At 43.3% G+C, this 259,536-nt stretch overlaps 1 protein-coding gene across 2 annotated transcripts; it reads right to left on the bottom strand.

Moving 5' to 3' along the window:
• Nucleotides 1-20,108: 20,108 nt before the first annotated feature.
• Nucleotides 20,109-255,761, bottom strand: CHST11 (carbohydrate sulfotransferase 11). Of its 2 annotated transcripts, none has more exons than XM_063133403.1 (3): nucleotides 255,627-255,761; nucleotides 148,593-148,678; nucleotides 20,109-21,539 (listed from the first exon to the last, which is right to left on the bottom strand). In XM_063133403.1, the coding sequence occupies exons 1-3, from the start codon at nucleotides 255,742-255,744 to the stop codon at nucleotides 20,685-20,687; spliced, it is 1,059 nt and encodes a 352-aa protein (XP_062989473.1). In that variant the 5' UTR covers nucleotides 255,745-255,761; the 3' UTR covers nucleotides 20,109-20,684. The 2 variants fall into 2 exon arrangements, with proteins under 2 accessions (XP_062989473.1, XP_062989474.1); XM_063133404.1 differs by having other exon boundaries at nucleotides 255,642-255,761.
• Between the last annotated feature and the right edge of the window lie 3,775 nt (nucleotides 255,762-259,536).

Here is a 259,536-nt window from a genome sequence, read left to right as displayed (position 1 = left end):
TCAAACCAAAGGATATGTTTTGATCATCGTGTGGCTTGTGGCGATCATACTGGGCTTCTATTCAGTATGGATACAGACAGAGCATTTATCTATGGAAAAAAAGATCAGATCCAGCATTCCCTGAAATACATTCTCAGTGTAGTCTAGGAACAGAATGACAGACATCTTGATGAGCTCTCTCGTCTACAGCTACACAGATCTTTCCCCATTTGTTATCAAGGGCCGTAGAATTTTTGTTTTCATGGTTCTTCCAAAGTTTGCTTATCTCACCTAACTGCATTGGTGCAAACAATGTGTTTGGCAGTTACTCACTGCTTCTCTTGCCTGTCTGACACGTTATTGTTGCCTGGCAACTGTAGCAGCACCGATGGAAAACTAGGTGAATACATCAGGGAGCTGGGATGCAGACAAGGGTGCTGTGTATGTAGGGATTTGAGGGGCTGATGAGTAACCAGCTTAAAACAATTGAGAACTTCTCACTTCCAGAATGGGGATGCAACAGGTCCCTTAGCAAATTTCAAAACAAAACAAAACAAAAACCCTTAAATGCTACCACAAAGAAGAAAGAGAAAAGCTGGCCACCAGAGCCCTTAAATTAAGGACAAAATCTACAGATTGGAATCATAGTAAAGAATACCTGGGAGAGGAAACAAGAAACATTGTAAAATTCAAAAGTGCAAACTCTTTTTGACCTCTATGCACAGCCGTTGCTGCATATGTGCATGCGTGGATTTGTGTGCAGACATGGGGCCTTTCCACAAATGAAGAGAGAAGGGCTACCAATGGGAAAGGAGGTTGGTAACGAGGACACTGCACGCAGAGCGGTGTGCATAGAAGCAGAAGGAAAGATGTGGGAGCAGAGCAAATCAGCCCCCTAATTGTGAAAATAGATAATGGACTTAAGTAGGTCTAGGAGAATTTTTAAAAGCCTTGCCCAACCTAGTCACCTTAAGATGTTTTGAACTTCAGCTCCTGACAGCCCCAGCCAGCATGGCCAATTGTGGGGAATTTATAGTCCAAAACATCTGGAGAACACCTGATTGAGGAAGGCTAGACTAGATGACCACCTGTCCGGTCATTTGCGATCTGATCGCTAAATAATATTTTTATATGTGGAAGTTCATTCTCCTGTATAATGAGCACATAAGTATTTTGTTCCTAATGTGGTGGTGGGGAGACCTTGTTATTTTAACAATGTATTGGTTTTATATGTTTTAATCAGTTTTATGTATTTTATAACATTTTTGTATTTTATGTTGTTCCTCGCCTCGATCCAGAGAGAGAGGCGGGTAAGAAATAAATAAAAAAATTATTATTATTATTTTACAAATTACACATTTTCTTATATGTAACTACGGATCTGCCAATACAAAATATAATGTGAAAATGTCTCCGTCTAGCAGCCTTTCTCAACCTGGGGCGCTCCAGATGTGTTGGACTACAACTCCCAGAATGCCCCAGCCAGCTCTGCTGGCTGGGGCATTCTGGGAGATGCAGTCCAACACATCTGGAGCGCCCCAGGTTGAGAACCACTGGTCTAGAGAATCACAGATTGAAAGGATAGTAAGGTTAGTGAGATGATGCTTGATTTCCTGTCCAATTTTAGGACTCTGTAATCAGGTTACAGTGTAAAATGCATAGGCAAGGTAATTGAACAATTCCCGATATACAAAGAGTCTGTGATAAACCCTCTATTGTAAAGCTATTTTAATTCCCCTTGCCTGAATTACTTTTGATTTCCTTCTTAGGAGCTGTTAGATTACCTTTTTCTTGTGAACTAATCTATCAGCAAAGTTCTTGTCATTTCATTTTTCCATACTGCAAACTTATTTTTAAAAGTGCCTTCTGTGATACAAATTGCACATAAAAGCTTATTGCATTCACTGTAATAACATTTTCATACCAGAGTAATAATGTGCATTTAATACAAGATGGCCAAGCTGTTATGCAGCCCCATTTGATTGAAGACAAATGTAGCAATAGCTCAGGCATGGCGGGAACATTTATAAATTACCATTTTCACTCATGAAGATAAATATGAATGGTGGGCTGCTATCATTCAGCGTCTCAGAAGGTCTCACTTTCCCTGCATAGAATCAGATATGAAATATGGATGGGGAAAGAAATGTGTGGTTTAGCAGTACAATTTAAATGCCAGCCTAAAAACCTGCTCTATTACTGGCACAGAAGCCTCCCCTTCCCGCTCTTGTATAAGTGTTGCAAATCTTATTGTGTTTAAATAGAATCTAATTTATATTTTGAGAACTAATTTATTGTTTGAGGTCCTAACAAGAGAGGAGGAAACATATATGCAAAACAATCAAGTCAATCTTCCTGCATTAAATTCTCTGGCCCCATAACATTGGCTGCATTCAGTCATCATGAGAAACCAAGGTCGGGGAATCCATGGGCCTCAATAGGTTGGGCTACAAATCCCATCATCCCTGACCGTTAACCATGCTGGCTGGAGCTGATAAGAGCTAGATCCAACAACATGTGGAAGGCCACAGGTCCCCACCCGTGCACTAAACATTTTCATCGGCAGAGTCGGTCAACCGTTTCAGCAGCAATTTCAGAGCTTCTACATTAATAGCTTCATCTGACCCTAGGGATGTTCACAAACTACCAATTTCTAAAAGAGGGCTGATTAGGCTATTATCCTGTTTTTTTCTCAGAGGACATCCACTATGGCTGGATCAGTCTCAGTGTTAGGTTTATCTAAGAGGTAACCCAAAGGCAATGGAAAACAGGCCATGGTCAAACAGCCAAAGGGACAGATTTACCAGGGAAGAGGGAGAGATCCAAAAGAGAGGTCTAAAGAGTAGCCAATGTCAAAACCCAGGAGATCAATCAAGTAAAAATGCAGTCCAAAAACAGTGAAGTAGATGTCTAAGGGTCAGTAGCACTGAGGTCAAAACATGTAGCAAGGAGAAAACAGGCTACAGATGCGAGCACTGAAGATCAGACATTGTTTCCAGTTAGGCTAGACTGATACTGCAGGCTTATATTGCCAGAGCTTCCTCAGCCCCACCCAGAGCTCAGCTGCAGTTTTTTACATGTCTTACTCCCTATGAGTTCCTTTCCCTTGAGGAGTCCTGCTTCTGAGTGCTTCTCCTTAAAGAAGCCCTATTGGCCTCTCTCTTGAGGCAATGATGTTCTCAAGGCTAGGTGGTCATCCAGCCTCTGCCTCAGAGGTGGAACTCCTCTCCTCCTGTGGGGACAGAATCATGGTCCCTTCTCCTGAGGGCCCAGACTCCCCCAGGTCTCCTCCCATGGGTGTCTCTTTGGTACTGGCTGTCTTGGGAGCTCTAGCTCCTCCTCAGAAGAGGATTCCTCTGGGGAGGACATGACATGTCCCAAGGGCTACAGGATAGTTCAAGTTTCCCACTCTGAGGATGGAAAGAGATTAGACAAATTCTTGGAGAAGGCTATCAATGTGCTACTCTGTCCTGATGGACTATGTGCTACCTCCAGTATCAGAAGCAAGCCTATATACACCAGTTGCTGGGAACAAGGGCAGGAGAGTGCTGTTGCACATGTGTCCTGCTTGTGGCTCCCTAGTTGACAGCTGGTCAGCCATTGTGTGACCAGACTGCAGAACAATATGGATTTTGTCTGATCCAGCATGGCTCTTCTTATGTTCTTATGGTATTGGAGAATATTGAAACACGTGTGTGTGGTGAACTTTTGAGGTTTATGAAAAAGGCAGTATTGGGAACTAGCAGTTGAATAATTGCAAACCCCAGGTACAGAACCTCAGGCCTAGGGGCCAAATCTGGCCCTCTGAAGTTCCCTAGATGGCCACACACCCTTTCCCCTGACCACCAGGTTCTGTGTGTTTTGAGATGCATCTCCTAAGGTTTAGGAGACTCTTCAAACTGATGAGACCTTGGATTAGAAGATGGTCCTCTGCCTGCTCTTCAAATAGAGGACTGTCCTGCGTAAAAGATGACACATGGCCACCCAAACAATCCTTGATCATTAGCCATGGTGGCTGAGGTTGATAGGAGTTGGGGTCCATCATCATGCGGAGCCATAAGTACATTTATTTGTAAACACACAGGGATCAATCTCCTTGACCAAATTGAAAAGGTCCCCCTTGCACACCCACTGGAGATCAGTATTGCCATCTGTATACACAGTGAATGGTAGTGGTTAGAGTATTGGGCTTGACCTGGATGATGCAGGGATAACCTCTCCAGAATAGGCAGTGCCTTAATTGTGTCTCTGGAGTGTGCCCACTGCTTTTCGAACTTCCTTGACCTTTATCCAGGGAAGATGCTGGTGATGGACATTATTGAGGAAAGTTCCAGGCTTCAGTGGGCCCCTGACATGGTGCCACTGCTGCCTCCATCAGGTTCCCTTCCCAGTGCCACTGCAACTGTGGCTCCTGTGTTCTGCCACAGGTCACTTGCCTCACCCCCCACCCCCACCCCAGATATGTTACATCTGTGGGCCTTGTGGAATGTCTGTGTGGTTTTCAATGGGAAGTGGATTGAATGCACCTGCAAACACACAACCCACAGCCACCTGCGTGTAAAACGAGTTGCCTGTCTCAAGGGTGATTAGAGCTGGGCCAAGTGAAAGTGTGGCCTCAGCAAGAACAAGTGGGGCTGTTGCTGGGTGGTATTGCCCCTGCTTTGCATGCAGAAGGTCCCAGATTCAATCTCGGGCACCTCCAGATAGGGAGGACTAGGGAAGACTCCTGCCTGAAACCCTGGAGAGCCTCTGCCAGTCAGTGCTGACAATACAGGGCCAGATGGACCAAGGGTCAAAGCCGGCATAATGTAGCTTCCTATGCCCCTACATACAGTGAAAATGTATCTGGAGACAATCATGGCCCCCTGATTAGTCTACCTGTATAAAACACCTATTTGAAAATATTCTTTCTTGCAGTCAAGAACAGAAATCCCTCTCCTCCCCATCCACCTCCACACACAATTCACCATCACGTGCCGTACCCAGCTGGCAAAAGGGGAGCATTTTGGTGGTCCATGAAGACTTGCCATTTGTAGGGGACAGCAGTGTGGTGGTGGTCCCGTCTTTCCTTTAAAAACAAACCCACAACCCATTCTATTGCTGCGGAGGAAATTCCTCGCCGCTTCTCTTTCGAACGTGGACCTCACGCCCAGTAAAAACACAAAGACATTTCATTTGCTTTCTTCAATTTAATTGAAGTTACTTAGAAAAATAATCAGGCTTGAATGGCTTTTTGTTGTTGTTTTGTTGTCAAGGAACAAATTATGAGCAGTTAACATTTGTGTTGGCAACTATGTATAATTTAGTTTCTTTTTGATGATGATGATGATGATGATGATGATGATGATGATGATGATGATAATGATTAACAGCATATTCAGATATGAAGAGAAACTTTTCCTACAACAAGCCTTCTACTGCATACAAATAGGTAAAAAAAAAAAGTCAAACTCCACATAGATGTTAAATTATATCTACACGTTTTGTATTGTTCATGCATGTAAGAAAATAACACTCTCTGTAACAAGAGTAATATTAAGGACATCCCCCTTTTGTACCTGAAAATAGAGCGGCCTTCTTCAGTTGACCTTAAGGGACCAAGTGTCACTTGGCTCGCAGTGACTCTCATTGGCTTACAAGCCTGTTGCGGTATAGAACTTTTGGTTAAATCCTTCGGAAATGTTCTGAAGAAATGCTAATGTTTGGATGCATGTATCAGTCTGCTGAAACTCAAAGGAATTTAAATGTGAGAGGGTTCACTAAGGGAAATATCCACCTGGCTGTTTTGAAGCAAAAGGGAACAAGACAAGGCCAAAAATGCAACGTGTTGATGGGTGAGACTTCCCACGATGCAAAGGGGAGATGGAACTTTGTGAGTTGTGACATCACTTCCCAACGTTACCCTAGTGCTCCGTTTCCTGGGTCCAGTGATATTCTTGAGGTTGATAAGGGTCATGGCTCTTGGGAAAGGATGATGGTAGGCCTAAAAGGGACAGGTAGGGGAAGGGTAGGCATGGTCACCCCACATCCCAGCCAGGGGGCCCTGGCAAGAGACTCCTAAAGTTGCTCTACCTCCTCGCCATTGCAACCCGCATGTTTGCTCTGGTCCAGACAACAATGGTGGTGAGAAGGAGATGCAGGAAATGCCACAGCCTGCAAGCTCACTGTCTTTCTGCCAGTCAAGCAAGCAAGTGGTAGCAATGATGAGAAAGAGGAAGAAAAGCAATAGCAGCCGGTAGCAATGGCAGTAAGAGGGTAGAGTCACAGAGAGCCTTATATATCCAGGCGCATTGAGGGTGTCTTGTGCAAAGCCCCTCAAAAGCCTGGAGGACGGGCTTGGGGGGGGGCTTGTCAAAGTGCCCTCTTGTATGTGGGGACATGTCCAAAGAGCATATGAAGCAGCCCTAGGCACATACCATGCCTCCATGCAAGGGGGGAATCTTGGTCCAAACCGGATCTCCACTTACAAGGAGGAGCTATATATGTTGGTGACGTACAGGGCCCCTTCTCATATTTACTGAATGTGTGGCTAGTCCTGGCATGGAGGCAGTGTGCTTTGTAGCTTCCCTCAACCCTTGAAGGGAGCCCATTCGAACACCCTGAATGTGTTTGCGCAAATGAATCCTGTTCAGTTCATGCTTCAAAGGGTAAAAAAAAAGACCTCATGTAGAAGCAACCTAAAAGAGGTAGCTGCTAGATACAGATTTAAACCAATGTCTGGTTTGCCCCTGACTTAACAAAGACAAAAAAGACAGATACCTATATTTTAATGGCTTTAACTGCCTACTTGCAGAAGCAGCTTTGCCCTAGGCTGCAGCCCTAAGCAGGCTTAGATAGGACTGAACTCAGGACTTACTCTCTCAATATACTTGTACAGCATTGCACTGCATATCCATGTTTCTCACGTTTTCTGAGCTTGGAGCTTCCCTATTAAACTTGCTTCAGCATCCACCACCACCATCTCTCTAAGCCAGCACTGCCTGGTGCCTGGGAATGATGGGAGTTGCTGTCCAACACATTTGGAGGGCACAAATTTGAGGAAGGCTGCTTTAAGCACTGGTTAGGCCTCATCTAGAGTATTGCATCCAGTTCTGGGCACCACACTTCAAGAAGGATGCAGACAAGCTGGAGTGTGTTCAGAGGAGGGCAGCAAGGATGATCAGGGGTCTGGAAACAAAGGCCTATGAGGAGAGACTGAAAGAACTGGGCATGTTTAGCCTGGACAAGACAAGGCTGAGGGGAGACATGATAGTACTCTTCCAGTACTTGAAAGGTTGTCACACAGAGGAAGGCCAGGATCTCTTCTCGATCATCCCAGAGTGCAGGAGACGGAATAATGGGCTCAAGTTACCAGAAGCCAGATTCCGGATGGACATCAGGAAAAACTTCCTGACTGTTAGAGCAGTACGACAATGGAACCAGTTACCTAGGGAGCTTGTGGGCTCTCCCACACTAGACGCCTTCAAGAGGCAGCTGGACAACCATCTGTCAGGGATGCTTTAAGGTGGATTCTTGCATTGAGCAGGGGGTTGGACTCTATGGCCTTATAGGCCCCTTCCAACTCTACTATGCTATGATTCTATGAAGACCTTGCAACCATATGTTTGGTGGTAAGCTTGCAGGGATCCAGCAGACAATAATATGCCTGCAGTCCATAAATGTGCAAGAGGATCTGTGAGCCAGAGAAAAGATGAGAGCTCCTTTATTTTCATCATCTAAACCTTTTTGGACCTGTGGGCGCATTTGGGAATTTCAGAAACTGCTGTGGGAACCACCACAACATGGCTCCCATGGAGGATGTGGATAGTCACATAATGGGGCCTGGCTAGTAAAAAGTGAGCTAAAGAGGCAAGGAGAGTGTAGAGAAACAGTGAGGCTAGAAGTTGGGAAGGAAGAGGAAACAGCAAGGCAAAGAGATGGAAGCAGTGCAGGCTGGTGGCTTTGATTTTGGTGGGGCTGTGAATCTATTCTGAATTTCAGTCCGAGCCGGCTATCCAAGGTACTGAGCCCTGTCCTCAAAGAAGGTCCAGCACCCTGGAGAGCTCCTTTCGAGTTCTAGCTGGCTCTGAGTGAAACCCAGAGTGGATTCACAGCTCCACCAAAATCAGAGCCTCTGGATAAAGGGGGAGAGAAAGAGCAAGGCTAGAGGCTGGCAGGGAGAGGGATACAGGAAGGCAAAGGCATGGAGAAAGAGCAAGGCTAGAGGCTAAGATGGGGAGAAACAGTGAGCTAAAGAGGTGGGGAAATGGATAAAAATAGTGAGGCTAGAAAGAGGGAGAAAGAATTCTACCCTAACTTTTTCCAAGGGTTTTTATTAAGATGTCAGTGAGTGGAGATCCATGTTGGGGACCCCTGATCTACATCGACTTCACTCTTGCTTCTAGCTCACGCTTCACTCAACCATTCAGTACTGGATTTCATCAAATAACAACTATGGCTTATTTCTGGTGTCTCGGCACCCTCCCACCCCCCATCCCTGCAACTGTCTCACATCTACCAAAAAGCCCCCCCCCCCCGCCCTGTGATTTGAGAACATAGGGCAAAAATAAAATTCACTTCATTTTAGGGAACAGACACATGTACACGCACTATAGGAAATTGGGCAAGCATCACAAACACTGCTAGGAACAAATCTATCATTGTGGATTTGATATATTCAGCAAATAATGAACAGTTCAATTAGTGGTGGTGGTAATGGTGGTGAAACGGGACAATCTGTGAGAGGCGCTTGCAATAGATCGCTCTATCATCATACAGAAAAAGAAACGTCTTTCAAGTAAAACATGGGCAAGCAATTGGCTTCAATTAACCATCCTTAAACTCACCCGCCACAATCAATCCCTGCTGTTCCCTTTTCTGCCAAGTAGAAGTGACAGAATCACAAAAGATGAATTAGGAATGCCTGCTGATTATGGATAAATTATATTTGGCCTCTCATTGGAAGTTACAGGCTGTTCACTTCAAACTGCTCCATTAGTTCATCTTTAGCAGCCTTTCCCAATCTGGCACTGTCTGGATGTGCTGGACTACGACACCCATCACCCCCAGCCTCTGGCTGAAGATGATGGGAATTGTAGCCCAACACATTTGGAAGGTGCCAGTTTGGGAGAAGGCTGATCTACAGCAAGTGGTTTAAAGGGCATAACCCAAATGCATTTTACATTGCCATATCAGACACCTGAATCCGTGCCAACTTCGTTCAGCATGAAGGTGCCTCCAGTACAATTTTATATAGTGCAACCCATGCAGCATGATGACCTCTTCATTGGAGACATGAGCAACTGCTCCCAATTTTCTTTTTTAATCACCTGCCCACAAATCAATTGCACAAGTGTGTGGCCCATAAATCAGTTGCCTGTAAATCAACGGTGTGGCCCATAAATTGCGCAACGGTGTTGCCCATAAATCAGTTGCACAACTGTGTTGCTGTATGGTACCTGGAGACAAGCGACTAAAATTTTGAAGCTCAGCAGACAAAATCCATTACTATTATTGGGAAAGGACCCTCTAGCTCAGGAGGAGAGCACATGCTTGGCACACAGCAGGAGCCAAATTCAATTCCTGGCACCTCCAGTTAAAAGGACCAGGTAGCAAGGAATGACATAGCCTTCCTCCTGAGACCCTGGATTGCCGCTGCCAGACAGAGCAGAGAGTACTAGGCTAGATGGGCAAATAATCTGACCTGGTATTAGGCAGCTTTCTATGTTCTTATCGAGCAAAATCGGTGGAGGCTGGTGGCTCCAATTTTGGTGGGGCTTTGAATCCATTCTGGGTTTCAGTCAGAACCAAAGAACACTCTAAAGGAGATATCCAAGGTCCTGAACCTGTTTTGGGGAAAGGAGTCACAGCCCCACAGAAATTGGAACCAACAGCCTCCATTGAGCAAAATTTAATCCTACGTTGTAGATACCAAGTTTTAGCCTAGCCCCCCGCCCCCTGCTAATTTTCTACAAGCAGGTAGCTTTTCTTTGCATGGGCTATAATTCAAACTTCCAGTCCCTCATTTGCAGATTGAAGTGGTACAGCCCTTGCTGGGCTTTATCTCATGATATTACTGCTGATCCTCATAATTTTAAGTGTTATGCAAATTATTTTTAAAGTGTTACTTTTTATTGATGTTTTTAGACTGATTTTGTGTCTTAAATTTTGGGATATATACACTGCTTTGTTGGTCCTGTTACAAATGACATATAGACTCTGTTCAGATGACACGATAAGCCACAGTGGTTAAGTATTTTGAGCTAAACATTATGGCTCCGTGTGTCATATGATCCATGACTTAGTGTGTCATGTGAACCATTCCTAACCATAGTGACTACATAACCATGGTTTAAACATGCTCACTAACCATTTGCTGCAAAAGGGCTAGAGGCCTAACCACAACTTAGCGTGTTGTCTGAACAGTGCCATAACATTTAAATGGAATAGAATAAATAACATGATTCAGGATATGTAGATTGACCCTAAGTGCCGGAAATGGTTCATTAAACAAAAAAGTTTGGCGATTAGACTCCCATGTGATGCTGCTTTCCTGCTCTACTGGTTCGTTGTTGCTTCTCTTCTGCTATTTTTTTTCACACTGTCCCCATCATTTAAAATCCACCAAGTACATGTGACATGACCAAAATGGCTATGCATATCATTCATTCTTCCATTGGATCTTCCGTTGGAAGATCCAATGAGAATGAATGATGGGGCAGAAGAAAACTGTGGAGAACAGGCAGGCAGTACCAGGGAGATGGAATCAGAAACAGAGAACTGATCCCAGGGGCAGTTCCCTGAATCCCATCTCTCATGCAACACCAGCAAGAAACAGAGATTCCATCAAAAATTAATGAAATTGACCCAGTAATTCAAGGAGAAAGGGCTTAGTGATTTCATTTTGCTCATTCATTTTGCGCTTTCAGCAGCAGCACATTTCAATGGGAGTTAAGTCCCACCAGGTTCAGTTAGGGCTTATTTTTAAATAGACATGCATAGAATTGCACCATTAACCTCTGTTTCCCTGCTCCCACCCACCCACTCACTAAAAATGATGGCATGTTTGGATTCCTTTGAAGCCTTTGTGCCTGCTTTGGAATGAACCATCATTGAGTTTTTCAAAACGTTCTTGCTGATTTACCATTTTGCCCAAAACAAACACCCGATGCATGGAAACAAACCACAGTAGTGTGAATGAGACACCTCCAGAGCGATCGTTGCCATTTCGAGTCAACCCAATGCCTCATTCATTCACCACCACTACCATCACCACCACTGCTACCACGGTATGGGAATAACTTCACTGTGGGGCAACGCGCTGGGGAATATATGTGAATGAAACAATGCAGTGGGCAGGACTAATTGTGAGCTACCCGATCTCCTGACAATGGAAAATATCTGTGCACTTGGACCCAGCCATGTGGCTGTTTCATTCACAACATGCTCCTCAGCGGATCAGAATCACCATCATGTACTAGTTCCCATGCTGCACTGTGAGTGCATGTGTATACTTACATGCTCCTGCATACATGCTCCTGCATATCTATCTGTCTACATATATGCAAGAGCATGCACATGCACATGCACACACACACACACACACACACACACACACACACACACACACACGAAGACAGCCAGCATTAGTAGCTTACAGGTTATTTTACCCAGGGGTGGGCAACTTGCGGCCCTCAAGATGTTTTGACCTACAATTCTCACCAGCCCTATGTAGGGTAAGGGACCATAGGTATTATAGATCCAAACTAGGGATGTGCTCCGCTTCTAATCGGACCGGCGAATTAGAAGCGGAGCGGGGGGCTTCACCTGCCCTTAAGGTGGAGGCGAAGAGGATTGGGGGGCTGGCGGAGCGTGGCGAAGAGGATCGAGGTGAAGGTGGATCCTTCGCCTCGATCCGGAGCTCCGCCGGAAAGGTAAGTGGGGTTTACCGGGCCCTGCCGCTGTCGCCCATGCGGCGACAGCGGCAGGGCCCGGTAACCCCCCCCGCCCTCATCTCCCTTACCTGCCTCCGTCCGCGGTCCGTCAGCGTCTTCAATTGAGCCCGCGGTTCAACTAGGAAGTCTGGGCCGCTTGCGGCCCAGACTTCCTGGTTGAACTGCGGGCTCAATTGAAGACGCCCACGGACCACGGATGGAGGCAGGTAAGGCCCCCCTCCCCCTTGGTCCCTTACCAGGCTCTGCCGCCGTCGCCGCACAGGCGGCGATGGTGGCAGGGCCTGGTAAACCTCCCGCCCTCCTCTCCCGGCCTTACCTGGCGCCACTCCCCTCCACTGCGGAGCTCCGATTCGGAACCGGAGCTCCGCAGCAAAGAGGAGCGGAGTATGGGCGGAGCGGCGCGGAGCGGAGTGGGCCAATCCGAAATTTTCGGATCAGCCCGCGGGGCGGAGCGTCCGTGCACACCCCTAATCCAAACAACTGGAGGCCCCACCCCTGCCCCCACTTTAAAATGTGCAAGACTTGATTCAAACAATATAGATTTTTAAACAAGTCTGTTTTGAGCAGGGGAGGCTCCCATAGTTTTGTTTAAAGAACAACGAAAAGCAACCTTGCCTTTGAACCATCTCCCCCCTCCCCAACCCTGCTCCTCCATGGACAAATTTGGAGTGCTATAGTGACATGTGAAGAGCACTTGATCAACATCCTCTTGCTCAGAAAAAAAATTCTATTCTCCTTTCCAGTCACGGTAAATAAGACAGATGAGAACTGTAAAGAAAAGAATTCAATTTATTCTTCCCAAGGTATCCTTTCTTCCATTGAAACAGCTTTGTAGTTTTAAAAAATTGCTGTATTGCATCATAAATAGTTCTCTGGTTACTCTAGTCAGCTGTGCATCCCATAAGTAAAACGCACACGCGCGCACACACACACACACACTACAAACTACCATAATTCAAAAGTTTGAAGCACTGTTCATTGAACTCGCTAAGAGTGCTATGCCAGAATGCACATGCCCCCTTCGTTTCTAATAAATAAATTGTTCATACTTATCAGCTTAAAATGATGTCTACTCATTCTATTTGTCATTTCAGACAAACACTGATCAACTCCTCTCAGAAGAAGTGCCTTATCTAGAAGGGTCACATTCTTCTATCACAGTTAACTTAAGCATGTTATTAATGTGATTTTATTTATTTATTTATTTAAAATGAAAACCATTCACAAACACAAGTTTTAATAGGCTAGATTGGTTAGTAAACAAAAAACAAACAAAAAATCCCTGGGAGAAACAGAAAGACACGTTATGGAAACGCTACAGCAGAGGGAAAAGGAAGTATTTCTTGCACAGTGCAGAGCGAAACTATGGAATTTGCTACTGCAATATCTAGCAATGAACACAACTTTAATGGCTTTAAAAAGGGATTACACAACTTCATAGAAAACAAGGCTATCAATGGCTACTAGTCCTGATGGCTGTATATTTCTTCCAGGGTCAGAAGCACCACAACTCTCAATACCAGTTGTTGAAGAACATGAGTGGGAGGGTGCAATTTTGCTCACGTCTTGATGTAGGCGTCCTGTAGCCATCTGGTTGGCCACAGTGGCCCATCTGTGGACAAGATAGACCTTTGCGCTGATCCAGCTGTGATTTATTTGCCTGAAAAGTTCTAAGATCAGCATATGCATCTGTGCTCCTTACTGTCAGAAGTGACCATAATTTTAAACTATTGAAGAAGAACCTCCAATTAGACGTTATTTTCAGAGAACATTGAAATCAGCAAAGCTGCTTCTGGAGAAAAAGTCCATATTCCACTTACTGGCTGTATTCACAAGGCACGTCAAACACAATTTGTGCCTTTAATTTTTGGGTGGGTGGGTGGGTGGGGGAACTTGTTGATGAAATATGCAAAGCTCCCCATTTCATATGATTGCCCTTAGAAATGTGGCTGCTTCATTAAACAATCCGGTAGAGTTATAGGAAACAAAGAGAATGATTTTAAGCCAATGGAGGCTGGTGGCTTGGGGTGGTGAATCCACTCCGGGTATCAATCAGAGCCAGCCAGAACTCTAAAGGAGCTATCCAATTTATTTATTTATTTATTTATTTATTTATTTATTTATTATTTATCCAAGTTGCAAAGCACCTCTAGAGTTCTGACCGAAACCCAGAGCAGATTCACTGCCCCACTGACATCCGAGCCACCAGCCTCCACTGCTTTAAGCACATTCAAGGGATTGGCTGGGCCTGCTAGGATGCTTCATGCATTTCCCTTAAGGAGGAGCTCCAGAGCGAACACTGTTGGGTCCCTGCTGTGTCTCAGTAGGGGATCCATTGCCAACCTCTGGAGCCCATGACGCTGCTTAGGGAGGCTATTTACCCACTGCCAAAAGAGAGTAAATGCATCTCCCAAAAAGAGGGCAACAGAAGAGAGATGGTTGCACAAAATGTGCACGTTCAGAAATGATTCCTGTAACTGAAATAGAAGCACATCTCACCATAGAGGGAAGCGTGGGACGAGGTGACTTTTATGCGCCTGCCTGGGCTGCTGTCCACCTGCTTGCTATTGATGGACAATTTCAAGGCCACAATTGCTCTCCCTCCTGAAGCTTTAAGCTGGACTCGGGAGTAGTTAGTCCTTCATATAGAGCTTTGTCTTCTTTGTAAGTTAGGACACGTGGGGGAGTGTGCAATGGGGCTGCTCCACCTTGGCTGGTTCCGTTGCACTTGCTGGGCCCACCGCTTGCACAACGGGGCTTTTTGTGCTTCTAAAAACAACCCCAGAAAGGGACAGCTTGCTACTTTATTCGAGAAAGAAGCATCTCCGCTTGTTTCGGGTTATTTTTTAGAAGCGCAAAAGCCCCGTTGTGCAAGGGGTGAGCCCTGCGAACGCACGAGCACAGCTGGATAGCTCTGCTGCTGCTCCTTCTTGCTGTATGGCCCTCTCTGAGCAAGCCAGCAGGGGGAGAAGCAGGGAGAAAGAGCAGGACCATGCCCTCGCCACCTGAAAGGCGGTGCAGCTAGGCCCAGAAGGAGAAGCAAACAAGCAAATGTGCTGGGGCAACAGGGGCCCCAAAAAGAGAGGGTGCCCTAAAGAGCGTCATGCCCAAAACCTGGAACAAGCATCGCTGGAGGAATGGCACTAATGAAAACAACACCCAAGTCCAAAGTCCCCTTGGGTGCACAAAAGTTCTTTGAATCCCTGGTCCCTTTTCAGTAAATAAACATCAAGGTTGACCTGAAACATTCGGCTGCTTCCAAAGGGGGTTATTATCTCAGCAACAGGCAGGGGCTCACAGGATCCTCTGCTACTTGGCGGTGGATAGAGACTGAGCACAACTATGGGGTGCCTAACCAGCATTTCATTCAGCAGCATGTACTGGGCGGAATGGTGCCTGCAGCATCACGAGTGATATCTACTCTACTCTCTGGCCTCTTTGCACTGAATGGTAGTGTCAGGTGGGCTGCAGACCTCAGTCATCTCTTGACTTTTCTTAGGCCCTCCTAAAAATATGTTGCTCAAGTAGTCGCTTGAAAACTGAATTGCTGGTCTACCATTGTAGGAATTACTGAGATTATGGATGTGAAGAGGTCCGAACACTTAGGACGCAATGCTATGCATGTGTAGACAGAAAAAAAGTCCTACAACTCCAATCATGGCAAGCTGGGGAGTTCTGGGAGCTGTAGCCCCCCCCCCATTTAAACATGTGTAGGATTGTGCCTTTTGACTGTATACTTGTGTGCATGATTCCCCAACCTGGTGCCTTACAGAAGGTTTGGACGACAACTCCCAGCCTTCCTGGCCATTGGCCATGTTACCTGGAGAAGATGGGAATTGAAGTTCAAAATATACAGACAGGGCAGCAGGTTGGGCAAGGCTGATCTAGGGTCAATTTCCCTGCATTCCCATTGAGTAGGGCTGGCCAATTTCTCACTGAACACTCGGGTGCTGTATGGGTTCCCTCTTGGCCATGATGTCACCAAGGTGTGACACTGCTTTTGTCGACATTAAGTGGTGGGACATGCCACGGAGCATGAGCTGCTCACATGAAATGAGGGGACATGCCACAGGGCATGAGCTGTCCACATGAAGTGGCCACTTCAGAAGACTCCTGCCACTTCAGGAGTCTCTGCCGTATTGCTGAGGTTTTCTGGGGTATCTTCTGCTTTAGCATACGGAGGAGGAAGTCAGACACTTTGCCTGGTCAACACTACTCTCTGAATAAAGTCACCTTCTTCTCTGGATATTCCTGCCCTAGAGAAGCGTGTTCTCTTCTTCCTGGGGGCAAAGATCCAAGGGCAGATGCTGCTGCATTTCCTTGCCACATGATGTTACATCCACTACCAAAGCCTGAGAACTGGCAAGAGTTGCTTGCTGTGTATATTCCTAGAGCCAGAACTTCCCTGAAATCATTCTTCTACTCTAGCCTGTCCCAACTTGGTGCTCACCCCTAGTAGGGCTGGCTCCAGGTTTTGGAGGGCCCTTGGGCAAGATCCCCTCCATGGGGCCCCCTCCCTCAGTGAGTCTTCCTTCTCCTCCTCCTCCTCCTTCTCCTCCTCCCTGCTACCACTTCCTTGCTTGACAGGCAGGGAGCCAATGAACCAATAGGCAGTGGCCTCTCCTGCTCCTCCCTCTCACCACTTTCTCTGGGCCAGGGGAGAACAAGAGGCAGGTGAACAAGCAGGTTGCAACAGGAAAGAGGAGCAAGTCCTGGAGCGGTTGGTGGGGGGCTTGTCAGAGGGCCTCTGCTGGGTTGCTAGAGAAGGCCTACCCTAGATGCTGGGCAGGTGTATTGGACTGCAATTCCAATGCAATATGACCATGCTATCCTCAGTGGTGCAGCTAGTTAATTTTAGAGCCTGGACTTAAGGATTTTACGGAACCCCCCCACACCCCATTTAGACAGCCTTGTGTATTTCTTCAGCTGGGAAGTACACCACTGGTATTTCTTTTGTCAACCCCACCCCCTCCATTTTATTTATTTATTTATTACATTTATATCCCGCCTTTTTTCCTCCAAGGAACCCAAGGTGGTGTACATTATCCTCTTCTTCATTTTATCCTCACAGCAGCAGCAGCAGCAACAACAACAACCCTGTGGTTGGGCTGAGAGTCTGTGACTACCCCAAAGTCACCCAGTGAGTTTCCAGGGCTGAGTGGGGACCAGAACCCGGATCTCCTGGCTCCCAGTCAAACACACTAACCACTACTCTATGCAGCCATTCCATGCTTTACAGCTGCTTCTCCATAGTCCTGATAGGTTAGAACAACAACACAATTGTTTGTCAACTCTGACTAAAAAATAATAATACTCTGAGCATGTGCAGATTGGGATTTTAAATGCACTTATATCATAGCACCACTATGACTACAGGAATAAAATGAAGTCTCCTCCTGCTGTCCTGATGCCTGCATCACCTGCTGCTTTGTGGGTGGTCTCTCTCTCTCTCTCTCTCTCTCTCTCTCTCTCTCTCTCTCTCTCTCTCTCTCTCTCTCACACACACACACACACACACACACACACACACACACACACACACACGGGTTGCAGGACCCTGGTCTTTATCCCCAAAGTCTAACCCTAGTAGTGCCACTGGCCATGATGGCTGGGAATGATGGGAGTTGCAGTCCAACACATTGGAAAGGCACTAGATTCAGGAAGGCTACCCTACTCTAATTTTCAGTATGGCTCAATCAGATAAGTAAGACTAACGTCTTCATGGTTAGGATCAGGGTGCTTAGGTTGAAACTCAAAATCACCAATTTCTTTGAACATATTGTAACAATAGTACTATTAGGGTTGTGTCCCAATTTAATACATCTTCATTTATTAATGATATGGTTTTAATTGATCATTTGATTAGATCTGCATGCATTTGTATATGAATAAAAGCACTGTTCTGAAGAAAAAACACATGGCACCATCCAGGCAGGACTTTGGGGCAGAAGTCCAGGCCCCATGTCTCCAGAATGAGCAGGAGGGGCGCCAAATGCAGCAGGGCTGGCTTACCACATTTGGAAGTAAGTCAAATAATACATATTACCATCTAAAGCAGGGGAGGGTCCTGTTAAACAGTTGGGCAGAACCCAATAGGGTGTCCCCACCCCCTCCAATTCCCTCCCACCCTTCTGCAAACCCTGGATCCCGTTGATTCTGTTGAACAAGCAGGACACACAGCTTACTCAACGGAGATTTAGTGCTTCCTAGAGGAAACGCATATCTGAGCAGAAGTGCTCGTTTCTGGGTTGGGACAGGTTGGTGGAACTCCCTTGTGCAGGCTCCACTGATTTTCCCCATTCCAGAAATGAACAGAAATGGTAGCTCTCCAGATGCGCTAAATCACCGTTGCACAAGCAGTTGGGGTTGCTTATGGAGTGGAATCATCAAGGATCAAAAGACTCAGCCGGGGTGAAATGGATACTGCTCATTACTTATCCATGTTTCTAAAATTACCCAACCACACCACTGTTTTTAGAGGACGCATGGACCTGTCATGCAGATACCAACTCAGAAATGCTCCTTCCTAAAGAGGGTGTTTGCCATCCATGGCTTGCCTCAGTCCCATTATTGAAAATGAACCATGTTTTACAGATCGGCTGCCCAAGGACACAACCTTAATTAAGCAATTGAAAATCTTTTGATCACTCTACCCAACTAATCAGCTAAACACTGTAGTCTCAATAATATTACTACGAGTACTATTTCTAATGGCAACGAATCCATCGTCGCTCACCCATTTTGATTCCAAACAAGGGAATACCAGGAACAAAGACAGAAAAATCAAAATCAAAATGCTATTAACAACATGTCCAGCAAAGTAGAGCTTTGAAGATGTTTCTCTCGACAAGATACATTCACATTTCTTTCAGTCACAGACTTTAAATATTATGCATATATATTATAAATCAACTTTAGCTCTCCCTTCCAAGGCTGAAAGGATAACAGTACAATATCCTTCTCTTCTAGAGGGATTGCTACCAGCGTTGGCAGCACATAGGGTATTGGGAGAAAATTCTTCCACAGTAGGGTATACTATTTTGTGCAGGAATTCCTCCCTTGCAGAGTATTTGTAATTGTTCCATTGCAGGCTATTGGACTTTGTGCAAGTGTTCGAGAGCACAGGGGGACCCACCTAAACGAGGGGTCTTGCTGTCATTTATTCTTTGCAATGGGCTCCTTTACAATCTGCTACAGGTCACAACATGACGTTGGCTCGCTCGTTCCTTCTTAGGAAAGCAACTCCCAACTGCAGACTGTTATTTTTTATGGAGCAAATTTCAGGGATGGAATGTGGCACAAAAGGTAGAACATCAGGAGCACATGCTCTTTCCTACTTCTCCCCAGTCCTTCTGTGGTGCCATCTCAGAAGGGACAACGAAATTCTGTTGCTCAGAAACATTAAGGACCGAGGGAAGGCATTGGTACAGGGGGATGAGTAAAAGCCAGGAAACAGGGCAAAGGGGTTGTAAGGCCTCTTGTGGGTGCAGGTGTGCCCCAGATCCCCCTGCAAAAAGATCACCAACTCTAAGCACTGCGAGGGTTAACAGGACTTATTTTCCTGTCCCCGAGTTCTCAGGCCCCGAAGAGTGCGATGTCAGTTCTAACCAACCAGGTATTACCACCAGATAAGGCCAAGATGCCTTAGATGCACCCATTTAATTGGGGGAATTTCATCCAGTACAGTAATGCAGGGGTGGGAAACTTGTGGCCCTCCAAATGTATGGGCCTACAACTACCATCATCCCTCATCAACGGCTACGCTTCCTAGGGCTGATTGGGGTTGTATGCCAAAATATCCAGCAGGCCACAAGTGGTCCAACTCTGCTCCAATGGCTGCCATGCTCTGGAGTCTCTGGCTTGGCTTGGGCTGCCCCCCTTGAGGAGGAAGAAGAGGCTGAACCAGTCAAGTCCCTCCTTGGTACTCTTCCTTCTTCTACCCCTGGCCTGGAATTCGGGATGTATGGATGTGTGACATTTTAATACATTCACTAAGGTGAAGATGTATATCAGGGGTGGGCAGAAAGTAGATCTCCAGATGTTTTGAACTTCAACATTCAGCATTCTTGACCATTGGCCATGCTGGTGGGGGCTTCTGGGAGGTGAAGTCCAAAACATCTTGATGTGACTTTGAGTCCCAGTGGATAAATTCTGGGCCTTCATTCGTGTGTGATTGTTGGCAGAACAGCATGTCTTATGAACCAGAGAATCGGGAGGCTTCAAAATACGTTTCAGCTAAGCCTCTCCGCCAGTCCCATTCCAATGTTTCCAAAAATATGCAAATAACCAGCATTAGTGAAACATTCAGTAATGAAGAGACATTAGGAACAGAGGCAGACTCCAGCAAGGAGAGCACAAGAAACGTGTTTTCTTTGTCCACACAGTGTCATATTTCAGTTTCTTAAGAGGAATCTATTGTGTTCTTAAATAAGCATAAATAACATAAAGGCTAGGATTGATGAAGAATGCAAAAGAATAGAAATTCATCAGGATACAAACAACATGTTTCTTCCCCACACAGTGTAGCACTTACTAGTCACATCTAGAGCTACTGTCGCCGCCATTTCCCTACCCTGCAAACAGAGCTGTCCTTTCTCACCAGCAATTTAAATAATACATTTCCAAGCGTGCTGCTCGCAGCATCATTCAAAAAGGAAAAAAAATTAACTTACAAAACAACCCCATTCTTCATATGCAATTGTGACAAATAAAAATCTTAAATAAAATAGGTTTCATCTTTCTCTCTCTTTCTCTCTGGCTCTCCTCCACAACTCATTCCAACTTCAGGTAGCTTGGCATTGAGTAATTGAACATTAAAAAATCAAGTTTGTAGACTTCATAGAGCTGTGTTTGGTGCTCTGCGCTGATGTTCTGGAAGAACTCTGTGGTCATTTCATCAGTAGTTCTTGTAGACTTTGCATAGGTGGGGAACTTGAGATAGTTTCCTACTCCTGCAAGCTGAAGGACGTAGTTGGAATCCTCTTCAAGGGTCTCGTATTTCCCTATGAGGTCGTAATGGATGTGGCAAGGGTGGCACAGAGAGTAGACAGTTTGCCAATGTTCATTGAAGGGCTCTTCTCTTTGGGTGTGGGGGTCTATGAGATAAGCCACGAACTCCTCAAATTTCACGTCGTCACCTTTATGCAGAGCCTCCTGGGTTGCATTTTTCCTTTGGCGTTTCACAATTTTGGTACCGTATCTCTTGTGGAAGGAGGTGTTGTACTTCTGGGTGAATTTGTTTCTGTAGGCTGACACCAGTCTCTCAAAAGGCTCACGGACAAACAGGAACTTCATGTAGTTTTTCAAGCGATGGTTGATCTCTGGGATGCTGTACTGGTTGAGTGTCTTCAGATTTGATGAGACATGGGCTTTGTTGGCTGGTATCTCCATTGGATCGCTGTATTTGCCCCTCCCAGTCAAGACCATCATGACTCTCTTCCAGTTGGTACAGGCCACTTTGGGTACATAGCAATATATCAATTCATGATCCTCATCAACCACCAAATGTTTGAGGTCATTGGGCGTCAGCACACGGCGCTTTCTGCTGGACATGTTGTTGGCTCGGCATGTATCTGTGACTTGATCCCTCCGGATCTGATGAAGGATGGCCGTGCTGGATAATTCCAACTGTGTAAAGAAAGCACAAATATAGGTAATTCAGGACAATTTGGAAACACTTGTTGCCATCTTAGGCAGAAATTTAGTACCTACTTCTAATTTCTCTGTGTACACACTGTCCTCTGTTGTATTATCAACACATGATCCATTCTCTAATACCTTGGGGTGTAAAAATTACTTGAAAATGGAGCCATTACTTGAGCATTACTTTTACTGGATAACTTTTGACTTGCTCAAGACCACCTACCAAGTGAAGGCCTGAACCTGAGTCTTCCATGTCTATATACAACTTTACAAATTCAGCAATCATACTGAATCTTGCTGTAATTCAAATTTAACAATTTTACACAATTATTCCTTTAGCTCTAGGCTGCAATTTCCATGTTACAATACCAATTTTGCCATTCAAGTTTAAGAGAATGAGCAAACACCCTCATTTTGTGTAACCACTTCTGATGGCAGAATTTACAGGTTCTAAGGATGGCAAGGGTGGGGAACTATTTTCAGCCTATGGGCCAAGACATTAAGGGCCATCAGCCAGCAGGAAGTGGAGCTGAAGGGAGCAAAGCTACTGCTGAGATACGCCCGCTTCCTTCCTTCCTTCCTTCCCTCCCTCCTTCCTTCCTTCCTTCCTTCCTTCCCCCCTCTCTCTCACACACTCCCCCAGTCACAAACACATACGCACAACACAAGCACACACACATACCCAAACACACACAGACACTGATCTGCAGAAATAGCTGTCACAATCACTATGGTTGAGGAGTTCAGGTGGAAACAGAAGGTTTTATTCTGGTTGTGCTTTTCATATTGTATTTTGTATTTGTGTTTTAAATTTGTTGGTTGTTTTTATGCTCTTCATGGTTTTAATTTTTGTGAACTGCCCAGAGAGCTTCGGCTATTGGGCAATATAAAAGTGCAATAAATAAATAAATAAATAAATAAATAAATAAATAAATAAATAAATAAATCTTACTGGTTTCTGTACCCGTAGAATGTTTAAGAATGGTATATTTATATCACGAATGGGGAATCTCAGGCCTGGAAGACCAAATTTGGCCTTCCTGTGGTCCCAATCTGACCCTCCAGTGCTTCCCAGTGGCCATGCCCCCATCCCCTGGTTGGTCCCTTTCCCTACAACCACCATTTATTTAGTGGTTTCCAGGCTTTTGAGGAGTCCCCCACCCCATTCCAAGAGATGGAAATGCGTCTCCTAAGAAAGGCTGAGTTACTGGCAGACACAGCTTTGAGCTTAAATATGTATTTTGGGCCTCATCCTTTTTTGCCTGTGGTCCTGCTCCTTTTGCCTTCAGCCCCTCACACCACTGATATGCACCCCGCTAGAGTCTCCCCAAAATTGAATTTGGGCCTCAGGCTGAAAGAGGTTCAACAGCCCTGATTTATATCCTGGAACTAAATCAAAGTTCCCAAGTACCTTTTCTGAAATATCACAACTCTCCTTAGAAAAGGAACTCATTCCTGCTCCTGCAGTCAAACTCATTTTCTACAGAAGTATGGAACTCAGGCCGACCTTTGCTGCTGAGACGCAGCAGGAGGGCGCGGGTTTCAAAACGACTCCGAAAATGAACACAGCATGTGCTCTTGCTGCTGATGTCTGCCTCACTCTAGGATTAATCGTCTCGTCTCCCTCATTGGCTCTGACCTTGGCAATTGAAATGAAATGTGTGGACATTTTGGCTATTCTCAAAGGAAGGACGGCACTCCAAAGTGCTGGCTGTAAGGGATTTTTAGCTAGTGACACCGGCCGCTGCTGCCAGCCAAATCAATACGAGGTCACAGGTCTATGCAGACAACTAACAGGTGGCTTTGGTTGTAGACCAGACCACCAAATGTTAACTTCTGTTGCTACCCTTTGTTGTTAGGGGTAGATGTTCCTAAAGGATTTCACAGTGTAAACATTAGGCGTTACCTATTTTTGAGTAGGATTCTAGGAGTGGAAGATGCAGGACTCAAACCAGTTACCCTGGTGCCCATGAAGTCTCGCCCTCCCTCCCTGTCCCATTGCGAACTTCCAACATCAGGGTGTGGTGTAAGAATGGTGTGTGTGTTGGTGTGTGTGTGAGTGTGTGATGGCTTGGAAGGAGAGGATTAAACTTCCCCTTCCCACTGCTGCCATCCCAACTTGGTTTGCCCCTCCTTATGCTTGCTTCTAAACAAAAAAACAAGAGATGGAGCTCCAAGCTATCTCAGCCATCCTGAACCTGAGGCCCTCCACGTGTTTTGGTCTACAACACTGTAGACTAACATATCTGAAGGACACCAGATTGAGGAAGGCAGCTCTTAGGCAACAGAAGAGAAGACAGCAACAGCTTCTCCCCTGCCTGCTTCTTCTTCAGCCATATTACCTGTTTCCCAGGCCTCCCCAGCATGACAAGCTGCACAGAATGCTTTGGACAGATGACAAATTCCACCTCGTGGAAAGTCAATCCAAACCTCAGTAAATGGTGTCTCTCAGGAATCTGAGAGATAAAAACAGACTTGGGTAGACATGTCAAACATTGGGAAGTCTCCAGAGAACTCCAGAGCTGTAGTGCAGCTGCCAGGAACAGATCTCTGCATGGTCTTAGGTATCTTTACTTGTTAAACTTAGGAGAAGAGGGAACTTGATTTGCGTTACTCCTTGACTATGGAATTCAGGGTGAATTAACTGGTAAAGTAACAGGATTCTACATGGCTCCCTGGCAGGGCACCTAACACAGGCCTATATCAAGGTTTCTCCTTGGCCAATGGAAGACAGGGAAGAAGATTGGTCTAGGTAAAAACTGCGCATTAATTCACTGTGCCTAAATACAACAGTGGGTCTACTTTAGACATCACAGAGAAGCACAGTGGTGACACAGTCTCATAGATACGTTTTATGTAGAAATACTGGACAACTCAGATTGATCTGGCCTAGGTTTGAGAGTTATTCTCAGCACTTAGACATATTCTAAAATAAGCATGAATGGAAAAAGCTTCTTTTTACTGAATTCCCATGAGAAAGGAAGATATGGAGGACCACAACTATGAATTCAACCGAATGGCAATGTTTGGAATGACTAATGGTCTAATAATGGTCTCAGCTCTCCTATTCCAGATGTTGACATTGACCACTGAATATTGCTACTCAAAAGAAAATATGCCGTTATCTCTAGATTCTGCAGTGGAACCAGACGCTCACAACATTTCCGACATCTAAGTCAATACACTTGTAATAACAGAACCCTCGTTCCTGCCCTGAAGGTAAGCCTTCATTCAGAAAAAGTAAATGAATTCAATGTAGCTTTTAATTTTAACTTGTTGGCTGCACGCGGAATACTGATCAGATGCTACACTGAGAAAAGCAGCAGCAAAACATTCTTTGCCAGGAGATAATTGAGTAGAGTTATTGGAATACTTCAAGATTTCTTGGCATTCGGTATGAAAAAGGAAAAATGTGCCATTTTTGTGTGACCTTGCTTGCTATTCTCAATGCAGAGAATCATACAATTTTGGAGTTGGAGAGGAGTGAGGTTTTGGAGGTCAATCCCTTGCTCAATGTGGGATCTTACAAAGCAGGATGCAAATATAGCACCCATAAGACATGGGTATCCAGCCCCTACTTAAATGCCTCCAGTGAAGGACAGTTCAGCACCTCTCAAGGCAACCTGTTGCACTGTCAAATAGCTCTTACCATTAGGAAGTTTCTCTTAATGTTTAACCAAAATATGCTTCCCTGGAATTCCCACCTACTGGTCCTAGCCCTGCAACAATGAACAAGCCTGCTCCGTCTTCTGCAGGACAGCTCTTCAGGTGTTTGAATAATGCCTCCCCTTTTCTCTTCTCCAGGCTAAACTTACTCAGTGCTTTCAACTATTCCTCATAAACTTGGGCCAGGTCTACAGCTTGTGTCAAATCATTACGAATGTGGAATAAAAAGCAAACTATAACACTGTGAAAGCAGTATATGGAATGTGGATTGTCCCCGACAGTTATCAGTGCACTTCAATACCTCTATAAAGCAGTAGTGTAGATCTAGTCTTAGTGACCAGACCCATCACCATCCTGCCTGTCCTCTAGAAATCCTCTAGATTGTCCATATCCTTTCTTAACATTCAGAAAAGAATAGGTCATGGTGGAAATGAGACTCATTGACTCAAGAAGCAATAGCGTGGCAAAGAGCAAGAAATGACATATTCATACCATGGGGGCATAATTCAGGGGTGGTCAACATCAGGTTATTGGGCCAATGTGGCCAGTGCCGCCCCTCATGCCTGCACCAATGCTGTCACTGAATTCAGAGGCAGCAGTAAAAAAACAACACAAAAAACAAAAACAGTTTGCTGCTAAATTTCCACTAGAGAGGGGTAAAGAAGTCAAATTCAGCTTAAAAACAAGCTATTTTTAGACCTTTTTACCCCCCCCCCCCCCGGTGGAGGACTGCTGCCAAAATTTGATGAGTTCAATGGCAAACCAGCATTTTTGTGCTGCTGCAGTTAAATTCAGTGTCGGTGGCAAAAAAATAATAAAATAAAAATAAAAATCAGCACCATGAGCATAACAGGTTTGCAGACCACTGCAGCTACAGATGGATAATTATCCCATCTGCTGTAAAAATTTTGCAAGCTTGATCAAAGCTCTTTATCCTTCAAAATTCCTCAGACGAATTCCCTGAGGGGCAAACCCCCAATTCACTTTGAATTTCCCCTTAGGTGGAACGTTGGCGCAGACTCTACTTGGAACCTTTTTGATCCAGAGCACACTTTCATAGGAAGGACGTTCAAAGTTTGCACAGTTGTGCTAGAAGATGTTGGCTGCTCCAATTAAAACAAGCAGAACCTCTTCTTCCTGAGGAACAACTTAGCAACAAAGGCCCTTTCTACACCAAAGGATTATCCCAGGAAAATGGAGGGATCACCCCTGCCTGCTCTTGGGTTCCCCTGTGTGTCATCTGCATGCACAGGGATGATCCCGGGACGATCCTGGGACGATCCCGGGTGGGGTGGGGAGGCAGGTGCAGAAACGGCCAAGGTCTCCCAATGACTCACAAGGACAGGGGTGGCTATTAAATCACCCAGTTCTGCCTCACTGGTTAAGCAGATGAATATCAAGTTGTTGTTGTTACTGTTGTTATTGTCTAAACTCCTAAAGTCTCTTGACATGTACAAACGTCCCTCAAGATTGAAAAAGAATATCCACCTATAATCCTAGTAGTGCAGTGGAACAGGGATTGCAAGGGACACAAAGCTGGCATTTTCTTTATCAACAAGGACATTGATAACATCTGCCACTCCACCCAGGCTTCGGTGTTCCCTCTGAACTTAGCTGCAGTCCTCACAATGGATAGGAGGAAATGAATATTCTTAACAACAATATATTGTTCCCTGTTGTAGTTCCCTCTTCTGGGAAGAGCTTGATCTTGAATGGCAACGAAGACCCATTAGCTTTATGAAAGACCTGCTCCTGGTGGATGAAAGTTCCTAGAACTGGTTTGTAGATATAGCTCAACACAACTACCTGAATTTTTGGACTCTCCTTGTGGGGGGTAGGTAGAGTTTTGGGATCTAGTTTGCATTTTTACTAAAAAGCAACAACAACTGTGATTCCCCCAATGCAAAATATGTAGTGGCTGTTTGCATGTGACGGTGGCAAATTGTGGGTTAATTCATCCATTCCCCCAGCAAATCCATATATTATTCCCTGTTGCAAAGCAAAGTGGCTTGGTCCTGAATGGGCAATTAAGATCCATTCGATCGCTGGGGATGTTGGAAGTTGTAGTTCAATACACCAGGTGCCTTAGGTTGTTTTATTTTAATTGCCCCACAAGCTCAGCCACACTTTATTGTAATAGATGAATTTCCTTCTCCCCTTAATTAGTGATCTTGTATACATGTGTCTTCCCTTTTCGGTGCCTGTATTTTAAACTTTGATTCAAAATTAAATGCCATGTAAATTCCATGAAGCTGTTGGAATCTAATCCCTGTACTCTGCAGCCCCCCTGTTGGAGTGTGTATTTTGCTCATACTTGAGGTTTCTATTTAACCTTGATCTTGGAAGACCAGGATTTTTCCATCCCCATTTGTAACTGCCATTCACTAATGTGCACAGGAGGAAATTGACCTAGGATGCCCTTTATCCACAGGCTTAATGACAGCAATTTGGGAGTCACACAGCACCAGCAGCGTCTTTGCTTTTTGTATCTCCCCAATGATGTACCCTCACTAAAAAGAACAAGGGCTCAAACCTATGCATTTTTAGACAGAAAAATATCCTACGACCCCCAGCATTCCACAGCCAGCCGGGTAGGACTTTTTCTAGTCTAAACATGCATCTGATTGTTCCTTAGTATCATTAGGGAAGGACAGAGCTGTCAGTTTCATTTCTCCTGCATTCACATTGTTTTAAATCTTAAATTCTTTAAACCATGAATATGAATAAAATTGTGATATTTGGGTTAATTCCCATCTAAAACAAATTGAAATAAAATCTTCTGCACTGGCCAATGGGAGAGCACCATGTCGTACCTGCTGGCCATTTAGCTGTTAAAGATGAAGAGGCTGTAAGAAAAAAGAGGTGGCAACCCTCAAAAGAGAGAGGGCCTTTTCGGTGGTGGCCCCCCGACTGTGGAATGATGTCCCTGATGAGGCTCGCCTGGCACCAACACTTATCTTTCAGGCGCCAGGTTAAGACTTTTCTCTTCTCCCAGGCATTTAACAGCATTTAACAACGATAAGTTTGTTTTCTAACGGACCCCAGAATTGTTGTTTTTAAATGGATACTGTTGTTTTTATATTGTTGTTTTTATGTTTCTGATGATTCTTAAATTTTGTATACTTTTTTAATGTTTACTGTTTCAACTTTTGTAAACCGCCCAGAGAGCTTCGGCTATGGGGCGGTATATAAATGTAATAAATAAAATAAAATATAAATAAAAGCAAAAGGAAGAGAGCACCCAAGCCAGGTCAGAAAAAAGGAGAAATGGGTTCTAAGGATGCAAATAATTTATCTTCATGAAGCCTGTCAAAAATAAATTATTTGCATCCTGAGAACCCGTTTCTCCTTTTTTCTAACCCTAAGTCAGTACCACAAAGATGGTTGCATACAAAGAAATTCAAACCCAGACTTTTAAGTGCTAAACATTCCAATTTCTGGGCCTGGTTGGATGAAGCTATCAGTTTCAGTGACTCCCACGTAAGGATGGCTGTTGCAGGGAAATACGGCCCTTTTTAAGCTCGCCGGATTACCCAGGAGCCTCTGACTTTGCTTGGATTCGCGAGCCGAGCTGCAGGCTTTTTCGTGAAATCCAGGAACTCTTTTCAGTGTTTTTTTTTTTAATTAACATTTATGCAAAGTGCAATTTGAGTAATTTGTGTGAATTTTGCCTGCAATTTACTTAATCTGGACAAATTGCAGCCATAATATGTTTAATTTGCACAAATAATGCCTCAAATTTGCACAAATTGCTTGGAGCAATTTGCGCAAATTAAATACAGTATGGCTGCAATTTGCACAAATTATGCAAATTGTGGCTGCAGTTTGCTTAAATGTTGATTTAAGGAAAGAGAAAAAATGAAAATCTGTGAGCTGGCCCAACTTGATCCCCTGGACAGATTCCTCCAACATCCTTACTCCAACATTTCACTTTAAAAAAAATAATAATAAAAAAAAATCTAGTACTTTCCGTCCTGAATATGAAAACAATTATGAATTTTGGTAAGAATATAATTACAAATATGATTTGCTAGCAAATCATTTTAGATTAAAGCTGCATTGCAATCAAGCTAAGGCAGTCAGCTGTGAATGACCAGACTGCATCAGGGTGCTCAGTACACATTTCTGCAAGCATCACAGACCAATGTCCAGAATGTTGGAGCATCTGCAAAAGCTATGCCCCACTGCCATTGTTCAGCACATTTCTGTGACAATCCACAGCACCCCCCGTGCGCCCCCCCAAAGTGCCACAAGTGACAAGATCAGAGCAGATGAAATAAATGCACAGAAGCGTATTGGTCTGCTGTGTTAAAATGACATCAATGTTATCCTCAAAGTCAACAAAGGCTGCAGCGCTGAAATGAGTTGCAAGCTCCTAAATCAATCTGATGCATGAGTATGAAAGAACGTACATGACTGAGACCTCTGGCATGATTCACAAGGATACTTTTAGTGAGATGTTAAGGAATAAAGTCATCACTAGATGACTTTTTTAAAAATTGTAATGATGGTGATTAGTCCTGTGAATGTTTGCTACCCAACTCCAGAAGATGCTGAGATGACAACCATCAACAATAGAGTGCAGTTACATTTGGCAGCTTTTTCAAAAGGAGACCGGTTGCAATTTCAATGCATTTGGAGCATGCACAAGATAAGTCGCCATGCTGTAAAAGCTAACCCACAGTGGATTCACTACTAAAGTAAAACAACAGTCACACAACTCACACTTTGCCAGTAAGCATTTAAAAATAAAACCAGTCAGGAAAGAAAAAATAGGAGACTTGAATGATTCTTTTTGAAATACTGTCTGCATTGTTGTTTTTTCTTGTGCTATTTCTGATGAAAATGAATTAACTGTGTGTAGGATACAGGAGACATATAGTATTTAAGTTTGCTAACATCTATAATTGATCTGTCTTATGTTCTGATTGGATGACATTTTGACCACTGAAACTATATTTGCCAGTATTTTGTAAAGGTGGCCATTACATTTTCTAATCCTCCATCAGTACTATTTAGGGCTGTGCACCCCCTACCCGAACCGCTTCAGAACCCGATCTGGACCTTCCAGATCACACCCAAACCGGTTTGGGTCGATCCGAACCTCCCCCGATCCACTCCGGAACTGGATCTGGAGTGAGATCCAGAGGTCCGGATCAATATTTGGCCCCCATTTTGCCCCCCTTTCCCCATTTACTTGCCTCCGTGTCAGACGGCAGAGGCAGGTAAGTGGGGAAGGGGGGACAAAATGGGGGCCGAATAAGCCCCCTCCCCCTTACCTGGCTCCGCTGTCTGTTGCTGCGTGGACCACAGCAGTGATGGAGCCAGGTAAGCCCCCCTCCCCCACTTATTTCTGCCCTCTTTTAAATCTGGTCACTCTGGTATAACTCCTGCAGCTTTAATTATTGTGATGAAGAGGGAATGTCACCAGGTTCTCCATATATACAAATGGCACCTGCCAAAATTCCCTTTTCTATTCAACTGTTAAAGATACTGGAGCCCTGTCCTCCTTTTCATATGGTCACCCTACACATGCCAGTGGTGGGCAAAGCCAAAGGCAAAAAAATGGGGCCAAAAATACAAAATATTCCAGCATATTGTAACTTAAAGCTCTTCTAGTAACTAAGGCCTATTCTACACCAAGCAGGATATAGCAGTATGAAAGCAGAATATGTGCCAATGGGCCCCAACAGTTGTCAGTGCACTTCAGTACCGCTATAAAGCAGTGGTGTGGCTCCTACCTTTTATATACCGCTTTCATAGTGCAATATCCTGCTTGGTGTAGATTTATTTATTTATTTATTTATTATTTATTTAATTACATTTATATACCGCCCCACAGCCAAAGCTCTCTGGGCGGTTTACAACATTTAAAAATAGTAAACATTAAAGGTATACAATTTAAACACACACACACACACGCACACACACACACATAAAAACAGTATAAAAACAACAGTATCCATTTAAAAACAACAATTGTGGGGTCCATTAAAAACAAACTTAACGTTGTTAAATGCTGTTAAAATGCTGTTAAAAATGCCTGGGAGAAGAGAAAAGTCTTGACCTGGCGCCAAAAAGATAACAATGTTGGCGCCAGGCGAGCCTCATCGGGGAGATCATTCCACAGTCGGGGGGCCACCACTGAAAAGGCCCTCTCCCTTGTTGCCATCCTCCGAGCTTCCCTCGGAGTAGGCACTCGGAGGAGGACCTTAGATGTTGAGCGCAGTGTACAGGTAGGTTCATGTCGGGAGAGGCGTTCCATCAGGTATTGTGGTCCCAAGCCATGTAGGGCTTTATAGGTTAAGACCAGCACCTTGAATTGGGCTCGGAAACATATAGGCAGCCAATGCAAGCGGGCCAGAATCGGTGTTACATGCTCAAACCTCCCTGTTCCAGCTATTAATCTGGCCGCCGCATTTTGCACAAGCTGCAGCTTCCGGACCGTCTTCAAAGGCAGCCCCATGTAGAGGGCATTGCAGTAATCTAATTTGGAAGTTTCCAGAGTATAGACAACTGAAGCTAGGTTATCCCTGTCCAGATAGGGGCGTAGCTGGGCCACCAACCGAAGTTGGTAGAAAGCACTCCGTGCCACCGAGGCCACCTGAGCCTCAAGTGACAAAGATGGTTCTAGGAGAACCCCCAAGCTACGAACCTGCTCCTTCAGGGGGAGTGCAACCCCATCCAGAACCGGTTGAACACCCCCCATCCGATCAGAGGAACCACCCACCAGCAGCATCTCAGTCTTGTCTGGATTGAGCCTCAGTTTATTAGCCCTCATCCAGTCCATTGTCGCAGCCAAGCACCGGTTCAGCACATCCACAGCCACACCTGATGAGGATGAAAAGGAGCAGTAGAGCTGCGTGTCGTCAGCGTACTGATGACAGCGCACTCCAAAACTCCGGATGACCGCACCCAACGGTTTCATGTACATGTTAAACAGCATGGGGGACAAGACCGATCCCTGCGGAACTCCATACTGAAGAGTCCACGGGGCCGAGCAATGTCCCCCAAGCACCACCTTCTGGAGCCTTTCCTAAGACTTAGATTACACCTAAGTCTTAGGAAAGGCTTTTCAGTGGGACGGGGGGATGCAGAAAAGCCAAGAAATTACCAAAACAATTGGTGACTGGGGAGAAGGGCCTGGAGATAAGGGGCTTTGGCCTTCTGGGGAATGCCAAAGGGACAGATTGGGATTATGGAAGGGGGGTGGACTTAGCCCCTGGACCTGAGGTGCTCCCACCCTGCACTTAGGCAAGCTTCTTCGCCATGACATAACCCCCAAATCAACCAAATGACCCTTCCTCTACATCAGAAACGATCCAAACTGGTTGGAAAGTTCCTGGGGCGGCAAATGCAGTGCCCCATTTTGAATCAGGACCACAGTGTGGGGCAAGGGGAGGTTAAACCCCTCCCTCTCCTGCTGAAGTTAACCCCCCCCACACACACACTCCAATAAGCAACGGAAAAACTAAGCTCCCATTGGCACCAATGCAAGCTATTTTCCCGTTGTTAATTGCAGTGTGTGTGTGTGTGTGTTGTCAGGATTGCAGTGCAGGATTAAACCCGCTGTCTTTGCATAATACTGAAGACCCAATTCAAAATGGCCCCCACCACACACATACACACTATTAAATTTAAAACCTCACATGGCGCTGCTGGAAACACATTTACGATCACATGTAACTAGGCCCTGAAATCCATTTGAAAGAAAAACAAACACCATTGCGCTATATCTACAACTTCTGTAAGGCATGGTTGGACCTCTCCTCTCCCTTTTAACTGTAGAAAAGTGCTATTTCTGCCTTCATGGAGCTCTTGCTGAGTCTCTTTCAAGTGCTTATTTGCTCCAGAAGGCTCCTTGTTAGTTTCTGTCCCCTCCTTTTTTTTTGCATTTGCTCATTATTCTATTTCTAGTTGCAGACAGTCGCTGTCTGCCATGCATTATAACCCTTTCATCAGTTCTGAACCCTTGCCAAGTCCTAATTGTTTCACTCCGTTGATCTGCTTGAAGATGGCAGGTCTACTTTTTGTTGCTGCAGCATCCTTGTCAGGTTTCCTGTCCCACCTGGCACACCAAGAAATCCCAGCACAAGCAGAGAGCAAGGAAGCTCTGATGAATCTTTGTTAGGTTATCTACTAGCAAGGTGGATACCCGTCTTTGTCGCCCCTGAATTCAAATCTTGAAGCACTCAGCCAATATCACTAGATTAAACTGTTGGCATCACCCGTAACTTTGCTATATGTTTATTAAATGTTTGCTAAATGACCATTGACACTTACTATATGACTGCTGGCTTGGATAAATCGCATTGAGGCTTTTTTGTACAGCCTTTTTTTGAGGCTGTACAATATATACAGCTCCGTATATATTGTGTGCTCAACTTCAGGAGTGTTGGTGGATCTTTTCCCTTTCTCTTCAGTTTACATTGAGGGTTCCTCTTTTTTGCTTTTGGTGTGTCTTTTTTTTTGCTATGCATGTAAAACATTTTTGTTCACATTTCCCCTATTGTATGCATTTTTGTACATGTCTTTGCCTAAAATGGACATTTTTCGCAAGCAATATTCTTATTATACTCTTATTATATTGTGTTTTTAACACTATTTCCTCTAACACAGACATTTCTGTACACATCTTTCGACAGGAGAATTCCGAGAAGTGCAAACTTCGACAGATAACTGAGTTTTGGCTTGCCTGGTGGTTCGAAGCACGAAATTAGGGATGTTCTCATTAAAGTGCAAACTGAACGGATTTCTCCCCCGTCCCTAGAGAAGACAGTCATCAAAGAACAAGAGTATTCCCAGTAGGTTCTTCACAGCTTCACAATGGAACTGACAGCTGAGCATGTTGCAAAATCGAATGCTTGGTTCAATCTGTCGGTGTGGCGTACTGCTGCTGCTGCTTCCTCCTCCCCCATGAAGGGGAGGGTTAATGAAACATCCAGCAGATGCAAGCTTGCTAGTCTTCCCATCTCAGGCACCTGGGTTACCTTTATTAACCTCTCAGATGGAGATGGTGGTGGCAGTAGTGAGCGAAGGGATGAATGTGCAGGGTGAAGCTAGACAGCAACTTCCATTTGATTCACCTGGATGCTCACCTGTCAAGTTCAGTTGTGAAGCCCGACGCAGCACTGAGGGTGAAGAATGCATGATGAGCCTGATTTTTAAAATGTTTATATCTGTCTTCATCCTAAAATGTTTATATTGGTCTTCATCCGAAACCAGTCAGAAACATTCTGTCACTGTTTTAAAGTTTGGGCTCCAGTCATCAGGACTAGTACCTTACTTTGACAAATGGAGAAAGAAAAATGAACTTTTCACAAGCTTTTTAATCAATCCCATGGGGTTAGGTTGGCAGTACGAGGATTCACCCTGGTTGTACTTTTGCTGCCCGGGGCAATAGCAAACGCTTGCTTCTCCTCAAGATTCATAACGGAGTCTGCATTTTTCCATGAGTCCTCCTCACAGTTCCCTCATGGGCAGAACTGAGTTCTCCTTAGAAATAGTAGCATCTGCAGCTGCCCTTTCTGTGCAGGTAAAATTAACCTCCTGGGGTCAAAACCTTCCTTGTGCCGCTTTTCAATTATTATGAGCCCCGAAAGGTACTACTTAGGAGATCCATTGACTTGCCTGTAATTATACACATCTGGAACAACTTTCCATTATGGATTTTTGTTTTGATTTTATTTTTACTCTTTTGACGTTGTTTTATTTTCCTCATAGGAAGGTGCTCATTTTCTCCATTCAACCAGCAATGCTAAAACTGAAATGTAAAATGAAAGCCACGTGTGTGTAATAGGTTATGTATTATAAGCTTTTAACTATCAGGAATCTAGATTTCAAATGGCACGAAAGGGAGAAATCAACAGCCAGCTGTCTTCTTATTAGACGCAGTTGCTCATATTCATGCACAAGGTCTTCCCATTTTTTTAAAAAAAACAACACAATAAAAGCGGCACTTTTGTCAGTGCTGTTTCTAATAATTAAAATGTTCTTTTCTCATATTTCACGGTGGTTTATAATGACATATGTCAAAATGGAATGTTAAAATTCCATACCATTCTTTTGAAGTGAAACCATTTTCAGACAGACTTTAAAATATTGGTATTTAAATTTTTATGAAGCTCAGTAGAATTGCTTTACACTGAACCGTTAGCTAATGGAACCCGGACTTCATTTGTCATTGTAAATTACTATGTGAGCCTTTTTTTGGCTGAGGAGCAGGGTAGAAATGCTTTAAATAATAGTAATAATATTAATAATTTAGGACACGATCCTATGCATGGATTGTGCCTAGCATGCCCCAGCCACTGAGGGATGCTGGGAGTGGTAGGCTTCCCCCCCCCCTTGTTGAAACATGCATAGGATGGTGCCTTTGTGTGTTTTCACTTTGGTCCATTGAATTTTGTACAAGAATTTTGGGCCTACAGGTGTTTTTTCCGGAGTGGTGACTAGATCTGTACACAGTATTCTACATGTGGTTGCACCAAAGATTTGTATAAGGGCAGTATGAAATTGGCAGTTTTATTCTCAATTCTTTCCTAATTATGCCTAACATGGAGTTTACCTTTTTTACACTGGGTTGACAGTTTCATCGAGCTGTTCCACCACAACCCCAAGATCTATTTCTTGGTCATTGACCACTAGCTCAGATCTCATCAGCTTATATTTGTAGTTGGGATCTTTTGCCCCGATGTGCATCATTTTATATTTGTTTACATTGATTCACATTTGCCATTTGAAGCCCATTCTCCCATCTTGGAGAGTTTATTTTATAATTTGATACCCTAAATAATTTGGTATTGTCAGCAAACTTGATCACTTCACCGTTTACTCCTAATTCCTGCAAAAAGATGGAAAAAGTGCAAAGAAGGGCAAAATGACGTACACTTTCGATGTACACTTTTCTTCAGTGGTCTAGTCTAAGATATATGGTCTAGCATAACATATAGACTGTACGATGAAATGTGTTTGGTTTATTTGGTATTAGTTATTTTTGATATGGTTAGGCCTTTATACCACAACAACGCTATATCCTCTCTCATTGGATTGATATGTGATTCTTTACAGCACAGTGTATTCTTTTTTATTGTTTTTATGTATATATTTTAACTACATAAATAAAAAAATGTTATTAGATTTTGTTCTATTTATATTCATTATATTCATTAAGCTCAACCCAGTTATTTTGTGACCTTGAACTCTCATCAGCCACAGCAAGTATGGACCACAGTTAGGATTGATGGGTATTGTAGGCCAGAAACATTTGGAGGGGCACAATTTATCCAACTTTGATGTAGATGATCCACTGTTTTTGTTTGCTTTCAAACTCCTGCTCAATACTCCCTCAGGGCAAGCATGAACTCAGTAACATCATTTTACTTCCATCTGAGCTTTTAAGCCAACAACAACAAAGAAAGAAAGAAAGAAAGAAAGAAAGAAAGAAAGAAAGAAAGAAAGAAAGAGGAAGCAAACATTTGTGTACAGTAGTAAGGCCGAAAAGTTAAACACAAATTAGAGGAACTTGCCCCAGAGCGCATATCCTAGTTGGAGGGTTAATATAAGTAGCTACCACAGTCCTGCTTTAAACATCTGCACTTGCTTAGGCTTTAATCATTACTGTTCTCTTGCTTCAATCTACAATGGGAAGGTGGTGGGGTGAGGAGAGGCGGCATAAAGGGCTGGCTAGATCATCCCTTTGCTGGAAGTGGAGAAACCCTGCCATGCTCAGGTGAACATTCAGAAAGACAGACAGGCGACTGCAAGTTCAAGCGAGGAAAAAGGAGATGCTCTTCTTCCACTCTGTATTTACCCTTAATTCAGCTGCTGTATCTTAAGAGCCAGAAGTCATTTCCTTGTTTATGTTAGACTATAGCAGGAGTGAGCAACTTGTGGCCCTGTAAATGTTTTGGCCTGCAAACCCCATTAGACCTACCCAGCAAAGACAATGGCCTTAGCTAGACCTACCAGTTAGTCCATGACGGAGGGGTGAAGATCTTGCAATGTTTTTATTGCGAGATCTCCCCTCTGTTTAAACGCAATGACCTCAGAGGGAGAGGCGTCGCACCCGCCATTTAAAATTTTTTAAAGGGACAGCAGCGCACAAACGCTCATGTGCAAAAGGTAGGTTTTTTAAAAAAAACCTTTCCCTGCTCCCCCCCACCCCACCCCTGATGGGTGCAGTGCTCCTGAGGAGCTCTGTGCCCTGTGCGTGGGTCCCAGCTCCTTCGGAGGAACTGCGAGGAGCCACGACAAACCGCGGCACGCGGCACATGTTCCATGGAAAAACTGGGCTTAAAGGGGAGGGCGAGATCCTGGGGCAATGGAGGGATCATCCCTCCCTGATCCCAGGACCCCCTGTGCATCATGTGAACGCACAGGGACAATCCCAGGGATCACCCTGGGATTTCACCCCATCTAGCTATGGTGGGGGATCACAGGAGCTGTAGCCCAAAACATCCAGAGTGCCACATATTATTCACTCCTTGACTAGAATCTCATCCTGTCCCACAAAGGGGGAGGAGAGACAGGAAGGCACTGTACTAAAGAGATCTAACCCTGTCAGTTTAGTTTCAAATCCTGCCAAAACAAGAGTTTTTAGGATTGGCCCAAGAAAATTTGCTGGACAAGATGGACAAAATTTGCTGGACTTATCCATTTCTTATGCAAAACCTGCTGACTAGGCCTGGTAGTTGTATCTTACTTGAAGACTGGCAATAGGCATCCTCCACTGGTACCTGAAGCAACAGGCTAGTTTAGGGCCCCCAGGACAGGCAGTGTGGCATATACAGCTCTGTCCTCTATCAGGGGGAACAGCTGGAGGGCTTCAGGAGGAATGGAGGGTGGGTGGGTGCCAATGCTGCCCCAGCATTTGCCACCTGAGGTAGTCACCTCACTCTGCTTAATGGGAGTGCCGGCCCTGAGAGTCTTATTGCACCTTAAAGGTTGGCAAATGTATTATGGCATAAGCTTTTGTGAACTACAGTCTAACACTTCAGATGCATGAACTGATATCCTCAGTTTACAGAGATGTGTGTGTATACACACACACACACACACATGAGTGTAGAGGGGGAAATGTAAAGAGTGGGGTCAAATGGCAGCAACATTCAAAACGGTACACACAGTGGCAGTACATTTAAAACTTTCCTGCATTACAAAATGGGCACAGTGAACATTCACATCAGTAGTAACAGATAACACAATCATCCTAGCACTGCTAAATGACTAGTCCTTCTTAATGTGTCCTCCTGTCAGGAACTGCTTAGGGATTTGATTATATTTAGCAGTATGCAAATATCACTAAATACATACATACATAAATAAAATGGCATGCAGGGCCTGACATTTTAATTCTATTACTCCTTACAGATGCTTTCTCCGGGAGAATCAATGTGCATGGAGTGGGGGAGCAGCGTTGCAGCAGCATCTGGCTTCACCCCAACCTATTTGTATTTGTTTAAATCTCAGAAATGAGCTTGGGGACATTTGAGGGTACACACACAAACGGTGTTTCAGTGGCTGACCAAGGAATGAGTTACTAACCACCCAAATTAGTAAGTACGTTTGACCAATGCAAATACCTGTCCCTTGTAGTGATTTGAGAACATAAGAACTGCTGTACAGAATCAAATCAACACTTCTACCACCAGACTTTGGGGTACCATTTCAGGCCACCTTTCCTAATCTGGTCCCCTCCTGCAACTGGGTTGCTTAATTATTTACATTTTGGTGCATTTATATGCCAATGCCTCTTCTCCTGCAAAAGGGGTTCTCCAGCGCTCACAATTGTCAAGCCAGACAACAGAACTCAATGCAGTCACAAACGTGCACCCGCACATCTTTCCTGTTCTAAAGTGCTGTTGGGAGGATGCAATCTGAAGCCAAGAAATGATGTGCTGGAAAAGCACGTTTAACTTTTCCACTTATCACTTCTTTTTCAACTACAGCACCATACTGCCCAGTCTGTCCCTCCCCCCCCCCACTAAGCATCTCTGGTTCTAAAGCAATTGCAGATGCCTTGCAGCATGCCTGTTGAAGGAAGTCACAACATGGTAGTGAATCAACGTTTTTCTAGTGTTCCTTATGTTGCAATTCCAAATGCAGAATAACAAACTTGAACTCTCCTGTCATTCAGTCTTGCTGTACTCCCACACACAAAACTCTGCAGTGTTGAGCCGGCATAAGGATGGTGAAGGGTGCTAGGGGAGCACCCAGCCCCACTGCTTAAGGGTGCAATCCTAGTGGGATAAGTCATAAGCACCTGATCTCAGAGGCTAACGGCTATCCAATGTAGGGTGAACGGAACACGGAGGGGATTCTCTTCTCCGTGCTCTGTCCACCCTGTAGTTTTTGCTAGATGCTTGATTTAGACTGGCAGCAGAAAGGGGGAACAGGGCAGAGGTGGGGCATGCAAAGGAGGGGAGGGGCATGCCACATGCAAATTGCAGAGAGGGGATTCACTACCCATGACCCACATTTGCATTATTTCCAAGTCCCTCTGTGGTGAAGGGACTCAAGGGCAAAAAAGTGGGAAAGGAGCAGGGCGACTAGTGCTCATGGTTACTTGGGCACTAGTGAGTAGAATATTGAGGCTATTAATGGGTTGTTTTTGATTTTTTGCAAGTCGCCTTAACTAAAGGAGTACTCCTGTGTCCCTTTAATAAATACAACCCTTGTTACCAGCTTCTCTTGGAAAACTGTTCTATTAAACAGGAGTTTGCATTCCCCCCACCCCCCACCCCCGATACCTTCAACCAAAATTCACCCAAACATTTAGGCTCCTGCCTCTAATCTTGAAAGTATTAGCCTTTGTACTCCTCTCCAATGTATCTGTGGCCTGTAGTTCATATCTTTTACAGTTTAAACAGTCCTTCTGAGGATAATACAGCAAAAGAGATTCTACATTTTTTGGATAAACGAATTTTGACGACGATACAGCTCCTGATGAAGGACCTAAGGGCCCAAAACGTCGAGCTAGTGTACGCATCAATCTGTCTTATTTGAATGTACATATTATTTTTTATTGAAGAAATCATTATTAAATATTTTAAACCTTACTTAACACCAGAGTACACATCTCCCTTTTTCTTCTATTGTCATTGGTGCCTTTGTCCCCTTTTCCACTACTGCTTAAAATGCAATGGTAACACAAACTTGGCAAATACAACAGCAGTATTACCTCCCATTTATTACATGCACTGCACTTCTGCTAATGCAGAATTTGGCAACCGGTTCAGACAAGTTACAGCACAAATTCATCATGAACTAGCAGGCTGCAATTAGCTTGAATATTCTGCGTGCATGCAAAATAATGTAATTTGCATACAACTTCTATTAAAATGGCATATGTAAAGTTGGATGCATGGCACTTAATCAGTAATAAGTTGCCCTGCTCTGAACATGGAAACGTTGAGCTACCTTTTACAAAAGAAAACAAGATATAAGAATTCAGCAACCTTGATGGTTGTAAAGTGCAGTGGAGTTGAGCGTTAAAAGAGAACACGTTTCTGATCATTTCGCATGTTCTACCGTCACAGGTCTACAACTCATCTCTGAAACTATAACGCTTGTTTTCTATAAGACATTTTGACATATGTAACTCAAAGACTATGTGTTGCCAACACCTTCCTACAGTTCAAAATAGCATTTTGGGGGGTTTGACCACAGACTCGTGCAAATTGCAACACCAGATCTATTTTTTTCAGCGATGCTACAGCTTCAGTCAGTTACTCCCTGAAGTGTTTAAGCACGTGCTTAACCTTAGGACATGTCTCAGGCAATAACAGTATGGAACATCTCATGAACACTGCACATTAAAAATAGCCGGACCAAAAATGATACTTCTACACTTACATACAAATTAATTAATTTCTTTAAAATTAGTTTTAGGCAACCTTTTTAGGCAACCTTCCAGGTGGCATACAAATCCTTAAGTACATATTCAATGTACTCACTGGCAAAAAATAATAAGTCGTCAGAGAGGGGTTTTAATGGCAGTTTATAAAGAGTCCTCCACAGCATTCTAGCACTTGAACATATGTTCAATTTCTTTCTTTCTTTTTTAAAGAATCCATTGATGCACAAAAGTGGCTTAAAAGGATTGGCTTGGCTCATAATGAAGCCCCAAGAGTAGTCTCCAAGGCAGCTAGTGAACAAAGAACCTTCAAGAAAAGGCTGGTGCATGATAAAATGAAAGGGATGGATCACGGAGAAGCCAATAGATATTACAGACAGAAAGAGAGTCAAATATGAGACAAGCAGGCTTTTTCTTTTGAAAGAGTGAGTGACACCTTGTATGATGGGGAGGGGCATAAAGTGAAGTTGAAAAGCCTGTGAAGAACACTGAACCATTGAGAGACTGGAAGAGAAATTAATATTTATCACACACACACACACGCAGAACAAACCCAGTTAAAGGAAGAGATGACATAAATATATGAGAGAAAGTAACATTTGAGTGGAGGTAGACACACAAACCTGTGGCTCAGTCTTGTTCTAAGAAGGGCCTAGTTCTCCTGGGAGAAGGCTCTCCTTTGAAGAACGGTGTCAAAATACAGCAGGGAGAAGATATGCTGAGTTTGGTGGAAATGCAAAGGAGGAATTTCTCAGTGGCCGCTCCAAGGTTGTGGAAATCCCTGGCAAAGACCTTTTTATTCAAGCAGGCCTTTGGGGTGTAAGCAGGTGGGCTGGGTGTTGCTTTTATTCTGTTCTTGTTGTGTCTTTAATTGCTTTTTAATGCACTTATCATTGATTTACTCATGTTTTATTTGGGATTGCAAGCTGCCTGGAGTGTCATTTTTTCTTGGTAGAAAGGTGGGGTACAAATAAAATAAACGAATAAAAGAAATATAACACTCTTGTTCATACACATGCTGAAATCAATAGCAAGATTACTGTGCTGATTCTTTTCTTACTCAGAAGGATTTTTAGTGCCCTTGGATTCGGTCTACAGTGATATGATCTAGAAGCAGGTTCATCTCATTGACTATCTGTTAAAATGTGGTCGAATGGGGTGGAACTAGGTATTGATGGAGCTCCTGCAAAAACAGCATTCCCATATAGGGGCAGTTCACACAATATAGCCACACTCAGTTGTTTAGTGTGGCTTGTTGTTGAACCATGGGCTACGGTCTTGGGCTGGCATGTTGTCTGAACCTGGGACATTTTCCACATGGTGGCTTGTTAACCATGGAGTGTGGCTTGTTAACTACGCTGAGCAAACCAAGAGTTCTCGAAGTGGCTTGTTTGAGAAAAATAAGCCACTCGCATAGTTGACAAGCCACCCTGTGGAAAACACTCTGCAGAAAACACATTCAGACAACATGATAACCCACAATTCAACAAACAACCCATGGTTCAACAATAAGCTACACTCAACCATTGGATATGGGTTAGCGTGCTGTGTGAACTGAGTTCCTCACCAATCTTCCCATAATGATTAGTCAAACAACATGGGTGTGATACTATCATTTGGGAACGCCATTTGGAAGCTACTGGTCTTCATGGGACCACCCTAGCTGGACTACTGGGATTGTGGTGGGGAGGAACGTAGGGAGTTGCCTTATACCAGATTGGATAACTTGCATATCTAGTCTAAAATGGTCTACTATGACTGGCAGTGGCTTCTCCGGGGCCTCAGCCAAACATCTTCCCCATCTTCTGTTACCTGATCCTTTTAACAGGATCTGCTGGGGATTAAACCTAGGACCTTCTGCATTCAAAGCAGGGGCTCTACCACTGAGCTATGGTCCCTCCCATGGGGAAAGCCACACAAAGCTCAGGGCAAGTCCTATTGGCCACTGAGACTGAAACATTACCTCCCTGCTTCCTTGTGACTCACTTCGGGACAAAATAGGAGCTGGAAAGTGGGGGAGGGGGAGAAGTAAGTCAAATGCTGCTAAAAGAGCAAAACTAGGTGTTGAGTGCACAGGAGGATACAACGAATACACTGCATTAAAAAACACAGCAGCTTTTCCTTTTATCTCAGAAATGGATTGAAAAGTTTTCAGGAGGGAAATGGGGTGGGGGGAATGAATCTGGCACTTAATGATAAGTTTATAATTAGTTTCCTAGCAAGTCCATAACCCTGTGCTAAGCTCCTGAAGAAGGCTTTCTCTCCACCCCACCCTCCTGGCAATATGGATAACAACTTATTCTACATCTCAACCAGCTGAAAGGAGTGCTTGGGAAGCCAAGTTTTAGAGTGGTTCTGGTTCATTGCATATTCCCAGTAATTGGATTCAGCTACACGCTCAAACCTATCTCACCTATCATAATTGTCCAGGACCATTCCACACATTCCCACAGCTCAGAAGGCAATTTAAACACTACTGTCCTGGATTTAACTATCTTATATAATGTTTCCCAGATGTAGACTGGCCAATTGGGTATCATGCTCTCGTAAGTTGGCCTTCTCAGATGTTGCCACTGCGTAAGATGGTTGCTGCTCCTCTCAGGTCAGCAGAGGGCAGAATGTGTATTCAAAACTGGTTGGAGAGCAGGTGATCAACCTCAGGGTATCAACGTTTTTAACTTAGGTATGTTATATGACTTAAGAGTTAAAGATAACTGGGCTTAGACAATTAAACCCTTGGGACAACCAATACTGAGATTAAGCCCTTGTTCTTTTGCATATCAAAATTTAATATCTTTTAAATATATACAAGACTTGTATAATAATTTTTGGGTAGCAACATGGGAATTGTAATCCAAGAGAAAGTATGGTGATCATCATCATCATCATCGATAATGGAACATTGTTCCACTTGAACATCATGGAAAGAGGCTCAGTTTAAAGATTTATTTAGATTGGGATGGGCAATGTATGTTGCCGGTGTGAAAAGGGTGGCTTTATGGGGAGTGCCTCTGACCACAGTAGGTGGCACGGCATGCATTTATCCCCTGACTAGGTCCCTCTGCAGCATAGCTATCCTCTCATGGCCTCTAGTCCTCTAAAGCTCCTCACAGAGGGGATATTGCTGCAGATGACTAGCAGAAGTTGTTGGGAAGGAAGATTCCATCAAATCTTCACATAAAACCAAATAATAAAATACCCCAGTGCCACCCCACCCCAACACACACACAAATACAGAAGGATGTATAAACCTGTCAGAGTTCAGATGCATTTGGTTTTTATGGAGGCTTTTAAAAACTTGACAGCTAAGGACAGACGAGGCGGGGATATAGAGAGTGCAAAGCTGTATAGAGACTCAGAACTAACATTCTGCACTAGTGCTGTAAGAAACAAAATTGTTTGTAATGGCCCTTGAGTTGACACAGGAACCATTCAACAAGCAATTAGTAGCTGTTCAGGTCTGAGGCGATGCGTTGTGGTTGGGGGCCATTTTGTGAAAGGGACTGTCCAAGCCCCTCTGCCAGTGTGAGACAATGAAGACAGCTGCTGTGTAAACCACAAAGCTTTATTCAATAATCAAACATCTCTTTTACCTGAAGGGCATCTGAATGCTAGGAGCTATGCTATAAGCTTAATTTGACTAACAAAGGTAGGCAGTTGACTTCAACTCAAGCAGGGCTGTTCCCAGGATTCCCACAGACACTTTTTTCTCTTTCTTGAGAAGCCTCCCACAAGTCACTACCCTAAGAGACTTTCTCCCACCTCCTCTCAACTCCGCCCCCTTGAGCCTGCGGTGGACTCTGGGATCCATCAACTCTCATATCCCCTCCCCTCAGATGGAGGCTGAGTTCTCAGGGGTGGGGGATGGTATCTTGGCCATCTGCATTCTCAGAGATAAGCTGCTGGGAAGATTAATCCTTGACTCCTGAAGAGTCTTGGAGAATCTCCTCTCCTGCTTCCTATGTTGGTTGGTAAATTTCTAGTCCTCCTCATCCTCCTTCGGATTCTGAGTCTTATTGACCCCCACAACCCTTTCTCCCACACAAGAGAGAAGAAGCCTGATTCTGACAGGGGCTTATTAAAACAACACCTTTGAGAAGTTATTTTATTTCCTTTATGTTCTTCTGTGTTTCCTTGTATTGACCTACAGCCTGCATGAAGTTGAAAGCAAAGTAAAATACTTGGTGCCGTGAACCTAGTCTTGCACATGTACAGATAGACATAATGGGTAAAATCCAGCACAAGCCCTACTTAGAGTAGACCCATTGAAATGAATGGAACATCAGTTGCACTAGATGATGTGTGTTTTTTCAGCTGTTTGCTGGTGCTATTTAGTTGGGGGTTGTTTGTTTTTAGTGTACTTGCTATTTGTTTATTTTTGATGTTGTGCACTTGATAGTGGGAGAGAAGCATACAAATGATTTAAATCAGGGGTGAGGAACCCTTTCAGTGCTAGGGCTGAATTTCATTTTGGAGAAGTTCTCATGGGCCACATCCCAGTGATGGGCAGGCCCCAACTCCCCAAAATACTAGCATATTTTAGCATAAGGCACTTATTGCCAGTAACGAAGCCTTAGGGGAAGGATTTCAACTTCTTACAATGAGGGAAAGCACCAAATGATTGATGGTTGGTGGGAAAGGGGTTGGGCCAAGAGAAGTGGGCATGGCTTTCTGGGGAAACTTGGAGGTCTCGATTTGGCCCTCAAATCAACCTCATGTTCTGCACCCCTGTTTAAAAAGAAACTAAATAAGCCTACTGAGACATCATAGCTGAAACTACTGAGATGTGCTCCATGAGCAGTCTATGACCAGTTGAGGCTGATGACTCCTATTTCAGTGGGGCAGTGAATTCACTCTGGACTCTAAAGGAAGTATCTGATGTGCCAAACCCTATCCCCAAAATGGCTTCAGCACCTTTGGTTGCTCCTTTAGAGTTCTGACTGGTTCTGACTGAACCTCAAAGTGGATACACCACTCCATTGACTTAGGAGCTGTCAGCCTCCACTGTTGGTGGCTCTGTGCTTCCCAGTAGGTAGCCACAGGTGGCATGAAAGCTGGCCTGGAGGCAGGATTGACAAGGCAAAGCAGTCAGCTGAAAAGCGAGGCCCCATAGGATGCACAGGGGAAATGATACCTGGGAAGACATGGGCCCTTTGATGGGAAACAAATAACTCCTGTGGCAAATTGATGTTCCTGAATCAACTCCCAATGGCAATGGCAACAGAAGAGGAAGAAAATGCACTGGGCCCTTTTATCCCATTGCCTACCCAAACTACTGAGTTTTCTCCATGCCTCCAGATCGGTTGGTTCCAGTGCCACTGAACTGAATACATTGGGGGGGGGGGGACTTGCACCCTTTCCAGATCTATGATCTTTTCACAATGGGCTCCTTCAAAAGCGACCACCAGCAACCATGTGATTTTGAATTGAAAAGGAAATGCCAGTGAAAAGAAAAGGCTGCAAAGAAACAGTGCTGTCTAGTGGCAGAATAAATCCTGTCATAAAGAGATACCGGATTATCTCTGTATTATATATAAAAAAGGATTACTGAGAGAAACTGTGGGAAACTCCCTGGCTGTTGACGACGTCATGAAATCGACCTGGAAATTTCCGTGAGTGGCCAGTCACAAGCGTGCTATAAATCGCTCATTTAGAGAAACTCTCAGCCTTGTAAATGAGAATGAGGCAGCTACAACACCAAGGGGGGATCCGCATGTCGCTCCCAGAGCGCTTCTATGCGACCCCAGAGCACCCCGAAAACGATAGTCTGAGTTCCCTGTAAAAGAAACGAGGAAGAGCCATCCATGCCGCTGCCGCCACTGCCACTGCTGCCGCCGCCGAGAGCTCTCCTTCCTCGTTTCTTTTACAGGGAACTCAGACTATCGTTTTCGGGGTGCTCTGGGGTCGCATAGAAGTGCTCTGGGAGCGACGTGCGGATCCCCCCCCCAACTCCATGATGTCTACATTGCCATAACAATAAAAAACGACATGCAGCGATTCATGGTTTTCATTCACTTCACCAAGCGCCGGCATTCATGCAGCTGAGTAAGGCACTTAGCCCCTTGGCATGAAAAAGAGTTTCTCCGTGTTTCTTTTTCCATTTCGAAGCACTCGTCATCGAGCCTCTGAATGAACTCAAATATCACTGTAGTCAAGGACTCAATCTGCTGAATGAATATTCAGTGAATTAGTGTACTGAATAAATAGCAGCAATAATGGAACTCCCAGCAAAAGAAAACCCAGAGAGGTTAGGTCACATCACACAGGAAACGTGGTATTATCCTCAGTGGGCAATTTATCTGGACTGAAAAGCTTCCGACTCTATTTTCTCCAAACAGGAAATGTCAGTGTTTCTTTTATAATTCTCAGGAGCCAGAAAACCTTAAGGACAATCTAAACAGTTACAGATAATGCCACATATACATGCTTTGATTTTAAACTCTAGCCTTTGCACTGGAGTTCACAGTCACTGAGCAAAGATACATTTTGGTTATTTTATATCAAATCAGTTTAGCTTCAGTTTTCTAAATCATCATCATCATCATCATCATCATCATCAGGTTTTGCTCAGTAATAAATAGTTATTTACAATTTCTATCATATTCCTCAGCCAGCAAATTGCATGTGAACTCAAAAAGCCCGGTCACAACTAGAATGAACCAAACTGGACTTTGCTGTTGCCATTCTCAATGTTATTTCGAATGTTTTCATTGCAAATCACTTACTTCAGCAATTTTCTGGCCATTTCCATGAGGCCATTTGAGAGAAAATGTACTTAGCTTTTAAAATAAAATTAAAAAGTTATAAAATAAGTTATAAAATAAATAAATAGTTATAAAAAGTTATAGTGCCTAGGTTTTTTAAAGATTATTATTATTATTAATTATTATTTATTCATTTATTTATTAAAAATATTTTTAGACTGTCCTTCATCATTGCAGATACCCAAGTGGTGTACAAGTATATAACCCAAATTGTCATACCACATTCAATAAAACAACATAATTATCATAAAACCAAAAAAAGAGTAGTAAACACAATGAACAGAAACATCATTTGCCTGGGCAAATGAAAAGGTTTTGACCTAGTGCTAAAAAAGACTATAATTTTGACCTAGTGCTAAAAAAGGCTACAATTTCAGTGTCAGTCACATCTCTAATGGTGGGGGAAGGGATTCCACAATTACTAAAATAACATTAAATTCACTTAGGCATAGTCATTACGATGGACTTTTCACACACTCTGAGTTCTCACAACATGCTAACCCATATGCAGTGGTTGGGTATGAGCTCTTGTTGAACCATGGGTTATCTTGTTGTCTGAACCCAAGATATTTTCCACAGGGTGGCTTGTTACCCATGCAGTATGGCTTATTTTTCTCAAACAAACCACCTTGAGAACCCACGGGTTCTTCAGGGTGGTTAACAAGCCACACTGCATGATTAACAAGCCACCCTTTAGAAAATGTCCTGGGTTCAGAAAATACACTAACCTATGGTTCAACAAACAACCCACACTCAATCACTGAGTGTATAATAAAGGAATGCTGAATAGGTTGTAAGCCACTATAATGTCTGCAAAGGGCTGCTGATTCTAGTATTGTTAGAGTCAACATCTTCCTGGGACTAGATGCATTAGAGCAGCATTCCCCAACCTGGTGATGTCCAAATGTTTTGGACAAGTCCCAGCCATGATGTCTAGGCTGGCTGATGATGGTAGAGCTGTTGTCCAACACATCTGGAGGGCACCAGGTTGGGTAAGTCTGCACTTGAATATAATATTTCCTCCCTGACAGACAAGGGTGAGGTATATCCTTTCTGCTTTTCCCACCCCGCTACGGGAAACAACTACTGCCTGCATTTCCTTTTCTCTGTTTAGAGCAGTAAACTGACAGGGGAGGAGGAGGAGGAGGAGGAGGAGGAGGAGGAGGAGGAGGAGGAGGAGGAGGAGGTGGCTGCGGCTCACAAGCTTTTCCATGAGGCAAGTGAAGAATGGCTGTGAACCTAGCAAGAGCCTGCTGAAATTCAAAATTGTTGTGACTTAGGAAAACTGCTCCTGTTTAGAAACAAAGGCTGTTGCTGTCCAATCCCACATCTCCCTGCTTCTCTCTTACCTCGCCAACAGCCTTCAATAGCTGAAGGTGATCAGGGGCGTGATCCTATGAAGGCGGCTGAGTATCCAATGCAGGGTATTGGAGTGCAGAGGTGATCTGCGCCTCTGTGCTCCAGCCGCCCTGCATTTCTGCTAGATGGGTGATTTTGCCATCTAGTAGCGGCGCTTCAGAGGGGGAGGGAAGGAGGCTGGAGCAGCCATAGGAAACATCATTCCCACCCCCAGGAATGCCTCCTTTTCCCATCTCCATGCTCCGTTTCCCAGTGTGGAGACATAGCCAGAACTGCATGGGCTACGAGAGGGTGGGGCAGGAGCGGGGAGCCCCTTTTCCGACCTTGGAGCCCAGAAACCAAACAATCCGATACCCCACCCCTGACGCTGTCCAGGAGGGGGGAAGTAGGATTACTCCTTTACTGTATTAGGTGCAGGAAAAACAAAGGGAGAATGCAAGCGCCTAGCCAATGCCCTTTCTAAATTCATCTCTGGCTTTTCCTTTGTCACTGCAAAAGCACTGGTAAAATTCCACATTGCAAAGAGTTTCTGCATGTTTCTTTTTTGGCTTGCATTTCAAACCACTTATTATAGAGTCTGCAAATTAACTCAAATACCACTGTAGTCAAGGCCTCAATCTGCTGAATGAATATTGTCTATTCAGTTCTTTACCATGGCCACTACGTGATCCAGGCTGCCAGAGAAATCCCACGCACTGTGCATTAGCTCTCTCGCATGCTTGCAGGGATGTGCCACATGCTCCTGCCATCTGGTCGCTCGGCTGGACAGCCTGTCCTTGAGAGGCGAGAGGAAAAGTTGCGCTGGACGTCTAACTGCACCGCCTGAGGCGCTACATGATATAATGATCCACACCTCTCTTCCCTGACGCAATGCCCTTAGTCCTTGTTTCAGTTTCTAAGCTGTCACAAACCTTTCCAGGGGAACTCTTTCAGCCCGTGACAGTGACATAACACTTGCTGACAGAGCACTCTCTGCACAAAAACATTCCCCTCAGCTTCATTTTGTCACAGCTTGAATGCTTCATTGCCTTCTCCTCACTGGAACCCGGTGGCTCCGAGTCAGTGGGGCAGTAAATCCGCCCCGGGTTTCAGTCAGAACCAGTCAGAACTTTAAAGGAGCTGTCTGGCAGAGCACCTTTAGAGATCTGACTGAAATCCGGAGTGGATTCACCACCCCACGGACACCGGAGCCACCACGCTCCTCTGCTTCTCCTTCTCCCCCTCCTCTCACCAGGTGGAAGCATCAGCCGCCAAGTGAATATCTTGCTAGAAGGCACTTTACAGCAGTCTTCCCCCAACCTGGTGCCATCCAGATGTCCTGGACTACAAAACCTACCATCTCATAGCCAGCACAACTGGTGGTCAGGGATGATGGGGGTCCAACAACACCTGGGGACCCAGGCTTGGGAAAGAATCTGGGACAGAAGACTGGCTTGCGGACTCTTGCCAACCATATCGTGGCAAGGCAGGGTGAGCCATACCTCAACCCCATACATAGCCCCATACATCAGCCAGAGAAAGAACAGCCACAAGGAGCTTGTTTTGCCCTCCCCTACCAGAAAGAACACCTACAAGAACTTGAAACTAAGAACTGGTGTCTTCGTTTTGCTTTTTCCTCTGCCTTCCCACTCCTCTTTTCTTTTGTGCTGTGTCTTTTACATTGTAAACCCGAGGGCAAGGACTGTCTCATTATTCATCATAGTGTGCTGCTTTCTTTTCTTTTTCTTTCTTTTTCTTTTTTGCCTGAAGACCTGGGTAAAAATTCTGTAAATAAATAAATAAAATCAAGCTGACGGATTTGTAATTTTGCAGAGCCACACCAACCCAGACTCTGAATTTAAAAACCACTGTTACATTGGCTACCCTCTAGTTCCCTGGAAAGTGGGCTGATCAGTAACATATTTTATTTATAAAAGGAACAATATCACTTTTGAGTTCTTTAGGTACTTGGATGAATGCCATCTGATCTGGCTCCAGTGACTAGTGTTGATGAGTCTGCAGGGAAGGTTCTATATTCACACAGTATATTATGTACTTGAAACCAAATAGATGAAAAACTCATTGCACCAAAAGAAACACACAGCCCTATATCACTGTAAGGAAGCGGGTGGGGGATGCATTTCCTGGACTTTCTGTTTTAGTTACAGGTAAAGCCAAGGATGGCTTTTGTTTTAAGAATAAAAACTCAGCTCCCAAGATAGCTGCAGCATTCAATCCTCATTTGCTAGTGGGCAGCATCCTTTGCAGATTTTTAGCCGTAACCAAGGAAGCACTGCAGAATGAAATGCTATCATTTTAAAGGAAAATTACAGTGATGGAGCCTGGAAAGTAGCCGCTTCCTACACAGGTTTGCCGGTGGCTTAGTATGTATCTTAGAAAAACAACTTTGCCAACCATAAAGGATCCTTCTCCTATTACTTTTTTTAGCACTACGCTGCAGCACATATAAAACGTTCTGTGCAAACATAGCAAACTGCCTCAGTCTACAAAGATGCTCTTTTGCTACAGGAACTGGACGGCGGGCAAAGGTGGCTCCGAAAATACCATTTAAACTGTTTTGACCACTGCGACTATTTTGGGGGGCTGCACTGCTTCTATGTAAGATGCGATGTGCCAGAGTTCATGTAGAAGGCCAGGTCTTAAAAATATTTTAATAGAATGTCAACACCAACAAGCGCTACTGTGTATCCTTTTCCCAACAAAGTGCAGCTCAAATGGATGCTGAATGAAATTTAATGTCGACAGATGGGAGTTGCAAACGTTTAATGGGTCACTTAACACTTAAGTGGGACAAAATCGTGCATATCCTCAATGGTTGAACCACTGAACGACTGTAAATTTTCACTCAGAGTGGAAGATGGAGAGTTGAAGATGAAGGAACTTCGTAATAAGTGGCGCTAGTCAAGCATTCGAAATCTGTCTTCCCCAACCTAGTGCCCTCAAGATGTGTTGGACTACAATGCCCAGCATTCTCGACCACTAGTACTGGCTAGGGCTGATGGGAGTTGATGGCCAAAACGTATGGAGTGCGCCAGGTTGGCAAAGGCTAACTTAGATGAAGGATAAGCAGAATAGGGAGGGCTTGAGTAAGGCTTGAGTTAGAGGGTGGCCTTCAGCACTCCCTTCAGAGCTCCACCAGTGAGAAACATACCAAGTCAGACCACTTGTCCAACTGGCTCAGGGTTGGAGAACTGAATTTAATTTCAGAGAAGTTCTCGGGCACAATGTTACACAGCATATTTTAACTTAAAATACCATGGAGGGTGACAATATATAGTAGAGGGAAGAGGTAGGCAACATCTGGCTCTCCAGATGTGATGGCTTAAAACTCACACCATCTCTCACAGTTGACTAAGCTGCAGGCTAAAACATCTGGAGAGTCACAAGTTGCCTAGATTCTGGTTTACAGACAGATAAACGATAGCATGTCTAAACTTTAAGCTTATCTCCCATTTCTCTATTACAGCATTCTGTACTGGGGAAAAATGGAACGAAGAATGTGTTTCATAGAAACCTGCACACTGTGTGGCAGTACTGCAAGAAATGTTTGAAAGGCAGACTAGTTTACAAGTGCCCTTGTCTCTCATCCAGGTCAATTCCAGACAGAAGGACTGTCCTCTTCAGACTCCTTAACCTCCATTAACCTCAACATGTGAGCATTCCAGATGCTATGCATGCATTTCTGCAATGTTACCTCAGAGTCTTTCTATCTAATTAGGCAGGGACATTTATAAACAGAGGACACAGAAGGAGTGGGAGAGAGCTTCTGTTTCTTCTTAGATTTCTTTTCAGCTTCTCTAGCCGCCATCCCCTAATCCAATATATAGACTCACTGGACACTTCTCATGCCAACACGTGATGGACAACTCAAAAAACCTTTTCTATACAACTGTTAAAGATACAGGAGGCCTGTCCTCCTTTTCATATGGTCACCCTCAGCCAGGATCCTGCCCTCAGATGACCTCAGGGACCGGGCAGGCTGGTAAGAGAGAAGGAGCTCTCTCAGGTATCCTGGTCCCAAGTTAGTATTTGTACACTAGTACTAGAACCTTAAACCTGGACTGGTAGCAAATAGGAAGCCAGTGCAGTTCCCTCAGCAAAGGAGTTGCATACTTGCCCACTCATATAAGGGTGTATAGTGGCCTTAGTTATTTGAACTTCAGGATGCAGGATGTCCATCACAGTCTGTCATATTTGTCTACTGTGGATGCCAGTGGCTTTCCACCGAATGCTTTGGCCTTTTTATTAGATATGCCATGGATGGAACCTGCAACCTTCTGCCTGCAAAGCATGTGCTGTATCCTTGAGCTACAGTGACCGTGGTACAGTGCCTCCCCAATCTGTGATCAAATCTCCCAAACTTTTTTAAACTTTAAAGCAACTAATCTAACTCCCCTCTCACAACTCCCAAGCTGATATTAGCCCTGCTATGAAGGAAAAATCACAAATAACTGTATCATGCTTGTATTTCTTCCCAACAGGGTTAACTGCAGCTTTGAGGAGGGGGCAATTTAGACTAGGGAAACAGTGAAAACAGTTCAACACCCCTTGCCCTGAGCCCGGGGCTACTCCTCCAATCAATAACAGCCAAAACCTCCAGCAAATGCGTTGAAGTTTTGTTTAGTTTTTAAAGCAAGGAAATACTATCATAGATCCCCCTGGTACATCTGCTTTGATGTTCAGAGACTAAGCCATGTGCTCAGTTCTGACACTGCAACCAGTGGAATTTAAAAATGCTGAATTGTGGATGGACTGTACCCATCCAAACATATCAAGCTGGGCCCCCCACCTCAACCTCCCACAGGAGCCCCACAAATTAGAAGACGGGTCTTGGCTTCCTCTACAAAAGAGGGCTCTCATAGGCTGTATGTGGCTTGCAGATGGTCCGTCGCAGCCTTAAATGACTCCTCATATAATCCACGGCTGTCTTGAGATGGCTGCATGTCAGAGTCCATCATTTCTTGAAGCTTGAGAGCCAGGTGACTTGTGCTTAAAACACAGGATCTTCTTAGAAGAAGGTAGATACATATATAGAAGCTGGCTTGTTGCACTTAAAATGGCTCTTGCCCAAAACCAACACGGAGTGAGCAAAAGACAAGAACTCTATATCCAGTTATGAACTGACCTTACTTTTGAGGATATGTATTTCCCAACCCGCTGTTACCTTCATGCCATATTGCCTACGCTCTGACGGACAGCCCTTTGGCTTTTCAGAACAGGATTACATTGTGCAATGGGTTGTCAGTAATTCACTGAACTTCACTCATAGAAAGCAGCTACAGACTCGCCATGTGTTAAGGGTGTAATATCTGATCCTGCTTCTATTCCAGATTGAACAATTCAAAGTAGAATGTCAACCACAGTTTCTGACAGCCACAAGTGCTCAAACTTCAACACAAAACTCATCTCTTCCACAAAATCTTTGGCTTAGCCCTTTATGAAGCAAAGCATACCCTGAAATTCCGTCCATGTCTTCTTAGAAGTAAGCCCTCTTGACTCAAGGGGACTTACTCCCAGGTAAGCACGCATGAGATTGCAGCCTTAAGTATGTGTAATATGTTTGCACATATTCACCCCCTACTATTACCCTTTCATCTTTTCTGTCAACATTCTAAAAGGATTTTTATTCCAAAACTATGAATATCCAGGGTGACGTTACAAATTCATAAAAGTAAAAACAGAATTCATTTTAAAAGTCAGTAATGGGTTTTAAAAACCACACAAAAACAAAGTAAAAGCAGATAGCAGCAGCACAGAACTAATTCTGTCAGGGATTAAGGATACATTGAAATGCCCAGGAGAATAAGAAGGTTTTCAGCTGGCATCAAAAAGGTAACAAAGTAGGTGTCAGGTGAGAATTTCATGACCGGGGCGCCATCACTGACAAGAGCCTCTTTCTAGATAGCAAGCTCCTCAGTGTGAGGACTTTTCTAACTGGCTACACATGTAGACACTCGAGTTATTAGAAAAGTCTGAAAATGGAACACCACAATAGCAGGCAAATAAAATTCCCATATATTGAGACAGTATACCTTCAAATACAAGATGCTGGTAGCAAATGAGATGGCAGCACCCTCATGTTTCTGAGCTTCCAGGGGCATCTATCTAGTTGGCCACTATCGAAAACAAAATGGCGAACCAGATGGATCTAGGTCTGATTCAACAAGACAGTCCGTATGTTCTTATATGCCTTGCAATCCCTCTGCAACGCTGCTATAATGTGACATTGTATGACACTGACTGGCATCTGGAAGCTGTTGCTGCAGGTCCTAGGAATGCATACCTGGTGCCAGAAATCTTAGGAACAGACCGTGTCATAGTGTAACTTCCTTTCTCCCAAGTTAAATAAATAGCACGCAGCTGGTCCAATGCCAAAAGCATTAAAGTATTTGCTGTTCCATAAAAACTAAACCATGTTCTAATAGCATCTGAGAGAGATGACTAAGGGCTGATTCACAAGGCCATTTTGCTGCTCTCTTTTCAATTAGTATGCCTACGGGGGTAGTGTGAATTGACCGTCAATGGCAAGAGAACTTATGGGGAAGTTAAACCAGCCTTCAAACACCATTCCTTGAATCTCAAGAAACTGGAGAAGTTACATAGTGTTCCACAGTTGTCAAATCGGAGCTTGGACATATTCTGGTGGAATATGAAAACGCATAATGACAAGCCAGTATGTCCCAGGATAAAGGCTGACGATGAGTCTTTAAAGGGAAAATAATATTTGCCACATGATATAGTGATGGCCACCAATTTGGATGGCTTTAAAAGGGGGTTAGATAAATTACTGGAGGAGAAGGCTATCAATGGCCATTAGTCCTGATAGCTATATGCTACCTCCAGTAGAAGGGACCGTAAGCCTACATACACCAGTTGCTGGGGAACATGGGTGCTATTGCACTCATGTCCTGCTTGAAGGTTCCTGGTCAACAGCTGTTGAAGAGAATGCTGAACGAGATGGACCCTTGCTGAACGAGATGGACCCATCCAGCATGGCTCTTCTTATGTTCTTAATATTAGTTAATATGAATAAAACAAGATTCCTTTCCTAAACATATGCAAACAGCCTACATTTGAGCCTTCCAAACCATCCCTGTTGTCTGAGATGATGGGAGTTTCAGTCCAACAACATCTAGAAGACCACAGGTTCTGTCTCGGTCCCTGAACCAAGCCAAATTGAAATGAATCTAGATAATTAATTTTATCCAAGAAGTCCCCTGGAGCGAAGATATCACTGCAGGCTTAAAAACCTTGCCAAAGAATATGAGACCCCAACACAGTGGGATGCAGAGAGGGCTTTTTCAAGAAGGGACTTGCAACAGCCATCTTAAGACTAGATGGGACTACACCTTCTTCTAAGGACGCATTTGTCACTCTCCCTACTCACTCAACTGAGTCTCCTCTGGCTGCTTTAATCAGCCGGCATAGGTAAGGATCAAGCACACACATGGGTGGTTCCACACTACCAAGGACCTTGTCCACACACTCAGGTTGTACAAAGTGGAGCATATCCATCACAACTGTACAAAAAGGTGGCATGGGTACATCTCTAAGATCTGCTATAACCATGGTATCTAAGTCAGAGCAGATGTGAGCAACTTCATCCACAATGCGTCTAGCAAAACTGTTATAGCAGGACACCAAGACCTCATCGTCAATCCTCTCCATTCCTTGACTTCGTAGACATTTTACTACTCAAACAGCTCTATTGGACAATTTGATGAGGATGCAATGGTGGCAGGGAAAAAAGTTTCTTTGCCACTATTATGGTTATTTGCCACAGTATAGGACTTAATATACTAGTCTATGTACAGTTGGATTCATCCGGAGTCTTCCTTCATTGTCATTTTAGTCAGCATCACAAACTGAGCTCTCTGGAGCACCAGGGAGCTTGTTTGGCTTGATTATAAGGGGGGACACTTGGGAGCAATTGTGTTAACTACCCTGGTCATTTCCCTATTCCAGAGATTGACCAGGATTTTGACACATTCACTGATTGAGGCAGCAGGAAAGTCCCCCAAAGCATTCAGGGAACCGTTTGGATCTATCATTCTCTAGGAGCAGTCCTCTTTAATGGGACACCCAGCTCTGTGGAGGTTAGAAGCCTACCAGGTAGTGATCTTTCCACAACAAAGGCACCATGTTGCCCTTATTTATTTATTTATTTATTTATTTATTTATTTATTTATTACATTTTTATACCGCCCAATAGCCGAAGCTCTCTGGGCGGTTCACAAAAATTAAAACCACAGTAAAACACCCAACAGTTTAAAACACAATTACGAAATACAGTATAAAAAGCGCAACCAGGATAAAACCACACAGCAAAGTTGATATAGGATTAAAATACAGAGTTAAAACAGTAAAATTTAAATTTAAGTTAAAATTAAGTGTTAAAATACTGAGTGAATAAAAAGGTCTTCAGCTGGCGACGAAAGCAGTACAGTGTAGGCGCCAAGCGGACCTCTCTGGGGAGCTCGTTCCACAACCGGGGTGCCACAGCGGAGAAAGCCCTCCTCCTAGTAGCCACCTGCCTCACTTCCTAACCCTTTCATACCAGATCACCCTCCTGCTACCCAGAGCAAAAAAACAAGTTTGGAGTATGTTCTGCTATATGAGTGGGGCCTGATATCATTTGAGGCAGGCTCATGGTTGCCACGGAGGCCATGAAATCCTGAGCCACTTCCAACAAGGTGGCCTCTGCATGGGTGTTGAAGTCACCCAGCACCACCCATCTGGGAGACCCCGACACCATATCCAAGTCCACTCCAGCTAGCTCAGGTAGGGAGACTGTTTGGTAGCAGGGATGGGACCAACACAACCAACACAATCTCCATTCTGTTCTGGCTTCAAGACACGTAAATTGCTGAACATAGCTCTTAGTTAGGGGGATGGGATCAGAATAGACCACAACAACTCCATCACCTTCCTCTCAAGTCTTGGTGTTGTATAAAGATACATGGTGGACAGAGTTGCAATTTTTAAATCCCAATTCCTTTTTTCAACCCCATCTCTGTAATACATACCACTCAGTTCCCTCAATCAGTATCAGGTTGTAGTAACACTCTTCCCAATTACTGACTTGGCATTCAAAAATACTACCTTAAAATGGGGGTGGTGGTGGTAGGATTTGCCACCACAACACCCGGGACCTGGATTAACAGACCAGCTGGAAGGGAAAGGGAGACACCTAGCAGTCCTTCTTCCTCCTTCAATGGACACATGTCTACACCTGCGGGCATTCTGGGGGTGGGGAGGGATGTTCACGGGCTTTTCTGTTTCTGGGATCGTCCCCCAAGGTCTAAATGGAAACGAGTTGTCCCAGAAGGAAACACGGACGTTCTGGCATGGTGTTCTTTTCTTTTTTTAAACATGGGGATGTTTGTGTAATTGTGCGGGCACGATCCTGCACCAAAAGTAAGGTTGTTGTTGTTTTTAAAAAAGAAACTGCTGAAAACCACTGAGAGCCATCCCAAGGATGGCAAAAATGCTACCCCTCCCCAGCTCCATGCCTGTTTGAGGAGCCCTGCTACTCACAGGTAGGAGAGAGGACCCAGGAGCTGCAGACCTCGGAATTGTCCCAGAACCGCTGAAAAACTGGGAAAACAGCAGTCCCAGTTATCCTGGGGAAAGTGTGTGGTCATCCCTGGTTGACCACGGGATCCTCTGTGTGTCATTTGGATGCACAGGGACGACTACATGACCAGCCCAGGATCAATGGCTGGTGTAGACATACCCTTTGCCTCCAATCATCATCCCTCCCTCTGCCCACTACCCTTGTGACGTCTGTCTCAAAACTTTGTAAAATTTAAAACCAGAGCGACATTGTTCCGACTTAACCAATGTATCCTGCCTGAAGATGATTTGTCTGCAAGAAACATCGATAAAGGTCTCCAGAGGTCTATTTTGCTATTATCTGTTCAGCTTTATTCCAGTCAAGGGTTTGCACAGCTCTCATGGTTTCAAAATGCCTCGTAGATGAGAGTTAACTGGAAAGAAGTGATCAATTCACTTGATCTCCCTGCAACTTCATCTGTCCTCCCTGAGATGAAAAAGCAAGTAACAACTCAGGAAACGAGAGAAAGGGGAAAGGGGTAATAGGATTACACAAAGCTAAAACACCAGCAATTGATTCATCCCAACAGAAGATATCAGGACAATAATTCCATAGTGTGCCAAATATCAACTAGCATCTGGTTTTAATATCACCGTAGCAACACCATAATGACTCCTCTCTGTCTGTCTGTCTGTCTGTCTGTCTGTCTGTCTGTCTGTCTCAGAACTATTTTTAGACACCTTTACATTCCCCAAGGCAATTACCTACTGGGCTGTAATTTATTGGGATTGCTTTTCTTTGCTTAGGGGTAAATCTTTTGCAGCTACATTTCTTCAACAGACTTCATGTAGCATTTTGTTATCTTCAATACAAACCTTAAATTGAGAAGATAGAAAATGGCTAATTCCAGTTCCCTCAATATATTTTCAAGAACAACAACAATAATAACAACAACAACTTGAGGGCTATCATATGAAGACCAATATTTCACCTTACCATATGATGGTTTTAGGGGACCAGTCTTATGGAACTTGGTTAACAAAAACATTCATGTGCTAGTCTGGGACCCTGTTCAGAAGACAAACTAAGACACACTGGTTAAGCATTTTGAGGTAAATATTATGGCTTAGCATGTCATGTGAACCATTCCTAATCACAGTGGCTACTTAACCACGGTTTAAACTAACCATCAGCTGCAAAAGGGTTAGTGGTCTAACCTTGGTTTACCATGTTGTCTGAACAGGCCCTGTAAAGTGCTCCAAAGGCACATATAAAGCCCACTTACAGGAGAAATAAGGCAAGTGCTTCAGGTTTTATTTCTCAGTATTTTATACCCCAATTCCTGTTCCTTTGTGATGGTGGCCATGGACAAGCTGGAGGTTTGTGTTGCAAAATGCATCATGGTAGAGATATCTATTCTGCCTCCTACCAAAAGATACCTTCCCTCCAGCTGGTATTGTCTTTTTCTCTTTTACCCAAGGCTGGAGCAGGTTGGCAATGGATCTGGGAGCAATGCTAAAGTGAAATTTCAGGGTGAAGTTTGAGGTTCCTGCTTGGAAGGAGCAACCAAAACACTGCAAGAGGGGGAAATAGAGGAACCTCCCCTCCACAGGTGCCTATGGAGGTCCTGCATTTTAGCCTACACATGGGGAGGGCAATTTAGGAAGAAAAAGCGGCTCAATGAGAAGGCTTAAACCCAGTTCGGATTGGGCCCTCACATGCTTACTTGAAGACAAAAAAAAAAAGTTTGGGTCATCTGCTTACTACTTATTTAAAGAAGCGTGTAGTCTAGCCCTTAAATAAGGGTCCCGAATGAAGGAGGGTTTGGCGGCAAGTTATAAATTAAAATGAAATTTCAAGGTTGGGAGGCGGAAATGTTCTGATAACTTTTCATCAAGCAGTGCTGGTGTGCTCTATTTTGGGCAGTTGAAAAAAATTATTCAAAAACAGAAGACGTGCTCCATCCCCTATTAATCGCACATGGACTTTGCTCCAAAGTGCATGCCAACAGGACCACACAGTTAATATTCTGGCATACCTCAGCCCTCAAAGCATAACATTCTTCCTGCAACAGAGGGGCTTGCTACAAAACCTGAACCATGTCGTGAAAAGGTTATGCATTCAGTACCTGACCGAGTATCATTCATTCTGCCATGCCCAGAGAAGTGTTACAGGGGGCACCAATCTGTGTAAATGGAGGAACAATCTCCTATTCAGGTTACTGAATAATGTCATTGTCCACAGGCACAGCCGACTTTGGGGGCTGGACTCGTGTCCCTTGTTTGGCTTAAGCTGCCCCCCTCCCTCTGTTCTCCTGTGACTCCCGAAACCGCGGATTCAGTTCAAGACTCTGGCAAAAGAACGCCAGTTTTGTGCTGCTCAATGCAGTGGAATTCTCTTCAGGCACTGGCCTTGTTACTCTGAACTCACAGATGGGGAAAAATTCTGAATTCTCCTACACCCGAAGAAAAGGGGCACCGTCGTTTGGCTCTGAAATGCTTTTCAACTAAAGGACTTTTCCATCCATCACGACTAAGCCTACCTGAGCTGTAAGAAAGTGGCCATGGGTCCTGATTTATAGATGACGTACTCTAAAATGATCAAGGGGCTGGAGCAACTCCCTTATGAAGAAAGGTTACAACGACTGGGACTGTTTAGTTTGGGGGGGGGAAGGGAGACATGATAGAGGTGTGCAAAATTAAACATGGTGTGGAGAATATGGATAGGGAGACAATTTTCTTCCTCAATCATACTAGAACCTGGGGTCATCCCATGAGGCTGATTGGTGAGAGGTTCAGGACAGGTAAAAGGAAGGACTTCTTCACACAGCACATAAACTATGGAATTCACCACCACAAGACGCAGTGATGGCCACCCATTTCGATGGCTATAAAAGGGGGTTGGATAAATTCCTGGAGGAGAAGGCTATCAGTGATAGTCCTGATGGCAATGTGCTACCTCCAGTAGCAGAAGCAGTAAGCCTATGTACACCAGTTGCTGTGGAACATGGGTGAGAGGGTGCTGTTGTACTCATGTCCTACTTGTGGGCTTCCTGTTGGCAGCTGGTTGGCCACTGTGTGAACAGAATGTTGGACTAGATGGACCCTTGGGCCTAATCTACACCAAGCAGGATATAGCACTATGAAAATGGTATGAAAGCGGTAAATAAAAGGCAGCAGCCACGCTGCTGCTTTATAGTGGTATTGAAGTGCATTGACAACTGCTGGGACCCATTGACACATACCATGTACTGCTTTCATAGTGCTATATCCTGCTTGGTGTGGCTCCTGCCTTTTATATACTGCTTTCATACTGCTTTCAAAGCGCAATATGCTGCTTGGTGTAGATGAGGCCTTGGTCTCACCCAGGATAGCTCTTCTTATGCTCTAATTTGAAAGGCTCTCAGGGGACAGAACAAAGGCCTGTCCAGTCAAGAATGGTCAGAATGGGAGACCCAGCAGGGGCCTTGAAGTTGACCACCAACAGTGAGCACCTGGGCAGGAGAAGACTGAACAGGCACACCTAGTCACAATTTTCCCTATTATAGCGTGTCTGTCTTTATATCTAAATTATAGTAATTATTTCTATATTTGGTGATGCATTTCTTCTTTTTTGGTCATGCCACCCAAGGGGCCACCCTAGAGCTGTTGCTAGTGGCTTAACGCCTCCCAGGTAAACGTGCCCCCACTCTCTTCGGTCTTCAGCACAGCCCCTAATCTGCATCTCCTCCACCTTCGGAGTTCAGGGCGGTGTGGGGCAGCTCCCGAACTGTCCACGTTCCCTTTCACAATCTCTCCCCAACACTCCCACTCCAGAATACGTTCTTGGATGCCTCACTACTGTTTTTCTGTTGTGTTGTGAAACCCCCTTTCCTGGAGGACCGCTGGCAGTTAATTTTTTTATTTATTATTTACTTTGCTCCTGCTGGTTTATTTTATGATTTTTCTTTTGCTGCTATGCATTGTCTTATGACTGTTTTTATATGTATCTGGGATTGGGGGAAAATACTCTTATTCTCTTTTGGCTAACTGCTTTGGATCTTCAGGGGGAAATGTGTTTTAAGAGAGATATAAAGAGAACACAAAAATGAGATTTAACAAATATATAAACAAAAGAAACAAATCATTAAGACCCCTGTGAAAAGACACAGCTGTTGATAGGGTGGCCGCATGTTCTCTTTTACAGAGGACTGTCCTCTCTTTGAAGGACTGTAAGCCGTTGGAGGCATCCTCTGTTAGAAGGGTTCCACTTCAGGTCCAGTTTAAAGTTAAAAGAACCATAAGAATTGTTGCTCAGTGCCAGTTAGCAGCAGACTGAACAGGCAGGCACGTAGATCACCTGGTCACAGCCTTTCACACCATGGTGGGATGTACTGTTCGTGCTTTGCATGCAAGAGGTCCCAGGTTCGATCCCTGACATCTCTAGGTAGGGCTCTTGCCTGAGATCCTGGAGGAGGTTGTTGCCAGCTGGCATAGACAATAGTGACTCAGATGGGCCAATGTTCTGACTTCCTCTGATCCTATTAGTTATATGCAAATATGTGTCCCCTATGAGATCCCAACAGATTTCAGGAAGGCCCAGAAGGCCATGACCCCACCCCATAAGGCCAGGAATGCTACATTACAGTTTCTTCCAAGAAAGATGGGATGCCTGATAATGGAGGCTAGTGGCTCCAAATGTCAGTGGGGTGGTGAATCCACTCTGGGTTTCAGTCAGAACCAGTCAGAACTCTAAATGAGTTTTCACATCTTGGAGAGCTCCTTTAGAATTCTCACTGGTTCTGACGGAAAGCTGGAACGGATTCACCACTCCACCAACATTGGAACCACCAGCCTCCACTGAAGCCAGACTATTTCTTGGAGGACCGCCAAGGCCAGTTTTGGAATTGTGAGCAGCCTACAGCAGAAGATCCATCTGTTCTGGGTGGTGGGGTGATGGTGGGTGACAGCAGTGTCAACTGGATAGAGATTTGAAGGCCAGAAGAAGAAGAAAAACTGGAAAAGAACAACAACAGAAAAACTGAAAAATTGGGGGGGGGGTACATGGGTTCCTCCCCCTAGATTTTTCCAGCTTCCCCGTTTTCTTTTGGGGAAACACATTTCTAAATCTACATTTCTAAATCTTCTAAATCTTCACATTTCTAAATCTACATGCACCTTTCCCCAAGCTATACTTTTCATGGAGGGACTAACTAGATTTATGATAAGCCAAGAAGGCTGAGGCTCCCCCTGTAAGGGCAGCACTTCTGAGAAGGTGTTTCAATGGCTGGGTGCTAAGCAAATATGCAACTGCGAACTAGTGTCTGGGCTTGCTTTTCTCCGCGCCCCATTCCCTTTCTTTTTGTAAAATAGGAAGGGCCTATCTTATTCTTGATCTTTGTAAGACACTCTCAGAGCCTTTTTTGGTTGAAGAGTGGGATAAAAATGGTTTAAATGATAAATAGATAAATAAAATCAACATGACCACATCTGGAATGCTGACTTTCCTATCTTATGCTGTTGCTGTGATCATTAAGCAAAATGTAGTTTTCTAGGTCTTCCCCCCCCCCAGCCCGTATAAAATAAAAGATGCACTTGATCTGTTCTGTAATATTTATATAATTTTAAATAGTCTGTTCCTTTGCCTTTAAATATAGGTGTGAATTAAATTCACACAGTGCATAGTTAAACTACGGAATTCACTACCACAAGTTGTAGTGATGGCCACCCATTTGGATGGCTTTAAAGGGGGGGGGTTGTATAAATTCCTGGAAGAGAAGGCTATTAATGGCTCCTAGCCCTGATGGCTATGTGCTACCTCCAGTATCTGAGGCAGAAAGCCTACATGCATCAGTTGCTGGGGAACATGGGTAGGAGGGTGCTGCTGCACTGTGTCCTGGTTGTGGATCCCTGGTGAACAGCTGGTTGGCCACTGTGTGAACAGAGTGCTGGACTAGATGGACCCTTGGTCTGATCCTAAAGGGCTCTTCTTAGGTTCTTATGTTATATTCTTATAGGTCATAACATCTGGTCATAGCAGATTTTCAGTGCCTGCAACATACATAGGTACGGACTGCACTCTCTTCCATTTTGAACACCGACTGTTTGTTAAAGACTATATAAAACCGGCTTTATGAAATGTAAAAGATTGACAGCCAATTCCTAGTGGAAACATCACATTACCTCCAAAAGACTGATTAAACACTGCTGGGCCTTATGTCCTGCCACTGCTGATAGCTGCAGCAATATATCCTGCATATATATAACTTCTTTCCCAATAAACAGGCTTAATCCAAGGTGTTTAAAATGAAATACTGTTTGACAGGCAGGCTTCCACCACATGCCCTCACCATTTGTACCAATCACCTGGTCAACAGAATAGTTCTTTGTTTCTAATGCCCCCCACCCCACCCCCATTTAATGGCAGTCCATTCTATTCTCTGGTTTGCTTCCCTTAGCACTTATTTTTACTCCCCCGTTAAGGACACACACAGTTATGAAACACAACTCTACTTGAAAACAAAACTCCATTCTTTCATCAGTCCTCCACTGCAATATTTTAACAAAACAGTATGATTAGTGACTGCTGGCAATCCTAGCTTATACATGCTTTATTCATAAAATGAGGTTTTGGAAGGAGAAATAAGTGGATCTATAATTTGTTGCCCAAGAGAGGCTCAGATATGGAATAGGAGAAAAGTTGCAAGTAAAAGCCTTCAGGGCTTTGGTAAAAGAGCTGTCAAAAGAAAGTTTGCAGAGATCTATGGCAATACTGTGCCTTGCTCTACATGCTGTTACCCGAGGCGGACTGTCATAAGGGCTAAAGTCTTTACCTAAACAAAAGCCAAGGCAGGCTAAATCCTTCCTGTTTTGGATGGTGCATTTGTTTATAACCAGAAGCTTTCATTAGGGATGTGCAGGACATGTCCTTCTATTCCCCCCACCACAAAAAAGGGGGAAAATTTTTTTTCACTGTTTAACCCATCAGTGGGTATATCTGCAGTTTCCTGACAACTCTACCAGTAACTCAGAATGATCAATAAATTCCCCTCCCTGTACTGATAGAAATTAAATCAGGATGGATCAGACCTAAAGAGGATCTGGGAAACTTGATTTTGAGGCAAAAATTATGAAAAGTCTTGTGGGACCATAAAAAACAAATTTATTATAGCATAGCCTTTCATGGGCTATAATCCACTTCATTAGATGCATGAAGTGTTATACTAAGTTGTCATGTATATATATATATAGAGAGAGAGAAAAGTATACAGTACAGGAGTTTTGTTTTTATTATTAATCTTAATAATAACCTTGTTGGTTCATTTGTAAGGAAATAAAGTTCAAATATCAATTCACTAATGATATGTTATGTGTTGATGCTTTTTATATTGTATTTTGTATTTGTGTTTTTAGATAATTGGTTGTTTTTATGCTCTTCATGATTTTAATTTTTGTGAACCGCCCAGAGAGCTTCGGCTATTGGGTGGTATAAAAATGTAATAAATAAAAAATAAAAATAAAATAAATAAATGTAGAGCAACCCTAACCCCACCCCAGTTCCATCTGCCAGTTGTGGACAATATGCCAACCTGCGCTGCGCAGTGGAGAATAAATGGTGGTGATGCACATGGCACGAGGGAGAAGCCACAGTAACTTCTTCTATTTATTTATTTATTTTATTTATTTATTTATTACATTTCTATACCGCCCAATAGCCGGAGCTCTCTGGGCGGTTCTCCCACTGTGATCATCCAAACCCAGTCTCTGCCTGATCAGCCCGCCTTTCTTTCTCCGCCCCCTTCCTCTCAGTTCCACACACTCTCCTGTCCTTAGGTTGTCTGAGATGGGTTCAACAACCACCCACTTTGAATAATAATAATCCCTTTTCTCAGCTTCCCTGTCACTTCTATTCTCCATTTCCTCCTTCCCTTCCCACAAGTTGTCTCATGAGGACCAACCTATGGCCCTCAGAGCATGTAAGGCTATGTAGCCATTTGTCCCCTTTACCCATTTATTTTAGACATGACTCAGGAGGACATGATATATAATAGGGAAGCAGCAGGGGAGGGGGCACTTAACCCTTCTCAGGCAAGACTTCAATGTCCCCCTCCCCTTATCAGCGAGTCTACCTTCCCCCTGCCATTATCACTAGCTGCTATTGCTCCCCTTCCTCCTTTTTCTCATCATTGCTGCCACTTCCTTGCTTGGCAGGCAGAGAGAGCCAGTGAGCATGTAGGCAGTGGCACTTACTGCTTCCCCTTCCTTCACACTCCCACCATTGTGTGGCCCAGAGTGAGAGGCAGGCGAACAAGCAGGTGCCAATGATGAAGAGCCAAGGGACTCTTGTCAGTAGCCCCCCTGCTTGGGTGTGGGTCCTTGGCAGGTGTCCAACCATGCCTACTCTTGATACTGGTCCTACTTCTCTTGATCACTCTTTTCCTGAATCCTAGGCAGTCCCAACCCCAGTATTGTGTTTTACAATGCAGAATACTATTCAGGGGAGATTTGGATAAGGGAGACAGCAGGAAGAAAAGAGGTAAGACCTCCCCAACCCTGACTGTTTCTCCACTATCATCATCATCATCAGCAGCAGCATCATCATCATCATCATCATCATCATCATCATGATCTTTATTTGTATCCTGCCTTTTGCTCAATGCTGGGCCTCAAGGTGCCTTTTTCAGATAACCTGGACCCAAGCCATATAGGGCTTTATAGATCATAATATAACCAGTACTTTGAATGTCACAGCATCCTGAAGCAATGGCTTAAAACAAACAAACAAACAAACAAACAAACAAACAGGTCCATTAGGCCACAGTTACTTGTGTTGGTGTATAATATACAGTTTGGGCATCAGTAGTTTGCCTACTATGGCCCTTTATCCATCCACACTACTCTCTGCCCTGTCTCTACTTACTTAGTTTTCCAGTCATCAGTCTCCCTATCTGTCCCACCTAACTGTTCCTGTATCCTCTATGTTCTGTTTTAGCTCACGAAGTTGGGATTTCACAAACATTCTAATGTCAACAGCTATTGTCAACAGTTGATAGAATGCTCATGATATCACATCAGCCCAGCCAATAGGAGCCAGGCACTCCATCACTGCTACCTCTGCAGTGGGTGACTGTCATGAATTCCCTTAGTTCATTATCTATAAAGATAATAAGTCAGTCTCTGACAACTTCAGCTTTGAGGATTTTAATTAAAACAGGAACCTTGTGACAGATTTCAATATTCTTAACAACAACAACAACAGGAAAGTAAACTTGAAGGATGCCACCCATGGTCAAAATCCAAGAAAGCTGAGAGGTGTGTCAAAAACGAACACCCCTGCAAGCATCACGGGCCATTTCTTCACCTGCCTTTTTTCCTGGGATCATCCCAGGATCACCCCTGTGCATGCAAATGACAAACAAGGGATCCCGGGAGAAGGCAGGGACGATCCCTCCATTTTCCTGGGATAATCCTTAGGTGTACAAAGGGCCACGGTTGCCCAAAGCAGCAGTTAAGATGCTGCCTTCAACAAACGATAGATGGAACGGGATAAATGGCACTGCAAATCCTTGTAAAATTTGACATCTCACAGTCAGATATCTCTGGAATGCAAATTTGCACAGGAGTTTAGATGGAAGAAGCAGCAGGGAGAGTTGTGCTAAACCCTTTCCCTGCCCCAAAAGACCTGCATAAGCTTGTGCCCCAGGTGAGATGGGTGGGGAGGGGATTTGGAGAGAAGCTACAGGATGGCAAAGGGCTAAGCACCTCTCCCTCACTGCTTTGTCACTCCAAATCCCTCTACCAGGGGCTGGTGTCAAGGGTAGGCATGGGTGGGCCCTTGCCGAGGACCCACACTCCAATAGGGGCCCATTGACAAGAGTGTCCCTCACCCCTGAGTTGCTCCTCCTCTTCACCATTGCAACCTGCTTGTTCGCCTGCCTATTGCTCTGGCCCAAACAATGCTGATAGTATCAGAGAAGGAGCAGCAGCAGATGCCACTGCTGACTTGCTCACTGGGTCTCTGCCTGTCAAGCAAGCAGGTGGTAGCAATGAGAAGGAGGATGAGAAGCAGGAGCAATTAGTGACAATGGTGGAACATAGGAAGCTGCCTTATACTGAGTCAGACCTTATACTTGGTCCTTTTAGCCCAGTGTTGTCAACACTGACTGGCAGCAATGGCTCTCCAGGGTTTCAGGTAAGATTCTTTTTCTTACCCTACCTAGAGAAGCTGGGGTTCAAACCTGGGACCTTCTGCATGCAAAGCATGTGCTCTATCACACTGAGCTATGGTGATGAAAAAGTAGACTCATAAAAGAAGTGGTCCCATTGAGGGTGAGGTTGTCTTGCCCAAGGGCCTTCAAAACCCGGAGCTGCCACTGCCTGTCCCCAAAGCTGCATTTACTTTTTAGGGAAAAGGGTAGATGGGTTTGGGGGAACAGTTAGCCCCCAAGGCAACAGAGAACAACTTCTTATGGCAAGACTGACAGCACAAGCTGGAGATGACAAGATACACGGCTGAAACAGCAAGACAGGACTTTAGAAAAATGTAACATTCATTCAAATCGTGTGCTTTTTAAAATCCATTTCCCCCTTCCACATTCTTGTAAAATGGCATATAAAAGTAGTTGCTGTTGCAGAATTCTCTAGCTTGTAAGCAAAGCAATGTCATGTCCCTTGTTGGGGTGACTGCCATTTTTGTACGCTTTGATCCATGTGTGCAAAAATTTATGCTTCAGGAACTTAGCTGTAAAATATTACATTAAGTGGAACAAATTAAGAGGCGGTTAAAAAAACAAAATGGAAAAAAAAAGCTATTCCAGAATGAGAATCCATTCCCAATACCACAGGAGCTTTGTGAGACTGAGATGAAATACAGAAATGTTCGATCCTTTCATCTTCACACAGCTACTGATCTACGAAGCCGTAAGATATGGAATTCAGTATCATGTCTTTCGACTTCAGGAAGCTTCTGTTGCTACTATTTATTTCCCTTGCACTTTCAGCTGTGAGTGTCTCACCAGTCTGCCCTTAAAACAACTGTGTGAGGTAGTGGTAGTCACCATTATTCCCATTTTACAGACTGGAATTGAGACTGGCAGATTCTAATTTGGCAAATTGTCTCATATTGGGCACGTTCAGGCAACACGGAAACTCACGGTGGTTCGGTAACCACTCCACGGAGAGGGCTACTGAAAGGACAGGCTGCCCTCCTGACACATAACTATGCAACTACGCTACACAACATGGTTAATTCACCCTTCCCACACACACACACACTGGAGTCCTCTAGGTCCTGCAGCCTCAAATCCCATTAGCCTGTGCGGCAGAAAAAGTTTTCTGGCAGCCACACCAGCTGTTGTGAGGCAGATCTCAGGCACAGAGCTCTGTCAAGCAGAGTGGAGGTGGCATTTACAGCCACTTTTAGGTGCACACCTTTTGGTAGGCCCCCATCACCCACGTGTGCTCGCCAGATGACACAGTATGCCACTGTGGGGCATATAAACCCTTCTGCAGAGCATGGGTGTCTTAAACTGCTTAATTTATGGGAGCCTGGATGATCTGGTTCCCACCTAAACCCAGGTTCGAGGGTGAGGAAAATGATATAGATCACAAATGGATCATTTTAACAGATGAGTATACAAAAGATGATATATGGAGGTAGAAAGAATAAACAAAGAAAGCTCAAGTCCTTTCAGGGTACAAAGCAACTCCACTTGGTTGTATGATGGGGTCCCCATAACATATGGAACGCTTCTCTTAGGGGCCAAAGCAGATTCTCCAGGCCGGTTTGCAACTCCTCTTGAAGCGAGACCGGCTAAATCCCTTTGTTCCTAAATTTATATAGCTCTTTTGAGATATTTTGCCCTACCCTGGGAACTTGATGAGCTGTTTTCTTTAGAAAGGCAAACTTTCCCAAGTAAAGGGAAGAAAGTTCCCAGGTTAAGGGATGAGCTAATGCACAACACACTTATCACTGAGAGTAGAGCCAAAAGATATGGAGCTACAGCTGCCTGACACTAATTGCCAAGCTGAGAGAAAGGTCAGAAAGCTTTGCTACTGAAGAGGCCTACTTCGGCTACCTGAAGCTTCCTAAAAGCTGTTTCCTACATTTGACTATACTAGCTTCTATCCATACATAATATGATCATAGAAGTGTTTATATAATATATTGGATATTGACAGACCTGTGTGAACTCCCTAAGCCTCCTCGTCATTTCTTCCAGTCAAAACCACTACAGTGGGTTATGAGGGTAGCTTAATGGGGGTACTCAACCCCTGGTGGGTGGGGAAAATGTCACACATACAACATGTTAACCCTATGTGGGTCACTCCTGGAAGTTACCCACTATGGCTTAGCGTGTCATGCAAATCTGCCCATTAGGTCCATGGCAGAAACGTGTTTCACTCCAGACCCCATCACCCCCAGCCACCACTGCCAATGGTCATCTTGCCTGGGCAGGATCTACACTACTGCTTATAATGGTTTATAATGGTTTTGACAACTGTTCAGGCCCAGGACACATTACATATACCATTTTCAAACCGTTTTTAAAGTGTTGTATCCTGCTTGGTGTAGATCTGGCCCTAGACATGAAAGGAGTTGTAGTCCATCACATCTGGACTGTGCCATGTTGGTGTAGGCTGGTGTAAACTCACCCTTAGTTTGATTGAACCTATTACTTTTACATAAAAGTCTTGAATATAGAGAATATGCTGAAGACATTTCCCTCTGCATCATTTTGCAGTGCGACCCTGAATGGTCAATGGAGGAGTCGGTCCAACCGGTCAAATCCCCAGTGAACATTTCACAACATTTTAAATTATGTACTGTTTAGGTTTAGACACAACTGCAGGGAATGGTAGAAAACCCCTCCTTTTCATAGCTTTTTCTTCCAGGCCCGAAGGGCTGTGAAATCTTAAACCTGTCAAGGGTCCAAGGCTAAACAAATCATGATTAAAAAGGCATTTCTCAGAAGAAAGTTTGCTGAAGCACAGCAGGGCAGAGGAAAGGAAGACAAATCCCCAAATATATGTGCTGCCAGATCGGCTGATCCATCTAATTGACCAGTAGCCAATTACGGAAAATTCTGGGGACTGAAGGGAATCACTGAGGATACAACCTGCTACTTTCTTCCAGCACACAACCCAGCCTTTGAGAAACGGCTTCCTTCGCCAAATTATGCCCCTACTCCTCACAAATGCCTGTTACCTTCCTTCTAAATTGCTGTGATTCACTTGAGGCTTCTAGTGTAGCACTGGGATTACTGGACTGTCAGCAATTATAAAGTCCCTCCGCCAAATTGCACACCAACTGCTTGTGTGGGGTTTAGCAGGAATGCCTTCTTCCCGTCACTGCAAACGTAAAACTCAACAAGGAAAGAGAGGTCTGTCTACATGTTGTTTATGAACTATGTGCTCAAGAACAAAGTTGTCTTGTTTTTTTAAAAAAGACATAGCTGCTTCCTTCTACTCAAGACAGTCCAGAAAGTCCTGTACTACTAGTTCAGTTCAGTCTACTTAGTACTAGGAACATGAGAAGATGTCACATCATGGGACCATCTAGCTCATTATTTTTTATACCGACCAAGGCTGACATGAAACATTTTGTTGCCTGAGGCAAAGAACAAGATGGCATCCCTCCCATTTCATGTACAAAAGCCAACTGGACTGGCAAATTAATCTGAGTCCAACTTTGAGATGGAACAGCTGAAGGCAGCAGTTAACAAAGGGGGTGCAGAGCAGGCTGCATGGCACACAGGTCTCTCCTCTAACATTTGGCTTCCACCTCCCAGCATCTGCTGCCTGAGGAACCTGCTTGGCCTGCCAAATGGTAGGGCCAGCCCTGACACTGACTGGCAGTAGCTCTCCAGGAAGTCTTTTCCAGTTCTACCTGGAGATGTCAGGGGCTGGACCTCGGATCTTTTGCATGCAGTGCTCTATGGCGGGCCAAGGTCTCTCCTGAACCACCCAGCTGAAATCCTTTAATTGGAGAGATATCAGGGATTTTACCTGGGAAATTTAGTTGGCCCGTGGGCTTGATCTGGGCCACAAGGAAAATTTATCTAACCCTTGGAAATCCTATTAAATTTTAAACCGGGAACAGCAAAACATTTGGCTGCATAGTTTCACTCAAAAAGGGGGGGGGATGTTTTGAGACTATACAGAATAATGATGTCCCAGACTAATATTACATCTCTCCTTGATTTTGTATGTGTCATATATGGAATTCCGATGCTTTGACGATTCACTATGTGAAGGACTTCCTTTTATCTGTCCTGAAAGTCCTACCAAGCAGCTTCATGTGATTACGCCAGGTTCTAGTATTATGAGAGTAGAAGAAAAATGTCTCTCTAACCACTTTCTCCACACCATGCAGAATTTTGTATACCTCTATCATATCTCCTCTTACTCACCTTTTTTCTAAGCTAAACAATCCCAGATGTTGTAACCTTCCCTCATAGGGGGATTGCTCCAGCCCCTTGATCATTTTAGTTGCCCTTTTCTGCACTTTTCTCTACAATATCCTTTTTTAGATGCAGTGACCAGAACTGTACACAGTATTCCAAGTGTTGGCAGTTTTATTTTTGATCCCTTTCATGGTGCTGCATGCTTGCAAATAACTCCTGCTGAAATTCCCTTTTCTATGCAACTGTTAAAGATACAGGAGCCCTGTCCTCCTTTTCATATGGTCACCCTATGCACACTGGGATGGCATTTTCATCAAGCTGTCCACCACAATCCCAAGATCTCATTCTTGGTCGGTCAATGCCAGCTCAGATCCCATCAGCTTACACTTGAAGTTGGGATGTTTTATCCCCCGAATGCATCACTGTACACTTGCTTAAGTTGAAATGCGTTTGCCATTTTGAAGTACATTCTCCCAACGTGGGGAGATCCTTTTGGATCTCTTTGCAATCCCTTTTTGTTTTAACTACCCTAAATAATTTGATGTCATTGGCAAACCTGGCCATTTCACTGCTCGCTCCTCATCCCAGATTATTCATGAACAAGTTGAAAAACACTGGTCCCAATACAGATTCCTGTGGGACACCACTTTTTACAGCCCCCATTGGGAGAATTGACCATTTATTCCCACTCTCTGCTTTCTGTTCTTTAACCAGTTACTGATCCATAAAAGGGCCTCTCCTCTTATCCAATGACTGCTAAGTTATAGTTGAAGCCTAACACATCTGGAGGGCACCTGGTTGTGCCTTGCTTTCCTGACTAAGCACAACCCATCTTCACTGGGATTAATATAAAGATTGTCAGGACAGATGAAGCGGCTTACAGGAAGGCTTCAACTAAAGCACCTTTCAAGCACTGATGCAATTTGTTGAAGATTGGGGTGCAAGCCCTATGGACTTTCTACAGTGTTACGAAATTGAAGTTGAAAATCTCCAAAATAAATCCCTAACCTTATTGTGAAAGACCTGGGAAGTCCTTTGCTCTTTTCAATTTCTAAACAGAAAAGTAGGCCTGTGTGCTTGTGCAGAGCGAAAAATAAAATAAAATTGAACATGCTGGCAAAGAGCCAGGCCTAGTGGTTGTAGCGTGTGGCTTTGGCAGCTCTTCATAACCCTGAATTATAACGCACAGTTGCTAGAGCAGAAAACTGCAAATCAAGCCAAATTTACCGATTGGAGTTGTGATGCATGCAAAACAGTGGCTAAGCTCAGGACATCACTTCATTTTCACATACAATGTATGCTAATATTTCAGCCAGGCTGCTGGAGGCAAATGGATAACCATCCAAGTAACTGCACTTCTGTGTGTCTTTATTTTGCTCAGCGATTTGCTAAAGATCACCACTATTTGCAGTAAATTAAAACATAAATTAACGCCAAGTTGGCATGCATCTTATTTAAGCATTGAAGCTTCTGAGTGGGAAAGCATAAAACATGCATAACTTCGTATCTTCAGCTATTTCCATTTGTGATGTCAAGATTCTCTGCCTTCTGGTCTTTGTGAGTTGCAACTTTTCAATGGCTGTTTCTGACTGGGTTAAAATCATAAGCTTGAAGTATGTGATGGGCTTGAAGTTCTGCCTTACTGTGACGGACACAGTAATTTTATTTAAAGATAACATTTTTAGTTGCCTTTGAAGTTACAGCCTTACATTGTGATCCTTAAAGTGTTCTTCCAGCCCTACCATTAGGCAGACTGAGCATGTGTCGAAGGCAGCAGATGCTGGCAGGCAGCAGCAAAGTATTGGAGGAGAGAGCTGTGTGGTAAAGGAATTAGAGAACTAGCAAACTTTTGCAAATAATGCTGGCTGCTTTTAAAATGATGTTCAGGATTGCACGTGCATCCTTTTCCCAGTTTAAAGACAAATTCCTGATTGTAGAGTTTTAGTACCGGTTGGTCTTTTTTAAAAAAAAATAATGAAGAAAAAAAAACATACAAATGTGCCAGTGGTATAGGAGCATTTAGTCCAGCTGATCTAATTCATAAAGTATATGATTGTGGGTGATTAACAAAACTGTGCCTTCATGTTTGGCTAATTTCTTGGTCTATTTTTTTCCAGAGCAAGTGCTCAGACAGTTTTTACTTGCCAGAAGGTTCTAAGGGGGCAATCCTATCTATGTTTAAACAGAAAAAGGCCTACAACTCCCAGCATGCCCCAACACACAGAGAGACACCCAACAATTCTGCTTGCATTGTTCACTAAGCTCACTTGTTTGCAGGCTGTCCCTAACATTTTCTATGGTCATTCTTCCATATTCCCCACCCGAGCTTGGCCACACACTGGCTGTGTTCAGAAGATACCTTAAACCATGGGTTTAACTACGGTGAATAAGGCCTTTTGCTTTATTCACCATGTTTAAAGCCGTGGTTTAAGGTGTCTTCTGAACACAGCCACCATCACAAGATTCGAATTCCAACCCCCGAGTAAAACAAGCTCCCTCTTGAATCAACAGAAACTTGACAGACACATTACAAGTCCTAAGTAATTTTGAAAAACAAAACTAAAATGAAAGTATTCTGTATGACACATCATTGCAAAGGCCACAAAGAAAGCCATTAAACTACTGAATGCTCCTCTACATAAAATATCTTGGAGAAAACAAACCCCTGAAAGGATATGGTTCTGTTAGCTATGCATGAAGGAGTCTACTCCAAGCTGCACAACTCTGCATGAGAAAATAAACAAGCAACTAATACATACAATGCCAAGGGGAAGCATATAACATTTCCTGCTGTGGACTTCTTTTCCTTTCTGCCTAAGATCCAGTATGATTCATATGACCATTTATCATTCTCTTTTTTATGATATTCAGACATGATTGCTGTTGCTTGTGTTGCCAAAATGCCACCACCCATGCACAAGAGGGAGGTATTAGCAGCTTGGGGGGGGGGGGTCGTGGCAAACGCTGTGGGGGGGTGTCACAAAATCCTGCCCAATGAGGTTTGAATCTGGTCAGTGGCCACAGGATGGTTGCCACAGTTGGGCAAACAAAGCTGGAAAACTGAGAGGGAGGAAGAATGGAATGGAGCTGGGGACCATAAACTTTTTGAACCTGTGGCCGCATTGGAATTTGAGAAATTGGTGTTGGTACCACCACAAAATACCTCCCATGGAGGATGTAGCTAGTCACATAATAGCTGCAGTGGGGGCCGGGCTAGTCAAAAGAGACAATGGTGGTGGGAAGAAATAGCAAGGCTGAGGCTGAGAAAGAGGGGGAAATAGCAAGGCAAAGGGGTAGAGGGAAGAGAAAGAGTGAGACTATGAGGAGGGAGAAAGTGTGAGGTAAAGGTGCGGGGTGGCAGAGAAATAATGAGGCTAGAGGTTGGGAGTGGAGAGAAACAGCAAGATAAAGGGGTGAGAGGGAGAGAAAGAGCAAGGCTAGCGGCGAGAAAAGGAAAGAACAAGGCTAGGCATGGTGAAGGGAGAGAAATGGAGAGAGAGAGAGAGCACTAAGGGGAAAGATCTGTGGGGATGGAAGGCAATTGGTTTGGGCTAGGAAGCAACTCCCTCCTTTTTTTCCTTTCTACTGACTAACTTACCAATGGAAGTTTCAGGAACAGGAATGAGAACCTGACACTCTAATGTTTTTCATGTAAAAATAATATTCTGAAAGGGCAGGGAATGGGGAGCTTCATGGGCGCTGTTGGAAGTCCCCGCCGGCAATGTGTTGGGGACCCCTGGAATGATGCATGATGGAAGAAGGTATGCCATGGAAGAGGGCATGCCTGACTCACTGGAACAGTGAACAGATACTGCAACACTTCGTTGTAGGCCGCACTTGTGACTGCCTATTTCTTTATTACTGTAACTGTTACATGCATTTTTTTACAGCCCTCTATAGGCACAAGTAGATAATTAAACTACAGAAATATAATTTAACATTCAAGCTGTCCAACGTACACAGGCAAGGGAAGTCATCTATTCTTTCTTGCTGGCAAGGGTGTCCATGTCAGGCACTGACACCCCACTCCGATTTCAAACAGAACCAAAAGAGGTCAACCTTAATTTTTACGAACTACCAGAGCCCAACCACCACTCTGGTCAATGGTGGTGAGGAACAGCATTGCACCTTGGTGGTGGTTGCCTAGCAACTATCTACATTCTCTGCAGGGACTAAATTCAAAAGGAGGTTTACAGCAATCCCCAGTGTTGTTTACTTTGTCAGCACTGTAAAAAATGGACCAGGGATGGGGCGAAAGAGAAGCTGTTGTCAGGGTCTTGGGTTTATTGAACCTAGAACTCCATGGGCTTAGACAGAGGCCATTTCTACACCAGCCCGAAAATCCGGGCTGGTCACAGCCGACTCCCTGTGTGTCCAAATGACGCACAGGGACTCCCGGGAAGGAGGGACGAGAACAGGTTTTCCCAGGGATAAATAATCCCTGGGAAAAGCTGCTTCTTCCCTTGGTCTCGGGATCATCCCAAGACCAGGAGATGTGTGGCCACCTGTCCTGGCTTCTTCCCTCCTTCCCATGAGTAGCGGGGATCAGTAGAGGGGGGAGGAATAGGGGCCTTTTAAAAAAACTTACGTTTTAGTTGGAGCACACATGCGCTCATCTCCTTTTTTAAAAAATAGCGGTGGGCGTGACACCGTCCTTCCTCCTGGGATGACCCACCCGCATGTGGACTAAGGGGAGGATCTCGCAATCAGCATATCACGAGATCCTCCCCCCTCCCTCCCTCTACACCAGTATGGTGTAGAAAAGGCCAGAACTCACCTAGTGAGTGATCTTTGAAGTGTGTTCCCAAGAGCTCAGAAGTCTCTTCAAACATAGAAGGGAGTAGATGTGTGCAATATCAATCTCTATGCTTGGCAGGCAATGTGAAGCCTCCAGACTAGCCAGGGCTGGTATTAATATTGGGACCCTGGCCATCTGTTTTTGCCTAATCAGCTAAGCCATAGTATCTTCAGTTCCACGTCAGGCTTCTCCAGATCTAGGAGCTGACCTCAAGGATCCTGGCCTACAAAAATACAACCTTTAGGTTTTGATCTTGCCATGATGATTTACAGCCCAATCTGGCCCTGACAGCTGTAACCCAATCCCCAATTTTGAAAGGCAGGGCTTCTCTGGTGGAAATGAGAACAAGAGTTTGTGTATGATCCAAGAATATATACAGTCCAGGCCTGAGAAACAAGCCGTTGTCTTGTATTTATCTATTCTATTTATTTATTTGCTATATATTTATATCCCACCTTTTCCACCAAGGAGCTCAAGGCAACACACATGATCCTCTTTCTCTCCATTCTATCCTCAGAACAACCCTGTGAGATAAGCTAGGCTGAGAGTTGGTGACTGGCCCAAAGTCACCTAGTATGGAGATTTGAACTTGAGTCCTAGTCCAACACTCCAACTACTACACCAGTACTTTAACACAGAACTCCCATGCTGTTGTAACTAAGTGTAGTGATGATTGCTAGCGATTGGGAAACGCTTGACAGGACTCCATACTGTTTTGATGATATCCCATTTCTCAGCACTCCAGCTCCCTGTAACTGGTGTAATGAATTTATTTTTGTCCAAATTTTCTTTGGGATCTGAAATGGAGGTCTGTGTGCACTCTAAATGCACATTTAGGCCTTCTACTTTAATTTCATTCCACACACAAGCAAATAAAGCAATTATCAGATAATAAAATGGAAACCTGAACGATGTCCACATGAGCGGTTTAAGTCTTTCATTGTAGTATTTATTATTATTATTATTTTAAAAAGTCTCCCCATGGAACAGTTGACATTTGTGTCTCCTTTGGCTGTGGCTAGCAGCAGCTGTATAATAAGCATCATATTAAATACGTTAGTGGCTACCGTGTAGCCGTTCTGGCACCATTTGTGTTTTGTACAATGCCTCTCGTTTTTCTGTTTAACTCAAATCATTTATCAATCATTCTCCAACACCAATAAATCACCACACCTGGGGACCTTTAAATATAAAAATAAGAAGCTGTTTTTTAAAAATTAGTGCAGCAATTAAAGAGGGAAGGGGTAATAAACTCGACTCACAGTATACATTTAGAAAGCTCTCCTGAAATTAAATAAACATTGAGGAGTTAGAATGTGAAAAGAGCTTTCAGAGTTTCCAGCAACTACTATCCTGTGCAAAAATTCATTATAACCTTCCCACCCACCCCCTTAGTTCAGAGGAAAGGGATAATATGGAGGCAGAGAGGGAAATAGAGGTTTAAATTTAGTTGAGGTTTCCCCCTTCTTCCAGTGGCTTATGATATTTGTAAATTATTGGTAAATGTTTGCCATTAAGGTTATTTTAAGCAGAGTATAATCCAAGCATAACGCTCGGCATACAAGATTCCTCTCTCATGAGTTTTGCCTCTAAAAGGTTTACAGTGTCTGGAGGAGCAGTAATTAACAATTTAAACTGTCCAGAGAGTTTTGGCTATTGGGCGGTATAAAAATGCAATAAATAAATAAAAACAAAACCCAGAGCAAAATGGTTCAAAACAATTAGACAATTCTAAGTTGAAAGTTATACAACCAGGCTGGGACAAGAGATAGCTGTTCCCAAACTGAGACCGGGGATGGGGATTTTCCATCTGAGAGCTGTATCAGATGAGCGTTTTATTGCATGCTCATTACTGGGCATTCACAGATTTTCATGGGCCCCTCTCATGACAACAATGTCTGCCTCCTGCACGCCTCCTGTCCCTTCTAGCTTTCTTTGTGTGACGAAAAAACACCCCAGTAAGTCTGACTTATTTTTAAAGACAGAAGTTGCCGCTATCTTCTGCTGTGTGCAGGAGAAGCAGTGCAATCAAAACAGCCCACTGAATGGGTCATGTGCAAGTTGTTTACTTCCTCTTTCAAAAGAGGAAGTAATGGGGGACAAATGCACGGGCGGAGAAGCGACGGTAAGCAAACAAGATTTTCCTCCGTGTGATGAAGCTCTGAGAGTCACTGATGCTTCTTGCAGAAACTTGGGATGGGACTGGAGTCTAAACTACACTGGGCAGAAGCAGTGATACAGTAGTCCCAGGACACACAGGGATGCAGCTTAGTAAATATTTTTACTAACAGAGATGGACATCATCTACCACCGCCCTTAGAATTCCCTGTTTCCTCGTAGCTTAGCTGCAATCCTCACAGTAGCTGCCGGGGGGTGGGGGTGGGGGGCGGCAGGGCTTAATTTTACCAGGGACTAGAGATGTAAAATTTCTGAAAATTTTGAAGTCAGGGGAACAAAAGTTTTTCTTTCGGTAGGTTTTTTGTGTGTGTGGAAAAAACAGAAATTTTCCGAAAAATTGGGGGAAATGCAATAGTAGCACTTTTTACAGATTGAAAGTCACTTTGTTACTTTAGGAACATAAAATGTAATTATGTATGAATTGGTTCAGCATAAAATTATTACATTTGGTATATTAAAAGTACAGTGCATTCAAACAATCATTACAAATTGAATTTACTTTTTTAAAATGTTTACCTTTTTTGTAACAAATGGAGCTACAAGCTCCTAAACTGTAAGGAACACCTAAACTATAAGAACCTCTTTGGTTTTGCCAGTTTATGAGGAGCAGGCAAAAATGAATTTAAAAACACACAGAAGAGACCATCAACATTAGTAACAAAGAGAATGATTTAAGTCTTCACTAGTCCTCCACAGTGTCAAGCAGACATAAAGCACCCATTCCCATAAAAAGAACTGAGAAAAAGAGGGGACCAAGATTCTTTATCACTTTCAGTCTCTGCATCAATGGCAGTGCCCCCTAGAGGCAGAAATGTATCTTGCTCTTGCATTTGAGTGTTATAGTCTCAGTTTGCAACTTTGGACTTGCTTGTCCTTGGTGCACAAAAATTGTAATAATCTGATATTGTACATAGTTTTTAGAAATCATTGGAGAAGTAAATATATTTTACTTCTTAAATATTTTATTCATCATGTTGAAATAAAATTGTCTTAAATATTTTATTCATCATGTTAAAATAAAACATTCCATAAACCATTTTTTCTTCATTTTTGGGGGGAGGGGGGACTAAAAAAGACTTTGGAAAAAACCAGAAAAAAACCAGTCCTCCCCACAATTTTCCTGTTTTTCCCCCCAGGCCTTCACATCTCTACCAGGGACAATATAATGTTCCCTGTTGTAAATACAAAGTATTACATTTACAAAAGATCAACTGCTGATTGAGATGAAAACTGCTAAAATGGCTTTCTTGATATGGCTCAACCGAGCTGCCCAATTTTTTAAAATTTTCCTTGATGGCTGAGTTATGGGAACTGTCAGGATGAGTGACTGCACTTCAAAATTTACCATGACACCACTGATGACAATATTCATTTCTGGTACTCAAAATCAATTCCCGGGACCATGTTTTTTATTTTTTGAGTGTGAATTCTAACAATTAGTAGTTAGGTTAACTGTGGGTTGTTTAACCCACAATTACCCTATACTGTCGGTGTTCAAATGTCACCTAGCAACCCCTAATCAGGGATTCAATATTCAAATTGGCTGCAGAACACACCTGGCACACACTGTGGCGAATCATGGAGGAGAATCATGGCCTGCCGGAGGAGATTCGTAAAATTAACTCTCTGTGTGATTTTAAGGCAGCTTTAAAGACTAGCCTTTTCCAGCAGGCCTATCCAGATCAACGTTAAATCATGAATTTTTAAGATGTATTGATTTCTGTTCTAATGTTGTTCCCCGCCTCGATCTAAAGGGAGAGGTGGGTAAGAAATAAATAAATATATTATTATTATTATTGTTGTTGTTGTTGTTGTTGTTGTTGTTGTTGTTGAGGAATTAAACCATGATTTGCCACTGTCAGATGCAAATGGCCCCTGTCTTTTGCAACAGAGACCAATTGCGAGATCTCTGGGGTTTATTAAAAAAAAATAAAAAGTAGATCTCACGATCTTACCTAACCTCACAAAGAGAACCCCAAAATTCAGAGAGCTATGTTGATCAAAATCAACAAACCAGTTCTAGGAGAGCAAAACTTTTCTTTTTCCTAAAGCTTTTAAAACTTGAATTGTTCTGACTTTTATACTGCCTGTTTGGTGCATTCTCTTACCCTCCTTATTGCTTTATTATGATTTTATTAGAATGTAAGCCTATGCGGCAGGGTCTTGCTATTTATTGTTTTACTCTGTACAGCACCATGTACATTGATGGTGCTATATAAATAAATTAATAATAATAATAATAATAATAATAATAATAATAATAATAATAATTCCTGCTAGGCGAAGGTCTTTTATAAGACTACTAGGTCTTTTTGCCCATTCAGGACCAAGCCATCCCCAAAATACTTTACATGGCAACAAGGAATGATATACCGTTGTTAGGAAAATTAATTTCCTCCCAGCTACTGTGAGGATTGCAGCTAAGTTAGATGGGAACAGGGAATTCTGGGGCAGGGGTGACGGCAGATGACATCAGTGTCCCTGCTAATTAAAAAAAGTGTCTGTGGCCCTTTCTACACCTAAGGATTATCCCAGGAAAATTGAGAGATTGTCCCTGCCTGCTCCCGGGATCCCCTGTGTGTCATTTGGATACACAGGGATGATCCCGGGGGGAAAGGCAGTGAAACAGCCAGTGTTGCATCTCCATGAGGCCTTGCTCCACTAAATCACTGTCCACAGTCCTTCCATGCAAAAATCCACTCCTGATTAGTGGTTACCCCAAGCTTTCTTCATTTTTGCAGGACAATTTAGGGCTGAGGAGAGTCATTTTCTTGCCGCTATCGTTAAATAACTGGCAGTCAGAAATCCTTGCCCATCTATTGTAACTCACCCAAAGATCTGCCAGTGGATTGAGATCTACCTTCTGCCCACCCCTCTCCTAGGGAAATCTCTTCATGAATGGGCACAGCATGCATACAAGGAAGGATTGTGCCCTAAACAAACATGGATAATTGGCTAATAGGGGATTGCTGCTACAACTAAAATTGCTATTATTTACAGGAGACTGGAACACCAAGGTGGGTAGTCAAATGACATCTGGAATTACAGGTAAGCATGATCTAGGAGAACAAAATGAAGCGGGACATAGTCTGATAGAATTTTGCCAGGACAACTCACTGTGCATAACAAACACTCTCTTCCAACAACCAAAAAGACGGCTTTATACATGGACTTCACCAGATGGCCGACACCGAAATCAGATTGACTACATCCTTTGAAGCCAAAGGTGGCGGACATCTATACAGACGGTAAAAACAAGACCTGGAGCTGACTGTACTTCAGATCACGAACTTCTTATTGCACAATTTAGAATCAAACTAAAGAGAATGGGGAAGACCCACAGATCAGTTAGATATGAGCTCACTAATATTCCTAATGAATATGCAGTGGAAGTGAAGAATAGATTTAAGGGACTAGATTTAGTAGATAGGGTCCCAGAAGAACTATGGACAGAAGTTCGCAACCTTGTCCAAGAGGTAGCAACAAAAAATGTCCCAATGAAAAAGAAAACCAAGAAAGCAAGATGGCTGTCTGCTGAGACACTGGAAGTAGCCCAAGAAAAAAGGAAAGCAAAAGGCAACAGAGATAGGGGGAGATATGCCCAATTAAATGCAAAATTCCAGAGGTTAGCCAGAAGCGATAAGGAATTATTTTTAAATAAGCAATGCGCGGAAGTGGAAGAAGACAATAGAATAGGAAGGACAAGAGACCTCTTCCAGAAAATTAGAAACATTGGAGGTAAATTCCAGGCAAAAATGGGTATGATCAAAAACAAAGATGGCAAGGACCTAACAGAAACAGAAGAGATCAAGAAAAGGTGGCAAGAATATATGGAAGATCTGTATAGGAAGGATAATAATATTGGGGATAGCTCAGACGGTGTGGTCAGTGAGTTAGAGCCAGACATCCTGAAGACTGAGGTTGAATGGGCCTTAAGAAGCATTGCTAATAACAAGGCAGCAGGAGACGACGGTATCCCAGCTGAACTGTTTAAAATATTGCAAGATGATGCTGTCAAGGTGATGCATGCCATATGCCAGCAAATTTGGAAAACACAAGAATGGCCATCAGACTGGAAAAAATCAACTTATATCCCCATACCAAAACAGGGAAACACTAAAGAATGTTCAAACTATCAGAAAGTGGCACTTATTTCACATGCCAGCAAGGTAATGCTCAAGATCCTGCAAAGTAGACTTCAGCAATTCATGGAGCGAGAATTGCCAGATGTACAAGCTGGGTTTAGAAAAGGCAGAGGAACTAGAGACCAAATTGCCAATATCCGCTGGATAATGGAGAAAGCCAGGGAGTTCCAGAAAAACATCTATTTCTGTTTTATTGACTATTCTAAAGCCTTTGACTGTGTGGATCATAACAAACTGTGGCAAGTTCTTGGTGGTATGGGGATACCAAGTCATCTTGTCTGCCTCCTGAGGAATCTGTATAACGAACAAGTAGCAAAGGTAAGAACAGACCACGGAACAACGGACTGGTTTAAGATTGGGAAAGGAGTACGGCAGGGTTGTATACTCTCACCTTACCTATTCAACTTGTATGCAGAACACATCATACGACGTGCTGGGCTTGACGAATCCAAGGCTGGAGTTAAAATCGCAGGAAGAAACATTAACAATCTCAGATATGCAGATGACACCACATTGATGGCTGAAAGCGAGGAGGAGCTGAGGAGCCTTATGACAAAGGTGAAAGAAGAAAGTGCAAAAGCTGGGTTGCAGTTAAACCTCAAAAAAACCAAGATTATGGCAACCAGCTTGATTGATAACTGGCAAATAGAGGGAGAAAACGTGGAGGCAGTGACAGACTTTGTATTTCTGGGCGCAAAGATTACTGCAGACGCTGACTGCAGCCAGGAAATCAGAAGACGTTTACTTCTTGGGAGGAGAGCAATGACAAATCTTGATAAAATAGTTAAGAGCAGAGACACCACACTGACAACAAAGGTCCACATAGTTAAAGCAATGGTATTCCCCGTAGTAACCTATGGCTGCGAGAGCTGGACCATAAGGAAAGCTGAGCGAAGGAAGATAGATGATTTTGAACTTTGGTGTTGGAGGAAAATTCTGAGAGTGCCTTGGACTGCAAAAAGATCAAACCAGTCCATACTCCAGGAAATAAAGCCAGACTGCTCACTTGAGGGAATGGTATTAAAGGCAAAACTGAAGTACTTTGGCCACATAATGAGAAGACAGGATACCCTGGAGAAGAGGCTGATGCTAGGGAAAGTGGAAGGCAAAAGGAAGAGGGGCCGACCAAGGGCAAGATGGATGGATGATATTCTGGAGGAGACAGACTTGACCTTGGGGGAGCTAGGGGTGGCGACAGCCGACAGAAAGCTCTGGCGTGGGCTGGTCCATGAAGTCACGAAGAGTCGGAAGCGACTGAATGAATAAACAACAACAACAGGGTGGGGGGAAAGGTCAGTGGATTCTGTGGAAATTTCCCTGACAATATTTTCTGTCTTGCAAAATATTACACTGTTGGTTGTTTCTTCTCTTGCTCTGAAGTGTTCTTTTAGGTTCCAATGATGTACCTAAAATAGAAGAAACCACTGCAGTGTGTTTTTCTAACAGCAAAATGGCAAAGCTGTGCTGTTTGAGACACGTCAGGAGGCTCATCAAAGCCATCCATTCAGCAAAACGTCCCCCTGTGCCAAACACACATAAGTGTCAGTGTGAGAAGGTTGGCCCAAGAAGCTGGGCCAACCAGCCTGGTGTCTATTCACTGGACAAGCAGCAGAAAGGCATGGGTCATCTCATTTTTCAGCCCCATTGTTATTTGTATATCATCATTGACATCATAAGCAAGATTACAGACTTGTGTGAAGAGGAGAATGGAGCAGGAGCAGTCTAAAGCTATATAGTCTGCAGAACTTTGGATGGACAAGTGTGTCCATTTCAGTTTCACTCAGTTCCTCCTTTTTCAAATCTTAAACTTGGTTCATCTTGAGCTTTGAGAATGCCTTCAGCCTTAGTTGAAATTTTGAGACTGAATACTTCCCCAAATAGAGGTTTCCTTTTTCTCAGTCGTAAATAAGACCCTCCTGTAATCATCACATGAGTTATTGATTTCAGACTCCTACCCCCACACTACCCCTTGGGACAAGGTTGAATTTGCATAAAGTGTGACTTTGTAAGAATGTAAAAATATCAGAAGAGCCATGCAGGGTCAGATCAGACCAAGGGTCCATCTAGTCTAGCACTCTGTTCACACAGTGGTCAGCCAGAAACCCACAAGCAGGACATGAGTGCAACAGTACCCTCCCACCTATGTTCCCCAACAACTGGTGTACATAGGCAGACTGCATTGGATACTGGAGGTGGCACATAGCCATCAGGACTAGTTGCCACTGAAAGCCTTCTCTTCCAGGAATTTGTTTTAAAGCCATCCAAATTGGTGGCCATCACTTCATCTTGTGGAAATGAATTCCATAGTTTAACTATGCGTTGTGTGAAGAAGTACTTCCTTTTATCTGTCCCGGATCTCCCACCAACCAGCTTCATGGGATGACCCCAGGTTCTAGCATTATGAGAGAGGGAGGAAAATGTCTCCCTATACATTTTCTTCACACCATGCATGATTTTATACACCTCTGTCATGTCTCCCCTTGTTCGCCTTTTCATCAAGCTAAACAATCCCCGATGTAACCTTCCCTCATAGGGGAGCTTCTTCAGCCCCTCGATCATTTTAGTTGCCCTTTTCTCATACTTTTTACAAGCCTACAATATCCCTTTTTAGGTGTGGTGACCAGAATTGTACACAGCATTAGAAGTGTGATCACAACATAGATTTGGAGAAAGACAGTATGATATTGGCAGTTTTCTTTTCCATTCCTTTTCTAATTATACCTAACATGAAATTTACCTGTTTCACTGCAGCAGCACAGTGGGTTGATATTTTCATTGAGTGTCCACCGCAATTCCAGTCCCTGTTAGCTCAGATCCCATCAGCTTATATGTGAAGTTTGGTATTTTCACCCCAGTGTACACCCCTTTACAATTCATCATCTAGTGACTTTTCCCCCCATCCACCACCAACCTACCTTTTATAATATCTTGCGCCTGATTAAGTGATCTGGGGATCTTGAAAGCTTGCACATTTTAGGGGTGATCTCTGGGTTGGCCTTATAGAGGTATTATAGCAAAATTTTGTGTGTATTTTAAAAAATATATACATGAAAATTCATAAGCATTTTGGTGCATATTTCCCCTAGTATGTGCATTTTAGTAGAGATTGCCTAATATATACATTTTTTCTACAGTATTTCCCCTAATATACACGTTTTTGTACATTATTTTTTTAAAATTGAGAGCTACATTGCAAAATTTGGAGAGGTGCAAATATAAAAGGCTGAGTTTCAGTTCACATAGTGCTTCAAAAGTGCAAAATTGTGTAAGTCGGCATTACAATGCAAACATTGAACTTCTTCCTATCCTACTTTTTATAGCTAGGAATTCCACACTCAAAGCCAAATGGACCTTTGTAAGCAACATTGATGGTATTCAGAATGACATCGACTCAAATTGTGCATTAAAAGCAAGCTGTTATGTAGACAGTCTCATAGGATACTTTCATGGCTGAAATTCATAACCTTGGTCAGACAAAGGGCAGTTCTGGGTTTCCTGTCATATGCAATCCATAAATATGCGCAAACTGACATTTGGGTAGCAAGTGGATGTTGTCAACCTTGCACTTTAAAAAATCTCATCAGTTTCACTACAGTCATCCCCCACACCACTTCTTCTGCATAACGCTTTGCACAATGCAAAGCTCAAAAGGGGAAGAGAAAGCAAAGCAAACAGCAATCTCGCACCGCGGTTGCTTTTGCTCCTTTATTAGCTGCCAGGGCAAGATCACAGCTAGGAGACAAGTGTGACGGGCCACTCCCTTTGCTTATTTTCTTTATGTGTGTACCTATTTGTTTAATTTTTGAATGCTCTCCACTGCAGATTACACAGTTATTGCTGCTACTGTGGAAAACTACCCAGAAGCGGTAGTCTGGTGTCAGAGAACACTGTTGACTTTGTTCCCCTCTCCGCCACCCCCACCCCCCACCCACAACCTCCCAACTCAGACACTAAGGAACTCAAGGAGAGAAGAATGACTGTTTTTATTCTACTCCAGGCTCACTTGGATGCTAAATATTTCCCACACACACACACACACATCACCTTAAGCCAAAGTGGCCATAGATAACTCACGGAGCAAGGTTCTCTTGCCCATGTCCTGTATATTTCAGCAGAACCCTCCCAAAACATCCAGATGAACGAATACCTTTAAAAAGCAAAGTCTAAAACAGCTGTTGGAATATAATAGCCCTGGTCCATTAGGCAGTGCACTGATTAACACTGTACACCTGGATTTTTTTTTATTGCATCCTCTCCTTTCATAAAACCCTGCAGTTGACAGACAGTTGTCCCTAATTTACCAAGCAGTAAAATTTAACATCTATTGTATATTGTGTCCAAACGGTGTCATACTCAGCTGGGGAGATGGTGAAATGTCAGAAAGGATAAAGCTCTTTTAACATGACGCAGGTTGCCATCTTTTGACATTGCACTTGTTACCCAAGCAAGGGTTTCATCTCTCAGACTTCACATAGATCCTGATCCTCTTTCATTCTTAAGTGTTTGAAACAGTGAACCCGCAGGGGACCCAGGCAAGTTCATGAATGACCCTCTTTGCTCCAACTCTTTTAAAAGCTCTTTATGGCCCTAATCAATCTCATCATTCACACCAGGAGAATTAGCTAAAAGGCTCTTTAACAATGCATAGCTTCTAAATCACAGCACTTCCTGTATTATCCCTTCCTTTTTTCTTTTTTTTTCCTTTTTCTTTCCTGAAAAGATTTACTTCTGCAAATAAATAATTAAAAGCAAACCAGAAACATAAACCAGGTGAAAGAGAAGATGGCTCCCCACGGAGTAGCTCGGGTTTTCACCCCAGGGGAGGAAAGAGACAGGGGATGAGAATCTGTGCCAAAGGTGATGAGCTATATAACAGCCTTTCACTTATTTATTCATCACACTTGCATCTCACCATTCACTCCAAGATGCTTAGGAGAGCATGCATGTTCTTCCACCCTATTTTATCCTCACAACAACCCTGTGAGACAGGATAAGCCAGCCTCCCAGATGTGTTGGACAACTGGCTGGGGATTATGGGAGCTGTAGTCCATGTCCCTTGCAGCATGAGATCTGGGTTAGTGGAGGGAAGGATGGGGTACCAATTTTACAAAAACAAACAAAGCCCTTTGCCACTTGCCTTATGTCAACCTTCACCAACCTGCACTAATCATAGTGTAAGCCTCCATAAAGTCCCACAATCTCAATTATCCTTCCCCAATGTGGTGCCCTCAACTCCCATCAGCTCCAACCAGCATGGCCAATGATCAGGAATGCTGTGTGTCGTAGTCTAAAGCATCTGGAGGCTACCACATTGGGGAAGGCTTCCTTGTGAGATTTCATAAATGAATGCAAGTTGAGAACAGAAGCTGTATTGGGCTACCCTTGTTAGGGTACAATCCTATGCATGGTTAAACAGGAAAAAAAAAGTCTTACAACTCCAAGCATCCCCCAGCCAGCCAATCATGATGGGAGCTGTAGGATATATTTCTGCCTAAGCATGCATGGGATAGCGCTTTAATTTCCAGGATATTTTTGTCCATCATAATGGTCTAGATCAAAGTTTTCCAACTTGGGGCCCTCCAGTTAAATTAGACTGCCATTCCTAGCATCCCCAGCCAGCCTGGAAATTGGCCTTGGTCTTAATGAATTCTGGTCATGGTAAATTCTGAGATGCCTTCAAGCTATATAAATGCTATGGTTCTATAATGTTAGTTAGTAGCAAATAAACGAAGGTGTAATTTACTCAAGATTTCCCCAAACATGTTGGTTTGCCATCTTCCTGTCAAGCCTTGTTCCAGGAAGGCTGAAGCATTCAACAACAAATATTTCCCACAGTCTCAGACAAGGTTAAAAATACCAGGAGTTTGAGCTGTTCTTAGTTTTTTTTACAGCAAATGTACAGCAGAGAGAAGGTTATAAATTATTGACTTCAGAAAGAACTTCAACACAGCAGTATACCATGGCTGTGCATTTGTTGGTTTTATTTTGTTTCTGGTGGGTTTGAGTGGGTTCCCGCTAGGGATGGTAACAAGAAATTGAACGGAAACACGCTGCATGACATTTTAGAAGCAGACGTACTCTTAGCATTAAGATGCCTACTCTTTGCTGGTGATAAAGAAGAAAGCCTCTCCTCCATATACCATTGCTGGGAAAGTTTACTTGCTGTATCAGGCACGATGTATACTCATACATTGTAAGTGATACATGCAATGAAATAGATGCCACACAAGAGCCCGCGTGGCAGTACATTTCTAACAGTGCAATCCAATGCACGCTTACTCAGAAGCAAGTCCTACTGAATTCAGTAGGGTTTACTCCCAGATAACCACATAAGGTTGCATCCTAAAGCTTCACGTCATCTTTCTCCAATCTGCTGACCTCCATATTCAGCGAGTATAAGGTGTGTTGCTAAAGCAAGGAGAGCCGTAGCCCTTGAGTTTTGCCTAAATCATTGAAAGAAGATGCAATTCTAGTCTTAACACAGGTCTGTTTTCCCCCCATAAACAACCTCAAGTCTATAGAGAAGGTTGGTGAGAGATGGGAACCAATTTAGATAGAATTAAGCATTCATATTTAGAAGAATACTCACCACCTGCACATTTTATTCTGTTTTCAGAACTCTGCCGCTATAGCCCAGGGCAATGGAAGTCCAAAATGTCAGCTCTAAGCCACACGAAAGGTGAGATTCACAAGCATACGATTCAATGGACATTGTGCCACTGTGATGTGTCAGTGAGATTATACAGTTCACCTTAAATAGCTGGAACTGATCAGATTAATTCCTAACATGATTTTTTTTAAAAAAGTGCAATTCCGATGAGCTGCTTTAAATATATGACTCTGTGAAAGTAACACACAAACTCCCAACTGCAAAATCTCTATGCCCTGTCAAATGAGGGTGTGATATACTTATGTGCTAATATGAGGACTCAGCCAGAGGAAATCAAATGTCTTTTTAAAATGTATTAGGGAGCAATCCTATATGTGTTTAGACAAAAAGAAGCCCTACAACCTCTTTCTGTCCTATAAAGAAGTTAGTAGTAATCAGAGACGGAGATGTTCTGCTGGTTGTTGGCATGTGGTACTACAAAAGTACTAGGAGAAAGCTGAGGAGAAAGTGAATAGTTAAGGCTTGGATATTAGGTGATTCTTTCTCTGGGGGATTACATATGTGGCTGGTGAACATCAGTATGCCTAGAGGCTATACTCTAAGATATTTCTGGAGGAAACTTATACAAGCAGGCAGTAAAAACCCAGATAAACACTCCAAGCAGCCAGAAATACAACTGGAGGAGCTTTGGTGTCAGGGCAAGACTGTACCCAGAAGTTGGATCTGATTGTATGGGTATTTGGCTGGGGTGTAGAGTTAGGGAATGTGGCCTGAGGTAAAAGAAGTCCTTAGAGGCTTGTAACAGCAACAGTGTCTCTTGAGTCCTAAAGAATTGTTACTATGCAGTCTTTTGAAAACCCCTAAGTAATTATGAGGATTCCCTTATGTACAAAATATCCCTTTCATAAAGTATTTATTTATTTATTTATTTATTTTATTACATTTATATACCGCCCCACAGCCGAAGCTCTCTGGGCGGTTTACAACAATTAAAAATAGTAAACATTACAAGTATACAAAATTTAAAAAAAACATAAAAAACAGTATAAAAACAACAGTATCCATTTAAAAACAACAATTCTGGGGTCCATTAAAAACAAACTTAACGTTGTTAAATGCTGTTAAAATGCCTGGGAGAAGAGAAAAGTCTTGACCTGGCGCCGAAAAGATAACAACGTTGGCGCCAGGCGAGCCTCATCGGGAAGATCATTCCACAGTCGGGGGGGGGGGGGCACCACCGAAAAGGCCCTCTCCCTTGTTGCCATCCTCCGAGCTTCCCTCAGAGTAGGCACTCGGAGGAGGACCTTTGATGTTGAGCGCAGTGTACGGGTAGGTTCATGTCGGGAGAGGCGTTCCATCAGGTATTGCGGTCCCAAGCCATAAAGTACTTGTTTAATTGTTCTTTTTGATATTTTTGTAGGGCTTCTTTCTGTCTAAACAGGCATAGGATTGCACCCTATGTGGGAGGAAATGACGCCAAGGTCTGTAAGTACAAAAACACCCACTGCTTGCAGTCATTAGAGCACAGTATCCTGGGTCAATACAAAAATGACTCACATCCTCATTTGGGCACATGGATGAATCAGTATATAAAATTTGGCTCCCCCACACCCCATCCGCTGGCTCCGGGCCATCTCTGTCAGCCTCCAAACTTTCCTTTGAATTTCTATTCCATTTCATAGACAACAGTACTATATCACAGCAGTGGGTGGATCTGTGAAGTTCGATTCCGCTCGATTTCCCTATGTTAGAATCATAGAATCATAGAATAGTCGAGTCCAACCCCCTGCTCAATGCAGGAATCCATCCTAAAGCATACCTGACAGATGGTTGTCCAGCTGCCTCTTGAATGCCTCTAGTGTGGGAGAGCCCACAACCTCCCTAGGTAGCTGATTCCACCGTCGCACTGCTCTAACAGTCAGGAAGTTTTTCCTGATGTCCAGCCGGAATCTGACTTCCTGTAACTTAAGCCTTTATTCCGTATCCTGTACTCTGAGATGATTGAGAAGAGATCCTGGCCCTCCTCTGTGTGACAACCTTTTAAGTATTTGAAGAGTGCTATCATGTCTCCCCTCAATCTTCTCTTCTCCAGTCTAAACATGCCCAGTTCTTTCAGTTTCTCTTCATAGGGCTTTGTTTCCAGACCCCTGATCATCCTGGTTGCCCTCCCCTGAACACGCTCCAGCTTGTCTGCATCCTCCTTGAAGTGTGGTGCCCAGAACTGGACACAATACTCTAGATGAGGCCTAACCAGGGCTGAATAGAGAGGAACCAGTACCTCACCCGATTTTGAAGCTATACTTCTATTAATGCAACCCAAAATAGCATTTGCCTTTCTTGCAGCCCTATCGCACTGTTGGCTCATATTCAACTTGTGATCTACAACAATTCCAAAATACTTCTCAGTTGTAGTATTGCTGAGCCAAGTATCCCCCGTCTTGTAACAGTGCATTTGGTTAGATTCATTCAATCCTGTTTCTGCATCAGTTTATGGGGATTTTTTTTAAAGTCTGCATGAAAATTGGCACTGGCACCAATGGAAGCATTTTAAAAGCCCTAATTGCTGCACGGGAGGTGATGAAGGGGAGGCACAGCAGTAGAACCTCCCTCCCTCCCCAGCTGTAACCCCATATAATCCCCCCTCATGCAAATTGGCCTTTTAAATGATCTAATTGCCATGCAGGGGGTTTGAATTTCAGTGGGGGCTTGCAGCAGAGGGGAACAGGGATGATTAATCCTTTCCTCGCCAGCATCAATCCTCCCAGAAATCCCCCTCTGCATGACAACTGGGCTTTTAAAAAACCCAACTGCTGCACAGAGGGAGTGGAGGCTGTGGGCCAGATAGGGTGGCCCCATGGGGTCAGAGGTTCCCTATCTCTGGCACATGATAATGCTGCCACACATGCCTGAGCACCATTAAGCACCACCCCACCTCTTTTGCCCAGATAATGTGCCAGGAAACACAGGGTAGTCTCTGTTATGCCCGTGCACTTGCGGGACTTTGTGCTAAAAACAACCCAAACTGAGCAGAATTGCTAATCTCCAGAATAGGGAAGCTCAGCAATGCTCACAGAAGGAAGCTTGGCTGCCCTGCTCTGATCTGAAAACAAACGTTTCTGCTCATTTCTGGGCAAAGTTTCCTTGCACAAACTGTGGGTCCAGTGAGCCTAATGGAGGCAGAGCAGCCCAATTGGATACTGCCCAGAGAAGCCAGTTCTTCTCCACAGTCATTTACTCCTGGTTTTCTCTCCATCCAGTTTCTAGTCACTCGTCACAAAAGCACTCTCCACTTTCCCCAAAAGTTCTTCCCTGCCAACAGAAAAGGGGCAGTATCCAACAGTGTCACTCTGCAAACACAAACAGCACTAGAAGTCCACTGCTGAATCTTTCCGTTGTGCAAGCAGTTGCCCATTACACTTGCCCAACCGGTTGCGCAACAACTAAAGTTACATTTGAGCAAACAGTTCTGCATTATGCTTGTGCAACCTGTTGTGCAGCTCTTTTTGCATAGCTCTTGTGCAACCTGGTGTGCAAAAGTTATGCTCAATAGGTTGCACAAGCATAATGCACAACCGCTTGCACAACTATGCTTGCGCAAACATAACTTTAGTTGGATTCTTCTCTTGCGCATAGTTCAGAACCTAGGTTCTGCTAGCACAACATCATTTACACTAACAGGATGACACAGTTGGATACTGCCCAATTCCTCTCTTCTTTGCCTTCACATAGGACTACACTGTTAGGATGCTATCTGGCAATCTGGGTTTAATGCCACTCTAGGAGGAATTTTCTGGTGGTATTTTAAAAGGTACTGAACACAGACACAGGTTTCTGCAATACTTTGTAACAGTACTCCTTATATTCCCCACTATAGTAGGTGTAAAGAAGATCTGGAGATAAACATCCAGAATGATTGAAGATGACAAAGGATGAGGCTGGAATTATTATTATTTTTCTTAATATAACGTACAATTTGTATAAGATTTGTGCACAGAACAGGTATTGTACGATCTGTGCCACTAGGCAACAGGAAACGACTGAAAGATGACAACGCTAAGAAGAAACAGTACTTGATAGCCATGTGTGTGTAGACATTTCGAGCACGCCGGGTCAAACAAGGTGCATCCGGAAACAGCAAGCGCTTTCTTCCATTCCAAGAACAGAACAGAATGAAAGCAGAAGCAGCAAATTAGCTTTGTGTCAGCAAAACGGACTCATCTACTGGCTTCCCAAAATATTGGACACGCATCCTGATGCTGATTTATTGCCCTCTTCCTCTCCTCCATTTGGAAGCTGAGCATTTAAACAAGAAGAGCATATAAGAGACAACTTAAGTAAGCAAAGTGTAATATAATTTAGTGTCTAACTGATATCCTGCCCACCCCCACCCCACCCTCATTGTCTACCTTCCTGTTAATTGATTTTTAAAGTTAGGCAGATGAAAGGTTTATGAAAGCTGGACCAGGACAGGTAAATTATACATCTCAGAAAGAGAACAGAAAGGGCAGCAGTCAAAGCACAAGTTTTCCTCCAAAGCTTTCAGACTTCAATCCTCCCTCAGTTCTCACAGAAGGGAACTGGAGTCAAAGGGATGACTCAACATTGTTTCACAGGCCATGTGTGTGGTGAATTCAGATTCCCCCGCAAGAAGTTCTTGCTCTGGGGCTCTACAATAAGCTGATGACAAAAAAGGGAACGTTGCCGCTATGTGAAATCCAAGGGTTTTCTGTTCATTTTAAAAAGATGTTTAGCAGTGAAAGAAAATCTCTGGGACTTTACATAACTAGACATCAGTTTCCCAGAGGACCTTTTCTTCTGTCGCCCCTGGATTGTGGAACGGCCTGCCAGACGAGATTCGTAAAATTAACTCTTGATGTGATTTTAAGGCAGCTTTGAAGACTAGCCTTTTCCGGCAGGCCTACCCAGACAATGTAAAATCAAGAGTTTTTTTAAGATGTGTTGATTCCTGTACTAATGTTGCTCCCTGCCTCGATCCAAAGGGAGAGGCGGGTAAGAAATAATAATAATAATAATAATAATAATAATAATAATAATAATAATAATTATTCTGCAGGTCAGAATGGTCAGCATAGCTCACTACATTTGCTTTGGCTACATAGAGGAGTTGGAGACCAACACGCCACTAGCATAAGTTTCTACATGCTGGATGGAGCAGATTTTCTTAAAAATATTGGGCTGCATATTAGTTCTACTTAGAGTAGACCCATTGAAATGAATGACAGTTAAGTTCGATTAACATTGGATACAATCCACTGTATTAATATCAAAGTGTATGAGCCAAAAGTTCTCTGGTGAGAACTTTTGGCAAGAAGTTTGAATAGGGGTGTTCCTCTGAAACGACCTCCCCTCCTCCTTCTTTTTCAGCAGCACTGTCGGTTTCATGTTCTCCACAGTAATTGACTCCTGGTTTTCTCTCCATCCAGTTTCTAGTCATAGCTAATGTTGCACTATAAACTTGCCGATGAAGGACTTCCCCTGCTATTGGAGGCAGAAGAGGCTAAAATGCCTCCCTGCAAAAAAAAAAAGGGAGGCAGATCTGGCTTATAAGGGAGACCCTACATGATACTAAATTTGGGTTGTGCTTGTGATTCTTTTTATTTCTTCTTCTTCTTTCTGTTAGTTTGTGCTAAAAGTTCCCCATGTGTCTACTCAGAAGTAAGTCCCATTGTGTTCAATGGGGCTTACTCTGAGGTAAGTGCAGACTTTCAGCCCACATACACACCCAACCTCTCTGCTCCTTCACACACATGCCAGGCAGGGAGGGAGGCGCTCCCTCAAAACATGTCTGCTGTTTAAAGGAGCCCTGGGAAACAGCAGGATCTTCTGCCTTGTCACACCTCTCCTCCCATGTAATGCAGCTCATATCAATCATGCCAAAGAACCAGGAAGCACTACAGCCCCAGGTAAACAAAGTATTTTTCCTTAATGTAGAGGCGCTCAAAGACTGAGAGGATTGTTTTAGGAAGCTGGAGCACTAACCCTCATCAGTCCCAGCTGAGAAGACATCTCTTTAACCTCATGAAAGAGCAGAAGACTGTCGCTTCATTAGTTCAAGTGCCCCCCTTAAATCATTCCCCCTTTTTTCCTTAGTGCATGATGAGAAATCTTACAGTAGAAGTATCTGCAAACCTAACAAAGGAACAGTCTGCTGGAATCCATCCATCTTCTGCTGGTGTGAAAAAGAAGGGCTTTATTCTATTAGCAGCAGACATTTAAATGATTACATTTTATTACAGTGACATTAACTACCTTTTTATTTGCCTTCGGGTAGAAGAATCGGTAAACCTTACTCTTCTGCGGTGCTGGCAGGAATACTTAGAAGATTAAACTGTTAAAACAGACCCAGAAGCCTCCTAATAAAGTTATCATTAATTCGTGTCACATAAACCAGAGTAACCTGAGATGTTTTATTCAAAGCCAAAAATTTGAGGGATCACCTATTATGGAGAGAGGGGTATACCTTTTATACTATCCTCTTTCACTGTGGAGATAGCATAGATTCACACAAATCGATAATAACCCATTCATGCATAGTGGACAATATCATACACACTTGTCCATTGCCTGTTGTAGCCAGTGGTGCACCTAGGGCTGGAAATTAGGGCTGAAGTCCAGAGGCCTGCAGCTCTGGAGCCCACAAATGACCACCAAGAGAGTAGCAGGTGATGGAGGGAGCTGTAAACCGGCTGGCAAACTCCATTTTGTTCCTGTAGTCATGGGTTTAAAATTCCAAACTGCACAGTTTTATCAGGACAGATGAAAGGAAGTACTTCTTCACACAGCACACAGTTAATTCTCTGCTACAAGATGTAGTGAGGGGCACCAGGTTGGATGGCTTTAAAAGTGGATAGGACAAATTCATGAAGGATTGAAGCTATCAATGGCTACTTGTCCTGATGGCTAGAAGTTACCTCCAGTATCAGAGGCAGTATGCCTATGGACATCAGTCACTTTGTGTGTGTGTGTGCGTGTGTGTGTGTGTGTGTGTGCGTGTGTGTGTGTGTGTGAATCATATCATAGTTGTGGGTTTTCCGTGGGCAGCTCATTGGCCACAGTGTGAACAGAATGCTAGAGTAGATAGTCCTTTGGTCCAATCAGCATGGCTCTTCTGATGTTCTTATGATCAGATTATCTCTTTCTTTCTTTCTTTCTTTTCACGGTTGGCACACTTCACTGTTGTTGTTTTGCTCTAACATCTCAGAAATGTGGAAGCAGTTGTAGAGTACAGAGTGGCAGGTGGCAGAGGGGAGAAGAAGAACGTTAAAGGTGTGCTTCACAACTGAAGTAATAATACACACTAAAGCAGGGCTCGTAAGACCATTAAGTCCAGAGTCTAAAATTATCCCACTGCACAATTGGCATTTAGCTGCACTAGATGTAAGCTGCAATCCTAAACATGGTTACTAAGGGGTAAGCCACCATACACACTGGGACATACTTCCACCTAAGCTTGTGAAGAATGGCACTGTAAAACAATTTTGCAAACTGAGCCACCCCATGATGACAAGGCTATCGCTGATCCAGACGGGATGTGCAGGCAGCATCTCAGAGGTGTCCTCTCAATGGCTGCCTTTACAAACCTACCCAAACATAAGAAGAGCCCTGCTGGATTGGACCAACGGTCCATCTAGTCCAGCATTCTGTTCAAACAGTAGCTGCCCAGCTGCCCACGGGAAACCCATAAGTAGGACATGAGTGCAAAAAACACCCTCCCACCCATGTTCCCTAGCAACTGGTATACAAAATTAGAACAGTTTTCTAATGTTTAAAAATTCAATTTGGGAATCAGGCACAAGAATTCTTCAAAGGGAAAGTGCCTCGCATGCACTTGTGGGGTCTCCACCCACTTGAAAGGTTGTCACGCAGAGGAGGGCCAGGATCTCTTCTCGATCACCCCAGAGTGCAGGACACGGAATAACGGGCTCATGTTGAAGGAAGCCAGAATCCGGCTGTTAGAGCAGTACGACAATGGGACCAATTACCTAGGGAGGTCGTGGGCTCTCCCACACTAGAGGCATTCAAGAGGCAGCTGGACAAGCATCTGTCAGGTAGGTTTTAAGGTGGAATCCTGCATTGAGCAAGGTGTTGGACACGACAGTCTTAGAGGCCCCTTCCAACTCTACTATTCTATGATTCTATGATTTAAGTCTGTCTTGGGCAGATACCCCAAACATTTTTCATGGATTATACAGTTTACTGATTAGGACAGGAGCTACTTGGAAAAAATCATCCTGGAATCTACCACCACCACCACCCAACAAAAAAAATGGGTAAATATTCGTACTGCACTAAATCTTTGCCTGCAAACACTGCAGGACTACCCCAAAAAACAAAAACAAAAACAAAAAAAAGCTTTATGAGGGGGTGGGAAAGGTCCCTAAAGGTGTCCCTCTCATTTTCCACTTGTTTTGTACATTGTTTCAATGATCATTCACAGTCACTGCTCCCTGATCTGCTGCTGGTTCAGCGCTGACATGAATATGATGTCATGATGTCACATAGCCAATCAGATTTGGCTAAACAGTGACACCAGTGAGGGAAAAATAGGGGCATTGCTAGGCACTTAAAAAGTTCAGGCCCCAGGCCACAAAACTGAGTAAAACTTCATATGTTCTTTTAGAAATTGGATGTATTTAAATTTCACAGGAGGCAAAGCCAGCCAATTAATCTCTAATCATTGCAAATAAAACAAATAATTCACTTAATTTGGACACTTACCCAGATAACCTCAAACCAATGGGAAAGAAACCAATGGGAAATTGACATGCAGGGAAATAGTGGGGGGAGGGATATTGCAGGATGTGTGAAGGAGAAGAATTAACACTAGGGATGGATGCAAATTTCATTTTTGCTCATAAAACAAGAGAACATGCCCTGGTTGAAGCCCTGAACGTGAGCATTAGCATGAGTCCACCAAAAATATTCGCAAATTTCTGGACGTGTGCTTGCATTTGATTTGCACAATTTCCAGTTTGATTTAGCGCAAATTTCCCCTACAGACTGAACCAGCCCTGCAAATTTGGGGGAAATTGCGCAAATTTCATGTTCAAACGCTGCTTGATTTGCGTAATTTTCCCAGTCTAGCAGAGCAAGCAGCAATTGAAGACATGAACAAGAATCTGGCACAAGATGAATGGCAAGATGACGTTGGGAGAATCCTAGCAATCTCAAACATCGCTCATTTGGTCATGCCCAGTTAACATTTCCCTCCCCAGCTGGAAACCCCTTTGAAAATGGCCCCCTGCATGGCCCACAGGGATGTTGAAGGAATCCGTTCAGGGGGCCAAGTCCACCGAGCGTTCAGCAACTTGGCCCCCTCAATTCTGACTTGATTGCTTGCAAGCTGGCCCAGCGTGATCTGTGCAACTGCAATTTGCATAAGTATGCGGAGGCAATCAGGCCAATGTTATTTTGCTGAGCTGTGCAAGGTTGTTTTAAAAAAGAAAAGAAAAAAGAAGCCATTAACAATATATATTGTCCACAACAACCAAAGTTAAGGAAAAGGGCATATCTCCAAACAAAATTCTATAATGTGAATAAATACGAATATAACGACAGAACGAGAAAACACACACACACACACACACACACACACACACACACACACACACACACACATATATATATATATATAAAATAAAAATCTGAGTATATAAACCCTAAAAGCTATAACATAATAGGCCAAACATGTTTTGACATCAGCCTTCATCCAATGGAGATTCACCTCTGTCCCTTAACGTTGGCTTTTGCTGAGCTGTGAAAGGGCCTGCAAAAAATGCATTGAAAAGGGGGTGATTTGGGGTTGGGGATGCACTTGAAACTTTTCCCCAAAAGCCCCCCCCCACTCCCACTGCACCTCAAGTTCCGTGCCTATATGGACTCAATGTGCATCCCACCTCAACTGTGGTTCAGCTATTCTGTGTCCTCTTCGCCCCCCTCAGAAAATACTGCCAAAAGGTTAAAAAAGACAAACAGATTCAAAGGGTGATAACGAATAATGATTTGCTTTAAAATTAGAAAGGGGGGAAATGCCCAGCAGTGTTATGCAGGGGTCGCGTTCCTCAACTTTTTCATTAATAAATGGGATGAAGGAGGGGACATTAGACTTGTTATATTAGAGCCAATATAAACCTCAGGGGATTATACAGTATATCATAATTATCTTGGAAAATTGGAGAGCTGAAGACATTACAGTGAAATGTAATTCAGCAAGGGCAAACGCAAGGAGTTAGACATAACAAACAATTACTACCACCTCCAACACATTCCTATTTTATACAACCATGTGGTTACGTGGTGGCGATGGGAACGCTGGCCTATATGGGTTCCTTGCCTGTCATAATCAAGGAGTATGTGCCTGCATTTGTGTGAGCCAGTCCTGTCCTTATGGTGCAATGGCAACTACCTGGATCTCTCTCTCTCACACACACAGGGAATTCATATAACCAAACCTTCAGTGTAAGAGGAGGCACACTGAGCAAAGACAGAGCTGTGAATATACTCTCGACATGCAAGTGGAGAATAATTACATGGATAAACAGCTTACAAGATGGGGCAATGCAATTTAAGTCAAACCCCTGGGTGAACAAATAGATGTTTAGTTGGTGCCGAAAGCTTCTAAGACTTGGCACTGGCCATATTTGAAGGGGGAAGGAATTCCACAGACAGGATGCCTGTATTGAGAACACCCTCTCTTAGGTCACCATGTATCAAAACCCAAGCAAATGCAGCACCATCAAGATGGCACCTGCAGTAGATCTTAATAGCCAGGCAGAAGGGAGAAGGTGCTCCATTAGCTATCCAGGTTCTACATTTAGACCAGTTTTCCCCAACATAGTACCCTCCTGATATGTTGGACTGCAACTCCCATCATTCCCACCATCATGCTGGCTGTGGTCGGTGTTAACTGCAGTCCAACATATTTGGGAGGGCACCATATTCGAGGAAATAAATACTAAATAAATATTATTAATTAATATTATTTTGTCCTCCCTTTTTTCTTATTCTTTTATTTCCTTCTTTGTATTATTTCCCCCCTAAAATTGTGTTAATTAATTCTATATAACAGTTGTTTAGACACCAATTGTTAGGGGACTGATCACTTGTTGGTTACAGTAAAATAAAATTTATTTAAAATATATATTTGGGGAAAGCTTGATGTTACTACAGGGAAGGAAAAATCTCACCAACTGGATGCCACTTTTCAAAATAATCCCTATCGTATGTGTAACAGAACTTGGCTATTGTAAGAATGGAATCTATTCAACAATATTTCCCATATGACATATGGAAGAAAACCCAGCATTTTATTGGAAAGAACACTTCTAAAAAAAAAAAAGGTAAGGGAGAAAAGAATAAAATCCAACTGAGATTCCTTTGTTCCTATTTGCATTTTTCTCTTTCACTGTCTGATGCTTTATCATTAATACTTGGCACTTCTGGTTACCTATGTTGATTGCTTTTTGTCTCCCTCTTATTAGGAATTTTAATTTCCAGCTTTATTTATGGTTTTTAATTTAGTCCTTCATTGTCTGTTTTGTGTTTCATGGCTCATGCATATACATGAATTATGCTTCAGATTTTTATCTAACTTGCCATGTTGAGATTTCTTCTGTATTTTGGGAAGAATTACCCACTCTCTATTGTCCTGTTTCAGCAAACACAGACCTTCTTTGTTCCTCATCTAATTTCAGTGAATAGGAGTTTCAGAGAGCTTCTTATGATCATGAATACACAAGCAAGCGATTATGCATATTCTTCATCAAGAACAAAGGGCAAACCCTTATAGCTAACGTCCTTCAGAAGCTTATTAGAGATTTCCCAAGATGAGCTGTGATGGTGGATACACTTCCCTTGAAGGCAACCCATGAAGCCCCAGGCCGGTCAGAAGGCATCTTCCAATATATATGGATCTGACGTGTACCCAGCACCATAAATAGTGTCAACTAACATAAAAATGACAGGACTGTGTTAGAATTAGAGCTGTGGGCAAATAGCCTCTCATAATTCTCTACCCTATTTGTGGGCAAAGAAATTGGGAGTGCAATTTTGCCAGGGGAAAGAAAAATTCTCCAAAACATTTCTCACAGGTAGGGGTTGACAGTCACATGGACAGGGGTTGTAGTAGGTATGTACAGGTTTTGTAAAATCTGTTCCAGTTTGTCAAGAGCCATTCATTCCATTAACTGCTCATTGACGGAATCAGATTTTTCCCAACTTCCCAAATTTGTGCAAATTTGCATTCGTGCAAATTTGCAAAAATTTGCAAGCCATTCTGGAAATTCTGAAAACTGTCCACAAGTCCATTGAATCCATGTGACTCTGAGAAAGCTGGTGCACTACGGAACCCATAGGGTGGATTCAAAGAAATCCAAACTAATTTGATTTCTCTGACATCCCTATGCTGTGGAACACCTTCTTCCTTTTTTCCAAAGGGTTTTTTTTTTTTGCACCACTACTGCTTAGCATTAGGGCTGTGCACAGCCTCAAGTCCAAATCCAGATCCCGAACCGAAGCAGGCCAATTTGGCCTGCCTCAGTCCGAATCTGGATCAGGCAAGGATTGGGCTGAAGTGGTCCAGAGCAGAGCAGACCCGGCTGAAAGCACCTCAGCCTGCTTCAGTTTGATCTGGGGCAATGGTGAGCCACTGGCACTGTCTGCCCACAGGACTTACTCGACCCATCTGGCAGCCACCTGTCCTCGATGAGAGTCACCATTTTAAAGGAAGGTGACGGAGCTGTCATTTTCTCATTCTAATGTTTGAACTACAGCAGCCATAAAGTGTCATTTCTGGAAACAGACTCTGAAGCAGCCTCCGAAGCAGATTGAGGGTGGGGGACTGCACAGCTGTACTTAGCATCGTTTGTTGAGAGTAGGGCTGTGCTGGATCTATTGAACTTGATTTCACTTGGGTTCTCATTATTTCACTGCTATGTTCATTCTGTCCTGTTTTCTAGAGCCAAGCTAATTGGGGATGATGGGAATTGCAGTCTAACACATCTGGTTGGGGAAGGCTGCCTTCCTCCTAAGTTTTGGTTTTTTTTTAAAATAATAATAATAATCAGAGTTAAGACTTCAGCTGACTGCTATTAAGTAATAGCGTTTCTGAGCGAGGCCACACAGGTAACTGTAAAGATTCCCACACAATATAATGTCCTCCCAGAACTCTGAGAAAAGCAGTTGCAGAAAGTGAGTGAATATATATACACCTGCCTGGCCTCGTGGCCACCTGACTGGAATTTTAACCACAGCAACCGCCGCCGCCTCCAAAGCGCCTACTTGGGTATTCCAGGCTGGCTGGTTATTATTATTTTTTAAAGATTCTTATTTATTAGACAAGGAGTGAAATCACATGTTAGTGTTAGCCAAGTCTGGACTTTCAATTTTCACTCTCTGAAAATGCTTCAGTCTATATCCTGGATGCGTGGGAAGCGGCGGGGTGGAGGGGTGGGGGGTGGCACATACTTTATGACTCAGCCTCTGCTCAGGGCATCACAGCCTGCACATTCGGACACATCTTGCTTGTCTCTTTAAGTATCAATATGAGTCAGTGGAGGCTGGTGGCTCCGATATCAGTGGGATGGTAAATCCGCTCCGGGTTGCAGTCAGAACTCTAAAGGAGAAATCCAAGGTTGTGAAGGAATTTGTGAAATTTGCACAAATTTGGGGCATAATTTGCTTAATTTGCACAAATTGTGGCCGCATAAATGGCAATTAAGGAAAGGGGGGGAATAAAACAATTCACAAGCTGGCCCAACTTGATCTACATCGAGTCAGGGGAAGTGAGCCAAAGTCCAGGGGTGGGGAGTGAGCTGATGAAACTTTGGCTCCCAGATGGATTCCTCCAACATTCCTACTCATAGCACATGCAAGGTGCCCCAAAGCTCTCTTTGGTGGTAGGGAAACCTTTTTGTTACTATTGTTGTCCATTCCTTCCTTACTCCCAATAGCCAAAGCTTTCTGGGCAGGTCATAACTATTAAAACGCTAAAGTGCAACATGATCCAACATAATACAAACCCCTTAACATGGAAACATTTCAAACAGCTTGAAATAGCTAAAAACAATAACCTACCAGAACCTGATACATTAAAAAAGGCCCATGAGATGCCATCAGATGCCTAGGAGTGGAGAAAAGTCTTAACTTGGCACTGAAAAGATGGCAAGGTTGGCACCAGGTGGACCGCGCTGAGGAGAGCATTCCTCAGTTGCGGGGCCCCCACGGAAAAGACCGTCTACCTTGTTGCCATCTTCCAAATCTCCCTCAGAGGAGGTACTTAGAGGCAGTACTCAGATGTTGATTGCAGTGTATGGGATTCAGTAAGGTATTGTGGTCCAAGCTGTGTAAAGATCTATAGGCTGAAACCAGCACCTTGAATTGGGCTTGGATATGTACAGACAGCCAATGCAAGTGAGCCAGAATCAGCATTATATGCTCGGACCTTCTGACCTCCACAATCAATCTGGTTGCTGCATTTTGCACAAGCTGAGCTTCCAATCAGTCTTCAAAGACAGCCCTACATAGAGCCCAATTGTTAAAAAAAATGCATTATGAGTTAGAAATCCTTGGTCTACTTCAAAACACCAAGAGATCTACCAGTATATCCTGATCTATCTTCTGCCCACCGTTGCTGTGTAGGTATAGCAATCCTGTAGGGTGGGCTGGTGTTATTTTCACCACATTAGGGACTGGAGAGAGGAAGCAAGGGGCTTGCCAAAGAGTAGCTCATGGCAGAGGTGAGATTTGAAACTGGGACTTTCTTCACAGCACAGTCTGTTTTGGCACATTCTATACAGCTCTACACAGAAGCAGAGAAGGCTCTATATTTGAAGCAAATGGGGCAGTGATCCCCTGCCCGCCCACCCCGAAACTTGTGGCAGAGAGATTCCCCCCTACAACCAGGGACATTTGCCCTGCTGCTTCCAAGTGCTACCTGTGGGTGTTTCCTGAGGTCCTCCAACAATCTCAATAGAACATTGGGGATCTGCCCCACCAGGCAACACTGCTCAGAAGTAAATCTCACTGAGGTTTACTTATAGGTAAGAGGATAGAGGATTGCAGCTCTTGTCACTACACTAGGTTATAACAATCCTAATACTGGGTTGATGAATTTTATGGGGTGGGGAGGGCCACCCGGAGGGAACAAGACAAATACAATAGCTGGCAATAAAAATGCATTGACAGGATCACGGCTGATATTTGGAAATAAAGATAGCTGACATTTCTACCAGGCCTTTTCTGTCAGTCTTTTAAAGGGTCTAGTATAGACCACGGAGTCAATCCTTCACTGAATGCATCACTTTGCAAAATGACTGTGGTCAATATCCAAGTCCGCCGTTTTGTGCCTAGAATAGCAAGACACGACGGATCTATCATGTTATGAAAGTGAACAGTAGGTCTGCAGCGGTGTGGAGCATAATGTTCTACACCGAAAGGGCAATGCATGAATGAAAGGATGGCTCGATAAAGGTGTGGAGGAAAAAGGCAGCAAAATCACCAGTGAAACATCTGCTCAAAAAAGAGCAACTGTCAGATACATTCATCAAGTGGACAGGATGCATCAGGACTCAGAGCAACAAAACAGCTCTGAAACAAAATGTTACAGACAAGACCAAGTGCCTAAAACAAGGGTGGGGGAGCTTTTCAGCCCAAGCACCAGGTTGTCACCTGGGAAACTTCCCCAGGGGCACATGCCAGTAGTAGGTGCATCCAGAACCCAAAGTGGGTATTCATTTAGTACATGTACTGTATATACTGCACAACTGACACATGCTCTCAGTTTACGATCATAAAAGCCCCAAACAAATAACCAATGCCATTATACAAGAAAAACATTAAGAAAAATTAAAGAGCCAGCAATGGCATTCATAACCAGAGATAATAGTTAAGGATTAAATGACTTCTGGAAGAGGAAGGTCTTAGCCTAGCATCTAGATGTGTACAGTGAAGACGCCAGGTGGATCTCCATGGGAAGTGGGGAAGAGATTTTGCCTGGTGGCCACCCATTGCACCATTGAGGGTGGCAGCATCCAAAGAAGAGCCTCTGAAGATCATCTTAAAAGTCAGGTAGGAACATGTGGGAGAAGGCATTCCTTCTGCTAGAATGGTCCTAAACTGTTAAGGTTTGAAAGATCAGTACCAACATTATGAATGGAGCCCAGAAATGGACTGGCAACCAGTGCAGTTGAGGCGACATTGGAATAATATGTTCAGAACAGTCAATCCCAATCAGCCAGAGTGGACAACATGTAGCCCACGAGCCACATATCTCCCCTCCCTGAAATAACAAAGAAAATTGTAAAAAGAAAAAAAAAGACATCTGTACCAGCTATGGAGAACCAAGCTGGCCCAACTGCAAGCTAAGGGGGCAAAAAAAACCTCAGATCTCCCAAAGTTGTCCACCCCTGCAAGAAGCCATATCACTCTGTCTCACACACACATATCTATGCACACACACATACACAGAGAAAAGCAATAGCTTTGGCCCTGCTCCAGTGGGGAAGAGGAAACAGCTCCTTCAGGAACTGCCCCTTCAAGGTACTCTAGGTGCCTTGAAGCAGCGGCTTCCATGGGATCTCACTCCGCACACCCTTCACCCCTCTATGGAAAGTCAACAAGCTCATGACCTGCTTGTTGGCTTTCCATAGACATTTGACTGGCTGCTATGAGAACAGAATGCTGAACTAAATAGGCCTTTGGTTTGATTCGGCATGGGTCTTCTTATATTCTTAAGTTAATGATTAAACAAGCAACAATCCCTTACACTCCATTTTCTATCTGTAAAATGGGAATAATAGTGACCCATCTCACCGGAGCACTGAAAACAGTAATGTAATAACTGTAAAGCACTGTTCACATAATTGAAAACAGATCTAACAATATGCATAGTCTACTGTAATCCTGCAATGGCCAACATCTGTCACTTGGATGGGTACAAAAGAAACATGGGGCAATGTGTCCATTCATGTGGATTCCAACATTGGATATGCACTGGGTGAACACCAGATTTATGCTGCCAGACTGTGTGCCTGTACACTAAATCCTTCCCTAGCTACAGGAAGCTAAAACGATTAGTGCAAATCAACTCCTTCCTTCTACCATAAACAGGATTGATTCTTCCCATTTCAAATTCAGTTTTTCAGGGCTGGATTAAACATCTCATCCATTTCAAATCCTATCAAGTGAACGTTAACATTGCACTATATATAAACTGCTGTCATCAACTGAAATGGAGGGATTATTAAATAGCTGGAATTGTTTCAGCAGTTCCCTTTGAGTCATAGATATTATAGCAAGACAGGCAAGCTGGACATGGGCAGGTGGGCCTATGGTGGGTGGGAGGGCAGAAGCTACAGCGATTAAACCATGAGACTCAGATAAATGGAAAAAAACCAAAATCCCTCACTCTCCAGCCACATTCCTGCATTGCAAATCCTGTTTGTTGCAATTGCTTGGGGAATGCTTGTGGTGGTGGATTCACTGGCACTGAAACCCAGGCACAGCACAAGCCAACCCACCATAGCCTCTGCTAACCTGGTGCCCTCCAAATCAGTTGGACTAGAATGTCCATCACCCCCAAATTTACTGGGCTGGGCGTGGTGGGTGCTGTAGTTTGACTCATCTAGAGGACTCCAGGTTGGGGAAGGCTGCTCCAACAGGTGACATAAGGCAGCCTTCTGTTCCAGAGTGACCATCTCATGTTACATTTTGTATTGCTGGTGAACCGGCACTAGCCTACCGACAACTTACAGCACAGAAAGATGTCCAAGGTTGCTTTCACATTTAGAATGTGTCAGGATCAGGCCTGGTCTCCCTGGTGTGTATCCCGAATAGGACATAGAGCCTGACCAGCCAAGAGAGGAACCAGGAGAGGACATTCTCCAAGACTCTTCAGAAGTCAAAGAGGAATCATTCCAGTAGCTTATTGGACAGGAAGCCCAGGCTCTGAGACCATCCTTCCCACCACTGGGAACTCAGTCTTTGTTGGAGAGGGAGGGAACATTAGAATGGATAGTTCCTAAAGTTTACCAAAGGGTCAAGCCGGTGGAGTTGAGAGGAGGTGGGAGACGGTCCGCTAAGCTAGCCACTTGCCAGAGGTTACAGTTTGAAGACCCACCCTGAAGTTGGGTCTTCAAGCTGTTGGGCACTGCAGGAAACTGTCCATTTCGTTAACAAGCCCCAAATACTTGCATCTTTTAGCTCAAAGCACTTACTGACAGTACTTAAGCCTTAGGCACAAAAATCAAGAAACCACCAATTGATCTGTGGTTGAGAGGAGTGGGGGTGAAGTCAGGAGAAGGGAGCCTGGCTTTTCTGCAGAACTTCAGAGGGCTAGATTGGGACACTAGGCCTAAGGCCTTAGCTAGACCTAAGGTTTATCCCGGGATCGTCCCGGGGTCATCCCTGTACATGTAAATGACACACAGGATATCCCAGGACCAGGCAGGGACAACCCCGGGACAATCCCAGGATAAACTTTAGGTCTAGCTAAGGCCCCAGATTCCCAACCCGTTTTAAAAGAAAAGCAGCAATGGAGGAAGAACGGCAGGCTTAGCAACATAGGAAGCTGCCTTACACTGAGTCACACCATTGATCCATCTAACCCACTATTGTTGACACTGACTGGCAGCGGCTCTCCAGGTTTCAGGCGAGTTTTTCCTCGCACTACCTGGAGAAGCCGGAGATTGAACCTGCAACCTTCTGCATGCAAAGCATGTGCTCTATCATACTGAGCTATGGCCCCACTACTACAGTCTTGCTACATTAAAAATAAAGTCCGGTTACCAAATCCCCAACCCCTCTATTCAGTGAAATGTCATCTACCAGCACTAGCCGGGTTCACACCACTGTTGGACCTAAGACCAGAAATCTGCTAGCAGAATTGGACTTGCCTATCTTCTTCTTCCTGCTGCAGCTTCCTACAACCCCTTCCAACCCCACCCCCAAAACCCCCACACTCCTGAAGTTGAGAGGACAGCGTTAAAGTAGCCCAAAGGGCTGCAGATGATGGAGGGCATCAGCAGGAACAGCTACACCCCCTCACGTATGCTTTCCATTTATGTATTGGATCCAAGCCTAGAACTTGCAACCTAACTTAACACAGTTAAGCTCAAGGGCCTCTCGACACATTACACTTTACACCAGTTCAGACATAATGGGAAACCATGGTTTTCTGCTACATGGACCAGCATCAGGCTTGGGGGATCTCCCCCTCTGCTCCTACTTTGGGCTCCTGGATCTATCCTTGTCACTGGAGGCCCAAATGACCTCAGTGGCTCAGAGCACCCATTACCACTCTTGGTTGGTGTGACATCTGTGTCCGTTCCTGGATAGGGATAGCCTAGCCATGGTGATCCATGCACTGGTAACCTCACAGTTAGACTACTGAAATGCACTCTATGTGGGCCTGCCCTTACACCTGGCACAGAAGCTGCAGCAACTAGGATGCACAGTGGTGCACCTAGCTACTTACACATTACACTTGTATTAAAAGAACTGTACTGGCTGCCCACTGGCTGCCCACTGGCTACTGAGCCATGTCCAAGGTTTTGTTGCTGATAACCAAAGCCCTAAACAACCTGGGACTAAGATACCCAGGATACCCACCAAATCAACCCTTGAGCTCCTCCAAAGAGGCCTTAATGGTCATCCCACAACCAACAGTGTGTCATCATGTAAACACACTTAAGTAGGCCTTCTCGGTAGTGGCACTGAACATCTGGAATGCTGTTTGATCTTCTGAAATGTGGTCCAAGATGTAGAAATTGCAATGATGCCTCTCAGAGACATACTTGTTTACTCAGGCTTTCCCTAATTTATATCACACTGCTCTGTTTGACTGTTTTTGCAACTTTTTGATATATTTATTCTTGTTTCTACATTGATTTTTATATTGCATTTTATTAAAGGTGTTGTTGTTGTTTTTATGAAAATTACTTAGAGAGCTTAGAAGGGATGAGCATCAATACAAGAACATAGAGAAAAGACCCCAAAGATCTGAAAAATCATATTGAGATGGTGAGAAAGATATCATCGGTTATTTATAAAATTCATATACGTCTTACCACTTATAGGCTGAAAAATCATATTGCAAGTTGAATAGGCGCACACAGAGCTATCATTTGGCAAAGAGATCACAAAAACATGTGCCCCAGACTTATGCAATCTAATACTTATTATGTAGAAATGACAAAATGGCCATTCACAATAGCTCTGGAGTATATGTGTACCTAATAATATACTAGCACATCTCCAGGCCTTCTAATCTGTTAATATACACCCAGTCCCTTGAAAGAACAGTAATTGCCAGTTGTCTTACAAGCAATCATCTCATCAAGAGAGGGGTCACAAAAAATGTTTTTTTTAAAAAAAATTGCCCAGGAAGCTGACTGCAGTATACCACCTGCTGCAAATCTACTCCAATCTCTATAATATGAAGGAACAAGACAGAAAATTACTACATTGCGTGATCAGAGCTGCCTTGACATTTGGTGGAAAGAGATAACTATAAAGTTTATTTATAACACCAGCTGCCACAATGAACACTTTTTCTTGTGCATGGTCTTTGGGTTTTTATTGGCGTTTTTTTTTTAATGATTATTAATCATTTTCTAGTGTTGCTACTTAATGGGCAAGTAACTCATCACTGCTAGTTTGGTTAAAAATGATTTAGGAGAAGCGATTTTATAGCAAACTTCTCAAATTTAGGGTTTTTAGCATGGCAATCATTATTTAACAGGAGCAGCTGCCAATGGTAGCAGAAACAAAATGGCTTATTATACTCCTGGGATGCAGGAAAGCTGACAGCATAACAATTTTAGATGTTTTACTAAGAACCTAGTTAGAAATAGCAGCAGCAACTCAGTAATGGCAATGGTAACCCAGCCATTTTTTTTTAATTAGGAGAATATTTAGCAAAATGGGCTTGTATGGAATGCTTTACCAATGCTTTACCAATGCTCCATATTATTATTCATATTGGGCCTGTTCAGACAACACGCTAAGCCATGGTTAGGCTGCTAACGCCTTTGCAGCATTTCTTGGCTGCCTTTCAAGGCAGAAGCCCTTGCAAGGCAGCTTACAACAATAAAATACATAAAAGACGGTTAAAATATTACAAGTAGTAAAAACATAAACACAATAAAATAGCAATTAAAAACAATAAAAGCCAACAATTAAAGCAGCAGCAACAATGGCAATAGCAGCATCAACAGTACTGAGAATGCCACAGTAAAATAATATGTTTTCAAGGCCTTTTTAAAACCCTGCAAGGACGGTGCATGACGGACCTCTGATAGAAGTTTGTTCCAAAGGTGTGGAGCCACTGCGGAGAAGGCCCTCTCCCACGTCATCACCCACCTAATTGCTCTCATGGGTGACAAATGAGAAGGGCCTCTCTTTCTGATCTTAAAGTGTGGGCAGGCTGACATGGGTAAAGGCGGTCCTTCAAGTAACTTAGTCCCAAACCATTTGGGCTTTAAAGGTCAAAACCAGCACTTTGAATTGGGTTCGGATGATGTCTAATGATGATGTTTAAATTGTTTCCTGTACTCTCAGTAGTACACACTTCCTTCCTTTTTTTAAAAAAAGAGGGTTTTTCAATAAGGTTGTGGCAAAATGATGAGCTGGGAATCTGGAAGGAAGCCTCTGGTTCCAATCTCATCTCAGCCATAAGCTTACTATATGCCCACAAATTAAGCCAGTCTCTTCTGATGTGGCATCCTCCAGACATATACTACAACTTCCCTAATCTCCACCCAACATGGCCATTGGCCAAGCTGGCTAGGATGGTGAGAGATTTCATCCATCATGAAGGTACCAGTATGGGAAAGGAGGACCTAAGCCCTCCAACTGCAATATAGGAATAACAATGAACACCACCATCTAACTTACAGGGCTATTGTAAGGACAACTAAGATAATATTTGTAAAGTGCTTTGACCCTTGGGTAGGCAGAAAGCAAATATCCATATGTTTTTGACTTCAACTCCCAGAAGCTCCTGCCAGCATAGCTAACAGTGAGGAATGCTGGGAGTTAAAGTCCAAAACCTCTGGACATCTACTTTCTGCCATCCCCGTACTGAAGTGCTATGTAAGTGTTGACATTAGGGCCAAGGTGGTATACTGTCAGACTAGGACTTGGGAGACCCAGGTTCAAATCCCTGCTCAGCTATGAAGTTCAGAGGTTGACCTTGGACCCACTGCTATCTCTCAGCCAAATCCACCTCAACTGGCTGTTGAGGGGATAAAAGAGGGTTGTGGTGAAGGAGAGAACCAAGACTGTGTCATCTTGAGCTCCTTGGAGGAAAGGTGGGACACAAGTATAATGAATAATCAAAGTGTTCATGATTATTAAAAATAAAATAAAACCCATCCAACAACTTTGTATGTTTCCCTTCCTCTAAAGAGCTCAGGGTGATGGTTTTGATTTTCTCCATTTTTTCCTCTCTCAGCTTTGGGAGTGACAAGCCTAGACTATGTCACCCAGTTATCTTAATGGCCGGGTAGGAATTTGTATCCATTGCTCCCTATTCCACCTCCAACACTTTTAGTCTGCAATCCTTTACCTACTTGCCTGGAGAGAAAACCCCACTCACTCCACTCAATGAAATTCACATTTGCATAGGCATGTATAGGACTGCATTGTTAATAGTTTTAAACTGGAGGGCATTGCTTGCCATGATGCACTGAATTCATCTCTAATTTTTATGATTACAAAGTCTGATGTATTTTATTCTTATGCATTCCCCAGAGCTCTCAGACTCTTCTGTAACCCTCTCCCGCCTACTCCAATTCCAACTAACAATGTAATGATAACACTCAATCACAAAAGAAAAAATGTTCCTACAAAACAAACACTACAGTCCAATTTATTTTGTTTTTAACAGCTCAAAGTGTGGGGGGGGGGGTGAGAGAGGGGGGGAAAGCTAATCTGGGGTGTCATGAAAGAGCAGCAAATGGCTAGTTATTTATTACTATTATATTTTATTACCAGAATTGGGGGGGGGGGTTACGTAGGAGAGGCACTTCTGGGATTTTCTGCCTCAGGTGCCAAAATAACTTGGCCAGCCTTGAAAACTATGGCTGTACACCTTGACATGGAACAGGGGGTGGGGTGACATTTGCTCTTCCAGCTCAGGCACCAAAGTGTCTTCAGCCAGCCCTGAAACAGAAGGCCAGTGTGCAAAAGCCTGGGAGAAATGAATCCATGGACAGATTGGGAAGACGAGATTTTTCAAAAGCTGGAATAAAGTAACATAATTTATTTAGATATTATTTAATAACATTGTTTCCCCCTTATTTTCTAAAACAAACGTCTAGGCTGCTTGATATAGCTATGTAATTCATCAAGCAAGCCCCCCCAAATCTCATTCTAGCTTCTTCTACCCATCCTAACCCTTCCAAATCTCATCAGTTTAAGAGAAAGCCCAGGGGCACATCCACACGTCGTACTCAGGGTGCTTCCATCCGCCTTCTTCCGCCGAGCTCTCCGTCCCGGCGGGCGAGGAGGGAGATGGGTGGCGGCACCGGCGCCAGCAAGGATGCCTCTTCCTCGTCTCTTTTACAGGCAAGCTACACGATCGTTTTCGGGGTGCACTGGGGGCAGATGGAAGCGCCCTGAGTACGACGTGTGGATGTGCCCCTGCTGTGGCAATATGTTGCCAGTAGTTACAAATGCGTCACAAACCCGCAGAGGCAAAAACAAAACAAAAAATCACATACACACACACACACACACACGAACTTGCAAGGTTTAAAATATTGAAGGTGAAGGGGGAATAATGGAACTATAAAATTAAAAATATATTGCTTAGAAGATGCAGAAATAGTAATAATTGCTTGCTTGATAAATAGCCCGTTCTGGAAAGGCTAACAGTTTTAGTTTCAAATGAAGTGAGGCAGGTGGCTACTAGGAGGAGGGCATTCTCCGCTGTGGCACCCCGGTTGTGGAATGAGCTCCCCAGAGAGGTCCGCCTGGCACCTACACTGTACTCCTTTCGTCGCCAGCTGAAGACCTTTTTATTCACTCAGTATTTTAACATTTAATTTTAACTTAAAATTTAATTTTACTGTTCTAACTCCGTATTTCAATCTTATATCAATTTTGCTGTGTGGTTTTATCCTGGTTGTGCTTTTTATACTGTATTTTGTAATTGTGCTTTTAACCTGTTGGTTGTTTTATTATGGTTTTAATTTTTGCGAACCGCCCAGAGAGCTTCGGCTATTGGGCGGTATAAAAATGTAATAAATAAATAAATAAAATTATTGCAAATTCCTTTATTTTACAGGAGAAACTTATGCATCAGCAGGAGCCACACACTTATAAAAAATGGGTTGAGAATAGAAAATATTTATTCCCCCCCTCCCTCCACTCAAATGGTGCTTGGTTCTCAGCCTGTGGTTAGAGCACAGAAAAGATGAATGTGTATGTTGTCACGTGCTCTAGAGACTTATTTACCTACTCCATGCTTAGGATCGTTTCATTGTTTCTCAGTTTTCTCACTAATCATTGTAGTCTAAGCAGACCCAAAAGCTGGATATCATTTGCATGCCATGTTAAACATTATTTTAGAAACCACATGAGCAGAAGGCTTTATGCTGATCCCAAGCGGTATAAGAGGAGGTGGCAACCACACCCATCAAGGTAAGTATAAAAAGGGGATCTGCGCCAGGACTATACCACCTCAAAAACCACAAGTACAGCCCTGGGACACTAAATATCAAGATGAATGGAAGAGCTCCTCCCTTTCTTTAAACAACACTGAATCTTTGAAGATATTTCCCCTACCATTTAATATTATTTTTAGCAGCAACTGTGCTAATACACTTACAGGCCTTATATTTTGTAATATTGTCATATTGTAAAATGACACTTTGCTGGCTAATAATTAGGTGATGAAATTGTTTTCCTTGCCATCTGGATTTCAACCACCTTCAGGAACACCTTCATTTTTGTGTGTGTGGGGGGGAGCTACATTGCACTGAAATGGAAAAACACAGGAAGAATTGAATTCCTGGGTCAATCCTGATATCTCATGAACAGAAGAGTTGCAACCTCTTAATCTCCCCCAAACGACTTAGAAAAAGAGAGAGAAGGGATTCTTAAAGTGTAAGCCCTCCCTCAGGAAAGTCGCCATGTGGAAACCATGAGAATCTTTCTCATATTTGACAGCAGTGTAGCATGGCCATTTATGCATCACCAAGAAGCTAATTAGTTGGAGATTCAGGAAAGATAAAAGGAAGTACTTCTTCACAAAGTGGAATTCAATTGGTGCCCATCACCACATCTTACAAGGTGTCTAATATAAATACATGGAGTAAGCAAGGATGCCAAACCTACACCCCCACTTAAATCAGGCCGGAATATTTGGGCTACAATTCCCATCATCCCCAGCCATCATGACCACTGGAGATTATGAACCTGAAGTCAAACATATCTCGAAGTGTGTCAGGATGGGGGAGAAACCTATGTAGTAATATACACCAGCCATTGGTCATCTACACCAGGAGTCAAGGCTCTTACTGCCAGTAACTGAGGCCCTTTCTACACCTGTCTTTTTCCCCAGGACCATCCCTGTGTATCCAAATGATGCACAGGGGATCCCGGGTGCAGGACAGATGATCCTTCCATTTTCTTGGGATAACTGAGACTTCGATTATCCTGGTTTTACTCGCAGTCCCAGGTCAATCTGCGGGCAGTGTGGGCAACCGTCCTGGCTTCTTCCCTCCTCCCTGTAAGGAGCAGGAGTCAGCAGAAGGAAGGACCTGGGCTGGGCAGGAGGAGTCCAGGGACATAGGGGGGAGCAAGGTCAGGGCTTCTTCTTTTTTCCTTCCCACCCACCCCCCACTTACTTTTTACTGGAGTGCAAGTGCACTCCGGCTCCTGGTGTGTGTGTGTTTTTTAAAAATGGCAGGCACGATGGGCGCAACGTCCCTCTGCCCTTCCGGGATGTCGCGCTTCCATTTAGATGCCCAGGGATGATCCTGGAAGCAGGTAAGTCTTGGAACATCCCCCCTCCCTCCCCAAAGGCCCTTAGGTGTAGAAAGGGCTTAAGTCTTAGGCCTAAGTCTTAGGAGAGGCATGTCAAGTTTTTAGAATGGGGTAAAAACATGCAAAAGCTGGGAAACCCACCAAGTGAGCGGTGGTTGGGGAAAGGGATGTGGCTGTCTGAAGAATCCCAGAGGGCCAGATTGGAACCCCAAGCCTCAGGTTCTTCACCCCCTATGCTATACATTTTAGTGTGCAAAGGATTCTATCTTTATTATTATTCCATGTACATTAAACTCAATGGGACAGACTTTGGAGTAGTTACATCTAAGATTGCACTGTCACTTAACTTTGCTTTTCCTCCTGTCATCCCTGCCTCAGAAGACAAATGTGTTACTTTTCACTGATGATTCTTGTGAATCCCCTGCTATGCTCAGAGCCTGTCGACACATTAAAAGTGAATGCGCAAAGCACAAAAAAGAAAGAAAAAAGGCCAAGAGGGTGAAGTAGCATGATTTTTAATCTGTTGCTGAATCTTCGTGCTGTCAACTTTCATCAGTAACTAGCATTACAGAAATATTCTAATATCTTCTTATGGCTACAACATTACTCCCTACTTTTGTTCATAAATTCATTGGGGGCTGATACATTTTTTATATATATGCCTGTCCATAAAGCTGTTTTATTGTACATGCACAGTGGCAATGCCATGTTTAAACTATGCCATACGCAAGTTCTCCTAATCTGAAACAGTCAAGGGTGATCAACCCAGGCATGGAAGGCTCTTGGGTCTGCCTTTTGATGTGGGAAATCAGACTTTGATGTGGGATCTCACCAAGTTAGACAAATCCATGGACAGTAAACAAATTCATGGAAGACAAGACTAACAATCACTACTAGTCATTATGGCTATATACCACCTCCATGCTCAGAGGTTGCTTGTCTCTCATTACCAGTTGCTGAGGAACATGAATGGGAAGTTGCTCATGTCCTGCTTATTGGCTTCCCAGAGTAATCTGGTTGGCCCTGAGGGAAGAGGATACTGGATTTCAAGGTAGGTTTAACACAAAGGAGAGGAGCCCTCACTGCAGAAACAAGAACGAACAAAAGGACCCTAAAATATGATAAATGGAACTGTATATAAATTGATGTTTATTGATTCTGTATTATCAGGGATATAAGAATGTCCATATATGTAAACATATGCAAAAATTCATTCACGTTATACAAAATGTAATAAGTGAACATAAATGTGAATAGTCAACACACACAGAAATATAACAACAATTTGCATTGAAATATAACACCAATTACATAAATACGAGGCTCATAATATGTACACTGAAATAACTTATACAGGTTATTGAACAAAGACTCATTAGAAGAGCATGAATGCAATTAGCCTTATACAATATCTTAAAATACATGAACCTAAACACATGTATGTCTAACAAACACATCTACATCTATCTAAACGGTGACTACAGATTGTGAAACCGTTTCAGACTTCCACAGTAGAGAAATGTTTTAATTTCCATTAATGAGTCATGACATAATGATATAGGCTCATCTCATGCTTCAAGCTGTAGAGTGTTTCTGTAACTTGCAAAAGCCTTAACTTCAGTTTTCTCGCATTGGCCACAACAGCTGATCCACTGCAGCTACCAACATGGCAAACATGGCTTTTTTGAGTCCTTTGCTGAAAGGTGCATTAAAAACTAGACCTTAACTGTTGCTGCTTGTCACTGCTCTGTAGGCCCTTTGGTAGACATCAGCCCCCACAACACATTTTTACATTTTGTTTAAAAGATCATGCCAGAGAGGATGCTAAGAGCAGCCCTTACCCCTTTCAATGACACAGCATAAATTAATTAGGAAATTCTAAGAGAGTCCTATTACATCTACATTAACATCATTTTAGTTCATCTTGATTAATAGCCCCACACTTGGTGCCCATTAAATGAATGATTGGCCACTTCAGCTTAAGTGGAGACAGTTGTCCTCCTCTGAGAACTAAGTGCTTCTCTAGGTCAAAGCTAGATTGTTTGAATAGTCAAGTGGCCAGCCATGGACCATGCATGCAGCCTAACACGGCTTGACTGGCTGTTTCACAATCTCTGCCGTTACCTGTTTAACAGGCAGCAGATCCTATTTTTCACTGCAGGAATCACTGGGCCCATGTGCACTGAATCTGCACTAGTGCTGTGCCAAATCCTGTCCCCTATATTTGGGAACTTTTTCTCTCCCTGTGAAAAAGGCATTGTTTTTTCTGCTCCTTTCGCCAGAGGAAGAGAATTTTGGAGAATTTTCTCGTTGAGGAGGAGGACAGCATTTTCACGTACTTTTTAAAAGTGTAGCCAGTTGTTTAGGAGTCTTCTTACTATTTAAAACAAAACAAAACACTGGTACTTAGAGGAACCCGGCAGTTCTTCATGAATGTCTATTAGAGACCATGTGACCTCGACTTCTCTAATAGGTATTCAAGAAGAACTCCTGGGTCCTTCAAGTGCCGGAGGTGTTTTTTTTTAAAAAATAAAAATATAGAAAGAAGACCCCTCAAAACTTCCTACATTTAAAAGGTATGTAGAAACCCTGCCCCCCTCCCCAAGGAGAAAATTTTCCAAAATTCTCACCTCTCCTAGCCTCTTTCACCAGAGCTCTTGTTTTTCCTCCACCCACCACCCACCCCCGCCCCCGCCCCTGAAATGCTGAAATGGACTGACTTGTTCTTAAAAAGTTTCTTATAGCTATGACCAAGAAAGCTGGTGGGGCAGGAAATGCGTTGATCCTCCACCCATGCGTCTGACTCCTTCTCTGTTTATGTAGTGTGAATAATCTGGATGTTCCTCCATTCAGTTTGTCATCTCTGCTACCAATGAACCTACTGATCAGACTGTTAAAATAATTTAACAGAGTCCTGAACAATGAAGATCTTGAAATGTGTACCACTTCCAGTTCCCTCTATCTTGAATGCATTTTGAATCTGCTGGAAAGTATCATGTGAATAGTGTGTCCTCAAATGTTTGTCACAGGAAATACACAGTTTCTTTCTTCTTTATTACACAGAATGTACACTGCCCTCTAGAAATGAATGACATGTTCTAAAGGCCTGGTGAACATATAAGTAGACTTATATTAGGTGCTCGGCCTGTTTTTCAATTTGATTGCTCTGATTGTTCTCCTTAAGGAATGGCTTCATAGCTTGGGATGCTCATAGATGCAGTTTTGTCCCCCAAATCTCATGGGGTTAGTGGTATGGATACTTTCCACCAGCTGCATTATTATTATTATTATTATTATTATTATTATTATTATTATTATTATTATGTATTTATTTATACAGCACCATCAATGTACATGCCTTAGTAACCTCTAGGATGGGCTGCTGCAATGCATTGAACAGGGGTTGCCTTTCAAGACTGTTCGGAAACTGCAGGTAGTACAGAAATACATTTGCTAGGGACTAATTCCTGGGAACACACCTTGGCAATATTTAGAGAGCTGCAGCAGCTCCTGTTCCATTGCCAACTCAAAAGGCCTTGCACTTTCCTTTAATGCCCTATATGGCTCAGGACAGCCTTCACCAACTTGGTGCCTTCCAGATTTAGGGATATTGGAGGAATTCAAGACAGACAAAAATGAGCTCAGATTTCTAAGAATCCAACCTGCAGAATCTGCCGCAGATCGGCCTCCCCAAGGTGCGCAGAGTCCATGGACTAATGGATTATTATTTTTTTACATTCGTGAAGTATGCAAATTTATTCGCAGGAAAATACGCAAGTTTCTCCTGAGACCTATGCCATGCTGGAAAATATACACGGGAAAAAGTTGAATGGGATGGGGGACAATGCGTTAAATGTTACATAACAAAATAACTTCTTTAAATTATTGCGAACTTTCTCACATAATTATTTACATATTTTTCCACATAATTCCAATCCGTCTATGAACAGATGCCGGAATGAACAACACCGCACAATCCACAAAATTTACAGAGGATGGATTGCACAAAATCTGGACATCGTTGGTCTGCAACTTCCATCACCCCCAGCCAGCATCTCTATGGGGATGATGGGAGTTGCAGTCCCAATACATCTGAAAGGCACTGGGTTGAGGAAGGTTTATAAGAAGCTCATGAGCTCTCCCAAATGAGGTCACAGTCTGTTTCCCTATGGTTATTTACTTTAAAGAAACAACAACAGCAACAACAAAATCCTCTAGCTGCTGTGGCAAATGGATTTACTGAATTGCACAGCCATGATGATGATGGCGTATTTGTTGTTTTCAGTCGTCAAAAAGGCAGCATCTGATATTCTTGTTTATTCCGAAGCTGTGTGCTGGGCTCTCATCATGCCATGGATGAGTTCTGCTGGATGGGACATCGTCTCTACTACCTGCCTACCCCCCAAATACCATGAGTGATGAATAGCGATAGGTAGGCTTCTGTCTCAACAGGACAGATCTTTGGACTTGAAAAAGATGTACTCATGGTACTGCACATGTAGGCAGGCATTGGAGTATAATTGCCCATGCTTTACAGGGGCCCATGAGGGTTTCTGCAAATTTTCTGCATTAGTAAAATTTTAATTCAGATAATTAAGCCTATGCAGAATCAGTGTCACCACCACCACCACCACCACTGTTGGTGTGTTCAAAAAACAGTTCCTTTGTGGAGTTCATAGAATCATAGAATAGTAGAGTTGGAAGGGACCTATAAGGCCATCAAGCCCAACCTTCTGCTCAATGAAGGAATCCACCTCAAAGCATACCTGGCAGGTGGCTGTCCAGCTGCTTCTTGGATGCCTTTAGTGTGGGAGAGCCCATAACCTCCCTAGGTAATTGGTTCCATTGTCATACTGCTCTAACAGTCAGGAAGTTTTTTCTGATGTCCAGCCAGAATCTGGCTTCCTGTAACTTAAGCCCATTATTCCATGTCCTGTACTCTGGGATAATTGAGAAGAGATCCTGGCCCTCCTCTGTGTGACAATCTTTTGAAGAGAGCTGTCATGTCTCCTCTCAGTCTTCTCTTCTCAAGACTAAACATGCCCAGTTATTTCAGTCTCTCCACATAGGGCTTTGTAATTGTGCATCTAGCAGAACTCATCCATGACATGATGAGAGCCCAGCATGCAGCTTCAGAATAAACAAGAATATCAGATTTTGAGGACTGAAAATGACAAATTCATCACCACCACTACTACCAAGACGGCTGTGCAATTCAGTAAATCCATTTGCCACAGCATCTAGAAGGCTTATAAGAAGCTCGCAAGCTCTCCCAAATGAGGTCACAGTCTGTTTCCCTATAGTTATTTATTTTAAAGAAACAACTACAAAAAAACCCTCTCCCAAAATAGCAGCCATGACGACGGAGGCATAGGCCATGTTCTGGGGATTAAATGACTTCCCAGGGTTAATGGCTTTGAGCAATTTATTCCTCTACGGCAGTCATTAATCCCTTGGAAATACCACATGCCTTCATTTGTTTTGCTTGTATAGTGGCATAAATATGAAACCATCCACCACATCCTGCAGGAACCTAAATGTACACATTTAAAGCGAATGGAGTGAATGTTCAAACCCATTCAGAATAGATACACAGAGTCCCCACCAATCAAATCTGCAAGAGCTGGGCAAGTTTTCATTGGGTAACTTTTAAACCTTTCCCCAGAAGTATATGATGACCCAGAATACCTTATTAAGTGTTCCATGTGAGCATTTTATTATAAAAGAACATGACACAACCTTAAGGGGCAAATGGAAATATTTGAGCTGTAGCTATTTAGAAAGATTCAATATCCTAAGAAGAGATACCTCGGTACACAGATTTAATTACACTGATAACGCCAGGAAGAGCAAGAATCAATTATTTACTGGAGCTGATTAACGGTCCATTCTCTTGCCCTGTGTATTTTATTTCGAGATCATTTACACTTAGCAAAGTCTGCCATTTTCTCTTAAAGCTGCCATATGTTACATCCTGCCAATGCAGGCCAAAGGAAAGTTGAAGTGGGAATTCTGTGAATAAAGGAAACCCAAAGGCCATTAAAATAAAAGAAGACCCATACAGTGTGTGTGTGTGGGGGGGGGAATCACCCCCCAAAAGATAAGGGGGAGTCATGCTCTTGTTAGTTGATGGGATGGATTGGGGACAGGCTTGAATCCAATTTGTGGAAGGGCTTTTGATCCTGTAGAGAAGAGAAGAACACTTGATTCTCACTGATATCCCTTTCCCTATTTATTATTATTATTATTTATTTATTTATTTATTTATATAGCACCATCAATGTACATGGTGCTGTACAGAGTAAAACAGTAAATAGCAAGACTCTGCCGCATAGGCTTACAATCTAATAAAATCCTAGTAAAGCAATAAGGAGGGGAAGAGAATGGAAACAGGCACAGGGTAGGGTAAAACTAACAGTATAAAGTCTGCACAACATCAAGTTTTAAAAGCTTTTGGAAAAAGAAAAGTTTTTAGTTGAGCTTTAAAAGCTGCGATTGAACTTGTAGTTCTCAAATGTTCTGGAAGAGCGTTCCAGGCGTAAGGGGCAGCAGAAGAAAATGGACGGAGCCGAGCAAGGGAAGTAGAGGCCCTTGGGCAGGCGAGAAACATGGCATCAAAGGAGCGAAGAGCACGAGCGGGGCAATAGTGTGAGATGAGAGAGGAGAGATAGGAAGGAGCTAGACCGTGAAAAGCTTTGAAGGTTAACAGGAGAAGTTTATAGTGGATTCTGAAGTGAATTGGAAGCCAATGAAGAGATTTCAGAAGCGGAGTAACATGGTCAGAGCGGCGAGCCAAGAAGATGATCTTTGCGGCGGAGTGGTGAACAGAAACCAACGGACTGATGTGAGACGAAGGAAGGCCAGAGAGAAGAAGGTTGCAGTAGTCCAACCGTGAAATAACCAGTGCATGCACAAGCGTCTTGGCGGAAGAGACAGACAAAAATGATCGAATCCTGGCAATATTATACAGGAAAAAATGACAAGATTTAGCTACTGCCTCAATATGAGGAATAAAGGAGAGCGAGGAGTCATATATAAAGCCAAGGCTACGAGCTTCCTTGACCGGAGTAAGCGTAACATCATTGACAGTAAGAGAGAATGAGAGATGAGGAGAAGGTTTAGGAGGAAAAACGAGCAATTCAGTCTTTGCCATATTGAGTTTCAAACGACGATGAAGCAGCCAAGCTGAGATATCTGAAAGACATGCCGAGATACGATCGTGAACATCAGGAGAAAGTTCCGGTGATGACAGATATAGTTGTGTATCATCGGCGTACAGATGATATTGGAGGCCATGAGAATGAATAAGCTTGCCCTATATCCAACCACCACCACCACCACCACCCAGACAGATTTGGAGGCTCCTCTAACTCTCCAGAGAAAATTTGGGGAGGCCGCAGCGGGCTGCTGGGAGAGTCATTGAAAACTGCTTCCCCATCTCTTCTGTTAGCTGAGGCAAACACTGGATCAAAATCCTTCCACAAATAGAGGAGTACTATAGAGTCCAACCTAGAGTTCAATCTTTGGCATCACCACAGGTAAAAGAATCTGCAGGGCTGGGAAAAACAACAGCCTGGAACCCTGGAGAACTACTCCCAGTCAGAGCCAACCATACTGGGCAAGAGAAAATAATGTTTGAAGTCACTTTAAGGCAACTTCTGGTGTGCCTTTCAACCAGGTCTCTGCAACTGGACTTGTTTGAGGGGGGCTCGATTAAAAAGAGACACCTTTCACATTATTCTCTGAGCATTTTGATGGTCCATTTATTTATTCAAATATTTATGGATCACCTTTCTGCCCAAAAGGGTTTGCAAAATATCCAAATGCAGTGGAGGCTGGTGGCTCCAATGTCAGCAGGGCAGTGAATCTGTTCCAGGTTTCAGACAGAACTTGAAAGGAGCTATTCAAGGTGCAAAACTCCTTTAGGGTTCTGACTGAAACCCAGAGCAGATTCACTGACCCACAGGCATTGGAGCCACCAGTCTCCACTGGCAAAATTATTAATGTGAAGTCTACATCTTGTTGCATATGGGTAGAAGTGATCGGTGCAAAAGAAACAGCTCATGGAGAAGACTATCAGTGGCTGCTATCATGATTACCTCCAGTAACAGAGGCAATATACTAAGAGTGTCATCACACAGAGGGAAATCGCGTTTCCTTACTGTCGCTTCTCCACCCCCGCTTCTGTGCCTCATTACTTCCCGGATGGGAAAGAATAAGTAAACAAAGACCACTTGGCCCATTCAGGGGCTGCTTTGACCCTGCCGTTTTTCCTGCACACAGCAGGAGATTGCGACATGTTCCGTTAAAAAAAAAAAGGTGGATTTTTGGGGGTCTATTTTGAGATGGAAAAATGAGTGGAAGGAGCGGGAGGCACATGGGAGGAGGACGTAAGTGGGCAGTAGCAAGCGTGCAAGAAAATGCTTGTCTGATAAACCGGTAATTGCTAGAAAATACAAGAGCAGGAGTGTGCTATTGCACTCATATCCTACATGTGATCTTTTCACAGACAGCTGTTTGGCCACCCTGTGAACAAAATGCTGGACGAGATAGGCCTTTCGGATGATCCAGCAGGGCTCTTATTATGTTCTTAAAGCATATGTCTTCTATATACGTGTACCATTTTTCAAGGATAGCTGGTTTAATGCTACATTTTTCTTCTCTCCTGTATCATAATATTTAGACTGGCGTTAAATATTTGCTAGATGGGCAAGTAGACAGCAAAAGGGACATCCTTGGCATTAGCAGCTAGAATCCTTTAAAAGGTATGTTTCTTTTATTTGGGTAATAAGCTGGTGAGGGATCATTTATGTGCTGGTGATGGACCATTACAGAAGAAAAGCTTTGATCCTTGAGTATGTTTAGCTTCAACCTTTCCGATACTGAAGTTTACAAAAATAAAAAATAATGTAGCACCTGTGAACTGCTTAGATCAGCACTATCTTAATCGTTACTTTTAAAAAGTGACACTCAGGCAAAGCAATATGTGGAAAGGCAACAAACGTCTCCATTGTAGGGTCAGTCAATAGAAAGTCTCACCTTCACCATGGGGACCTTCATTCAATTTACATTAAAGTAAGACGTTACACTTTGGAGTCGTTCCAAAGACTTGAGCTTCCAATGCACCCATTCAATGTAAACCTTCTCTCTTCCAGCTGCTCTGCTGATTATGAATATTTAATACAATCAAATGAACTGTTCTAGGCAATCTTAACACCCACACCTACACACCCCATCGACATCCCTAAATATGACACCAAAATATATTGCTATTTAAACAGAAGTTATGTTTCACAAAGAAAAGTCAATTCACAGCAAAAGGCTGTGGTCAACTTGAACTGAAGAGGCAGCAAGGCGACCTGCTGCCCTCCAGTTGTGTTGGACTACAACTCCTACCATCTCCAGCCACACAGGCTAGGGATGATGGGAGTTGTAGTCCAAGACATCTGGTGGGCTGTGGGCGGCTTCTTCCTCCTATGCAAGTCAGCCCATGCTTCAGCTACTGTTGTCTCTTCTCAATGACACATCATCATCATCATCATCATCATCATAATTCTGCCTTTTGCCCAATGCTGGGCCTCAAGGAAGCTTTACAAAATAAAAACATATACTAATTGAATTAATAATTACTTCCTTTTTACAAATCCCCAGATGACTCTGCAGGTTATTTCTTATTTCCAGGAGTGGAACCTACAACAAATGTTGCAGTGTGGAGTCCTCCCTGCTCAGGATTCCGGCCACCCCATTTCACACTCACTCACCATTTTCTATTCCCCCACACCCAGCAGTCATCTAGCATTCTGTGGTCACTGAGCATGCTCAGTCCTCATTGGACTGTTTTGGGCTTTTTCCTCCTTTATGGCTTTTTTTTATTATTCTAAAAAACTTAAAATGTTCAATCTCAGTCACCCCCCATAATAGAGTGTTGGACTGGGACTTGGGACCCAGCCACAAAGCTCACTGGGTGACTTTAGGCCAGTCACTAACTCTCCCCCTAACCTACCTCACAGGGTTGTTGTGAAAATAAAATGGAGAGGAGGAGGATCATATACACTACCTTGGGCTCCTTGGAGGAAATAGTGGGATATAAACATAACGAACAAAAAACAGCCCCATAAGAAAGGCAAGGATTATCTCCGTATTGCCTTTGAAGGAAGATGGGGGAGGCTGAGGAAATAATGCTTGTCTTTCAGGAGTGGAACCTACAACAAAATGTTGCAGTGTGGAGTCCTCCCTGCTTAGGATTCCAGCCAAGCTGCTCCTGTGCACATCTACTCAGAAATAACCCCCACTGAGCACAGTGGGATTTCTGAGAAAACATACATAGGATCCACCTTCATGTCACTGCCCCGTAAGAGTTGTACATTTAACTTTGGATACTGTTTTAGCGCTTGGATTCAGACTTTTCAAAATTTCTTATTAGTGGCAAAGCAATGCCTTTGATAACAACTTTATTTGGAAGAGAAATGTGATTTTTTTTTTTGAGAGAGAGAGAGAGAGAGAGAGAGAGAGAGAGAGAGAGAGAGAGAGAAGAAAGGTCTCTTTAACTTGTGTGCAATGTTTTGCTTCATGTTCCGCAATATACTTTAGTACTTTGTGGTCTGAACACTGAACAGATGTGATTTAGGAGTGGAAAACAAGCAACACCCTTCTCTGGCTTTTTCCAGGCTACAGAAATACAGAATTTGGCTTCAACACACTGCAGAAGTGCCAACTCTGTTTTGGTGGTAATCCTCCAAGCAAGGGAAGAAGGTGGTGGTGGAGGAGAACAGGGATTAATTCTGGCATCAGGATTATATCATTGAAATTCTTCTGGTGCAAAGGTTCTCATGAACCGCCTTAAGGTGGCCACTACTATTACTACCACCACCACCAATGTCTCTTCCTCCTCCTAAATTGTAGTTCAGAGCTAGTTCATATAACTGGGGTTTTTTTTCTAACCGTGGTGCAGTTTGCTGAGCACTTACGGGCCACATGAGCACTGCAGCAGCAGATGGCATTTGTCCATCCATGCTTTGGAAGATACAAGCCCCTAATCATTTATTATTAACATTGATATACTGCCTTATCGGTTAAAAAGCCATCAAAAGTGGTATGCAACCATTTAAATCAACAAAACTGATGTGTGACCATATGACCATAGTGTGACCATATGAAAAGGAGGACAGGGATCCTGTATCTTTAACAGTTGCATAGAAAAGGGAATTTCAGCAGGTGTCATTTGTGTATATGCAGAACCTGGTGAAACTCCCTCTTCATCACAGCAGTTAAAGCTCCAGGAGCTCTGCCCTCTTTTATAACTGATCAATAGGGTAGTGTTCCTGCAGCTTTAACTGATGTGCTGAAGAGGGAATTTCACCAGGTGCTGCATGCATACAAATGACACTTGCTGAAATTCCATTTTTTATGAAACTGTTAATGATACAGGAGCCATGTCCTCTTTTTCATATGGTTACCATATATACTGTTTTATATAATACCTTATTTATTTATTTATTTATTTATTTATTTATTTATTTATACACTACACAAAAGCCCTCCCACTGAAATAGGAGACAACAAAGAACTTCACTGTGCAATCCACAAAGTCTTTATTCAGTAAAAACAAAACAAAAAAACCTCTTCGCACCTGAAGCAACTGTGAAGGCTAGGAGCTATCCTCTAATTTTAATTAGCCAAACAAAGCAAGCCAGTTGCCTATCAACTATATGGATAGTTTCCTGCAGTGCACAACAGGCTTTTACCAGACTCCTCCTTCAGGGAGGGTCCTCTTGACCCAACCTCTGACATGCAGCTAGTCTGGCGGACTGCCTCCCAACTCTTCTCAACTCTACCCACTTGACTCTGCGGTGGACTCTGGGATCTGTCCATTTTGGTGCTCCCTCTCCCTCCGACAAAGGCTGAGTTCTGAGGGGTGAGAGGGAAGACAATCTCTGAACCTGGGCCTCCTTTTCAAAGCTCTTCAGAAGATTCCTCCCCTGCTCCCTGTCTTGGCTGGGCTTCTTCTAGTTCTGCTTCTGAGTCTGACTCAGCATCTGAAACCAAACCAGGGAACCTGGGTCCAATCCTGACACTTTTTTGTAGCTTTAGCTATTGGGGATTGAACCTGGGTCATATAAAGTATGTCCTCTACCGTTAAGCTATGGCCAGTAGCACTCCAATGGGTATGCAAAGCACTTTGTTCCCTGAACAAGGAAGCAGCATCCACCCCTGGAAAAGTCATATCTGGGTCTATCTTGCACGTAAGGGCTAACCTACCCATGCAACTTTGCCCTGCCTTTAAAACCAAAAGAAAAGAAAAGGAACCAGTGACAGAGCACTGCCATTTCAGAGGGAGGACAACTAAAAATGACACACGGCTGCATTGTAACATAGCTTCTGGCGAATCTCTGATTTAAGACACACACACAAAGGAATCAGAATAATCCCTTCAGCTGTACTAGCATCAGAAGCAGTATTAGTATCAGAGGCAGTAAGCCGATATACACCAGTTGCTGGGGAACATGGGTGGGAGGATGGTGTTGCACCTGTGTCCTGCTTTTGGGTCCCTGATCAACAGCTGGTTGGCCACTGTGTGAACAGAATGCTGGACTAGATGGACCCTTGGTCTGATCCAGCAGGGCAATTCTTACGTTCTTACTAGGAAGTGATTCTTCGTAAAGCCAATGAATCACAATTGCCCATTCAAGATCAAACCACGCCAAACCCCAGAGACAAAGTAAGCCTGGCTAGCAACACGGTTTTCTCAGTGTCTGGCCAATTATTCTTTCCTTTTCAACCAACTGATCCTCAGAGAAATATAGAGATGGACAACACTACAGATAGCAATTAAAGTCCTCAACTATATTTCCTTCACAAGGCCATTTGGGGGGGGGGGGACTTCCTGAAGGTTTTCCAAACAAAGTTTATCGAACAACTGAACATGTCTAGAACAGAGCTCTGCCCAGACTCTCAGTTGCCTCCGTTACTGGACTATTAGTATTGCAACTGAACAGGCCGAGTTATTCTATCAGATTTTAAAGGTCAGGCCACAGCATTTGAAATTGCACGTAAAACAAGCCGTTAACAGAAATGATTTCATGGATCAACTCCATTAAGGACTGGAAATGCAACCTTTTGGATTTTTGTTAGTATGAAAGATGAGTTTGAGTTTAAAGATCTATTAACCATGAAGTGACAATTTTTGAATGGTGGTTTTCCGCTGGTTCACAACAGATTATCTTAGGATAAATTGCAAATAATTAGAGACCGATGGCTTATAGGTAGGCTTCCTGGGGTGTTGAAAGGAAAGGCCATTTTTGTACAATGTGGCTTACAAATTCATAGCGTAGGCTTAAAGAAAGTATTTGAAAAAACCCGTGTATTGCAATAAACACTATCTTGACAACCGGGTACAAAATCACCAAGGGCACAATCTCATGTACATTTAGACAGAAAAAAAGTACTAGAACTCCCAGCACTCCTCAGCCAGCCATGCTGGCAAAGGGAATGCTGGGAGTTGTAGGACTTTTTCCTGACTAAACAAGCATAGGATTGCAGCTTGAGAACCTTACCAAAAATATACAGGGGAATTAGTTAGGGAACATCCTCAAATTTCCAAATGCCAACAACAGATATTCTTGTGATGTAATTGTCTGGATAATAAGATCATAGAATCATAGAATTGTGGAGTTGGAAAGGACCACAAGCATCATTTAGTCCAATCCTCTGCAATGTGCAGGAAAACCAGTTAAACCATCCATGAGAGGGGGCTGTCCAGAGATGGAGAACCCACAACCTCCAGAGATGGAGAATCCACAACCTCTGTAGGTAGACAGTTCCACTATTGTACAGAACGTACTGTCAGGAAGTTTTTCCTTATCACCACTCTGCAATATATTAACTAACATTTTTCTTGGACCAGCAAATTCTCTATGCTTTTTAGGGCCCTCCTACAACATAAAGTGCAGTCAGGTGGTGAGAAACAGAAACGTACAGAAATGCACACCACAAAACCACGCAAGCATATCTGAGCTGAGCTTGCAGTCTGTCATGGGATAGGTGCCGTAGGGCTTGCTTCAGACAGTGAGGGAGGCTGTGCAAGAGGCAGCTGGACAACAATCTGTCAGGTATGCTTTAAGGTGGATTCCTGCATTGGACTCACTGGCCTTATAGGCCCCTTCCAACTCTACTATTCTATGATGCTATGATTCTTGAGGAAACAAGGGCTAGGAACTCAGGCACTCATGTCAGAAATGTGTAGCTGCTGCATATGGATTATCTACCGCAGTGCTAAAGATAATATCCCATTAGCCCTTACTCCAGACTGCCAGCTTTTTCACTCTGATATACGATAATCCAAAGTGGCATAGATTTTTCGGTACAAGAGAGCACCAAAGAATCGTTCCAGTGCTTGATCAAAACAACATATAATTTATTTAGGCCTCTTCTACCTACCCTTTGCTTGAAGGCTCAGGCAGAATAAAACACTTCAGCAAATATTAATAAATATTCAAATATAGCACACTGTACCCAGTCTATATCAAACTACTGAATAACACTGTGAAATGCAAGGGTAAGCAACCCAATTCCCTCCAGAAGTTTTGGACTATTCCAATAATCTCTCACCATTGGGCATGCTGGCTGGGGCTGATGGAAGTTGTAGTCCAAAACATCTGGAGGGCACCAGGTTGATGGGCACTGCCCAGCAGTGTAATTCTCCAAACTTGCTAGGCAGTGAGTGAAAGCAGCATCTCACCTTATATGGCAATCATGTTTGCCAAGGCTGGTAAATATTATTATTATTTATTAATTTATTTCCCGCCTCTCCCTCTGGATCAAGGCAGGGATCAACATTAAATACAAAAATATCATAAAATACATAAAACTGATTAAAAACATATAATTGATACAATATTAAAATCACAATCAGACATCTGACAATTCATCTGGGTAGGCCTACCGGAAGAGATCAGTCTTTATGGCTTTCTTAAACTCATTAAGTTGACGAATCTCTCCCGGCAGGCCATTCCGTGGTGGTAGTTCCCATGGGAAACATATGAAGTGTGAATGGCAGACTTGCATTCCTGAAAACCCAGAGACACAGGGAGATCTGACAGGTCCTGGCTCCCCCAGCATGTGCCTTATTCCTCCCTCCCCAAGTGCTTAGGAATGCGTGGCTAGCACTGTTCAGACATCTGTCTGAAACACATGGGGTGGGTGGGAATGGCATTGCATCCAGTCGCCTTGGTATTGGGAGACCCTATGCACGTATAAACTGTACACATACAATCTCTGACCATGTGATCGGAGAACTGGCAAGGTCCTATACACACATGCAGTTTGCCCTTGCATCAAATGCATGCTGGGGAGGCGGGGGGCAGCGTGAGCAGCCACAGACCCACCCCACCCTGTTGGATGCCCTTATATTGCTTCTGGTTTTTACACACTGGATTGGACACACTAGGACTTCACTCACAGGATGTTCCTGCTAGAGGAAAGAGGATGGTGGCCACTTTTATTCATTTTTAATCCCCCACCCCTCTAGTGACACCCTGAAAAGCTGGTATGGAGGAGTTGGGGAACCTTCTGGAACAGCATGGGAGATGGCACATAGTGCTCTTATATCACAGGCAGTAAGCCTATGTACACCAGTTGTTAGGGAACATGGCTGGGAGGGTGCTGATGCACTCATGTCCTGCTTGTACGTTTCCCATGGGCAGATTATTTGGCCACTGTGTGAACAGACTGCTGGGCTAGATGTACCCTTGGTCTGATCCATCACAGCTCTTTGTAAGGGGAAGGGGGAAATTGGCAAAAATTGTAGTATCCACTACATCAAATTTCCTCTAGCACAGCCTTCATCAACCTGGTCCCTTCCAGATGTTTTGGACTCCCAGCATGGCCAACGGTCAGGAATGCTGTGAGTTATGGTCCCAAACATCTGGAGGTCACCAGGTTGGTGAAGGTTGGTTTAGCTGGAGCCTTCAACATATCTTGGAAGAGAAAGTGACCTTACATCCATGAAAAGGACACTCTTGATCCAAGCAGTGGGAAGCACCAGTGAAACACTGTTTTAAGTACACCAAACACAATTGCCACACAAAGTGTAAAATGGTTCTAAGAGTACTCCTCTGCATTCTCTGTCTGCCAAGGGTAGAAGGCCCCTTCCAATTCCGTCAGACCTAGGGCTCATCATTTATGAACATGAATGGCCTCACTCACTTCCATAGCTCGGTGGAAGAGCATCTGTTTTGCATGCAGAAGGTCCCAGGTTCAATTCCTTCCCATCTCTAGGTACAACTGGGAAAGACGCCCGTCTTGCTGCCAGTTAGTGTAGGTAACACTGAGCTTCATGGAGCAATGGTTAGATGCAGCTTCCCATGTTGCTATGACTAATAGCAATTAAGGGTGCAATCCTATGGATGTTTAAAGAGATAAAAGTCCTACAACTCCCAACATTCCTGGAGCACACTGGGAATTGTGGGACTTTTTCCTCTCTAAACATGCATAAGATTGCACCCTGATTCTCCTTTTGGACACGCACGCGCATGCACAGGGGTGCCAACCCCCATAACTGGCCTTTGCACTGACATTTACAAAATAAACACATCCGACTCATTCGCCTTGGCCTTTGATGTGCAGCACAAGTGCATGATAAATGGTCCACAGCTGAAGGAAAACAGTTAATTTCCCTAATGTCTATAATATCCCATTTTGTTTATAACTAATAATTAATGATATCAGTCAAAGGTAATATTTCATCACAGGCTGGAAGCTCACACACACACACACCACACACGTGCCAATTTGCATGAGTTACAGTCAATAATCATGCACGGAAGTATCTCCTGAGGGTGTTTTTTTTTTCATATGACAAGAAAAAAATGGATTTTTTAGGCACTATATTAGCAGTGGCTGTATATCCAACTGCCTGATCTCCTTGCAATGGGAGGAGGTAGGGAGCTTATCGCAGGAGTGGATAGCTGTGTTGCTCAGATGGAAATGCTGGTTTGCTCTGGTATGTATTGATAATGATGATCATGATCATGCTTCCATTTTTTATCTTGCTCATCCTTTAAGTTCGCTCAAAGCAGTATCTATAGTGTATCTCTCCGGTTTTATCCCCACAAACAAATCTGTGAGGTAGGTTAAGTTGAAAGAGTGTAACTGACCAAAGGTCACCCGCTGAATTAAAGCCATAAATGCCTGAGTGGGGATTTGAACTGTGGACTTCCAAGTCTAAGACCATCTCTGTACCCACTACATCGCATTGGCTTTCTTTTAAACACAAGACATGAGCATTGCACACTGGATTGCCATAGAATCCGCCCGAGCCAAAGTTCAGCACGTTTAAGTCTCATTGATTTCAAGGGGGCAGTAAAGCATATGCTTAACCCCTTTCCAAATAAAATTAATGAGGAGGTGAGGGGGGGAATGTTTTATAAAACTTGTGGATCTCCAGATGTTTTGGCCTACAATTCCCATCAACACTAGCCAGTACAGCCAATGAGAGGTCATGGGAGTTGCAGACCAAAACATCTGGAGAACCACAGGTTGCCCATCTACCACTGCTCTATTTGAAGAACTGTCCACTCCAAGTCCAATTTAAAGATAAAGCACCATCAGTAAGGAGATCAGGGGCCTTGAAATTGCCCGTTGACACGTGAGTACCTGGACAGCAGACTGAGCAGGCAAATGCAGTGGTCACCTAGTCACAGTCTCCCCCACTATGGTAAAGTAGATTGCATTTCTATTTCAATTATAGTAACTTCTAAAACTGACTCTAGCTACATAAATTAACATATGCAAATATTATGCAAACCTGTGTCCCCTTTTTAGGTGATGCTTTTCCTCTTCTTTGGTGATATCTATATAACTGAAGATCCGACCCAGGAAACCTGGGACCCCAGTTTGTACCTTTGAGTAAATAATTTCCCACTCGTGTACCTGAGATGCCACAAAGCAAATGCATTCCTTCAGATGAAAAAGTGATTGAGATGTCAAACATTGTCGGCAATAGCCACAAGTCCAAGGAGTCCAAAAGTCCAGATGTAAAGCTGAAAATCTAGCAAGCCATGGGCAGGGCGAATGCTGACTGCATCTTATATTCTTTTGACTGAAACTTGACTTCATTTGTGCTTTGCGCAGACATATACACAGAGACCACCTCTTAGCATTGCTGGACCTTTTGGCCTCGCTTCGTTAATAAAAGGAAAAGAAATACTCTACTAAAAAAAAGTGCACATTTTTAAAAAAGATATGCAAAGCTGTAGCCTCGGGCTACAACAAGATATCTTGCTGAATCTTCCTTCAGCTATTTTACTTCTGAGTCTTGCCCACTCCTGTATTCCCAATACCATTCACCGTGCCAGCACAGTATGCAATTTATTCTTCTGGAAGGCTGAGATGCAACCAAAAGTCTAACAGCAACACCTCTGGCCATTCCAATTTACTGTATTGATCCTATCAGCAGGCCTGCCCAGATGGGGAGAGCAAATAGGGGTTGGGAGTTTGCCTCAGGGCCCTGTACAACTGGCAGGGGATGCCATTGTGACCGTAAGGAAGCTAGGTGAGGCACCAGGACTCAGTCAAACACGGAAGCCCTTCATTTTACAAAACTTAAGAATGTATTCATAACAACTTATCCATTAACACGCTGTGAGTCCCGGAGTTATCTCAACTCCTGTTCAACCATTCCTGCAGGGCCCTGCGCATTGCCCAGGTAAACTTCTTATGCCACTCCTGAAATGCTGTTCAACATGGCAGGCTGCCCAATTCTCCTCTTTCCGTTACCATGACAACCCATGTCACACAATCATTTTATTTTCAATGTTACATATTTCCAAAAGGATTATAATATTTTTGTGTGACAGCCCTCCCTTCCCCAAATTCTGTTGCCCTGCCCCCCCTCCCCGATTCCTGCCTATTGTTAAAAAATCTGTACAGCTAAATGTGTGAATCAGCCCTGCCCAGCAACACAGGTTAAGCATCCATGCTGTTCATATTGCAGGAAGTATCTGCTTCCCACCACTAGAGGGCTGCAATTTTGTGGCCTACGGGTGGCCATGTGTCCTGTTTTACAGTCCTCTACTTAAAGGGCTGTACAGTCGTAGTCTAGGGGCCTTGAAGTTGCCCACCAACAGTGAGCAGCTGGACATCAGACTTTTGAGCAGCCGCACCGTCACCTAGTCACAATCTCCCCCTACTATAGTGGATATACTGAATGGCTAAATGTGCATTGATGCATATAAATTAGCATATGCATATTTTATGCAGATTTGTGTCCTCCTTTCTCCTCTTCTTTTGCTCATACATATCCTCTTTTTTGGAAATGCATAAGTGGCCATCCTACCTACCATTTCCATTCCTTTCCTTTTAATACATGTATCTGTACATGACTGGAATGTAATCAGACGCTTGAAGGGCTTCCATACCAATGGAAACGAGCGTGCCAAAACATCGTCTTTAAAATTGGGTTTCCTTGCTTGCTGCCCTTGCAGAGGACATTTGTACATAACCGCGGCCTCCCAGATTTGATCAATCCACTGCTCTTTAAAAGGTTGCTTGAGAGGCTTCCAATTCGGTGCTACACACGATTTCGCTGCTGTATACAAACACTTAAGAAGAGCTTTATGCAGGAATCCAGGGTCATTGGGTTCAAAATGATAAAGGAGCCGAAAGGTTTGCACTTATTTGCTCTATTTTAAAAGATGCAGGAATGGTCCCATACCCAAATGTGCATGTACTTTATAAGCTTAGCTTATAAAGACAACACAAACGCATTTTGCTTTTATGGGAGTGTATAAGTAAATAAGCGCGCCTCGAAAGCAAATGTCTACAAAGTAGCACAGTAGGAAGTGTCAGTAATCATCAATGGAGTCACTAGTTAATAGGTAGGGTGACCATATGAAAAGGAGGACAGGGCTCTGGTATCTTTAACAATTGTATTGAAAAAGGAATTTCAGTAGGTGTCATTTGTATGCATGCAGCACCTGGTGAAATTCCCTCTTCATCACAACAGTTAAAGCTGCAGGAGCCCTGCCCTCTTTTGTAGAGCAACCAGATACAACAGAGGGCGGGACTCTCGCAGCTTTAACTGTTGTAATGGGTGCCGGAGACATACAATTAGGAACATAGGGCAGTATTCTACGCTGCTGCTGCACCTCTTCTAGTTCTGTTACACCAGCAGGAGTTGCCGCTAGCATGACAGGAACCAGTGCTTCAGAAATGAATCCCAGAAACAAGCAGAAACACTCGTTTCAATATCTGGACAGGTCAGCAGAGCTCCCTTCTAACTGCCCTATTCTAGAAATGAACATTTCTGCAAGTTTCTGGTTGTTTTGGAAACTGCTAGTTCTGTTTGTGCTAGTGGTGAGCAGCTTAGGATACTGCCCAGTGTAAGGTGCTTCATGCCACTGGTCTGCCTGGATCAGTATTGTCTACACCAGCCTTTCTCACCCTGGTGCCCTCCAGATCTTTTGGACCATAACTGTCATTATTCACGAGTATTGGCTGTGCTGGCTGGGGCTGAATCCCAAAACATCTGGAAGGTACCAAGTTTGGAACGGCAGGACTTTCATGGCCCTACCTGCATGCAAAGGTGTTCTGCCAATGAGTTACAGCCCCTCCCCAATACCCAGTGGATATGCTAGTTGGGGACTGCAAGGAGGAGGTTGAATACCACCCCCCAGTAATAAAATCTGCTGTTTGGTAATACCATTTCTCCACAGAAGCCATGCAACATGGGGAAAGACATCTGGATCCCCCACAACTGAATAACTGTGCATTTTACTGCACAATAAAAAAATACTGTCTGGAAAATCCCTTAGGGTAATATCAATTAATTCCTCTTCTGTTGAACTCCTGCTGCTCTGACGGACAGGAATTAGGCATACTGGTATAATTTTGCAAGTTGCTTCTGGAAGCAGGACAAAATAACTAGGGGCTGACATTGTACATTAGGTTGTTCCTATTAACACTCTGTTCTGTTACTTTGTGCTTGATGAGCTTTTACACATGAGCAATCCACGCCTCCTATTATACTAATTAAGATGATGAGCAGCCTGTGTTTATAGCTTGTAGTTTCATCAGGCCCCAGAAATGGGCACAGAACAAACCCCCTGCTTGTTTATTTTTTGGTTTGAATATAGTCACACATTGCAATTCCATTTTGGTGAAAAGAGACAGTATTTTTTAAAGGTAGATTAGAATACACATTATAATGCTGCTTAATGTGTATAAATGACCATAAATTACGGCTCCTATTAAACAGTAGCTATTAACAATAATAATCATTACTGTGGGGCATCAGAGAGTAATTCAATAGCCAAAGGGAAGATTAATGATGGCAAGAGAAGCGCATCACATATACCAGCTATTATGATTTGTGTTATTCCACTTCCGGTTTTGTTAGCATTCATAATTAGTGTCCTCGATGTTAACAGAATGTATCATTCATGCACAGCAGTATTCTTATAACACTATTTGATGCACAGTATAACTCCATTAATTCATTTATCTACAGCCTTTTCAGAAACATTTTAACCCCAACTTGAAATTCTGGGAATCATTTAATGTTTTAAAACATATATATGCCACATATATATGTGGCATATATAAGGTGATATTCTTATCACCTGTACTAAATTACCATTCTAATTTATTTATTTTGGGGAAGGGACCGGAAGCCATGGGAGTTAAACTGGTAAAGAAACAATATATTTTTGTAGTGTAGACCTGTAGGCCACCTTCACCTGTCACATTCAGCAAGAAATCCTGTTTTATTAAACCACAATGGAAACTAGCCGCATGCTGCAACACGCAGCCTATTTTGCTCCTGCTTCACACGAGAGAGTTAACAAACTAGGAAGGGAAGAGCTTCGGGTTACATCCAAACCCAGGATTATGGTTTGTTGCACCTAAATAAACCAAGTTTTATAAAACAACAAAATCTGGTTTAACCACAATCCCAGGTCAAGACATAACGTGAAGCTCTCCTTTTTCTGATTTGTTTACCCACTTGCACAAAGGGGAAAGCAAACTAGCTATGCACACCAGAATACAACTCATTCATATTCTGGTTTAATAAGCCATGATTCCTGGATTAAAGTGATACACAACTCACTCAATTTTCTCTCTGTGTTTTTCTACTTCTCTTTTGTTGTTTATTTATTTATTTATGAAAAAGCAAGTGTTAGGGTGGGCCAGACCAAGTAATGCTGTGGCATATGTGAGCCCCAACACACTAGCTGAAGATCCATGTCCTAATTTGCTGCTCTGGGACATATTACACTGCCAGTTTAAATACACTACCAATGTTATTCCCCAGTGGAAACTGGCTTTGCAAAAAGAGAAAGAAGATGAAAGAAACTTCGAATCTTTGTACTCAGTTTGCATTAAAGAAGGCCGAAACTGTGCAGCTGGTGTTTTCCCTTGCTACGAAAGAGTAAAAGCTCAATTTCTTTCCATTCGTTATCAATATGAAGGGCATCTTTTGTGGTCTAACGATCTCTAGGCACAGAACAGCAACAGGGAATTTGTGAATGAGGCTGGAGGGGTGACATTAAATGAAAAAAGATTTAAGCGCTCTTCAAACTACAGCTGAGAAAGCATTGCTTCTTACAAGTTTATTTTAAGGGTATCTTTCAGCCTATTCTCATGCCTGGAGCCTATGAGTGAATTAGAATGTTTTATCAGATCATTATTTCTATGGCCTAGTTCACACATAATGACAACCCACGTTGAGTGGGTTGAGCATGGGTTGTTGTTGAATTGTGAGTTGTTGCTGAATTGTGGCTTGTCATTATATGTGAACCCTACACTTTGGTTTAACTATGGCCCCATTCAGAAGACACCTTATACCAGGGGTCCCCAACCCCCGGGCCACGGACTGCTACCGGTCCGTGGCCTGTTAGGAACTGGACCGCGCAGGTGAGCTACTTTCACCCATCCACCCACACCCACACCCACCTACACCAGCATACCTAGGCGCACGGCACCATCTCACCTGCCCAGCCGAAGTGAAGCCAGGACTCTGGGGTGGGGTGGGGTGGCTTTGGAATGGCGTGCCTAGCCGGAAGCCGCTCTGGGAAAGCGACTTCCGGGCACGCCGTTCCGAAGCCACCCTCCCGTCCCAGCATCCTGGCTTCGCTTCAGCTGGGCACCCACCCAGCCGAAGCGGGGGGCTTCCCAAAACCATCCCCTCAACACCCCCTGGTCCGTGGGAAAATGGTCTTCCACGAAACCGGTCCCTGGTGCCAAAAAGGTTGGGGACCGCTACCTTATATTATCGCCAGTATGTTGGACACTGAACCGGTTATTTCATTCAGCCCTCAGTTTAGCAGTCTCACTGGAGGATGGACAGCTGGGGTTTCACACAGCTGTGGTGGCAAGAACAGCATGATCCACAGCTGTCCAATTGCTTTTTTAAAACCATGTAGCAGCATGTGGTTGACTTTTGCTGAAAATCAATAAATCTCTGGGTGTCAGATGTGGAGCAACAAAGCATCAAACAGGGTATGACCTACAACTCTTGGGTTTATTGATCAATTCTGTCTTTAACAAAGGAAACCTCCTAGCAATTTGGCTCCTTAATGAGCGAAGAGGCATGTTCTGAAAAGAAGATTGAGATTGCTTGAATGCTGAACTGCAATAAACTAGGGGTGCTTTTAGACAAAGGACTTACTAGGGACTCACCCATGACCGATCCATCGAATGCTCACCCCGCCACCATTGGCTCCTGCTTGTTGGGCTGTGTGAGTTTCTTTCGCCCGATAAGCACTCAGCAGCCATCCACCCTTGCTCTGGAAATTGTGCATTTCACACCCGTCGTGTAAATGAGGACTTTATGGGTGCCATTTGCACAATGGGAGGAAATTGCGCATTTCCTCCATTGTGTAAATGGGGGCTTTCCAGCCACCATTTATGCAACAGGGGAAAATGTGTAATTTCTGGAGCCTCTATTGCAGTGCACAATGGAGGGTCTGGATGAGTGCAGAAAGCTGCCGAGTGCTCATCGGGTCTTGTGGGCACTCAGAGCACAGGTCCACAAGTGTGCTGTGGGCACCTGACTGAGTCTGGAGGGGACAGATGTGGGAGAGTCCACTGGCACCCGTGTCATCTTTCTCTAGCAATGCCAGTCGTTCCTCTTCCACTCTAAGCTAAAAGCAGAACCCCCATTGACTCTGCACATTTCTGGAGGTTGAGAACATTTTGGTGTGTGCATCTCACCCTGTTCCATCTGCACAGTGGGCACAACATAGCTGAGTTGGGCCTTTCCTCAACCTCTCCTGGTCATACTAACAAAATTGCCTGCTTGCTTTTTCTAGTCAATTTCAAAACTAGCCATTGATTTTTCTGGGCAGTTTCACAACCAAGCTAGAAAACTGAAGAATTTCATTACATCCTCAACACCTCTGCTTCTCCAGATATAATAATAATAATAATAATAATAATAATAATAATAATAATAATAATAATAATAATAGTTACCCGCCTCTCCCTCCGGATCGAGGCAGGGCACAACACAAATGCAAATACCACAAAATACATATAATTAAAATATTCAAAACTAATACATCATTAAAAGCAGCACATTATTAAAAGGCATCCTAAAATTCAACTGGGTAGGCCTGCTGGAAGAGATCAGTCTTTATAGCTGTCTTAAAATCCCTTCAAAATTTGAAGGGTCTCCTTCGATTCATAGCATCCCAAGACTGTTCCTTCAAAGGGAGAAGGGAAGGCAGCACTTGCAATTGACAAGATGCGTGTCAGTTTCACACATAACAAAAATTAAATATAATAAAAATAAAAATAATAAAAATAATAAGCAATGTTTGCGCATTTCAGAATGTGCTATTCCAGTACAGCAGACAATCATTGGGGCTGATGGGAGTTGTAGTCAAACAACATTTGTGGACCATAGGTTCGCCACCCTTATCCCAAATACAAATATTTTGTGGTAGGTAAGAGCCTGACATATTTTATTTATTTATTTATTTATTTATTTATTTATTTATTTATTTATTTATTTCCCTGGCTTTCTACCAAGAAAAATGGCACTCAAAAATTAGGACATAAAAACTCATCAACCACTCAGCTGGTAGAAAAAAACAAGCCCCAAAGAGAATTCCAGTTTTCTAAAGATCCATATATTTAAAATGGCCTTTTAAAATTTGTATGCAAAGGAAGCATCCTTTATATCTGATTAGGATTTTTCCTGCATGGCAGAGCGGGATCAAGACCCTTCCTCAAGAAAGGGTAGTAATTTTCTCTCTTGTTACTCTGCCAAATCTTTGTCGTTAATTGCTTATGATTTGATTCTGTTTTCAACTGGAGCGAAAGGATCAGTGACACCCACAGATGTGCTCAACCCTCAAATATGTTGTTGGCAAATTTTGAACCTTGGTTGACTTAAGCTCTGTGGGGCTGGTTGGTAATTAACTTATTTTTAGACCAGAGTGTCCTTACAAGGCCAACAAATTACAAGATGCTGCAGTGTGTTGCTTTTCTAAGAAGACACTTTGCAAATACGGGTCTGGCCATTCAAAAAAAATAAAATGAAATTCTGAGGTCTGAAAATACAAACAACAAAGAACAAGGAGAAGTTTGGTCTTTTCATCCATTTAATCCTAACTTCTCTACCACAGATGAACATTCACCTACTCTTCTTTCCTGCCTGCCACGACGGGGAGGGTGATAGAATGCAGTAGCTCAGCTGGTGTTGTATTATGGGGTGGTGGTGGTGTTTTTTTAAAGCAAGCGCTAAATAAGTTTGCATACACAGTGGGACTGTGCTCAAGCTCTAAATAGGTTTTCAAAAATAATCTGTAAATATAGTACGTCAGAAAACAGAGTGGGTGTTTATGGCACAACAGCAGCTATGGTTTATTTAACCCATGGGTTGCTGAGTTATGGGTTGTCATGATGTGCAAACCTAGCTGCACTAGCAAACCATGGTTTGTTAACCACGAACAACCCAGGAAGAGAACCCCTGATTTGTTGTTGAGTTGTGAACTCTGAGTTGTTTGTTTGTTTGTTTATTACATTTCTATACCACCCAATAGCCGGAGCTCTCTGGGCGATTCACAAAAATTAAAAACATTCAAAGTATAAAACAACAATATAAAACCATACTATAAAATACAATATAAAAGCTCAACCAGATAAAAACAGCAGCAATGCAAAATTACAAATTTAAAACACCAAGTTAAAATTTATTTATAGACTGTTAAAATGCTGGGAGAATAAAAAGGTCTTCACCTGGCGTCTAAAAGCATATAATGTAGGTGCCGAGCGAACCTCCTTAGGGAGCTCATTCCACCCTGGGCTGTTTAAACCCTGGGCTGTCATTATGCGCAAACCCAGAACAGGGCTGTTCATTAGTTGTTTCGCTAAGTTATAGAGCAGGTGAACAAAAGTAGTAAAAAACAACAACAGCTGCTTTACACACAAGTTTAGCAGCCTCACAAAGGCATTTTGAATACAAAGAGGGAGCAAGTGAAGGAGGAGGAAAACAAACAAACCAGGGATTGAGAAAACAAACCATGGTTTGTTCAACAGTCTGCCAGATAAACTCTGGGTAGGGCAACAAACCATGGGTTAAATAACAATGAGTTAGAGTTATGTGCAAACACGCTCAATAAGGAAATTAGAGTGAATCGATGACTAAAAAGGCAGCAACTGCCATAGTTAAGATTAGCCACATTAGCGCATCGGCCCCAGTGTATGATTCAGTCAAGCACTGTGTGCCATTTAATGACAAAGCATTTGCAAGAATGACCCTTTTTGTGTTTTCCTGCCTTTCTGTGAATCTGAAATATCTCTACTAAACCACACAATGAAAAGGCAAACAGAGGGACATGCAAGTAGCTGACCTGTGATCACCTCACTTCACCTCTCTCCCTCTCTCTCTCTCATTCATCCACCCAGTGTCCTCTTGCTATTTTCACTCTTCTGAAATGAACTGTGAATGTCAACAGTACAGCGTCTGCCGGAATATCGCCACGCCATGTCCTCCAACCGTATGCAAACGCTATCCAAAAAGGCAGCTGAAATGTTAGGCTGAGTTTCTCCCCCTCTCTTCCCCTTCCCTCCAGCCTCTCTCCCCACCTCTTGCCCTGCCTTTAGTGCGTTATGAACAGAAGATGCCAGTGTTCTTTATGTGTGAAAAACGTCATCCGCTTAGTTCAACAGTGGCTGTGAGAAACTCTGGTCTTATTCAAACATTGACTCTACTTGGCTCCCTCCAAGAGGAAGATGCAGAAAGAATTCTAATACTGAATACTTGGTCAAAGCATACCTAGAAAGGGGAGGGAAAGGAGGAGAAAACTATACAGCAGTGATCTGAGCTCCCCGCTCATACGCCGACAGGCAGGAGACCTTTGTGCTCACCAGGTCTGTAAAGACGTGGGAATTAAGTCCTCTTCATGGCTTTTGTGTGTCCTTATCTTAATTTGAGACCTTTGGCAATGGGTACAGAAAAAGAGCAAGCACATATCGAATTTTGCCCAGAAAACCCCAAAGGCAATAAGTCAGAGATATTAGAGCTCGTTTTCCCCACCAGTCGTTACCTAAAAGCATTTCAAGGTTTTGTCGTTTCCCCTTTTGGCAAGCTTACTTTCTTCCAGATTAAAGTTTTATGTACACTTTCCAGTTCGCAATAGAGTGTCTGACTCGCTTGGGACAAAAAAATATAATTCTTTGCTAATTTCCTCAGACTCAAGTAAAATTGTGACATTGCTACACATGTTTAGACAGAAAAAAAGTCCCACGACTCCCAGCATTCCCCAGGCAGCCATGTTGGATGAGGAATGCTAGGAGTTGTGGGACTTTTTTCTGTCTAAACATGCATAGGTTTGTGCCCTTAGTGAGTTAATATTAATAACAAGAATGCATTACAAAGGCATAGATGGAATAGCCCGAGTTCAGACATTCCACATCATGGCTGACATGCATCTCTCCACTGACACTAGTCCTTGCTAAATGTTTTAAATCGGTGGAAAGGAACTCATTTTGCAAGACTTACAGTGATTCTTTCCATAATCAAGGAGGATTTGAATCATTTAGCGCCTTGTTAAATCTAACAAGTGAGATTTATTATGAGTCACTTCCTTTAATAGCTGACCAAGTTTCACAAAATCTTACTCATTAAGGTATAAATATATAACAGGCAGCTGTTAAACCTTAATACATATGTTTAATAGTTGGGCTGGTAATTTACCCCTCAACAGCAGTGCTTCCTCTCCATCACTAACAGGAAATGCTAATTCCATCCTGGGCATGGCCAGCTGAGGGCTGGATGCCAGCAAATGGAGGTCCGTTCATGCTTGGAAAACACATAAAAGGGATTCAGATTGCAATGCTTTGAAATTTACTGAAAATATGTGTCTCCTCATGCTGAGCTAAAACTAGTCAGGGAGACGTATCTGTTCTGGCTGTTTATTCACCTTCTGAATACTGCAGGGGTCCCCAAATATTTTGGACTTGTGGGCACATTTGGGAATTCGAGAAACCGCTGTGGGCACTGCCATAAAATGCCTAATCAGTGGATCACCACTTTGGCTTCTACCTGTCACATCTATAGACCTGAGGCTGTGTCTTATTCCACAAAAACTTGGTACTTAATTAGGTATTTAATAATGGGCGTAAGCCATCCTTAGGCCAATAAGCTTTTTGCAGCAAATGGTTAGTGAACGTGTTTAAACCGTGGCTATGTAGCCACCATAGTTAGGAATAGTTCACACAACACGCTAAATTGTGGTTCACATGCCACGCTAAGCCATAATGTTTAGCTCAAAATGCTTAACCATCATGGCTTAGCATGTCGTCTGAACAGGATCATTGTCTAATTTAGCTAATTGCTGCCAGCATAATACAGCTAATACTTCTCTTAAACATATGTTTTGGCAATGGTCCACTAGTTGCTTCTTTTTTGTGGGGGGGGGATTATAATATAGATAAATTTTGTACTGGAACAGTCTTCAATATTCACTGCTGTACACACTCTTTTAAATTATTTACCTTCATGGAATTAACAAATGGTCAGCATAAATGGATTCTCTGCCTCCTCTTCATGGCTTTTGTGTGTCCTTATCTTAATTTGAGACCTTTGGCAATGGGTACAGTTCCTCCTGCAACTCTCTCAGCATTCCCTTCGGTCTCAGCTGATGAACTGTCTAAAATACTGCACTCGTCGAAGCCTTCCACTTGTTCCCGTGATCCGATTCCCGCTCGCGTCTTTATTAATCTTATCCCCGCTATCCTCCCGTCCTTGCTTCACATCATTAATTCTTCTCTGTCCTCTGGTTCATTTCCTTCTGCTTTTAAACATGCTACAGTCTCTCCCATTCTCAAAAAACCCACTCTTGATCGACTATCCCTGTCTAACTACCGACCTGTCTCTCTCTTGCCCTTTGTCTCAAAGATCCTGGAACGTCTGGTCTACTCTCGTTGTCTTGACTTTCTCTCGAATAACTCTGCTCTGGATCCCTTTCAATCTGGCTTCCGTCCTTTGCATTCCACTGAAACAGCCCTTACCAAGATCACCAATGATCTTCTTACTGCCAAGTCTAAAGGCCATTATTCCATTCTTATTCTCCTTGATCTAACCGCAGCCTTTGACACGGTTGATCACGATCTTCTCTTAGATTCCCTCCATGACCTTGGACTCTGTGGCTCTGTCTATAACTGGTTCGCCTCCTATCTAGAGGGTCGCTCTTTCAGCGTGTCGGCTAACGGCAGCTCGTCCTCCTCCTTTCCCCTTTCAGTAGGGGTTCCGCAAGGCTCGGTGCTTGGCCCGTTGTTGTTCTCTCTATACATGCTGCCCTTAGGTAAGCTTATTCAATCTCACGGCCTCCAATATCACCTGTATGCCGACGATACACAATTATATCTCTCATCTCCGGAACTTTCTCCTGATGTTCACGATCGTATCTCGGCATGTCTTTCAGATATCTCAGCCTGGCTGCTTCATCGTCGTTTGAAACTTAATATGGCAAAAACTGAACTGCTTGTTTTTCCTCCTAAACCTTCTCCTCACCTCTCATTCTCTCTTACTGTCAACAATGTCACGCTTACTCCGGTCAAGGAAGCTCGTAGTCTTGGCTTTATATTTGACTCCTCGCTCTCCTTTACTCCTCACATCAAGGCAGTAGCTAAATCCTGTCGTTTCTTCCTGTATAATATCGCCAGGATTCAACCATTTTTGTCTGTCTCTTCTGCCAAGACTCTCGTTCACGCACTGGTTATCTCTCGGTTGGACTACTGCAACCTTCTTCTCTCTGGCCTTCCTTCGTCTCACATCAGTCCGCTGGTCTCTGTCCACCACTCTGCCGCTAAGATCATCTTCTTGGCCCGCCGCTCTGACCAGGTCACTCCACTTCTGAAATCTCTTCATTGGCTTCCAATTCACTCCAGAATCCAATATAAACTTCTCCTGCTGACCTTCAAAGCTCTTCACGGTCTAGCTCCTGCCTATCTCTCCTCTCTCATCTCACACTATCGCCCCGCTCGGGCTCTCCGCTCCTCTGATGCCATGCTTCTCGCCTGCCCAAGGACCTCCACTTCCCTTACTCGGCTTCGTCCTTTTTCTTCTGCTGCCCCTTACGCCTGGAACGCTCTTCCAGAACACTTGAGAACTACAAACTCAATCACAGCTTTTAAAACTCAGCTAAAAACTTTTCTTTTCCCTATAGCCTTCAAATATTGAGTTTGTTCTGACTCTATACTGTTAGCTTCACCCTACCCGGTGCCTGTTTACACTTCCCTGTGCCTGTTTGCATTCTCCTTCCCTCTTTATTGTTTACTACAATTTATTAGATTGTAAGCCTATGCGGCAGGGTCTTGCTATTTACTGTGTTATCTGTACAGCACCATGTACATTGATGGTGCTATATAAATAAATAAATAATAATAATAATAATAATAATAATAATAATAATAATAATAATTACCATACATTACCTGTATATGACAGATGTGGCAAGCTAATTCAACAGAAAGAGTTTGGGAATGCCCCTGCCAAAACAAGGCCAAACTAAGTGGTAAAGTTAGTCCCTTTTGTACGTTTTCACACATGAAGGCCATGGATACTTTCATCCCTCTTCTTTCCAGGTTACCTCCTTCTAACCAGGGACATAATTCATGAGGTAACAGTGGCACGGTGTCAAAATCCTCACATTATGCTCTGACCCATGGACTGAACTATCTCAAATGATCAGTGTTTTTACCCTTGAGAGGGACAAAATTAAAGAAAAAACCCGATTTCCACAACATGCCATCCTGTCTTTTCTGTAATGCTTGAGGTGGATATAACAGAAAATAAGATGGTGGATGCAATGCAGAACCCATCCCTTCTGTAACGTCTGAAGTGCCTGAATACATATGTGAAAAAAGATGCCGATGTTTTTAGCTATGACGATAGCACATACCTGCAACTTTTTAGCTATCAGTAGTTTCTTCCAAACGATGCCCTGAAAGGAAAATAGCATTAAAAGCCCAAGGTGTTCTCAGCGTGTGCATATGCAATATCTCTTCTCCATTTCTCTATCCACAGAAGATAAGAGTACACTGGGGTTCTCAGATAAGGAAAATAATCTTGCAGGGAAAGTGCCTGGCTTTTCTGCTGTCTTAATGCACTGCACTTAGAAAGTAGAACATTCTTCAGGAAAATAATGGAACTGCCCGTGTGGGATCATGTGTGTGGAATTGCTGTGGTAGCATGAAGCCACTCACCTGGGTTGGATTGTAGAGCTCCTGCAACGGGCTTCGTGACCCCTTCCGGCAACAGATGTCCATCCCAAATGGATTCCTACGTATGACTGACAGGAAAGAAATGGAAATTAGTGAAGTTCTCAGAATATGACGTTATCGCTCAAGCGTAATGAAAGCCATAACATCAGCATTTCAAAATGACACTGGATTTCTTAAGCATATAGTTCCCCTCATGAAAGATGTACTCACAAGAGGATCTGGCATTGTTTAGTTTTCGGCCTACCCAGACATAGCATTATGATTTTGAAAATGGCTTAATTCTGTTAATACATTGCCCTTGTCACAGGTTTTACACATGTATGCACATGTACACACACACACACCAAAACAATTTTACAATTAATCAGTGGAGGTTGGTGACATCAATGTCAGTGGGGTAGTGAATCTATTCTGGGTTTCAGTCAGAACCAGCCAGGGCTCTAAAGGAACTATCCAAGGCGCTGAACCCTATCCCCAAAATAGAATCAGTACCTTGACTCCTTTAGAGTTCTGAATGGTCCTAGCTGAAACCCAGAATGGATTCACAGCCCCACCAAAATCAAAGCCACCAGACTCCTCTGGAGGTAATACAGAGCAATCATGACTAGCAGCCATTGAAAGAAAAATTCATGGAGGATAAGGCTAATTCGCTTTTAAAATGGTCCAGGTTGGTGACCGTCACTACATTTTGTGGAAATGAATTCCACAGTTTAACTATGCACTGTGAGAAGTACATTCTTTGATCCAGGGACTTAGTGTGGGAAAATGTACAAAAGCAACTAACTTTACTGGTTAGTTTCGCCTTGTTTTGGCAATGGCATTCCCAAACTGTTTATGTTCTGAGTCCTTCTGCAGAAATTGTGGAAAAACTAAACGAAAACAACAGCTGGAGTAATTAAGGAAGGTGAACAAGGGAAGCTGCCCGGGGAATTTATTTGAAGGATGGGAATGTACATAACGGCCTGTTCAGACAACACACTAAGTAATGGTTAGGGCCGCTAATCCTTTTGCAGCAAGTGATCAGTAAGCATGGTTAAACCATGGTTATGTAGACACCACGGTTAGGAAAAATGCCATTCAAATGACATACTAAGCCATCATGGCTCGTTCAAAATGCTTAACTATCATAGCTTTGTGTGCTGTCTGTGCAACTCCAGATTATTGTGGACTTCAACTCTCATCAGCCTCAGCAACCATGGCCAATGGTCAGGAATGCCAAGAGTTGCAGTCCAAAACAAGAACAAGGTTGGCGAAAGCTAACCTAAAACTATGCCAGCTCTGCTGCTGATTTGGTAGCCGTCTTCTGAGACATTGCAAAGGATTCTGGGACATGCCTTTCTGTTTGTGGCATGCAGCCACTTGGGCGGGGGCAGGGGGGGGAATGCCTTTGGCTATGAAAAAGCTGTATAAGATGCCAAAGCAGCAGCACAGGCAGCTGAAGAGGAGTCTGGGATGAAAGAAGAGCTAACGCATCTGGGAAGGGCCAACCCTATTATTAGCCAGAGTGAGGCAGACACCTCAGGAAGCCTATTTTTGGTATCATGAAAGGGCAGAAAACTTTTAGTTATTTAATTTATTATTACTGTATTTTTATGGCCAGGGAGACAGAGAGGCACTTGTGAGAGTTTTTTTCCCTCTCAGTTTCCCAAATATCTTAACTGGCCTGGGATAATATGCACCTTGACTGAGGGTGGTACCATTTGCTGCCCTGCCTCAAGCAGCAAAAAGTCTTGGGGCTGCCCCACCAATGAACATAACAACAGGGCAGGCTCATGTGGAAGGAGGACGTCCTTCAGACATTCAGTTCCTAAGCTGTTTAAGGGTCTTAAAGGTTAGCACCAGCACTTGGAATTGTGCTTGGAAATGACTCAAACAAATTGGGTCAGACCTAATGCTTATCGTATTAAAATCTGGATGAAAATGGCTAAACACCTCTGCAGAAGTGAGATAGGGCATACGTCTTTTTTGTCCTGAAACAAAAATAATTGTCTCCCTCCTAATCTAAATTGAAACATTAAAAGGGTAATTATCTACTGAAGGAACACGCGGCTTTTCCCTCTAAACAGAGAAAGAAACCACAGCTTGGTGGTATATCTTGAATGGCTCCAGTAAACAACCACACTAAATGTTTTGATTTCTCCTTCACAATTTAAACTATTGGATGTTACCGTGGGCTGCAATTTTAATTAACTTCTGAGATTTTTAGTCAAACAGCTCAATGGAGCAATTGCTTAAAATGTTGAATGTTAAACACATGTCGGATAACAATAATTAATCTTCAGCAGGCACAAATCCACATCCTTTGAATGAAAATGATCACTCCAGGAGATCCACATTAGATCGTTAATCTCTACCAGCCTTAAAGTCCTAAGCAAGTGTTAATTTGGAGTTTAGGGTCAGGCTTCAGATAAATAAATGGAAAAACGATTATTTAACCATCAGGAATGTCTGCAACTCCCTCACCAAACCCAAGTGTCTATGTCAGCCTTCCACAATCTGGTGCAATCCAGATGTTTAAGATCGCAACTCCCACTCCCCCGACCATTGACCATGCTGGCTGGGGCTGATGGGGAATGCAGTCCAAAATATCTGGAAGTTTTGGGAAGGCTGGTCTTTGAATATTTTAGTGTCCAGGGATTGTTGGGATCAGAAGCACATAATGTGATTAAGAACAATGGTGGGTTGTAGTTTTTTGGGTGGGTAGGTGTGTTTCACAGCACTTTATCTTCTTCTAATGAATGCATTCCTTAAATAAGTAACTTCCTTAAGTTACCCTTGCCCCTTTTAATCACTCTGCCTGCTCTGAGGGTCCCAGTAGCTAAAAGAATCATGTGTGAGTGTGATAGTGATCTTGAAAAATCCAGCAGAGGGAATCTTGGGTAGACAGAGCAGGCAGATCAGGTCAGATGGGTTGAGTTTGGAGCAATATTAATTGCTGGGGGTGGGGGAGACTAGATGCTACTGGTTTTGTTTTTAACTGAAAATCTTCCTGCACATCTGTGCTGCAGGTGTGATATTTATTTATTGCATTTTTATATTGCCCAATAGCTGAAGCTGCATTGGCCCCATGCAGACTATAGCTCTGCATAGTACAATAAGGAGAGAGTCACGTTTTGGAACCGCCAAGGGTCCTTGGACCTCTCTCAAGCTCTACCTTTCACAGATTTGGTTTTTAACAGATAAGCAGTTCCAACTCTCAGATTTATAGTATGTTGCTTTCGGTATTTATTCATTCTTAAGCAACTGCTAAGCTCTCTAAGTGAGTGATATAAATTAAGCAAATATGTTAAAAAATATCAATGCTATCAGAGTTTCATTCATTTCCCTACCACCACCTCCATTCCCAAAAAATCAGGACATGGGAAACTACAGTAACAGAGGCCGATGTAGCCGAAGGCACTCCATTTTGATTCAACTCTTTTTCCTACCTCTACAGTTTTGTTCCACAAGAGTTGCTCTGGGCAGGAATATTAATTCTGTTGCTTGCTGTTCTGCAATATTTTACTCACAGGCCCTGATAAAGGATCATAGGTACACCGACCCCAAAAGAGCTGATGACAATATGGGAAAACTTTTCACAGTGAGCAAATACAGTTACGACCGTGCCATACAGTTACGACCAGCCAGACAAGGATGGATGTTGAGATACTGAGGAACACTCTTCCTAGCAACAACAGCATTTTCATGTAGGACTCTGGCTAGTGTCAAAGTGTTATAAAGCACAGTATTTGACAAAAGCCTTTCAAGGCTCTGTAACAACAGCACCAGTGCTTCCTAAAGAGCCTGTTGTCCCTTTAGACTGCTTCCAAGATATGTTTATGTCAAGAGTGGAGTTATCGAGACCAGCCTACTCACAGATTAGCAAGACTTCTGTTGGAAAGATGGATTTCCCTGCATAAAAAGACTTGGTAGCCTGATCTACCTGTGGTACAAAAGCTGGCTTTTGTTCAAACATTTTCAACAAAAGCTTTTGGAAAAGCTGAACAGCAAGTTCAAAGTAGGACTCCTTGCAAGAGCTCAACTCTTCAGCAGCTTGCTTAAGCCAACACCTCCATTTATTTTTAGCCTTTAAGTATATAGGGTTATTCATTTCATTTATATCTCCCTTTTCCTCCAATGAGTTCAGCAGCATACAAGGTCCCCCCACCCCAGCCTGCATCTGATCCTCACAACAATCCTGTGGGGTAGGTTAGGCAGAGAGATAGTGACTGGCTCAAGCTCGCTCCAGTGAGCTTCATAGTTGGGTGTGGGAACCGAAACTCAGTCTGTCAAGCCCTAGTCTGACACGCTACACCATCCTTCCCCAACATGGCACTCTCCAGATGTGGAATGCAACATCCATGCTGGCTGGGAATGGTGGGAGATTCTGTTGTAAATCACCAGAGGTAAATTCAATAAGCAGGAGGGAAACATCAACAAACAGTCCGTGGTCGGAAGCCAAAGTATCAACACTGGATACAAGAAAGCATCAAAGAGTAGTCAGGGTCCGGTCCAAGGTAAGGATAAGTCCAGGCAAGGTCAAGGCCGGATCTACACTACTGCTTTAAAGCACTTTATAGCAGGTTTGACAAGTGTGTCCTGGGCCCCAACAGTTGTCAAAACTGTTATAAAGTGCTTTAAAGCAGTAGTGTAGATCCTGCCCAAGAAGCTGGTATGCAAGCAATGGACAAGGCACCAAGAACAATAGTTGCTTCCAGCATCACTTCTGAGTTCAGGCAAGTCTTTTATGGGGATTGTGGTGATTGGGGATTGTGGTCAGCTGCAGGGGCCTTCAGCTAGCTTCTGCCTGTTCCTGTGAAGGGCCACCCCCGAAACACTCCCAGGCTCAGCTGTTCCTCCTTTCTGTTTAATCCCTCAAACTGAAGCACCACAGTTTCAGGCTGCAACTTCCGTTGTTCCCAGCCAGCTTGGGAGTTACAGTCCATCACATCTCGGGAGCACCAGCTTGTGGAAGGATGGGCTAGAGCAGGAATGTTGCACCTCAGGCTCATGGGCCCATCTGGCTAGTCTGGGATCCTCCAGCTATCCAAACCACTTTCCCTTGGCCCCAACTCCTCCCCACCAATTAATTGGTGGTTTCCAGGGTGCTGTCTTTTCCCCAGCTTCAAAAGTTGAAATGCTACTCTGACGGCTTGCTTACTGCCATTAAGAACTTAAAGATCAAATACGTTGGTGTTGGGAGCCATTTTGGGCCTTGTACACTTTTGCATTCGCTGCCCCCCCCCCCCCGGGAATGCCCACCACCACCACAGAGCTTCTCCAAACTGAATTTGGCCTTCAGGTTAAAACAGCTCCGACACCCCTGAGCCAGAGAAAGAGAGAGCTCTGAGGAACAACAGGAGGACACTGTAGCTTTCCACCTCCTGAAACGTCAAGAGGGATAGGTACATTTTAAGCAATGAATCTGTCAGGCTTTTGGCAGACTAGACAATAGGGGACACCATGAAAAGATCCTTGTGTAAAGGACAGAACTGCCGTTTCTACCAACATCAGCCCAGAAACAATGGTTTGACCTTTAGTTGGCAGGTTCCTCCATTCGGCGTGTGTTTCCATTGAAACAACACAGGCCATGTTCACATTTCCCAGAGTTTTGGTTAAGCAGCAGTGCTCACTAACTACTGGCTTTTTATTCTCCTTGGTAATGTTTTATTTATATTGTTTATATTGTCCTAATTACTCTGCTTGTATCGTAAATGCAAACAAATGTTGGGAACTTGCTTAAATTAACTGTGTCTCATCTCTCTTTTTCTAAAGAAATGTTAATATTTAATTTTTCATTATGTTGATACAACGCACTGTGGCTAAAATATCCTAATTCTGTATTGCTTTGAACTGATGAACATAATTCGTTTGCTGTTTACATCTGTGCTAAAGATGCCCATTTACATCCTGGTTGGGGGAGAACATGCATCCACTGTGTTTTGCAAAACGTGTCCAAAACACAATGGATAAAGAAATAATAGATAACAAAGAGCAGAATCCATTCAACTCAATGGTAATCTTATCAGTGAATTTAGTAAGAGTAACTCCAAGAAGGTATTGGATAAAAAGTCTAGTAAAGCAAGAGGCAGTCAACAATTTAACAAAATTGGAACTGGTCTGAGAGGCTGGGCTTTCCATTATGTTCACGTAGCATCTCTTTTGTCTCAGCGTTACCTCTGATCGAAGAGGCTTTGCAAGCTTTTGAGCCAACACAAAAACCTGCAAACCCTATTTACCAGAGGTAAAATTGGCTAACAGTACATACGATAAGCAGCAATCCCTCATTCAAACCACATGTGACTCTCCAGACAAACTATCATCCATCTCTAGCAGAGCAACTGGCAATGTGGACTGCCATGCTGTGGTGGTGTTAGCCATTCCCCTCCCACTTTGCATCCCTAGCATCTCCAAGAAGGGCTAGAAAAATTCACACCAGCAAGCCTGGAGCTGCTGCCAGTCAGTGTCTGGTTAGATGGACCAGTGGTCTGACTCAGTGCTCCTATTCAGATGACATGCTAAGCCACGGTGGTTCAGCTTTTTGAGCTAAACATTATGGTGTGAACCATGACTTAGCGTGTCGTGTGAACCATTACTAACCATGGTGGCTACATAACCACGCTTTAAACATGCCCACTAACAATTTGCTGCAAAAAGGGTTAACAGCCTTACCATGGCTTACCGTGTTGTCTGAACAGGCCCAGTATAAGGCAGTTTGCTAAGTTCCTATGGCTGTCCCTCCACCCTTCGACTGCCATTTTGCCTCTAGGACACCTTTCATCCACAAAGCGACTTCATCTTCCCACATGCTTCATTTAGCCCTGGAGTTTTGCGGCTGGCCAGGCTCTGAGGTCCGTTACAGCAAGGCAAAGACTTCAGTCTCTCTATTTATTCACTGTCTGGAAACTATGCATGTTTGGAACTTATTATTAAATATCAGTCTAGCGGGTTGCATTTTGTTTTCATTTCATCAATCCTGCTGTTGTGCTCTGGAAGGATCAAGACACTTATTTGTAGATAAATAAACATGGGAAGGTGCTTCTCCTTGCAGTTTTTCTTTTTCTAGCGGTGTCTCGCTTCGGTTGTGTTAAAGACCAGGGAATCTTTTTTGAGCTGCCCATTTAGAGTATTTGTTTGTCTGTGTAAGTCGAAAATGGATGCAAAAAAGGATGCAAACTCCACTGCATTACAAAAAGAAAGAAAGAAAAGGCAATGGGATGAGCCCATCTCTTTCCCTCCCTGCCTGCCTTCTCCTTCTATAAGGAGAAGAAAAGGGTAACTAAAATGATTAAGGGGCTGGAGCATCTCCCCCATGATGGAAGGTAACATCAACTGGGATTGTTTTGCTTGGAAAAAAGGAGGCTCAGACCGTTTCTACACCGGCCTTTTTCCCCAGGGTTGTCCCTGGATGCTCCCTGTGCATCCAAATGACACACAGGGACTCCTGGGGGCAGGTGGGGATGGGCATAGGTTTTCTCAGGGATAAAGAAACCCTGGGAAAACCTGATTCTTCCAGCAGTCCTGAGTGGCGTGGGTGCCAGTCCCGGCTTCTTCCCTCCTTCCCGTGAGTAGCGGGAGTCAGCAGAGGGAAGGAGCTGGGCCAGGGGGCAGTCCAAGGACATCTGAGTGGGGTGGGGTGGGGAGCAAGGTCGAGCCTTTTTTTAATTAAAAAAACCCCTTATGTTTCACTGGAGCTCAAGTGCACTCCAGCTCCTGTTGCTTGAAAAAAAATGGCAGGCGCAACAGGCGCAACATCTCTCTTTACTTCCGGGACATCATGCAGACGTCTGGACGCAGGGCGACGATCCCAGAAGCTGGAAATCCCGGGATCATCTCCTCTGTGTCCCTCTACACCCTTAGGTGTAGAAAGGGCCTAAGGGGAGACTTGATAGAGGTGTGGAGAATTATGCATGGTGTGGAGAATGTGGATACAGAGACATTTCTCTCTCTCTCTCTCTCTCTCTCTCTCTCTAGAATCTGGGATCATCCCATGACTAGTGGGTGATTCAGGACTGATAAAAGGATGCATAATTAACACAGTGCATAATTAAACTATGGAATTTACTACCACAAGATGTGGTGATGGCCACCAACTTGGATGGCTTTAAAAGGGGGGTGGATAAATTCCTGGAGAAGGCTACTAGTCCTGATGATTATGTGCTATCTCCAGTATCAGAGGTAGTAAGCCTATATATACACCAGTTGCTGGGGAACATGGGTGGGAGGGTGCAGTTGCACCATTTCCTGCTTGTGGTTCCCTGGTCGATAGCTGGTTGGCCACTGTATGAACAGAGTGATGGACTAGAAGGACCCTTGGTATGATCCAGCAGGGCTCTTCTTACACTCTTATATATGCTGTACCACAGATATTTGTGGGCCTTTGGGCAAGACACCCTCCACTGTCCCCTTCCCTGAGTGAGTCTACTTTCTCATCACCATCGTCAGATAACAATAATTAATTAACCAATCTTTTCCTTTTTTTAAACACCTTCTGCAACAGACCAGCTTGCATGCCAAGGGCCTTCCTGAATAAAAACAAAAGCTGGGAAACCATCAAATGAGTGCTGGTTGCAGGAAAGGGGTGGGACCAGACGAAGGGGGCAGGGCCATTTGAGGAACCCAATAGGGCTGAATTGGGACCCCAGGCTTGTGGTTCTGCACCCACAACATAGAAGGTAGCTTAGAAGACCTGACTTTCTACACAAGGCTGTTAATCCACTGTATCTGCTATTAGAATAGAAACCGTAGCTCTACACAAAGAGCTTTTCCTTTCCTGCTGTTCTACTACATAATCTATAGATGGTACTGCACTACAGCAGAATAATGTAATTACATAAAGAGGAAAATATGTTTTCTTTCACTTTCATAAATAATACTCCATTTTCCCCACTCTTAAAAAAAAAAAAAACGGGAAAGTGGAGGGTCATGACATCATCTAAAAAACCAGTAAAAAACTGTGAGTAAGGAATGACAAACGCATAATAAATGCCTCATGTAGAAAAGCTCTTATGGACACAAGGTTGTACCCAATGTCAGTTCAACTTAAATCTCATTCATTTCAATGGGTATACTCTAACATCAGATATAACCCACAAATAGTGGGCCTGTTCAGACAGCACGCTAAGCCACGGTTAGGCTGCTAACTCTTTTGCAGCAAATGGTTAGTATGTTTAAACAGTAGTCATATAGCCACCATGGTTCAGAATGGTTCACATGATATGCAAAGTCATGGTTCACACAACACATTAAGCCATAATGTTTAGCCCAAAATGCTCAACCCCGTGGCTTAGCATGTTGTCTGAACAGGTTCACTGCTTCAATATCAGAATTGGCCCTGCAATACCACCTACTTTTCCAGGAGCCTATCTCAGTGCCCTAAAATAAGGTGGGCCACTGGGCCTTTGCTATAAGAAGCTTTTCTTTGATTTAGATAGGGTGACCATATGAAAAGGAGAACAGGGCTCCTGTATCTTTAACAGTAATGTAGAAAAGGGAATTTCAGCAGGTGTCAATTGAAGTGGGTGAACTTCCCTCTCCATCACAACAGTTAAAGCTACACTAGCTATAGTAGAATGGCCAGATACAAAAGAGGGCAGGGCTTCTGCAGCTTTAACTGTTCTGATGAAGAGGGAATTTCACCCTCCTCAATTGACACCTGCTGAAATTCCCTTTTCTACATTACTGTTAAAGATACAGGAGCCCTGTCCTCCTTTTCATATGGTCACCCTAATTTAGACATCTATTAAAATCATTCCACGGCTTTCGCTTAAACAGCTACTTGAATATGTCGCATGGAACTCATTCAAAGAGAAAAGGGCAGGAGGGTTTTAAAGAGAAGAGCTGCTTTGGTGACCTATAATTTCAAAACGCATCAATCCCAGAGCGTGGTTGGAATGTGAAAGGCTGCTTGCTGCAGCTGCAAGTTGCTGCACTTCACCATGACGTTTCAACAGATGTGCATCCAAAATAAAACAGCAAGTCTGTTTGATGTGGCTTTACTAAAAATAAAATAAAGCAGCACAGTGTCAGGGCTTCCCAAGGATCAAATGGAAAGAAGGTTTGGGGTTAGGTTAGCTCCCTTAGCGTTCTGGCTGGTTCTGACTGAAACCCAAAATGGATTCACAACCCCACCAGAATCGAAGCCACCAGCCTCCACTAACAAAAACACACCAAATGGATGACACTTTGTTACGCTGGAGTTTAGATCAGCAAATACGGAGTGGAGTGACCCGATCCACCTCCGCCAAAGGCAGATCCAAATTGGGGCAGCGGGGCAGCGGACCAAGGCAAAGCGGGTCGCTCAGCTGCAGAGCGCTTCACCTCAATCCGGAGCTCCGATCGCCATTTTGGACTTTTTTTTTTTACATAGGATTGTATTGGGTAAAGAAACACCTATAACTTCTTTGTTTTAAAGCTAGATCCCTGAAAATTACTGTGCTTAGAGATTGATGTTTCGGGGTCATTTGTGTAGTTTTTAAAAAATATACGTTGTGCGGTTTGTTTGCAATTAATTTTTATTGAATGTGTAAAAAGCAGGACAGGGGAAGCTTTTTTCATTGTTGATAGACAGCTTCATCTTCCAATCATGATGATAAGTGATCACCCCATGTGAAGCATCCTCCAATCCCAATGTTGGAGGGGGAGACTAAGTCAGGGAAGGATGTGTCTCTCTTTCAAAGACACTGATTGGCCAGTGGTGTGACACCTGCCAGACTGGCTGGAAAACACCCGCAGTGGTGTTTTGCATTGGTGTCCGCCCTCGGCAGCTGCTCAACAAGATGAACTCCTAAATCCAGCCCTGATCATACTGTTTCCAACACCACGGTGCTTCTAACATGTACAGAGATATTAACTTTGTTTGTAAGGAAGCCTTAAGTCATTCCATTAAAAAAAGTGGGGGGAATAAAATACGAAGCTGCTCACTAATCATTTCTAGAGCAACTATTTATTATGTCAAAGAGGATTACAGCCATCTTGGCGGGGTAAGCAGCAGGGACAGATGAAACAAAAGAGCTGCTTTTCCTTGCTGAAGTTAGCACTCAAGTCTTGCTAGTGGGCAAAAGGAAACGGGCTGAGCTACAGCAAGCAAGAGACAGCACAGCTGTTCATGAAGCACTATCTTGGACCCCTTGCGCATACCGTCGAGGGGGCTCTTGAAAAGGAGGCAGAGGGTGGCCATGTCTCCTCTTTTACAGCAGACAATCCTCCATTAAAGGGCTGCCAGGGGACTGTCCTGTTTGAAGCCTTCTTTTATTTGAAGGCCTGTCCTGTCTGAGTCGAGTTGAAAAATAAATAACCATCAGAGGGGAGAGCCAGCAGGGCCCCTGAGGTCACCCATCAAACGTTAACACCTGGGCAGCAGACTGAACAGGCAGGTAGTCAGGTCACCTTGGTGCCGTCTTCCTCTCTATGAAATTATATTTCTATTTAAATTATAACAATTCTTTCTAAATTGGCATTTATACATGTTAAGTAGCACATGCAAATCTTATGCAAATCTCTGGCAATGCAGAAGGGGCCAGCCTGTAGGATGTGCTTAACCGCAGCTTGTCGTGTCATCCGGCAGGATAAACGGTGGTTAACGCTAGCTACGGTGCAGTTCAATCAAGTCAACTTCAAACCGTGGTTTCTCAAGCAGGCTCACTGAAATGAATCAGTCCGTGTTAACCACCGTTCCCAGGACATATAGTTAAGTACAAGCAGAGGTGGCCACTCCCACACCCCCTCCTCTCAGCCGTGGTGGTGGGGAGCAGAGAACAGGAGGGACCAGCCATGCCTGCAGCTTGCTGTGGACATTAGACCATGGCTTAGCAGACCAAATGACTGTATACAGCACTGAGCAAGCAAGGGAATTTGGGGGAAGAGCTGTATAATCCAACCTTCCATACAAACCTGCCCATTGGTGATGGTGGTGGTTATTACCTTATGTGAACCGCCCAGAGAGCTTCGGCTATGGGGCGGTATACAAATGCAACAAATAAATTATTATTATTATTATTATTATTATTATTATTATTATTATTATTATTATCTACATTTATATACTGCCCCAAAGCCGAAGCTCTCTGGGCTGTTTACAAAAGTTAAAAACAGTGGTTAATATAGTACATTATATACAATACTTATATACTATATTTATGTACTATACAGTAATCCAAAACATCTGGAGGGCACCAGGGTGGAGAAAGCTGTTCTATAGTACACTTGTATACTATAATTACATGGCCCCATTCAGAAGACACCTTAAACCATGACTTTAACCATGGTGAATAAAGCAAAAAGCCTTATTCACCATGTTTAAAGCCAGGGTTTAAGGTGTCTTCTGAACACAGCCTGGCTTTCTGGCTTAACCACCATGGTTAAAGCTATAGTGTTAAGCCAGAAAGCCAGGCCATGTTCAGAAGACAACTTAAACCATGGCTTTAACCACAGTGAATAAAGCAAAAAAGCCTTATTCACCGTGGTTAAACCATGGTTTAAGGTGTCTTCTGAACACAGCCTGGCTTTCTGGCTTAACCACCATGCTTAAAGCCATGGTTTAAGGTGTCTTCTGAACAGGCCCTATAACTATATACTATACTATAAGTATATTGTATATAATATATATCCAAAGCCCTTTTCTAGGCATTGTCACTATCAGAGTTTAGGTCAATGGTGTCTAGGAAAAGGGTCTTTTCTACAGTGGCTCCCTAACTCTGAGATGCTCTCCCAAGGGATGCTAGCCTAGCTCCTAACCTAAGCTACAGGTATTAAATTAAGTCCTTTTTAATTAGCCTAGACTTTACTGTATAATCTGACAGTACTATTGTTGAATCTTAGCTATGAGTTATTTGTCATTTTTATTGTATGACTGTTACTTTTAGGGGGGTTGGGAGGGGGCCTTAGGTTGCCTTTTTAGATGTGATTGTAAATGATTTTTATTATCTAGTTGGATGTAAGCCACCTTGAATTAGAAAGCAGAATTTAATTTTGATAGATAGAAAGATGGATAGCCTAGGAGAAGATTGAATTAAAGCAGTGCAAGCTTCCACTTGCATCAAGAGCATCTGAAATAGCATAATCAATCTCAAAAGGGCGTGATAAGAGGCAGAGCTGGTGTAGATGCAGGCGTTCTGTGGTCCTCACAACTGTCATGATACACAAACAAACAAGAAAACTATAACCTTGTGGGGTTGAGGGAAATCGCCTGCCATATTGGTGAAAGCTCTCCCCTAGCACGTGATATGTGCTCTTCTCATCACATCTGTATCCTGAAGCTGTTCCGAGGCACTTGAGCCAGTGTTCAAATCCCTACTTGGGCTACAGACCTTCTCTTTCCAGTGGTTTTAAAACTTGATCGTAGCGAGTGTCCCAAAGTGCGGGCTCACATTACCATCCTTTTGCAGTGGAAATGCCACCGTGGGTGACACTGATGTTTCCCTTTCCACATTTTCATACCGTAACATGAACTTGTGACAACAGAAGGCTGCCTGATAATGATCTGAGATTTGTCACACATCCAGGCAGGACGCTTTCCTTTTTTGAATGGGTCTCTTTGATGTAGCAATTGCAGATCTTGCCAGGCAGACGATGATTTCAAACAGGAGTTCTTCCATGTGAAAAACTGCAGTCAGCCGTCGCCTTTGCTATGTCAGCAATGAGCATAAGAAACCAATCTCAGAGTCTATAAAGACAAGTGTGTCGTTGGGTTTAAAGAGTGGGGGGATGACTGAATAAAAGGGGAAATGATAATGCTGTTTCTACAGAAGTGATCTTTAGCAGGACATTATCCTGAGAGAAATATTAACAAGAATCACAATGACACATTGTGAATCAAATTAAATACTGCCCAGAAGACAACTTTTTCAGATTCTTTTTGAGGTCCACCTCATTCTGTTTCGGGGAAAGGGGGGGTCATGGAGCTTCTCCTTTCCACCCCATTATTAGATACCTTCAGTCAGTCTTCTGCCAATCTGGCACCCTCCAAATATGCTGGACTACAACCCCCATCATCCCATGCCACCATTTAACCTGGGGATTATGGTAATTGTAGTCCCTGGAGGGTGGTAGGTTGAGGTAGTTCAAAACATCTGGAGGGCACCAAATTGGAGAACTCTGGTCTTCACTGACAGCGGTGGCTCCCCAGGGCTTTAGACAATCTATTTGAAGGTACCAACAACCTTGTGGGCCTTTTGCAGGCAAGTCGTCTGCTCTATCGCTGAGCTACGTTCATCCATTGTTACTATAGAGACAAATTAGTTGTATGTATTTTATGGTGTTTTTATTTGTGTTGTACCCCGCCTCGATCCAGAGAGAGAGGTGGGTAACAAATAAATATATTATTATTATTATTATTATTATTATTATTATTATTATTATTATTATTATTATTAAAATGATAGCACAGAATAAACAACCTTTACACTTAGTTAAAAGTTCCAAATGCCTGTTAATAGCTGTCCTCACCAAGTAATCAACTTAAGGTGCAATCCACAGCATGGTTAGGCAGAAAAAAAGTCCTGCAACTCCCAGCCATGCTGGCTAGGGACTGCTGTGAATTGTAGGACTTTTTTCTGTGTAAACATGCATTGAATTGTGCCCTTAGGCTGCTAACTTGAGAGCAGATCCCACTGAATTCAATGGGTAGACTTGAATAGGAGTGCCCTATAAAATTCTACTTGACTAGCCTACTTAATGAAGCTAGTAGTTGACAGACTTGGAGAGTGGGTGTGTAATTTTTAAATGACCCAGGAATAAAAGCAGGCTGTTTGAGATATGAAATTACTTGGATTAAAAAGAAAAAGGAAATAATGCATTCAATTCAACCATCTCCGAAGATTTTAAAAAGAATAGATATTGTCTATACAATTACAGTGAAGGCAATGGGTACTGAAATGTAATAAAGCAGCTAATATAAATCTTAGATTAGCAAATTTATTGGAGTATGATTTTAATAGGAGTCTTAGCAGAAAGAAGCCATGAGAAGACTGATGAAGAGTTTAACTCAATCTAAATGGTATTAAAAATGAAGCTCAGCTAACAAAGCCAGGTCATTATCCTTACTTGATCCATTTGGTTTTTCTGAATAACTCAAGCTAAAAAACGCTCCAATTTAAAGTGTCGGAATGGTGTGTGTGAAAGACCACATACAACTTTCTCTCTCTCTCTCTCACTCTCTCTCTCTCTCTCTCTCTCACACACACACACACACACCATCCTCATCGATCTCGTGGTAATGATAAATGGAACAACACTTGCAGTTCTACTGTGTAGCTTTTGTAGGCTTTACTAGATATGTCTGTATCTGTAGGCTTTCCTCCATACAGTTTAGCTTTTGTAGGCTTTACATTTAACCTACATAACATGAAAATTGTTGTGCACTAAATTCACATAGACATCTGCATCAATGAAAACACCCATGCTGAAATGGGCCACAGCAGAGTGGAAGGGCACAATGCCGGACCTAGGTTTTGAGGGTCCTTGGGGAAGGCACCCTCCATGGGGCCCCTCCCTCTGTGGGTCTACCTTCTCACCACCATTGTCACCAGCAGCTCTTGCTCCTCAACCTCTTTCTCATCAGAACATCAGAAGAGCCCTGCTGGATCAGATCAAGGGTCCATCTAGTCCAGCACTCTGTTCACATAGTGGCCAACCAACTGTCAGCCAGGGACCCACACAAGCAGGACATGGTGCAACAACACCCTCCTGCCCATGTTCCCCAGCAACTGGTATACACAGGCTTCCTGCCTCGTCAATGTTACCACTTCCTTGCTTGACTGGCAGTCAGACCGTGACTAAACAGGCAGCGTCATCTCCTGCTCCTCCTTCTCCCCAGCATTGTTGCCTGAGCCAGAATGAGAGGCAGGAAAACAAGCAGGTTGCAGTGATGAAGAGGAGGAGCAAATCAAGGGGGCTCTTGTCAGTAGGGGGTGGCCCTTTGGCACATGTCCAACCACACCTATCCGCAATGCCAGCCCTGGAAGGGCACATGCTTTGCACACGGAAGGCTCGATGTACAATATCTGAAAAGGAGAAAGACCTGTGGGCAGGGCAAGATCTGGGCCTGAGATGTTGAGATGCCAGTCAGCATAGACCAGCCTTGCCCAGTGGCCCACCATATGTTTTGGACTTCAAATTCCAACAGCCCCAGCCAGCACGGCCAAGGGTCAGAGATTATAGGCATTGTAGTCCAAAGCACCTTGTTGGGTAAGGCTTGCATAGACAACACTGGGGCAGATGGACCAACAGTTGGACTCAATATAAGGCAACTTCCTATGTATTGCTGTGTTGACGTTATTTATGTATCACACTTTTCTTCTGATCTTTCTCTGAGGAGCTCAGGGCAGTACACACGATTCTCTGTTCCTGCCATTTTATCATTATAACAACCCTGTGAGGTAGGTTACGCAGAGAAAAAGACTGGCTGGCCCAAAATAAACCACTGAGTTCCATGGTAGGACAGAGATCTGAACCCAGGTCTCTCCCCCCCCAACCTACAGTTGTTAACTGTAGGTTGTTCGTTGAACCATTGGTTAGCGTGTTGTCTGAAACTAAGGTTTTTCCACAGAGTGGATAGTTTACCATGCAGAGTGGCTTGTTTATCACCCTGAACAACACAACAACAAACTGTGGGTTCTCACAGTGGCTTGTTTGAGAAAAATAAGTCACCCTGCAAAAAATATCCTGAGTTCAGACAACACGCTAACCCATGGTTCAACAACAACCCACACTCAACCACTGAGTGTGTTGTTGCGCGAACCCAGTCATTGTCTGAAAAGGAGTTTCCAGGGAAGTATCCCTGCTAACCTTAGATGGAGTGTTTGCATCCCGAGCCTGATGGAGCATGTACAGGAAATATCCCACTGCAATCAATGGGAGTTATTACCAAATAAGCATGCAAAGGACAGCAGCTTTAGACACAGTGGCAGGACGCCCAAATTGAGGGTGAAATTTTAGTATAGAAACCATTCGTGATCAGGTTCAGTGACCAAGTCTCTTATTTGGCCAGGATATATATTATCATTTGGGTCCTTTCAAAATAGGACATTTGTAGGAGATAATTTTAAAACACATACATTCTTGTGAGCAACAGGAGGGCAGAAATATAGGCAACATGATCATAAGTACCAGCATGGGATTAATATCTATGCTAGCACCAGGCAGGTTGTGGGAGATGCTGCTGCGAGGCAGGTAAACAGAATGCATGATGCAGACATATGGCACTCTGTTTCTTTCTTAATCACACTGGTAATATAAACGGGCAAAATCAGAGCTTTCCCCTTCACTGGGGCTATGGTGTAACTTAATTACTTGTCATCAAAGATCCTTGAAATTCTTTAAGGAAGGTGTTAGATGAGTAGACAGGACTGTTAATGCTGTTTGTAAACCCACTGATGTTTTGCTAATGAGATTCTCTTTCATGTGTTATAAGGTGGGTAAGAGGATGCTGATCACGCTGTTTAGAATGCTAATTAGTTGTACTGGAAAAGGCGTCTGTGGAAGTAAATATGATAAGAAAACAAGCTTTAGAATGATTTGAGAGCAAAACCGTCTCCCGGGCTGTGATGTTCAATGGAGAAATATTTAAAACTGTGCTTGGATGAAAGTGTGTGTGTGTGTGTGTGTGTGTGTGTGTGTGTGTGTGTGTGTGAAAGAGAGAGGGAGAAAGAGATAGAAAGGGGGAGTGTGTGAGAGAGAGAAATTATTGACAGATTACTCTACCTCTGAACTACAAAGAATTTGCATGTTTTGTATGCAGAAAGTACCTGGTTCGATTCCTGCGCCTCCGATTAAAAGGATCCATAGGAGGTGACAGGGAACACTGCTGCCAGTCAGAGCAGACAATACTGGGATGGATGTACAAAAAGTTTTGAATTAGTGGGTTGCAACTCTGGCTTGTCACAGGAGAGACAAGCCAGAATTCCAGGTTTCGATGTCACGATAAACAACCCAGGAATACTTCCTCCCTGGGATGTTTAGCTGCTCTCGCTATGTCAGGGAATTGTTTTGGCACTGTCAGAATTCCACAAGCTGAATAGGCCTAATCCCTTCCAGACTATTTCTACTAAAATCTTAGCTATAAACTACACAACCCACTGAAACACTGAGAGGATGAGCCAAGCAGGAGCACTTGAGCTGTGGTGACAAGCATGCTGGCTTGTTTACAATAACCCAGGGTTTTAAAAAATGAAGGCCATATATATAATAATGAAGGCCACAAAAGATAAGAGACCATACATAAGAATGTAACAAAATGACTACAGAAATCAAGAAATTCACTAATGATAATCCTTAGTCTATCACCAATATGCTTGTGGGGCAGTTTGAGCAGGAGTCCCTGACTTTTGGGGGCCTGTTGTGGGCATCACCAGAAAATGGCTCCCACAGTGGATGTGGTTGTGGCAGCTTCACCTGCCCTCAGGTGCAGTTTTACCTGCCCTATTAGTGTACGTCCTCCAGTACCTTATTAAAAGACACATTTCACATAAGAAGATAAAAAGAGCCACCCTGGATCAGGCCAAGAGTCCTTCTAGTCCAGCACTCTGTTCACACAGTGGCCAACCAGCTATTGACCAGGAACCCACAAGCAGGACACGAGTGCATCCCATCCATGTTCCCCAGCAACTGGTGTACATAGGCATTCTGCATCTGATACTGAAGCTACCATAGAGCCATCAGGATTAGTCTTCTCCTCTAAGAATTTGTCCCATCCCCTTTTAAAGCCATCCAAATTGGTGGCCATCTTGTGGTAGCAAATGCCGTAGTGTAGCTCAGTCATGATAGCGGATGGCCAACTGGACACCATGCCCATGCAGACAGTTCCAATATTTGCAGGGATGTCCAAACCATGTGACCAGAGATGGCTCCCCTTCTGTTCTGTCCCTTTCTGCTCTCCATCTGTCAAGCCCATAGGAGAGCCCACTGCTCATCTGCAGCGGATCATTTCCGAGCAGCCAGCCCGCTTCGTTGAACCTTCCCAAGTGCTTATCTCAGCACAGCCTTGGCAAAGGATCGCTATCCCGCCATCCTCCTAATGCTATAAAGAGAACCGTCACAGCCATTGCGCAAAGAGTTTTGGCTCCATGCTGACCTGACTCTGCACAATTTCAATCTGGGCTGCTGCCCAAGCAAGCAAGATGGGAGGGGGTGATCTCGAAGCTCGGTTTTTACATATGTCTGAAAGCGCCTCAGAAGAAGCCTAAACCACGCTTGTTCTTTTCCTCCCTCCCTCCCTCTGGCTGAGCCAGCGAAGCCTGCTGTAAACTCTTTGGGTTTTAGACCAGAACAGAGATGAAGATAAGAGCTGTGCAGACAGCTCTGGGGGAGCCAGTCACATGATGTCACTCCTGAAAGAACGTCTTTTTCTAAATTACCAGGATGCAAAACCTTTAATGAACGCTGCTGACAAACTGCAGCTCTTGCCCTGGCAGGCAAGACCTCAGCCTGAGGGCCAAATCCGGCCCATATGGGGTCCTAATCCGGCCCATCTGGGGTTCCCCAGCTGCCCACAATCACTCCCACTACTCCAACCCTCTTTAGCCTTGACCCTTTGGTGGTTTCCTGGCTTTTGTTAGTTTTTCCTGCATCCTGAAAGGCTGAGGGAAAGCTGAGTTACTGGCAGTAAGAGCTTTAAGCTAAAATATGCTAGTATTTTGTACATGTCCCCTTTTCCTTTGGCCCCACCCACCACTGGATCACGGCCCCAGAGAGCTTCTCCAAAATGGAATTTGGCCCTCAGGCTGAAAGAGATTTGACATCCAAGGCCAGATTAAGACTAGACCATGTCAAGATTTAAAGGCCCCATGTCATAAAAATAAAGAGAAAAAAGTATACTCCATTATATGAGAAAGGGGAATGAAAGGGTACCACCCAGCACCAACTCCCATCATCCTTCACCATTGACTATGATGGCTAGCGATGATGGGAGTTGCAGTCAAACAGCATCTGGGTGCTAGACATTCCCCAATCCTGGACTATACCATATGAAGAAGCTCAGTTACCTAGGGAGGTTGTGGGCTCTCCCACACTAGATGTCTTCAAGTGGTAGCTTGTCAACCATCTGTCAGGTAAGGTGGATTCCTGCACTGGACTCAATGGCCTTGTAGGCCCCTTCCAACTCTACTATTCTATGATTCTATGGATTGTTTGCCTGATGTGTAGGAGGACGCCTGTGTGTGTGTACAAATACACAGCCATTGTCCCTGTTCAGAAAACATCTTAAATCATGATGGTTAAGGCTATTTTCTTAACAAAAAAAACTTAACCATCATGGTTTAAGGTGTCTTCTGAACAGGGCCATTGTGATGTTATTCAAGAAAGGTCCCTGTACATATGAAGAAACATGTAACATTAGAGCATGTGACCCTAGTAAGAGATTGATAAAGCCATTTAGGTCATTTGGTCCAACTTGGGGAATGTTAAAAAAGGAACTTCACTATACTTTGTTCTGATTTATGGTAAGCAGTGATTTTCCCTTTCTCCATAACCTTTCAGAAAGCATATAATAGGATCTTGTCAGGAAAAGTCCTAAAAATATATTTTGTGCTGTATAACCCTACATCACAAATATAGCTTATCTGTGAAGGGAAACCAATGACAGTGCGTAATTTCATGGTTGACTCATGTTTTTAAGTGGTTTCCAAATTAGAGGGAAATACACAGTATTTGAAGTATTTGTAGGTGAAGGTAAAAGAGAAACTGCCATGTCCTTGGCCTTGGTGTGTAACAAGTAAATTATAAGACAAACACAATGAGTATAAAAACAATGGCTTTATTTATATCCACCACACACTTCAGACGCACTTACTGTATTGTGCCTATACCAGAGGGAAATCAGCATGCAGGGCAATTTCCTTTATATCAACTCCAGGTCACGGCAATGGCGTCTTTCCCCTCAAATTTGGCCACTTCTGCCTCAAAAAGCAGCAGGAAATGCAGGAACATCCCCACTTGGCAAAAATACAGATATTTCCAGGCCCTCTTTTTATGATTGTTGTCTTTAATGACGTTTCCCTGATGTCAGTTTCCCCTTCTTTCAAATGAACAGCTCCACAATCCAGGTATGGATTTATTGTACAGAAAGTCAAAAAGGCAACAATTGGCATCACATGCAGCTGAGGAAATTACAAAATAACCGCCTTGAGCACTGGTTTTTTTGGTGGAAAAGTAGGATATAAATCAAACAAGTGAACATACAAAGACCAGTTGGGTTGTTGTTTTCCTGAAGTGAAAAGCACTGTGTCTCGGAGAAAAAATAATATGGGAACCTGTACTCCGGTCTGATTTCTAATTTAATTTCTTTCTCCTAGGAATTCTGGAAGGAAGCCCAGTGTACCACTTTGCCCTGTTAAGGCAGCTTTTACAAACAAAGAACCTCTATCAGGAAAAAGAGAGTAGCCCTGAGCCTAATAACATTTTAAAGAGTCCAGTAGATACCTCCCATGAGTGGGCTGAGTTATACCAGCTTTTTCCAACCTGGTACTTAGTTCACTTAGGCCTTAGCTAGACCTAAGGTTTATCCCAGGATCGTCCCGGGGTCATCCCTGTTCATGTAAATGACACACAGGGGATCCCAGGAGCAGGCAGGTATGACCCCGGGATGACCCTTAGTTACAGGCCTTAGTTACAGATGCACTTATTTTATGTCTTATTTATTATTAACATGTATGCATAGGATATGTTATAAAAGTCCTAGAAAAATACTACTAATAATAATTAATTAATTAATTAATTAATTAATTATGCTAAATGAAAGAATTCAACAAAGAAAAGTTTGCCTTTGTAGTTTTCTGAACTCCTCTGAACCTTGACTGATATGTGCTGGACTACAGTTCCCATCACACCCAGCCAGCACACAAAAAGTGGGCTTCCTGCTGCAGACTGTTACCCTCCAAGGCATGGAGGGTGGTAGGGCCAGCTTAAGGATGGACAGATTTGGTAAAATCCGTTCCATCTGCATGTCTCGTGCATTGTCAGATGCCTTTTGTTCCATCGTCAGCTCATGGAACAAAATTGGATTTTTCATTTCTGCAAAAAATTGCACTTGCAAATCCCCCCCAAATGCCTGTGTTGTTGTTGTTGTTGTTTTCTACAATTAAATTTACATAAAATTCCAGAAAGTAAAATGACTGGTCCACCAGTTTCCATGTGAGTCATGAAAAGCCAGTCAGCTGTGGAATCCATGGTCGGAAATCCAAGCTTATTTGACTGCATTACAGATTTCTCCAACATCCCTAGTCCAGGTGAAGGTGATGCAACAGAAGCATGAGACAGAAGCACTGTACAGGGCTAGTGATAAACTGGTATCAGTGCCCAATCTGTAAAATGAGAAGGGACTTTCCTTATGGGAGTGTTACAAGTATGGACATTTTTGCTAATTACTACAACCTAAGCTCACTTAGTTATAAATGCACATATTTTAAGTCTCGTTTTTACTTACTAACGTGCATGCATAGGATACCTTATAAAAATCCATTATTATTATTATTATTAAATTATTAATTTATGCTAAATAAAAGCATTCAAGAAACAAAAGTCTGCCTTTGTAACTTTCTGAACTTCTCTGAACCTTGACTGATTCATGCTGCAGAGAGTGTTGGTAACAGAATTATAGCTTAGCTTCTTGGCAGGCCCCTAAACACAGGCCTGCAGCAGGGTTCTGCAAGGGAAGAGAGGGAGGGGAGAGTCTGGTGGGCAACAGAGTACAGTTACAACAAAAGTCCCAATGCCCAAGCGGCAGCTCTTATGCAAAACATTCAGGTGGAATGTACAGCAGCAGACCAACAAGTGACAAAACACAAATACGATATTGCATGTCTAAAACCAATGAGGCCTAACGTGTTATGTCCATGGGACTATTCAAGCATGGAATCTCCAAATTAGCAGAAAGATTTGCAAGGCCTATGTTTAGTAAGCACTCCTCCTGTTCTTGCCAAGTAAACTCATTTGGTTTTGTGTTTCAGCGATGGAACAAGACTTGTAAAACTTTCACCATTGGTGGGAATAAGAAAATAAAATCCTTTGAGAGTTTGCTTGCCATAGTCATATGAATTCATATACATCCATTTGACTTCCTTAACAAAAGGGGCCAGGGGTGAATTCAGATATGCTTTTTAGCAACAAGTCAGTGACCGAAGCAGTGATCCCAAGCCTACACAACAATTTTCCAACCAACTGTGAAAGCAAATATAGTTATATTTTGGAACAGATGTGCCGCCCTGGAATCTCACTCCGTAACAAATGTCCTGGGCTCTATTAGCCCCCAAATGACAAGAAGAAAAAGGAAACTTATGATATAACTTGAATGATTGCCCGCCAATATAAAAAGAGACACTGAGTTCTAGTTCTGAATCTTCAAATCAATGTTTACGTGGTGGCCAGGGTGTGTGTGGGGAGTTCAGATGACCCCCCACACATTGAAAGAACACATGAACGAAGCTCCCCCCTGCTGACATATCTAGTGAGCACCCCACAGCAGCAGCCCCCGCCCCCGGGCCATTTGTTCTTTCAGAGAGCGTCCCGCATAAAGGCAGACCCTGGCATAATTAGTCCCCCAACACGTTGTAATGTGTAACACTCAAATAAGTCCCCTCAAGCAACACAAACCAAATACACACACATCATTACACATGTGTACAATCCCTTGACACCCACTGGCCAAATGCTGTGCGTATCAGCTGCAGGGGTGGGTTTAGCCGGTGCAATCTCATAAATCTGATTATTCTTTCTGTGTAGAGAAAGATCATTTGAAAATCACCACTCCCTCTTTCACGCACACACATCCTGTTCAGATGACACTTTCGGGAACATGGTTATGCTAACCATGTCTCACTGTGCCTGTTCAGACAACACACTAAGCCATGGTTAGGCCGCTAACCCTTTTGAAGCAAATGGTTAGTGAGCATGTTTAAACCATGGTTATGTAGCCACCATAGTTAGGAATGGTTCATAAGACACACTAAGTCATTGTCAGGTTTAGGGGTTCTGCAAGGACGGGAGGCCTTGCCGGTTGTAGGTAGATTTAATTAGAACTAGTTTGGACTGTCAGAATCTGATTCCGGTTGATAGCTTGAAATTCCTTACCTCACACTAAGGGGAACAGGCCTGATCATGACATTCATTTTTCACATGGCACGCTAAGCCATTATGTTTAGCTCAAAATGCTTAAACACTATGGCTTAGTATGTCATCTGAACAGGGTCACCTCTTCATCACAACAGTTAAAGCTGTAGGAGCCCTGCCCTCTTGACCAGATACAAAAGAGGGCTTGGCCCCTGCAACTTTAACTGAATGAAGAGGGAATTTCACCAGGTGCTGCATGCATACAAATGACACCTGCTGAAATTCCCTTTTCAATACAAATGTTAAAGAAACAGGAGCCCTGTCCTCTGTTCCATATAGTCACCATAGTGTTGTCAGCTTTATAAGTCAGGGATGGGAAACGTGTGGCCCTCTAGAAGTTGTTGGATTACAGCCCTCATCAGCCCTAGACCATGATGAGCACTGGGGGGAGTTGCAGTCCAAGAACATGTGGAGAGCCAGCTGTTCCCCATTCCTGTTTGATACACTCAAGAAAGAACGGTTGAGTTGTAGGATGTGTCTGTTTTTATGAAGCAGGGAGAAATTCCCTTTCCATAAATCACCCGTTTAAATAAAAAAAATGTATTATAAAATGCTGCTTCAGCCTTGGTGGAAATAAATTTTTAATACCTGAACTCCTGTAACCCGACGGAGCATTTGTTAAACGTGCTGTGCTCAGTCAGCCTTATTTTGCTCTCTCATGAGGGTATGAGAAAATGGCTGTGTACCAGCTCGGATCAGACAAGCCATCTGATCACAGCCACAGGCCTTTGGTGAGCTACCTGTCAAGCAGTAAATCACTTGCCCATGGAGGAAGGGGAAACACACTCGGTTACTTGAAGGTGACTCTTGAGAACAGCGGTCAGTGAGCTATGAATCAAAACTCCATTACATCACCAACTCCAGTATTTTAGGGGCTTTCTTCCTTTCCTATAGCTGAGTTGGCAGGTGTAGCAGTTTTTCAGGGTGAAGCAATTCCGGGTTTTGCTGGAAGGCTGCCAGTCTTCAAAGCAGGCATTTCCCCCAAAGATCCATGCTGTCTCCATTCCTAACTATTCACTCCTAGACTGCATCAACACCATTATCCGTTATTGCCAAGTAGCCCTGCCCGACAGACCTAAAATGTCATAAAATGTCATAGAAGCTGGCTGAACTAGTAGTTGAATCTTACTTTAACACTTGTGATAGGATAGCATCCTCCACCGCACCTGAGGCAGCAGGCTAGTTTAGGGGGGGAGCAGTACAGATGTGCTGCAACAGAAGGGAACAGCCAGAGAGTTCAGAAGAAACAGCTGGGGGGCTGCTATTGCTGCCACATAGTATCTGCCACCTGAGGCAACCGCCTCAATCTGCCTTATGGTAGGGCTGGCCCTGACTTCATAGCTCTTCAGGGGCAACCAGGGTTCCCAAACTTTCCATCAAATGTGACAGGATCAGGCCTCTTCTCCCTAGTGTTAGGGAAGAGGTTTCAGGGGAGTCAATCGGACTCAGAATCTGAAGAAAGACCAGAAATTTACCAGCCAACACAGGAAATGGGGGAAGTGTCAAGGATTATTCTTCCCAGGAGCTTATCAGCAAGAATGCAGACAACTCAGAGACCATCCCCCTGTCCCTCCTGGGAACTCAGTCTCTGTATGATGGGGAGGAGACATCAGAGTTGACAGACCCCAGAGTCTGCCACAGGGTCAATCAGGTAGAGTTGAGAAGAGGTGGGAAGAGTTCCCTGAGGGTAGCAGCTCACAAGAGGCTTCTCCCAAAAGACCCTCCCTGAGATAAAGTCCATGTTGGAAATAGTCCTGCTTTTAGTTGAAGGCAACTGCCTAGCTTTGTTAGCTAAATTAAATTTAGAGGTTAGCTTTTAGCATTCACTCTCCATTCAGGTGAGAAGAGATGTTTATTTGTTGAATAAAGCTTTGTGGATTACACAGCAGACATCTTTATTGTCTTCCACTGGCAGGAGGGATTGGAATCAGGACAAAATGCCTAATTCAGTCCAAAACAATCTGTAGCTTGGAAGACAATTAATCACCCAGGATTGTTTTATTGGTTGAGGACCTCTGACATTTAAACTTTTTGACACCAGCTTAACTTTGGAGTGTAGAGATAAATGGCAAATCAATTACGAACAGGGTTGTGCAAATGGTTAGAAATGTAGTAGGAACTCTGCAGAGTTAACTATTCTCTTATGAGATTTGGTTTAAGGGGAGGAAAGAGGATTATGATTCAGAATTTGTCAAAAATCTGCTATACGCAGCAAGGTTAAATGGGGCAGCTAACTAGAATACTCCTGTTTTATGACCATCCTTAGAAAATTCTGGCCAACAGAAGATGACATGAAACTTACTATTATACTCAAGTCACAGTTAGTCAACAACTAAAAGGCAAGTTTACTGATTTCATCTGCTATTAGTAGGGTGGCCAGCCATCCTGCTTTACAGAGGACAGTCCTCTATTTGAAAGTGCCGTGTATTTAATGAGCTGTCCAGTCCAAGTCTGGTTTAAAAATAAAGAACGGAGTGCCTCAAGGTACAGCAGGTCCCTTGATTAGAAGTTGGAGGAGATGGTTATGTTTAACCTGGAGGAGAGATCATTAGAGGGCAATACAAAAGCCATCTTTAAATGTCAAAGGGCTGTTACATAGATGATGGAACTCATTTGTTCTTTCTTGCTCCATGGGGTAGGATCCAAATGAAGCAGTTCAAATTAGAAGAAATATGATTTCAACTAGACCTTAGGAACAACCTCCTGATAGTACAAGCTCTTTGACAATGGAACAAGCCCTTTCAGACAGTGCTGGACTCTACTTCATTAGAAGTTCCAAATGAAACCCAGAGCAGATTCACCATCCCACTGACATCAGAGCCACCAGCCTCTACTGCTTGGTGCTAATAGTGTATTAGCATATATTATAAGGGCAATCTTTTGCGTTAAACAATAACACTTCCTTGGGATTGAATTCCAAGGAATGAGAAGGATGTACAGGCCATGCTAACCTTACTCCATGTTACAAGAGTCACCATTTAAAATCAACTTTCTAATTTTTGCTGTTGCATTCCCATTTCTAAAAAATGCCAAAGCGTACAATATAATGAGAGGGTTGAATATGATTTAGTCTGTATTGGCCATCCTTGGGTCCAGAACCCCACCTTGTGCCCAGTTTTAACCACTTGCCATATGGCACAGTAGACTAAACACTCCTTGCTAATGCCTTTCCCCAGTGCCAGCAAATACTTTGCTTATCTCACACCTACAATTCTTGGAACTGACTTAACAGAAAGACAGGGGACTTGAAAACACATGACTTAATTGTGGAGCTAGACACTGTATTCCCTATTAGTGGGCTCGTGCTTTTGGCAGCGTTCTCAAGAAAGATAGGCACCAAGCAAAGAAAAAACTAGGACTGACAAAAATAATAGTTATTCACAGAAAGGCAGAGCAAAGTAAACAGCCAGTCTCACTAAAGCCTACTCACATGACCATCTTAGATGCCCAGGGCAGCTGTGCTTCCAACCCACATTGAGCTTTAGCTGTCCTGCATGCACAAGTCTGCATACATCTGTGTGAAGGTTTGAGGACTACAGAGGCAAGGTAATAAAGTCAGGCTTAGAGGCCTGTGGTTTTTTTCCCCATTGGGAGGAGGTGTCCCTGAGAGGAGCAGTTTCATTTCTCTGGTTAAGATTCATTCCCTGGTTAATTTTCATTTCTCCAGTTAATTTTCATTTCTTCAAAGTTGGAACAATACTTTGTTTTGGGAGAAGAGGATATAAAAGTGTGTGTGTGTGTGTGTGTGTGTGTGAGTGTGAGTGTGAGTGTGAGTGTGTGTGTGTGTGTGTGTGTGTGTGTGTGTGAGAGAGAGAGAGAGAGAGAGAGAGAGAGAGAGAGAGAGAGAGAGAGAGAGAGAGAAGCCAGGAAAGGATGAGAGCATGAGGAAGCAGCAGCGGGGAAAAGCCTAAATGCAGCTAGGGTAAAGGACTTGTGTTTTGCAGCTTTTTATTTTCTTTTAATATCTTTGTACCACTTAGCTGCATTGACTAAATGCCATGAATTGTAATTTGCTCATTTTAACATATTAGTAAACTGTTGTGTTAAACCTAAACTGTTTAGTGTGCCAATCACCCCACATCTACAGCCTATACTCCATGTTACTGGGAAGGGGAAGGTAAAAGACGGAAGATGGGACTCTTAAGGTGGCAAGAGATCCTTAAAGAGTTGCTCAAGGGGTCCAGGACATGGAAGGAACCCTGACAACCAGTTTTTTTAAATCTGTTGAAACTGCTGTGTTTATTAGAAGTCTGCTTTACAAAGGACAATCCTCTATTTGAAAGTGTCCGCTTTCTGAAGGATTGCCCAGTTCAAGTTCGAATTTAATAATACTAAGAGAGCAAGGGACTTGAAGCTACCCATCAACAATTAAAACAACTAAGGGTCTTTGTGGTACCTTCAAGGTGAACAAAATTATTCCAGCATATGCTTTTGAAGACACTGTTCACTTGGTCACATGCATCAACAATGTCTGTGAAAGCTTATGCCAGAACAAATTAGCCTTTAAGGTGCCATAAGTCCCTTTGTTCTTTTTACTGCAACAGACTAATACGCCTATCCCTCTGGAAATTTTTACATCAGCAATTAGCACTGGGTAGGCTGACCATATGAAAAGAAGGACAGGGCTCCTGTATCTTTAACAGTTCTATAGAAAAGGGAATTTCAGCAGGGGTCACTTGTATGCATGCAGCCGCTGGTGAAATTCCCTCTTCATCACAACAGTTAAAGCTGCAGGAGCTATACTAGAGTGACCAGAAAGAAAGTAGAGCAGGGCTCTTGCACCTTTAAATGTTGTGATGAAGAGGGAATTTCACCAGGTGCTGCATGCATTCAAATGCCACTATATGGTCACCCTAGCACTGGGAAATCAGATCTGAGCAGACACACAGGTCACCTGATCAGAGCCTACCCTTTAGTTTATGTTAATCATGGTTTGTTGGTTTAGCTGTAAATTGTCTTGCACACAAGAAAACAAACCGTGGCTTATTTTCCATATTTCTGCCTTGTATCTCTCCCACCATTTTGTCACCTTCAGAGTGGTTTCATTTTAGTTTGCTCTTGCTGGGAACCTGTTTCAGGTCAGACAACAGCACAAACAAACCAAGGATCAGCCACAATTCTGGGTTCGGACATCATAACAAGCCATAGCATAAACAAGCCAGACTTCATAAGCCAATAACAAACCATGGGCTCTATTTTTGGTTTGTTTGCAGGGATGCATTCAGACATGACAATTCAGACCTCAACAAACTGCTCCATGGTTTAGTGTTATTTGCACACAATGCCAGTTTGCTAGCCAAGAACTACTGAGGCTTTTCTCAGTAGTTCTTGGCTAGCAAAGCTCACTGATAGGAAGTCAAAGCTCACTGTGGCTCCCAATTTTTCAGCAGGAGGTAATCTTGCAGCAATTTCCTCCTAAGGGAAATGAACTGCTCTCCCTTTTCCCTCTTCCATCCACTTGGCAAGGGAGAGAAACCCTTGCCTTGCAATGGACTCTGTTATCCTAAACTAAACAGCCTCCCCTCCCTTTTCATCCACACTGAAACTCTGTTTCCTTTTTCGTGTGCTGGTGCTCCCTCACTCCATTTAAAGCATATGCTCTTTCTTCCTACGGCTGCCAAATTATACCAGACAAAACTGCTAACTATCTATTGCCATAGATAGAAATGGCTAAAGGCTACTGCTGGTGCCATACATTTCTAATGTGGATCAAAAGGAGAGAGTATATACGGCAGTGGATATTGTGCTGTGTAGACATTATTTCCCGAAGGCGTCCAACTCTAAGCCAAGGTCTCTAAAGGTTTAGCCTCCAAACTCTGATTTCCTAAAGCTGGGCGAAAATGCTTCCCTCTGCTTCTTCCCTCAACCCCCAACTGTAATGCCAATTCTAGAAACTGACCCTCATTTCACAAACGTTAGCATAAAAGCAGGGCACTGTGCAAACTCAGGAGAGAAAAAACAGTGTGTTGAAATCACAGCAATGAGAAGAACAGGTAAACAAAAGACAGCAAATCCTTGCTTGGTACAATTCAGATCTTTTCTCCTCTTTGGAGCAAGCTTTATTTTCCTGCACCACAACACAGATCTGTAAAGGTTCAATATTCCAGTCATCTTTATACAGCAAACAAGAAAGGCATCTGATGGGTTGTTTTCATGGCCAGAGAATTAACTCCGCACTGTACCTCTAAGTCAGGAGTGGGTCGCTTGTGGCCCTCCGGATGTGATTAGATTGCAATTAGATAGCCAACATAGCCAATGTGAGGGATGATGGGAGTTGCAGTCCAATGACTTCTGGAGGGCCACAATTTCCCAGCCCCCACTTAAGCACAACCTGGCCTCTCCATTTTTCCAGGACCTAGGACAGGTATAGGCAACCTGGTGCTCAAAAGATGTTTTGGACTACAATTCCCATTAGCCCATTAGTCAACATAGCCAATGGTCATGGATTATGGGAGTTGCAATCCAAAGTATTGGGAGAGAGGATGTGATTACACTCATGTCTGAGTTTCCTCCTAGGTCAAGCGTAGGCAACCTCAGTGCCCTCATAAGAACATCAGAAGAGACCTACTGTATCAGACACCCTCCATGGACCCTTCCTTCTGTGCGTCTACCTTCTCACCACCATTGTCACCAGCAGCTCTTGGAGACCTGGTTTCAAATTATATTATTATTATTATTATTATTATTTATTTATTTATTTATATAGCACCATCAATGTACATGGTGCTGTACAGAGTAAAACAGTAAATAGCAAGACCCTGCCGCATAGGCTTACATTCTAATAAAATCATAATAAAACAATAAGGAGGGGAAGAGAATGCAAACAGGCACAGGGTAGGGTAAACAGGCACTGGGTAGGGTAAAACTAACAGTATAAAGTCAGGACAAAATCAAGTTTTAAAAGCTTTAGGAAAAAGAAAAGTTTTTAGCTGAGCTTTAAAAGCTGCGGTTGAACTTGTAGTTCTCAAATGTTCTGGAAGAGCGTTCCAGGCATAAGGGGCAGCAGAAGAAAATCGACGAAGCCGAGCAATAAAGGTCACTGGGTGATTTTGGGTCAGTTACTATCTCTCAGCCTAACCTACCTTGCATGGTTGTTGTGTGGATAAAATGGCAGGGAGCCTTAGGAAGAGAGCAGAGTGAAAATATGATAACATAATAACCCAACATTTGTGTTATCATTGTGCTTAATGATTTCTATAACACTTTTTCTATCCAAAGTGCATTTACCTTCCTAATCTCTTTCATCGTCACAACAATGCTGTGAGAAACGTCACTGAGGGACTGTGACAGCAAGGTACCAGAGTAGCCTTGAGTAGTATTAAATCCTCAGTTTACTCTAAGCTCCTTGGGGTAAGGACTAGTTTGTAAAGCACCATATACATATTGATTGATTGATGGCTTGGAAGTGATATGAACATAAAGGAGGATTTGCACATGCCACCACCATCTATGTGATCGAGGGAGCAGGGCTGGCATCAAATGTAAGCATATTTGGGCACCTGCCAAGGGCCCATGCCCCAGCAGGAGCCTACTGATAAAGAGTTATTCCTCCTCTTGCTCTGCCCCTTGCTCTGTCCAGACAACAGTCATAGAATCATAGATAAGTAGAGTTGGAAGGGGCCTACAAGGCCATCGAGTCCAAACACCTGCTTATTGCAGGAATCTACCTTAAAGCATCCCTGACAGATGGCTGTCCAGCTGCCTCTTCAAGGCCTCTAGTGTGGGAGAGCCCACAACCTCCCTAGGTAACTAGTTCCATTGTCGTACTGCTCTAACAGTTAGGAAGGTTTTCCTGATGTCCAGCCGGAATCTGGCTTCCTTTAACTTGAGCCCGTTATTCCGTGTCCTGCACTCTGGGAGGATCGAGAAGAGATCCTGGCCCTCCTCTGTGTGACAACCTTTCAACTATTTGAAGAGTGCTATCATGTCTCCCCTCAATCTTCTCTTCTCCAGACTAAACATGCCCAGTTCTTTCAGTCTCTCCTCATAGGGCTTTGTTTGCATTAGTGATAGTGAAGAGGATCAGGAGACACTACCATTCATTTGTTCACTGGCTCTCTGTTTCTCAAGCAAGTAAGTGGTAGCAATTGTGAGAAAGGGGATGAGGAACATTAGCAACTGGTGAGAAGGTAGACTCACTGAGGGAGGGCCCCCATTTAGGGTTTCTTGCCCAAGGGTCCTCCAAAACCTGGAGCCGGCACTGTGAGGGAGTATTTTCCAGTAATATTTGTAACAAAATCCATGCAGGGCATGCTTCAGGTTGGAGGGGTGGCTTCCTTATTAATTTCCCACAATGTCCCAGAGAATGTCACGAGATCCTTTGCACCTCAGATTCAACCATATTCTTGACAGCTCCAACCCAAAAGCTTGTTAATGCTTTCACGGAAAATGGATGAAGTTGCCACCTTTTTCTCCCACAAAAGCCCTGCACCTACAAGTAGCTGTGACACAAGTTCAAGAGGGAAAGCAGGCCTGCCCAACCATGTTGGCAGTTGCAGAAATTACAGGTTACCACAGTTCTCTTAAAAAGAACTCTTTGGTTGTGTCTTACAGCAAAAGAACTACTGTGTCCAAAAACCACAACCATGGGGCAACGTGAGATCAAGTGTACAGAAAATGAAGAGGTAAAGTGATGAAACAGAGAAAAAACAAGCTGGCCTATAAAACATGAACAAGCATTTCTTCAGGTAGGTGAAGAAAATTAAGTAGTGAAGAGAATAAATATCAGCAGAGGTTGTTTTTTCTTTTCTTTTCTTTTTCTTTTTAAAGTGAGGGCTCTGGCCAGCAAACAGAGATTAAATACAGGGGCCAATTGCATCCAGTCTGTCTGAATCATAGAGGAACAAAGCTAACAATTCAGAGGACTGGAAACCATGGAGGAAAGGGCTGCTTTCATTATTTTGGAATTTCACAACACAATGGTAAAGCTTTATGAAGGCAGCACAAACTCAGCACACTTATGAAAAAAGAGGGGTCTGGTGGCAGAGAGGTAAAAATAAAAAATAAAGCACCAGGTAAAAGCAAAAAGCCTCAAAATGGTCCAGAGAAGCTGATATTCTGTATAGAGAAAAAGCAGTTGTGCTGAGAAGCAGGACTTTGAGAACCCAACATGATTATGTTTTGTTTTGTTTTCTAATGGCAGCTTTTGGAGGAGAAAGACAAACTCACCATGTACATTGATGGTGCTATATAAATAAAATAATAATAATAATAATAATAATAATAATAATAATAATAATAATAATAATAATAATCTTGCCAGATTTGATAGGAATTAGAGACCAACACAAAGCTACGAAAATCACGTTTTGGAAGTTATCGGCGCATCCTGCTATGGCTAATGCCCAGAGGTATCACCAAAGAGAATAAACATTACTCAGTTAATTATCAGCAGTGCTAAATACAACAGACAGAAATGTTGTACCTTGCTTTTGAATTGTAAAAATAGACAAACACAACTAGATCAGAATTAAGTCAACAGCTACACCTTATAAGAAAAAGCAGTAAAGGATCGTAACCAGATTCTTACATGCACACATAGGTGTTTCAAAGCCATGAGTTTTTCCCCCCATTCTAAAAAATTGAAATGCCTCTCCTATGACTGCCAGGAAGGGCTTTATGCTAAAATAGACTTTTTGATGTTTTCGATGTTTGGGGTATTTGGCCCTGCCCCTTCTGCATTTGGCACCACCCACCACTGAAATACACCCCCTGAGAGCGTCTCCAAAATGGAATTTGGCCCTTGGGCGAAAAAAAGGTTTATCCAGTTGGAAGAGGCATATAATGCCATCGAGTCCAACCCCCTGCTCAGTGCAAGAATCCACCTTAGGCAAAATCAGCTAGAAGTCTAAGGAGCTATCCGAGGTACTGAACCTATTTTGAGGATGGGTTTCAGCACCTTGTATAGCTCCTTTAGAGTTCTGGCTGGTTCTGACCAAAACTCAGAATGGATCCACAGCCCCACCAAAATCAGAGCCACTAGCCTCCACTATGTTCAGGACTCTTGATTTATAATGTGCAACCCAATTGCATATCCAATGAGTAGAGCTACAGTGGGTTAAGAACAATCCTTTTGAGTCAAATTTTGCCAAATATGAACAGAGGTATATTTAATAATAATAATAATAATAATAATAATAATAATAATAATAAGAAGAAGAAGAAGAAGAAGAAGAAGAAGAAGAAGAAGAAGAAGAAGAAGAAGAAGAATAGTTTAAGCTAGCCAGCAAAGGTGACGTTTATAAGGATCCCTATCAGGACTCTATTTTGAAGCCACCAACATCTTTTCAATTAACATATTTTCAATATAATCATAGGAATGTCCTTTACAAGATCTTTGATGTGAGCAAGGACCAAAATGTTTGGCAATGGCCATCAAGGTCTTGCAAAGGGAATCCCGCAGCACTGTCAAGAAATTTGACCTCACCTTTGCTCTCTAGTATACACCAGTTGCTGGGGAACATGGATGGGGGATGCTAGTGTACTTGTGTCCCGCTTGTGGTTCCTGGTGGACAGCTGATTGGACATTGTGTGAACAGAGTGCTGGACTAGATGGATCCTTGGTCTGATCCAGCATGGCTAATGTTCTTAGCATAGCATGAACGTTGGTGGTGTAGTGGTAAATGCTGAAGTGCCAGCACTCATCGTGATGGTCCCCATAGCTACAATCCCCAAGTCCAAAACTGCAGGCAGCTGCGTTAATCCATATCGCCAAACCACTTTTAGCTGTTTTCACCTCCACAAAGAACAGGTCTTTTGTACAGCTGATGGTCTTAATGACCCATTCAAGACCAAGTCACCCGCAAAATACTTTATGTTACAACAAGGAAGATTTTATTCCAGGAAAATTCATTCCTATCTACTGGGCAGATTACAGCTAAGCTCAAAGGGAACAGGGAAATCTAGGGGGGCAGATGACATCAGCATCCCTGCTGATAAAAATGTGTCACTGCTACGTTCCTGTGAGCCCTGGCTCTGCTACACCACTGACGAAGGAGCTCAAAGTAAAAACCATTGATCATTGGAAAGTGAGCCTCATAATACAGTTTCAGAGTGAGCCTCATAACACAATGAGCCTCATAACACAGTTTCAGAGACTACTCAATCTTGCCCTGCTTGGGAAAGGGAAAGACAGAGCAGAGTGGGATTTAATTTCTCAAAGAGATTTTCTTCCAGCTTTACGCACACTTCTGCAAATCAATTCCAACCATCTGGCTCAAGCAGATTTCATTGCCTTTGCACTTAAAGTTGGGAGAACTGAACCAGGGAGTGGGAGGACCTGGAGATCTTTGGCTATTTAGTGCCTCAAATACACCACCAATAACTAGAGATATTAAAATGTTCAATACTGATTTCAGGATGGAAATAACTTTTAGAAATGAGAAGTTCTACTTGGGCACACAAAACTTGATGACTTTATACATTGAGCAAGTTTTAAAAATACATACATATACACACATTGTATGATATGAGAGAGAGAGAGAGAGAGAGAGAGAGAGAGAGAGAGAGAGAGAGAGGTTCATGTACATTGTCTTGTGATCCTTACAGCAACCTTGTAAGTTAGGTCAGTATTATCATCCCCATATTGCAGACAGGCAGGCAGGCTGTGGCCAAGACAGAATGGCCTGCCTTAGACCACCTAGAGCATTCATGATGAAGGTAGTATTTGAACCTGGGTCTTCTTAATTCTTAGCCATTCCACTATACACCTATTCGTTGTTATCCACCAAATCTGGGATGGGCAGTAGTGAACGTCAGCTTCTGCAGATCCCAAGGCACATGTTCTTTCATCTCACCCATGGGTGAGCATGTTTGTAAATCCTAAGGAGAGCCTCAGCATACATCACCCTTCTGGACCAACCACTGCTCCACGTTGGGGCACGGTTTCTTCTCAAGCACAATCCCAATGAGCCCTGCCCTATCGAACAGGTTCTTCCTGTCTTGGGCCCTTAGCCCTATGCCGTTCCCACCCACCTTCCTCCACCTTCCTTTGTTGGCCTAGGTGTTTATCTTCAACAGTAGCCACTTAGGCAAATGTCTTCGTGTGCTGTGTTATCTCAATTCTACCCCATGAGAAATGGGTCAGACAAGGGTGTAACTCCTGAGGTGTGTTGGCCCCCAAACGTGATGGCCACAGGCAATATGATACCCCAGGGCATTTCCAATGGCACCCATGATGGGGTACCCAAGGATTTTTTCCTGGTGTTCCCCCCACACCAAATGTGGATTTGGAAAAAATCATACATTGATTTGTATGAAATGCATACAACTTTTAGCAATTATATATAGGCTTCAACAAAAGTGGACCAAATATCCAACGAAGTATCCATTTGAAGGCAGAGTCTATATGCCATCTGTTCAAATATTGAATGCATTGTAAGGCCCTCAATCCACTGCATCATAGGAGGTGAGTGTTTATCCTTCCAATGGTGTCATATCAGTCTTTTAGCTGACAAAAGGCACAGAGAATCCATTTACATTAACCATTAGTTAATTCCATGAATCAGGTAAATAATTTAAATGAGCACATATGTCAGTGAATAGTAAAGAATGTTGCAGTACAAAATTTATCTGTGTAATAACCTCCCCCCCCAAAAAAAAAATAAGCAACCAATGGACATTGCCAAAAACATATGTTTAAAAGAAGCATTAGATGTATTGCACTACCAGCCGAGTTAGACAATCCCTGAGATGTTGGGTGTCCAATAGACACGAAACAAATGTCTTTGATGAATAAGAGACAGCCAAAGATCCATAGATGCAACAGATCCATAGAGCTATCCATTGATTAGGCATTTTGTGGTGGTGCCCACAGCAGTTTCCAAAATGCCCAAATGTGCCCATGTGTCCAAAAAGGTTGAGAACCCCTGATCTGCACTGCTCCCTTGTGTTGGCATTGGAAAGAAAGTGCAGTATTATAACAAATAAAGGAGGTAGTTCTCTCTCTCCCTCTCTAGGTCTCTTCAGACATGGGGGTGGGTGGGATAGCATTCCCTAACCATTGCTCTCTTCCTGGTTCTCTTCAGCATTTGAAACAAGCACAATTACATGGGGAAGAGAGCAATGAACTCGTGGCCTGTATATTTCAATGGGACAGCGCCCTCTAGTGGGCATTTTATAGCACAACCTCAAAAGAGACAGGTTTTCTGAGGTTTATTTTGTGACGGTAAAACTGAGAAAAGGAGCAGGAGATGCACCATCTGAAGGATCCACGAACATCCGTGAGTAGCCAGTAATTTATTTATTTATTGCATGTGCTATAAATCAATCATTTAAAGAAGCTCTCTCTTGTTCTCTCTCACTTTCTCTCTCTCACACACAAACACACACACTCACAAGGTTTATTCATTTTAGAATCATAGAATAGTGAGTTGGAAGGGGCCTATAAGGCCATGGTCCAACCCACAGCTCAATGCAGGAATCCACCCTAAAGCATACCTGACAGATGGTTGTCCAGCTGCCTCTTGGATGCCTCTAGTGTAGGATGGATTTCACTTCTATTCCAAGCACTTAACATAGAACAACAAATTATACACAGAAGGAAACTCTGAGTTCACTGTGGCTTACTCCCAGGTAAATGGGTACAGGATTGCAGCCAAAATCATGCTCCACTGACATAGGAGCCACCAGCCTCCACTGGGTGCAGCTCATCATAGCCCCAAGGTGCTAAGGCTGAGATTCTAGCATAATATATTACACAAATATGCAAAACTAAGCAAGTCTTCTGCCCTTCTCTTGAATAATCTCCCTGCAGCTCTAACAGGCATTAAAATTTGGTGGCATTTCAGGAGATGGTTTCACTGCTACTTTTATGATGGGTTAGGATAACCTTAGCACACTATTAAGATTTCAGCGATAAATAATTTGTAATAATAAACCAGATGTTCAAAGGTAATGATCACATGCAAAAAGTTCAGGAAAATCAAAATAATTTGTTTCAGAAGGTTTTTTAAATATGCTCAGTTTTTAAATACTGATAGGCCACCAGAATGCTAAAGGTCCATAATTTCAATGGCTCTCAATTGAGGACTTCATTTTAATATTTCCAATGCTAAAAACTCAAAATCACTTGAAATACTGGACATCAGCTAAATAAGGATCCCTTAACAGTTTTAGAGAACTATGTGTAATATTTGAAGGAGCAAATATTTTAACAAGCAAAAACCTGGTTTCCTGAATAATATTATATTACGTGGAGCAGTACACCTTCTACACACATGTACATGCTGATTATTCCTTACCATCTTTTTGCTTGCTATAAAAGCAGATTCTGAACAAGAGCACATTCACACAACATAGGGCTTTGCTAGACCTGCCGGGATAAGCCGGCAGGGAGGCGGGGCGACGGCACGCTGATGTTAGCGTGAGCTGCCAGGGTTTCCAGACGCGGGACACGCAGGGACGTCGGGATCCCTGCAGCATCCACCATTTTTTTTTTAAGTTTAAAGGGGCCACGTGCGGCCCGAAGACTGCGGAGAAGGTAAGGGGTTTTTTTTAATTAACCCCCCCCCCATCCGCTCCTGATCTCTTCCTGATCTTTCTCTCCCTCCGTGTCCCGTGTGTCGTCTCTCCTCCTTCTCTCTCCGTGTGTGTGTGTGTTCTGTGTCGTCTGTGCTTCTTCTCCCTCCGTGTGTGTGTGTGTGTGTTCTGTGTCGTCTGTGCTCCCTTCTCCCCCCCCCCCCGGGATCTCCCCCCCCCCGGCCGATGGGCAGTCCGCGGCTTTTTGTGGCTACTCGCGAGTAAGCGAGTAGCCGCAAAAAGGCACGGAAGTAGCTAGACGTTCTGCAGCTCCGGCCTGAGGCCGGAGCTGCGGAAAAGGCGCACCATAAGCGACTTTGCTTATGGCGCGTTAGAGGAGGCTTCAGTGCGGCCTGGGGCCGGATTCCCCTGTGCGTCATGTGGAAGCACAGCAGGGAAACCGGCTCTCAAGGCACGCTAAGGCCTTGTCTAGGAACGCCCATAGTCTAGGGCTACCTTACCAACTAGTTTGAGTAGTTTTCTATCGACTCCATTTTCATTCGTTTCATCATGAGCCCAAGGCAGCCTTTCTCAAGCTGGTGTCCTCCAGATGTTTTGGGTGACACCTCCTGGCATTCTAGACCATCAGTCATGTTGGTGGGCTCTGCTGGGACTTGAAAGTCCAAAACACCTGAAGAGCACCAGGTTGGGGGAGGCTGGTTGAAGGCATCGGGCATGGCCTGAAGGCCCATCATACTTGCAACATAGCCAAATCTAAGCATGTCTTAAGTGAGGCCAGTGCCTATACTGCTCATTTGAGAGCCAGGGTTGTGTAGTGGTTAGAGTGTTGAACAGGGAGCTGGCCATGCAATCCATTGGGTGACTTTGGGCCAGTCATGACTCTCAGCCCAATCTACCTCACAGGGTTGTTGTTGTGAGGATAAAATGGAGAGGAGGATTATGTATACCGTCTTGTGTTTCTCGGACGAAAAAGGCAGGCTATAAATGCAATAAATAAATAAATTTGATCCACATGCACTTAGCAGCCATCCTTGCCATTTACTGACTTCAATGTTATAAAGGTCCATGCACTTTGTATAGTATCCTCAAATAGGGCTGGAGTCTATGATGATGATGATGATGATGATGATGATGATGATGATGATGATGATAATAATAATAATAATATTTCTTACCCACCTCTCCATTTTCATCAAGGCAGGGAACAACAGTAAGTATAAAATACATAAAATACTGATTTAAAAATAATATACATTGTTAAAACATCCTAAAAACATCCTAAAAAGCATCCTAAAATTCCACTGGATAGGCCTGCCAGAAGAGATCAGTCTTTATAGCTTTCTTAAATGCTATTTATGCTTGGGCATCTACCAAGGGCCCACACCCCAGCAGGGGCCCACTGACATGAACCCCCTGGAGTTTCTTCTCCTCTTCACCAATGCAACCTGCTTGTTCACCTGCCTCTCTCTCTTTCTCTCTGACCCAGACAACAGTGGTGGTGAGAAGGAGAAGCAATGTATGCCACTGCCCACTTGCTCATTGCCAGACTAGCAAGTAAGTGATAGCAATGATGTGAAAGAGGACGAGGAGCAAGAACAGCTGGTGACAATGGTGGTAAGATGGTAGACTCACTGAGTGAGGGACCATGGAGGGTGTCTCACCCAAAGGCCCACAAAACATGCAGCCAGTACTGTCCTCAAACTTAGGGATGGGCAGGCTTTAGGGTTGTTGGATCTACTTTGTTTTTCAGTAGAGCTTCTTCAAGGTACGCCACCCAGAGTCAGGTGCAAAGCATTGGCTCATGAAGGTGGACATCAAATCGTGGAACAAGGAGGGCCTTTGAGTCCATGCTCAGCCCAGAAATTTGTTTTCACTACCAGAACTGGAGGTGGCATCCAAATCCTTTCACATACAAATCTACTCCTATTCCCACCTCTTCCAGTTTCCTTGATTTCAGCAGCATCACTGGGGGTGGGGGTGGTTGCTATTGTTAAACCATTGTAAGTCAGAAATGTTGTTGATCTACTGAAAATCACCCAGAGATCAACCAGTATATCCCGTTCTATCTTCTGCTCACCTCTGCTCAAAGCAACCTCTATCTCTACCCTGCAAGTCTGAAGAATGCTTTTTTACATATAGCTTTGTTCACTCTGAGATGAGTGACAATGACAACAGCACAAGGAATGCCTAGGTGTTTTTTTCAACAAGTCCATCTTTTTCAAATTCATCACTTTGATGCCTTGTACTTCATTCACAAATGTCCTAAAGTCACAGTGGCTATACCTTGGGGACAGAATAATATATTGCTCCCTAGAATCACTTTCTCCAGCTGCAAGACAGCAAGTTAAATTAGAGTCTTCACCATGCCCTCTAACTTCAGTGATTTTCTCACTGATGGATGCTTTCAAATTATGTTTTTGGGTTTTTTTTTACCATGCACTTGAAAACTCAGGCTTCATAGCAATTTGATACAGCTACATGTTTACAGGGCACTCCCAATGAGCCTAGGACTCTCCGTTGCATGTGCTCATTTGGAGAAAGTGGTTTTCTGACTGGAATATAGAAAGTGGCCTTAAGCACAATGCTGGTTTGAGGGTAGTTTCTACTGGGACCAGAGCACAGTATATTGGCTTGTAGAATACTGCCAAATGACTGAGAGAAGAGGGAAGTTTTAACCTGGCACCCCAAAGATAACAGTGTTGGTGCCAGGTGGGCTTCATCGGGGAGATCATTCCATAATTAGGGGGGGGGGGTTCACCACTGAGAAGTCCCTCTCTCTTGTTGCCACTGTCTGAGCCTCCCTTAGGGGAGGGACCTAGAGGAGTGGCTTGAATGATGAATGTGGTGTACGGATCAGTTCATGCCAGGAAAGGTGACCCATCAGGTATTGTGGTCCCGAGCCATGTAAGGCTTTATAGGTTAAAAAAAAAAAAAAAGCACTTTGAATCGGGTTCGGAAAGATACAGGCAGCCAGTACAAGTGGGCTGGAGTTGGTGTTATATGTTCAGGCCTTCTTATTATCTTATTTATTTATTACATTTATATCAAGCCTTTTTTTTCTTTCAAGGAACTCAAGGCAGTGTACATAATCCTCCTCCTTTCCATTTTATCCTCACAACAACCCTGTGGGGTAGGTTGAGCTGAGAGCCTGTGACTGGCCCAAAGTCACTCAGTGAGCTTCCACGGCTGACTGCGGACTAGAACCCAAATCTCCCAACTTCCAGTCCAACACTCTAGCCACTACACCACACTGGCTCTCCTTAAGGATCCACACTCTGATAAGTGATGTCCATAGTAGTATATAGCAGGACTGGGCAACTTTGGAGGCTCCAGAGGCCACCCAGCCCCTCTGCTACATGCTGCTGAAATTTGGTAGCTGGAGCAGCAAAACAATCAATGGTTTGCCACCGAATGTAGACAGCAAAGTGCAATGGTGGCCTTAAAACGCCAAATTTAGCTTTAAACTTTAAAGCTAAATTTGGCCTCTTTAGGTTACCATTGCGGTTTGCTGCCCAAATTTGATGGCACACTACCAATCGTTTTGCCGCTGCTGCCTCCACAGTAGCAAAAGCGGTGGAGGCTGCATTTTAGCCAAAATATGATACTACTGCTGTGTGGGGAGGGGTTGGAGTAGGAGGCATGTCTCACATAGATGAAGACATAACACGAGGACAAGATTTTGAATGGCTGCATGTGTGAAGTGCCTATTTTATGGGTAACATACTCAAAACAATCAAACAGTTGTTGTTTTTTGAAATCCTTTGGGAATATTCTAATAGTGTATCCATTACTTTCCTTATTCAAAGCCACTTAGCATTCTTACCGAAGAAAACAAGGGCTTTCTGTAGTACCTGGGATATTAATTTCACCATAAAGAAGATATAAGCACCATCGTTTCGCCTTTCGAATGGATTGCTCAAGTCAATTTGCCTTAACTCACCTCATTCGCCGAGGAGGGGGAGGTAACCTTTTCACTAGACCTTTACGAGCCCCCACAGATTTGCTTTCGTTCTTTGTTTTATCGCGCACACGACTGACTGAGTTACAGTAGCTCTAACTGCTAAAGTCCACGAGGCTTGTAAATATTATGTGGCATCTTTAAAGTTATAACCTTCTCCTAGAAGGCATCAGGTTCCCTTGAAACAAGGATATAGAAAAGAGAGCCTTGGAATTTAAGACCACAGTTTGTAGCAGCTTTCCTTAAAGCAGAAACTTAATTCCTAGCTGGATCTAAAATGCCTCTTCCTCATGGGTCACAGCGAGAGGCTGGTGAGCAAGAGTTTATAATGGTGAAGAGGTGGAACAACTCCTGGAACTCTCATCAGTGGGCCCCTGGTGGGATGTGGGCCCAAGGTGCCCAACCATGTCTCCCCTTGACACTGGCCCTGACCATGGTCAATTTTCCTTTGAACATCATTCACACTCTTTGCCACTGGATAGTCCCTGATTAAAGTGAAATGCTGAGACTACCCTTCAGTATGAACTAAAGTCAACTCCAAACCCAGCACAGCTGTGATCCTGTGGACCTTTTGAAATGGCTCATCACACTTCAGTGCAGGCAGTTCAACTACTAAAATTGCAACTTCAGAGGGGGGGGGAAGACAAGAGGAAGTCTGAAGAACAGGTAGCAAACAGGTCAGATTATTTCATCATGAACAGCACAGGAACTAACAATAAAACTCACGTTAGAGTAATGGGCTTGAATGGGAAAATGTGCAACCCAATCTCTTCAGGAATTGCTTCATGGTAGAAGACAGAGGGGCCTTCATCCCATACACGATCAATGGAGATTGCCAGAAAATTACTTTAATGGACAAGACCTGCACTTCTCAGTTCCAAGAGATCATCTTTAAAAACAAACAGAAATCCCAAAGAAGAAGGAGGCATCATAAGCGGAAGAGGTTGTCCCAGTTTATGTTAGGGTGTCTTAATTTACAGAAGACAGCCTCCATTTTGGAGAGTTGGTATAGGACAAACACTGTTTGAAGGTGTCCAGTCCAAAAGTCAAAAAAGCTTGAGGCGGCCAGGGGCATTGAAGTCACCCATCCATAGTGAGCGCCTAGGGCTCATCTACACCAAGCAGGACATTCCATTATGAAATGGAAAGCAGTATATAAAAGGCAGGAGCCACACTACTGCTTTATTGTGATATTGAAGTGCTCTGCAGGATCTACACTACCGCTTTATAGAGGCAATGAAGTACACTGACAACTGTTAGGGCCCATATCTACACCAAGCAAGATATAACACTATGAAAGTGGTACGAAAGCAATATATGGTATGTGTCAATGGGTCTCAACAGTTGTCAGTGCACTTCAATACTGCTACAAAGCAGTAGTGTGGCTCCTACCTTTTATATACCGCTTTCATACCACTTTCATAGTGGAATATCTGCTTGGTGTAGATCAGCCCCTAGACAGTGGCGGAGCAGACACAGGCCACCTGGTCACTCTTCTCCACTATGATGAGAGATATTGCATTTCCATTCAAATTATAGGTATTATTCTAAATTAGTAGCTGTACATATACATTTACATATGCAAATAGGCATCCTCTTTTGTCCTTTTTTTTTTTTTTTTTTGGTGACATGTTTCCACTTTTTTTGCAATGCATAAGTGGCCAGCCTAGTTTATGTTCATAGTTCATGAGAGTACAGTTGATGGTGCTAATTCCGTCCTTGGAACCATGCCTTCAGGTACAGTAGGTAGAAATAATAAAATAGAGACTCCACCAGAGATCAATAGAATTTATTTATTTATACTTATATTTTTTAAATGTATAAGCCATCTTTCATCCACAAAGGCAATGTACATAAAATGATAAAAATTCAATATGATACCAAACGGAACTCTTTAGACTTGTGCTATTACAGCTGGCAGAGAGACATATGGGGCCAGATAAGGTAGTTCTGCATAGGTCTCAGTATCTTCTAAACTAGCCTCCATCCATACCCTTGCCCAAAATACGCAAGAAAAAACCCATCCCACATACCAATAAACAACAAAGTCTTTTTGATGGTAATTGATCTAATAATATTTTATGCATGTCTTTCAAGCTTCTTCTTTTCCTGAGTAGGCATGTGAAATGTTTAATTTGTGTTCTAATTAATCAAGACCTAATGAATTATATCATGCTTTTACAATATACAGTCTACAGTGGTTCAAAAGAGGTAAGATGTTGATAGTATTTGACAAGTACCACTTTTCCATGATTGTTACAAAAACAGCATATATTCTTTTATTGGGTCTCTCAAATACCTTGCTTAAATGAAAAGAATCTGAACACTGTTTCAATTAATAGAAATCAACATTTCAATTGGATATTAAGACACAACCAATCAATAAATGAAATAATTACTGCTTTCAGGACTAGTGATTTCATTAATACTACAGCAATACTAACATATATTATGTTAAGATTCACTAGGTTGGAATTAATTGGTAACCGCTTGGGATAAACCCTGGCTACTTATCAAGAGCTTCAGCCACTCTCACATTTTGAATTGGGCCCAGAATAGGCAGTCCATGAAGTTCTTGGCTGAAACAATCTATGTTTCTCTTATTAAACCTATTTTTGGCCTCAAAGATGCACTGTGCAGGTTGACCCATCCTGCTCCTTGCATGGTATGCCAGGGGCCCAAACAGACATTACTGTAGATGTATAACAACTACATTTTCAGTTTTACTCTAGGGTAGGTGGAGGACCCTCAATCTGGATTGGGAGCCTAGAGGGGATAGGGGGGCTTTTAAGGTCTTTGTTAGGGGGCTCCAATCTGAATTAGGGGCTCTGATCTGGAGTAAAAATAGAAATACAACGTCGCGGCAAGACACATCTTTAAACTCATGTCTGTTTTAGCCCTAAACTGGACAACATGGAGTTGTGAGGGGAGGACATAACCTCAGTACAATAGGATGATTCTTCAGTACTCTCGTAGTCCTACAGTTCAGATGAAAATTAAGGCAATTCCAGCATTTTCTCAACTTCTTAGGCTAGTTAGCAGCTGGCCGACCTGCAGCACCTTCACAGCAAGAACACTTTTCTTTCCCATGTTAACTTCCTGGCATCTCCAGTTGGATTATCTCAAGTAGCAAGAGTGGGGAATGCCTCTGAGACCTTGGAGATCCCTGCTGCCATTGGGTGGAACTGATTCTGGGTATCATGAAAGGGCAGCAAATTCTTCATTGTTAACAACAACAACAACAACAACAACATGTGGGATTTTTTTCTGCTAAAACAACCGTATAACTTGACTGGGGCAGGCACCATTTCCTCTTCCCTCTCAGGCAGCAAAAATACTCTCAGAGCTGACCGAAGACGCCACCGTTGTGCTAGTCTGACTTTGCATAAGGCAGCTTCATATATTCTGTGTAAGAGTCTGTTTAACCCAATTAGAATTACCCTTCCTTCTGTAAAATGACATCAAGAAAACAAATAGCCAAGATATGATGCCTAAATAGAGTGGTGAAACTCTGAGCTAAATGCTGGAGAAGGGTGTTGGGTTACTAAGCCCTAAAACAAGAAGCATGGACAAAAACTGTGTCTCCAGACTGCAGACCACTCCAACCATGGAAGCCCCTATTAAACAGTTAAACGTTCACAGTAAGAGACATTTATTCTTAACCATAGATTATCAATGCAGCTAAGCATGGTTGGCAGCCATTTAAAATAGCAGTGTTGACCTGCACAACAAATTGTGGCCCACCCAAGCTGACCAAAGACCACCAGCAATGTATTGTGCCTGGGCGGTGGGGGGGAGGGGGGCTTGACAAGCTGTCCCCCTCTGGTCTTGTGGTTCCCAAGCAAGCAGCTAATGTAGGAGCCCCACTTGCAATGGTGCTACGCAGACACATCTGCTGTTTGTAAGAATTAGGCTTTTATTATGGTCATTACACAGAATTAGGGTGGCTTCTTATGCACAGGCAAAGAAGAGGAAATGTATCAGCAAAAAGAAAAGAAAAGAGGACACAGATCTCCATAAAATTTGCACATGCTAATTGATAAGTTTAGAAAGCATTACTATATTTTAATTAGGAAAAAAATTCCCACAGAGGGGAAGATGGACCAGGTGGCCTCTGAGTGCCCTCTCAGTCCAGGTGCTAACTATTGATGAGCAACTTCAAAGCCCCAAAAATTCTCTCTTCTTTTGGTTTGGTTTCTTTAAACCAGTCTAGAACGGAAAAGTCCTTGAAATAGAGGACTTCAGATAGAGGCCTGCCCTTTATAAAGGTGGACACATGGCTACAGTATGACAGAATAATGTGGCCTTCCTCTCTCTCTGTCTCTCTCTCTCTCTCTCTCTTGGGCATACACACACACATTTTTGGAAAAACATGGCGATTCTAAGGAATAAACAAAACAGGTTCTTAGTTGCTTTTGGTAACCTTCGGTCCCCTAAATGTGTTGTTTAATCTCTACAGTTAGGCAGAAGAAAGGAAAAACATTGAGTTTTGTTTGCTTCCAAGTACACACACATATAGGGAGATAAAGGCATTCTTCAGCTATAGTACTTATATTCAATCAGACAGGGACAATTAATTTTTCACTCAGGAGAGAATTTATGAAGCATTATGAGGAGACACGAAACATTTCTCTTTTCCCACAGTGACAGTTGCCCAATTCATTACCGCAGGACACAAACTCATTATCTCAGGATGGAAGTCTCACTGTCCTTATTTATATGGCACCATAAAGCAACTCATTACCTTACAGAAATAAAGACAATGCCCATGTTTTGAAAACAGAGTTTAATTTTACAGCGTTCCCTCATATTAAAGGCTTAAATAGCATTTCCCACATAATTATGTCCTCTGAAGTCAACAGAGCTACTGCCTAGTATCAACTTGATGTCAAAAAATGTTATATAATAATGGGAAAGTGTCACTTTATGGCTGTTATATAACAATGTATATCCCCAACTGGTGCCCTCTTAGGCCGGATCTACACTACTGCTTTAAAGCGCTTTATAACAGTTATAAAGCGCTTTAACTGCTTTAAAGCGCTATAAAACTGTTATAAAGCACTTTAAAGCAGTAGTGTAGATCCGGCCTTAGATTGCAACTCCAGGCTTGGAAGGCAGGTAGATGTCATAATTTGACCTTAAGCTGTCCCCCGGGAATTCTACCCCTAAAACTATATTTCTAGTTTCTGGAATCAGAAAGCATTTTGTCAATGCCTCTTTCTATCCCACAAATTCTGTAAACTGGTCACGCTTATACTTTCTCCCTGATGGGAGTGTGAATGCTAGGAGCTATCCTCTAAGCTTAATTAGCCTAACAAATCTAGACATTTGCTTTTCAACTAAAATGGTGTTTCCCCACAGTCTTCCCCTCAGGAATGGTCTCTATGGAGAGGCCTCTGGTGAGTGGCTATCATAAGGGGCCGCCTCCCACCTCCTCTTAACTCAACCCCCTTGATGCTGTGGCAGACACTGGGATCTGTCAACTCCAAAGACCCCTCCCCTCTGACAAAGACTGAGTTCCTGGGGGAGGGGAAGGATCACCTCTGATTCTTCAGCATTCTGTCTGATAAGTTCCTGGGAAGATTAATCCTTGACTCCTTAAGAGTCTTTGAGAATTTCCTTCCCTGCTTCCTGTTTTGGCTGGTATACTTCTGGTCCTGGTCCTTCTTCAGATTCTGAGTCTGATTCAGGCCCCAAAACCCCTTCTCCCACACTAGGAAGAATTAGCCTGAAGGACTGGTTGCAATTCAATATGAGAACCAGGACAGTCCCAGAACTCAAAGATTTGACACTGAACCTGAACAATTGGGTTCACTCGTCGCATTCAGACTCACTGGCTGCGCTCTATCATCCAAGTGCACAACCTTTTATAGGTGAGGTGCCATATTGCCCCACCTCCCACCAGGCTCTCTGTGGGCCAGATGACATCAATTACCTCACCCCTGCTTTTTGCTTTTTTCCTCCTTGCTGGGAGATGTATGGAATTCCACATCTCCCATTATGAAAAAAGGAACTCCAGGAAGCTCCGTAGCCACACACCTTTTCCTGGCCCGCCCCTCATCACACTCTGGGTTCAGCTCAAAGATTATGGCTTGCATTAAACCAGACTTTCCCATTACATCTAAATTGGGGGGCGGGGGGGGCTCTGATTTGATGCCAGTTAACATACCAGGAAAAGAAGCCAGAGACAACAGAGAGCTGAATTTGGGAATCTTAGGGTGTTAGCTGTAGATCTTATGTGAGAGCAGTGGCATTTGGCTATCTGTTAGAGTGCTTCAGCCGTTCCACTACTTATTCTCAACCCGTGTATTTGTGAATAAATTCAAATATTACAAAATGCCCCAAAGCTCCCACTGACCTCCTTCTCAAGGGGAACCCAACCCAGTAAGCACTGCAACCCTGGAATCTCCCACCATTCCAAGAAGTGGGGTGAATGCAACAATAGATGAAGAATTGTGTTCGAAGCACTATGTGCTAATGTCTCAAGAGCTATTACAAATAGAATGAGTCTGGAGAAAACCACTCCTGAGTGTCCCAGAAGAAAATCAAAGAAATTGGAGGAAAACTTGACGGTGGAAGAAAAAAACAGGGCTAACACTATACATGTGTGTTTTTCCATTTCTGAAGTCTCAGAGGAAGGAGAATTAAATACAGCGAGAAAAGCTGCCTTGTGAGGGCTTTGCCCTGAAAGGCGGCCAAGAAGTGTTTTAAATAATAAATAAATAAAGGGGCATCAAACTGCCGCTCTCATTTTGAACGGAGACAGTAGCTTTAATGATAAATTCCTGGAGTGTTCTAGGAGCATTTGATTGACACCCTCTGTTCTGCCAACAGACAACACATAAAAGAGCTAGATCAAAGTGAGCTTCTTTTTAAAAAAACAAAAACAAAAAGCGCCCTTCCTCATCTGTTCTCCCCACCTCTCTATAAATCAGGCAGTATGAGTAATATCCACTGTAACTAGCAGAGAGAGAGAGAGAGAAGAAAATATAATATTGTGCAAATTTTTCCTTCTCTTCCCTCATCCTTGCATTCTGCAGGGTGGTATTCTGTTAATCTATTAATTTCTCCCTTTGCCCAATGCCCCCATTCAATGGATTTTAAATTCCAGGAGATTAGGCTTCTTCTCTAGCAACCCTTTGAAGATGAAAAGTCTGCACACACATCTCTAAAGGATATTTGAGGCAATACAAGTTGTATTCTTTCATTCACCATATTTTAAGTTAAAATTAAAGGAACACTGCAATCCTATATTCACTTACCTTTGAATAAGACTTATTGAATTTAACGGGACTTACATCTGAGTCTATATGACTGTACTGTAAATACAGTTATGCATTTTCATTACCATTTTATAAGACTTGCTTGGCTGAACCCAACCACAGCCAGACAGATATCCCAGGGAAGCTAGCAAGCAGGGCATGAAAATAACAGCCGCCTCCTGCTATTGTTCCTAGAATCTGATCGAAATCCATACTATACAAGATGTTCTTACACAAATAAGGTTGTTAGATCACATATGCCCCCCCTACACACACACACCGAGAAACCAAACCAAACCAAACCACAGAATACTTTGGAGGCAAGAGGAATCATTTTCTAGGCAGCTGTGAGAAAGGAACAATACTCTGAAGTAAAATTCATCCTGGTAAGTGTATTTTGAGAAGTATATTCACTGATGTATGGTGACAAGTTCACTACAAAAAGATTTTTCAATATAATGGGAAGACTAAAATTGTCGCTCATGGCTACAATTTTTTTTGAAAAAAGAAAATGCTGGAAGTCAGCTGTACTTCCTCTCTGAAGAGGGAGCCTTTTCATCGGTTTTGAGTTAAATACATGCTACTCAGATATGTCTGAGTGCTGAGGGATGAACAGCAGGAATTTTGAAACCAAGACCACATATTTAGATATCTAAATGTAGAGTCAGAAATGTAATGTTATAAGTCCTATTTTTAAACTTTTGATTTGTAGATTGTATAGACAGTGGTCAAGGACTCATAGAAGCAATGATGACTAGCTGCTTAGCCCTCCCCCTCAATCCAGACATCACATCAAACTATAGTTAAGCCTCCCTAAGCATGGTTAAGAGGGTTTAACTAAAGTTTGATGTGATGTCTGAACTGACAGCCCATTTTTTATGTTCAGATAACAAACCGGAATCTGAAACCATGGGTTGAAGTATTTTACAAACCATGGTTTATGTTAACTATAGTTTGCATGAGGCCTGACTTAACAAACCATCATTATTCCACCCTTGGAGGCCATTGCACCTAGAGAAAGGAGTACTGAGCAGACAGAAAATGAAAGCAGATTAGCAGCTCTAAAACATTGCTTGCCTGTACATTTTAGAATTCCAAACCATGGTTTGGGTTCTGAATTCTAGTTAGGAAATAATTATAATTTAGCATGATGTCTGAATTGATACACACACACACACACACACACACACACACCAATCAACATCAAAATGACAGGTTTCAAGATTCAAACTTGATTCAATATATGTAGCTCTGGTACATTCTGTACATCAGGGTTATGGATTAAACCTGAACCATTAAGGAATTACTTTAAAGCTAAGTATATCAAGTAAAAGGAATTATATAACTTGGGCAAGGAAAGAACATATGAAAAATCTGTGATTTTGTTCGTTTGGTGTGGTGTTTCTGCCATTTGAAATAGAAGTCTCATACACCAGAAACAATAAAATGTTGGTGCTTATTGCAACTGAGAAATGTAAGTACAGGATAAGTTCATTGAAATGTTACATTGGTGCCAATAGAAATCCTAATTCTCTTTATGATGCATTTCAGCTTTTGAAAGTATGCAGTAACCAAAGAATCCAGTGATGGATTTAGATGGTCAGAAGAATCCAAACAGAAACTGCTTAATAGACCATAACCATGTGGGAAGGTCACCAGATGTGTATCAGCATGGAGGTGTGTGTGTGTGGTAGCGCTGGGTTTAACTACAAGGTCAGAAACGACAGGAGCCACACTGAAAGATTCTAAGTGACAAAAATGCCAAAATTCTGCAACCTCCGAAGCCTTCAATCATAACATGCAAATTTGTTATCTGCAGGAACTGCTTTTCAGCTGCTGCTTCCAAAGTGATGTACAAGACACAATTAAAAAATATTTTTTGTGAACCACCCAGAGAGCTTCGGCTATTGGGCAGTATAAAAATGTAATAAATAAATAAATAAATAAATAAATAAATCAAACATCTAAAAATCACAGATTAAAATTAGTATCAAAACTGAAACAATCATAAAACCTCTATAAACCAAAGAAACAAAGAACAGAAACAGAAACATTGGGGCTAATTTCCAAAAGCAGAGGGAGAAATAGATAAAAAAATAAAAGTCTTTGAATGGAAATGCTGTTTAGTGGCAACAGGGAAAAAACAAGACGCCACATATAGGACATGGGAGACCATATATAGGGCCGTCCATCTGGGGATCAAGAAGTAGTCACACAAAACCAAAGGCCTGCTGCTTGAGTACTGGAAATGAATAAGGAATACAGCACTCCTTTAGTGTTCCGTCAAGTATGTTTACACTATCTTTTTAAATATATATATATAGGATGAAGCAAGAAAAACTTGAGTGGCACTATGAACAATCTGGAGAATGCATCTTTGGGATGACATCATGGCACACCAACTCCAGGCCCAAGAATTTCAAAAGCCTTTCTGTATGTTGCTCTCTTTTCTTAGGGGTGTACAAAATGACTAGGAGGAAGAGAGGCTTGTAATAAATTAAATTTATGTCCCAGCTTTTAAAATCTTGTGTTATGGAATTTATGGCCAACCCTTTGTAACAAAGAACGCAGGCAAGTTAATGACTGCCTACAGGCTACATCCAGCCTGCCAAGACTTTCAGCTGGCACAAAAAGTCCAATGCTCTCACTGTGCATGCAGCTGGTCAGCAACGTTGTCCTTTTGGGAGAAAAGAGGGAAGGAATCTTTTCAAGGGAAAGTGTGTTAAATATCCCTGGATTAAAGCTTTGTTAAGCCACTGCTGATTCTAAGTCATTGGATTTCCCTCCCACCATCCTGGCGATTCTCCCTTTTGCCAGCCCTTCCTTCCTAATTTTTGCCCTGGAACAGCATCAGGGTTAGGCATGTTTGAGCACCTACCAAGAGCCCACATCCCAGTAGAGGCCCACTGACAAAAGTCCCTTGGAGTTGTCCTTTCTCTTTATCATTGCAACCTGCTTGTTCCCCTGCCTCTTGCTGTGGCCCAGGCAATGGTAGTCATAAGAAAGATGAGCAGTAGAGGCCACTGTCTACTTGCCCCTTGGCTCTCTGCCTGTCAAGCACACAAGTGGTAGCAATGATGAGAAAGAGGATGAGGAGCAAGAGCTCTTTATCAATGGTGGTGAGAAGGTAGCCTCACTGTGTCTTGCCCAAGGACCTTCCAAATCTGGAGCCAGCACTGTTTTTGCCATCTAGAATTCCTCAGCATCACCACCGAATGTAAACACTGGCTAACTGTTAGGCAATGCATCTTCAGCTAGCAGGTGTGGTTTCTCCCTCCCTCATCCAACACTGATTGACATGTTTCCATAGCTGGGAGTGCAGGGGACTTATTTTGGGTGGTTTTCTAATACATCCTTCCTCCTCTTCACTCCTTTTCCTCCCCCACCCATGTTTTTTTAAAAGGTTCAAGCAAAGACAAATGACCATGACACAACTGGTCGGGGCCGTGTTCAGATGCCATGATAGTCAATGGTGGGTTAATGGTCAACTCACAGTTAGTTATTTTGCAGGTACCCTCCACACAATCAGAAATAACCGACCATGAGTTGGTTATAAGCAACTGTGAGTGGATTGTTAACCCACAGTGCATTGACTAACTTGTCTCCCACCCTCCCTCTTCCTCTCAGTCCTCCCGCTTGAATCTCACATCCCTTGCTGCCGAAAACAGAGTCCTACCAGCTCGAGTAGATCTGCTGCCACCACTTTGACCACTCTTGCCTAAGGACTCTGTAGCTGACGAAAATAACCAATGGTGTCCCCCCCCCCATTTGACACAATAACCAACAGTGGTTTAAATAACCCACTCTGCACATAGTGGGTTGTTTGTGTGGGTTATTTTTGCAAAATAACCCACTGTGGATTATTAAAACCCCTTATGGGTAATCAGGTCATCCGAACCCAGTCATCAGCTGTGAGGAGACCAACTGCTTGGCTTTCTTTCTTTCCAGTCCATCAGCTGGCCACATTGTGCCCATACATGTGTATGCCTCAATACATTACCCAGGATCGAGGCCAGATCTGTCACATACAGGCACATAAACCTTTGCAGAGCCCTAATTAGGAGTGTTTACTGCTAAAGCTTGATGCCAGCGCCAACAAAAACCATCCAAGCAGAAAGGCTGCTGGCAAATCTCATCCGCGCGCAGCATTGTTACCATCTACAGTGGCAACGTATATATGACATTTGCACAGCTAACAAAGTTATAATTGATCATGGGTTTTAAAACTGCAAGAGCCGATTCTGCCAAGACAACACTCCATAAATATTAATTAGTGTTTCAAACTAAGAACTACTTAAACTGCCATGGGGAATCATAATCGCGGCATTTTCATAGAACGGTTTTCCATGTTCCTGAAATTTCCGTGACTATCACCTTTTTAGGGTGCATGAAAGGAAATTAGAATGTAGCTGATTTGAAGCTGGCTTTCTAAAGCATCCAAAAAAGGCAGAAAAAGGAGAAAGGGATATAGGAGCCTGTAATAAAATATATAAAATGTCCAGTGTCAGCCTGAGACAGTTTTAAGACTTATCACTACAACTTTTTCCTTCCGGTCTAAAACAAAGGTGGTAGATTGGGCTCACTGTGACAAATGATGATAAACAATGGCCGTTCTAGTCTAACATCTTACCTTTCGACAATGTCAACAGCTTCAAGGGGAAGCATAACAGTTCAGTAAGACAATTATGAGGTATCTATAAGAACATTCGAAGAGCCTGTCTGGATCAACCCAAAGGCCTTCTAGTCCAGCATTCTGTTCCCAGTGTTCCCACAAATATGTATGGGTAGCTCACAAGCAAGACACAAGTGCAATAGCATTCTCCTGCTCAGAAACCGGCATTCAGAGGCACACCACCCCTGAGATTGAGTAGTAGCCATCGATAGCCTTATCTTCCATTGATTTGCCAAAGCCCCTCTTAAAGCCATCAAAGATGGTTGTCATCACTACACCTTGTGTCACTAGTGTTATCTGTACAGCACCATGCACATTGATGGTGCTATATAAATAAATAATAATAATAATAATAATAATAATAATAATAACAGATAACTGAACAATGTGCCATCTGAAGTATTTCCTTTTATCTCTCCTGAATATCCCACTATTCACTTTCATTGGATGATCAGGGCCAGTGCTACCATAGAGGCCACTCAGGCGGCCGCCTAGAGCGCCAAGCTAAGAGGGGCGGCGGGCACAGCGCAGCACTCACGCGCGTTGGCTGTGAGCTGGGCCGGCCCGAGGATTCAGCTGGGCCTGGGCAGGCGAGATGGCGCCCTGCACATGCCCAGCCAAAGCGAAGCCAGGGATGCTGGGGTGGGGGTGGGGTGGCTCCACTTTCAGATTTCCGGAACGTGCCCAGAAGAGAGAGAGAGAGAGAGAGAGAGAGAGAGAGAGAGAGAGAGAGAGAGAGAGAGAGAGAGAGAGAGAGAGAGAATGTATGGGTGAATGGGGTGCATCATGGGGTCTTTGAGTGAATGCATGTGTTCATGCGTGTGTTTGTTTGGAGTGAGTGATGCTGAATGTGTGTGTGTGCGCGCGCGTGCGTGCGTGCGCGTGAGTTGAGGGGGATGATTTGGAGGTGATATTCCTATTAAATAATGCATTTTAGACCCATAGACGTTCCTTTCCAATTTGTTTGCTATAATTGGCATGACGGATTTCTTACACTTTAAAATAAATTTAGCAGTTTCAAATTTTGTGCTTCTTATTTTTTCCAGGAAACATATGTTGTTAAAAATCAAAGTTGGCATTTTGGGGCGGGGGGGGGGGTTGAAACTAGCTCACCTTGCCTAGGGCGCAAAATAGTCTGGCACCGGCCCTGTGGATGATACTCAGTTCTTGCATTAAGAACATAAGAACATCAGCTGGATCAGACCAAAGGCCCATCTAGTCCAGCACTCTGTTCACACAGTGGCCTGTCAACCAGGAACCCACAAGCAGAACACGGTGCAACAGCACCCTCCTATCTAGGTTCCCCAGCAACTGGTGTACATAGGCTTACTGATTCTGATGCTGTAGGTAGCACATAGCCATCAGGACTAGTAGCCATTGATAGCCTCCTCCTCCAGGAATTTATCCAAGACCCTTTTAAAGCCAGCCAAATTGGTGGCCATCACCATTACAAGAGATCCACTTGTTTGGGGCTAAAGAGCCCCAAACATTGTAACCTCTCCTCAGGGGAGTTGCTCCATTCTCTGACAAACCTAAGACAGCATGCAGGTGTATGTTACTTGAACCTGAGTCTGTGCTTCATACACATGTATAACCTTCTCTTCCATGTTAACACCAAGGGACATAGAAGGCCAAACTAATTCCCTAGATACACAATATGAAGCTTCGTATCTACAGCTAGTATTCCGGGGTGGGGGTGGGGAAGGGTATCACAATCCTTACAGGGAACACACAACACATGGGGAGGGTTGTTCTTTCCTCAACATATTCAGAACCAAAACCACACAGCCAGACCCTGTGGCTAAAACGCTTAGGAAAGCAATTCCCATTGGCATCAATAGGAGCCTTTCTCCTTAGCTTTTCTAGCCTCATGAGGAAGATGGATTTTAATGCCAAACGTGCTGAAGAGGGAAGAGCTAAGCCTCCCCTTTACCCTGTGCTGCATTCCCTGAAAGGAATGCCTCTCCCAGCCGCATACCTGAAATTTAGTAAGGAAAACAAGATACAGAGTTGCACGTGACATAGCGGATGAATGTCAAATTTAGTCCAGATTCTTTTTTTTCTTTTCTTTTTTAATATTATTTTTATTGATTTTCAAGCAAGTACAAATACAATAAAAACACAGATTAAAAGAAAACACTCAACAACAATACAAATGTTCCCACAGCAGCATTCTAAAAATGCATGGGTGTTCCTAGCTTCAATAAGCACTTAGTAAATATAGAAATCTTAAACAAATCTATACTTTCTTGTACAGAAAAAGATGCAGGTTAAGTTAGAACTTCTGACCAAAAGGATTCCTGAGTCGTTGGAGGTCTAGGTTCGCCAGGATTCATATTAATAAATGAGGAAAAAGTCCAACCAGTTTTCCAAAAATGTGTCTGATGTTATTTCCCCTCTTGCTAACCTGCTATGTTGAGTCAACTTATCATTTAAAGCTGGTTTCCAAATCTTATCAAACGTTTAGTCCAGATTCTTCATGTTAGCACCAGATTCTAGCCGGGGAGCGTGCTGGTTGGCTGTCGCTGTGATGATATCACAAGGTCACTCCCCATCCCTTCCCAGAGAAACGTGTTCACATTTTTAAAGTTGGTTGTGTGTTTATAAATAAAGGCACCAAGAGATCATTAAAGTGAATGCATGTTCATATTGTTAACAAGTAAAAAGAAAGGGGCAGACAATCCACCTGAAGCTGAGGGAGGGGCAAGATAGACTACTTAGGGCTCATCTACACCAAGCAAGATATTCCACTATGAAAGCGGTAGGAAAGCAGCATATGGTATGTGTCAATGGGCCCCAACAGTTGTCAGTGCACTTCGTACCGCTATATATCACTAGTGTGGCTCCTGCCTTTTATATACCACTCTCATACTGCTTTCATCATGGAATATCCTGCATGGTGTAAATGAGGCCTTAATCAGCATTCCACGTGTGCTACCCAGTACGTTTGCCAAATAGTCTGCCAAGGTAGGTGGGAGGCGCTCTAGAACTCCAAGAGGAAAAGAGAGCAGCAACTCCTGATTTTGAAGTAGGTCTACTTGCAGCCTTGCGGATTGATTGGACACACTAATGGATAATGCGAGAGGATAGGGGGTGTGATTCATGAAGCGAAGTTACCTGCACTTCCTGTGACACACTGTTCTTTGCAGAAGTTAAATTTAGCTATTTCCCCACCACCATCACCACCATCACTGGCAAGCAACAAACTTCAAGACCTGATTACGCAGGAAGCACGAGTGACTTGAGCTTCCTGTTCTCCCCGACATGTGGTCTTCTTTTTTATATACATTTAGTGACACTGTATTTTTCTTAAGGACTAAAATTGAGCTTCTGTAGAACCATATTTTATCTATAGCATATCTTAGAGTTTCTTCTTTTGCTTTTTTTGACAACTAATCACAAATACAGGAAGCAATAAATAGAAAGGGGTTGTGGACAGTTATGAGCTTTGACCAGTTTTTTCCCCCCAGACACGTCATAGTACTTCTGTAATTACGCTGAACAACTATATTTGCTTGTGTACAAGGATAATAGCCACTCAATATCTTTGAACATCTGCATGTTAGTACTTGACCTCATGGGTTTATGCATATTTGTACATGCCCAAATAGACATGTACAGCTTCTGCATGGTTGAAATCATAGTCTTCTACCTCAGAACTAATTAGTATGCTTTGCTTTGTATTATGTGTAATATAGTGTGTTACTCAGCAATACATGCAAACTGAATTATAGTGTATCTTCAAGGAGTCCCAAATTTCCCACACCTTTTGTTGTGGAAACAGTGCACTCAACAGCGCGTGCCTACTCAAAAGTAAATCCCACTGTATCCAATGAAGCTTACTCCCTGGTAAGTGCCAAAGGCTTGCAGCCAAAATGAAATGATTATAGCTGCAATTCTATACTGACTAAGCTGGGAGTCAGCCCCAATGAACTCGTTAGTATTTGCACTTGAATAGATATGTAAAGGATTGCATAGTAGGTCATCTTTTTTGTACATTGCGTGTCTCTGATTAGTTTAATAGTTTGGTTGTTTTGTCTTCTCATCCATTGGATAATGTAAAGTTTGCACAGAAGGACACCTGTTCCATTTTGTGTTGTGATATGTGGGTGGGTGGGTGTGCTTTCCCCTCCCCTTCTGATTCTCTTACTGAAAGCACATGATTTCTTTTATTACCTGTTATAGTGTCTGGTTGCCTTTGGTGTCAGGCTTTTGATATGTGTGTTTATTATACCATTTTCTGCAGGGAGCTGACTAAATTACAACATCTCCATCTGTCACGCTGTCCATGAAGGTGAGAAAAACCAAACAACTAAATAAAAAGGAGCTGGAGTAGTTTCCATCAAAACTAGATGAAGTTGGAGAAACTGTGTCAACCACATGTATCAAAGACTGCCATGAGCAAGCCTCCCAGAAGCATGATCCAGCACATCTGGATGGCAACTGGTTGGGGAAGGCTGATCTAGGCAGAGTCACAGGAGCTGTTTCCAGTCACATCTGGATTAATTCTGAAGAAGATCATCTATATTTCCAGCCAACTCACTGGCTCTACACACCAACTTTATTTTGTCACCCTTCCAAAATATCCAAAGAGTCGTATGTAATAAATAAAATTAAACAATGACAATAAAAGCCAACCACATAAAATGGCAGCAGAAAAATAATTGAATAGCATAAAACCAAAGGCCCTTAAAAGATAGTAGTGAAACAATAAAACTAGAAGCCAGCAACAATCCAAAACTTTCCTAAAAACATAACTTTTAACCTAGTAACTAAAAATTGTCAGTGAAGGCATGGATCTGTCTGGGAAGGTTGTTCCAATGAATTACATATGCAAGTCCAAAGTTACAAATCTCTGATTTAAAAGAGTTTTGATCTGTGTTGATAACATCATCTTAATTATTCAAAATAAGATTTATAGCAAATATTCTTTACATTAAATTGGATCTAGTCTAATACTGCAGTCACATATATGTCTACTTAAAATGAAGCCCCATTGAGTTCATGGAGTCATAACTAACTTGTCCTATTAATCATAACTTAGTCTGGATCCATCCAATATTTTTTTTTAGTTGAATCTTTCTTTTTTAAAAAAATCATTTCTTGGCTGTCTTTCAGGGCAGAAGCCCTCACAAGGTGGCTTACAACAATAAAATACATAAAAACAGTTAAAATATTAAAAGCAATAAAAACATAAATACAATAAAATAGCCATTAAAAATAGCAATCTTGATATATTGGTCCTTTGATTCGTTATATTTCTAAAGCATCTCAAATTTTCTGCAGCCACCAAAAATTGAAACAGCATAGGACATAGGACATCCCAATGGCTTCCTAAGAACTCCTGTGGCAAAATGAGAACAAAACAGTCCAAAGAGTAATTGTGTTCTATTTTTCAATACATTTCTATTTTGTGGTACAGAAATCTGGATGTTCTTGGGAGATAGCAAGAGCCGTTCTTGCTTTAAGATGGATCCCTCACATAAAATGGGCTGCATACCAGCTAATCACCCAGCAGATATATGGCTCAAGGAAATAGGAAACTAAGACCTAGACAACAAATAACGTTTATTGCATGACAAAATCCAATTTATCTGGAAAGATCTTCAGGGATGCCACCAAATTTTAATAGACCATATGAGTAGGGCTTTGTAGGTAAAGCAGAACAAAACAGCAGCAGCTAAACAGGGTTGTCTTTCTGTACAGTTGCCCTTTCATGTTTTGCAAGTTACAGCCTTTTCTTCCAGAATTAAAAGCACATGAAGACAGATTATTTGGGGGAAATAAAGTCACACTACGAAAATAAAATCACAGTATGAAATAGCACAGCCTCCTACAGTTCGCTTCGTGATTGACAACCATGGAATCTGTAGACACATGACAAGCCTGTCAAACAACATTCACTTACTGTTTCAAAACCTGTTCCAGGAATATTTCAGGACTAAAACATTGCCTTGCTTTCAGAGGCTTGAGGAGAGATGCAGCCCTTCCGATCCTGTTTAATTCAGTACAAGTTCAATAGAGACAAAACTGGGTAGATTGATCCCAAGCAGGTAATAAATGGATGCTTGATTTCATAAAGCAAATAGAACCACCCACACTAAGCAAAGTCAATAAGGAAGACAGACATTCAAAGTATAATGAATGCTTCTTTAGAAGTACTTGGTATCGGGGTATACACACTTTGAAACTAAGGCCATGGCTAGACCAGGCCTATATCCCGGGATCATCCCAGGATCATCCCTGTGTATCCAAATGACACACAGGGATCCCAGAAGCAGGCAGGGATGACCCCTCCATTTGCCTGGGATAATCCTTAGGTCTAGCTAAGGTCTAAGAAGAGCCCTTCTGAATCAGATAAAGGCCTCTCTAGTCCAGCACTGTGTTTTCGTATGGACAAGCATACCTATGGGAAGCCCACGAGCCGGACATGGGTGTAAGAGGAGCCTCCCACCCATGTTCCCCAGCAACTGGTGTTGAAAAGCATACTGCCTCTTATACCAGAAGTAATCAGTGGAGGCTGGTGGCTCCAATTTTGGTGGGGCTGTTAATCCATTCTGGTTTTCAGTCAGAATCATCCAGAACTCCAAAGGATCTGTCCAAGGTGCTGAACCCTATCCCCAAAAATAGGTTCTGTACTTTGGCTCCTTTAGAGTTCTGAATGGCCCTAGCTGAAATCCAAAATGGATTCACAGTCCACCAGCCTCCTCTGGAGATAATACATAGCAATCATGACTAGTAGCCATTGATACAAAAGTTCATGGAGAATAAGGCTAGTTCACTTTTAAAATGGTCCAGATTGGTGACTGTCACTTCATCTTGTGGAAGTGAATTCCATAGTTTAACTATGCACTGTGGGAAGTACATCCTTTTGCCCGCCCTAAATCTTCAAATATTCAGATACACTGGATGATCTCAGGTTCTAGTGGTTCTCCCTATCCACTTTCTCCAGACCATCCATGCATAATTTTGTATATCTCTATCACATTTTCCCCTGTCCATGTCTTTTTCCCTTGTTTCATTGCAATGAGTGTAATGTGTAGTTTTGCTCTGACAATCTCTGCAACTTACTGACATCCTTACTTTCTATCTTTAGCATTTTTCTTTATTGGGTTTATTTACCTAGAAAGCTGGGTCATTTACATCAGTAGTGAGGAATGGTGAACTGCCCTGGCCTCCTCACCCTGTTGCTAACCTCATACATGTGCTTAATATTATCATCTTCTCATCCCATTTCTCTATTCTTTTCCCATGTCATGTCACTTTCAGTGGATCAAATGTTTATTCTCTCTCTCTCTCTCTCTCTCTCTCTCTCTCCATGGTCAAATATTAATTCATCAGGGGTTACAGACAAGGAACTCTGCTCCTTTCACCCCAAAACACAGAAGGATTGCAGGATGGGGAGGGTTCATGTACGTCGCTGCTCTTCCAAGCTTACTGCAACATATGCACAAAGCATAATAAGTCTCCATTGCTAGTTGCATAAAGGCACCAGCAAAACTAAAAATGCATAATACATTCAACCATTTGATCCTAAAGACTACAGTCCAAGTGTCTATTCATGCAGTCTTGAAAGCATTCTTGGAATAAATGAAGACACAAATGAAAAGGCAGTTCTCTGTTCCTCACTGCTACTACCAGCTGGGGGCAAAAACATCTCTAGCACGAATACTAGTATACCAATAGCTCTAAGAAGAAACAGAGATCTTGGCAAGAAGTCATCTCTGGCCCATCACAGGCAAAACATCCAACCATTCAGCAAACCTCCAAGATTTTCATGCTACTAGTTAATGCTCTAGGTAGGAAGAGATGGCACAAATAGTAGTCTTCACCATTTTCCCCTCACTTTTAACCCCAAATCTGTAGACATGCTGCTCTCCGTTCCCAATTCCTTGTGTTAAGAATTGGTCCCAAGACCAACATTATAGACTTTCCTGAATCATATAGATTTGTAGCCAGTGGTAGGTACCAAAAGTGGTCATGTCCAAACTCTACTCATCTCAATAATGACAACAGCAGCAGCAGCAGCAACAACAACAACAACAACAACATTAATAATATGAGCTGTCCAGTGCTGCCTACTCAAGATGTTCATCTCCAGATCTGGATTACCCATACTATGCTAAACTGATCCAGAAAACATTTCCCCGTAGCTCCACCTTCTCCATTCTGGGTCCCTCCAGATATTTTGGACTACAACTCCCATTCAACCCCAGCCAGCTTTGCCAATGGAAGTTGTAATCCAAATCATCTGGAGAGAACCAGGTTGGGGAAGTCTGTGCTAGCTACTATGATTGAGCATGGTTGGGTGCAGAGTTTTTTAAAAGCAAATTTTCCAACTGCACAAATGCCCTGTCAAACACATTATTTCTTTTACACAACTGGGCAGATTATCACCAACACTAGTAGCAGCTTAAACTTAAAGACAGATTCACAGGGCCATATGGATACCTAGGAAGGACGACAGACCAAGAGAAGTACACCACTGATTGTCACCTACAACCCCCAATTGAAACCACTGCAACGGATCATCACTGAACCCTAACCCATCATCAACACAGACACTTCTCTCACACAAGCCTTGGGAGGCATAAAAGTCCTGGCCTACAGACAACCTCCTAACCTGAAGCGGATGCTAACCAGCAACAGTACACAGGACAGAGACAGACAGAGCGACCAGACCATGCAATAGACCCAAGTGCCAACTCTGCGACAACATCAGTCACACCGTCAAGGGCTCTTTCACCTGCATCCTTATATAATTTGTGTTACATGCCATCCCTGACTTTGTCTACTGTTAAGTTCTTAATAAACACATACACATAACACACATCTTATTTTTTCACCACTTTTTTCAACTGCACATTATCAGATTTCCAACTGCACACTAAAAAAAACCTGGGTGGGTGATTAAACAGGGCAGAGGGTTATTAAAAGAAACAGAGTATTTAGTTAAGGAACCTGTACATTGTAAAGTAGGCAGTAAAACATCTGAACTTCAAAATGACTGTCCTTATTCAATGTATCATTTTTCTGGAAAAAATACACTACACAGAGATGCCTCAGGTCGTATCCAATGTTAGTCTAACTTAAGCCCCATTCATTTCAATGAGTCTACTCTAAGCAGGACTAACACTGGGTACAACTCTGGTGTTTGATTATGGTGTTATGAGGGTTCAGTTGGGCATGAGGAAATGACTGATTTTCCTTTCATGTTCTCTAGAGCCCCTCCTAGAGGTACGTGCGCTCCTGTCTCAGGGAAAAGGCCAGTAGAGGCATGGAAAGAAACTAGGCTTCACTCTTCTTCCAGTGCTGCTATCTCCCTCCCCGCTTGTTTACTGGCTCTGCTCTAAATGCTGCTTGGCAGACAAACATTTCTCAGGGGAAAGCATTTTTTCCCCTTCACATGTAGATAAGTGGTGAAGAAATTTTCATTTGCTACGTTTCTGGGTGACAGGCTCCTGCTAAAAAGCACAGGAACAGAGCCAGTAAAAATAGTGCCAAATTCTCAACAATCCTCTCCTATCTAATATCATCTAATGAAGAATGTAGCCCATCTGGGAAGGAAGGAAGAAATGGTGCTACTGTGTAAATGCCTAATATGCCATGGCTACCAAAGAAGAACTAGAAGTGTTCTGCAGAAGCTCATCTTCACCAGGTCAACAAGTACTGATCCTGCTGAGAAAGGGATAAGAGAGCGCTGTTGATGCACTGTCAGGCTTATTCCTGCTAACTACAATGAAGGAAGAGTTGTGGGTGTGTGGGTGTGGGTGTGGGTGTGGGTGTTGTGGGTGTGGGTGTGTGGGTGTGGGTGTGTGTGTAGTGAGGGGATAGTTTTCCAGAGGTCATACGTGTACTCAGCGGTGCCATTGTGCACGCCCGCTGCCAGCGAGATTGGCCTCCTCCTCCGCAAGATTGCTGTCTTCTCCACAAGATTGGGCCACTATTGCTTTTAGCTCTAAGGTACAACATGGAGCCCCAAGAATAAGAGGAGAACCAGCATTGTGTGTGTAGCAGAGAGAATAGATCTTTTCCCCAAGTCAGACACCTAGAGAATGAGGGGTAGTAGCAGATAGAGACAGAATTAGGATTGTGCGCAGGTAGGGTTTAGACAAAGCCAACCATTGAACCTCTTCTCCTCTCAAGGTGTGCTCATCCCAGACGAGCCCCCAAATTGTCAAGGATAAAAATCCACTTTGGTTGTAAGGCAGCTCAATTTATAGCTGTGCAGAAGCTAGCATGTCAAGTTACATTTTTCTCACCTGGAAAGGCTTTGGCCTGCCATGGGATGGGTGACCACATGTGGATGTTGTCTGCTATGGATTATTCACACTACTTCATAGGGTTGTTGTGGGGATAGAAAGGAGAGGAGGAGGATCATGTATGCCACCTTGAGATCCTCGAAGATAAGGCAAAATATAAATATAACAAAAAATTAAATGCCACAATAATACAGTGCACACTAAAATATAGAAAGAATGGGGTTGGATAAATTCCTGGAGAAGGCTATCAATGGCTACTAGTCCTGATGGATGTGTGCCAACTCCAGTATCAGAGGCAGTAAGCCTGTATACACCAGTTGCTGAGGAACATGGGCAGGAGGGTGCTGTTGCTCCATGTCCTGCTTGTGCATCACTGGTCAACAGCTGGTTGGCCACTGTGTGAACAGAGTGCTGGACTAGATGGACCCTTAGTTTGATCCAGCATGACTCTTCTTATGTTCTTAATGTAATAATTCTTTACAAAGATGCAACTCTATGTGTTTACCACTAGTGAATTTGTGTGTGTGTGTGTGTTTATTCTCCCAAGCCTTTATTAATACTGCTAGCATTGCAGACTTGTGTCCATACAAGTTGCTTTGCAGGGGAAAACTGGTGTCAGCATTACGTTCCATGAGGATAAGTTGTAACATGGAATTAAACTCTTAGCTGTAGCACACAAGAAGTTTTCTACAGGAGCATCAGAGGAAGACAGTGCACCGCAGTTTCTACAGTACCAGGTGCTTATAAAAATCACCATTTGGGCATGCAGGGTGTAATGACCCCATTATCTAGCAGTGACCCAGGCATGCACAAAGAGGCCAAGATGATGATGATGATGATGATGATGATGATGATGATGATGGGTGGCAGCACTGAACCTGAGCCCAACAGCCAGGAACTCCCTGGATCTCTCAAGGGGCTGGCATTCTCATCCCCAAGAGTTTTGCATCTCACTAAGCTGGCTTGTCAAGGCAATCAGAACGTCTAGCATAAGATCCTGGAGAGGCAACAGAGTGCCAGGTTCAAAGCCAGAGGAATCCCAGTTTAAGGCTCTGCACCCTTCAGCAAGGGGCTGGAGCTTGAGAGGGCATTCAGGGCTAGAAAGGACTCAGTTTGAGACTGAGCTCTTGTCCAAACAATTCTTTGATTCCTGGTCTCTGTCCGGGGTCCTGAAAGCCATGCCTCCAATGGCCTTTGCCTTTAGGATTCCTAATCCTTGCTGAACTGTCTCTTCCCTGCATATGCTGTCCATCTTGTCTTTTCCGCTCTCTCTAATACAAGGCACAGTGACAGGACATCCTACAAAGGGCTGCTAAACATATAAAGGGGGAACTTGCAAGGCACAAATATGCCTAGAATGTAAAGCTAGAGCCAGTGTGGTTTCACAACATGTTTTTCAAACTTACTACTGACGGAAGCCAACCAAAGTCATTCAGCCTCCTGCAAAACCCCTGCTCAATCCCAGGGCATGTTCTAGGGGATACGCAAAGATGGGCAAATTGTGGCCCTCCAGATGTTTTGCCCTACAACCCCCATCACCCCTCAATATTGGCTGTGGGAGTTGCAGGCCAGACCATCTGGAGGACCACAATTTGCCCGGAGCAAATGAGGAGGGCCAGGATCTCTTCCCAATCATGGCTTGGGACCACAATACCGACATGAACCTACCTGTACACTGCGCTCAAGATCTAAGATCCTCCTCTGAGTGCCTACTCCAAAGGAAGTTCAAAGGATGGCAACAAGGAAGAGGGCCTTTTCAGTGGTGGCTCCCCAATTATGGAACGATCTCCCCGATGAGGCTCGCCTGGCGCCAACATTGTTATCTTTTCAGCACCAGGTCAACACTTTTCTCTTCTCTCAGGCATTTAACAGCATTTAACAATGCTAAGTTTGTTTGTTTTTTAACGGACCCCAGAACTGTTGTTTTTAAATGGATGCTGTTGTTTTTATACTATTTATGTTTTGATGATTTTAAATTTTGTATACTTTTTAATGTTCACTGTTTTTAGTTTTTGTTAAAAACAGTCAGCTTCAGCTATGGAGGGGTATATAAATGTAATAAATCAATCAATAAATCCCAGAATGCAGGACACGGAATAATGGGCTCCCCTATCAACCTGCCTGGTCACTGAGGTCATTCGAGGGCATGCTCCTGGTGGTTCCACATAGACCTATCATCCAATTGGAGTCCACCAGGGGAAGAACCTTCAGTGTGGCAGACCCTTTCCTGTGGTATTCCCTGCCTCTGGAGGTCAGGCAGGCACCAACTTTGTGTCCCTTCCGGTGCCTCCTGAAAATGTAGTTCTTCCAGGAAGCATTCCCTAAATGACCAGCCACGGTTTATTTTGTACTTTGTTTCTTTTAAAAATGTACTTTTAATGTGTTTTTATTCTATTTTATTTTGTCCACCGCTCCAAAATTCTGAACGGGGAGCGGTATATAAATATTATAAATGAATAAAAATAAATAAATAAAGTTACAGGAAGCCAGATTCTAGCTGGACATCAGGAAAAACTTCCTGACTGTTAGAGCAGTATGGCAATGGAACCAATTACCTAGGGAGGTTGTGGGTTCTCCCACACTAGAGGCATTCAAGAGGCAGCTGGACAACCATCTGTCAGGGATGCTTTAAGATGGATTCCTACAATGAGCATGGGCTTGGAATCCATGGTCTTATAGGCCCATTCCAACTCCACTTATTCTATTAGGAGACTGAATGCTCAAGGAGTAGCATGCCCTGGACCACTATGGGTGGTGGCTTGAAAATCACATTTTTCAGTGCTCCCCAGTTTTCTCCTTCAAACTCAAACCTTCATTCATTTTTAACTCCCCCTAGAATTTTGAGCAAAAAGAGTATTTGCTTAGGTTAAAAGGTGGCAAGGATGTTATCTCCATGCCTGGCCTAGCAAGGTATAACCAGAGCCAGAAACAAAGAATTTAGCAAGCATACATGAGAAGGAATGGTTTTATTTCTTGATGTGCATCTTTACTGAAACTCCATATAATGTGTGTGACTTTTAAACCTGGATTAACAAGACCCCGGGCTTTCAGGACAGTAGCCAATTTGTCCTCTAATCTTCACCAATTGATGTAGCACTGGTGTAACTGTCCTCTAGTGCAATGCTAATAGCACAAGCTGGTGTGACATGTTTTCCAGGGAGACCCATCACACCAGCTTATGCTATCGGCATTGCACTTACACCAGCACTATGTCACTTGCATAAGCACTACGTTGGATACTGTTCTTCATTTGTTTTCTGTTCGGCCCAAATTATTTCTTGAGTACACCCTATTTCTAACCACAAGATTTGTCATCATGACCCTGTTCAGACAACACACTAAGCCCCGGTGGTTAAGTATTTTGAGCTAAACATGGCTTTGCATGGCATGTGAACCATTCCTAACCACGGTAGCTGCATAGCCATGGTTTAAACATGCTCACTAGCCATTTGCTGCAAAGGGGTTAGGGGCCTAACCATGGCTTAGTGTGTCGTCTGAACAGTCCCCATCTCTCAACCTGGATGGACTTATACATCACCACAGAAACTTACACATTCCTATTTTGTAAGGAAAGAACCAAAAGCATTCCTAACCACATACAGTGCAATCAAAGAAACCTTCTGTCCCCAGAGCAGACCATGCCTAACAAAAACATTACTGCGAGTCCATGTCTTGAGCCCTCTTGCCCTCTTCTCTTACAAAAGGATCTTCCATGCCTGCAGCACTGCAAGCCAAGATGCTGGCCGGCAGCCCTGGACTCCAGCCTGCCGCTGGGTAAAGAAGGCATTTAAAAGGGATAAAGGTGCTAAGGGTAGATTAACCAGCCTGTACGATTTCCATCCCTGGCTTTAATTTTTGAAACACAACTCAAAAATCACTGCTGTACACTACAGCTCGACACACACACCCCAACCCCTCTCCACCCCATTCAGAATGCAGAGCACATCCCCAAATGTGTTGAAAACAAGTAAGACAACACATTCTAACTGTGGATAGCAGTCAGTTAAGAAATCAGCAATCCAATCCGCAAAGCAGTTAAGATGGAATACACAGAGTTAAGGCAATTTTGCCCAACAGAAAGAACACATAGGAAGTTGTCTTTTACCAAGTCAAACTTCGGGGGTGGGGTGGGGGTTGTCAGCTGACTGAGTGCTCACACAGTTGGTACTGCAGCCTAGGTGGCGCTCTTGAAGCACACAGAAAGTCAGCCAGGCTAGCCATGGAAATGAAGTGTTGGTGGAACAGGAAGTGAGGTGCCAGCTTGGATACTCCTGGCTGCCGGGAGGCCTGTTTAAGGATGTACACCTCCACTAGCATCTTACATAGAATCATCTCCCGGCAACCAGACTGGGAAGTTTTTGTAAACTGGAAGCACGTTTACTGCAATTCCACCACCTCCGCCTCTTTTTAACCAGTGTGCCAAAGATGTCTAATAACCATGAGATTAAAACGAGATGTGCCAGATTAGATCAAAAGCCTACCTAGTCCAACATTCTGTTCACACAGTGACCAACAAGTTCCCCACAATGGGAAGTCCACAAGCAGGACATGAATAAAATAGCACCCTCTCAGTCATGTTCTGCAGCAACTGGTGTATACAGGCATATCACCTCCAATATTGGAAGTAGCTTATAACTACTTATAAGCTACTTCTGGATGGGGTTGCACTCTCCCTAAAGGATTGGGTCCATATTTTGGGGGTGCTCTTGGATCCAGAACTGTCACTTGAGGCACAGGTGAACTCAGTGGCAAAGAGCACCTTTTATCAGCTTAGGCTGATATACCACCTGCGCCCTTACCTGGACAGAGATAGCCTAGCTACAGTTATCCATGCTCTGATAACTTCTCGTTTGGATTACTGCAATGCATTATACGTGGAGCTGCCTTTGAAAATGGTCCGGAAACTTCAGCTGGTACAAAACAGGGCAGCTCATTTACTAACAGGGACTTGTCAGCGAGACCACATCACGGCAGTCCTTTTACAACTTCATTGGCTGCCAGCCCAGGTCCGGGCCCAGTTCAAAGCGATGGTACTAACATTCAAAGCCCTAAACATCTTGGGGCCAGGTTATTTGAAGGAACACCTCCTCCCATATGTACCTGCCCGGACCCTAAGATCATCTACAGGGGTCCTTCTACATGAGCCCCTGCCAAAGGAAGTGAGGCAGGTGGCTACTAGGAAGAGGGCTTTCTCTGCTGTGGCCCCCCCGGCTGTGGAATGAGCTCCCCAGAGAGATCCGCCTGGCGCCTACACTGTACTCTTTTCGTCGCCAACTGAAGACCTTTTTATTCTCTCAGTATTTTAACACTTAATTTTAACTTAAATTTAAACTTTGCTGTTTTAATTCTGTATTTTAATCTATATCAATTCCTGCTGTGTGGTTTTATCCTGGTTGTGCTTTTTATGTTGTATTTTGTTTGTGTTTTTAGACTGTTAGTTGTTTTATTATGCTTTTCATGGTTTTAATTTTTGTGAACCACCTAGAGAGCTTCAGCTATTGGGTGGTATAAAAATGTAATAAATAAATAAAATAACCAACAGGACTACTAGCCTGGAGCCTTATTCTCCAGGAATTTGTCTATTTCTCTTTTAAAGCCAGCCAAGTTGGTGGTTGTCACTACATCTTGTGACAGCAAGTTGCATAGTTTAACTGAAGAAGTAAATCCTTTTCATCTGTCCTCAATCTCCCACTAATCAACTTCATGGGATGAGCCCAGGTTTTAGTATTATGACCTATCCAATTTCTCCACGCCATGCATAATTTTGTACACCTCTATCATGTCTACTGGTGGGGTGGTTTTTTTGCCTTTTTCTAAGCTACAGTAAATATTCTCTGACATTGTAACCTTTCCTCACAGGGGAGTTGCTCCAGCCCTTTGATAATTTTAGTTGCCCTTTTCTACACAGATATGTTTCACCAGGAAAGTTAGTCCCAAAAAAAATTGGGGTCATAGCTTTTGTGGCCACCTTTGCAAGGGTAGGTAGGGAAAACTTTAAAAAAGTACTGCAATACCAGTTGTTCATTGCATTGAAATACATCAAAATCAAATTATAAAAACATTCAGAAAGAGCCACTAAGCGTGGAGGCAATACATCTTATAAATAGTCAGGTGTCAAATTAAACTGCCACAGATAAAAATAATTTCTGTGTCTTTTTATTGTCAAGGACAGAAGAAAATAAACTTACAGTCTGATCTTTTCAGTGGTAAGAGTGTTACTAGCTTCTTCTCCTTTTTTAAAATGCTCAGGGCATGATTAGCGAGCAGGTAGAATTCAGAACATTAAGACGAAAGATGCAAAGAAATCTGTGAGACCTCACTAGACATGAAATAAGCAGGGAGTTATACAGCTACCAAAGAATCAATACTGCATGGCAAGACTTAAATAAATCAGATATTGATTGTTAACAGAATCCTGTCGGGATGAAGTGAACAAGAAAATTACTGCAAGTAAGAACTATCTGTTTTTATTTTACATAAAGCTTCTCTGTGCGACAAGAAGACGTTAACCATCTGGAACAGGAGCAGGCAACCTGGTGCCCTCCAGTTATTTTGGACTATAGCTCCCATAATCATGACTATTGGCTATGTTGGATGGGGATGATGGGAGCTGCAATCCAACACATCTGAAGGGCACTGGGATGGAGAACGATGTTCTACAAAAGAGGATGAGGCACTCACATTCAGGAGGTTTGGAGTAACACTGCTGGATACTTCCCTTTATTCTCTGTTGGAATCTCTAGTATTTGGGGGCAGTTTAGTCTCGAATGGCCAATTGGCCACATTTAACAAAAGACCTGTTCCTCGCCGACATGAAAATGACTAGAACTGGTTTGTTATATGGATCAACACAACTGCCTGAATTTTTGGACCCTCCTTCGAGGGCATAATTATGGTGACTGTAATGATGAGCCTCCTGCAGTTCAGAAACTACCACTGCACCACTGGGGTAGGTAATGGAACTGGATTTAGCATAGCTAAAACAGATAGTACCATAGACTAACTATGTTGCTTTTGACTTCTAAAGCCCGTCATGGCTTTGGGCCACAGTATACAAAAGATCACCTGCTTCCAAACTGTGCCTAACAGGCTAGCCACATCTCCTATTTTAGAGGGGACAATCCTTAACTTGAAAGCATCCTTTGTTTGAAGAGCTGTCCAATCCAGCCCATAGAAAATAATAATAATCATTGTATGTATTTCTACATGCACATCTAAAAATTAACATATGCAAATTTTATGCAAATCCATGTTTGTTTTTTGCCTGCACTTTTGGTAACACATTTCCCCTTTTTTGCAATGGATAAGTGGCCATCCTAATGCCAGACCATAGTTTGAGGCCATCAAAGGCCCTTCTCTTGTGGGCAGTTCTTTGGTGGGCAGTTATCGGGGAGAGCTTTTTTTAGTGGTGGTGCCCTGTCTTTAGAACATTCTGTACTGAGAGGCTCACTTGGGTCCCCACTCCTGGGGGTGGCATCAAGGGCTGGCATATTTGGTAGGGTGACCATATGAAAAGGAGGTCAGGGCTCATGTATCTTTAACAGTTGCATATAAAAGGGAATTTCTGCAGGTGTCATTTGTATATATGGGGAACCTGGTGAAATTTCCTCTTCATCACAACAGTTAAAGCTGCAGGTGCCCTGCCCTCTTTTAAATCTGGTCACAGTATAGCTGCAGTATAGCTCCTGCAGCTTTAACTGTTGTGATGAAGAAGAAATTTCACCAGGTTCTCCATATATGCAAATGACACCTGCTGAAATTCCCTTTTCTATGCAACTGTTAAGGATACACGAGCCCTGTCTTCCTTTTCATATGGTCACCCTAAACCTGGCTATGTAGCCACCATGGCTAGGAATGGTTCACACAACACACTAAGTCATGGTTCCCATGACACACTAAGCCATAATGTTTAGCACAAAATGCTTAACCACCATGGCTTAGCGTGCTGTCTGAACAGAGTTGCTGCCACGCCAGTGCCTTTCCTGCATGCATTTTTAACTTGTGTCTATCTGTTTTACTCTGATTACTTTGATATCATGTTGATGCTGCTTTTATAGATTTGTCACGCTGAGTTGATTTTTACATGTTTTTTTTTAATTTATGGTGTTCTTAACGTTTTACTGTAAGCTGCCTTGATGACGTGCTTGAAGTGTAGTCAATCTTAATGATAAACAAACCAGTTGACCATCTCAAATAAACTACAATGCATGCAGACCAGACTGCAGCTTCTAGTAACAGGACCTAACAAGAGGGCTGCTTCTGTTGTTATAATGGTCGTCTGTATTGTAGTTGGCATTGCCAGGTCTTCGGGTTTTGGTCTTCTTCTCAGGGCCTTCAAGGAGAAGGAGTGAAACTCAGAGTGAGGAGCCAGAAACAAGGCAGCAAAACCTAGTTTCTGCAACGGCCGTTCTTAACCTTCTCCCCAGCTTTCACTGTTTTTTACTGTTGTTTAAACAGCTGCTGTGTTTTCCTCTTTTAATTTATCTAAATTGCTGTGGTGGGATATACTGTTTTTAGACTGCTGTTTTTTGTCTTGTGGTCGTAATGAAATGGTTTTCAGGGGGTTTTATTCATTTTTTAAAAAACATGTTTTTTTACAGTTGTTTATGTGAGCCCAGTGGAGGCTAGTCACTCCCATGTCAGTGGGGCAGTGAATCAGTCAGAACTGGTAAGAACTCTAAAGGAGCTATGCAAGGTGTGAGCCACCTTGCAAGGACTTTGCTCTGGAAGTCAGCACTTAGATACTGGAAATGAGTAACTATTAAACTTTACTTTGGAACTATTTTCTCTGGTAACAGTGGTGGTGCCAGCACAGCTCCTAATTACCACCACAACAAAGGCCTGGTCCAGAAGTTCAACACTGTAAGAATAGCAAGGTCTCTCTACACACCAGCTACTCCAACCTACTAACAGCGAAGTATTTTATTTTTTTTAGTTACAGAAAGGAATGCAGAATCCAGCCAGGAGGCATTTCCAGTTCCTGGCTGAAGGCCCAAGAATAATAACTCCTAGCAGCCCAGAGTAGAATCATAGAATCATAGAATAGCAGAGTTGGAAGGGGCCTATAAGGCCATCGAGTCCAACCCCCTGCTCAATGCAGGAATCCACCCTAAAGCATCCCTGACAGATGGTTATCAGGGATGTGCGATTCCTTCATTTCTGACCCTTTACTTCAGACATCTATGGAAGTTCCATAGTGCAGACATGGGGGACAGGGGAGTGGATGCTGTCTTTTGTTTTAAACAGGGTGGACATCCGCATTCTTAAATCCCAGATATCTTACACAGCCAGCCAGCAATACCATTTTTCTTTTCTTTCTTTTCTGTTTTTGTTTTCTTGTTGTTGACAGAAAGTAAGTTGTGTACAATAAGTGAAGGTTTATTTGAGATTTTTCTCAGCACCAATGGAACTTCCCAATGACCTGGTTAGCATTTAACAACAAGCCACTGTTTACTTGACCATGGTTTGCTGAGCCATGGGTTGTTACATGCGAACTATGGGTTAACTATGAGTTGTGAACCACAAACAACCCATGAAGAGAACCCATTGTTTGTTAGGTTGAGAATTGTGGGTTGTTTAATCTATGGATTATCATTACATGCAAAATCAGAATTCTGAGTTGTTCGTCTATTGTTTCACCAGGCTATAGAGCAGTGGGCGACAGAGTTTTAAAAAACAAAACAAAACTAGCTTCCATAGTTGCCTATGGAAGTGCCACAAAGGCATCTGGGATGCAGGGAGGGAGCAGATGAAGGAGGAGGAAAACAAACAACCGAGGGATTAAGAAAACTAACCATGGTTTGTTTGATCATCTGCCAGACCAACCCTGGGTTTGGCAACAAACCATGATTTAAATAAGCCATGGGTTAGTGTTATGTGTGAACCAGGCCAATATTCTCTTCAAAAATTGAAACAGATTACTACTGCATCCCTAGTCTGGAACTCTTGGTCCAAGTTGGTCATAATGAAAGGGCAGCTATAGGGTAAGATGAGAGGGCTGTTCTTATACTGGGAGAAACTGAAATTTCTCCCACCACCCCTCCCATCTCCCCCACCTTTGCTAAATAGCTGAGCAGCCCCACTTCACTGCCCCCAAAGCTTCTGTGTGTGTGTGTGTGTGTGTGTGTGAGAGAGAGAGAGAGAGAGAGAGAGAGCGAGAGAGAGAGAGAGAATTCAACACAATTTTATTGCAATAACAGTAATGCTGGCACTGTGAAAAATCCAGAAAGATCCAACATTTCAGAAGAATTACCTCATAAAGCAGTTGGTTTCAAGACAATGACAAAAACAAGTCCATTTGCCCTCCGTGACCACACTGCTGTTGCTTATAATGAGTTTTCATCTGTACTATTATTATGGCATCTCAGATGCTAGAGGCATAAAATTCAACTAAGATTGCATATATGGAATTTTCTGTACCTGCAAAACTGCAGCCGGTGCCAGATAAGAAGATTATAGTATGATTCTACTTATAACAAAGTGTCATCAGTTTCATCATAGCAAGCTTCCCAATATGTTACATCTAACTTCCCAAGACACTACATGCTACACATAGTGTGCAGATGATCCTCTCTATATATTGTAAACGCTCGGGAGTCCAATCTGGATCATCACCACCATGTGCAAGTAAAGGAGGTTTAAATCTTTCCACCCAGCTCTTCTTCGCTCCTATGCACCTACCCCCAAAACTAAAGAAAGAGAGAAAACCCTCCATTGGCACTGATGGAGCCCAAATGGCACTTTGGGGGGACCATCACTTATTCATCAACCCCTTTTATTTATTTATTTTTAAAAATGCCCCTGAGAGTTGGACAAATAGAGCTGTAATATTTTTATTTTTCATCCCCAGAAATCTGCATAAATGTCTTTGTTTTGTTGGTCTTTCGCAGTTGCACAACTACACAGTTACAGTTGTGAAATATATATAGCCTTGCCTTGTCAATGCCCTTGTATGTTCCACTTGTCAAAAGGAACCAAGAACAGTTGGAAACATAAAGGAAATTGACAAGACAGGACTGCACATAGGCTGATTGGGCAGCCATTCATACTGACAAGTCGGGAAAAGGGGAGAAGATCAGTTATTTAGCAAGGTGATCCCTAGGATACTGACAAGACAAGGTTATATGTATTTGACAGCTGCAGGTGCACACTTGCACAACTGTGGAAGACCAACAGATGATGATGATGATGATGATGATGATGATGATGATGAAGAAGAAGGAGAAGGAGAAGGAGAAGGAGAAGGAGAAGGAGAAGGAGAAGGAGAAGGAGAAGAAGAAGAAGAAGAAGAAGAAGAAGAAGAAGAAGAAGAAGAAGAAGAAGAAGAAGAAGAAGAAGAAAGTTGCTCAAATCCCTGGGGCAGAAAAATAAGCACATAAAATATTACAGCCCCATATTCACAAATCTTGGGGGTGGGGAAAAACGCCATGGAATGAAAAAGGGTCATAATCAGAGCAAGGAGGGTGATGGGACAGGTAGACAAGATGGGTTCTGCCACACAGGACACTGAGAGGACCAAGGGAGAAGAAGTGAGAGAACAACCCATGGTGAGCCCAATTATCTGTCACGCGCACAGGGTTTTTTTCCAAAAATAGCCCACACTGTGTGGCTTACTCACAGGGCAGGTTGTTGTGTTATGCGAACAAGGCCAGTATTTGTTCCTCCACAAACATAACTATCCCCCAAATAAGCAAATACAGTCCTCTTGCCCAGGAACACTCATGTAGAGAAAGACCATTCATACTTGGAGAAAGAATCTCTTGCTGTTCCTGAAGTACCAGCCCCAAGAAAAGCCAATAGACTTACAGCATGCACAACAGAGATCAAGCTTCTAAACCACAAATAAGCATGGCCCTCCATTTCTCCTAGAAGTGGAGTAACTTATGGAATCAATACCCCAAATACTTAAAGGGTTCCCTGAAACATCTTCAGTTCCCTTGGCTCATGCGTGAGACCGCAGCCTTCCCAAACCTGGTGCCCTCCAGGTGTTTGGACTACAACTTCCATCAACCATTACCATTGGCCATGCTGGCTGGGGCCAATGGGCACTGCAGTCCAAAACAACTGGAGAGCAGCAGATGGGGGAAGGCTGCTTTGAGACTATTGCAAGTTAAACTTTGTAGACAAATCTGGGTAATTCTTAAACCGTTTCCTCAGCGATTGTGTGTGCCAAGGAAACATGATTCACACACAGCTGCTCCTTTTTCTTGAAATTAGTAAACAAATCTTAGTCACTCACTAATGAGTCAACATTTAACATGTGTAGTTGTATCCCCTTGGTAACTTATTATTTTTCCCTACAGAGCTTCAGAGCTCTGGGAATTTCCACAAGGCCTTTAGCAGCCCAGTTTCACGTTGGCCCTGCATGTGTAGGGTCAGGGGGGCAGCTCAGTATCAAACATGCTCAGTAAGCTCATAGCAAAATCATGTCCAGGTAATGGGGCTATTCACCCAACACGTTAACCCACACTCACTAATAGGGATAAATGTGAAGTTCTGCATCTAGGAAAAAGAAAACAAATGCACAGTTACTTGGCTCAGCAATACTACAAACAAGAAGGATCGCAGAATTGTTGTAGATCACAAGCTCAATATGAGCCAACAGTGTGATGTGGCTGCAAACAAAGCAAATGCTATTTTGGAATGCATTAATAGAAGTACAGCTTCCAAATTGCGTGAAGTACTGGTTCCTCTCTATTCGGCACTGGTTAGGCCTCATCTTGAGTATTGCGTCCAGTTCTCAGCACCACACTTCAAGAAGGATGCAGACCAGCTGGAGCATGATCAGAGGAGGGCAATGAGGATGATCATGGGTCTGGAAACAAAGCCCTATAAGAAGAGACTGAAAGAATTGGGCATGTTTAGCCTGGAGAAGAGAAAATTAATGGGAGATATGATAGCACTCTTCAAAAACTTGAAAGGTTGTGTCACACAGAGGAGGGCCAGGATCTCTTCTCGATCCTCCCAGAGTGCAGGACACGGAATAACGGGCTCAAGTTACAGGAAGTCAGATTCCGGCTGGACATCAGGAAAAACTTCCTGACTGTTAGAGCAATGGAACCAATTACCCAGGGAGGGTGTGGGTTCTCCCACACCAGAGCTATTCAAGAGGCAGTTGAACAACCATCTGTCAAGGATGCTTTAAGGAGGATTCCTGCATTAAACAGGGGATTGAACTTGATGGCCTTATAGCCCCCTTCCAACTCTCCTATTCTATGATTCTAGGAGTATGGGCTGTTGTTGAATCATGGGTTGTTCGTTGAACCATGGGTTAGTGTATTGTCTGAACCCAGGACATTTTCCACATGGTTGCTCATTAAACATGCAGTGTGCCTTATTTTTCTGAGTTGTTCAGGGTGGTTAACAAGCCACACTGCATGATTAACAAGCCACCCTGGGGAAAACACACTGCGTTCAGACACCACACTAACCATTGTGATTCAACAACAACCTATGGTTCAACAACAGCCCACACTGATCCACAGAGTGTGGGTTAACGTGTTGTGCAAACCTAGTCAATGTCTGGGTCAGTGTTGAGGCAGTGTGTTTACCAGAATAAACATCACTGCCGAAAAATTGCCTGAACAGACATACACAAGGCTTGTGTAAGGTTTATTTATCTCATACCATTCTTGAAACAAAGTAAAACCAGCATACATGTTTTACCCAGGTGGTCTTGCATCCAGGCACTCAGACCAATTAAATTTCAGTTTGTGCCCTGGATTGTACATGTCCTCTGAGTGACAACAGCTAACTTGTCAGATATTTACCATGCAGTTACGCATAAGAGCCCTGCTGAATCAGAGTTAAAGCCTATCTAGTTCAGCATTCTATTCACACAGTGGCCAGCCAGCTGCCTGTTGCATGCCCACAAAGGCAGGGGCATAAGTACCATAGCACCCTTCCATCCATGTTCCACCAGCAATTGGCATACAGAGGCACACTGCCTACGATACCGGAAGTAATACATAGTCATCATGGCTAGTAGCAATTGATAGTCATTGATGCATGACACAACGCTGGCCTTTGTCTCAACTTCTGGTGGGCTTATTTGGGTTTAGATTGACCAGATTAAAGTCAATTTTATATATTGTTAAATTTTTTTAAAAAAACTTTAGAGTCTTCACCAGGTTTTGTCATTTCTTCCCACTCTGGGAAGAAATGTGGACCTCTGGAAAGTGGCTGTAATATAGAACGTCATATCAGAGGTGTTTTGCAGCTGCACAAACGCCACACAGAAGAAATACTGCTACTAAGATCACAGCATTCCGTATCCTGTGTCGCCTTTATAAACTGTTATCATCTCTGACAAATATTTTTACAACTGATTACTTTTATGGCTCCAGCCGCCCCATTCCAGAGCCAACCACATGCAACAAAGAACCAAGGAGTTATGAGGGCCTCATTCCCATCCGCAATGCAATGTGGACATGGAGGATCACAATTCAGATGCTCATCTGCACAACCCTATTCCCGATCAAGCAAACGCATAGTGTGCAATACCTGCATTGTGGCATGGAAAGCAATGGGTATTTTCTCCATGCTCTGCATAACAGCCAGAGAGAGCAAACAAGATGAACCTCTTCATTAAAACAAATAGTAGTGTGATGAAAGGACCTCACAGATTATGTCCATGGGAGATTCTTCTACTTCTTTAAAGAAAAAAAACATCAGGAGGAGTTTGTCTAATTATTTAGATCCATAGCCTACTCTCTTGGAAGGCTCAAGTAATCCCTGGATTTTATTTCCTTGCCTAACAAGCACAACTAGACTCATGTTTGTAAGCTGCCAATTCAACTGTGATTTCCCTGATCCTCAGCTCTGAATAAAATCTTGTTGATGCATAAAACAGAATCAGGAGCGGAAATGGACTGCACCACTTCAGACAGATGGAGGGGGAAGCCACATTTTTTATTACTTAAGGTGAATCTTACTTCATCACCAGTGACAGAATAGCATTCTCCACTGCACCTGAGGGGGTGTTTAGGGGACCCAGGACAGACTGGATAGCATTCACAGCTCTGTCCTCAAATAGAGAACCACCAGGGGCTCAGGAGGAACAGCCAGGAGCTGCCACTAGTACCCCCCTGCATGTTACCTGAGGCAGACACCTCACTCTGCCTAATAGCAGGGCCAGCCCCGTGCAGTCTGAAGTGGTTCAGTCCACTGCATGTGTAGATCCCAGCCTAAAGTTCCACAAGTCGCAGCTGACACTACTTGCCAGCTCTCCAGACATTTAATCGATATGTCATCATTTCTTGTAAAAAGGAAAGATTCGAAGAAGTATCTGATCAATTGTATTGTCACAGGAAACTTCAAGAGGACACGCAATTGCTATCATGCGATAAAAACTCCAGTGAGTAATTCATGCCTTTCCTCTAGAAAGGCAGAGGAAGCAGGGTGGCCCGTTGTTTCTTTTACAGAGAATAGTCCTCTATTGGAGGGATGCCAGAGGATCATCGTCTATTTGATGGGCAGTCTTGTCCAATTCCAGTTGAAAGGTAACTAACTATAAGAACTCTTGCCCATCCATTGTTAGCACCTGGACAGCAGACTGAACAGGTAGGCACAAAGCTCACCTGGTCACAGTTTTCCACACTATGGTTAGATGTACTATATTTCTGCTTAAATTATTATTTCTGAATTTGCATCTCTCCATATAAATTAGCATTTGCAAATCACCATCCTCTTTTTTAGTGATGTGTTTCTTCTTCTTTTGTGATTCATACATGACCACTTAAGAGAAATCTCATCCAAAACGACTTCCTTTCCAAAACAGATTTCAGCTGCAGTGAGTGATAGTCCTAAGGCCACACCAAGTGACAGCCTGAACTATTTTATTTTTCCTTTTTTAAAAGCGAGAGAGGAAAAGCCAAGACTAAAACAACAGATAGTGCTTGACATGCTCTTTACACAGGAAACTATTAAATCTTGGAAGTGCAAAATATTTCTAAATCCAAAGAAATAAAGAAATAAAATAAAATAAAAATAAAAAATAGAAAAACATATACCGTATTCCTTCGATTGTAAGACACCATCGACTGTAAGACACACACTAATTTCAGTACCACCAACAGGAAAAAAAACCCTAAGACACACCTGTGATTCTAAGATGCACCCCATTTTTAGAGATGTTTATATGGGGGGGAAAGTATGTCTTAGAATTGAAGAAATAGGGTACTATGCCTGTTATGCTAATGGTTTATTACTTTTATCAGGAATATTAAGTTTCACATAGTCCATTCTTCATATTCAAATCCATTCACACAACAATGGCTCAACCATCACGATAGGTCTGAATAGCCACTGTGGTGTAGTAGTTAAGAGTGTCAGCCTGGGAGCTGGTAGTTCTAGTCCCCACTTGGCTATCAAAGCTTCCTGGATGACTTTAGGCCAGTCACGGACTTTCAGCCCAACCTATCTCACAGGGTTGTTGTTGTGAGGATAAAATGGAGAGGACGAGGATTATGTAGGCTGCCTTGGGTTCTTCAATGAGAAAAAAGGATGTGATATAAGTGTAATAAATAAATATTACCATCAAAATATGGCAGACTTTGAACAATGAACTAGATGTTTTAACTCTGGGGAACAGTATCCATCTTGCAGTTGAGGGAAGGCCTCAAAACCTGTACGATCTTGGTTCAGTTCCCAGCTCCAATTAAACCAGGGGTGCAGGAACTCTTTCAGCCCAACGGCCGAACTCCATTTTGGAGAAGGTCTCTGGGGCTGCGTTCCAGAGGTGGGTGGGGCCAACAGCAAAGAGGGCAGGGCAAAACACCAGCAAATTTTCACCTTAGGAGAGGCCTTTCAACCTTTGGGTTTGGGGGAGAAAATCTGCACATAAGCCAGGAAACCACCCAATGATCAGTGTTTGGGGAGAAAGAAGATGAGGCCACCGGCAGGGAACGTGGCCTTCAGGGCAACAAAGAGGGCTGGATGGGGTCCCGGAGATGGCTTGGCCTGAGGCTCTGCACTCCTGATTTAAAGGCTCTCTTTTGGTAGGAAGGAGGGTTCCGCTGTTGTAACCACAGTGCTCCATATTAGGCAGCTGCAAGATGTACGTGGGGACCTCATATCCTAAAACTTCCATGGCCGCTGGTCTCCTGCAGAGCAGCACTGAGGGTGGGGGGGTTGCACCTGGCCATAGAGAAGCACTTAACCTTTTTCTCTCTTTGCCCCTTCCCCTTGCAAATTTCACCTCCCACAGCAGCTTTTCTCCCAGAGCCAAGTTTCCAGGCTTCCATTTCTGTTACTAGCAGCAACTCTAACGCAGAGATCCAGGGGAAAGTGTGACTTCAGGGGATGGTCATTTTGATGACCGTGCCATGCAATGTTTGCCCACTGATTATCTCAGGTTAGAAATGGGCTCACTACTGTCTTTGCTCCCACCTCTGGTAAATTTTATGGCCGCTTTCAAATACTCGGGTGGATAAAACCGGCTACCTCTTAGCTACCAAGCCAAGTTCAAGGTCTTGCTGTTGGCACATAAAGCCCTGGACCGCTTGAGACCATTTTCTTCTTCTATGCACCACAGTTTAAGAAGTATATGAAGTAGTATTAATGAAAAAGTTGATTTAAATGATCAATCAGTGATTTAAATTGGCCTTTCTTGCCTCTCACAGACGTAAGTCTTAATTTAAAGTATTGATTGAAATCAATCCACCCTGTGGAATACATTTGCACCTCCTCAGCATTAAAATTTATAAAATGAAGCCTATCAAGCACTAACACCAGCAGTGACTGGTATCAACAGAAGTCTTTCATGGACTAGGAATTGGATTGCTTGCAAGGCAATGTACCAGCAAACACGGTCTCTTCAATGTCCGCCTTTCATAAAGAGTAGCGAAATACCGGGTCCATCCAAATTCTGGCTAATGTAGCACATCCAAGTCTTGCCAAAAATACTTAACTAAAGGAAAGCTAGAGGACCAGGGGCTTACTGTGCCACAAACACAGAGAAGAAAGCACCCCTTTATTAGCAATTTATTATATACCAATTTACAGCCAAGTACATCAAAAGGAAAGACAGACAGGCATATATGTACATTCCAAAGATTAAGGAATTACAGGTGTGGGCAATGCACACTGTGCAAGTGCAGTTTTTGAGTGGTTCAGTTGGAATCCATTTCCTGACTACAGGTCTTACAACCCTGCTTTTAAATAGGGTTTCTCTGAAGTAAATCCCATTGATTTTTAATGAGACTAGGGCTACAGTCCCATACACCCTTGCCTGAGAGCAAATCTCACTGAATTCAGTAGGACATACTTTTGAGTAGACATGCATAGGATTGCATTGTTAGGGCAACACTGCATATTACACATATACATATATACACATGCAACAGAACCTCAATAGCTTCTCCTTGTCATCAGAGTCAGCTGGGGCTGTGCCTGGAGGCTGTAATGGGCTGGATGAGGGCCAATAAACTGAAGCTGAATCCTGATAAGACGGAAGCTCTGTGGATTGGTGGTTCCCGAGTCCGGGAATTGGGTAAGCGACCTGTTCTGGATGAGGTGGCGCTCCCTCTGAAGGAACAGGTGCATAGCTTGGGAGTACTCCTAGATCCATCTTTGTCACTGGAAGCCCAGGTGGACTCCATGGCATGGAGTACTTGGGGTCAGCTTTGTCTGATCTGCCAGCTACAGCCTTTCCTGGACAGGGACAACCTTGCCACAGTAGTGCATGCACTGGTAACTTCCCGATTAGACTACTGTAATGCACTCTACGTGGGGCTGCCCTTGAAGACGACTCGAAAGTTGCAGCTAGTGCAAAATGCAGCAGCTAGACTGCTGGCGGGTACATCTTACAGAGACCACATCTTAAAGGAATTGCACTGGTTGCCTATACGCTTCTGGTCATAATTCAAAGTGTTGGTAATGACGTTTAAAGCCATAAACGGCTTGGGACCTTGATACTTGAGGGAGCGCCTCTCCTTATATATGTCTGCCCGAGACTTGAGATCTGTTGGAGGAGCCCTTCTCTGCATCCCACCAGCACAACACAATCGCTATGTTGGCACAAGCGAGAGGGCTTTCTCTGTTGTGGCACCCCGACTGTGGAATGCCCTTCCCTTGGAGGCCCGACTGGCGCCAACGCTGATTTTATTCCGGTGCCAAATGAAAACATGGCTTTTTAACAAAGCTTTTAATGGTTGAATTCACTAGGCACATTGTTTTAACTGTTTTAATAGTTTTACTGCTTTTAAATTATATATCGTTTTAACTTGGTTTATGGTTTAATTTGTTTTTAGCAGTGTATATTTACTGTTTTTATACTGTATGCTTTTAGCTGTACGCCACCCTGAGATCTTATTGATATAGGGCGGGATATAAATGTTTTAAATAAATTATTGTTATTATTATTTAATCAATTGATGAGATGTCTCTCTCAACGAAAGACTCAAAGCATCTTACAACAAGGGTTAAAAATATAGAACAAAATGAAACAGAAAATAGCATTGCTCCAAACCCAGGATCCCCTATGTATCACTTAGACACTCAGGGATGACCACGTGACCAGCCCGGGATAAATGCCTGGTGTAGACGTGCCCTCTGCGAAACTTGAGCCAATATGAGATAGCCTTAAGTCTGGTCTTAAACCAGCAGGATTTTTTTTTTATCATGACAATGGCTACTTTCTTCACTCCTGGAAGGCACTGAAGCACTGGACCTCTTAAGAGAAATTGTACATACTAATACTGCTACTGCACACATTAGGAGATCTATGATTTTCCCTGTTTTGTTAGCAGACAGAACACAGATTTAGAATATAGATTGAAATCTATAGCATGATTATATCATAAATGTATTTTAAATCCTAATCAAGCATAAGTAATGCTAAGTGCACCATGAAGAATAACCATTTTATGCTTACAGCTCCAAAGTAAGAGCAATTATTCGCTGTCATGTGTGATATTTAATCCTGTTTCTTCTTCATTGCTAAAAACATAGGTGTTTATTACACAGATTATTAGGCGGAAGTATATTAATTGAGATTGCTACAATATATTCACAGAACACACAATTCTATTTAGGGACTTGACGTGCTACCAGCCTGATTGTCTATTCATAAAATGCTTTAACAGTGTAATCCTATGTGTCTACTCAGAAGAAAGTCCCAATAATAATAATAATAATAATAATAATAATAATTTATTTCTTACCTGCCTCTCCATTCTGATACAGATGGGGAACAACAGTAAATATAAAATACATAAATGAATTTAATGGAACTTCCAGCTAAGTCGGATTGCAGCCTACGCGTCTTTGCACCATTGAAGAGTTTTAGGGCACAATGCTACTCATGTTTACGCAGAAAAAAGACCTACATGCTGGCTGGGGAATGCTGGGAGTTGTAGGGCTTTTTCCTGTCTAAACATGCATAGGATTTCACCCTTAGACTGCCAACACGCTTTCAAAACAATGGGGGTGGTAGGATCCAATTATGAATATCCCAATTATATCCTTCCTGTTCAATAACCTAGATCGTACCTTTTTATCCCTTTGCCAAAAAGGATGAGCTTAAAAACCAATTCAAATGCAGAGAATGTTCCTTTACTCTTTGCATTGGCCAGGCAGTTACATAAAATAGTGTTCCATAAGTTTACCAAAGGTATTTCCATCAGGTAAACTTCTGATATAATGAAGGGTACTGAGACACATGGCTGTGTAGGCAATTTTAAGCCAATGGTCATTTCAGGCATATCAAAGAGGCATCGCTAAAATGGCTGTCGGAACCAAAATGGCTGACTGAACTATTATTGGCAGGAACGTTGACTTGGGGAAAACAGAACACTACAAGAAACATTCTTGCTCAGTAAGCTTCATGCCCCATACAGGTCAAAACCACAAAGGACAAGTTAGTAAATTTCTATAGAACTGTATAAGTAAAAGCAAAATGTTGTCCAATATAAATAAATATGGAGAGGTGACATTAAAAGAGAGCAGTAGTCAATCAGCGTACAGCAATCAATCACTTCACACATCATGTACAAGTGTAAAACTATAAAAGTAGAGAGGGGTTGCTTCCGGCAAAGAGTAATCTCTGCTCGCGGAAATCTGTGTTTGTAATGTATGCACTGTGCATTGTCTTGTTTTCTTTTCCTATTGTAACCTTTGTCAACAATTCCTTTCTCTAATTGTCTTAAATATTGTTTGTTGTTAATAAATGTTTAAAATATAATCCATGAGCATCTATTTATACAGTAACTAAGTTGAGTGTAGAATGATTGAGTCCTGATTGAGTTCATCTCTATGGATCCAGATATAGACAGGAAGGAGAAACCTGTTAAGATACTAAGAGATCTCCTTAATTAGATTTATTATCCATAAATTTATTTTCCTCCAGCTGTTTCCATGCAAAAGCTCCTTTGCGTTCCTGGGGCATTGTCTTTCTGCAGAAGTGGAATTAAAGGAGTGGAAACTTACAGAACTTAACATAGTACTATTTTATCCTATAATTCACCTCCCCATGGCCAAGAATTCTATACTGGTCACTCATAGCCAGGGATGGACAAATCTATCAGTTTCAATTGCTCTCAGTTCCTCATTTTTCCAAACATTTACATAAATATTCATAAAAATGTGTTCACATTTTCCCTAATACATGCATTTTTGTACATTTTTGTCTTCTATGCAAGCATTTTCTTAATATAGTAAATGTTTAATGTTATTTCCCCTAATATATTATTTTTATGGATATTTTGACTGGAGAGCTCCATTGCACAATTTGAGGTGTGTGAATTTTAAAGCAAAGCTGAATTTTGGTTTACACACTGGTTCAAAAATGCAAAATAGGTAAGTTCATATTAAAATACAAACTGAATGATTTTTCCCCATTCCTACCTACAGTTAAGTCCAATTAAGCAAAGGCTTCATACAACTTTAATTAAAAGTTTCCTCTCTGCAGGTTCAACTATTTTTATTCTTTCCTGTTCAGTGTGGCTGGAGATTCATGATGAATAGCTCTTTAATTAGTCGGTTTCTGTTCCTCGTGGATGGGAGGAGTCAGGTTAATTACTTGCTTTCCTACTTTTGTCCCCGTTTATACTGGGGTAGCATCAGCAAGGAAGCCAGTAGCTAAAGTAATTGGAACACAGGCCTCTGCGTTTTTCTGAATGCCATCTTATACAAAATGCCATCTTATACAAAACCCCATGTATGTTTGTGTGCATGCACACACTGTATCAGGAATAATTATTTACATGACCATGGTGCCATTCCTGTTCCTTTTATACAACTCTGAGTAGTGCTATCACCTCACAAAATATGCTCACAGAGCCATGAGACATTCTGTCTCAGGATACTATTTGATTTTTCCAATTAGTCCAGTACTTATAGCTAAATTTTGCCATTCAACTGTGAAGAAACATCATTACTGAATGATAGCAGAAAACTAAAGGACGTAAATACATCCTTCATCATTTGTAGCTTGGCTGCAAATGAGAGAAAAAGTGAAAAATACCTTAAGTTCTTGCCTAAGCTAATGGATTTTCGAAGACTTGCTTTGCATTCCTCCTTATGAGAATTAGCCTTTCCTTTTTATTTTCCTCCCCTCCGAGGATGGTTTTAAAATATTCAACTAGTGCACAGAAGTTTCATTTGACCTGGGCACCTTTTCCATATGAAAAGGAGGACAGGGCTCCTGTATCTTTAACAGTTACCTAGAAAAGGGAATTTCAGCAGGTGTCATTTGTATGCATGTAGCAGCTGGTGAAATTCCCTCTTCATCACAACAGTTAAAGCTGCAGGTGCCCTGCCCTCTTTTAAATCTGGTCACTCTAGTATAGCTCCTGCACCTTTAATTTCTATGCAACTGTTAAAGATACAGGAGCCCTGTCCTCCTTTTCATATGGTCACCCTATCTAAAGGGCACGCCACACAACCACCACCGGACAATGGGTTGAAAAGATGTAGCCTGAGGATCACACCTTGAGGTAAAAGTGAATTGTTGGAAAGGTTTAAACCTCCCCTACGTATGCATAGCAGTCCCAATCTGGATTGAGCCCCCATACCCTTCCACGAAGGTAAACAAAATGGTGAGGATCAGCCACAACTTCATATTTAATGTAGCATATAGTTTAGCCTTGAGTAGCAATGTTTTGAGAACTGAACCCAAGGAAATTTGACTTCTTTTCTCTCACATATGTTTTGGAAGTACTACTTGGGCCCTTTTATTTCAAGTATATATACACACAGATCTCCACACACATTTCTCCAGTCATATATATGGCTGCTTCCTTTGTATTCTGTGAAGAGATTACTCGTCTTAGTAACAACTAGAGCTGTTTACAAACCACCATAATGATGCAGGAAGACTTGTTTTGGCTGTGAGCAAGAGAGATGCTGTTTGCACAGCAAGCCAGAAGGACTACAAACATTAATCTGACAAAAGAATTGAATCTTGGATTCATTTGTTCATTAAGCCTTAAGTCATCCGTCCACACACATACACACACATACACTGCCTCAAAGGTAGTATGATTGGGCACCTGTTGAGGGTCCACACCCCAGCAGGGGCCCACAGATATGATGGCACTGGGGTTATTCCTCTTCATCACCATGACAACCTGCCTTTCACTCTGGCAATAGTACTGGTGAGGAGGAAGAGGGGCAGATGCCACAGCCTACTTGCTCCCTGGCTCTCTGCCTGTCACACAAGCAAGTGGCAGCAATGAAGAGAAAGAGGAGGGTGAGAAGAACAGTTGGGTTACAATGGCGGTGAGAACAAGACTCACTGAGGAAGGGGGCCCATTCAGAGCCAGTGCGGTGTAGTGGCTAAAGTGTTGGACTGGGAGTCAGGAGACCTGGGGTTCTAGTCCCCACTCGGCCACGGAAACCCACTGGGTACTTTGGGCCAGTCACAGACTCTCAGCCCAACCTACTTCACAGGGTTTATTTATTTTTTATTTATTTATTACATTTTTATACCGCCCAATAGCCAAAGCTCTCTGGGCGGTTCACAAAAGTTAACAACAAAAGGGTTGTTGTTGTTGTGAGGATAAAATGGAGCAGAGGAGGAGGATGTACACCGCCTTGGTTTCCTTACAGAAAAAAAGCTTATAAATGTAATAAATAAATAAAATAATAAAATGATCAATAAAAAAATTGAGCCTGCCTTACCCAAGGGCCCTCAAAAACCTGGAGCTGTCACTGCATGCTCCCTATGCTTCATGATGCTCTCTGGACTCCTGAGAGCCTTCAACGGCTTTCTTAGATTCACCCAGAGCTGAGTTCTTTGCTAACAATTAGGATGGCCACTTTTGAGAGACATGAGGACATGGATTTACATAAACCCAGACAAGGACTCTACAGCACTTCAGATAGAGGACTGTCCTCTGTAAACTAGGACACATGGCCACCCCACTTATAACAAGGGGGAGGGAAGGGGGAGGGAGGGAAGGGAAGAGAGAGATGCTGCTGTTACAGCATCAACTTAATTTAATGCATTTAAAGGGGATATGTTGCTATAGCCCCAGATGTTTGAACTACAACTCCCACCATCCCCTTGCATTGGTCATGTTGGCTAGGGGTTATGGGAATTGCAGTCCAGTGCCTAGCCCACCATTCATGACAAAATGACAATGACAATATTCCGACTTTAGCCGGTGACTGAGAAGGATTGAATAATTGGTTTAAGCTCATTAATAACAACATTGACTTCATAGAATCACTTAATGGCACAATCCTATGCAGGTTCATACAGAAAAAAGTCCCACAGCTCCCAGCATTCCCCAGCCAGCCATATTGCAGGGCTTTTTTCCATCTAATCATGAATAGGATTGTACCCTAAGAGTTGTAGGCCTTTTTCTTTCTAAGCATTCATAGGATTGCACCCACGCAGGGAGCTGTTGTCCTTTTTTCTAACTAAACATGTATAGGATTGCACCTATGTCTAAACATGCATTAGGACTGCGCCCTAAGGTAACCTGAACACTTTACAGCATAGGAAATGTGGCAATTTATATCATTTACATGATGTGACTTGATGTAACAAATTTAACAGGCTTTGTTTTAGTCAGCCCCTGGACATCGTTCAAGTTTAAAACAGGGATGAGCTACTTTCATAGGCCAATTTCTCCCTCCTGGAGCCCACCGGGGGTTGCCCCATCCCCATTGCCACTGAAACTGCTGCAACACCATGAATTTTCCAAACAAAATGTGGCAGTGTAGTGGCAAAACCAAGGTGACTTTCCTTTAAAAGAAGACATGCAGAGAGCACTCACCTTTGCAGGGAATCAAAATCGCACCCCACCCCAGGAGGCTTCCAGGAGTGCAATGCTACATGCTAAAAAGTTGTTTTCAAGGAAAATTTCAGCTTTTTTGCTACCACTGCAGAAAATTTGGCAGCAGCGAGGCAATGGGGGTCACAAAATGGCTGGGGGGGATATAGCTTGTGGACTGCATGTTGCCCACCCATGGTATAAAAGGTATATTTGGCTACATCCCTCAGTTATTAACACCAGAAGCAAATATTTGGTCATTTTTATGATCCATATCCAGGACAAGTGCATTCATAGGAAGCTGCCTTATACACAACCAGTCAAACTCTTCCTCCTGCTCAGTATTGTCACTGACTATGAAGAGAATCTCCAGCAAAGGAGATCGTTACCTTGTCGTGGTGCTGGAACTTGAGCACCTCAAGGATGCCATGAGCTAAACCGTGAAGGGACACCCAAGACGGTAAGGTCATGGATTAAGGACTGGTTTAAGATTGGGAAAGGAGTACGGCAGGGTTGTATACTCTCACCTTACCTATTCAACTTGTATGCAGAACACATCATGCGACGTGCTGGGCTTGACGAATCCAAGGCTGGAGTTAAAATCGCAGGAAGAAATATTAACAATCTCAGATATGCAGATGACACCACTTTGATGGCTGAAAGCGAGGAGGAGCTGAGGGGCCTTATGACAAAGGTGAAAGAAGAAAGTGCAAAAGCTGGGTTGCAGTTAAACCTCAAAAAAAACCAAGATTATGGCAACCAGCTTGATTGATAACTGGCAAATAGAGGGAGAAAACGTGGAGGCAGTGACAGACTTTGTATTTCTGGGCGCAAAGATTACTGCCGACGCTGACTGCAGCCAGGAAATCAGAAGACGTTTACTTCTTGGGAGGAGAGCAATGACAAATCTTGATAAAATAGTTAAGAGCAGAGACACCACACTGACAACAAAGGTCCGCATAGTTAAAGCAATGGTATTCCCCGTAGTAACCTATGGCTGCGAGAGCTGGACCATAAGGAAAGCTGAGCGAAGGAAGATAGATGCTTTTGAACTGTGGTGTTGGAGGAAAATGCTGAGAGTGCCTTGGACTGCAAGAAGATCAAACCAGTCCATACTCCAGGAAATAAAGCCAGACTGCTCACTTGAGGGAATGATATTAAAGGCAAAACTGAAGTACTTTGGCCACATAATGAGAAGACAGGATACCCTGGAGAAGAGGCTGATGCTAGGGAAAGTGGAAGGCAAAAGGAAGAGGGGCCGACCAAGGGCAAGATGGATGGATGATATTCTGGAGGTGACAGACTTGACCTTGGGGGAGCTAGGGGTGGCGACAGCCGACAGAAAGCTCTGGCGTGGGCTGGTCCATGAAGTCACAAAGAGTCAGAAGCGACTGAACGAATAAACAACAAATGAAGAGAATAAATTGTGGGCAGGTTCATTCGGAAGGAAGAATAAAAGGCGGATTCTCAATCCCAAATGAATGATCCTTGCTTCATGTGCACCACATTTAAATGTTCAAAATTACCCAACCCACGAAAAACCATAAACCAGCTCAAGTTAGTTATTACTAATTCAATTTTAAACTATTGAAATTTGCCGGTCGCAATTCACTTAAGCCTCATCACTTTCAGTGGGATTCAGCCACAATTAAGTTTAGGTCGATCAAAGTTAACATATATTTTAGTTCCCTAGTTTGATAGCAAACTCTAAACGCTGGAAAATATACTGCCCAAAGTTTGGCATTTCCTATAGTAGAGGAAATCCAATTAGTAACTACTCTAAATTGGGAACAATATTTGTCATTACACAAAAGGAAAATACAGGCCTGCAGCAAGTGCCTCCAAAAATAATAATAAACCAGTCCCCTCTTTCTATAATTTTTGCATTTTTTCCCCAAGCACCATCCCTCAACTTAGATAAGAGTTACCTTCAAGTTGATAAATTATGCATATGGCTTAGATCCCAGTGGCTTGCAGAAGAAACGGTGATCTTATTATAATGACATTCGCACAAGGACAAAACAGACCAGCCACGCAGTCAGGGAAAAAGAAAGAGCAACTAAAAAAAATATCAACAACTCAGAATGCTGGAGTGCACAGTTTGAGAGACATAACAGGGATACGATTTCTTCCACTTCACTGAACTGCTTCTAACATTAACAGCAACAAGTAGATAAACCATTCTGTCGCCCTGCTAAGCAAGTCAAAGAAATAATTTAAGCATTCAGAAAAAATATGCTCACACCCAAAAAACAAGGAATCCAACTTGGGCAAGGTCTCTTATTTATTGGTATTGTTGTTGTTATTATTATTGACATAGAATTCATACTGTAACTTATGTGGTTGGGGGATAGTTGAAGTTCTAGTCTAACACATCTGGAGGGCACCAGGTTGGGGAAGGCTGGTCTAACGTATTGCAAGGGGAAAAGGGGAAATGGTTAAAGCTATAGGAAATTTTGTGTCTTGGAAAAAATGAGGTTTCAGCCAAATCGTGACAAGTTTAATATACAGCATAAAGCTTCCTTGCTATTTATAAGGTGTTTAGCAAATACCTTTACTAATGAGAGCTAGCCGGTTTTGACCCATTAAAAAAAACCATATACATTTTGCCTTATGGAAACTGTAATTGTGGAGGAATGGGTGTTCCTACCATTTGAAAGTTAGTGGAAAGTTACTCTGGATGGTACCAACATTTCCAGAAATACCAGAGGGGTGTGTTATTTAACTCTTTTTCATCTTCTTTTTCTAACTCCATGAATTCGACACGAAATGGTTGTTACAAAAAGTGGAGTGAGGGGGTAGGACTTATATTACGGCACACGAGCAAACCTCTCTCCAAAGGTAACAGTGCACATTTTTAAAACGGTCTTTCAGCCTGAACGGCACTAATCCTTAATACAGTATTTCCCAACCTTCTGATAGAGACAGCTCACTTGTTTCTAAAATAAGAGATGGGAGACATGCAGGTTTCTTCTTGCAGTCTTAAGCGTATCTTGAAGAACAGAAGCAAAACCCGCAACAAAAGGCAGCAGCGTGGTGTGTGCTCCTGATTAGTTGTGCAGCTAGGGTTGAACCTTGGGCCCACTATCCAAAGCCCCAAATGACTACTAAAAGAAAGGCAAGTGATCAGAACATTGGCAAATAGGTCCAGTGAGAGAGAACCTAGGCTGGCATAGACAAGCCAGGGCTCACCTGGACAGACACTAGTCACTGCGACATCCTTTCTTCTTATTTTTAAGAACATGTTATAGTGAGGGGGGAGCTGGCAGCTTGGCATATACATGGTTGCAGATGCCCCCTTTTTTATTATTTATTACATTTTTATACAGCCCAATAGCCAAAGTTCTCTTGGCAATTCATAACAATTAAAACCATAAAATACGAAACAATAAAGATTATAAAATACAATATAAAAATAAGGTAAATAAACAGAAGCTAGCAACAAAAATGTAAAATACAGCACCAGATAAAAACAAACTGAAAAGCTAAAATGCCTTGGAGAATTAAAAAAAAAAGTCTTCACTAGGTGCCAAAAGGAACACAACGTAGGCACCAGGCAAACTTCTCTGGGTAGCTCATTCCACTAAAGGTAAGTAGGAGGTAGCTATAGATCTGGTTCAAATATATCAATAACCCAACCCAGAGTCCATGTAATACAGCAACCCAGACTATGGGTTGCAATTGAATCATGGGCTGTTTTGAATCATGGGTTCCCAACCCAACAATAAACCATGGGTTCTCTTCTTGGGTTGTTTGTGGTTAACAAACCATGATTTGTTAGCACAGCTGGGTTCACACAACATGACAACCCAGACTCAATCCATATTCTGATTTGTCATGTTGTTTAAACAGGCTCTATGGGTTGAGTTTGGTCATTAACCACAAACAACCCATAGTTCACAACCCAACAGCAAACCATAGGTTCTCTTCATGGGTTCTTAACGACTCACAGTTAAACCATAGTACAGTGTTTACACATAACAACAACCACAATTCATCAACAACCCATACTCTGGGTTGTCATTATGTGTGAACCAGACCGTACCGTCTTGAGCTCCTTGAAGGAAAGGCAGGATAACAATAATATTTGGGGTTGACAGGAACCTCTCCAATAACTTACAGTGCAATCCTGTGCATCTTTACCCAGAAATCCTACTCTTTTAAATGGGATTTTCTCCCATGCAAGTCTGCATCGGAGTGAGGCCTTTGTTTATTCCTTGTAGAATACTGGCTGTTTTCTTGCAGTCTTGGCACAGTAACCTTCAACTTTTAAAAAGCTGGCGCTCCTTTGGCACCCTCTTTTAATAACAACCTACAAAATTGGTCCCATTTAATTTTTACCATATAAAATAACTTTCTCCATCTCCTTTTTAATTACAGTAGCTTGTCTCCAGGACTTCAATGAGACTTAACTTTTTCTGGACTGGGGCCCATGTAATAAATTGGATTCCATTTAGCCAAGGGAAAGACAATGTATTTAACAGAACAAATTACACTGTACTTGTGATATATAGTTTCAAAGTGAACAATCTGATATATCAAAACAAATCCAGGAAACCAACCCTATAGATTCCAGTGTAATGCTATCCAATTTAAAAGACACAGAGAGGTAGGAATTGCTTTATGTGCTTGTCTTAATTTCTGGGTAACATTGTCCTGGCAACTTAATCTTCAGGCTATTTAGACTAATTATACATTAAAAGTCCAATCCTATATATGTCTACTCAGAAATACAGTGAGTCCTGCTGAGTTTAATGAGCTTACTCCTACATAAGTGGCTATAGGATCGCAGACTTAGCTATTCAAACAAAGTACACAAAATAGAACAGCCTTCCCAAAGATAGTGCCCTCCAAATATTTTAGACTACAATTACCAGCATTTCTGCTCATTGGCCATGCTGGCTGGGGCTGATAAGCACTGCAGTCCATGGGCTTCTCCAAACAAGCTATTTATAGCACACTCGTGACTGGTAACTCATGGAATTTTCTGGGTCGATTACATGACACTGTAAACATCTTGTGCCTCTCTGGTTCTTTAGAAGGATTTCCTTGCCTTAGTTTGAAATGGAAAAAAAGTAGTAACAAAAACTTCCCCTTTCCGTTCAGCATGTAAAGAGGAAATTGCAGTATAAGAAGAGGCAGACCAGATCAAAACCTGGGGTGATAGGTAAAAACTAGAAGCATTCAGACCAAAGAATCAATCTGATATGTCTCGTCCTCTGTAGTCAACTCATTGTGGCCATAGCTAGACCTAAGGTTTATCCCTGGATCGTCCAGGGGTCAAACCTGTTCATCTAGGTGACACACAGGGCATCCAGTGCTCAGGCAGGGGCGAACCCTGGATGATCCCAGGTTAACCTTAGGTCTAGCTGTGGCCTGTATGTAGTTGATAGGATATAGTTCCCATTGTGACCCTATTCAGGAGGAACAGAGAAGAAGGAAAGAAAGAGAGAGACCATTCAGTTGATCAAATCAGTGGGGAATAAATATGCATGCGGGGTATCATGCTGTCATGACCATTGGCAGTGCCCTCAATCTCCATATGTGCATCCAACCTCATGCACAGCACCTACATGGTAAGGCTCTATGCAGAAGGTAGGGAGGAGAATGGCTGGGAGTTTTACTGTCAATAGTTTTTAACTTGTTTTAAAACTATTTATTTATTTAATTACATTTATATACCGCCCCACAGCCGAAGCTCTCTGGGCGGTTTACAACAATTAAAAATAGTAAACATTAAAAGTATACAAAAATTAAAAAAACATAAAAAAACATAAAAACAGTTTAAAAAAACATAAAAACAGTATAAAAACAACAGTATCCATTTAAAAACAACAATTTTTATTGTTTAAAATTTAAAATTTCTATTTAAAATTTCTGAATGTTAAAGGTTTTGTGTTGCATTTTATCATGTTGTGAGCCATCCTGACAGCTTTGGCTATCGGGTGGCATAGAAATGTAATAAATGAGAAGAGAAGGGAAGGGAAGGGAAGAGCTAGTAGATACAATCCCAACCCCCCGCAGTTCACTGACCATTAATTTGGTCAACCAAATAGGGCATCTCTCTCACTGCAGAAGAATTACCCTATCAACGGAGAAGTCTACCAACAGATCAGCATGAAGGCCCAGCACAGTTTCAGCCATGCCAATTTAAAAGGAATTAGGAAACATTAGACAAGACTTTAAAGTAAAAACACTAGACAAGACTTTAAAGAAAAAAGCCAAAGGCGGGAGTCAAAACAGCCCAATTTGAAATACAAGCTTCAATTGCTCGTTCTTGATCTTCCCATTAATATAAGCAAGAATTATAAAAAGTTCTTTTTGCCAGAGGGCTGGAATCCATTTCAGAGAAACTTGGGGGGGGGGGGGGAGAGGGACATACTCCAGTGATGGGCAGGACCAAAGGCAAGAGGGGTGGAGCCAAAAATGCCAACACATTTTAGCTTCAAGCTCTTACTGAGAGTAACTAAGCCTTAGGAAAAGGATTTGAACCTTTCAGAATGGGGGTGGGGGGGAGAGAGAAAGTGTGCAAACGCCAGGAAACCATCAGTGGTTGGGGGAAAGGGATGTGACTTGGAGAAAGAGGTATGGCTAGCTGGGAAACCCAGGAGGACTGGACTGGGACCATGGCTCTGAACCCCTGAATTAAACCAAGACAGACGGCATGTGTATACAAGTATCAGCAGGTAGACAGACACACAAAATATTGTCTGAAAAGACACACAAAGTATAATCTAGTCGACCCTTTCCCAATCAGGCATCCTACAGATGTGATGGACTACAACTCCCATCACCAGCCATACTGGCTGGGGAAGATGAGAGTTGTAGTCCAACCCATCTGGCAGGCATGCAGTTGGGGAAGGCTGGATTGCTGCAATCATTGCACACCCCTCCAGCCTTCCCACAATTTTGCTGCTCGATATGAAGTCCTGAATTTTAGATTACAAGGTGTTTTGGAGAGCTCTCTCCCATGGTGACTTTTCAAAAATGGATTTGGGCATAATTTGTTCCCAGGGAAGTTTCAAGCCTGCTAAAATAATTACAATAAGCTCTTTTACATTTATATAGAACCCTTCCTTCTAGAAGGGATCTCAAGGCATTTCAAGCATCTTAAGAGTAAGAACGTCAAAGCAGTTAGCCTGGCTCAGGCCTACAAATCCAATTGGAGTCACTTGAAGTACTATCGTATGTGCATGGCATTAGGCATAAATGCGTGCTTCAGTTTTTCCAAACCCTGGCTAATCCATAAAACTGAATGTCAAAGAAATGTAATGGGTTTGGTGGACAATGAGACAGCTGGCAAGTTTGGCACGGCAGTTTGGAGGGAAAAAACAGGGAGCCAGCCAGGCACGGTACACTTTAAGAGAGTGGCAGAGTAAGAGAGAGCAAGGCCTGCTCTGCTATATGGAACATTCCACGTAATCTATAGGAAATTCCACAGGGTTCGCCTCAGTTTCCTTCCGGAAGCCATAGATTTCTCGTAAAGAGAAATTGGGCTAGGATTCCCCTCCCATGAAGCTCTCATTCCACCGCCTCTCCAGAGACCAGGCCAAGAAGTTACTTTGCAAATCTGCATTCCCCCCCCCATCTTCTATATCCAGCCCTTATTTATTTATTTATTTATTTATTTATTACGTTTTTATACCGCCCAATAGCTGAAGCCCTTCACTGTCTTTAAATTATGCCTTATGTTAATCACAAGCTTTGTCTTCAAGTGCAAGATGGAAGTTTCCCTCACAAATAGCCAGCACATGAAGCCCAATCTGGATTGGGTCCCTGACATGAAGGAGGGACTAATATTTGGGGCGTGGTAGGAGGCGTCTACTGCTTCATGCTGACATTTAATGGGCTTGCTTCTGAGTGAATTTCGGATTGGTTTGGTGCTAAAATCTAAGGGCAGCATCTAATGGAAAACCTGCTATTAGCATTGTGTTAGAGGTCACTCATGCCAGCATTATGTCAATAGCATCCATAGGATATTGGTGGCTGGTCTTCCATCTTCTAGGGCACCCTTCTCCAACCTGGTACCCTCCAGATGTTTTGGACTGTTAATTCCTCCATCTGTGACTGTTGGCCATGCTGGCGGTGGCTGATGGGAGTTATAGTCCAAAACTTCTGGAGAGCACCAAGTTGGGGGAGGCTGTTCTAGGATTTGAGGCTCCCAACCCAAACTTCTTAATGGAAACAAACGGAGAGAGAAACAAATAGAGAGTACAAATGTAGGTGCTTGGTCTCCAGGAAGACTGGAGGGATTAAGAGAGTAGGACACCATTCAGTGGAGTAACAAAAGTATTTAAAATATAGTTCCAAACCAAGCATTTATTTAATCCCCTGCTAGCGGACGTTTGCTTGATTAGAGTTACAACTCTGCTCTGTGCAGCATGACACAACCATGTTTCTCGCTGCAATAGCTGCACTTAATCATTTTGGTGGCTGAACTGAGCAAAATGGCCAGCATAATTCAGCTGTCAAAGACAAGGGGCTCCTTATCGCAAAAGAAACCCACCGCTTCCAACAGGATGCAAGCTGGGACAGCTTAAGCTTAATCACCTGATAACTATCACTTCATGCAATTTAGCTTTTTAATGACAGCCATGTCCCTTATTACACTTCCATGCAGATTGCAACCAGATAACTGTGAGATTAGATTTCATGGAACCAAACCAATCACAGCATCCTGCACTTCTTCCCAGATGAAGTCAATGCCTTAATGTGGGGAAGAAGAGAACAGTGCTCATTACATCAATGCTGGCCTAAAAGAAAGGAAGGAAGCAGCTCCATTCATCCTAATGAAGTTCCCAAATTAAAGCAAGAGGTAAACTAATGAGAATTAATCCAATTTCTTCTCCCTGTTATGGTCTGTTGGACCCCCCTGGAGTACTTTGGCATCTCAACTTCATAATCCAACTCTATTCTGGATACAGCTAATGTGCAGAAAGGGTACAATGTGTTTGTTCCAAAACCCTCTATAGCTGGTGTAATGTAGTGGCTAAAAAGAGGCTGGGCTACAATCAGGAACCTCCTGCTACCCCTAATTCAAATCTCACCTCTGCAATGAACTCACTAGGTGGCCTTAGGCAAACCACACACATTCTGCCTTAGTCCTCCTATCTGCAATATGAAAGATAATTATACTGACTTGCCTTGGAATTTAACCTAGATCAGGGATAGGCAACCTGGTGCCATCCAAATGTCTTGGACTTCAGCCCGTATCAGCCCCAGCCAGCATGACCAACAGTCAGGTATTATAAGAGTTGTAGTTCAAAACATCTGGAGGTCACTGGGTTGCCTACTTCAGATGTTTTTGATAACTTGTGGGCCTGCAGATGTTTTGGCCTGCATTCTCCCATCAGCTCCAGCCAGCATAGCCAATAGTGAGGCATGAGAGGAGATGTAGGCCAAAACACCTGGAGGACAAGCTGCCCATCCCTGCACTGGAGGACAAGCTGCCCATCCCTGCACTGTACAGCTGTTGAAGTGTTATCCTCTAGTTTCTCTTCAGATCATATCAAACTTTTGCCTCTCATTGCCTTTTGAATACACATGATGTAAGAGAGGGGTAGCCAACTGGGTGCCCTCCAGATGTTTTGGACTACAACTCTCCTAATCCCTGACCATTAGCCATGATGGCTGGATCTGATGGTGGCTGGGTCTGATGGGAGACATAGTCCAATACATATGAGGGGCACCCTGGTTTGAGAGAATATAGGCCAGCACTGAACTTAGAAGAAAAGACCTGAATTCGTATATCTCAGTTTATCTGGGTGGCTTCACAGATAAGATGGCTTCTCTGGGGAGAAGGACCACATAAAAGATTACTAGTCTACTCCCATGTGGCTTCTCCATTTCCCCCTCAGAGAGATGTTATATTTACATGGGGTCATGAAAAAAGAAAGCATGAAGCAGAATCTGAGAAATGGACACACACACACCCAAATAAGGAGAGCACCTGCTCAAATGAGAAGACCACAGGCCAGAGTGAAGTGGCAGGTGAGAGAACTCATGCTAGACACACCTCCTGAGAGGTACAAAATAAGTCCCACACATAATTCAAGGGGGTTGGATTCCAGGGGTACATGCATCCCATTACCCCACAGAGGCCAATCTAGACATGAACTAACATTCTGTATAACTAACATTCATAGGTGATGTCACGTACATGACACTTCACTCCAAACAAGAAATAACCAGCAATCACAAATTCAGTTAATTTTTTTTTTAAGGATATATATATGAGCAGGTTTTTAAAATGTGAAACGTTTTAGCATGAAACACGAGCTTCGGACATCCATGAGAGATAGAACTGAAAAATGCTAAATATCCAATAGAACCCAAAGTCTGCTAGGTGCCAAATCTTAATACACAAAGACTGAAAGATGTAACAGTAATTTACTTTGGTCAATAAGAACTGACCACTTGAAAACACAGATGGGCTCAGAAAGGCGACACAATCAACCAGGCAAATTAGGTAACATTTTGTGGTGCTGAGAGATGCAAAGTGAAGACATGCCAGCAATATTTGGCAAAACTAGATCAGCTGCCTCAACACGGCATTATCTGCTCAATGCACAAACACTCAACATGCTCATGAATTACTATATTCTTATGAATTAAAAGCAAAGTGCAGCGAACCTTTAGTTGTGACATGAGTGTGGTCACCCAACCACTCTACTTAGAATCTACTGCTTTTTCCCCCCTGCCAAAATTCAGACACATTTGTGGCAAACAGATCATCTGAAGTGGCTACCAAGAGCAGAGCCAGCCACAAACAGCTGGAGAACCGTGAGGTTGAACTAAAAAACAACCACCAAAGCGATCCCAAAACCTTAAATATGCACACCTCCAGACCAGACTGACTTTATATAGTGCAATTGGTACACATGAACCTTTACATACTAATGTAAGCAAAAGAGGCAGGCCTCTGCCCCACGAAGCATACAATTGACAGTGGAGGAGACCACAATGGAAATGCTAAGAAGTCATAATGTCAGCAGATGTGGTTCCATGACCACAGGCTTATTTGAGCCAGGGATGAGGCCCTTTATTGAGAAACTTTTGTGGCAAAAGGGGCCTCAACCCTATCAGGGGCCTTCCAGGGGACGTAAGCCGGCAGTGGGTGGGACCACCACAAAAACTGGGTGGACCAAAACTAGTAGGCGGAGCCACCCCACACTCTGTTTCATACACAAGCACACACACGTTCTTTCACACACAGTGATGTAGCAGAGCCACAGCTCTCAGGGATGTACCACCAGCACTTGTTTATTAGCAGGATTGTTGACATGGTCTGTCACCCCCACCCCCTTACAATTCCCTGTTCCCTTTGAGCTTAGCTGAAATCCTCCCAGTAGATGGGAAAGAAATCTTCCCTGGAACAATATGTTTTTCCTGGTTAAGTATTTGGGAGCCACTAATGACCACTTGGTGCCAAAGCCGTAATCTTTTTGATGCTAGGTTAACACTGCTCCCAGGCGTTTAATGGCATATGATGGGGTATTTGACTGTGGTGTAGTGGCTAAGGTGTTGGACTGGGAGTCGGGAGATCCGAGTTCTTGTCCCCACTCGGCCATGGAAACATACTGGGTGACTTTGGGCCAGTCACAGACTCTCAGTCCAACCTATCTCACAGGGTTGTTGTTGTGAGGATAAAATGGAGAGGAGGAGGAGAATGTATGCCGCCTTGGGTTCGTTGGAGGGAAAAAAAAGTGGGATATAAATGCAAAAATAAATAAATAAATATTTACGCCAGCTGTCTGAACAGACCTAGTGTTTTATTGACATTGTTTTTAGCTGTTTAAATTGTTTTTAAATTTTGTATATTTAAATTCTTGTGCTGAACTTTGTCTTGTGAATTGCTGTGAACTACCCAGAGAACTTCAGCTATTGGGCAGCACGGCAATGAAATAAATAAATAAAAGGGGGTGTGACCTGGTCTTCAATGGGCAGTTAAGCCCCATCATCTTTACAGAAGACCTGCTCCTGGTGTGGATGAAAACTGCTAGAACTGGTTTGCTGATATGGATCAGCACAGCTGCCTGCACTTTTGGACTCTCCTTGGGGGCTGTGGCTATGGGGAGCATAACGTTGAGTGCCTCCACATCGATATTTACCACTATCACACTGCTCCCGTAACACAACAGATTCATTCATGTGCACATGCAAGCAGCAATTAGGCTTTTAAAAATCTCCATTGGCTACAACAGAGACGTTTAAAAAAACCTAATTGCTACGCAGGGGATGAAGAAAGCGTGGGTAGGGTGGGATTTTGGCCAGAGACTCCCTATCCCTATACTACTGGCAGTGTTTAGACTTAAGGATGTTTGTTTACACCTTGATCCCTAAGAGCCAAAAGAGACGCTAAATCTGTATCTTGCCGCTAAAAAATGCTTCTCCCCCGCCCCCATTTTTACTCTAGAAGAGTCGCAAGGGCTTCATTCGGATCTTAAAAGCCTGTGCCGCCCCAGCTAGAATCTCAATTTGGATAGGACCCCATGCACCTACTCTAGAGTAGGAATGAAAAAGAGGTTGCAGATATAGATTTACAGCAATGTCTCTTTTGGTCCTAAATAGTCCAGTTCACAGTGCAGTTATGAAGAAAGTTCCGTGGTGTCCAATGGGGCTTTACTCCTTTATAATGTTCAGGACTGCAGTTTCCATTTTGGTTGTGGCTTACAACCTTTCTGATAGACTCTACAAAAGAGAAGTTGTACCGATTCAGTGCAGGTATTCCATTTGAGAAGTACCCCGAACTATATGCAAACAGTGCAAGCAAGACGACTCCAGGATATTTTTATTTACCAAGCTGCAATATCAGCTTTAGAGATGGTGAAAATGAACTTAAACCTCCATAGCGGTATTCAATTGCCACCCAAATCATCTCACACCCATGATAGCACAGACTGTTAAGTTAGGCTTTCCCAAGGGCATACATTTGGAAGCATGTTCCATTAGACTGTGTTCTGCATTTTCAAGTTAGCCTTTTAGGAGCAAAATCCATCTACAGAGCAATGTGACCAATTAGCTAACATATACACACTGAGCAAGAACAATTAAATTCAGATATTCAAAAATGCTATCTACTTACTTATTTGACTGTTACTGTAGGAACAATTAGCAAAACTTTATCAGCTGGGTTAAATTGGCAAGTGGCAAAGACCTCCCGACTAAATCTTTCTATGTAGTGAATTGGGGGAGGAAGATTGGGGCACAAGACTGCACAGAGCAAATGAAAAAGTGCGGTCTGCCTCCCACAAACCCTTTTTATCCTTGTTGATCACACAGAAAAACCAATCATACACCCACAGCTAATGGCAGGGGCATGAAAACCCACAAAATAAATGTATCTAGGATGATTTGGGGTAGAGGGGGAAGAGATTGCCTGTGAAATGTAGGAAAACTGCTTTTCCTGAATCTTACATTTGCAGTTAGCAAGTACAAAAACATACTGCTGAGTGCTGAACCCTCACAAATGCTTCAGAAGCTTAGGTACAAAAGAAAGTGCAGACCTGCAAAAACATCACAGACCTTTAAATCCTCCTGAGTAAACACACATAGGGTTGTTGCATCCAATGTTAATCCTATATAATAGACCCGTTGAAATTAATGGAATTTAGGCAAGCAAAGCTAAGACCCATTTGATTTAATGGGTCTACTCCAAGTAGGAGTAACATGGATACAACCCGTTGGATTCAGTTCAGCGGGCAGGGGACTTACCTCCATGTAAGCATGAATAGGATTGTACTCCGCTAAGGCCGAGACCAAGGTAAGCATTTTAAAAGTATATTGGTTTCAATGGAAGAGAATTAAGCATCTCCTTATCTCTCTTCCCCCTTAGAAAGCATCATGATTTTGACAAGCTTAACCCTTTGTCTAGAAAGTGCCCAAGAGGTCAGTTCTATAGGCAACAGTCTAGATCAGCCTTCCCCAATCTGGCATCCTCAAGATGGAATGGACTACAAATCCCAGCCACCATGGATGGGGATACTGAGATTTGTAGTCCAACCCGTCTGGAGGACGCCAGATTGGGCAAGGCTAACTTAGATCTTCAGATGCATGCCTTGAAGAAGAAGAAGAAGAAGAAGAAGAAGAAGAGTCCTCTAATTGCCACGTTTGAATCTCATCACTTGTACCTTCTCTGCTAGTCCTCAATACCATTCCACCTCATGGTCTGAATAGGGTTCCCTGGCTTCAGGCCAAAAGCTCATCATTTTGGATGTGCATCTGCACATGGTCATGAGCTACACTAGCTGGTTGTTGCAAGGGACGTTTCCTTCTGCAGGGCAGAGGACACTTTGAGAGCCATGACGTGGAGAGAAGAAGGAAGCATGCCCCTGCCATACTGTGATTGCCCTGACCCAAACACTCTCATCCAAAAACTCCCACCCCAGTCCAGCCATTAGGCAAATAAGGACCACATGAGGCAGTGGAGGCTTTAAGGGGCCAGTTTTTGTGCAGCTGCCATAAGCCGACAGAAATTGATGTTGAAGAATTTTATTGTACCTTAGACTTAGGCTGAGACTGCTGTGTTTTTTGTATTTTATGTATGTATTTTATTGTATGTTGGGTTTTTTTTAATATTATTGTGATGATGTTTTCTGCTGTGCTGGTCTATGACCGAAATAAACAAACAAACAAGCAAGCAGTGGAGGCTGGTGGCTCCGTTGTCTGTGAGGTGATGAATCCACTCTGGGTTTCAGTCAGAACCAGTTAGAACTCTAAAGGAGCTCCCCAAGGCACAGAAGCTCCTTTGGATAGCTCCTTTAAAGTTCTGTCTGAACCCCGGAGTGGAGTCACTGTCCCATTGACAGCAGAGCCACCAGCCTTTGCTGTGCAGTGGCCTCCTGAGAAGAAGGCCAAGCACCAGACTTGCTATTAGCCATAGTCATCCCAGGTGAATTCCATCCACCACCACCCCCAAAAACATGAAATCGCCATAAAGTCAGAAGCATCTGCTCATTTCCACCTGTTCTCTTTGAATCCACCAGTGGAGGAAGTAGGGAGCCCTTAAGGTAGCCAAGCCTAGAGAAGAGCACAGGAATTAAAACCCCGAGGTGTTAACTCTGACTCCTAATCTCAAAGGATGGATGCAGCAGGAAGCCCATCTCTCTCTCTCTCTCTCTCTCTCTCTGTGATCCAACTGCTGTAGGTGATGGTGCTAACAAACCCACTCTGGCAACCAGAGGTTGTATCCAAGGTGAGTCCTATGTAGACTCGTTTTTATCTTAATTTTAGAATTTCTGTAAACTGCCCAGAGAGCCCTGGCTATGGGGGCAGTATATAAGTGTAATAAATAAGTGTAATAAATAAATAGAGCAGACCCATTGAAATGAATGGGATTTAAGTTAATCTGCTATTGAAACAAACTCCCACTGGAGGAAAGGCAAGGAAACTATTTTACATGAAACAAAAAGATTGTAACACACACACCTTTAAGTGGGAGAAGTTGGAGATTTTCCTAGGCTATTTGAGAGCAGCCATGCGCTTAAGCATTAAAGGCACACGACCTTTCCCCCTTGCGAATCCAGAATGACTAGCTAACTTTTCCTCTCCCTTGCAATCACAAATGATTAAACGCTGTTGGAATCTTCGCCCACAAGCCTGTCTGGAGTCTGCCTATTTTACCATCTTGGGTTGTATCTAACATTCATCCTACTTAGAGGAGCCCCCTTGAAATGAATTGGAATTAAGTTGGATTCAACTCTTTCAAGGGAGGGGGGAAGGGATGTGTTCAGTGATGCTATGACTATTTCTTACTTTCACAGCGCCTTTTTGATTCTGGTCTCATTCACTCCAAAAAGTGGGCTACGGATGGTAAGTTATCCCAGGTTAATTTCAAAGCAGAGTCAAAGCAGTGGTGGCACCTTAAACCACACATGTTGGGAGCAAAGTGCATTTCAGATTGGGGGAGAGAGAAAGAGTGCTTTGGCTCACTCCACACATTTATGAAACAGAAATGACTCTTTTGGTAAAATCCAACATAAGCCCTACTTAGAGTAAACCCGTTGAAATGAATGGGAGTTAAGTTAGTCATGACTTACATCTCTAATTTCCGTCTCATTTGTGTCAATAGGCCTACTCTAAGTAGGCCTTGCTTTGGATGTCACATTCCCATCCTAAATACAGCTGAAGTTAAAAGCACTTTTGATCGGGATGGAGTTAACCTTCAAGACCGCTTAGGATCGGTGCCATAGCCTCATTTCGAGCGTCGGATTCAACTATAGTTTGGACGTGAAAAGTGCCTTTTCTTCAAGCAGCCCTTCGAGGGGGCGAATCCTTGTCCGCGGAGGCATCTCCCCACCACCACCGCTCTAGCGCGCAGCCTACGCGGAGAAGGTGCGATCGTGCGCGGGCGCGCTGAGTCCCTCTTGGCCACAGCAGGGAAGCGAGAGGGAGGGAGCTTTCCCTCAAGCCGGTGCCCTCCAGATGTTCGGGACAACTCCCAGCATCCCCGACGATTCGCCCGGTTGGCTGAGACGGATGGGAGTTGCAGCGCAGGACATCTGGAGTGCAGCGGACTGAGGCAGGCGATTGGGCTTCCAAGACTCCGGGCCTTTCTCGATGCTGTGCGCTGCTGGTGCCGCAGCAGCAAGAGCAGCAGCGCAGCTGGGATCTCCTCCAGCAGCGCCCGTGCGCACATGGCCAGCAAGGCGAAGCCGGCGCGAGTGGAAAGCCCCGATCTCGCACGGCCAGCCGCCGTTCGAGCCGCTCTTCCTCCGGCCCGGTTCGACCTCGCCCCCCAAAGGCCCTCTCCGTCTCCGGCCGGCGCTTCTCGCCCTCGCCCCGCTCGTGCCTCTCCTGCAGCATCCCTCGGACTCTCTCCGCCCTTTGAAGTTGCAGCGCCTTCGCCGCCCTCGCCGGGCTCTTCCTTTCCCTCGGTCCGCGCAGACCTTGCTCCGCCGGGGGTGACAAGGACGCACCAGCCCCACCGTCCTACGCGCGCCCTCGCCCTCGCCCTGCCTGGCTCCACGCGCCTGGAGTTCGCGGCGAGCCACCTCCCCACCCCGTTACCTCCGCGTCAAGTCAACCCCCCGGAGGAAAAGGAGCCGAAGAAAGGAGGCGGAGGAGAAGTCAAAGGAAGCCGCCCTACCTGGATGCAACATACTTTGGAAATAGAAGATGACCAGGGCGAAAGATCCCACGCAAGTGACCAGAACCATCCTACAGATCCTGTTCATCCTCATTACTTCCAGGAGCGCCGGCTTCATGGCTTTGTCCCGGCGGGGAGGCGGGCAGAGCGGCGGGCGGTCGGGCGGGCTGGCCGGGGGGCGCACCGAGCTCCTCACACGCGCTCTTTCCAAAGAGTTGCGGTGGGCAGGAGGAGCCCGAGCCGCGCGCTCAGCAGTCGCGGCCACCGGCTTGCTTCGCTGGCGGCGGCAGCTGCGGTCTCCTCCCTTCGCTCGCGCTCTGGAGGATACCTTGGGTAGCAGCTTGCAGGCGCTACTTCATTTGGCTGGGAGAGAGTCCTAGGCTGGGAGCTACCATTCGGCTCGCGACTGGAGGGAGGGAGACGGGAGAGGAAGTGTCTGCGCACGAAGCGGAAGACAAGGAGGACTTCGGCGGCGGGCGGCTGCTCGCCCGTCCCGCCTCACCCTGCTCGAGAAGGTGGTCGCGCCCAGCGGTTTCCCGAGGCGTCCGGCTGCTTTCTCCGCGGTCCTAAGGGCGCCGCGTTTGGACGCCTAAGGATGCTGCTGCGGTTGCTGCTGCCGCGCACGGCGCGGGCGGAGATAGGGGAGACGAGGTAGTCGTCTTCGAAGGGGAAGCCGTCCACTTCCCAGCCCCTAATTCAGAAGGCGTGCTTATATCTGATTGATCGTTGGTAGCATGGAGATCCATCTCTTGAGCCAAATTTAAAAGGCTCCCAAAGTGGCTTACAGTAATATGATGATAGTCTCTGCCCTGGGGTTTACCATCTAAAAGACATGATACACGAGGCAAAAGGCATGAAGTGGAAGAAGGAAAAGTGCATGCTCAGGCACCAGTTCTTAAAGTAACAGCTCTCATAACAACCAGCAGGGAGGAAACAGCTCAGGTAGCCTCAGTGGAGGCTGGTGTCTCCAATGTCAGTGGGGTGGTAAATCCACTCTGGGTTTCAGTCAGAACCAGTGAGAATTGTAAAGTAGCTATCCAAGATGCTGAACCCGTTTTGGTGATAGTGTCCAACACTTTGGATAACTCCTTTAGAGTTCTGACTGAAACCCAGAGTGGATTCACTGCCCTGCTAAAAGAGGAGTGCCAGCCTAATAGAATGGCTATCGCTAGATGACAGAATCATAGAACTGTAGAGTTAGAAGGGACATAAGAGACCATCTAGTCCAACCACCTCCCCTGTCAATAGTTTATGGAATTCTGCACTGTGTAAAGAAGTCTTTCCTTTTATCTGGCTTATCTCCCACTAATCAGGTGCATGATTAGCTATTTAAACAAGTGGGCTTAAACACACCTAGCTCTTCACGCTACTAGCAGAAGATGTGCTCTGCCTTACCCTTTTGGACAGTGCATTGCTGTAAGCCTTGAGTGTTGAGTTTATGCCCCATGGTTTGGAACGCAGTTTGCCTGGTGCACGATGGGATCCCAGTCCTGCACTGAGGATAGGATACTCTCATGTCTCTCTTCCCCCATGCTATGTCTGATCTCGGCCCTTCTCTGCAGCCTCTCATTCTGAGTGACAGCCAGGGCCTTGACTTTCTTTCTGCTGTTCACCTCTTTAACATCTTGAAATACTGTCCAGTGGTGAAGCAGCTGGAAAGGCAGAACTTCAAAGCCAAGGGTGGAACATTTGCATTGCCAACGCCCAGGCCAAATTGACTGATGTAAATGTTTCACATTCAGCATACATGTGAAGAGAAATCTGCCTGGCGCCTACACTGTACTCCTTTCGTCGCCAGCTGAAGACCTTTTTATTCTCTCAGTATTTTAACACTTAATTTTAACTTAAATTTAAATTTTACTGTTTTAACTCTGTATTTTAATTTTATATCAGTTTTGCTGCGTGGTTTTTATCCTGGTTGTGCTTTTTATACTGTATTTTATATTTGTGCTTTTAACCTCTTGGTTGTTTTATTATGGTTTTAATTTTTGTGAACCGCCCAGAGAGCTTCAGCTATTGGGCGGTATAAAAATGTAATAAATAAATAAATAAAATACATGTATGCTTATATGCCATGTGTGGTATAGCTGTTAGTGGAGTGTCAGACTAGGAATCAAGAGAGTTTTGCTCAACTCCCCTCTCAGCCATACAGCTCATTGGGATGCCATGGGACAATCCTTATCTCTCTGAACAGCTTACTCAACAGGGTTGTTGTGAAGCTAAAATTGGAGAAAACACTAGGTACATCCCCTTGAGTTCCTTGGGGGAAAAGGTGGGATATAAATAAATATTACTCTAATAGGAAGTATACAAAAAGTGTAAAACATGGCTTGGCTAACTCTTGGTCACCAGAGGAGACATGGGCCTATTCACATGATATCTGTGAGGGTTGTTTAATCCTCGCATAAGCCACCCTCGCTGGGTTCACACAATACAATAAGCCATGATGACTGACCGCTGCAAAAGGGCAGCCGGCATGCACCACAATCCACCATGTCTTATTTAAGCCACGGTGGGCTGTGGTTTATCATGTGAACCTGAAGAATGGTTGTTACCATACATCAGCAGGGATCAAATCAATCCAAACTAAGACAAAAGGTGTATTTCCCCCTAGCCAATGGTATTTCAAAGACATACCATGCTTGTGTTCATGCAGTTTCCTGAGCCAGTGTTAGGCAGGTTCTTAGCATCAGCTGGACAATCCTGGACACTAAATTCTGGAAGCTAAATAGATCTCAGGTAAACATGTTTCCTAAACAATTGATTGGGTATAAAAGAAGATATGGGGTGGGGAGGAGGAGGAGGAGATCAGAAGATGCTGAGGCTGCAATCATGTATGATTATTGTTTTTGCATTTATATCCCACCTTTTTTTTCCTCCAAGGAAACCAAGGCAGCATACGTAATCCTCCTCTCCATTTTATCCTCACAACAACAACCCTGTGAGGTAGGCTGGGCTGAGAGTCTGACTGGCTCAAAGTCAACCAGAGGGTTTCCATGGCTTAGTGGGGACTAGAACCCGGATCTCCCGACTCCCAGTCCAACACTCTAACCACTACACCACACTGGCTCTCCACACACCACACCCGTGAGTAAGTCCTATTAAACCTGCGGACTTACCTGTGAGTAAGTCCTATTAAACTCAGTGGGCATTATTTCTGCAAAGGATTTCACAGTGAAACACTAACTTTCTTAGCAAGGACCCTGGTTGCATAAGTTCAGGTTACAGTGGTAAGTTCTCTCCTTACTAATTGATGATGCATATTCTTACTAATAAGCCCCTTAAAGTAAGGCTCTTGGAAATTCATCTTCTCTCTATCAACAAAATACTTTGAGAACTAGTTTCACAGATGCAACAAGACATAACATGTTTATGGTTAGACTGAAAAGAATGCAGAAACATTCTAAGTTCTGGATGCCCTGCTATCGTGATGGATAGTTGGAAAAAATCCAGACAGCTTGAGGTTTAGATAAGCTGAAATTCTTAGCCTATTTTTCTTTTCCCTGTGAATAGTATGCTGAACCAGTCAAGTAGACATCCTTGCACAACTGTCTTCATTTGTGGAACAAACGCTGTTGCAGCAGAAGATTATGAAATGAAAAGACAACTGGGGAAGGTTCTTCATGGCACCCGTTTCAACAGAATCTCATTCATTTATAGTTCCATGTGGAAAGTGCATTAGGACATCCAATCTAATTTGAGCCCAGACTAGTCAAAACAGACACACACGTGCACACACACACACACACACACACACACACAGGCACCAGGGCACAGACTAAAACGTTTGCCAAACTCTGACATAGTTCATTTCTCATTCTTGATTCACCCAGTGCTCTGTTGCCATTTTTCCATTGCAATTTGCAAGTCCAGGACACCTTTTACAGTTTTACAAGGCTGGAAGAAGGCT

This window comes from Elgaria multicarinata, chromosome 9 (assembly GCF_023053635.1).
Source record: "Elgaria multicarinata webbii isolate HBS135686 ecotype San Diego chromosome 9, rElgMul1.1.pri, whole genome shotgun sequence".
In the NCBI taxonomy this organism is placed as follows: domain Eukaryota; kingdom Metazoa; phylum Chordata; class Lepidosauria; order Squamata; family Anguidae; genus Elgaria; species Elgaria multicarinata.
This window is presented reverse-complemented; position numbering and strand designations above follow the sequence as displayed.

What these genes read in the sequence shown, in the direction of transcription:
- CHST11 (XM_063133403.1), bottom strand. Translation starts at nt 255,744, where the DNA reads ATGAAGCCGGCGCTCCTGGAAGTAATGAGGATGAACAGGATCTGTAGG. An exon ending in CCAAAGTATGTTGCATCCAG is followed by an intron (nt 148,679 to 255,626) that starts GTAGGGCGGCTT and finishes CTTTCCTGTCAG; the next exon opens with TCATACGTAGGAATCCATTT. An exon ending in AGCTCTACAATCCAACCCAG is followed by an intron (nt 21,540 to 148,592) that starts GTGAGTGGCTTC and finishes TTCTTTACACAG; the next exon opens with TTGGAATTATCCAGCACGGC.